The 216,369-nt window shown below is 34.9% G+C and overlaps 3 protein-coding genes and 1 long non-coding RNA gene across 4 annotated transcripts; 2 read left to right on the plus strand and 2 right to left on the minus strand.

Moving 5' to 3' along the window:
* The first annotated feature begins 2,663 nt into the window (after window positions 1–2,663).
* LOC149065620 (ATP-dependent 6-phosphofructokinase-like) lies at window positions 2,664–118,560 on the plus strand. Its single transcript, XM_089254042.1, has 19 exons — window positions 2,664–3,046; window positions 8,087–8,238; window positions 20,546–20,735; window positions 27,684–27,849; window positions 41,473–41,517; window positions 46,166–46,274; window positions 49,450–49,545; window positions 56,156–56,248; window positions 57,644–57,769; window positions 65,879–65,943; window positions 72,436–72,523; window positions 73,695–73,841; window positions 76,032–76,102; window positions 88,981–89,068; window positions 91,501–91,653; window positions 97,343–97,569; window positions 105,106–105,217; window positions 105,642–105,850; window positions 115,043–118,560. Exons 1-19 carry the CDS (start codon window positions 2,872–2,874, stop codon window positions 115,164–115,166), a joined length of 2,436 nt encoding a protein of 811 aa, XP_089110168.1. The 5' UTR covers window positions 2,664–2,871; the 3' UTR covers window positions 115,167–118,560.
* A 6,640-nt stretch (window positions 118,561–125,200) lies between these two features.
* LOC149065621 (uncharacterized) lies at window positions 125,201–141,086 on the minus strand. The gene is made up of 3 exons (XR_016195619.1): window positions 140,875–141,086; window positions 133,565–133,694; window positions 125,201–125,459 (listed from the first exon to the last, which is right to left on the minus strand). It is a non-coding gene; the product is annotated as an uncharacterized LOC149065621 (long non-coding RNA).
* On the minus strand, window positions 136,458–140,876 carry LOC149065622 (kanadaptin). The gene has a single exon (XM_089253776.1). It carries the CDS (start codon window positions 140,846–140,848, stop codon window positions 139,115–139,117), a length of 1,734 nt encoding a protein of 577 aa, XP_089109902.1. The 5' UTR covers window positions 140,849–140,876; the 3' UTR covers window positions 136,458–139,114.
* Window positions 141,087–165,639: 24,553 nt separating the features above from the next.
* LOC149065623 (eukaryotic translation initiation factor 3 subunit G-like) lies at window positions 165,640–203,391 on the plus strand. Its single transcript, XM_089253777.1, has 11 exons — window positions 165,640–165,746; window positions 170,309–170,357; window positions 174,362–174,408; window positions 175,322–175,413; window positions 180,841–180,900; window positions 182,231–182,335; window positions 186,759–187,047; window positions 187,800–187,880; window positions 189,922–189,974; window positions 198,499–198,605; window positions 203,213–203,391. Exons 2-11 carry the CDS (start codon window positions 170,344–170,346, stop codon window positions 203,229–203,231), a joined length of 867 nt encoding a protein of 288 aa, XP_089109903.1. The 5' UTR covers window positions 165,640–165,746; window positions 170,309–170,343; the 3' UTR covers window positions 203,232–203,391.
* Window positions 203,392–216,369: the final 12,978 nt, after the last annotated feature.

Raw genomic sequence — 216,369 nt, forward strand, 5'->3', positions numbered from 1 at the left:
CGATGACGTCAACACGCCCACGAGTAGCGAGGAGATGCGCATATTGTGTCACAGTGTAGCGCATCATGGAGGAAAGAATAACAGGAGGTGACATCAGGAACGAAAATTGAAGCCGTTGTGGCAACCCTATGGGCTGACAAGTAAGCCCAAACAAACCGCTTTTTTCCGTATACTTAACATGTGTTTTGCCGGATCGAATTCTTTTAAAATATTAATAACTAAATAAGTTTAAGCACCATGACCATTTAATGCGTCTTCAGGTAATCTACATGATCCAATAAAGGGGAAAAATAAAATCTTATCCTTGTATAAGGGGTTGTTATATTTTTAATTTATTTTTGAAAAGGGGGAAGATCATTTTTCACTCTCGACTCGTCATAAGTTTTTAGTTCAGTGCCTTCAATTTATTTTAAAAATTTGATGCATCACATTAATGTCTATGGGAATATGATTAATTAAAATAATATGAAGCTCCAATAAAATGCAATTTTCATAATTTTTTCTTTTAACTGTTCATTTTGCCTTTTTGTTTCGTTCATCATTATGATAGATCCGGGACATTTCGAAAGTGTTTCAGACCCGTGGGCGCTCGTATTAAGCTTTGCATGAGGAATTTTGATTTCTGAATCAGTTCTGAGGTGCTCGAGCACCTTCTGACAGGGCCGTAGCTAGGATTTTTGCCACGCGGGCAAACATGATTCAGCCGTCCGGGGCAAACAGCATTTTGCCGCCCCCGTGCCTCAAAGTACTGGAAGTGCTCGAACGTCGTCCGCCACTGTGTATTTATGGTTTTGCTGCCTGTAGGCTGTACAAATTTCGTCACCCTTCTTCCGTTCCACTCTCATATTCTTGAATACGTATTACTGGAAATATATGCCGCCCATCCGAACTATGTAGATGTATTGAGAAAAAAATATTAACAAATAAAAAACTTTTTTTTACGAGCCGCGATAAGTCATCTCTCTGGCCTATAGTATTTAGAAAAATAATCTGGGCTGTTTTTTTCTCTCTTCATTTTGTACCAATTACTTTGCTTTTAAAGTGGTATGTGTACGAAAATTTGACAAAAAAGTTTCGAATTGAATTTGAAATCTAAAATTGTGTCTGTGTTCGAGTTTTTGCCTGGAATGGAGAAATATTTCTACAATATTTTAATATAAACATCTGAAAGGCATTATATATGCTAATGTTTTGCATATAAAATGTTTTTCGCAAAAAAAGTCAGATTTTTTCAAACACCGCTTGTTCAAGTGTCTTTAAACATTGTCTTTCTCTCAGCACTGAGGTGTTACATACTTCGGCATAATTTTTTTTAAATTACAATGCCGAGAAGAAATTTTGTGGCACAAGATATGGGTAAATTTTGGTTACTTTGGTAAAAGGTTTTATGTTGTTGAAGTTAATATTCGAAAACAAATAACAACTAAAATTGTAAAAGCTCTCGTTCAATTGTATAAATATATTCAAAGAATTTGAGGGGAAAAAATCGAGTTCCTAAAGTGAATAGTAAATTTTTAAATGATTTTTTAAAAACGGGGATGTTTCTCATAGGAAAGCATGGGAAGCCACGGTTTGTTTGGGCTTACTTGGTCCCTTTAATAGAGCGATCACTGGCTTCATCTGGCAACCCAGATTCCCCATGTTTTCTCAACGGAGGCGCTGGTCGCGTCACCTCCTGTTATTCTTTCCTCCATGGTAGCGCATAGAAATTCTGAGATCTCGTAAATTACCAGCCAATCAGAGTCAAGCAACTGTGACGTCATAGAAACGTCACAGCAGACCGCGAGGCTACCGCAACTTTTGATCCATTTATTTATCCACCATATTTCCTGGCGACATTTAATAATGGATATACTAAATTCAACTTCAGCTCAGCGACCACAATTGGTGCAGTGGGAAGTTCACGGGACGCTTAAAACGAAGTTTGAGCTCGAATGAGTTCGAGTTTCATAACCTTCAAAATTTTTGAAAAAATATGTGAGCTGTTGTATATATATTATAGTTGAAATTATTCCATGCAATAACATTGATTTCAAGTTTTTATTTATATCTTTTCGAGTATGAAAAGGGAAGTTTGTCCCCTTATTTCCTTTTAATATTCAACTGCATCAATTCATATAGGTTAAATTAAAAAAAAATTAATAATGGCTCATAAATTACATTGAAATAATTCCGCAGCAATTGAGATAATTGGACAAGCAGATAAATAAGTTGAATTTAAAAAAAAAAATCGCAATATTTAGCCCCCCCCCCATCAATGAAAAAGAATCTATTTCATTTCTACATTTCTTTAATTTATATTTATTCTTTCAATCTTTCATGAACTGCCGAAGAAGTCACCATGTTGGTTGCCTTGGATACGGTTTGTTTGACCCTCAAAGAACGATGGAAATATCACGTGATCCAAAAAGCCTCATTACTTAGAAACACGGGATGTATGGTCACATCAAACATGATCTAGATCACGTTAACTTCAGTATAATACAAAATAATTAACATATATATATAATGATTTTTTTCTCACAAAAATTGTTTTTAAAATATAAGCATTTGACTTTGTATGTCACAACGAAGTAATATAACATTAAAAAAAAAACATACTTCATTTTAAACCGTTAACCGCCAAAAAGCTTATGCTAAATAACTAAATAATAATAAAGGTCGAGTTATAAGGTCGAAGTAATCGTCTGCTAGAAAAATGAAAAAAATCGGTGAAAAGTGGCAACACAGAGCCTCAGCCTATGCCTCAGAAGCTAAAGATGACAGAGATGAAATTTAACCATTAGGTCTTTAATATTGATTAATTTTTCCGTCCTTTACGAATTTTTCGAATAAAAACGCATTAAAAAGTTGATAAAAACCATCCACAATATGAGTGATAAATACAGTCGGGCTGATACTGGAGCCATGCTTTCTCCTGAAGGCGAAGAAATGAAGATTCATCCCTTCTGCAAAAGTAGAGAAGGTGTTGAAGTTCAGAGAAGATCGTTAAGTGAAACAAAAATTAAAGCCATAGGTGTCTTCACCAGTGGTGGAGATTCACAAGGTAAATTTCAAAACATGCAATAGATTCTAATTCAAGTTTTGTTCATAGACATAAAGTTATTGTAAATATTGAGAGGGCATAAAAATATTGGGGAGGGAGCTTGGGGGCCCCATGGGCCAGATACAAGTTGAGGGTCAAATTTACGTCTATGGTTTTGTTTTTTATTTGTGCAAATTTTTGTTAATTCCCAATATAGGGTATACAGTAGACTCTGGACTGTCTGGCTTAATATGGCGGAAGGGCAGGCTGGATAACAAAAGAGCCTCATAGGCCAGAGTTTTATAAATGCTTATTTCCTATACCTCACCCATACCAATAATAACCGCTCTGGGTGGGGTTTCTAAATTGCATAAGAGCAACACAAAATGTTTGGAATTTATAGCAGCATATCTGCCAACATGAAAGAGGGTCACTATGCCATGAAAAAGTGAAAAGCAGCATTATTTTGGACCTTTTTCTTCACCTAAAAATATTTTCTGGTGCATAGATTTTTTTGTGATTTGTCCAGCTGTGGTATAAACATTTTAAGATAAATTTCAATTTTACTTGAATATTAAATGAAACGTAATTGCAGGAAATATAAAATCATGTGAACTGTATAGTATGAATATATAAACTTTTAAAATAAACAAAATACAGTTATAGTGAACTGTCTGTGGACCCAATAAGAAGTTCAATATATCCAAATTAGTTCAAACGTTGATACAGTCGATCTCACTTATAACGAACACGAATATTACAAATTTCCACATATAACAAAGTTTTCTGTGTTTTGCAAATTTCGTACCATTTATCTATGCTGTTTTGATTGCTCCAATACCTTCTTAGAAAGCCTGCGCGTCAAAAGTATTTGCGAAGTGTTACATCTGTGAGCAGTGATGATCACAATGTAATTTTTCCAAATGTTGAGAACTAGATTTCGATAAGGAAAATTCCTTCCATATTGCTGATTGATTGGCTCCATCTTTAATACGTTTGATTATTTTTATTTTATCATTAATTGAAATACTTTCCTTTTTCACAGAATTCATTATTTTTACCGATTTTTTTAAAAAATACTGCTGAAATAGCATAATGTCTGTTCAGTCCAAAGCAGTCATATGGATATGAAGACAGCGGCAGGAGATAGAATGGAGGGGGACATCAGATGCCTCTAGGTCTGTTCCACTATTGTTCCGATTTTTTAAGGGGTGTCTTGAAAAGAGTGGGGTCTTGTAGTGCAGTGGTTCTCAACCTGTGAAAGCCCACAGCCCTGTTGATTTCATTCTTTTCAGTGGAAAGCCTGGACATACACACAACTAATATGAAATAAATGCGTAAAAATGAAACGGTAGACCACGCACGGCCCGGCGGTTGAGAAACACTGTTGTAGTATTCCAATGGATTCCTGAAGAGGGTGGAGAAAGAGGAATGTTGTTTTTCAGGTAGTGGGCCAGTGAATGATTCCTAGAAACCGAGAAGGGTGAAAGAATGGGGTTTGACAAAGAAGTTAAGGAATGCTGTCTTTTGGGATCCTAATATGTATAAGCCTACCTTTGAAAAACTGGGAAAAAATCTGTGGGTGGACATTTCAGTTCACTATAAGCGGACTTTCATTTTCTCAGCCGTTCACTATAAGTGTTTAAAATAGCAATAGTTAAATAGGTGTTCACTTGGTGTCCACTGAAAAAGTTCACTATATTCTCAGGTTCACTATAGCGAAATTCGACTCGCTCAGAATAATATTCGCCTCGCTTTGAATAATTCAAAAATTATTCAAATTTATTTTACTGTTCATTGATAAATGATTACACAAATTGATAACTCCAGGAACAATTTGGCAAAGCGAATTATTCCCCATTTTAACATGGAGAATCATATATTTAACTAGGCCAGATATTACAGAATCTGGGTTGTCACAAGCCGAATAGTTGAGTTTACTGTACCTTTCTGTCACCAAGTTTTCGACTATGTCAAAACAGTGATGTGTTTGTTTCCAGCATCATCCTTTCCTGATAATAAAACAAATGTTTTAATTGTTCATATCTTCCTGTCTAAGGGGTTAAATTTTTTTTCGGAACAGCTTTGGTATAAGGGACATGCCAAGTTGGCAGCTTTTTTCCGATGATAAGTCACCAACGCTGGCACTCTGGTTTGTGGGGGAAGCTTAGAACCCCAAAACCTCCTCTTTGCGTAAGATAATGCATGGGAGGGTCAAAATGTGTGCATATCCCAGCTGACAAAGTATCTAGCTGCAGCCCTGATTATTTGGTCTCACAATTTTTGCATATTATTTTGTATTCTCAAAATCATTTAGCGGACTAACCAAACAATTAAAATGTTCAATTATTCTATCACTCATGGCCCCCACATCCTGAAGCAGGGCTCATTGGCTGGGATCTTTTATGGGTCCCCGACCAGACTTTCACGGGGCGCCCTTTATAATGAATTTATAGCGTGAAAAAACAAAAAAATTATTAAAATCCTCCCGGGTCGCAGGGCTGGAGCCTTGTCAGCCCACCCCTTGTGGGGGCCATGCTATCACTACTTAATTTCATGGCTGTATAGACTTTTTTTAGATAAAAGTTTTTCCCATGCGAGACATGATGTTGGTGCCTCTCCGGTGCTGCAGTAAAATGTACACAAAAACTCCCTGCTGTGTTGCCAGCTAGATAAAATGCATAAAAATTAGTTTTCTACACAAATTATTCCATCTAATACAGGGATTGACAAATTTTGGGTGCCAAGTCCCCATGGTGTCTAGAAAATCAATGTTGGTGCCAGGACTGTCCTAAGTGCATCATGGGCCCCCCGGGCCAAGTTATTTTTCTGAGGCCCCAGGGCGGTGTCCAGGTGGGCCCATGCATTAAGACGGCACTGGTTGGCACCTAAAATTTTGCATGCATCGTTGCTAAACTGAAGTGTAAATATGACATAAAATTTTTTGATTTCATAATAATGTGTCTTCCAACATGGAAGGAGGTCATAAAGTCCTGGAAGAATAAAAAAACATTATTTAGGACTGTTTTTCTTGGAGAATAAAGCATGCTTGAGTGACTTCTAAAAAATTTGGCTAGCATCTAAATTTTTTTATTTATTTTCCCAGCCCTGAATTCATAGATCTTGAACTTTTGTGGACAAAACATTTGTTTTCTGAACATTTTTGTTTTTAAATTAACTGTCTGCTTAATAATTAAAACAAATGAAGGATCCAGGAGTAAAACCACTTTACAACGAAAATTAGATTTTGAGAAAAATGATTCTGAAAGTTTGGAGTACAATGGTTTTACCCAGTATACCGAAACTTTTGCTTTTTTTTAAGGCTTTACAGTAGTTCTACCCCAAAAATAAATGCAAGTTAGGATAGTAGGCTACTCCTTGAATAACTACAAGATGGCACAGCTATCTCATTTTCAAAAAAATTGCTGTAAAGTGGGTTTACTCTCGGACCCTTCAAATCTTGTTAACCATTTTAAGAATGAATATTTTTTTTCACCAAATCTTCTCGATTTTAATTCATTGTTTAATGAATAAACTAATAAATAACAAGCAAGAAATATGAACACAAAAAAATCTGTGTTTATGCAACATGAAAGGTCGTTAAGCCTGAATTAACTCCATGAATTAATATTTTTCTTGTAATGCTTTTATTCATGAGGGTTCCCTCCCCTTATTAAATGCTTGGCCGCAACTCAGTATCACATGATGCAAGTTTCCCGATTCACTTGATGTAGGCCTATAACCAAAGGGTCATTCAGCATCAACTAAATGAAAAACCTACTCTATATTGACAAGATTGTTTCTTGCGTAATTGATAGATGCATTTAATGTGTGATTTTTGTTTAAAAAAATAAGCACATACAAATACAACGCCACAACAGGCAGATTGCCCAACGAGGTGGCTGACTTAGAACATCATGGATCCCCGAGCCATTTTTTTGGAGGCCTTACCTACTACTGCTACACCACACATGCACCCCGCCCACCCCCCCTCCTCCGCGGAACCCCCAACGAATCGGTACATGCGGGAATGTGCGTGTACGTGTAGTGAAACCTGACGTGAAGTTGTTTTTTTTGTTTCTCTGTAATGCTTGTTATGTGTAGTGCTGCCATCTGCCACCAGTTTTCTAACTATGAGTGAAGTGTTATAATTGAATGATTTATCGTTGTAGGACTGTTGCTCTCTGTGGTGAGACTTTTTAATGGGGAGATCGGCTCGCATTTGCGCCTTGAAGTTGGGAACCACAGAAAACCAACTTCAGCCGACCACCACTGTGGGGTTCGAACCCGGATCCTCGCATCGCGAGTCCGTCACTATAACCACTCAACCACCACAGCGGCTAGACACCACATTCACTAGACTCTTTCACATTTTGTATTAAAATTTCAAAAATGGAATTTAACTTTAGGGATTTAAATCAATGATTTGAAGAAAAAAAAATCAAGTAATTTAAATCGAAGTAGCCTGATGTAAAAGATAAATAGTCAGAGAAACAGAAAATATATACCCATATATGTATGCTTGGAAACATTAACCCTCTACCTGCGGGCAACACTAATATCATGTTTCACGTATTCTATAAAATTTTACAGGATACGCTATTATTACATTCTATATACATAGCAGATAAAAATACCCTTGGATTTTGTATAGAAAAATTCAAGAACTACCTGTGGCTAGAGGGTTAATACAGTTTTTTTTTCTTTTTTTTTTTAAATAATGAATTAGCTTTTTTCAAATGCATCTTGTAGCTTTTGAAAGAAATGAAAAACCTTACAATATCAACATTATTCGAGTGTTTTTAATTTTCATTTATTGAACTAGATTCAAATTTTTTATAATTGATACTGATCTTTATTCAACTGCAAATGTTTGTGAAATAAAATATATATATCATATTTTTTTCCTTCATGCTTATGTGTGTTTAGTCATTTTTCTTACTGCATTGCTTATATGCCTATTTGCTTATGGGAGTTTATTTGAATAAACACTATTTATGCATTGTTCCACTTGAATGTTATAAAACTCTTCTCTCTCACACACATTTATTATGTCTTCAGGCATGAATGCTGCTGTAAGAGCTGTGGTGCGAATGGGTTTTTACATGGGAGCAAAGGTCTTCTTTATTAAAGAAGGATATCAAGGTATGGTAGATGGTGATGATTACATTGTAGAAGCTACTTGGGTCAGTGTTTCTGGTATCATTCATAAGGTGAGTACTATAGTGCATTTTACCAATCATTTTGCTATGAAGCCTAAAGAATTTCAGTTAAATTAATTATAGTTTTAGATATGTGAGTTATTCCCAAAAAAATGTACATTCAACATTTTTGAAATTAAAAATTCAAAGTTGAATTTTCAAAATAAAATTTATCTCAAATTATAGCCAGTTACTTGGAAGTTTCATTTATCTCATAAATATTTTTCGCTTTTATTTTGTAGTAATATGCTATTTTTGGGTTTTATGACAGTCATGAATTTTGTCTACTCTGTTACGAAAGCAAATGTAACTGTAAAAAAATATATATTATTTGTTGTTTTTACCTCTTAAAATAAATTAAATCAACTTATTTTACGCATATGCTGGAAAAAAAAAGAGTTAAAACATTTTTTTGTAGTAAAATATTTTTGTAGGAATTTTTTTTTTTTTTTGACATTTTGATGGTTTTTCATGATTTTTTCAGAATAGCATATAGAAAAGTTTTTTAACATTTATTTAACTACTTAAAATCGAATCTTTTTATTTCTGACAGACAATGGATTGGTAATTTGTAATTTAATATCTTAGTTTGAAGTGTTCTTTAATCTTTTTGCATGTGAACTGGAAAAATGCTTCCCGTAACAGAGTGGACAAATTTTTAACAGAGAAATGTCTCAAATATTTTGTATAGGCTATGCAAATACACTTTTATTTTCTCAACAATGATATAGAAAATCTGATAGGTGTCTCAGAGACTCCTCTGCAACCTCTGAAAAACATCCATGCCATTGAGGAAATTCAAAAAAAATCTTCCCCTCCCCCGTAGCTTCAATTTTGGTTCTAGTAAAATTTTTAAAATCTGGTCAAAGTAAATACTGTACTTGCTCAGCTGTACATTATATCATCAGAATGATTTTTCTTTTATTTATTTTTTTTGAAATTGAACAGTAATTTGATATTGTTATAAATCTTGCCTCTCTTATCAGTGATCCAGATTAGATTGCTGGAGGGGAATCAGAGCCTGGAAACAAAACTTATATGGAAAAAATAATAGTTCTGTCCCATAAAATACAGGATGTAATATCATATAACGACCTTTACTCATGCTAAAATGCCCCTTTTGACACATATTACTGGATCTGTGCCTGGCAGTGATTTTGATGATCTGTACTACTTAACTTTGGTATTTAACTGGAAAAATAACATGGAGAATGTTGTAAAGGGTTAAAATGGAATATATAACTTATATTTAATAAGTTATATATTCAATTTTAACCCTTTACACTACATTTTAACCCTTAACTTAAAACCTTAATATCTCTTAGCTAAGAAAAATTCACTTTAAATTAGTTTCCGTTCTCGTAGTTGAAATTAGTTTCCATTGCTCGAGTTTTTGAAAGATGTAAGAGTGGACAAATTAGCCTAAATCTTGTTTTTCATTAATCCATTCATTAAAATTCAGATTTATACCAAGTTTCTTTGTTTAAAACTTTTTCAAGCTGGGACAGCAAGATTTTGAGGTTTTGCTACAAACAATGATTTAAAAAAAAAAATTAGATACCATCTGAAACAAATAAATGCCATATGACAGAGAATTAAAATGAACTAGAAAAAAATTAAAATTAGTACCAGATTGCTCTGAAATTCTGTTTAAAAAATTATAATCTCTGAGAAAAATGGTTTGTACTTTTTTTGGGAATGACCCATGTAACAAACTTCAACAATGGAGAGCTATAGTTCATACTTGATATTATCCATTTAATAAAATTTAGAACTCTTCAAAATCTTCCAAAATAAGTTAGTGTATGCCAGGGCTTGACAAATCAAAAAGCATATTTAGGTGCCAGCTAAATTTCTTGGGAGCCAAGCATGGTTTTTGCTCAAAGAAAGTCCTAAATAATGTTCTCTCAACTTTTCCAGGACTGGATTACTCCTTCCCTTTGATACCCTGTCAACAATAACATTCGGACAAATGAATTAATCCACAGTTTCTGCACATTTTTATTATACGATAGAACCTCAAAATTTTAGAAGATGATGTATCTTGTTCACCATTGTATTTTGGTTATAAAGCAGCAGTAACCATGCCCTTACTCTTGTTTACCCTCTTCTATGCTTCAGGAATGAAAAACTACTTTTTCTGTCTCCCATCGACAATGTCCCTTTTCTTCTGAATGTTTCTCAGTGTTGTGTTATTGATTATTTATTAAATAATTTATTTCAGTTTTAGCATGCATCTATGTTTTCAGTCTGCATATTGTACTGAGGTTTCATTGAAACCTTTGCTGAACTCAGAGAAATTCTTAAGATGTTTGTTACCATGGTCTCCGTGGAAATTTGACCATCACAGCCCAGATGTTTTATCATTCTGATATTATACCAATTTGGTGCAAATAGTTATCATAAACTTTTAGTAAACACATTTCAGATATTTCTGACATTAGGCTCAAATGAGAAAATTGAGACATTGCATATATGTGATGCTGATAGCTGATAGTAAATATTTAAAGTAAAGCTGCGGGGGCCTTGTAACTGGTGGAAAGGAAGCGAATATAGGTGCCCTGGATTCTAGAACAGAAAGAGCACCCAAGTTCACCCTCCCCTTCAACATTTCACGTGGAGGAGGGAATGTCAAAATGCATGCTCATTCTATCTGATCTTGATACAGTCCTGAGTATAGCATCTGCAATTTTTCCATTTTGGTATTTGTATTTTTTCCAGGGCCGCTCCAATCAAATGGAGCAATTACTCAATTGTTAATCATTATTAAAAAAATATTCAGTTAATCAAGTCAATTTGTTCAATAAAATTTTCCATTGAAAGTTTGCAAATTAGCTTGATTTATTTATGTGTCAGACCTGATTAGTTTATTTGTATTATGCTCCTATGAATAATATTTTAGCAGAAAATTATATAAAAACTTCAAGAAATAAACTAAGTGATTTGAAGCATTTAATACATTGAAATTTTTTTTAATACCATAAAAAGAGTGAGAAACACAAATGAGAAAGAAATCAGAATGCAATTTACAAAAATTGTTCAGAGTATCAATACTCACAACAATTTTTTTTTAATTAATTTATTTTGCACACATCTTTTCATTGTTACATCATGCTTGTTCTTTTATTTGCTTTGATGTGACTGCGTAAATTCCTATTCAACATTTTGTTTTACATAACAACTGCTGACCCATTCATAGTATTTTTGCACTTTTTTTTTACTTTGTTAAGCAACCATGCACATAAAAACCTATGCAGTACCTTTCTAGAACCTTTAATCTACATTGTGTATAAATAAAAAATCTGAAATTGCCTAACAAGGTGGCTGGAAAAAAACCGGATGATAATGTAAAAAAATATATATATAAATAGTTTTGTGGCATTGCTTGACTTGTGCAATTTTTATATTTTTATGCCACTCACTAGCTAGGCATTCTTCTTGTATTGGAGTTCAGTCTGGCTCCAACTGTCGACCGATCATGTTGTAAAAATATCTCTCTTCTATTTCTTCTATTAAATAACTTGAAGAAGAAAAGGAGTCATGACTCGGTATGTTTCTAAAATAACGAGACATCCACCAGCACTCACGTCACCACTGTACTGGTGAACATATAGCAGATATTTGACAGCCACGAACTCGAAGACGTAAACAACTACTCTTTCTCGCTTCGTAATGTGACTTGCTGCCTCCTTTTTTCCCCTGTGTGTGGTGCTTTTGCTGACTGATTGAGGGGTATCTCCTCAATTCCCTTCCTGGATTGTGCTCAATTTTTTTTGGATATGCCGGACTCTACAGAAGAAACAGGTATGTCTTCTGAATTAGAAATTTCGCGAGTTTCTTTTCGCGCGCCTTTGATTTTGAAATCTGATGTCGATCTTTGGTTCCTTCAGATTGAATCGAACTTTAAAATAGCCGGAATAACTGATCCTAAAATGCAATTTCACTGTGTTGTGACAGCTCTCGATGTCGAAGTGTTGTCATATGTTAGTGATTTGATCAGAGCTCCTGTTACAGATGTTTCTTACAACAGTTAAAAGCACGCATTTGTCAACAGTTTCCGCTGTCTACTCCAAGTTCTACTCCAAGAGCTCACTCTTGGGAATATGCAATCTTCTCAGTTGTTGCATGAGATGCATACATTAGCTGGCAAGAAAATTTCAGATGAAGTGCTTAAAACCCTTTGGTTACAACGTTTGCCCATCCATACACAGCAGATACTTTCTGTTAGTAAGGATACATTGCCGGATTCAGCAGAAATGACAGATAAAATTACAGAAGTCACTGGGCACACACCGACTATTTCTGAAGTCAGTCGTAACGAAACCATCAGCTTGCAATCACTTCAAAGTCAAATTTTGACTTTGACCACTGCTATTGACTGCTTATCCTTCTAGAGAGAAAAATTTTAACAAGAAGAGAAGAGCTTGTTCAAATTCTTGGTCTAGAGAGAGGTCTAGTGATGATGGTACATCCAATGATTTAATAAAAAATAAACAGAAACTGTATCTGAAAACTAAAAAATACCCTTATGACATTTCAGTTGAATCAGCTTACAGAAATGTAACATCACTAACTAAATCAAAAATTAGAATTGCCAAGAAAAACTACTACTCAACCGAATTTACTAAGTGTCAGAATAATGCTGAACGCTGGAAATTTGTTAATAACATACTGGGTGCAAAACAAAAAACAAATATTCTCCCTGATAATCTTGAACCTCAAAACCTGATTAATCAATTCAATTCACATTTTATTAATGTCTCATCAAACAGAGGAGTTTCAGATGATGCTCATGAACAATATATTCAAAACATCAATAACTCCATTTTTCTCTTTCCCTCAGATATTGCTGAAGTAAAAAAATCATAAATAATTTAAAAACTTCAGTTACATCTTCCGATTCAATTAATACAAAAGTTTGAAAACATATTCTGGATAATATTCTATATATATTTTCCAGGCTTAATGATAGTTTGGAAAATGGAATTTTTCCAGATTCATTAAAACATGCCGTCATAACCCCAATCTACAAAAAAGGTGACAAAAATGACTTGAACAATTATAGACCCGTTTCAGTTCTTTGTACAGCATCAAAAATTATCGAAACAATTATGAGAGACACACTTTTTTCATATTTAAATGTGCATAATTTCTTTTCAAACAACAAACATGGTTTTCTTCCAAATAGAAATAGAGAAGCTGCACTTCTTGAATTTAGTAACTATATTGTTGATAATATAGCCAAATCAAAGAAAACAATAGCTATCTTCCTGGATATACGAAAATGTTTTGACAGCATTGACCATAACATTTTACTTAATAAACTTCAACTGTATGGAATTAGAGGTAATGCACATAGCCTTTTTAAATCATACTTTAAAAACAGGATCCAAAGAATTAAATGTGGCAAATATATTAGTACTCCGATGTCCATGAAGAAAGGAATTCCTCAAGGATCTACTTTAGGGCCACTACTTTTTACTATATTTATCAACGATTTCTGTAACCTTGATTTAGTTGCTAAAATTATAACATTCGCTGATGATACTGCATTACTTTATTCAGCAATAGATCATCAATCTTTAACGAACACCATAAATCATGACTTAATTAAAGTTCGCAATTGGTTTTCTGCAAATAATCTTGAAATTAATGTATCGAAAACAAAATTTATGAGCTTTTCTTTGCATAACAATACAGAAATTAGATACAATATTTTTCATAGCCAAAACTGCCCATGTAACTTTTCATGCGCATGTTCATCTTTAGAACAAGTATCTTCATTAAAGTATCTTGGTGTACATATAGATAACAACCTAAAATGGAAAACACATATAAAACACATGCAATTAAAACTTCGATACACCCTATACAAATTCTATTACCTTAAGCAATATGTAAATCGACCTTTTCTACTGTCATTTTATTATGCCGTTATTCATTCACATATATTATATGGCCTGACTGTATGGGGAAGCGATTACATAAGCACTTTACGCCCCATTATTCAAATGCAAAAAAAAATAATAAGAGCACTTACTAACGATTATTCCACTCCTTCACACAAACTTTTTCTAAACCTAAATATATTACCCCTTCGTTATCTATATTTTCACAGATCGATAATTCTTCTACATAAAAATCAACTCGATTTACCCTTCAATACTTCAAGAACATCGAGTGTACAAGTAATAATTCAAGAACATCGAGTATACAAGTAATAATTCAAGAGCATCGAGTATACGAGCAATACATTATCTATACCACTTATTCATAAAACAGTAAAGAGAAATCACTTTACGTTTCTTGTTCCGAAATTTTACAACAATCTGCCATCTGACATTCTTGACTGCACTTCAATATTTGTATTAAAAGAACGTCTCAAACAATATTTGCTCTCTATAAATTGATATTGAAAGTTATTTTTAATATGCAATATATTTTTTCCCTATTGAGCTCTCGCAGAAAAAGGAAAAACATTACCCCATCACTCAAAAAATTTCTGAATCGCACCTTCCGTTGTTGCCATTATTTATCTTAATACTAATTATTTGCTTCATTTATAATTTATTTTATTTATATTAATAAAACAAATCAATAATCTTAATTCAAATCAATGTAATATTTTGTGTCTGCGTATATGTGTGTGTATGTATGTCATATTCATTAGATGATTTCTCTGTCTTGCGTTTTTTCATTGTTTTTTTTTTAATTATTAGTTTATTATTAATATTTACTATTCGTGTTTGAAAATTAACTTAATAATAATCGTGCCCACCAGTATGGATCAACAACGATCCCTTGGATGGATTTTTTCTTTGTTTTGCCAATGTAAGTTTTATGATGTGATGAATAAAATTGAAATTGAAAAAAAAAAAAAGTAAACCTTACTGTTGGTATCATTTCAAATTCGGTAGAAAAGCATCAAAATGCATTAAACCCTGTGACTGGTCGGAAAACGAACTGGCCCATCTGTTTTGGCAACAGCAGGTGATGGCCTGCGTTTAGTTTGTCTTTTTGTTCATGATCGAAAATCCAGTACTGGTTTTTTAGTGGACACAGGCGCTAGCATTTCAGTTTTCCCATGAGATACACAGGTACATAAAACAGAGGATACAAACTTTTTGTTATACGCAGCTAACGATACTAAAATTTCTACGTGTGGTTGCAAATCTTTAGCAGTGGATTTAGGATTACTCAGACTGTTTAGATGGTCCTTCGTTATAGCTGATGTAATCGCCTGATATTAGGTGCTGATTTTTTAGAACATTATGGTCTATTAGTTGACGTAAAAAAATCTCGTTTGATTGACAGTTTGACTTCACTTTCAATCAAATGTAGCAATGTCAGTTGCACTACATTAGGCTTAAAGACCATTTGTGGGGATTTGCCCTATTTGTAAAAATTTTATCTAAATTTCCTATATATATATATACGGGGTGATTATAAAAAAACTATCCCGACATATGGGCCCCTAACTATCATACCATTCACAGAAACTGAATGAAATTTTGGCATAAGGTATTTTGAGGTATGCGCTCAAGAATGATATGAAAAACAACAGTGTCACTCTAACAGTTACGGTTACAGTGAGAAAATTTCGAAAATATCAAATGGCAACACCAAGTTTTTTGTATTGGAGTGTGATCTCCATTGTGAAAAACCCTAAATAGCGTTCGAACGGCAACTGTAGCATGAAAATCCCCGGAGCTAGGCAAGGAAAAAGTAAAAAGGACTTTGCCGTGCACCAGAGCATTAATGTTCGTTTCATTCGTCACACCGTTACTTCGGCTGAGATCCCAGCCTGATTAGTCCTCCCCAAGGTCATGTGGAAAATTTGTGAAACACAATAAAATGCTTTATTTTATGCTGCTTCTCTGTCCTTATTGGTTGTCCTCACTTTTAGCCTATCTACCGCCGCCGGTGATTTTCATGCTACAGTTGCCGTTCGAACGCTATTTAGGGTTTTTCACAATGGAGATCACATTCCAATACAAAAAACTTGGTGTTGCCATTTGATATTTTCGAAATTATCTCACTGTAACCGTAACTGTTAGTGTGACACTGTTGTTTTCCATATCATTCTTGAGCGCATACATCAAAATACCTTATGCCAAAATTTCATTCAGTTTCTGTGAATGGTATGATAGTTAGGGGCCCATATGTCGGGATAGTTTTTTTATAATCACCCTGTATATATATATATATATATATATAATCTAACGAATCCTTCTATGCTTGGGACCACTTCTAAAAAACACTGCATTACACATTGCATTTCTATTAAAGGTTCTCCTGTCTTTACCAAAGCCCGCAGACTTTCTCCAGAGAAACTTGCTATAGCAAAGCGCAAAGTTCACACGTTAATGGATCAGGGCAAGTCTATGGGTAAGCCCAATGCACATTGTCCCTAAACGTAATGGAGAATACCGTTTAGATGGGGATTACAGAAAACTTAATTCTATAACGTGTCCAGACAGATATCCTATACCACATGTTCATGATTTCAGTTACGGTCTGTGGGGAAAAAACATTTTTTCTAAATTGGACTTGGTTAAGGCTTATCAGATACCTTTACATCCTGAGTCTGTTGAAACAACTGCCATTATTACCCCATTCGGACTTTATGAGTACTTATATATGTGTTTTGGATTGTCTAATGTGGCACAATCATTTCGACGGTTCATAGATATTGTATTAAGAGACTTGAACTGTTATGCATATTTAGATGACGTACTATAGTTGCATCAACAACAGAGGAAGAACATCTTAAAGATCTAGAATTAGTTTTTGAACGTTTAAACAGTTTTGGTATAATTCTTAATCCTGATGAATGCATATTTGGGAAATCTGAGATAGAGTTCTTAGGATTTTTGGTTAACACAACGGCATTTCTCCTTTGCCAGAAAATGCTGACATTCTCCGTAATTATCCACAACCAAAAACGGTTGACAAACTTCGAAGATTTCTAGCAATTCTCAACTTTTACCATTGTTTCTTGAAAAATGCGCCATCTGACCAGGCTTCCCTACACGATTTGTACAAAGGGAAAAAGAAAAAAGAAAAATCTCTCATATATATATATATATATATATATATATCACTTGGTTGGGGGAAACTATTGCTGCTTTCGAAACGTGTAAACATGATATTACCAACGCCATGCTTTTGGCTCATTCTAAACACAATGCTAATCTTTTGTTGACAGTCGACGCATCTGATTTTGCTCTCGGAGCTGTTTTACAGCAAATTTCCAATGATGTCGTCAAACCACTCATTTTTTTCTTGAAAGTTAACAACTGCAAAGAACTATAGTACTTATGATCGCGAAATGCTTGCAGTTTACAGTTCTATTAAACATTTCAGACACATGTTAGAAGGCAGACCATTTACAATCTACAGTGATCATAGCCCTCTAACTTATGCTTTTCACAAAGTCAATGATAACAGCTCTCCCAGACAACGTCGTCATTTAGAATATATATCTCAATTTTCTACGGACATTTGTTACATTCAGGGTGAGCGAAATATTGTAGCGGATGCTTTTTCCAGATTGTCTGAAATTAATTTACCTGACTCGATTGATTACGCAGCTATTGCTACTTCACAGAGTACAGACGCAGAATTAGCAGCCCTCCGACAACCAGGTGGGATGCTCAATATAAAACCTATAAAATTTGGTCCTCAGGGTACAGAACTTTTTGTGACTTAAATCCAGTGGAATTATCCGTCCCCACGTACCAGAAAAACACAGATATCACGTGTTTACGGTCCTTCATAACCTCACCCATCGAGGCGTTAAATCAACTGTGGACCTTATTTGTCAACGATTTGTGTGGAGTTCAATTCACAAGGATGTCACACAATGGACCAGGGTGTGTGTGTTGAGTGTCAACACTCAAAAGTGCATCGCCATACTCCATTTTCTATTGGTGCATACCCTTTGCCTCAATGCAGATTCTCGCACATTAACACCAACATTGTTGATCCTCTTCTTCCTTCTCTGGGTTTCACCTACTGCCTTACCTGTGTGGATCGATACACCAGGTGGGTAGAGGCTTTCCCGATGGAAAACCAAAAAGCAGAAACTGTCGTAGAGACATTCTACTCTGGCTGGATTAGCAGATTCAGAGTTCTAGAATCGGTTACCACTGATCAAGGGAGATAATTCGAAAGTGATTTGTTTCGCACATTCGTTCGTTTTCTCCGAACACAGAAAACACGCACGGCAACATATCATCCGGATTCCAATGGCATCATTGAAAGGTTCCACCGGCAACTCAAAGGCGCCATACGCTGCCATGCCACGGAACGTTGTACTGAGTGTTACCTACCATACTTTTGTCCTTACGAGCCAGCATCAAACCTGACATCAACACTTTTGCTGCTGAGATGGTTTATGGATCACCATTGCGCCTACCTGGTGAATTCTTCCATAGTTCCAATCCTCAGCCAACGGCAGCCAGAATTTCTACGGGCTCTACGAGATCACATAAACACTTTACGTCCGATCCAAACATGGCATGGGACTCACAACGTTTTCCTTCATAAAGAACTTGCTGTTTCTTCCCATGTATTCATGCGGCTGGGCACCGTACGAAAGCCTCTTCAACAACCATATTTGGGGCCATATGAAGTGATTGAACGATCTCCGGAAGTATATACAGTGAACTTGAAAGGCAAACTAACAAAGATTTCAATAGACAGATTGAAACCAGCATTTTTGGTTGATTGCACTTTTAATGAGCAATCACCATTCACTGAACCGAAGCAGTGAATGTAATATGACTTATGTAACTCTCAGGGAGTACGGTTCGTATAAGAATTCCTTGATATTTACACATTTTTTGAAATTAATATTGTTTTTTGCAACATTTTTTGAAAATTATAATAATAACATGATCTTCACGTAGCCCAAGGGATCAGCATGATCTGTCCAGGGAATTTGTTAGTGTTAGTAGACATCCATGCCTGAACCGGAATTCGAACCCAGACCTGCACAGTGAGAAGCTAGTTCCCTAACCAATTAATATTATGTTTTGCAAAATTTTCATTCTACAATTTTCTTATAGGTATATGTGTCTATTATCTATTCTAGTAATCGTTTTGCATTACGTACATTTACAAATTTTTGACCATTTGTAATTTATTTTTTGCTCGAGTATTAATTTGTGCATATGAATATTTCATTACTTTAAAAAAAAATTTCGTATTGCGTATTTTTTGCAATTTTCGAACAAATTTTTTTTTGCACATGTCAATGCAGTATTAGTTGCCATAAGTATATTGTCATATAGTCGTAACTATATTGTCATATCGTCGTAACTATATTATCATATCGTCGTAACTATATTGTCATATCGTCGTAACTATATTGTCATATCGTCATAACTATATTATCATATTTTTTACATTGTGCCATATGCTGTCCTTCAGACTCATGGGGGAGTACTGTGGCGCTGCTTGTCTTGTGCAATTTTTATTATGTTTTTTATGCCACTCACTAGCTAGGCATTATCTAGTGTCGTCTTGTATTGGAGTTCAGTCTGGCTCCAACTGTTGACCGAACGTATTGTAAAAATCTCTATTTCTTCTATTAAATAACTTAAAAAAAGAAAAGGAGTCATGACTCAGTATGTTTCCAAAATAATGAGACATCCACCAGCACTCATGTCACCACACAATAGACTCTTGCTAATTCGGCACATATCAGACCAAGATGTGCCGGATTACTGGAAGTCAATTGAAGAAGCTCATATAAATATAAACATCTGCACAAAGACATGTAGTGATATGTTTTCCTCTTCTATGCTTGAAGAAAACCTGCCGAAAAAACCCTTGGATTACTGGACGGGCCGGATTATCAAGAGTCTACTGTATATAAAATAAAGAAATAGTATCGGAAGAAAGCCCATAAAAATATGGCTGATATCCTTAATATAGCAACCCAAAAATAGGAACTATTGCAATGCTTCTCACAGCCCATCATTTTAACTGAACCAGGATGGCAAAACCACCTGATCAGCCAGACAGGATTGCATTTGGTTTAATTGAGGTCAGTTGGTTATAGATGATGTTCTAGTGGTGAACACTTCACTGCAAATATGCTTTAGCCCCCCCCCCCTTCCCATGAGAGGTATCAGCAGTAAATTGTTTGTAATTATTTTTATGGTTTTCCAGGCTCTCTTACTTTTAAAATGTCCTCATATAAGGTAAAGATGGAAGCTAAATATAATCATTATGCAATTACTATTCACAGCAATTGTTTTTCATTCATATTTACATATTTTAACTAACAGCTTTAAGAATTTTCATTCAGGGAGGCACAGTCATTGGAAGTGCAAGGTGTAAAGCATTTCGTGAACGCACAGGACGTCTTCAAGCTGCTGCTAATTTGATCAAACATAACATAACAGCTCTGGTTGTTATTGGTGGAGATGGCAGTTTAACTGGAGCAAATCTTTTTCGCCAAGAATGGCCATCTCTGCTTGATGAGCTTTTAGCAAAAGGTAAGTCTTAGTATAAAAACAATAAGTTTCCAAGATGGAAATCAAACATCTACATGTCACATATATTAAGATCTTTCTATTTAATAGTCATTTCATCATTACAGTGTTTATTAAACTTGTATTATACAGGGAAGAACCAAAAAAAGGGTGAATCATCTGATTTCAAAATATTTTCTTTACTAGAAAACAAAATTATTGATACTATATGAATAATTGAATATGAAGGGAAAATGTCTAAGTTTTAGATTATGAACAATTAAGGATGCTAGTGTGTCTTTTATGAAGCTCTTTTGGTGAGAAAGTGAAATGGTGTCCAGTTACCAGAAAGCTTCTTATGTTCTTTTGTTTGCATGATGTCAGCCAGTAACCATTCATTAAAGCGGAGCAGGACATTTGGATGTGGCTGTTTGGATGCAAGACACTTGGACTTGTCTTTTGGATGCCGAACAATTTATTTATGTGTTTATTTAATGTGTATTCTTGAACAATAAACTGTAGCTGTCATCGGCCAGATCATTAATTACATCTTATTTATTTAATATTTATTCTAACTGTATGAATAATTTCAATGAAACCTTTTCCACATGACCAATCCAAACCTATTACTTTTTGTCCAAAGATTACAATGAGATTTCTATCACCCTCACCAGATTCCGCAATCAAAGATTTTTCAAAGATCCCTGGTAGAAGCTCAGTTTTGATAACCATCTGGTATTAGGATGTAAGCACTAACAGTTGGCTGCACTGGTGCTGAACTTGTAACTCCACGTGCCCATTGTATGATCTTGTCTGTTGCAGGTTTATTTTGAATGCAAGCATGTGTGGACAGCGATAACTCTCGGAGAGCAGCAATGCGAATCTGACTTGGAAGTTCTTGAGTATTGACAGCTCTTCATTTCTAAAGTTGTTATTGTACAAGCGACCTGAACACCTGCCGCATCGCTCTGTTCTTTATGTTTGGAAACTATCTGCAAGAAATTATTATATTGGTGTATACTCTCCTTCGTCATTTGTTGCCATTCCTAAGCCTTCTAGAACATCACCATACTTTTTTACTTTCGTTAGCAATATATCGAACCAATAAAGATTACCATCATATGGAAAATTTTTTTGCTCTTTGATAATATTGCTTCAGTCATGTTTAAATTCACAATGCAAACGCGTGTTACAATGGCAGGTGCTTGTAATGAAATGAATGCTTCTCCCTTCCTCCTCGCATTGAAACAGTGTCCAGACTGCTCACATCAAAACAGCGGTGTCCAATCAGCCGGCATCCAAATGGCACAAGTCCATGTCTCTAGCATCCAAACTTAATATACCATGTTCAAAGTGTTCTTGTTTCCTGAACCTACTTTCCGGCATGTGTTGAGAAAGCAAATGTGTTTCACGCAATAAAATACAACTTAGTAATGAGCTAAAATGACAAATTCTGCCTTCACATGCATGAGGCTATGGAGCAGACTATTTTTGCATCTAACTTCAATTAGAACATGTTTTGCAAGATTTTATATATTGCCGTTGAGACAGTATACATGTTACTCAAGGAAGTCATATTTAACATTTATAAAAAACTTGTTTCCCCATTATATCCACATACAGTTAAATCTTTAAGTTTAATGTGCAGCAACCAACAAAAAACTTTGAGTTATCGTTAGTTCAACTTATCAAAAATTTTGATATCAGAGTGGGAAAAAGAAATATTTATTAAAATATAACAGCGCTATTATCACATTAGTAAAACATGTCATACTACTGGAGAGAAGAAATTTAAAAACGTAATTTACTCTAATTTAATCATAAACGGATATTCAAGGTATACCGTAGAGCATACCGTGTGACGTCAGCATAACTTGATTTCAAGGCGCTTGAAAAGAAAGCTTAACCTTGTTAAAGAATCGTCATTTTATGGAAAAGCCGGTCGGAAAAAAAACTAGCATGAAAGGCGTATACTTAAACGAATCCTCCCCCCCACTACCATTCTTTCTTATTTCCCCATGTGCTCACTCGTTCTTTCATTTTCATCTTATTTTAAAATTGATCCTTTATTTTATTTGTTTTAAAAAGTTTGTCCTAAGGGCCGAATTCCTTTCTTGGAGCATCGAGCAAGTTACATTTGTTGTTTGTTCTATCGTTATTTTTTTCTAATGTTATTTGAAATGATGATTTAAGAGAGCCCATACAGAAGCTAACTTACGCGCAGCGGGAGAATACCGAAGCGCGTATTATTAATATGTATTAAGCGTATTAATACGCTTTGGAGAATACTCTTCTAGCTGGCCAAGGTTAAAGAAGCTCGCAGGTATTTTGAATTTACTTACAATAAAAAAAAATCATCCGATTGAAAATCGCGATCTGTCTACAAATAAAATTCGTACTATTTTTCTAACTGGATTTAAATCTCAGCAAGAAACCGTAGCCCCAGGTATGATCGAAAGGAGAACTATTTATGAAAAGATCACAGAATCCTGCAATTCAACGTTTAGTTTAACACAAGGGTTTCCAAATCAGATGAAAATTGGTCATCAGGCTGATAAAAACTCAGTTAACGTGCACGCGAGCCGTAAATACAGGCGGATTTAACGATGGGCACACTGAGCGCGCGCCTTTGGCCCCTACTTTACATTTTTTTCCTAATTTAAAGGGTCTAATATTTTTTTTTTTTTTATGCCCGGGCCGTCAACTGACCTTTATCCGCTTCTGGCCGTAACTTAATTTAGAGCATCTTCACGATACTGATTGTTGACTTAATATCGACGTCTTGCGCACCATTCTTGATGTGTAAAAAAATCCCATTTTTAGACCTCGGAAGTTATTAAAACGTTTTTGTCTTGAGTCGCTGTTATGACTGCAATAGGAGAGGGCGGGGGTCTGGTTCCAAGGGTGTTGAACGAGGAAAGATGCTGAGTTTACTCTTTTTCTGTTAAGAGTCTATTCCGCCCCCGGGCGATAGTAAATTTTCGACCCAGGTTGCTACATACCATAATCAGATCTCGGGGCGGGGGGCAATGCCTTGGACGGCGTTTTTGATGGAATGGTATATTTAAGAAAACGTAATAAAAATTCCTTTGCAAAATTATCGAATTTCACAGTCAAGGGGCAGTAAAATTACGTTTCCCCTCCAGAAAACACAATTGTATTACAGCCATGGTAAATCTGGTGTCCCGGGTGGGGGCGAATTCACCGTTTTTGTTCATTGAAAATTACGGGAGGAGTCAGCGCTAACTTGGCGACTTTTTTTCACGCTAAAATAGGTAGCCCTGACTACAGCATCCATAAACTCTGTATCAACTGCATTTATAAACCCCGTATGTTGATTCGATTTTTGTGTTCATTTTATCCTAATTTTCCGTATTTCCCAATATATATCTATCGATTTTCGCATATTGCCGTATATTAGGTTAATTCATATTATAAATTATATATTTTTTTGTGCCCTTTGTCAGCCATCTTGAATTGACTACTGGAAAACGGTGATTCCTTGGCGCGAAAAAAGTCGCCACGTTGGTGCTTACAAGGTTCATGGGAAATTGGCAAAATCATACTGTTTCCAGGGGTGGGAACACTGCTCCAAAATTAACATCTTGCGCTATCCTGCTCCAATAGTGTATTTTCGTATTTTTCTTCGCCAAATAGCTAATTTTGCTTCGTATGCCCGGAATTTCGGAAAGGACGACAAAAATTTTTGTTCCTGCTTACCGCGAAACGATTCTTTCTAAGAGCGTGTTTTATTCCACTGTACACCTTATTTAAACTATCGGCCTTTCCATCGCGAAACCCCGATAATATCCGTGATTGTGCAACTGAAGATAGTTTGCAATGATCTTTCAGCTTTAAAGCGCAAATGCGAGTCACAGTTGCCGTTTAAAAAAAGTCGCCACTTGAAGCAGCAGAAATTACTTTAGTCGATCGTCATTGCGTCAAATTCCGATGTTTCGTGAAAAAAATTTTCCATTCCGGAAGTAAAAAGTGCGTTTTCGCCGAATTACGAATGCTAATTTAGAAACTTCGCCAAATAATGAGTGTCAGATCGCCAATCTCGCCAAATAATGAGTAGTTAATTGCCAAACGTTGTGTTGATTCTTCCGAAATTCTCTCCCATTTTGCAACAATTTCTTTCCAAGTATGAAAAAATTGAAAACTTATAGAAAATTTTTAGCCCATTTGAAGTGCTGTGGTTCCAGACAGCCAATATTGCCCTCAGTAAGCAAAAATCATCTTAAATAGACTGGTGTGAAAAATTTTATGGCAGCCTTTTTTTCAAACAAGATGTCAAAAGCCTGAAATACCAAAAACAAAAAACAAGCTGATGAAAAGATGTTTGATAATAAAAGACGGTGCAGTTGTTTTATTTTGAAAAGGGGTGAGGGTTAACGAAAATATTCTTGTTAATTTCCCTGCTCCAATTTATAAATATCTGCTCCAAATCCTATATTTTGCTGCTCCAAAACTGATCCAAATCCTATATTTTGCTGCTCCAAAACTGATCCAAATTCTATATTTTGCTGCTCCAAAACTGATCCAAATTCTATATTTTGCTGCTCCAAAACTGCTCCAGATCCTGAATTTGCTGCTCCAAAACTGGTCCGAATCCTGAATTTTGCTGCTTCAAAGCTGCTCCGAAATGGACTTTGTCACTTCCCACCCCTGTGTTTCTGGGTAAAGGAGTAAATATGCGTTTTTTTTGTACGGGTGTATGTTGTGTGTAAAAAAAAGAAAAATATGTATATATTTTTACAAATTTTTCTCTCGAAAACCAAACAATTTCAAAACTGATTTATTTTCTCCCTCACCCAAGGACAGTATTATTTTTGTGCCCCCCCCCTTTCCCGCCTGTAAAATAGTAGACTCGCCCACTTTTCCCAGTCCAGCCATAGGTGGAGATAGACTTGAAGGTCTTAGGGGTGTGGCACGATGACAATTGATATACATCATATATATGTATACATCAGTAGGCTCTGCCATTGACGCTGGGGGAGGGTGGATTGCTCCTCCCTAAGCGTATAATAATTAAAATAATTTAGTTAATTTAATAATTTAAATACTTTATTCAATTTAATAATTTAAATACTTTATTCAATTTAATAATTTAAATACTTTATTCAATTTAATAATTTAAATACGTTATTCAATTTAATAATTTAAATAATTTATAATTTAAGTAGTTTTTTAATTTAATAATTTAAAATAATATTGCTAAAAATTTAATTTTAGTTTATAATCATTATAGTAAATTTCTTAAAATTTGTTGGAACATATTATACAAACCTAGGTATGTAAATCAAATTTGTACTAGTTAAAAAAGTTTGAGTACATTTTGTATACTGTCATTCATAGCATAACACGAATGAAAAATCCACTGGAATGTAGATGGGACAAATTTTCTCATCAAATTTTGTGTGATTTCATTTTTTCCCCTTCTTTTTTTTGAATGTGAAAACTTTCCTGTTTTGAAGTTTTTCCTGCTTAAATTGATTTTAAGATGGGTTGTGGAAAGCAACATGGGGGAAGGCATTGCTACTGTTATGCTTTCACACATAGTTGTTGATAAGTTTGATAAGTTATTCAAAACTTTTCTGGTTAGCAGAATGCATTTGAGTTTGATTTAATTATTTCACACTATTATGTAAGAAAAACTAATTCCAATGAGTTCTATTGAAATGCAAAGTTAAAACTAAATTCAATTTCAATTCATTCAATTTGGTAATAATCAAAATTCATTGTCCATTTGGTCTCTTTCCAAAAATATTTTGGTCACTATTTGGTCACTTTTAAACATTTTGGTCACTATTTGGTCACTTTTTTAAAAATTTTGGTCACTATTTTCACTAGTTTTGAGACCATGATCCGTGCTGACCCCTGCAATCTATACCACTCCATTATTTGATGCTTAACATAAACCGGTAATTAATGAACATAAAACACAAGCTAAAAATATAGTGTGTTCAGTCTATATAATCATGTGAAAAATAATTCCTGTGCATACATAGCAGAGGTCTATGGCAGTGTCAGACGGTGGTGGTCAGACTCCCAATGTATATTCTCGGACAGTCCAATCAGATGCATATGCTGGGGATCAATAGGCCCTGGGTGTAGATCGCAATCAATTTCTGAAAGAAAAATTTTGAGTTCTTAACCTCCAAATAGCATAGAAATCAGCACTAAATTGGGGGGGAGGACATACGGGTGCTTGTGCAGCTCCCATCTTCCGTCTCTGATCCCAATATACATTATGAGGTAGTTGGCGGAGCTAACAAAATTTTGCTGATGGGAGAGGAGTGGGTCTGAGTTTTGCTGACTTTTGCTGATTAAGGGGAAGGGGTCAAAAATGGCAAAAAATCTGCTTACATAATACTTGAAAGGTCCCTACGATCGAAGTATTTGAAATTTTCAATGGGATGGATAGGATGGGCACCGTGAGTTATTAATACACCGTCAATCAACTGCTTTGACAAGGGGACACCAGTATCGTTTAGTGAGAGAAAACTCTAGGTTGTGGTGTTGCAGGGAATTTTTCTCTAATAGGATTGTGAACAAATGGAATAGCTTACTTTCGAGGTTCGGGGGGATTGTGAATTCTAACACAATTGACATGTTTAAAAATATGACTTATAATCGGAGAAATCGAGAAGCTGTATTCATACTTAGATTAAACGACCATATATTATATTTTTCCTGGGCAGTGTATTATATATTAAGTATTCTTTTTTTTTTCATGATACATGCTCTTACATTGGGTTGCTGTATTTTAGTTAAATTTGGCATCCATATTTTTTATGGGCATTGTTTTCATCCACCTTGTTGGGCAATTTGCCTGTTATAGCCTTTGTATTTGTATTAGAGTATTTTATTTAATTCTGCCACATCAAATATTCCTTTTTGTCTGTCTTGATAAATCCACTTGAACACATTTCATTCTTTAAACCCTTATATTTTAGTTCCATGTTTCAGGTGAAATTACAGCTGAGAAAAGAGCTCTATGCAGTTATTTGAACATCGTTGGTATGGTAGGCTCAATAGATAATGATTTTTGTGGCACAGATATGACTATTGGTACTGATTCAGCATTGCATCGAATTATTGAAGCAATAGATGCCATAGTAACAACTGCATCCAGGCAAGTTTTCTGATGTTTTATGTAATTTTCATAATTTTATATTAATCAAATCAGGTCAAATTAAATGTATCAAAATCAATGCTATAAATGTGTTGTTCAACTCTTCAGAAAATTCTGTATTAGCATCGGGTATATAAGATCTCCTTTTTCCCTCCATCATAAAACTAAAGTTCAATAGGACCCCCCAATTATCAGCGCTAATGCTGACTGGGCCAACCTGGGATAACCGAAACATCAGATTATTTACATTATTTTTAATTACTATACAGTGTAATAAAAGATCAAATGAATATAGTAAATTATGTAAAGTACTGTAATGTAGAAGAGTTGATCCACTTTGCCCAAGAATATTGAGAAGACACCAACGAATAAGGCAAATACACAAAAAATAATAAAAGTCCTAATGCATTTCAACACCAATGGGTGTCGTCTTCAGAGGAAAAATTTAACCACTAGTCTCGCTGACCGAGTTTCCCACTTGGGTTGAATATCAAATCTTCACGCTCGGTTGCTCAGCGGAAGAAGTACGTCTGTTCACTTCAAACGTCGTGGTCAGAATGAAGCTGTGAGCCTGCGTGAGATACTAATGCAGCGTCCTGATTGGACATTTGCGGAATAGTGCTATCCGATTGGTCCCTTCGAATTTTCTTATAATTCCCGCTCGAAATGAATTTAAGCCATGGTGTTGCGATCGGGGGTGTAGATTTATTATCGTTCACTAGTATATTTTTGAAGGCCCGAATATATGTGCCTTCGTATAAATCTAGATCAACTGTGGACTTGACTTTGTGAAAAACTCTCGCTTCTTGAAATTTGAATTTATGGCCTTCTTGCCAACAGTGAGCAGCGATGGTCGATTTTTCGCATTCCTAATTCTTAACACAGCGAGCGTGTTCATTTAATTTTGCTTTTATGGGTCTCCTTGTCTGTCCTATATAACCAAGAGAGCAATCACCACATGGAATGTAATAAATGCCCCATTGTTTATTCTGCGATATAGCATCTGCGGATGCGAAAAAGAGCGTAATTCCATCAAACGCCATTTTGTCACGGATCTATGGCCTACCCAAAGTGCACAAACCAACACTATCTCTCTGTCCCGTAGTCTCTAACATTGGTACAGCGTCATACAAGCTCGCTAAATTCCTTGTCCCAATTCTCTCTCCACTCACTAATTCAAATAATAATAGTTAGAAATTCATCTAGCTTCGCTCAAATAATACGTACAATTGAACCCAAACAGCTCAACATTGTGTCTTTCGACGTAGTGTCAATGTTTACGAACATTCCCATAGGTGGTAGTATCAGTTGTCTAGAAAGACGACTTAAAACCCACAATTTTTCACAGCCTGAAGTAGAAGAAATTTGCAATCTCACCTTCACATGTATCTCACAAACAGCCGTCAGTTTCGATGACAAGTTTTACACCCAGACAGATGGTCTAGCAATGGGCAATCCCATCTCGCCGATTTTGTGTGATATATATATGGACGACTTTGAGAGTAAGCTATTGAACGTTGGGCCCTTCGCATTTTATCGAAGATACGTGGACAATACTTTTGTGCTTTGGGACGGCTCTAAAGATGACTTGGAACAATTGTTACTCGTTATGAATGACATAGACCCTCATGTTCAGTTCACAGCCGAATTTGAAACTAACAATGAACTCTCTTTCTTGGACGTATTAGTAACGAAACAGAAATCACAGTTCCAAACCTCGGTCTATCGTAAGCCTTTCGCGGTCTCATTACCACTTCATTTCAGATCTTGCCATCCCATGAAACAGAAACTTTCGGCTTTTTGCACCTATGTAGCAAGAGCATTTAACATCTGTTCAGATCGGAACACATTAGACCATGAACTTGAAACCATCAGAGCAATTGCAATAGACAGGGGATTCAACACCAAGATCGTTGACGAATTAAGTAGAAAATTCTTGAAACCGGCACGAGGAACCACTCTAGAAAATATTAGAGAGACCACTCAGAGAAAGTGTAGTCATACCTTACGATCCAATACTCTCACTGAAGATCAAACCGATTCTTAAAAAGTTTAATTTTACACAATTTTACAACCATAGATGTGCCCACTAAAAACTTTGGTTTCATGCCCCCATTTTTTTTTTTCTGTGTATTTGCCTTATTCGTTGGTGTCTTCTCAGTACTGTAATGTATTTACAGGTTACATTGCATACAGTTCTTTTTGAAAAATGGTCTTTCAAGGTCTTCTCTTATAGAGCACTCTTAAATGCTTCAGGGAGTATTTGATGCTAATGAGCAAGAAGTTCGAGATAATTGTTTAGTTCAAAGAATTATTAAGTCTTACTTTGTCCTTCTCCAAAAAAATTCCCACACCGTACCCCTACTAAGTCACCCACCGGATCTGATGTGTCTGTAGCTACCATCAATGACATCTTAACACATGGGCTCACCCAGGCATAGCCTAGGGACCTCACAAAAGTGAGATCTGATTTTAAAACAACAATTTCAGGAGTAAGCAAGTGAATTCGCCATGGAGGGCCTCAGAAAAACACTTGGCCTGAGGGCCCATGATACTCTTAAAACAGCCCTGGTTACTATCACCCCCCCCCCCGAGTCCTACCCCTGAAGACTTTTTTTAACACTGGTGTATTCTGTGAACCAGTTTGTAGTGTCACAAGTCATTTCATTGCATCTTATTTATTTATTTTATTTTTTTGTTTTTTCAACTTTGTTATAAGGGGGGGGGGTGTCTGACTATATATACATTTTTTTAGGTTTTCCAAAACATTAATTTTATTTAATGAGGTTTTCAGTTTTTTCCATGTATTCATACAGGGTTCCCAGCAACCTGGAAAGTCAGGGAGAATCAGGGAAAGTCAGGGAATCGGAAAACGGTCAGGGAAAGTCAGGGAAAATATGAAATATTTGTCAAAAGTCAGGGAAAATTCTAAATACTTGGGAAAAGTCGGGAAATTTGAAGGGGAAAAAATCAGAGGATAAATCTACGTTCAAATGGTTTACCTTCACTTTTTTCCATGGAAGATTATTTTTCAGATCCCCCAGGGAGAGGAAAAAAAATCCTTATCAGCATTTTCCTCCAGATCCCCTACTGAGAGAAATGTCTTATCAGTTTAAGAGTGGGATTTTACAATGTTGGCCAAGAAACAATCTGCCCTCTGAGTAAATAGATGAAGGGATCTAAAGTGGAGAGACCCTCCTTTCCATTGTTGAAAGCAAAGCCAATATATCAGTGCTTAACTTCTTTTCTATTTCTTCTGAAAAAAACATTTTATTTTCTTGTTTTTTTTCCTGCCTGTGGGTAGAGAACCTTTAGGCCCATTTCACACTGAGTGGACGTGGGTCCAGATCCCAGATTCGCATGCCCTTTCACACGAGCACTAAAGTTCTAAAAAATCTTTAGTTTGAAATTTGTGCATAAAAACTTTTTTTCCCCAATTTTTGTAATTATTTTTCTCCTTCACCCCTGATTCAGTGCTCATAGGCAGCCTAGAGCTATTCTTTGGTTTAATCTAGAGCCCCATAGAATAATCTTAATAGTTTAACCTTAACATAAAGATGCCTTTTCAGTTTGATCGTCACAATTAGTCAATGGGAGAACATATCTCAAAATATTTTCAAAAGGTTTTGAAAAAAAATCTAAGATCTGTCTTTTTAGAAAATATGAAATAAAATTCCAAAAACACATCCAATGATGTTCCAAAAAAGAAAAAATCAGGAGATATCAAAAGACTTTGCAAGTAGAAAAAGGGGGAGGGGTGAAGACTTTCAAAATGTCTGTGCTTAGAAATATTCACATCACAATTCTGTGTTAAGCCCGGATTACACTATAAAAATTTTATTCTTTTACAAATGCAACCAATAAGCTGATTGGTTGCATTTTCTCGAATGTAACCGATAAATTTATTGGTTGCTTTTTTTCAAGTTTTATAAAATAACTTTCATAAAACTTTTAGAGTGAAATCCCATCCTTAGATTAGTCACTTTTTTTTTTAAGTTTATAGACTCAATATCATGTAACGTATATATGTAGGTATTGGGGGTGGGACACACACACCAAAACTATTCAAGTGCTTAGGGCTTTCAAACATGTTAATCCAGCCCTGAGTGAACGCCGTACATGGATAACGTTGTTTAATAAAAGTATTTAGTTTTAAAAATAAATAAATATTTAAAACAATTTTAAATATTTATATTTTAAAAATAAATAAATATTTAAAACAATTTTAAATATTTATATTTTTAAAATAATTTTAAAAATTTAAAAAGAAAAAATTTAAAATTTGTAATTAAATTTAAAAGTTATTAAAGTTCAGTTGTTGGCAGGTTTTATTATATAAAATTGTAAAGTATGGACAAAAGGCAGTTAAAGTTGCTATATCTCCTTTATCTCAGAAGGAAATGGAGGGATAGACATATATGTGGGTACATCCTATTGATGCACAGGGACCTTCATATGGTGTTTTTATATTTATGTCAAATAATTAAAAAAATCCATGCGAAATCATCTTGAAAAAGTAGCCAAAGATGTGGACTAATTTGACCCGCATCCGCGTCGTGTGAATAGCTCCAAATAACCTAATGTACGATACTTGTATGTGTGGATGTGGAGCCCGCACGTAGGTTTTGACACATGCGGATGCCATCCGAACCCACATGAACACTTCAAAGGTGAGGGTGCATTCCACATCGTCTGAAATGCTCTGTATATACCAATTGTTAAAACTTCTTCCGGACCTGCGTCCACATCCGCTCCGTGTAAAAGGGCCCTTAACCTTTATATGTTGAAGAATGATTTGAATTCAGTTATCTCTGTGAAATTTCCAAGGAAACTAGTGTTGTGTACAAGATCATATACACTGTTTGATTTTGGAAGGAGTGGTGGTGGCGGCAAAATATTAGCATCTGTCTGTAATGTGCTTTTCAATGGTGTATTACTGTGAAATGATATACAGTTGCCCCACCCCGTATTCGTGGTTCCCGTATTTGTGGTTTTTTTCCCTTTATTGGATTTTTTCCTCAGCAATCGTCATTTACATGTTTTGTTTACAAAATTTGAGTTGTGCCTGTTTAGGATGGCTCATTTGTCTAGTGCTACTGATAATGCTCCGAAAATACAAAAAAAAAAAAAAAAAAAAATTATATATGTATTGACTATGCTTGGCAAAAGTAAGCCAGTTGCTGCTGTGGCTCACCACCAGATGATTTTCATGATATAGATCCCCTCTATATTACGTTCTTCACATGTAGAAAGATTGGTAGAGAAAGTCTTGTCAACATACTCCAACATACTTGATGATATGAAGAAGAAACGGCAAACAGAAATTACAATGTTCTTTCAAAAAACATCACCAACAATCAATCACTGCACCCTTGTTTATATTTCCTTATAATTTTGCGTTACCGTGCTCTTCTCATGATGTTCAATAAACAAGATAAACAAAAAATCTATGGTTTCAGTTATTTGCAATTTCCCATATTTTCCCCACCCCCAGAATGTAACCCCCACAAATACGGGGGAGGGGGGTCGACTATAATTTAGAGCATAGTTTCCTAATCTTTTTTGGCCCATCACCACCCTTCAGAAACTTTTTTCACCCATCGCCCCCAACACAATCTAACCCATAGGATCCTATATTACACCTGTAGCTTCTACCGCCCCCTGGGACATTCCATCGCCCACGTTGGGAATCACTGATTTACTGATATTAGATGGTTTAGAATTATATATGCGTGTGACAGAGTACGTGCATTTGGTCAGGGAAATTTTTGAATTTGGTCAGGGAGAGTCAGGGAAAGTCAGGGAAATGATCAAGTGGATTTTGCTGGGAACCCTGTCATAGTTAAATGTCCATATAGTGATTTTTAAGGGACTGGAGAAATGTATCATAAAGGAGTTATCATTGTGGATGGAATACATTAACCACTTCACATACGGGCTTTTGGCAACAAATTTGAAGGATCTTTATTTGAAGTATCTACGATAAAATTAAAAAGAAAACGTTCCCTTGTTCCCATGTCATAAGTAGAAGGGGCAAGATTTTTACAGTAGATTTTGCTATCGCCTTTCTCACCTTCCCCTATTTGTTCTTTCTCTCATATAAATATATGAGTATGTATATGTGCGAAGATACATTATACATGGGGAGGGGGAAATCACTGAACAGGAGTATAGAAAGAATGGGAGGGGAAAAAACTTCTATTCATGAGGTTAACAATGAAGCTTCGTGATGTTGAAAAAAAAGGTAAAAAAAACAAGAACTGGGATGGATTTTTTACATTTGTGTTTGGATGAGATCTCGTCAGTGATCGTTAAAGGGTTGATATTATAAAAAATGCATCCTGACCAGTGAGTTATACCATTATAGAAGATATAATATCATGCCCCTCACAGAGTTGCCAACTGCTACAGATTGTCCGTAGTTTCTATGTACACCCGCAATGAACCACGGGAGCTATGGGAAACGCTCTCAATACTACGGAAATCCATTGAAAAAAATCTGGTCTTTGAGTTTCTTGTGTTGTTTTACTTATTTTTATTATTACTTTCATAAAATTACATCAATCTTTACCGCAATGATGAATTTGTATACGTGTGTGGAAAAAACAAACTCAGGGACGATCTGTTTTGTCTGAGCAGAAGGCAATTTGCAAAGCCTCGTCTAAACCCGCCACTCTACTCGATACCCAAACGTGTAAAAATCTGTTTTCTGTCAAAACTGCCCACACTGTGGGCTAAAAACAGGTTTTTCAGTGGTTCTCATCACTTCTGGTCCGGACCAGGCTTTATTTGCATAGTGCATGGTCGAGCTTGTGAAACTTGTGTTGGAAAGAATGTTTCGTTGTAGGTGCAATAGGAGCTTTGATACGAAGAAAACAGGGAGGGGGTCTAGGGTTGCTAGACATTCATATATACGGCCCACGAGGGCATATGCAGGGTGGGATTGCATTGAATATTCATGAATTATTAAGATACTGTGTGACTTCAAACGTTGCTTCGAGAGGTGTGGGGGGGGGGGTCATGTAGCCTGAGCCCTGTAGGTTTCAGTGCCACTTAGGTGCTGTATTTAATGAACGTTGAATTAAAATTTTAAAAAATTAAGTTTTTGATTATTTTTTGTTGAACTATGATTATGTTGTGCTACGGGGGTTACCCCCCCCCCCCATGGCAAAGTTGAACATTCATCACTTCCGACAAACTTTAAGCCAATGTTGGCATGTGTGCCCTCACATCTTGGATTTTGACCCCTAAGCTGAAATCTTTGACAAGGCCCCTGTATAGTGTAAAAAACAAAAATTAGAATTGACCAGAATTCTCAGGGTGGAGCCCTGTCAGCCCTACCTTAGTGGGGGAGCCATGATCGTTATATGGAATTTTTACTGTACAATGCCAACTGTATATATGTACAGGGTGTTTATAATTAAAGTTCCCATACTCTGAGCAGCTTTTCTCAAAAACTAATATTCCAGAATGCAGCCCTATTTTCATTACTAATGAGACCATGGGAAGAGGTTTATGAAATAAAAATAGCTCAATTTTTGACCACCAGGTGAAAAAGTGACACTTTTTTTATTACATTTTCCCCCATTTTCCATATAATGTATATACCAAGTTTCAATGGAAAATACATCCACCGGAACGGATGCTACATAGGTCTGGAGTAGTGTCAGTATAATTATAACCACCCCAAGGGTATATAATTAAATGTTTCAATTAGTATTGACACGTGCATGGCTGCAACCCACATTTCACTTATGAATTGAATAGTATCATCCAGAATAGTAGAATCTTCCTGATTGGATCACAAATACCGCGTAGTGATTGAATGTGGGGCATAGAAATTGCCAATTTTGAGCCCGATCATTTCTTTTCCTAACAACGATGATACTGGCATGAGCAGGGAATTTTTTTCCCTGAATATTTTGAGGAAAAATAGACTACTTACTGACGTCACAAGCAGAGTGCGGAGGCCTTCTATCTCTAGGAGGTGCTGATCGGACACGGATTTGGGTTGGACCTCAGTCATGAATCCTATCATCACTATTGTAGAGTCAATAGCAGCTGGCTTGTAATTGATCAGCTTTATTTTTAGCTTAACTCTACAATCTCTTGATAAGATCAGCATTGGGTACAATCATCAGATATCATGAAACCACCCATAGGGGGAGATAGACGTGAAAGTTTGTAGGCCCCCCCCCCTTCCCGTATCTCCACTCATGAAACCACCACAGTATCGATGTTTGATGGACATTGCCAAATTCTTGATCCAAAATCTGTGTTTTTCATCTTCAAAAAAGTTTTCAGCTGCTGGAACCAAAATATAGAGACCGATAAATTAGAAGACTTCTTTGAATGCAGTTTTACATTAGACTCTCTACCTTTTGATTCCAGAAATTGAAGACTTGTATGGAAGAGTAGGACTAAGCGATGTTAAAAATTTTACATTGTGATACATCGTGAACCTTACGTCAAGATATAATGATATATCGATATGCAGGGCTTCCACTCAAAAAGTTTGAAAGAGTAGAGAGTAGGATGGGGGGTTTACCTCTTAAGACAACATAATTATACAAATACAACGCCACAACAGGCAAAATGCCCAACGAAGTGGCTGGGAAAAAGATGCCCATAAAAATATGGATGTCATATATTTCAAAAATATAGCAACTCAATTAAAAATGCAATTAACAAAAATTGTAAACAATTATAGGCTTATAATTTTTTTAATTATAATATTTTATAATAATATTTTTAAAATATTATAATATTTTTAAAAGCATTTTAAATTAGAAATTTTGTTCATAGCAAAATTTCAGTAACTTATATGGTTGACTCAAGCTAAAGCAGAATGATACAAATAAATTGGTAACAGAAAACAGTACTAGCAACCGCAGATAATTTGTCTTTCCTCACAATATATATATTATATTTTTTTTTAGAGTCTTCCACAGTCCAGTCTAATTCTCTTCAGCAATGCACAGCACATTATGAAGACCCATAAGTTTTTTAAGAATGACGTTGACACAAAATGAGCAAAAGAAAAATTAATAAACCACAAAAAATTATTCTTCAAAAGTGAACTAAATTCCAGAAAATAAAAAATAAATATTTTGATAGTAATTGACATTTGTGGCATCTGCTCAAAGAACAAAATAAAGTTTTGTGGATTAAAATAGTGCAAAAAATTAATCACAGCAGTGATTTCACATAACATGAGATTAAGATTGTCACATGAAAAATCAGGTGACATTTTTTTTTCGATAGAGTAGCTGGAAAATTGATTATCCTGCTCCACCGACCATGAAGCTATCTGTGAATAAATAGATCTTTTCCTCCTTGTTCGCTGATAGAAAGGGAAGTCTGCAAAATCAGTTCTACCATGCCTGCTAATGTCTATATCGGATAATAAGAATCGTGCACGCTTGTTAGCTGAATGAGATTTCCACTAGATTTAAAGATATCGGTTGTCTCCCATAATGCACACGCGTGTTAGCTAAATTGGATTTCAACTCGATGTAAGGTTATCGGTTTCCCCTGATACTTCGCTCAGGTGTGTAAGTTAAATTGGCATCACAATATTAGACATAAAAATTAATGATACATCGCTGTGATCAAAATCATTAAATCGGGATATCTATGTTGGACCATCAGCAGGCATGGTAGAACCGATCGGCAAGCAAGTACACATGCATGAATGCCAACTTCGCTTTCTGCCAGCAAATAAGGAGGAAAGAAGGATCTATGTTGATGGATAGCTTCATGATCGGTGAAGCAGGATAACCAATTTTCCAGCTACTCTATTGAAAACAAAGTGACATCACTCCTGATTCTTCACGTGCGTGACCATCTCGCGTTACATGAAATTGCTGCTGTTTTTTTGCACTGTTTAAATTCACACAGCTTTATCATATTTTCTGAGCAGGTGCCATAGATATCACTTACTGTCAAGATATTTATTTTTTATTTTTCTGAAATTTATTTGATTTTTGATGAATTTTTTCCCCAACTCATTCATACAATGTAAAGCAGTGAATCAATGAGAAGTAGTTATGCTCAGAAAATCTACAAAAACAAAATCATTAGGAATTTTCTGTAGTGGGGAAATCAGAGAATAAACCTTTTGATTTTTCATGTTCATCAGGTATGAATTAATTTTAAAAAGTTATGATTTCATCCTTTTCTTCATAACTCAGCTCCACATTACTTGTTGTGTGGCACCCACATCCTAGATCACTCCCGTAACTAGGCGTGGGCAACCGGGCACTACCCCAGAGCCCCACAAATGAGGGCCCACAAAAATGCACACATATTTTGCATAATAACCCTTTCAATTGAGTCCCCAAGAAAAAGTTCTGTCCCATGAAGGCAGTTATAATAATAATTCTGCCAAAGCAAAGGTTGTATCATTTTTCAGGTTGTTTGGGAGGAGTTGTGTGTGGGCAATGTGGTTTATTCATTTTTCTTTCACTTAGTTTGAGGGTTCAAAAACTTATTTTGCATAAATGTTTTGAGTAGTCATTAAAAACTTCTATCTGGATAGGGAAAATAATTTTGTAATCACTACTTCATGTTCTTGGACTATTCATTGTACAGTAACTAACATTCATCATTCAAAATTATGGTGCACATTTTGAGTATAGGTGCAACAACACTTTGCTTAACAAAGCAGTTGGATACATAGATCTATTCTAGGTTTTGTGATGCTGATGCTGCCCAATAGCATTCAAATGTCTTCTGTATTTTTAGGGGCATGCAAAAGCATATGCAATATTTACAATGCTCACGAAAGACCTAAAAATTAAGCTGCGTCATTTGTCTAAAACGATCATGCTAGCATTGAACAGTAAAATGTAAAGAAATCCCTTTAAAAAAAGGTTGGACAACACAGTAAACCATACAGTTTACCTTGACTTTTTAAACATTGGACCTTGTAATTTACACATTTTGCACTGTGCTCTTGAAAGAGCATCATTCTTAAAAAAAAATTTAGAGGTGTTCATAATTTGCTGTGCATTGTCGAAGAGAGTTAATAGACTGGACTATGGAAGAGACTTCGCAATATATATTGTGAGGAGAGACAAAGAATTATCTGTGGTTGCTGGTACACAAGGCAGTTTTGGCCACAAACTGTTTTTGTTACCAAGTTATTTCTGTCATTTTGCTTTGGCTTGAGTCAATCTTATAGGGCTATAAAATTTTTTAATCTAAATTTTGAAAAATTTATTTTTTTTAATATTTAATTTTTCCAATATAAGGCTATAATTATGTTGTGTTAGGGCGCGAGTACCCTGCCACGCCCTACTCTCAAATTTTTTGAGGGGAAGCCCTGCATATATTGATATATCATATCGTGGTGTAAGGTTAATGATGTATCACGATGTAAAATTTTTAATATTGCCCAGTTTTAATGTATAGACCTTTAAAGGTCTTTATATATTGGTTCCAGCAGCTGAAGACTTTCTTTGAAGATGAAAAATGCAGATTGGATCAAGAATTCTGCAATATCCATAAAACATCATTGATACTGTGGTTAAATAACTGATGATTGTACCCGATGCTGATCTTATCAAGAAATTGTAGAGTTAAGCTAAAAAAAATTGTTCAATTGCTAACCAGCTGCTATTGACTCTACAATAGCCAGGATAAGATTCATGACTGAGGTCCGAGATCTGTGATCCAGATCTGTGCCGGAGACTTATCAATTCAATATCTTGATGTATAAAATCTATGATCAAGGCCAAAGATGGCCACATTATAATGAGAAAACTTGTGCTGATATCGTCTGAATACATACTGTCCAAGCAAATGCACATGTATTTTTATGTTAGCAAATATGTTCCGTTTTTCTACCCATAATACAAAGATTGAACAATTCTGTGTTTACATATATGTAAAACCAGGAAAGACAATGTTTATTTGATCAAGTTGATGTAAATTTGCATAAAAATATACAAATACAAATATAAGCCCACACAACAGGCTAATTACCCAATGAGTAGGCTGTAAAAATTATGCCCATAAAAAATATGGATGTCAAATATAACCAAAATAACCAATATAAAAAGCATATATCGGCAAAAAAATTTAATATACAGGTGGACAAAAAGTCTAAAAAATTTAAAAATTCATAAAACCAGAAAAATAACCGAAATAAAAATTGGTTGGCAGGGTTAGCATCGCTAGGTCATGGGAATTTTTTTAAGACAGGAAAAAAAAAAAAATAAAAAAAACCCAATATGTGGCACTGACATACACAAGTCAAAGATAAGATATGCAAATAACGAACAGAATGCCTCCGAATCGTTTATTACAGCAGTATGTGTTCCACATGACCACCACCACAGGGTATAACACATTGCAGGTGAGTCACAAATCCAGCAACGGCAAAGTGCAGCAGGTCGACAGACACTGTTTACAATGGTGAACTGATTGTGCATTATGAGTGCGAGTTCTTATAACCGTCTCATTTGCATATTTCCACCGAAGTCACTCGCACCAGCACCACCAATTGGCTGTTTTTAGTTTTTTCCCCCTGTCTTAAAAAAATTTCTGTGACCTAGCGCTCCTTACCCTGCAAACCATTTTTTATTTTGGTTATTTTTCCAGTTTTTATTCATTTTTAAAGTTTCTACAGACTTTTTGCCCACCCTGTATAAACACTGCCTATAAAAAAGATTATGGTTGTCTAAGTACGGATAGCTTCTTGATTTATCCCACTGTGTCTATCATAATTCTTTTTTAAACATATCAACTGCGTTAGAATTCACAACTCCCGGAAGTAAGCTATTCCATTTACTGACTACCCTATTAGAGAAAAACTCTGATACAACCCAGAATTGTCACTTACTAAATGACACTGGGGTCCCTTTGTCAAAGCAGTTGATTGACAGTGTATTAATAACTCGTGGTCTATCCTTTCATCCCATTGAAAATTTCGAACACTTTGATCATATCCCCCGACACCCATGTCCTTCTACGTAAACATATTCAAGAAATAAAGTCTCTTGTCTCTTCATAATTCAAGCCTTGTGTACCAACAAGAGCACATGTAGCTCTTCTCTGCACCCCTTCAAACAAGTCTATTGCCCTGTGTAGTTATGGCCTCCAAAACCTTTATTCATGTAATACACTTTAAGTCAATGTTCTAATTTTTTTTACAACTTTCGGCTGTTCTACATTTGTGAAACAAAGAGGAAAAAGTAATTTTGCATTTTAGGGTACATTCAATCTACTTTATACAAATTTTTTGATAAGACAAAGAAAGCCCTATTAGAAGATGAAAATGCAAATTACAACTGTACTGTTAATTTGGGCTTTCCAACTTGAGCATTTCACGAACTGCTCTTGTGAATTTCTGGAGTGTTCTAATTTTTTGAAACAAAAATATGTAAGAAAAACATTAAGAGAACAAAAACATGAGTGCCTATCATCAAAAAATTTATTTTTTAAATGGTTTGTCTGTGGTTAAAAAATAAACTATATATAAGAGTGAAGTTTAGGAATAAGTGTGAAAGTTTGTGAGATTGTGTAATGATGAATTTTTTCCTGCTATTGCAGCAGAAATGTAATTTGAAATTTTATTTTGATTGATTCAATTTGAATATTTTACATATTTTTCATTAGCCATCAGAGGACATTCATACTAGAAGTTATGGGTAGACACTGTGGGTGAGTTTCTTTTTCTTTGATCTAATAAAATTTTATACCTTTAATTGCAGACTTATAAAACCTAGTTATAATAAATGAAGTATTTATTTTTTTAAATTTATTTATAATATTGGAATAGACACTTTCACCTCAAGAAAAATTTATTATCTTCAACAACTTCCACTAACAAGAATTTGAAATCCGTATTCTATGTAAAACTTATGTATTCTCTGTTCCTTCTAAGTTCAGTCCTGATTTAAACAAAAGCATATATGTGATAGTCAAGATGATTGGTGGAACATTTCACCTCTCCTACAGTACAAAACCACCAAAAATATAGTCCTTTGCTATTTGCCCCTCGTATCATAAAACCTCATAATTATTTATTTATTCTGTATTATTTGAAAGTTATCTGGAAGATGGAAAAAATGTTTTTTAAAGATTGGTCAAATCATTTTTGTGGCTATGTCTTCAGGGTGGGTGTTGACAGGATGATACGCCTTTCTCAATCAAACATTACTGTCTCTCTTTTAATGGAAGTATCATGGGTTTTTTTTATTGTTATTGCTAGATTGAAAGAATTATATATTAATGTATTTTTGCTCAAATGAAGTATGTTATATTTATGATTATAGTTTGTGTAATTATCACGTTAGATAATATTTGTATTTGAGTTTTTTGAAGAGGTAATTGGTGCATATATATTTTTAGAAAGTGTCATAAGTATATGTAAATTTGCAATTATGTGACATCACTCATTATCCTTCAATCAGTGTAAGCCCAGGGGATTCTGGGAAATTTTCCCTTTTTCATAGTAGATCCATAAATCAGTAGTCATTGTATATTGGAGAGGTAGGAGGTTCAATAGATTAGTCTGGCTATTTTTATTATCATTTATTATCTTAATTCATTATCTGGCTTATCTTGTGCACTTCATCCAAGAAAAAACATGTTATACCCACTGATGTTACTCTGCTGTAATTCATTGGACTGGAAATGAACTCAAGAATTATTGTTCCTGGTCGCAAACAGATTTGATATACACTTGTATATGCTTCTTCAAGAGTTCTTGCAAAAGGAGCTTTCTTTATGGTTTGATGACATAAAGGAAATGTACCTGTCTATCTTGTTTGGCAGAGCCATTTGAAAATTTAATTCTTGCAGCTGCTCAACTCTTATAAACAACAGTTGATGTCAACAAGATTTTTTTTCTTGTTGGATGGAGCCTTCATTTCCCACCCAACTTCACTGGTTGGATATTGCTGTATGGGGATATGTGACTGGAGTTGGTGTGCGGTAAAGTAGCTATATACAGGGTGATTATAATTAAAGTTTTTATTCCAAAGCTATACGATTAAAACTACTGATCAGAAAAACTTGAAAATTTGCATGGATACTCCTAAAGCAATGGAAATTTCTTTGGCAAAAGAAAAAAAGTAAATAGAGCAAAATGTGCAAGTAGATGATGCTTTACTTGGCCAGCAGTAGGCCTGTAATCTATGTTGTGCAACCACATCATTTATGCATTTCAACAGCATCAGTGTGTGGATTGCGTAACTTTTATCACAATGCAAATTGAGATACCAGCAAAGCAGCTGCTGAAGAACCATTTTGACAATAACAGGATGACACAACATCTGGCCAGCTGCCAGTTCACATTTACAACTTCTAGCTGTGGAGAGGTACCTCAAAATGTTATGAACACTTGTTGGATTGCAAACTTTGGTGAATTGAAAACTCATTCACATCATTACCATGACATAGCCTGATCTGTTGTTGTACTAGCATTTTTGTGCTTTCATCTCATATCCAAAATATTGTGGGCAACATATTTAACACTTCTTGAGTAAGTTGTAGTTATTTGTTCAATTACTTCATTTTTGTGATGTTTCCCAAAATTATGAAATTGTGCAATGTTAATTAAGTTATTTTGCCCTGACTGGCTATCATTTCCATTCTTCAAGCAAATTTCCGACATGTTGGATGAGTACAGTGTCGTTAATTTTACATTTCTAAGTATTTTTTCTTCCTTTGCCATATAAAATTCCATAGCTTTGGGAATATTCATGTAAACTGTAAAGTCATTCTGACAATGCTTGTTTTTTTACAATGTTTTGAAATCAGAACTTTAGTTATAATCACCCTGTATATCGTAAATCATTGCTAATTGATCTGCATTATTTATGCTTCATTAAATACTAATATTCAATTAAATACTATATTCACCTAATTTTTATCAGTTTTTGCAAAATAGCTTCCTAACTAAGCATATTGAAAGTAACTGGAGGAAACACCTTTATATATCATATGGTTAATAATTATCAAATGCAAAGTAATTCACTGAGTTAAGCAAAAAATAATTAAATTGCAAAAGTTGGTTTTGTTGAAATCTATGAGATATATTATTTTATATTTCTCATACATAGATTATTTTATAGATGATAATTTAATATTTATAGATTAATTAAATATGGGAATACAGTCAAACCTCGTTAATGAATCACTCTTGGGAGAGCAAAAATATGACTTGGTAAGCGGAGTGACTCAAACGGAGTAAGCCAATTTCTGTCTTATGGATGCATTCATGCAGGAAAAACCAAATAAAAACCAAATTTTAGCTATTCAAACATGTTCAGTCATGAAAATTGATTAGGCCTACTCGAGTTTTTCGTAATCAATGTTTATTTGCTACATAATTACGCATTTGAATAACACAAAAATATTATCTTTTTTGATTTTTCCAAATTTGCAAATTTTTCCACGTGTTTATGGGAACCAAAGTATTGTCTTATTGTATAGCAGTTTACTTTTTTTTGTGTAACATTATAAATGAAAGTAAAATATGTATTCTTTATTTATGAGTTGGAAAACAAATTACACTGAAAAAAAACTCAAGTTTTTGTATGGAATTGGTGGTTGAAGATGCGATCCTTTTCTCCAATGAAGATAGCAATTGGAAGTCCCTGTCTGTTGTGCTTTCCAGTCCTATACAAATTTTCTTAATAGATCAATAGAATTCATGACCTCTTGTTTGGAAGGCATCTTTGCAGGTGGCAATTCTTTGTCAGTTTTGTCATCTGATATGTTTTTACTTCCCTGAAGTTCAGCCACAATATCTTTTACGTTGTTCTCAGTGCATATCTGAAGATTTCCGTCAGCATTCAGATACGTTCTTTCATCAGGCGTATCTTCCCCACAGTTTTGCAAATGCTTTAACAACACGTAAAAAGGGACCAAGTCATCATCGTCATCTTCACTTTCATTGACAGAATTTCCAGAGAAATCAGCATGATGGAAGCAATTTCTTATGGTAAAAATTTCTTATTGTATGAATGTGTGAGATAGCTTATTTAAATAGATAATTGTTTTTGCAATGAGAGCACTGCAGGGGTCAAAAATCTGTTTAAGATTTTTTAAACCCATGGCCCCTTTTCACCATTTTGTTTCTTGTGAGCCCTCCATTTCAAATAGGTCCCCAATCATCCAGGAGTGGGATAGGTTCCACCGTATTTCACTTGAATGCTTTACATCTGTTTCTTTCACAGGTCTCTGTAGACCCCCCCCCCCAAATCACTTGCCATAGCTCTCCTTTTTCTGGATTTTCACCCATGCCCGTTGAGAATGATTTTTAGAACCATTGTTCTAAATTATTACAGTATACAAATAAATATTTTTTGAACCATTATTAAAGAAAAAAATCAATTTCAATGTGTGCAAAATAATTAAAACTATTGAAATGATCATTTTTAAAAAGCTGTTTTTTAAATATTTATTATTATTTTTTTTAAATATTTATTATTATTATTTTTAAATATTTATTATTATTATTTTTAAATATTTATTATTATTATTTTTAAATATTTATTATTATTTTTTTTAAATATTTATTATTATTTTTTTTAAATATTTATTATTATTTTTTTTAAATATTTATTATTATTTTTTTTAAATATTTGTTATTATTGTATCTTCACTTTCAATTGATTCAATTTTTTAGATTTCTTTCTTCTGTTTGAAAAAATTTAACCCTTCAAGTATATAATATAGTAAATAGTAGTAGTATATGGCAAGTATAGAAATATCCAGGAGAGAGAATTTTTGAGGGGGTTATATTAAGCAAATAAGGGGTACCCTGAATATTATTTTATGATAAAAAAAAATTTTGTGTCAATATTTAAAAAATATTTAGTGTTGCATTTTAAGCAGCACACTGAATTTATATAATTTACATTGATTAGAATAATACAAAAATGTCATTTATTGCTTCCCAACTTACTTTTCTCTCATTGTTGAAGAATTCAAAACAATATCTCTCCTCCACACATGGTATTTCACTCAAAAATTAAAGGTCAAAAATCATTCTTGCTTGGCTTGTCAAGAAATAGGAGACGTGTACCTGTGAGCCATTTCGTTGGTAATTATAGAAACAATGTTTCTAACTCAAGTAAAAATTGAATGTTTAGGAATTGTTTTGAAGCATCAATACCAAAACGAGCTCAATATATAAAATGCTTTTACTCAAAAAATATAAGAAACTCATGTTGCTTGAGAGCAACATTGCCAAATAAAGGGTTGTATGATTTTTTTGAGAGTGTATATTGGAGTAACTGTGTAAAGTGCATGTGATATGAATTAAACTGTTTTTCAATATTATAACATTCAATTTCAGGTACCTAGCTCTAGTTGGAGCTTTAGCTAGTGAAGCAGATTTTGTTTTCATCCCTGAATGGCCTCCAGAGAGAGATTGGCCACAAACATTGTGTAAAAAACTACTGCAAGTATGTAGGATTTTTTGGTTATTCATGAGTACCATTGATTGATATATAGTCACAGGCTTTGCCCTGTCTTAAGCTGGCTCAATTTATGTGGTTTTTGTGAACAATACCAGATTCCAGAATTCAGCACAATTTGTATGTGTTATGGGAATTGTAGCTAAAATAGAAAAAGTATTTGTGTGTGAATTATGTATATGATATGATAATCAGGTAAGAATATATTGTCCATTCAATTTTGAACGCCATATGTAGCTAAGCTAAGTTGAGTTTTAAAAGGTGCTGAAAGTAAAAACCTGGGTAACACTTGAATGAATGTGTAAACTTTGCCAAAGATTTTGGAAATCAATTTCTTGAAGAGTAGATGAAATTTGCCCAATACTCAAAAAATTACAAACAAATTAGCAAATACAATAAAAATACAAATTTCCTAATGCATTTCGACATGCTATTGGTGTCGTCTTCAGAGGATAAGAAATATAACTCTGACTGAGGATCCTACATGGATTAATTACCAAATCTTAACTCCTCTTGGTTGCTCAGTGGAAAGAAAAATATATGTCCTAGGGTTGGTTTTTAACCGGTTGATGTCACAAGTGTTAAAAACTAGTTTAAACCAGCAAAAACCTAAATGAATGCTTTTGGAGGATGTTTTGAATAGAATATTTGTATAAAATAATGTATTACAATGTTTTATTTATAAACACTATTTTATTACTATAATTAAAACAAGAAATTATAATTTCCAGTTTTGCGAAGGGAAAGACAGATTGCGCATCTAACTCATAGTGAACTTACATGAGTGTACAATACCAAAACCTTTCCTTCAGCTTTTATGCTATGCTCTATTCAAATAGTACATTTTACACATATACAGTAAAACCTCTAAGTCGTCACCTCAAGTTATCAAAAAATTATGATGGCTTAAGAGGAGTGACGACTTAAGCAGAGTTCTGTCAGTTTTAATGTGCATTGTTATGAAAATCGTATAAATTTAAAGTAATATGACATTTATTAAAGTATGAATCAAAATAACTATATATTAATAAAATTTATAGATTGCGAAAGAAAAAATATAATAGTAATTTTTATCTTATTTTATGTCTTACTTAAATTATTGTGGTGAATATTGTACTGTACACTTTGATTTATACTTGAGTAATTTATAGTTTAGACTAACAGAGCAACTGTTTAAATAAGTAGCTTTTCTTCATAACAGAACTCCCTATTGCACATTAATTTTACATATACATCAAATGTAATTTTAGTGTTTGAATTCGTCATCAGTAGTTCATGATACAACTACAAGGTAATCTCGAACACTTTTGACTTGGTGGAGGAGTCCTGGGCAGGGAAAAGTAAACAGAAGACCTCAACTTGGGAAAGAATGTTTAACTTTTTTCAACAAAGATATTTTGTTTAAATTTCAAGCCCTAAATTTGTAGAGTCCATGCTTTCTATGATTACTTATTATCCGTGCCCGTTTCATTTTGACTTTAACTTGATTAATTTGATTCTTTGATTTACATAATTTTTTATTTCCTTGCACTATATGTAATCTTTGACATATCAATAAATTTTGGTTTTGCCGGAGATGCCCTGCCCCCTCCCCCTGGGAGGGGGGGTGATGTGCTAACGTTGCTTCTTGCAACAGAGCTTGGGTGTCTCACGGTTTGTCCAGTTTCTCCAATGCAGCCCATGCAGAAATGAGATCTAGCTTGAACAGTCCCCAACGTTCCAAAAACCTCAGTCGGCAAATGAACTTCCACAGCTTAACTTTCGTTACTTAAACTGTTCCGTTTGGGTACATAGGATTTTATGGTGACTTTTAAGTATATAGCAATGCTGTTAACACAAGCTCTTTTTTTTTAATGGGAACCATAAAAATAGTTTTTCCTCTTTCTCAAACTTTTTCATAGTGACGACTTAACCGAAATTAGCGACGAGTAAATGAGGGTTTAATAACATTGTGGTCTCTGAGAGCTGGAAGGTTCTGAAGAAATATGACGACTTATCAGGGTAACGACTTAACAAGGTTTTACTGTATATTGAGGTTGGCAAGGTTTTTGGGCAGTATGATAAATATCATGGTTTTCACTGTACTGTCCAAAACCATACACAAAAAAAATTTTAAATCGGAGTAGATAATATCTATAACCAAATAGAATAAAAGTGTGAAAGTAAAAACATTTATATGACTGATATTAATTTATCAAATAGATTTTATCAACTTAAAGACATAACGTATGCACCATACATTTGAATTAAATTTATCAGTGTATTTCATGGATGTGTAAATGCAGGTCGGAGGTTGAGCTCTCCTTTCCCCCCACCCCCCTGGTTATATGGCAATCATCATGGATCGTATAGGATACAAATACAGGACAGAAAAGTAAAATTCAGACTCAACTAAATATACAGTAACCCTTTTTTTGTCTTTTGTTTGTGTATGATTTATTAGTAATGGCATGGAAGAGGGAGGGGGGTAAAAAGTTAGACTGGAAATAGGAGGGGGGCGGCAAAATATTTGTATAGCCCACAGGCGGCAAAAACGTAAATACGGCCCTGATCATAGCAGCTATTATGGCCTGATTTGGACAAAATTGTGAACAAAGTACAGAAATTTTTTATCAACCAGGGAGTCTTCTGATGTCCTACATAGTCTTAAGGATTGATAACGGTAACTTACAGAGATAAAATGACCCTGGTTCAACCTTAGCTTCAAAATGCGCAAAAAAAAAAAAGTAAAAAAATAGCGTAAACTTAAGTACAGATAACTATAGACAATTTTTTTCCCCATGTTATGATATTGGTTCATTCTGTCCTTATCAAAACTGATAGCAATATTCAAATGATAACTATCCATGATTCTAATGAGCGGCATGAATTTTGAGCATCAAAATTTGAGAAATTGCTAATTAGAAATTAAAAAAAAAAGTTTTTTCATGAAAGCATCTCAGTTTTTAATTTTGATATGGTATGCTTTCACAAAACACCACAAATTCTGAAAATCAACTTGAAAATAACACATTTTAATGAATAATTTTTGAAATTCCATGCTTTATTGATATGATTGACTTATTTTTTTCACCAATATTTGGGTTTTTTCAAATCATTCATGGATTAATTTTATCTGGTTTTTCTTTATTATGGTGTTGGTATCATTGAATATATTTTCCAGGAACGAGAAAATGGGCAAAGATTAAATATAATATTGGTGGCAGAAGGAGCTCAAGATAAAGATGGTAATCCAGTTTCAGCAGAGCAAGTAAAAAAAGTGAGGTTAAAGAATTTGATATTTTATTTAAAAAAAACTTATGCCATACAGTATATCCTCTAAATCTGGCTCTGCGCTAATCTTCCCTATGTAGTAATCTGGTGGTTTTAAATTTGCTTCCCGTGAATATAAAATGGAATACCACATGTTTTGCATGTCTGTGCACAGAAATTTATACTACTTAGATGAGCTTTTGTCACCTACCTTCCAGTGATCTGGCACACCCTGGTCTGATATAGGATGCATTAGTGAGAGTTTACTTTTTTTTGCAAAAACAAACAATACATATAAGACAGAACAAAAACCACATAGAAAGAACAACACATGAATACAATAGTCATATTGGTCCCCAAGGGACATAGCATCCTTCCAGGCAGCCCTATGGATTAAATTATTATATTTAGCCACCATTTTTTTCCAAGTACCGTACGTTATGTTAATAAATATTATGTAATAAGATATGAATATTAAAAAAAAATTTGCACTCTAAAAATTTGAATTATCAGATCTGAAATTGTTGAATTACGATATTTCTTGTATAAATAATGAGCCTATGGAATAAATATACCTTTTCGTTTCACAATACTATTCATATATACACATACATGCTCATAGAGATACATATATACATACACACATATATAGACCCCCTTTTTTGTATCATGACATCGTGAAAAATGTGTTTCAGCTGTGAAAATTACCCCAATATTTCCCATTGATGTCATTATTTATATTGTATTCTATGAAAATAATCTTAAAATATATTTTCGTAATTTTGTACGCTTTTTGCATACACGAAAACATCATTTATTGTTGTGAGTATGAACTTTCGACTGAAGTGAATTCATTATTTTTGGAGCAGTAAACGAAAAACATTTTTGAAAAAGATGTTTGTTTTTGGGACTTCAAATTCATGTTTTATTCTTGCCGAAATTCTGTTTGTTTTCTGCTTTAACCAATTATTGTTTTTGAACACAAAATTTATAAGTCTGTAAATGTCCAGTGTATGACAATTGATATTGTTATCGTATGTATTACATGTTTGTATTATTAGTGTTCTTGCTTTGTTGTATGTGTTATTTAATTTCATAATATTGGTTAGGAAAGCCAGGCACATAATCCATAGGTTATAATTGAATAAATCCATGTATAAAAAATGTCCTTTAAAAAATCTCCATCTATTAAATATTTTAATTTATAAGGTACAACTATGAAATCAGATTTTATTAGTTAATTTATCACATTGCAAGTTCCATTTTAAATCATCCTGTATAGTAACTCCTAAGTATTCATATTGGTGCACTCTTTGTATTTCATGACAATTGCGGTTCTGTTGTGTTTATATTTTTAGATTATTTTGACCTGCCATCTTTTACACTTTACACTTAAAATTTGTGTTGTTTGTGCCACATTTATGCATTTATTCAAAGGTGTTTTGTGTTTCATGTCATCATGAAATGCTTAAATTTGAAGATTCATTATTTTAAAAAATTGTGTTAATTTTATTAATTTTCACTATTGATGCTTGCTATACAAACTCTTTTTAATAATAAAAAGTTTATACAAGCTTCAGATTATTTTTAAGGGAAATTAACTAAATTTTTTTCTAAATAAGTTCAAAACACAAGTTAAAATTTTGTAACATTAATTGTGTGTGTGTATAAACCAAAATTAAGATTATTATTATTGATTATACAAGTGATTAGATGTACATCTTATCACAGCTTATCATAATGATAAACTGTTTGTTATACTTAGTACTACTTAACAAGTAAAAATTTAGACAAAATATACGTCATCAAAAGTCAAAGAAGCAGGATGCGCATTCACAGAAATCAAAGCTAAAAGCAAATGAAACCTCATACTATTACATAATCACTATTTTATACCGGTCTTCTCTGCAATTATAAAATTTTTTGGAGTAGAATATTAAAAAATAAATTTAGAATATTGTAAGAAATTAATTTCTGAAATTTAAAAATCTGAGATGGGAATAATGCCTAAATGGTCTCTCAGTATCTAAAATATCTGTCTATATATATATATATAAGTATTCATAGTATATATATATATATATATATATATATGCCATTTAATGTAGTATTTTAGTTAAAATAATGACACGTAGAGACTCAGCAATTCTATCACATGAAGAAAATTAAGAATTTAATTAAATTGGTGGAAGCAGATAAAAGCTGCCGCCCACCCTTTGCAAAAGACAAACCTCAAATGTTGTGAGTATATGAGTGTCTACTATACACTCCCACGTACAGACAGCATGACCCCAAGACTGCATGGCCTACATTTACACTGCCATTCTCAAGCACATTCCCAGAATGTGTGAACATGGAAGGATGTATCAGGAAACATTTCTTTATATGTAGAATATAAAACATATATCCTAGTTATGTCTCACTTGACAAAACTAAACGCATAAGCAATTCAGTTGGATGAATCTAGAGATAACAATGGTAAAACCTAACTAAGTATTCAGTAAATTTGTTTGCGAAAATTTTGTAGAATAACTTATACAAAAATTGCCACGTTTTTAAGACAAATAAATTACACTGGTCGAATGGTCGACGCGTTTCAGCTCACACCATCAGCGGTGCAATTTCTTTCCTGAAACAACGTCTGCAAGAATTCCACTTCTCCTCGATTGAAATCGAAGAAATATGTCAACTCACCCAACTTTGTGTATCGCACAATTATTTTTCAGTGTTTGGAAAGTTTTACCGCCAAACAGAAGGTCCTGCCATGGGCAACCCACTCTCGCCTATCCTCTGTGACATATATATGGATTTTTTCGAAACAAAACTTTTGGAAACCCACCACTTCAAACTTTGGATCAGGTATGTTGATGACACATTCACTTTAGTTGATGAGACTGATGTCAATGTCACTGAGTTATTCAATTTTATGAATTCTATTGACCCACATATTGAATTCACCTATGAAATGGAAAAAAATAATATACTGCCTTTTCTCGACGTGCTCATTAAAAAGACAGACACTGAATTTCATACATCTGTGTACCGTAAGCCATTCGCTATCTCCATGCCACCTCATGCAAAATCCTTTCATCCTCCCAATCAGAAACTTTCGGCATTTTCTTCTTTTGTTCATCGAGCACTAAAACTTTGCAGTGATTCAGCCTCCCTCCAGAATGAACTCAATATCCTTCGTGACATCGCTTCTAATCGGGGTTTTTCACCTTTTATCATCGACAAGGTCCTCAGAAAAATGACCCAGACATGCACCACGAACCTGCTCCCAGCTGACTCAAAACAGTTTTCTAATACCGTTGTTCTTCCATTCGTTTCTTCAAGTTTCATGATCTCTTCTATCTTCAAGAAATTTGACTTCCATACAATATTCCAGCCAACAAATATACTCACCTTTTCCCATCTGAAAGATCCTATCTCACCCTCCAAAGAATCTGGTATCTACTTCATCCCATGCAAGAATTGTGAAAATGGATATATTGGCCAAACTAGAAGAAATCTAAATATTCGAGTTCTCGAACACCGAAAGCATGTTGAGAAGGGACGAACGGATAATTCGGCTATTGCCCAACACTGCTGGCAACATTCACATCATTTTGATTTTGACAAAGCATTTGTTTTTAAAAAAGCAACACACAATTCGGAATTGAATTTTCTCGAGGGATACTTCATCAGAACATGCCAGAATTTCCTCGTTAATGATGGAAGAAACACACCACCTATTTCGTCAGCTTGGACAGGCTTTATTAACCTCAGTCGTGAAAAAACTTTCAACACTTTACAACAGATGGCTCCCCAATTCGCATCCAAAGACCACTTGGACGCAGCAAATACAAAGGCGAACTCTTCGGACGACCAGACGTAAACATCACTCTTCATTCGTGTGAGTTCTGACCACGAGGTCCTGATGACGGCTCTCCATTGAAGAGCCGAAACGCGTCGACCATTCGACCAGTGTAATTTATTTGTCTTAAAAACGTGGCAATTTTTGTATAAGTTAAAACCAGGCAAAGTTACTCATTTTTTTGTGATAATTTTGTAGAATAGTTTTTATTCCATTCACTATTCAAACAACAAAGTGGCAACATATTTTTGATTTCAAAATCTTCAGTTATGATGACTCATCTAAGGATTAGAAATACAGGGTGTTTCAAAAATAATCATCCGATTTGAAATGTGTATATTACAAAAAATATTGAACATAGACACTTAAGATTAATTTTATATTACATGGTTAATCATAAAGTTTTTTCACAAACAAAATTAAAGGCACTCAATATATCCACCTTGGAATACATGGCATATGTTTATACAGTAGTCAAATTCATCCCAAACTTTTGCGAGCATGTTTGCATCCTCTGCTTTCATGGCTGTTGTTATGCATATCTTCAGTTTGGCTAATGTAGCTGGAAGGGAAGGCACATAGATGTAGTCTTTTATAAACCCCACAAGAAGAAATTGCACACTGTGATGTCCGGCAATTGTGGGGCCAGTGATGTTTAACTGAATCTCAGCAGGTCCCATACGGCCGATCCATCGTTTAGGAATGCGATTGTTCAAAAATTCTCAAACGTCCAAGCTCCAGTGTGGTGGTGCCCCATCCTGCTGGAAAATGAAGTCACTCGGATCAGTTTCTAACTAGGAAAAGCCAGTTTTCAAGCATTTCTTTTTCAAATGGCCGAAGGAAGAGCGCTACCTGTCTGCAACTGCGTGAAACTTGAGATTCCCCTCTTTCTACCTATACATTATTCAATCAAAACAGATTAAAAGTAAAAGCTGAATAGTTATGATTTTTTTTTAATCAGATGATTCTTTTTGAAACACCCTGTATTACCAAAAAATTGAACAATACTTTTGGTCTCAATGTTGCATTCATGTAAATCCAGTTTTTTTTTTTTTTGTAATGAACAATTTAAAAAATAAAAACCTATCGCAACTGAAATCCTTGAAAGAAGACAAAAGTATACCATTCCTATATATTCCAAAATTTTTAATCACAGAAAAAAAAATATTGTACAAATATCCAATCAAGTTTTTTTCAAGTACTTTAATTGTCTTTTAATTACAAATAACAAATTGTTTGTATAAGTTAATATAAGTTAACAATTGAATCTTTAGAATAGTATTTTTTAATTTGAATTTTTTCAAGTGCAACACGGAAATTCAAATGTGAGTTCAAGTGTGGCGCAGAAATTTAAATCTGGGTTCAAGTGTGCCGGCAGATAAAAGGTTAAAAAACACTGCTTTACAGACTAGCATATTTAGTAAAGTCCCAGTCATTTTAGACGTGAAGTTTGAGCAATCTTGAATCTATTTCTAGACAGCTAGAAAAAAATCTATATCAGTTCGGATTTGAATTAGAAAATGAAGTCCACACACAAAATGTGGGAAAGACTACAGTGTGCTCATTTCTTTTTAATCAAAACTCATTAAATCTGCAAAAGACTAAAAATGTGTAAATTATTAAGCAACCCCATGCAAGTCATAACACATCAAATAAACACATCATAATAAATATATCCATCAATTGTGTAAGAAACAATCTGGTTAACAGAATATGTTTTTCATTTAATTGAAGCTGAATGGCCCTTTGGTTGTACATAGAGTGAACAGAGAAACCTGCACCATATTTGATACCGAGCTGCCACCAGGCATTTATTTTAAGGGAAACATCCCTGCATTGATGAGCCTTAATGGCGATCACCAGTGCATACCATGATTATGGGTGTTTTATATGGTACAATTTTTTTATATATAACATTTCTTACATGTGTATCCATACCAAATTTCATTAAAATGTATCCATCAGCCTTTATAAATAAAAGCACCCTACAACAAAAATGTTAATCCATGAAGTTAATTCAGACTCAATGACCTTTCATGTTACATAAACACAGATTTTTGGTATTCATATTTCTTGCTTGTAGTTCATTTGTTTATTGTTTGTTTCTTATTGTTAGTTTATTCATTAATGCTAAATTAAACTTGAAAGATTAGATGAAAAAATATGCATTTTTAATGGTTAACAAGATTTGTTTTAATTAATAAGCAATTAGTTAATTTAAATATAAAAAATCTGATTTTTTCATATCCTGTACTAGATTCATTTTATGTTCAATCTTGGAATGTAGGTTTTGGGCATCCCTGCGCTGATGAGCCTTAATGGCGATCACCAGTGCATACTATGATTGTACCATGATCATGAGTGTTTTGTATCGTACTATTTTTTTATATAACATCATTTCTTATGTGTAATCCATACCAAATTTCATCAAAATATATTGATCAGTTTTTCAAAAATTCTACAAAATGTCTAAATTCTCTTAATTTTGAACACCAGTGTCCTTTTTCTACTCTTTATATAATTGTATTCAAATAAAATATTATGAAAATGTTATTTCATTTTGTGACCTAGAAACTTCACCCTTTCTGAGCTCAGCTGTGTTTTGTCAATAAGTATATAGTGAAAAGATTACATGCTGCTACTTCTGGAACCAGCAAAAATTTTCATGATTGTTTTGTGAAACTCTATTATATATTTTCAAAAGTCATGTATCTTTAATATCTACATGCTTTAAGGTAAAAAGTCTGCAAATTTTTCGTAGGTCATTGAGGAAAAATTGCAGCAAGACACTCGAATCACTGTACTAGGCCATGTCCAACGTGGAGGAAGCCCTTCTGCATTTGACAGAGTTTTAGTAAGTACAATTTTTTCAATTTAATTATCACTATTCCAATTCATTTTACTGAACTTTTTTTAAAGCTTCTTTAAAATTTTGTTCATTTCAATTCTTTGTGCTAATGTTTCTACACAACAGACATACATTTATTTCACAAAGTTTTTACCAAAATGCTTACATTTTTATTAGTTTTCAGTGAAGAGAACGACAGAAATATACTCACGTTGCAGAATATAGCTCTCACACATACATATCGCTGGTTGATAAGAAGCATACAGTAGAGTCCTAATAATTCAAGTCTCAAAAGTTTGAGGTGCTGGAATTTTTTTAAATTCCTTCTGAAAACCTTACATTACATGCAGCTCAATAAATACTCCAATCTTATATTATTCAATCTTATTATTACCAATCATCGTACCAATTACGTACCAATCTTATTATTTTTTTATTTCCATTTCTTTTCCTATGTTTGCCCTATGCTTTATCATTCAAAATCTCTGTTTAAAAAAATTTGATTTGTTACTTGCAGAAAAAACCAAAATTTTCTAAATTGGTAAAACAACTTGTGTCGTGTAAGGCAGTGACTCCCACATTTTTTCGATCACTTAGCCCTTTTTGAAATCAATTCATATTGAGGAGCCCCTGTGGCATCTTTTTTTATAATGTATTTACCGATTTATTTTTCTTGGAAAATGGCTGAGAGCCCCTGAGAAGTGTATGTTTAGTTCCAAGTGCTACTGAGAGTTCAGGTTGAACTGCTGGTGTAGGGAATCCAACTGAAAGACTTGGATAATCAGAAAGTTAGTTCTTGAGTGGTATGTCTGTCTAAAAATATTTACAATACTAATAGGAATGTTTGTTGATAATTTTCAGGATATTTTAACATTGCTTAGCCAATGTGCACTGAGATAGTGTTTCCACCTGATATGACTTCTTTTTTTTTTTTTTATACAAAATCTACTTCTTTTCTTCTTTTCTTCAACCTAATAATAAAGTTTTAGTTCAAAATTTCAATGTTTTTATTACCAAGTATGTGTAAAATGATCAAAAGCATAAATTCTGATATGCTAATCATAGTACAGTATTTCTTCTTGGTAACTCTTGAATGATTTGCACGGATTTAGAACAAGTTTTTCCATTAGACTATCACAAACTATTCTCGTAAAGCAGGCATTAAGCATATTCAATAAGTTTTGGAGGTGCCAATCACAGTGCAATAATGTAGTAGCTAGCATCACTAATGAATGATAATTTTAATTTTCTTGCATTTCCCTTGAAGCTTAAACAAAATCAACTGCATATGCTCAGGCACTGAAATATAGTATGAAATATTTCAGTGCTGTCAACCCAACTTAGAAAACTTGATTCATAAGTTGCAAGTTGTTTTTTAAATCATTTTGATACTGTTTTCAGGGTTGTCGTATGGGAGCTGAAGCTGTGCATGCTTTGATGGAAGCAACTCCTGATTCTGAGGCATGTGTAGTTTCTTTGGATGGAAATCAAGCTGTCAGAGTTCCTTTGATGCAATGTGTAGAAAAGGTGATTATAAAAATTAATTATTGTATTTGAAATTAATAGGGTTTCTCAAAATGAACAAAATGAAGCTGATTCAAAACTGATTGAATTCCATTTATGAAATACAACTAGAAGATCCATCATTTAACTGGTGTTCAATAATTGAAAATAAATCAACAAACTATGCTTACAATCAGTACCATATGCTGTGAAACCTTGCTACTCGATATAGTGAAAATGGAACATATAGAGATCAAAATCATTTTCCCATTCCAGGCAGGTTTTCATTTTATAAAGATCCATGCAAAATCTAAGCTGTAATTTGTTTCTATCATCATGTAAAACTTCAAATTTTCAGAATATGACCCAAGCAGGGTTTAAGCTACGGTCGCATTTTTCGCAAAATGCGAAAGAAAATCGTAGAATGCAAAAAAAGTAGTAGCCAATTTCGCAAAAATGCGTACAGAAGGTATGCAACGAGTAGACATCCAACCATCAATTATTACATTAGGGGTCATTCAAGTATTACGTCAGCATCGGGGGTAGGGGGTTTCGGATTTGCTGACTTTTGATGACAAGGGGAGGGGGGGTTTGAAGGTTGCTTACATCATCAACCACCCTTTTTGAAGATATGAAATATTCTAAGTTGCTGACTAAATTTTGCTGACAAGGGGTGGAGGGGGGTCAGTGTTTTGCTGACAAGGGGGGAGGGGTCAAAAATGGCTAAAAATCTGCTGACGTAATACTTGAATGGCCCCTTAGCATCGTAGCATTTTGCTAAAGCTTTTCCCCCTATTTTCGCTTTTTTGCGAAAGGAAATTTTTATCCAGCTTAAACCCTGGACTCAAGCTAATATAAACCAACTGGTATTAAAAAGAGAGATGCATATTTTGTATTTTTTCACATTTGTGTTGCTCAAATTACTATACTCTTGGAAGGGCATTCTTAGAGCATATTAGGCAAAGTTTATTTACTCTTCCAAATGACTATGTTTGAAATTTCATATTAATGCACTAATTGGTTAAATTTTATTATAAAATTCTCTCTTGAATAGAGCAATAAAATGAACATGTTTCTAAAAAGTAAAAACCTTTTAATATTTAAAATTCAGTTTGAATAGAAATTATCAACATTTTTTAAGAAATATGAGTGTTTTTTTAACAAAAGCCACCATTTCCATCGTAAATGAAATGCTAAGCAGTCCTTTACTAAATTTTTAATAGTTAATCTGCTTCCACCTAAGCCCTTACTTCCAGAACAAGTTCGTATAGGTAATAAACAGTAATCATTTTTCCCAAGTAAAAGAGTTCCCTCAACAAAAAAGGGGGATCAGTATGACTTAACTTCTTCCCACCCAAACTATAAAAATTGCACTTGGCCAAAAATTCTTTGTTTTAGCAGGTTTTTTCAAATCTAAAAACAGACTGAGTATGCCCTCTGTTCAGTTCCAAAAAGGTTTCCCATGATTAAAAAAACATGGATTATTGACGACTATTTTTCTATTCCATTTAAGACACTTTCCAAGGTTGGTAAAAAAACTGGGTTTTTTTGGTTTTAACCAGTTTTTGGTTTAAATAGCATTAACATTAAAAACAGTAAAATTTATAAAAAATCATTCAAACTGCTAATAATTAATTAAAATAAAATGTTTATTAATGTAATTAACACTATTCCCATATTAATTAATCTACAAATATTTCTTACATTTTAACAAAAATCCACTTTTGCAATTTAGTTATTTTTTACTTAACTCAATGAATACTTTGTGTTTGAAAATTCTTAATGTTATTAACCATATAATATACATAAAGGGTTTTTTTTTTCTCCAGCAACTTTCAGTATGCTTAATCAGGAAGCTATTTTTCAAAAACCGCTACAAAAATTAGGTGAATATAATGTATTTAATGGAGCATAAATAATGCAGATTAATTAGCAATGATTTACGATATACAGGGTAATTGTAACTGAAGTTCTGATTTCAAAACACTTTAAAAAAAGAACCACCATCAGAATGACTTCAAAATTTACATGAATATTCCTGAAGCAATGGAATTTTAAATGGCAAAGGGGGAAAATATTTAAAAATATAAAACTAACAACACTACTCATTCAACACGTGGTAAATTTGCTTGCAGAATGGAAATGATAGTCAGTCAGGGCAAAATTATAACTTAATTAACATTACACGATTTCATAATTCATGGAAACATTACAAAAATGAAGGAATTGAACAAATAAAACTACAACTTAAGAAATTTTAAATATGTTGTCCACTGTGTTCTTTCTATGAGGTGAAAGCACAAAAATGCTTGTTGAACAACAGATCAGAGTATGCCATGGTGGGCATGATGTGGATGTGCTTGCAATTTGACCACTGTTCATAACATTTTGAGGTTACCCCCCCCCCCCCTTCCCAGCCAGAAGTAACAAGGGTTAAGGTCAGGTGAACTGACAGCCAGGTGTCATGTCATCCTGTTATTCTCAAAATGGTTCTTCAGCAGCTGGTATTGCAATGTGCATCTTGATAAAAGTTGTACTATCCACACACTGATGTTGTTGAAGTGCCGAAATGATGTGGTTACACAAAATGGTATTATCCAGCTGGCCAAGTACAGCATCATCTACTTGCACATTTTGCACTTTTTTTTGACAAAGAAATTTTCATTGCTTCAAGAGTATCCATGTAAATTTTCAAGTCATTCTGACCAGTAATTCTTATTTCATAGTTTTGGAATCAAAACTTTAAATTGTAATCACCCTGTATATAGCTGATTATTTTTCGTAAATCTGTTACTATACAGTAGAACCTTGATTAACTGGGCTTAATGGTGAAAGTATAAAAAAATATTATTGAATATTAAAGACTGGTGATATACATTATGACGTGCTACTTCTTATGGGAAAGAAAATGAAAATGTAAGGTAATGTATGTGTGTAGCTACTAGTACACTGGTCTTTGTCCTTTAGGGACAGCTGGTGTCTATTGGATTATAGGACCACCTGCCCCTAGCATGATGGTGTCACTACTGTTGCTGCTTCTTTGTGAAGGAAAAAACAAAAAAAAAAACCCCTGGAGATAATGTACCTCTACATTTAGATGTGTAATGCAATCCTTATTCATGAATTTGCTAAAGATATAGAGCATCAGAATGTAGCCAAAACTTAAAAAATGTGATAAGAATGAGAAATTTTGGCTTCTGTATATCACTTTAAATAACTGATACTTTATATGAAAAAAATATATACATTCAAGCCACTTTTATGAGACTTTTTGGAAAAAACCACTTATACCACCTTATACCATTTAAAGATATATCATCAGAATGTCCCCAAGAATATAAAATGTGGTAAGAATGGAAAATTTTTGCTAATGAACCAATATGATATTTTTCAAGGAAAAAAATCATATTTAAGCTCCTTCATTTGATTTTTGAAAAGAACCACTTGGTTTAAACCAAACGACCCTGGCACTTTCCATCTCATACAATGTCATGGACAGATTGCACTGTATAATGATGTCAAATTACCTGGACAGGTCATGTGGATCTTTTGGGAATAGGTGTGATGATCATGTTTATAAAAGAAAATGCTCTCTACAACAGTTGTTCTCAATCTTTTTGAGATCTATCCCGGTGAATCAAACTTCTATGAGTCTACAACTCAGTCTGGAATATACACTGCTCAAAACAATTAGGGGAGCAAGCAAAAAAGTGAAGAAAACCGTGCGAGACAGCCACATATTGGCATACAATGGATAGTACACGCGTATCAATGCGCAATACAGAAAAAAGACGTAAAAAAATTAGGAATTAAGCTTTAATTCTTTGAAAATATGGAAAAAACATGAAAAGATGATTTAGGGCAACAATTTGGTTACATGTAAACGATAAAAGTACTGTTTAGACATGATGCATGAGTTTTAATAGGGTGTGTGGTCTCCTCGAACAGCTAAGACTGCTGCACACCTGTTTGCCATGGATGCAATGAGGTTATCGATCAGACTTTGGGGAATACTATTCCACTCCTCAAGAAGTGCAATCTGCAAGTCTCGGACAGTAACAGGCGGCCTTGGTCACGCAGCAATACGTCGTGCGAGCATGTCCCAAACATGCTCGATTGGATTCAGGTCAGGAGAGCACGCTGGCCATTCCATACGCTGTATTGTTTCAGCTTCAAGCATGTTCTCCACCAGACGAGTTCTATGCGGTCGGGCATTATCATCCTGGAAAACAAAGGAATCTCCAATGGCTCCAGCGTAAGGGATGACATGAGGTCGCAGTATCTCGTCTGCATACCTTCGGGCCGTCAAAGTGCCATTCCGAATGATATGCAGGTCTGTACGTCCGCCTATGCTGATTCCACCCCATACCATCCAACCAGCTCGTCTGTATTATGAACTTTCACGAACGAATGCGGGGTTATTTCGAGTGCCCCTGTCCCTCCATACCAGAACACGTCGGGTGTCACACTCCAGACTGAATCGGGACTCGTCTGTAAACAGCACTTGGCTCCAATCATGTTGCTCCCAATCTCGATGTTCAGCAGCCCATCGTCTTCGGGCCGCACGGTGGCGTGGGGTCAACGGAATGCAGACCATTGGCCTACACGCATAGAGCCCTCCCTCATGAAGCCGATTACGTACTGTTTGGCTAGACACCCTTCGTCCTGCTGCCAGGAGCAACTGTCTTTGCAGCTGCGTAGCATTCTCTGTTCTGTTTCGACGGGCTGTTAACCGTATATACCGGTCATCAGTTGCTGTAGCGTGGCCGACCTTGCCCTGGTCAACATCTAACATTTCCTGTTTCTTGGAATCGATTCCACAGCATTGCAACAACACTTCTGGCGACTCCAACAGCGTCCGCGATACTACGTTGTGTTTGCCCGGATTCAGTCTGCCTATAACACGCCATGCCATGGATTCCGGTAAATCACGTTGTTGAGACATCCTCAAGTCACCTTGTGTCAAAAAAAAAATACTGCGCAATCGAATTTCACAGTAAAACAGACGTTTCTGCAACATCCCGATTTCTGCCCTTATCTCCTTTTTCTGGTTTTTGACGTCATGAACTTTGATTTGCATATGAAGTTTTCTTCTTCCGTTTCCTGCTAGTCTTTAAATTATGGATGATTCATTTTATGTTACTTATCGGTATACATCTTTGCGTAATTTTGTTAAAACCATGTGCTCCCCTAATTGTTTTGAGCAGTGTAGTTTACTTATTCATAAGATAATAAATTATTTATAAACAACCAATTACTTTTTAATTGTGTGCTAATTATTTGATTAAAGTCCTTTTGATTGATTAGTTGAAACCCTTTTAAGTAATTAATTAAAGCCTTTTAATTATAAACAATGTGTTTCATCAGCAACTGCAGCAAACATCCTCATTGCATAGGCTGCCGGAACTGGGGGGGGGGGGGCTTGCAACTGTTTGAGCCTCGAAATAAATTCTACGAGGAGGCCAAGTTTCCCCAATAATTAATAATTATAATTATAATACTATGCACCATTTCCTCTCTTGCGTAAGGGCTTGAGTCCCGTATATACAGGACAACTGGCAACTTTCAGCCCGCTCAGTATTTTTGTTCATTTTGGCATCTCTGCCTCATTGGAAAATATAATTGATTGCAAATCTATTGAAAGGTCTTGATATTCAATTTTATAGAATTTTTGCATAGTTTGTAAAAATAGGTAGTTTTCACAGTGGGATATGAAAATCTTGCCATACATTTAAATTTATTTGTGCTATCGTATATGAACCTTACACTTATCAATTAGTACATTGTTAATAATTTAATGTGAAATATATTTTATGAGCAAATTTTGTATTTAATCCTAGCAAAAAATTGTATAAATTTATAACTTTCCAAGCTTTTGGTACATTTGGCTTGAGTTCTTAGTGGTTCCAGTGCCAGTTCAAACCCTACTGGCAGCACAGTGATGATCGGCTGAAGTTGGTTTTCTGTGATTCCCAACTTTGAGACGTAAATGAGAGCTGATCTGCTCATTTATAAAAGTATCTGCACAGAAAGCAACAGACCTACAACAACGCAAATATTCAACCATTATACTTCACTAATAGTTTGAAAAATAGTTGCAGCACTAAAATTCAAGCACAACACTAGACTGTTAGGTACGCATGCACACTTCTAGCATAACTCATTCAGTTGTAGATGGAAGAGGGTTATCCAATCCTTTATACAGTTTTTCAAAAAGGCGCATGTGTAATCTTGTGGAAATGAAGCGAATTTACACAGTAAATATTCTGTCTCTGATTATACAAATACAACGCCACAACAGGCAAAATGCCCAACGAGGTGGCTGATAAAAATATGGATGTCATATATTTCAAAAATACAGCAACCCAATTAAAAATGCAATTAACACAAATTATAAACAATATATACACATGATAAAATATTATACAACGCCCATAAAGAATACTTATGGTTGTCTTATTCTAAGAATGGATAGCTTCTCGATTTACCCTAACATGTTTATCGTATTTATTTTTAAACGAGTCAATTGTGTTACAATTTACTACCTCCAGGGGTAAGCTATTCTTACCCCCTTCTGCATTTATTAACAACCCTATTAGAGAAAAATTCCCTGCGACACCATAACCTTGCATTGTCCCTCACCAATCGATACTTTTGTCCCCTTGTAAAAGCATTCGATTGGCGGTGTACTAAAAGTTCATGGTCCATCCTATCCATCCCATTGAAAATTTTGAACACTTCGATCATATCTCCTCGACACCTGCGTTCATCCAATGTAAACATATTCAAAAAATGAAGTCTCTCTTCATAACTCAAGCCCTGTGTGCCAACAAGTCTATGTCCCTCTGTAGGTATGGTCTCCAAAACCTTACAGCATACTCCAGTCCAGGACGAACTAAGCCTCGAAAAAGCGGAAGAATGACTTTAGGAGAACGCGAAGAGACCTTTTTGAAAATGAGACCAAGCATTCTATTCGCTTTTTTGACCACCGCTGAACAATGTCAAAATACCTAAGCCTCTCGTCAATGAGAATTCCCAAATCGGTGACCCTAGTTGCATCCGGATAGTGACACCATTCAACTCGTAAGTTATGACATGTCAGTGTATCTGTGCCATTGCGATTTTGCCTAACCCCACAAACATTTTTGTTTTAGAAAACATTTTAAATTGATAAAAACCTAAGCTGTCAATGAGCGGGTAGTTGGGAAAATACCAGTATTTTTTGTACAGAACCCGCAGGAGAAAACCCTCAGAAATTGGAAAATTTGATATAATAGCCACTCTTCCGAGACACAAATTTTTTCAGCAGCCATTCATGATAGCTTGCAGGGTTGTATAGTTTATGCCTATATAGTATGGTACACCTTTGTACTGAAAGGGTTGCTGTCATGAATGGGCATACCTAGCGAGTAGCGGGGGGGGCAGCTTTCCCCCAGAAGAAAAATTAAATTAAAGTGTATGTAGTAATTAACACACAGCACAGACGTATCAATTTAGTATCTGAGTTGCCCCCCTGTGTCTAAGTCATCAAAATCTCCACTTCTAACGCTGGCCACAAAATATACTCCAAGTCAAATTGATGGTTCTGTATGACACTTGCTGCCAAGCTTTGTAAATAAAAACTACAATGTAGGATGATAAAATAATATTAGAGAGAGTTTGATGTCAGATATTAGGCTATTGCAAAACATCTTTGAAAAAATTCTTCAGAGCTTGATAAAGTTTGAAATAACCGGCTGATTCATGGGCTAGATAAGAAAAGAGTATTTGGTGACAAGATCTGTATCCTGATGAAATTCTTTAACCAAATTCTGTCGGGGAAGAAATTTTAATCTCAAACTTTTGAAATATGCTTCATTTCAATATTTATGTTGTTTTATGTATTCATGAACTGAGGGTTGACTGTATTTTAATTCACATGGAAATTAGGAAGCTAAGCCATATATCATGAATTATTGATACTCAACTAACTACAATAAATTGTTGCATCAGACCAATTACTGATAAAACTACATTGGAAACTGAGTCATCATTTATATTAGAAAAATCGATTAGCATTTATTTTATGCTTATTTTTTAAGTTCAGTGACTTTTTTTTGTGATTTAAGATATTTTTCCTCATATACTTTTTAGACAAAAGCAGTTGGTTCTGCCATGACTAAGAAATCATGGGAAGATGCTGTTAAACTACGTGGAAGGTATATTTCTTTCTCATCTTGGTACCACATTTTTTAAATTTATTTTACTTTGTTTACTAAAGAGTGAAATTTTTTGATGCATACAATGTGTGCTCAAAACACTCCTGATTACACTGACAGAAATGAATGAGTTATGGGAACATGCATTTTAGCAAAGCTAATGCATGACCATTCTGAGTCATGGAACTAAGTTTTATAGAAATCTGCTGAAGAAGTTTTGCATTTGATTTTCAGAAACATCTGTAGATGTTGGCTGCAATCCCAATTGCATTTAACCTGGATCCAATTGACAAATAAATTTATAGTAAATAGTATGGAGAACAATGATACAAATAAAAATTGTTTTCCATAGATTTCCAATTCAGACTAGCTTAATTAATTCAATGAAAAAATATTCTATTACTATTCAAACTTATTAAATTTCAGTTAATTATAAACAACACAAATAATAAGTATATTTGCATTATTAATTTATCAAAAGGGTACATTCAGTAATAATTTCAAATATAATTCTGTTCAGTCAAAATATAATTTTCACGAGGTTGCTATTTTTTGTTATTGCCCAGTCTCAAAACCAGGGCCGGCGCTAGGCATGAGGTGATGAGGCAGCCACCTAGGGTAACATATTTACAGGGGTAGCATTTTTTATGGCCGATTTGATACGCAACATGCACTAATTTGTTAGAAGTTCCACAGAGGAATATGAAAAAGGTGCATATGTGGTTTAGTAGTGTTTTCACTCTCATAAATTTTTACATATCAAAATAATTTTGAGGGGAAAGCACAAGTGTGTAAATAATCACAAGTATGTGCAATACTTTTGAAATACTATTAAATGTGTTCATCTAAATAGGCCTTCTTTCCTGCACTTCCAAATAGTGTCACTAGTCTTTACAGAAAAAGAAAATTTCCGCTTTATTAAAACAGAACTCTGAATTTGTGAATCATCAAGTTGTGATGAATACAATTGAAAAATTGAATGGAAATAACTTCACGACTTGGTCGGATGACGTCAAATTCCTACTCAAGGACAAAGACTTGTGGGACTTTGTGCTTGGAACTGAGATCAAATTAGATGCTGAAGCATTTCCTAAAGTGATTTGTGATCATCAAGTTTGCAAGAGTAAATCTTTCAACATGATCTATCTCAACCTCGAGAGAGATTTCTGGAACATCGTTGCCGGTTGTGATGATGCAGCAGCTGCTTGGATGAAATTGAAGGATCACTTCTCTCTCTTTCTCTCTCTCTCAAACCAGATAGCTGAAGTTGAGTCATCTCACTTCTGGACGATTTATTCTCTTGCTGTATCCTGGATGAAGAAAGCATCAGACTTCATGCAGCTCGTTTAAAGTGGATTGTCAGTCAACTTGCCAATGTCAGACATCCTATAAAAGATTTCTACAAATTTTATTCCACCTCATCAGATAGTCAGATACCTTCCCAAAGAGTATTCAGGTATCATTCATAGAAGGAACGATGAGAACTTTGATAAAATTTTGAATGAGTTATCAAAGGAAAGCTGCTTAAGTTATGTCAAAATGACAGAGAAAGGTCATAATATGACATTTAAATTTAAAATTAACAAAAATGAATCTAATGTTACTAACCCTAAAATTGTTAAGAATACTAAATTTAATGGCATGTTTCAAGTGTGGCAAATTTGGTTATAAGAGTAACTGTAAAGTTAATAAAACTAAATTAAAATTTTAACAAGTTTAGAAAACCAGAGATTGAGGGTGCTTTTTAAATAATTCTTATTGTAGTGAAGTTAAATTGACAGAAGCCTGTTTGAATCAGGATTTCAAAGACACTGATAAGTTCTTTTGGGTATTCGACTCTGTCGCTACAACATAAATTTTGTAGTAATCGTGATTTGTTTGAAAATTTTGAAAAAGTTGATAATGTAAAAATGTCGTTGCTGGGGATATTGTCCTGTAGAGAGTGTAGGAATAGTCTAATTGTATTTTGTTGCCAATGGTATTATGCAGCAAATCAAACTAAAGAATGTTATGTATGGTTCAAAACTTTGGAGAAATTTGCTTTCAGGACCTTCTTTTGATAAAGTTGGTGTAACTTTTGTAGGAAAGAATGGAAAAATTGGAGTATTTTTCAAAAATTAGTGAAAAGTTATTCTATGCTCGTAAAATTAATGGACTTTATTTGTGTAAACCTAGATACAATCTGCAAAATATTGCTAGTGAAAAACTTTATTTAACTTTTACTGAAAATAAAAATTTAGAAACATGGCATAGGCAGTTTTGTCATATTAACAATCAATATATTTTGAAGACTTTTTAAAAATGATTTTGTTTTTGGTCTTCCTGATTTAAAATCAGATTCATTTGATTTTGAAAGCTGTAAACTTGCTAAGAGTAGAAGAGTTTCTTTTAAGCCTATTCAAAAATCAGATCTCAGAAGCCATTAGAGTTAATTCACACTGATTTGTGTGGACCACTCCCCTGTGGTCCCTACTGGTGGCAATAGATTTTTTTTTTCTATAATTGATGATTTTTCTAGAAAGGTCACTGTATTTACCATTAAGCAAAAATCTGAAGTGTTTGAATGTTTTTTTCCCGTTTTCAGAAAAGGGCAGAAAGATTCTGTAACTGTAAAATTAAAGCTATGAGATCTGATAATGGATTGGAGAGTTATGTCAATAAAGAATTTGGAGAACTTTTTGATAAGCATGGCATCAAACATGAACAAACCAACACTTATATATACCCCAGAACAAAATGAAGTCAATGAGTGATTTACTTACACAGCTTTGGATGCTGTTAAAGCTGTGTTAAAAAGCAATGGATTAAGTGACAAATTTTGGGCTGGGGCATTAATATGTTTTATTTATACTTGGAATAGAGTATGCCACAGAAATCGGTATAAAACCCCTTTTGAACTTTTTTGTGGGAAGAAGCCTCCAAGCATCTAAATTTTTTTGGATTTACAGCTCATGTTGGAGTGCCTATGCATTTAAGGAATAAGCTTAACATGAGAGCTAAAAACAGTATTTTTGTTGGGTATGCTTTGCAAACAAGGTTATTGTATATGGTTGTCGAATGAAAACAAAAAATGTATGTTTTGGTAAACCTGTTCCTTGTACTGCAGAGGAAGATGTACTAGAAGTAATAGGTGCATGCCTTTTGACATCCAGTGAATAGGAAGATGAACAAATTTCATTAACTCCTTGTGAAAATTTTGGATTTGTAAAGCAGGCAGATAATAGAAAGGATGGCACTCACACAGATATATATTATGAAAGAGAAGGTACAAATCTTACGCTACGTTCATATGATGAAACATTATGCAAGAAAAATAATTTGATATATAACAAGGAATATTTTGATTTTAGTGGAAAGAATACATTTTGTCAAGTATCATTAAAGAGGGTAATCTTGAAGCATGTCATGTGAGTTTTCAAATTCCCAATAATTTTAGAGAAGCTTCTCACACTCCTGAATGGGATAAATGGCATTCTGCTATAAACGATGAAATTCAAATGATGAAAAATCGTGAAATATGGGCATTAGTCCCTAAACTCCATAATGTCCAAATCCTAGGTAATAGATTTGTATACACTATCAAAAAGAATGAGCGTGGTGAAATTATTAGATATAAGGCAAGGTTAGTTGCCCAAGGCCATAAACAACATAAGAGTGAAGCGTATGATGAGGTTTTCAGTCCTGAAGAAAACTTTTCTATTATAAAGATGTTCTTTGCAATGCTTGTTTGCTGGTCAAAGTGACTCATTGTCAATTAGATGTAACTTGTGCTTATATGCCAATCTGAATGAAAAAAATTGCATATGTATCAACCTCAGAGTTTTGTTAATGATGAAAATCCAGATTATGTTTGTTGTCTTAATAAGACTTTATATGAATTGCATCAAAGCGGGAGAGAGTGGTTTTATTAAATTCATAATGTTCTTGAGAAATTGGACTTTCAAAAACTTATTGTGTTTGTTTATATCAGAAAAATGATTTATTGTTACTATATGTAGATGACATTGTGATTTTTGGTAAGGAATAATATAATTGCAGAAATTATAAAGAAATTAAAATCTAAACTTGATGTTAAAATTATTGGAAAAACTAAAAAATTACTAGGCATTAACTTAAAGGAAAAAGATGGAAAACCTTTTATTCATCAAACTGATTATATCAATAAAATTTGTGAAATGTACAGGAAGATTATTTATCCTATTCCGAGTTTGCCTATCGCCAAGGGTATAGTTTGTATAAACAGGATTGTCCTAATACTGAAGCTGAAATTAGAGAAATGTCATGTTTACCATACAGAAATAATGGTTGGTTGTCATATATATTGCAGGCCATACACAACCTGATATAAATTATGCAGTAAACATTCTTTTTCTCTATTCCAAGAAAATCCTGGTTTTGTACACTGGAATTGTTTGTTAAAGCTTTTAGGATATGTTTCCTGTACTAAAGAATACAAATTAAATCTTTCTAAATTAAGTGAATTGAATGTGAAATGTTATAGCGATTCCGATGTTGTTTCAAATCGAGATGATAGAATATCCATGGGTGGAATTATTTCATTCATTGGTGAAGTGCACATTTCATTCTTGGTGCACATTTGAACAAAAATGTATTGCACTCTCCACCATGGAAGCAGAATATATTACTGTAACTGAAGCAGCTAAAGAACTGATGTGGATTATTAGAAATCTAGAGGAATGTAAAAATTTAAATTTATTTGATTTTGAATTGGTAGCATGGTCAGCTGGGACAAGCACTCATTTTGGTGCCCCCTTTTTAATGTTGAAGGAGAGTTTAAAGGATGAAATGTGCATTTCTTCTGGTCCAGTGCCCTGTTGACCAGACCTGCCTTATCCCCCTCTTGTTGTGGCGCTGTCAATAAATCAATTACTATAATACATGTATTACAGTATCAATATAATCATATATATTAATACAATCAGTTATATAATTATAGTAATCTATCAGAATGGATTATTGTTTTACATGCTATATACAGGGCCTTTATAATTAAAGTTCCACTTTGAGATGGGAAAATAAAAGGAAAATTACTGGACAAAATGTTATCAAACTTGGTAATAGTTTATAGGAGGTCATGGATTCAATTTTCCACACAAAAAAAGTTCAAAAACTCGCCACCAGTAGGGAATGGCGCTGTATGCAATATTTTTAAACAAAATAAGACATGAAGACATGGGTTTAAAATGTTTTTAATCATTTCTAAAACGTGTTAAAAAGCATGTTCAATGTGGCTTCCACCATTTTCTGAAAGCAAGTTAAATTGCATTACTGCGTTCTCAACAGTAGCTCTTAATGTATCAGGAGGAATGTTATACAAATAAAAATACAACGCCACAACAGGCAAAATGCCCAACGAGGTGGCTGAGAAAAAGATGCCCATAAAAATATGGATGTTATATATTTCAAAAATACAGCAACACAATTAAAAATGCAATTAATAAAAACTATAAACAATATATACATGTGATAAAATATTATGCAATGCCCATAAAGAATACTTATGGTTGTCTTATTCTAAGTATGGATAGCTTCTCGATTTACCCTAACATGTTTATCATATTTCTTTTTAAACGTGTCAATTGTGTTACAATTTACTACCTCCGGGGGTAAGCTATTCCATTTACTAACAACCCTATTAGAGAAAAATTCCCTGCGACACCATAGCCTTGCATTGTCCCTCACCAATCGACACTGGTGTCCCCTTGTAAAAGCAGTCGATTGGCGGTGTACTAAAAGTTCATGGTCCATCCTATCCATCCCATTGAAAATTTTGAACACTTCGATCATATCTCCTCAACACCTGCGTTCATCCAATGTAAACATATTCAAAAAATGAAGTCTCTCTTCATAACTCAAGCCCTGTGTGCCAACAAGTCTATGTCCCTCTGTAGGTATGGTCTCCAAAACCTTACAGCATACTCCAGTCCAGGACGAACTAAGCCTCGAAAAAGCGGAAGAATGACTTTAGGAGAACGCGAAGAGACCTTTTTGAAAATGAGACCAAGCATTCTATTCGCTTTTTTGACCACCGCTGAACAATGTCAAAATACCTAAGCCTCTCGTCAATGAGAATTCCCAAATCGGTGACCCTAGTTGCATCCGGATAGTGACACCATTCAACTCGTAAGTTATGACATGTCAGTGTATCTGTGCCATTGCGATTTTGCCTAACCCCACAAACAGTTTTGTTTTAGAAAACATTTTAAATTGATGTAAATGAATGTAAATCATATTTACATTAAAAATATGATTGTTTTTTCTAGTCATTCTTATGTGTTTCATTCCCCCTATTTTTCCTTTACAAAAGTATTTGTTGAAAAATATTTTATTTCTTGCCTCATAGTTTTTGTATCTAATTTATATTTTTAATATATATAATTATAGATAAAAAATATCTTTATATTTTCTTTTTGTTTGAAGTATTCTTTGATGCATTAGAATATTTTTTTCATTATTAAATTACTTTTATAGGAGTTTTGAAAGAAATCTACAAACTTACAAAATGCTAACGAGACTGAGACCACCCAAATCAGTTTTTGATAAACAGATTCAAGGCAAAGTAATGATTTCATTTTATAAGTTTAATGATAGGATCTATATTGTCACAAATGATGCTTCACATCTGAATAAATATTTTTTTAATTTACAAAAGTTGTGATTTCAATATTTGTATGTTTTATGTTTCAGAAATATAGTTGAAACCTCTGTACCATAATTTCCTGCATATAATCCCATGGTAGTGAATAATCTTATTTGCAAATTTTGCTATTTAGAGAAAAAATGGCATGGTACAGAGATGCCATCATACTTCACTTTATTGGCAAAATCTGGGTCCTTTTTGAGAGAGTGGGTACCTCTCTCAAAAAAATATTTTTTAAGAGTTTTTTAAAGTATACCCAGCAGAAGCGGCTTGAGATAAAATCTTTACCCATACGGGACCTATTTTTTGCGTCTCCTGCCTATTACCCCCACCCCATAGCTCCTACATCGTGCCTCATGACCCTGAGGCTGGAATCTTTCGCTTAACCCAAGACAGATTTTCCATGGGGGGGCCCCTTCTACAGTTAATTTAGTGTGAAAAAAAGCAAAATTATAACGATTTAGTTCCGGGCTCCCAAGTTGGAGCCCTGTCAGCCCCACCGGGGGTGGGGGTCATGCCCCTCCCTCGCGACTCATCAAAACAATCCGACTCATCAAACAAACAGTAAACAATAAGATGTGCGGCTTTCTTCTGGAAAAAAAGCAGGTTTATCTCGAGGTCCCCTTCACTGAAGCCCTGTCAGCCTCTTGCCAGGGTCGCTGGGCAGGGGCGACAGATAAGCTCGAGCTGCCCCTGCCCATATCGTGCCGAAATGCATAAGAAATTTTTTAGTATTTCCTGGATACTAATTCCAACAATAATAACTCCAACAAATATGAACACCCGGTATTTTAGAGATGCTCAGATTATTGGAAAATGCATATTATGCATTCAAATTGCATTTCATTTTTTTCAATGCATCATTTTTCCAGCTGGTGTGAACATAACAAATTTCACACATAAAAAATGGTTTTGCTGTCCGACTGTATTTTGTATCAAAGTTGAATCAGTATGGACTATCAATGTGGGCAAACAAAGGATATGAAAATGGGAAAAATTATGAAATACAAATACTAAAATTTATTGCTGAAATCAACTACACAATACTTAAAACATCATTATGTACTGAAGTTGTTTCTTTTTTAATCAGAATGGGTACAAGCTTGCAGTAATGCATATTGGTGCTCCTTGCTGTGGAATGAATGCAGCAGTAAGATCATTTGTTAGGAACTGTCTCTTCAGAGGTGACACAGTCTATGGGATTCATGATGGAATCGAAGGTTTAATAGAAGGGAATGTAAGTATATGAGCTTATTGACCAATTTGGCTCTCAGTATCATAGTAGTACTGGAGTCTTTTCATTGAAGTTCATTTGAACTTCTAAATATGGTATAAAGGTTTTTCTCCATCACATATCATATACGTGACATAATTTAATATATCTACTGTATAACTTTATTTATAAATAAAACTTTTTCACACAGTAAAATAATGTAAACTGAAAGGTCACAACATGCAAATTACCCAACATGGTGACAAAAAGAAGACAATAATACTCATAGCAAATGTGAGTGTGAGGATTATCATGTGAAAAACATTTTCACAGGGCAGCTCTTATGTGAGCTGTTCTTTTTCTTTGTATTATTATCAGACATGCTAATATTGGCTTAAAGCTTGTCAGTAGTAATGAATGTGTGTTCAGCTTTGAAAAAAATCACTATGTTTTCATAATCATAGTACAATAAAAAAATAATCACTCAAAAACTCGATTTTTTTTTCTTTTAAATTTTAATTGAAAGTGCATTAAATACAGCATCTCATTGGCACTGGAACCTAAAAGGCTCAGGCCGCATGAGCCACCCCTCCACCTCCTGAAACAGCTTCCGAAGTCGCCCTTAATTCATAAATATTCAATGCAATCCCGACCTGCATACTTTTTGTGGGCCATATATATGGATGTCTAGAAACCCTATACCCCCTTCCACATCCCCAGTTTCTTTCTCCTACAGCACCTACGATGAAACATTCTTTCCGACACAAGTTTCGCGAGCTTGACCTTGCACTATGCAAATGAAGCCGGGTCCCAACCCACACGCTGAACCAAAAACCTGTTTTTGACCATAGCGAGGGGGGGGCGGTTTCGATGGAAAACAAGGTTTTCTATGTGTTTGGGCATCAATTAGAGCGGCAAGTTTAGACACGGCTTTACAGATTGCCTTCCACACGCTGACTAAAACAGATCGGCTCCAAGTCTTCTCTCTCACGTGCGAATACGAAGTAAAACACACACACACCACTAGAAACTCAAAGACCCCATCTTTTTTAAACTGACTTCTGTAGTATTGAGAAAGTCTCCCGTAGCTCCGTAGTTTATAGCAGCAAACCGTAAATTTTGGCATAAGGTATTTTGAGGTATGCGCTCAAGAATGATATGGAAAACAACACTGTCACTCTAACAGTTACGGTTACAGTGAGAAAATTTTGAAAATATCAAATGGCAACACCAAGTTTTTTGTATTGGAATGCGATCTCCATACTGAAAAACACTAAATAGCGTTAGAATGGCACCTGTAGCATGAAAATCCCCGGAGCTAGGCAAGGAAAAAGTAAAAATGACTTTGCCGTGCACCAGAGCATTAATGTTCGTTTCATTCGTCACACCGTTTCTTCGGCTGAGATCCCAGCCTGATTAGTCCTCCACAAGGTCATGTGGAAAATTTGTGAAACACAATAAAATGCTTTATTTTATGCTGCTTCTCTGTCCTTATTGGTTGTCCTCACTTTTAGCCTATCTACCGCCGGTGATTTTCATGCTACAGTTGCCGTTCGAACGCTATTTAGTATTTTTCACAATGAAGATCACATTCCAATACAAAAAACTTGGTGTTGCCATTTGATATTTTCGAAATTTTCTCACTGTAACCGTAACTGTTAGAGTGACACTGTTGTTTTCCATATCATTCTTTAGCGCATACATCAAAATACCTTATGCCAAAATTTCATTCAGTTTCTGTGAATGGTATGATAGTTAGGGGCCCATATGTCGGGATAGTTTTTTTATAATCACCCTGTATATAACTTGTACAGTTCAAAAAACTCTTGTTTTAGATTTGTTCAAGCTCTTGTACACTGAATGAGCTTTACTTTGAAGTTTTGTGCTTGTCAGTTAAATATTTGCTGGAAAGTTGGAGCATTTTTAGTGAATATTTTTTGTGTGTAACTAATAAAAACACATGCAATATTGTCTTTAAGCTGTGCACATATGTATGGCAGCACATGATAAAAATGCTTATACATACTACACAAAAATCTTAAAATACACCATCGGTGACATATTGCTACTACACACAGAAAAAGTAGGCCTTCATAAATGATAAACAATTAGAGGGAACCTTATTCAATTTTTAGGCCCAAATGTGAAAGTACATAATAGCCTCTGTTAATAAAAAAAAATTGTGATTTACTCATTTTCCTTTTTTCATAAAAGTTTCAGACAATGGAATGGAGCGATGTCAATGGCTGGGTTGGACAAGGAGGAGCATTTCTAGGAACTAAACGGTATGCAAATGAGTAGAAATGCAGTACATATCACATTATATTAGCGTGGGTATCTGCCTGGTATTTTAAGTACATCTCACACCTTATAATATGTAGTACATACTTTTATAATGTCTTAGTATGCACACACAACCAAAAATTTTTCTATAACAGGGTGAATTCTGCCTAATTTGCCTAATGAAAGGGGGTGATAGACAAGTTCAAATGGAACATTAAACACTATAGCAACTCCGCCCTCTCTTACAATTTTCAAGTTATGGTGGATAAAAGGAAAATGCATCAAATCTGAAAAAACCTTAATTTGTGAAGTTCCTGAAAAACCTACATACAAGCTAATTGCATATTTGGAAAGAGCAGAAAAACTTCTATGAGGTAACAGCATTTTCATCAAAATATCTGAATTCATTGGCAAGCTACAAGCACTAAAATATTGGTGAAGTTCGAAATCAAATTATCACCAAAATCTGTAACTGCCAAAATTCTGCTGACACCCTTCTAGCTACAATCAATCAAATTTACCAAAAACTGGTCCACTCCACGAGCTTTTGAAATAGCCTACAATAAACCATATCAGTGTTTCCTAGTTAAGGAGAAATTTAACCTTTTGTATGCAATACATAACTGAAATAGGCATTCATTCAAGTAAACATTAGGAATTGGTGATTACAGATTTTTGCAACAATTTGATTTTGCTCTTCACCAATCTCTCAGTGCTTGCCATTAAATCCAGATATTCTGATGGAATTGGTCTCGCCTTATAGGATTTTTTCTGCAAAATCAATTGTGATTAAAGTCTGTAACCACTAATTCCGAATGTCTACTTTGATGAACGCTGATTTCAGTGACGTATTGCAAATAAAAGGCTAAATTTCTCTTGAACTAGAGCATTGATATGGTTTATTGTAGGCTCTTATTAAAGTTTACGGTATAGGCAAATTTTTTTGGTAAATTTCACTAATTGTAGCTAGAAGGGTGTTTATTACAGAATTGATGATTACAGATTTTTTTGGTGACAGTTCGATTTTGCACTTCGCCAGTCTTTCAGCGCTTGCAGCTCACCATTAAATCCAGATATTCTGATGGAAATGGTGTCACCTTATAGGGTTTTTCTGCTTTTCGTGTGCTTAGTTTGCATGTAAGTCTTTCAGGAACTTCACTAATTTAGGTTTTCAGATGTGACATATTTCTCTTCTATCCACCATAACTTTGACTGGTTTGAGATATTACATAGTTGCTACAGTGTTTTATGTTCCACTTGGTCTTATGTATCACTCCCTTCATTTAACAGATTATTTGAAATTCACCATGTATAACAAATCTTTGAAGTAATAATTGCATATTCAGAAGATTTGGTTTAAATTGAACTTGGTCATTACTTGACATTATCTTTGCTTATAACTGTTTAATCTGAAATTTTTATTAGTAGTTTAAGTAAGTTTCTATAATAAGTGAGTTTAGAAATTTTTCATAACTTAAATATCTTTACTCATTCTTTGTTTGTTTTTACAAGATTTTTTTCTGGTGATGAAACAGTTTATTTGTCTTTCTTATGCAGTAAGATATTTTTTGAGGGCATAATATGTTAAAGTCAATATAAAGTATGTTAAATGTTTCAAGTTTAAAGTATGTTAAATGTGCTAAGTCCTCTGTAACATGAGCGAGGCGTGCAGATCGCTGGTAGTGTAACATGGAAGTTCCATGGATCGCAGATAAGAGCCCCACAATAAGTCATCGTCCACCTAGGTTAAAGAAATAAATAAATATGTTTTTAGTTAAAAATATATGTTTATAAGTGCAATATTTACCTTCACACAGATGGTGGACCGTGGGCCACTTTACAGGCAATATAATGTCATTAAAATACTCAATCTGAAATAAGCCTGATGATATTGATCCTGGCCAGATCGTCAATGTTTACAATTGTGTTGATGCCAGATTCCAAATATCATAATTAATCAGTTGTGTATAATTGTAAAAGCATATGTAAACTAGTTTTTCTGTTCAAAGTATTATGCTAATTTTAATACTGAACGAGTCTCAAGTGGATTGGTTCTAGTGTCAAATGACGAGGAATTCCCCTTTATAACCAGTGCATGTGTTGTGACGACTCTCTTGTTTGCTTTTGTATCTAGATTTCCATAATCTAAAACTAGCTCTCCTGATTGCTTGGGCACTTCCTGAATTGTCAGAGTCCTGCGTTGGGGCCGGCCCTTGCAATGAACTGGAGGTGAAGGTTTCTTCCCAGAAATTTTCTCGTCCACATACTTTAGTTGAGATCCTGCTGACCTCAATGACCACATAAAGTGATGGAATATCTCCGGTTTCTTCAGCAGAATAAAAGAAGGTGTGGATCCACATGGACTCTAATTCAAAGAAACTGACATGGCTTCGTGTAGGGAGTGATGGGTGAGAAACTGCATTATCTTCACGGTTGGAGAAACGATTTCTTTGCAACAAACTCTGAGTGATGTTCTAGTCAGACAGATCTGTGAGACCGTTTAAATTTTTAATGTGATATTTCTATGATATATTAACTTCTAAGAAAAAGCTCTAATATTGTAAAATTTGCATTTTGTTATTGGTAGAACCTAAAATTGTTAAATTGTAATTTTAATCTTAGTATTGTTAAATTGTAATTTTAATCTTAGCATTGTTAAATTGTAATCTTAGCATTGTTAAATTGTAATCTTAGCATTGTTAAATTGTAATCTTAGCATTGTTAAATTGTAATCTTAGCATTGTTAAATTGTAATCTTAGCATTGTTAAATTGTAATCTTAGCATTGTTAAATTGTAATCTTAATCTTAGCATTGTTAAATTGTAATTTTAATCTTAGCATTGTTAAATAAATGTTTTCAAGCAGGAAATAATTGTTGTTATTCATTATTGCCATCCACTAATAATTTATTTGTTGGGAAACAAAAAGCTTAACCGGGAATATACTAGAATCTGCACACCTCAACAGATGGCGCCACATTGTTGTCCCTCACATTTCCTTTATACAGTATTGTAAGTTTATTTTGTGTATTTGTCCTGTATGTCTTTATTTAAAGCTGTTTCTCAAAGTTTTTCAGCCCATGGCCCCCTTTGGGCCATATTTTCTTCTTATGCTCCCATCTTTCCTGAGCCCCTACCCTCATCCAAGAGCAAGATCTTTTTTATTATCGAATTGAGTTAACCGAAACTTAAATCTATAATAAACAAAAATTTTATAAATTAGATATCTGGAGCCCTGGTCTATTCATGTATCCAGATGGTGGATGATCATCCCTCCCAAGAACCAGATTATATGGGCAAAATAGTTGACAATCCACCAAACGTACACAATAAATTGAGCCTCCTGACGTGTCTGCGTCTACTCTGGGCTAGAGCTCGGTGAGTTTCCTTCTTCTGGGGGTTTAATGCATGGCTGTGTCAATATTGTGGGTCCCAAAGCAAAGTGATGTCCGAGGCAGGGCCGCAACTTGAAATGAAAATTTACTCTGTCACCCAGGGACAGTGTATTTTGGCACCCCTTTTTACATAATTTTGAATGAAAAAACAGTAAACTCTCCATTCTGATCCAGCTCTTGGGGCACCAGACTCCTTTTGCCTTCTCCTAGTTGCACCTCTTGCTCTAGGACCCCACACTTAGCTGGAAGTAACAGCTTATATATTTACATACTTGGTACCTGATCTCATCAGATATGAGGCCTCCGGTCATGCCCGCATGGACCCAAGGGTTAAGATGACTGTTTCTATAGCAGACAGCTCTTTTAGATTCTAAATGTAGTCACATTTTTCCCACCATATTTCACTTGAAAACTTTATTTTTTTACAGCTCTCTGTGGCCCTCTTGAGATATCACAAAACCGCAAGGGGGCAGGTGGTCTCATGTTGAGAACCACTGATGAAAAGTATGTAGCTCCACTTTAAGCTTCAGATTATATTGGGTTATGGACTTTCTGCACGAGAAATGTGCAGGATAAATCAGAAATCAGGCTTTACTTAAGATAATTTGGCAACATAATTATTTCTCAGGTTCTGCAGGTTTTGTCAATTAACATTCATTTTCGAAAACACTTAAAAAAACTCAAATTATTTATTGAAAACAGGTAGCATTTTAGTTTTTTTTTAGTGCTAGTAATGAAGTATTCTTAAGAAGTTATTATTTAGAAGAAGTTGATTAGGCAAAGAGTTATATAATTTAGGGACAAAATATGAAAAATGTTTCTTACCAAACGTTTCATAGATCCTACGGAGTAAATAGGCGATTCTTGCAGAATGAAAGGTGTTCAGAGGTAAAGAATGTTCTTTAAATAAAATAACTGTTGATTTGAAGAAATAGAGATGTTGAAGTGGTAATATATTTAGAGAATGGAAAAAGTTCTAGTGAGGGAGTACTATAATCGTTAGTTATCAGTCTAATTATTACTTTGTGCAAAGTGATCAAAAGATAGAAGTTGGTGCCACTGTCCCAGGTGGTTAAACCATAGAGTAGTTGAGAGTGAAAAAATTATTAGTGCAAAACTAAAAGGGAAGAGGAATTGACAAAATTTGAGGTAAAAAATTTGTACAACAAGTAAAAGAAGTATTCATATTATTTGTTGTACAAATTGTACAAATTGTACAAATTTTTTGTACAATTTGTTGTACAAATAATATGAAGTTTGCTGTGAATTTGTGATATGAGAATTCTATCTAAGGTTAGAGTGAACATAAACACCAAGATATTTGATAGAATTTACTTCAAATATCTTGGTGTTTATGTTGACTCGAACCTTAGATAGAATTATTATGCAATATAAAATATATATATATATATAATATAATATAATAATTAATATATATATAAAATATAATATAATAATTAATATATATATAAAATATAATATAATAATTAATATATATATAAAATATAATATAATAATTAATATATATATAAAATATAATAAAATATATACAATATAAAACAATATTAATGTTAAGTAGAAGGTAATTAAATAAGGAAAAATGGATAAATTTAGTTTTGGATACATTAATAGTTAATTTATTAGCTGAAAACCAGTCACACACTTTAATTAAGTCTTGATTAATTGTGCTAGTCAAAGTTTGGTAGTCTTTAGCACTACAAATAATGACATTATCATCAGCAAATATTATGTTACCAACAATGTTAAAGTTACAAGTCATTAATGAAAATGAGGAATAATAAGGGGCCAAGAACAGAGCCTTGAAGGGACACCATTAATAGTTTTCATATTATTGCTATATTTATCATCACATTTAACAAATTTGTATCTGTTATGAAGGTAAGATTGTAAAAGTTTGAAAGAAACACTTCTTATATCACAGAAACTAAGTTTTTCAATCAAGATTTCATGAGAGACACTATCGAAAGCTTTTCTGATATCTGGGAAAATAACAACTATTTTGTAAGATTTATCAATATTAGTATAGACAGAAGTAAAATCTAGAAGAGCGGATCCTGTGTTTTTGTTAGGTAGAAATCCATGTTTGGGAGAAAAAAAGTTATATTTATGTAAAAAAGGGAAGAGTCAAGATTTCGTTATGGTTTCAAACAGCTTTGAAATAGAATTAAGGATTAAAATAGGTCTGTAGTTATTGTGGTCATTTGAATCACCGGATTTCTAAATTGGAATAGCTGATGCAATTTTCATACTATCCAGGAAAACACCTTCCGAAATGCAAGAATTGATGAGAGTAGATATAGTGGAGACTGCAATAAGGGAGCATTTTTAAAATAGAGTTTAGAATACCAGAGGAAGTAGAAGTAGGTTATTTTTGAAGAATTTAAAGGATTTCATGAGGGTTAGTAGGAGATTAAAAAAAATAGAGTTTGGATTTCGGGAAAGAGAGAAAACTGGAAATCATAAGGGATAACACAATTAGAATGAGATATATTTATAAAAAAATGTGAATTAAAAGTTATTAGCTAGTAGAGAGAGAGAGAGAGAGACACATGTTTGGTTCAGAAGGCGATTTTGATTGTTTATCTTTAGTACCTGATAATTTATTAATAAATTTCCATTTCGTATCTGGCTTATTGCGTCTGTTAAATTGCTGAGAGTAATTTTGTTTGGCAATTTTATTTTTAATTTGACACGAGAAACTACTTTTGTATGCAGATAAGATCAAATTATCAAATGATTATTTTTTTTTTTGCTTTTTAAATACAACTTTTGCTTGATTTTGATCAGTTTGTGAAGATCTTTCATAATCCATTTATTAGGAATCCTACACCAATTGACCATGTGACAACGGGAATGATTTTTAACAATTGTTTCAAGTGAGAGAATAAAATCATCAAATGCCTTGCTGGGGTCATTTGAACAAGAATTAAAATTATTAGGAAGAAATGTATAATTGGTAAATATTTTTCGCAATAGTTGGAGAATTCAAAGCAGCCATCAATCTAGGAGATGGAAATATAAACTTGCAAAGTATATGGGATAGTGATCACTTAAATCAGTAGTAAATACATAAGAATGAATGTTAGTAATGCTTTGTAAATTACAAATGAAAATGTATTTCATTTTGATAAATGAATCCTTAACAGGATTGAGATATTGGTCTGGTTACAACATTAATTAATGGTGATAGTCCATGACACTGGAAAGCATATCAATGTAATATCGAATATCACTAGAATCTGAGCTTAATAAATCAATGTTAATGCCACCAAGAAAAATAAAATTTTTCCATTTAACATTTCTTAATATAGCATCTAATTCATCAACAAAACAATTTATTGAATAAGAGATCTGTGTAGGTAGAGTATTAGTAGTTTGTAATTCAGTTAGAGATAAAACACAATCATTTCAGAGCATGGTTAATGAATCGTGAATGAAAAATTAGCAGGATTTATTTGTATACACAAAAATACATCCAGATCTATTATAGTCATGGGAACAATAAATTAAGTTAAAACCTGAAATTTTGTAAAGATCAACCTCGTCAGTATAAACCCATACTTTAGACAAAAGGAGGACATCAATTTCATAAATGGTCTTATGTAAATTTCGCAAATCTTGTTGGAGTAAGAGTTTTCAAAGTTTTCACAAGAACTCTGCTTCAAACTAAGCAAAGCAGATCCATGTTTTGTTTCATGAGAAGAAAGGTAGAAAATGGTTGATAGCATTATATGTAAGTGACAGATCAATCGTTGCATCTGATCAACAGGACTCTGAAATGATCAAGGAACTAAAAGCAAAATTCAAGGTGTCTGTTGGTGAAGTCTCATGCTTTCTAGGACTTGAAATTGATTACCATAGTGACAAGTCAACAGTTAATCAGAAAGGATATACTAGAAAAATCTTCAGCTTTTTGGTTTTGATGAATGCAAAACCTGTTGTAACTCCTATATTGAAGAATTCAGAAGTACTGAAGATGTCATATCTATATTTCTGTACAGACAGGCTGTTGGTGCTCTGATATATCTAATGGTGGGAACTAGACCAGATTTAGCCTAATGTAGGTTATCGGCCTTGATCACTGGAAAATCCATCTGCAGAATATAAAGTAAGAACAAGGAAAGAGTTTCGTTGCATTGCTGGCACAGTTCAATATGAAATCACTTATCATGCAACTATCACAAAAGAAGTGCTTCAGTGTTCTAGTGATTTAGATATTGAAGGATGTACAAAAACTAGTCCGTCAACATCTGGATATATGCAGGAGGAGCTATCACTTGGCGTAGCCAAAGGAAAGCTGTTGTTGCCACATCAACAACTGAAGCTGTTGTAGCATCAAAAACAGCCAATAGAGTCATTTGACTCATAGACTGTTTCAGGATATGGTCAATTGGAGGACGTTCCTATACTTCAAGTGGACAACAGGGCAGCAGTAAAATTATGGCACAATCCAGAGTACCACAGACCAGTGGTTCTCAACCTTTTTTTTTCGAGCCTGCGGCCCGGTTTCATACATTATTGTGAGCCAAAGGCCCAGTCAAATACATGACCAACAGAAAATGAATAAAAAAAAATGAAATGCTAATCACTCACAGCCCAGTTTGAATGTGGTCAGGGCCCGGTGGTTGAGAAACACTGCCATAGATGCACCAAACACATCGAACTGAAACATTTCTTTGTGGGTGAGAAAGTACTTGAGGGCACAATTAATGTCAAACAAGTCTTCACTGAGGAACAGGTGTCAGACATGACCAAACCATTAATGGTGTCAAGACTATTGACAGATGGGACTTTCAAGATACAAACTAAACAATTAACAGGGAAGACTGGTAAAGTCAATGTAAACTATGTTAAACATTTCAAGTTTTATAAGTCCTCAACAGATGGCACCTCATTGTTGTCCATCATTTCTTGGTTTTTTTCCTATGCAGTATTATAAGCTTATTATGTGCATTTGTTGGGTATGTGTTCATTAAAAGTATTTAACTTTTTTAATTTCTGATAAATGGTTTAATTTTTAGTATACAACTTAATCTTGTTCTTGAGGAGGTATACAGCAAAAATACTATGTAACCCATACCCTCTATAATGATAATCGCCTATATAATGATATTAATCTCTCATCCCAATTTATCTTCCATTGTATTAATGTATTCCATCTATAACAATACATTTCTCCTGTTGAGTATTGTCATGTATGCATGCGCGGTAAACCAGGGTTATTTTGACAGTTTTTGATGTTTTGTAAAGTTTCTAGGTGAAAATATTAATTTCTTTTTAATATATTGTGTGTTATAGTTATAATCATCATTTATCTTTCAATTATAGATTACTCTTTTAATTATTTTGATAGATAATAATAATAATTATTATTAGATAATAATTAATAACTAAATAACTGTCACAAAGTTACCCTGCTCACATAGTACAACTTTGCGACACTCAGATTTGCCTATATTTTGACGTGTCACAAAACTTTACTTGCATATGGTTTTTTAGGACTCTGAAAGAAACAAATATTGAATAATTTTGGTAGAATTATATCATGAAGTTATTAGTTTTTAATGAAAATGTAGACAACTGAAAGTAAATACAAGAAAATAGTTTAGAAAAAATAATCAAGATGCAAGTGCAAGTTTTTAACAATAATTATACTTATAATTATAGTTATACTTCTGCTAGCAACCCATTTATTTTAGGAACATCAAAAATGTCTCATTCAATTTTGCTTAAGAGCATTTATCCTGAACACTATTTCTTTATCTTGATTCCAGATTTATTTCTTCTCATTAGGCCATCTGAACTTTTTGTGCTACATGCAGAAAGAGTTGGGATATTTGCACCTGATGAACTCTTTAAATCCAATGCAGAGTTGCTCTTCCCAAGAGTCGCATTGATTCTTGTGTTTCTTGTCTGCCTTTCTCTCTCTCTGTCAATGCAGTTCTTTGCTGATTAAGATGCTCTATAAAGCTTTCACTTGCAGATTCATTTTCTCTCTTGAACACATCCACATAATCCATTTAGAACTGTGCTCAAGTGGGGAGGGGTTATATTCCAGCTTTCAAATTCTTAAAAATTATTCTGTCACAATTTGTTGCCCCACATTTCTGTAAGTCACACATATTTTGTTGAAAAATGGTGGCAAAAATAAACTTCTACCAAAATAAACCAAATCTTTTCACTGAGTTATAATAAATTATATATTCTAATAAGCCCACTTTGAACATCTACAGCTGCTCTATATTTCGTATACTAGCACAAAGTTTCAACACACTTCTAAAAATCACTCAACACGCATAACCTGAAATAGATTTACAGGACTGTTCCGCCTGTGTATGTGTACTACCACCAATAGAGATGACAGGAGCTGAAGTATTTTCTCTCTGAACCATTTTGTAAAGCCAGGCAAATTTGAAAGTTTGTTGTGTGACATGTCACAAAGTTTTAACTGCCATGACAAACTAGTCTGGTTTACAGTAGGTGTTTCACTGTATTAGGGAAGGATTCCTCAGATATATTAGAATATGTGGTGGGTAGAAGTATGAAATTTAACTCATCAGCATCAATTCCTCAGAGTGAAGTGGTTGAGTTCTTAAAAACCACCATGAGGAAGTTCTAGTGTTTGAAAGTTAAATTTCTGGTTGGCAAAAAAATCTTTGCCTTTTAAACCTGATGTAAACACGATAGATGCCGTCATTACTAAGTCACTGCTAAGTCCCACCATCTATAAAAATGTGGTCTATAACTTTGGTCACTAAGGATGGGAGTAAATCTTGATATGTATCACATGTTATATCACATATGGCCGATTGAGGTGGTTTTTTCAGTGGTTTTCAATCTGAGTCACCAATGTGAGTTTATTTCCCCTTCAAAAAAAGTCTTGCCATGTTGAGCAACAGCTCCACAACCCAAATATACGGGGTGATTATGAAAAAACTATCCCAACATATGGGCCCCCTAACTATCATACCATTCACAGAAACTGAATGAAATTTTGGCATAAGGTATTTTGAGGTATGCGCGCAAGAATGATATGGAAAACAACAGTGTCACTCTAACAGTTACGGTTACAGTGAGAAAATTTCGAAAATATCAAATGGCAACACCAAGTTTTTTGTATTGGAATGCGATCTCCATACTGAAAAACACTAAATAGCGTTGGAATGGCACCTGTAGCACGAAAATCCCCGGAGCTAGGCAAGGGAAAAGTAAAAATGACTTTCCGTGCACCAGAGCATTAATGTTTGTTTCATTCGTCACACCGTTTCTTCGGCTGAGATCCCAGCCTGATTAGTCCTCCACAAGGTCATGTGGAAAATTTGTGAAACACAATAAAATGCTTTATTTTATGCTGCTTCTCTGTCCTTATTGGTTGTCCTCACTTTTAGCCTATCTACCGCTGGTGATTTTCATGCTACAGTTGCTGTTCGAACGCTATTTAGGGTTTTTCACAATGGAGATCACATTCCAATACAAAAAACTTGGTGTTGCCATTTGATATTTTCAAAATTTTCTCACTGTATCCGTAACTGTTAGAGTGACACTGTTGTTTTCCATATCATTCTTGAGCGCATACATCAAAATACCTTATGCCAAAATTTCATTCAGTTTCTGTGAATGGTATGATAGTTAGGGACCCATATGTCGGGATAGTTTTTTTATAATCACCCTGTACATTCTTATGCATGCCATGCCAATTAGGAAGTTGATGACAGCACCTACTGAATAACACAAAGAACACCATATAAACACCAACAAAATTGACACAACTGGCCTCTTCTGGGGTAAAATGGTGATAAAATGTCTCAATAAAGTGAGGTTATGGACAGTTTTAAAGAAAGTATCATTTCATCAGTCCTACTGTGGTATTTGGTTAATTCAAATTTTGGATAATTCAAACTTTTATGAACTCCCCTTGAATTTTCCATCTACTTTGATGTTCAAATTTCTTGTTTAATGTTTTTTTAATATTTTGGATAATTTGAAGTTGAAGGGAAAAAAATTATGATTTTAGTATAAGCAAATGTAAATGGAAAATCCACAAGCAGTCAGACGTTGCTTCTCTTGACCAATTTGTTCTATCTACACTTCCTGGCTGCTGTTAAGCAGTAAATTTTTAAAAATAAAAGTTAAAAGTTCAGATGTTTCTGAATTGAAGTGCAAAATGGGCGCCATTTTTTTTCGACCTTAACTTCTCGTTTGAACCTAAAGGCCAGTTCTAAAGACAACCCCAGGTTTCATGACAACTTGTAATAAGAAAAATTGTGAGAGATTTTATTGAAAATTTTTTTTGTACAATAATTTTCTTCAAAATATGTTAAATGATTTATGACTTGAAAGTTGCGTCTGCCTCTCACAGAAATAAAAAACCAATGAAATATGGAAACAAAAGTGAGATTGGCAGATCCTGTAACATGAAAGTATCATCATATGCTTTTTTTAATGTCCGTACATAGATAATTTTTTAGTTAAAAAATTACAAAAAAGAACTTTCATTTTCAAGAAATTGGTGAAGTTAGTTTTTCGTTTCTCATACTTCTTGAGGTTTACTGTAGCCATATAAAATAACATTATACATGTAGAAAATGTAATGAAACAAAGCTTTGAAGGAAAGAGACTTTCTGGATATTGGTGCCAAGATGAACTTTGGAAAGAAAAGTTTTTTCTCTCCACCAGGAATCAAAAACCTGGGTCTTTTTCTAATACATCAAAGACACAACTCCTCTAGCATTATAAACATGCATAGTAGCGTGATGCGCTGAGTGGAGACATTGCAGCTTCCTTTAACTGGCTCTATGGTGGTCAAGTGGTCATAGTGACGGACTTGCATCGTGAGGACCTGGGTTCGAACCCCACTGTCCTCATAGTGGTGGTCGGCTGAAGTTTGTTTTCTGTGGTTCCTAACTTCAAGGTGTGAATGTGAGCTGATTTCCCTGTTAAAAAGTCTCGCCACAGAGTAACAGGCCTACAACAATACAATTAATCATCTCACTTCACTCATAGTTAGAAAATTTGATGGCAGATGGAAGCACTACACACAACAAGCATTACACAAACTTCACGTCAGGTTCACTATACACACATTCCAACATGTACCAGTTCGTTAGAAGTTCTGCAGAGGAATATGGATGAGGTGCATGTCTGGTTCAGCAGCCTCCTTTAACTTCAGAAAATGGGGCGTCTTTTTTTAAGACGCCCCAGTCATCTTTTGGCAGCAGTCATCCAGGAAGTCTCTTTTCTTGTATTATAAGCCCAAAAAATTACATGTATCTCCCTGTAAATCTTTTAAAATTATATCCCAAGGTTCACCAGCTCCGTGTTAACAGGGTTTGACTATACATTTCGTTTTTACTTATTATTATTGATTATTATTGAAAGGCTAAATAAACTGGATCAAATTTTAAATTGGTCTAAAAAATTTTTTTCGTTCATTTGCACCTCATGTTTTCTTATTTTTCTTTATAGTACTTTGCCTGGTGAATACATGGATCAAGTAGTAGATCAACTAAAAAAATACCAAATTCAGGCATTGCTTGTAATTGGTGGATTTGAGGTAATCAGAGTTTTGATTATAAGTATTTTATTTTTTTAGTTTAATTATATTACATAGATGAATACTAGCTATTGGTTCTTCCAAATTTCTTGGTATTCTTTGTTAGTACATTTGAGCTGCTTATCTCTTTATAATATAAAAATAAACATTTGGTGACAATTTGTGCATGTCAAAAGTTTACTGAGTTGTCAATTCAGGTTTTTATTTTAATAAGTTTAATTCGAATAGTTTCACAGAGACATTTTCATACTTTTCAATGTAGATGATTTATAGTTGCATTTTAGACACTTGATGTTATTTTTTTCAAGTGGAGGCAATGCCTCAAACTTCTATAAATACAATGAGAACTCTCTTTTGTAGACACTGGTGGGACAAAAAAATTATCTGTAAAAGAAGTTTGACCATATAGAAAAAGAGTTTGTATTGAAGCTGTCAAAGGGATTATTTTAAAACGAACATAATTTTAATAACAGAAGTTGATCATGTGCGAAACTTGTTAATATTTTTGTACAAATGCACAATTTAATTTACAATGTAAAAACATAGGATGGACCATGAATTATTAGTACACCGTCAATCAACTGCTTTTACGAGGGCACCAGTATCGATTGGTAAGGGACAATGCGTGGCTATGGTGTCGCAGGGAATTTTTCTTTAATAGGGTTGTTCATAAATGGAATAGCTTACCCCCGGAGGTAGTAAATTGTAACACAATTGACACGTTTAAAAAGAAATACAATAAACATGTTGGGGTAGAAGAAGCTATCCATACTTAGAATTAAACAACCATAAGTATTTATGGGCATTGTATATTTCACCATGTATAATATTGTTTGTAATTTCATTTTTAATTGGGTTGCTGTATTTTTGAAATATATGACATCCATGTTTTTCATGGACATCTTTTTCTCAGCCACCTGGTTGGGCATTTTGCCTATTGTGGTGTGTTTGTATAAAAAAATAAGTCATTTCCGGTAAATAAGCTATATCCAGAAGTGATTAGAGAAAAGAACATTTTTCTGGAAACAACACAACTTTTTACTTGATGCAACTTATATGAAGCTGTATCATGCATTATTTTGATTCAAGAATTCACAAAACACTAATATTTTGAGGAAAAGACTTAATTTTTTCTACATTTAACTTGATGTTTGAGTTCTCAAGATTTTCATGATAATATTGATTAAATGTTAAGCATCATCCTAGAGGGTAAAAATAGGAACATGCAAAATTTTTTATGAAAATTCATATAAAAATCCTTTGAAATTAGAAATACATATGCTATGTGAAATATTATTGAATCGATCAGGGCTTTAAATTATCAGCGAAAGAGTTAAACATTAACTTTTTAAACCAATATAATAAAGGCCATAAAATCCATGGCTTTATCACAGGAAATTCATAGGAGGAATTATGGAACAAAAAGTATTTGAACAAAGAATATTTGTGTTAGTACACTGGCTCTAACCCAGTGGAATGAATTCTGAAAATAGTGTCTGTGACTGTTAGGCAAGGGGTTTGAAATGGGGTTTTAAATATGGCTTTTTTCCTGGGAAGTTGTTATTTAGCCACAAATAGGGTGACTGCATCTGCAGGGTGACCATTAAGAGGAGTTTCACTGTTTAGCCTGTATATGAAGTCTGTAAAGGTGATGGATGATACTATGTGTGAATCAACTGTTTGAGGAATTGAAATTTTTAATCTGTGAACTTCAGTCTAGAAGATGAGGTGCGCAGTAAATGGTCTGGTGCGATAGATAGAAATGGTATAAAGGCAGTAATTGAAAAATTTGCCTTAGTTTTGAGTAACCCTAAACTGTCCTATCAAAATAGATTTTAAGAGAGATTTTTTGTCATTTTTAAAATACACTTCATCAACATTTGGTGCGATTAATCAGGGAAAAACTGCATGGATCAACATTTAGTATCCATTATGATTTTAAAACAATGTACTCTCTTTCAAGGCCTACTCTGTTTTCGATTGCCCAAAAATATTTGCATGAGGTAGGCCTGGGGTTTGGTTTGTTACATCCACTAACCTCACCAGGCATTGTGCTCATTTTCATTTGTTTTTCTCTGTTCCAAGTTGTTGATATGAAAATCACTGGCCCTCCAAATTTTTTAGTCTCCTTGGACATACAAGATCAAAAAATTTATTCATAATGGCGTTCATGAGTGCTGACATAATCATCCAAAGCTATTAGTATTTGCTATTCATTTTTTTTCCCATTTCTAATGAAATCAATTGGCAATAGCACTTGTTTTTTTTTTTTTGCAACATTCTAATTGTCAGCTCACATTGACACTACTGATGAAACATACTGCCTCAGCTGGTTCATCTCTTATCATTGCATTTTTATTTTCCTAATACTTATTATATCCATGAAATTCAGTATTGTTTTCCTTAATAACATGTTTTAAATTTTATGTTAGGCATATCATTCAGTTCTTCAAATGGCTGAAAGTAGATCTAAATACCTTGAACTCCAAATTCCTATGTGTGTTATACCTGCAACTATAAGCAATAATGTTCCTGGAACAGATTTCTCTCTCGGAGCTGATACGGCTTTGAATGAAATAACTGAAGTAAGTGTTAGTTTTTTTTTTAAAGAATGAACTTGAAATTTAGTGAATTCATTAAAAATATTTATTGAATTACCATATTAATTGGCCTGTCTACCATGTTCCCTATGCTTTTGAAAATACAATTTTGGGGGCTTATGTATGTTAGTTTTTTTTTAAAAAAACACAATCTTCAAGAAATCTAACTATGAACAATATTATAATAGTATAGCACTCAAATATTGACTAATTGAATTAGTTTCACTTATATTAACCCTTACAGCGGCAATCCCAAGATATCTCGTGAAACTTGATCTGCTTTATTTCGGTCCCCACAAAATATCTGGTTCAGTGTAAGTTCAACTATGATTTTGCATACAAAGACATACCATATATACTTGTGTATAAGCCAAGTTTTTTTTTCTTTTTGAAAAATTTGTTCCTTAAGTTGCGTGGGTCGGTTTATACAAGGGTCAGTTTTTGAGGAGAAAATATAGACACCCCCTCTTAATTACATCAAAATCATATAGCTACATGGCCTCCACACAGCTAATTTGAAGATCCGTGATGTCATTGAACTGCTTTAGATGATGTCACTAATCAGTACAGTAATATTGTAGCTATAGATGTGTTGCTGATCAGTAGAGTGATTTTTGTAGCTATGTTCAAACCTCACAGGACTGATGGTGGCCAAAGCAAAAAAATCAAAAATTGTTTGCTTTAATACCTGTTGGACTAGTGTCATTTTTACAGCGGTTATATGTGAGCATCATCAAGCCTTTTAAAGATTATTTAAGGAATTTATTAGATATTTGACAAATATTTGGCTGCTATTCAGTCCTTTTGTCGAATGTTCGGTTCAGTCAAATAATGCTTAGGTATTTGGCCAAATACATGTAAATCTAAGCACAACAAATTAATTTTAAAAAATATTAATTTGAATTTTCCCCATAAATTATAAATTTACTGATTAGGCCTATATTTAATTCTGTGGTGTATATCCCTTTCTGTGAAAGAGGTTATGTCTAGGTGAATTTCTAGAATAAGGAAAACATGAAACTGAAAAAAAGAATCTTTCTGCAATAAGGTAGAAGTGAGCATGAATTATACAGGGTGTTTCATGAAGGACCCCTGACTTTGAAAATAAATAACTCGGAAACGGTGATAGATAGAAGCATGAAACCAGTGGTATGTTTATTAAAAAAACACTAAGAATCTGATACAGAAACCTCGAATTTAGTTTAAAATTGCGCCGATAGATGGCGCCATAGGCGACATTACCCTAAGTAGGCTGTACATACTGGGTAATGCAAGCAGACCTCGTTGCATTCACATCAAAAGCGATTCAAAATGTGCACCTTTCACACAACACACATGTCGCAAACGAAGAATGAAATTGTCAGTGACTGTAGTGTGTCACTGGAAATCGACACACAAGCTTGATAAATAGCCTCCTCCATCTCGTCGAGTGTTAAAGGACGGTGTTGCGGTAAACAATGTCCTTCGGTGTGCCCCACAGAAAGTAGTGGCAGGTTGTGAGGTCTGATGAATATAGAGGCCAGTCCATGTCTTTTCCCTTAACTGTTGAATAGTTCAACGCAATAACTCTATCAGAAGTATTCGTCCAGAAAGTCAAAAAAGGATTGTGTGTACGGTGTGGGTGAGCCCCATCTTGCATGAACCACACGTGCATGGTCGATCATCCAACGCTTTTTGAGTGGCGACAAATTGTTTCGAAAGCGCAATATACTGCTCAGTCGTCACAGTTTCTCGCAAGGAAAAGGGCCCTATAATGCCTTTGCAGGAGATTGCAGCCCAAACGGTAAGTTTTGGGCAATGGAGTGGTCGTGCATGAGACAAATGTGGATTTTCGGTACCCCGAAATCACCAATTGTCTGTTAACGACACCATCCAGATGAAAATGCGCCTCATCTGTAAACCATATTCGGGCGACATGGAAACCAGAACCATCAATCATAATGAGCATCTCGTTAGCGAAATCCTCTCCTTGTCGTTCAGTTCGAACTGGTATGGCGTGCCGGCATTGAATCTTGTGCGGAAACGTGTGTAATGTTTTCCGCACGATTCTGTACATGCTGGATAGCGTGATTCCGGATTCAGCTGCAAGTCTGCGGACAGATTTATTCGGATGACATTCAATAACTGCAACAAGTACCGGTGCATTTTCAGGTGTAACGAGGAAGTGGGTGGGACCCACATTTCCAACTAACACATCGGCCACATTGCTGGTCTGTTGAAATTTTTTGAATAGCTCACGAATTGTTTTCCCATCTGGGCCTTTTGCGACTTGAAATCACGTTTGAAAACCTCTTGTGGCAAGAGGGCTGTGATTTAATCGGTGGTACTTCAACACAATAAACATGTTCTTCCATGGAATACATCACTTCCGGAATTTCTTTCACTATATGCTAATAGCAGTCATGTTTCAACGGCGAAATCTTCGGCGACTGATTGCTGTCTGCGTCTGAGCTCTCTTTATAGGAATCTGTGGTGCCACATGTGGCGCCATCTACCAGCACAGTTTGTAACTAATTTTTGAGGTTTCTGTATCAGATTCTCAGTTTTTTTAATAAACATACCACTGGTTTCATGCTTCTATCTATCACCGTTTCCGAGTTATTTTCAAAGTTAGGGGTCCTTCATGAAACACCCTGTACAAGAGTTCACTAATTGAGTGGTGTACCTAGACAAGATACATGTTGAACTACTGAAAGAGGCAAAAAGGGACAAAGAACGTCTAATAAGGAAAAATAAGAAAATAAGTCAAATTTTAAGATGCATTACTAGTTGAGAGTAAATAATGGTTGACATTTTCTTAATTAGGTATAAAACTGTAACAAGCATGGAGAAAATAATGATTCTGTAATTAAAATATTATATATCGTTAAATTTAATTGTCAGCATCATGGCAATAAAAATATTTCAATTAATTTTTTTAATATTTATTTAATGTAATATAAAGCATAATTGAAATTCAATATCGATCATTCGAAATTACCAATTTTATTTTGAATCAAAAACACCAATTTTATTTATAATTGTGATGGGTTTTAAGAATTTATTTTTGGCTGCTGAATATTCGGTATTTGGTCAAGACATTAGCCAAATATTTGGTATTCGGTTAAATCACTATTGGTCGCATCCCTAGAATTTATGGACAGAATGGATGAGTTCCGAAGATAAAGAAATAACAAAAAGCGGTGCCTTAACCCGCAATTGTGCAAGTGGCACAACAATTCCATAATTCCACAAAGCATGGAATTCTGTTTCCACTGAAATAAAATCATGAAATTCTTTAAAAAGTGTTGTATCAGTAATGCAATGGATGGACAGAAGATGACATTCACTGTAAGAGTGATGACGGCACAGTTGAAGATGAAAACAAAAATTTACAAATACAAAAAAAACAACACAACAGGCAAAATGCCCAACGAGGTGGCTGATAAAAAGATGCCCATAACAAATATGGATGTCATATATTTCAAATTACCATATATATATTACCATACTGTTCGATGTAGAGCTTGGTGAATAAGAAGAAATGGATTAGAAGGTTTGAACCACATTTTTCATTGCAACTTTTATTACATGAAAATATATGAATTATTCTTTCCCCTTTTAAATTCTGTTTTTTTTTGGGGGGTCGGCTTATACACGCATTTTCTATTTATTGAGATTTTAGTAGTCCTGAAGTGAGAGGGGTCAGTTTATATACAAGTATAAATGTGATAAATACTAGTTAACAGACTCGCGATGCGAGGATCCGGGTTCGAACCCCACAGTGGTGGTCGGCTGAAGTTGGTTTTCTGTGGTTCCCAACTTCAAGGCGCAAATGCGAGCCGATCTCCCCGTTAAAAAGTCTCGCCACAGAGAGCAACAGTCCTACAACGATAAATCATTCAATCATAACACTTCACTCATAGTTAGGAAAAAAAACTGGTGGCAGATGGCAGCACTACACATAACAAGCATTACAGAGAAACATAAAACTTCACGTCAGGTTTCACTACACGTACACGCACATTCCCGCATGTACCGATTCGTTGGGGGGTTCCGCGAGGGGGGGTTGCATGTGTGGTGTAGCAGTAGTAGGTAGGGACTCCAAAAAATGGCTCGGAGATCCATGATGTCCTTAAGTCATCCACCTCGTTGGGCAATTTGCCTGTTGTGGCGTGGTATTTGTATTTGTAACTAGTTATGGTAAATACTAGTTTTGGGAACAAAATTTATAAAAAATGCCTATATTTTTATAAAAATTACAATAAAAATAGTTATTTGTACACAGTATACTAAATGGAAAGTAAAAAGTATTTTTGATAATGATAGCTTCATAAAATCTAAGTTGCCCCGTGGCCGAATCGGGTTCTTATAAAAAAAGTACATATTTCCTGAAATCTGTGCACACAAATATTATGTGATTTGATTCTTTTGGATTTTGCTTCAATTTTTTTCCCCCATAAAACCTGGGTTTTGAAAGCAAGAAAAACTTTTAGTCATGAGTTGAAATTAAGTAAGAGTTGCAGACCCAGTGAGTTATCATTGATGAGCATTAATGAATTTTTTAAGGCTGGAAATAACTTTAACCTTCAGATATGAAATTGTGACCAGTCTGCAAAAATGGTAGATGCCACACCAAGCCTTGGAATAAAATTTCTAAAAAGCATGAAAAAGTTTTTCATCTACAATCATTGTCAGTGTCATGCAAGAGCTAATGTAGCCCTTATCTCATCGACCATCTGTCGTAGAGGTCCAACTTAGAAAATGCTCAAAGGCGTTCAAAAATTACCCTGTACCAGTTATGAGAGTGAAAATACAATGTGTTACAAAATAAAAAGATCAAAAGTTTTATATGGTCCCCTTGTCCTCTAACGTCAAATTACAAAGTTTTTGATCTGCATCTCCTGAGGCCAACAGAAAAAATTCCATGTTTCTAAGTACAATGTTGACTAAGATATTTGAATTTGAAAATCTGAGAAAAGTTATGAAAGAATAGCAAAGACTAACGGACAAGGTTCCTTACTCAACTTTTCCCCAATTTTTAAATTTGAATATCTCAGCAAGTATTTGCACTTAGAAACTTTGCATTTCTTCTGTTTTCCCTCAGAAAAGACAGGGCAACAACTTTCTAATTGGTAGTTAGAGGACAGGGGGACCATAAACAAATTTAAATTTTTTTATTTTGTTACACACTGTATTTTCACCGTAAAATCTAGTACAGGGTAATTTTTAAATGCATTTTGCTCGTTTTTTTTAATTGAAACTATACCTCCATGATGGATGGTTGATAAGATAAATGCTGCATTAGCACTTACAGGACACCCTGTATACTATGTAATATCCGCTGTTACACAACCTAGTTAACACAGAGTATGTTATAACTTCTGTTCAACCAAACAATTCTTACTTGATTATAACTTAATCGCTACTAATTCAGCAATTATCTTATGCTAGAATTTGAGAAATGTAAATTTTTCACAAGAAAATCATTTAACACTCTTAGTTCTCGTAACTCATGGTAGTATAAGTGGGGTATTACTGCACTTGGAATTAACGAATTACATAACATACAACCTAAACTCAAACAAAAAGCGAACATAGGCCTAAATGTTGAAAATCTTTAAATAAAAAATGTACATACAAAAGGTTATATATTAAAAAGTACTTATACTCTCTTTGTTCATAAATATTTTAGATATGTGATAGAATACGTCAGTCTGCACAAGGTACAAAACGTAGAGTTTTTGTGGTTGAAACAATGGGTGGCTACTGTGGCTATCTAGCTACACTTTCAGGATTAGCAGGTGGAGCTGATGCAGCCTATATTTTTGAAGAGCCATTTACATCTAAAGATCTCATAGGCGATGTGTCTCATATGCAATCTAAGATGGCTGAAGGTGTTCAAAGAGGATTGGTTTTAAGGTAATTTAAATGTGTTGTTGTTTTTAACAAGCAAGCAGCTAGTGATTGTCTCATAACAGATACCCTAAGCTACCTACCAGCATCTTGTCAAATCCACTCTTTTGGTGTGCTAGTTTGCAGACAACATGGTCATTTTGTGATGGCTCATTTGTGTGATGATGTATGCCACGAGTAATGTTTTGTACCGATGCAAAATTCTAAAAGAAATGTCAATACATTCAAACTCAGTTATAGTGACAAAAAAAAGATTCCACGGAATTTCATCAATATAACTGAGGTGTTGTTACAATCAAGGTTGACGTTTTTGAGATTTTTTAAGTATAAAAAATATAATCAGATGCAATAATATGCTATGTACAAAGCCTCCATACTATGCAATATGCCAGGCATTATTGATTATGATAAATAATAAAAAATAAACTATTTTTTTGTTTTGATAAAATTATGGCATACCTGCGTAATTGGAAGAAATATTCAATTTTATGTTATCTCCATAAAAACAATTTGATAAGAAAAAGTTAACCCCTCCCACGCTTCCTGGATTGAGTCATGGAGCTTTGATGCAAAACACTTTCAGAACATAACACTATTCGAAAAGACCTGTAGATAGGATCAAGCAATTTGTTGGAACCCTTGGGTAAAACAACCCTGCCGTAATTATTGAAGTAGATGGGGTTTGGAATGATTCTCGGACATATCTTCAAATAAAACGCAAAACTCAAAGAAGTAATGAATGAAGATAAGAGCTAGTGATAACAGATCCCGATCCATGGGCAAATGCCATTAATTTGCAATAAATACAGTACTATAAATGAAAGGAGCACTGCCAATATATATACAGGGTGATTATAAAAAAACTATCCCGACATATGGGCCCCTAACTATCATACCATTCACAGAAACTGAATGAAATTTTGGCATAAGGTATTTTGATGTATGCGCTCAAGAATGATATGGAAAACAACAGTGTCACTCTAACAGTTACGGTTACAGTGAGAAAATTTCGAAAATATCAAATAGCAACACCAAGTTTTTTGTATTGGAATGTGATCTCCATTGTGAAAAACCCTAAATAGCGTTCGAACAGCAACTGTAGCATGAAAATCACCAGCGGTAGATAGGCTAAAAGTGAGGACAACCAATAAGGACAGAGAAGCAGCATAAAATAAAGCATTTTATTGTGTTTCACAAATTTTCCACATGACCTTGTGGAGGACTAATCAGGCTGGGATCTCAGCCGAAGAAACGGTGTGAAGAATGAAACAAACATTAATGCTCTGGTGCACGGCAAAGTCATTTTTACTTTTTCCTTGCCTAGCTCCGGGGATTTTCGTGCTACAGGTGCCATTCCAACGCTATTTAGTGTTTTTCAGTATGGAGATCGCATTCCAATACAAAAAACTTGGTGTTGCCATTTGATATTTTCGAAATTTTCTCACTGTAACTGTTAGAGTGACACTGTTGTTTTAAATATCATTCTTGAGCGCATACCTCAAAATACCTTATGCCAAAATTTCATTCAGTTTCTGTGAATGGTATGATAGTTAGGGGCCCATATGTCGGGATAGTTTTTTTATAATCACCCTGTATATATATATATATATATATATATATATTCCTGTGTAGAATGCGTGAAGACTGAACAATGAGCAAGTCCAACATTAACCATTTAATAATTTATTATTTTTTTATCATTATGTGTCAATGGAACAACGAACAAACCAGGGCTGGACAAATCGGTTACCGACATGCCCGGAGCATGTAAAAATCCCACTTGGCACATATTTTTTCCAATCATATGTCCAATGCTGATATATAAAAAATCCAAAAAATATGGGAAAATATTTTTGGGGTTTATGGAAAATTCTGAGAGTTCAAACAAATGAAAAATGCAAAATATATATACATTTCTCATTATTTAAATTCTTCAATAGGTATTTTATCAATAGATGGCAACACATTTGTTTTGGATGTGTAGGGGAAATATTGTGAAAAGTAAAATTAGGCTACACACTGTAAAAGTTTTATGAAAGTTCTTTTACAAAACTTGACAAATGCAACCAATGACAATTGTAAATATGCTTATTGCTTGCATTTGTCCCGTTTAGTGTGATACCAGCCTTAGACTAGGGGCCATCACTGATCAAAAGGCGGGGGAGGGTGTGTCTAAAATCTGTCTGTGGGAAATTTACTAGTGTTGTAGAAAATTTTTAGATTTCATCATGCAAAAGAATAATTTGAATTTTTTTTTCTTAAGATAGTGTAATGCTTTCAATTTTCTATATTATCCTCCTATTTTCTTCAATAGAGAGCTGCAAATTTGTTTTTACTGTGTAGAAAAAATTTACTCAAAAGGGAAAACTAAGCAATGTTTTTTAGACATCTAAAATATTGATTTGGGCATGTATTTTTTTTAAGTTAGATACTCGACCTTGCATGTAATTTTTTTAGATTTGTTCAGTCCTGGAACAAGCATTTCCTGGAACAAGCATATTAGGGAGTTCAATTCTAGGAAAAAAGCCATAAAAACAAAACAAAAAAATGGTGGAGCATGTGTTGTTACATCTGAGATTATTGAGTTTTGTTCACATTATAAGTAAGGTTCATCAATCATTTTCTGTGGGAATCAGTTGCAGCTTCCACTTAATGTCATTATAACCAAGTTTGACTGTATTTATGCTACCATAAAATATTTTATGTTATATAGACTGTACTATGAGTTGTCGTGTTATACATATTTAATCATTTTCTTTTTTGAAACTTTATTGCATCTTTTTGTAAAAGTAAACAAATTTTCTTAATCCAAGTGAAAAAAACAAATTTAGGTGGTGCATATTTGAGGGGGGGGGGCCGAGAACATAACAAATGCACAGTGAATGAAGTATGTGAAAAAAAAATATTAAGGAGCACTACAAAGTCTTTTGTAGTGCTCCTTTTTCCTCAGGGTAGACCATTGCCGCTCTGGTGGTCGAGTGGTCATAGTGACGGACTCGCGGGGATCCGGGTTCGAGCCCCACCATCGCCACAGTGGTGGTCGGCTGAAGTTGGTTTTCTGTGGTTCCTAACTTCAAGGCGCAAGTGTGAGCCGATCTCCCCGTTAAAAAGTCTCGCCACAGAGAGCAACAGGCCTACAAACAGTACAAATATTCAGTCACTACACATCACTCACTTCACTTCTGAGATATAGATGGCAGCACTGAAAAAATCATACACAACGCTAGATATGCACTCAGACTGTTAGGTACACACATAATTCCGGCACAACTCACTAGGTAGTAAATTGCCTATGGCAATAGACCTGAGTTGTGCTCGGTTTGGAAAAAAAAAAGAAGGATAGACCATTGCCTGTCAAGACCCATTTTTTTATCATGATCATGTGAAGGAATGGTTAATTTTCATCCTGCAGTAGCAATTAATATCAGATAGAAACTTGTTTGTATTTTTCAGTATATGTTGCAGGGCATTTGCTGAGGGTATCAGCACACTACAATGTCAATGGATGTCAGTAGCAGCTCTTGGCTGGAAATTTTGGTGGTTTCCCCTAGAAATATTAATTCCGAGATACACAGTCTATTTTCCAAAATATAATTTTTGTAATTAATGGCTTTGATAATAGATATGAAGGCCATTCAGTTGTTTCTAGAATAAATAAATTATTTATTCTAATTAATTTTATTACAAACTGTATAATTAGTTATTTTGCTACATCACATCTATATCCAAAGAAAACCTCTTACCCCATTAAAAAAAAAAAAACTAAATGCATAAAATCAATCTTTTCAAAATCTCTATTTTTGGTCAACTGAAGGTTACATGCTGTATTTCTTACATTTTCCTGGAACAAATTCAATGCTGGAAAAAATTTTGTTTTGACTAACAAATGAGAGATTAAGAATGCTGTTCATAAGGTGCAGTGAAACTTTTAATTTTTTTTATTCAGATGTTTGATGTCATCTGCACTTTTCACCTACCAACCATATCAAATATAGGTGCAAACAAAATACACGAATAGCAGAAAAATTGAATTTTCCTCTCTACAACCACAGATCCTGTCATTTTTTCTAAACAACTTCAAATTTCAGCTGTTTTTTAATGTAGTTTTCATATTTTAGTTTCTATTATTTTTTACTGAAAATTCAGAAATTGGTCTATTTAAATATTTCAGTTTTGTTATTTTATAGGAATCACTTTTAAAAACCGCAGTTTTTGTTCATTGATTGTACTCAGTTACCAATCTTTTTAAGTGGTGCATATTACATTTCTTTCAACAGATTATATTGCTTTTCAAGCAAATAAACCAGTTTTAGTGGTCAGGATCCATATTCAATTTGTTCATCTTACTTTTGTCAGTGCATTTGAAAAACTAGCTACTGAACATTATTCAAATTACTTTGAAAATATAATTAAAATACGGTATTAATTTCTAATTAAACTGAGAATTTAACAAAGAAGTGTGATGAACTATAATTAATAAGCCAGCAAATAAATCAAAAACTATTTAAAAAATTAGTGATTAGACTTAACAATCACATGGAGAACTTGACATTCTGAGAAGAAAGCTTGGTATGGTTGTTTTGCATGTGGGGGAGACATAACTAACCACATGGAATTTGTTCTGATGTTGCTCACCATAAGCACTAATTCTTGTTTAATAAGGCTCAATCTGTTCAATGTCATAGTTGATGAAAACTGTCAAAACACAAAACATTGTTATCAACAATACTTGGTTGATCAGTTAGATCGTTGTTGATTTTTTAGACTGAAATCACCTTCATAAAATCTCACAAACCTCATCCATTGACTTTGATCCATGATGAAACTCCAACATACATTGATTCATGTGTTATTTGCTTGATTTGAAAGAATCATTTTCTAAGAGTCGGTTTGATCTTGGTGAAACTTGAAAATAAAGTTGAATCTGCTTATAACACTCACTTTTAGTAAGAGTTTGCATTTAACTAGCAAATTAATGTATAGTCAAACCCAGTTGTAATGTCACCATCCGTCCCAAAGAGTTTTGTTGCTATAATGAGAGTATCAATATATCAGATCATAGGTGGAATGGTGTTTTAGAGAAGCTCCATAACATAAATTCACACGTTTATTATGAGCTGCCATATCTGTCTCTTATTAGTGTTACTCCATAAATAAAATTACCTATTTTATGCTCATTTAATTTTAAGTTGTGAAAATTCATAAAAACACTGTACAATTACTTAAATATTCCTTGATATAAAACTCAGAAAAACATACCCTAACCTTTCAAATTGTTTTAAATTATTTATAAATTGAGCGACAAATTTTATAATTACAAAAATAAAATATGCAATGGGAAATAATAGTGGCATTGCTTTTAGTTCGTATTGGTTTTATAATCAGAAATTCAAAATTCGAACAATAGTTGTCGTTATAATGAGATGGTGCTAAAATGGGTATTTTACATTATGATCCCTATATGGAAGGTTTGTTCACTGAAAATTTGTGGCACTAAGCGGTAACAGAATTTGACTATTTTGTTTCGTATAATGCTGATTATATGGCAATTCTGTTGCTTTTATTTGGCAAGCAGATTTTTTAATGGTAGCGCAGATTTAATGACGGATTCAAAAAAACCTTAAAAATATTGAATATAAAAATCAGAGAAAACGCAAAGTAAATGGAAGAACAACAGAATTGTTTGAGTTTCTTCTATCGCTCTCATAATATGAGGATAATGCACTTTACAAGGGGTCAATCTTGCATAGAGAAAATTTGCAAAATGAAAGAAATTAGCTAACATGAAGGGATGGATCTAACCTGTGCTGTGCAAAAAGTTCATCTTTGTGTTCTAATCTCATTTTTTTAATTGAGGGAAAAATAATTTAAAACATGAAGAGGAATATTGGTAAACATATATGAGGAATTAATATACAGAGTGATTATAATTAAAGTTCCCGTACTCTGAGTAGTTTTTCTCAAAAACTCATCTGAATACTGCCAAATTTTCAGGATATCTTAATGAAACCATGGGAGAAAGGTTTATGTAGTAAAAAAAAAGTAAACTTTTTCACCACCAGGTGAATATGTGGTGTTCATGGTTCATATAGCATACATACAGTGCCGTAACTAGTCATTCCTGTGCACGAATTCGCATTTAGGCCCATTCTGGACCCTCCTTCCTTCCAAGTAGGCCCTGTGCAGGTGCACCTGTTGCGGCACTGCGTACGTATGTATCAGGTTTCAATGGAATACATCCACCAAAATACACGCTACATAGGTCTGAGTAGTTTCAGTATACTGACACTGCCGGTTCGGATGGAGGTATTGCATCGAAACTTGGTATATATGGACCATGGAAAAAAGACAAATTTGATTTTAAAAATCTGTACTTACACTTGGTGAATACCTGGTAGTCAAAAATTGAATTATTTTTTATTATATAAATATCTCTCCCATGGTCTTATTAACATATACTAAAAATTTGGCTGTATTCGGATGAGTACTGGAACTTTAATTATAATCACCCTGTATATATACAGTCAACACTCGTTATAAAGACCCTGCAATATAGCCACCATTCCATTACAATGACCGGTAGGATAAGTCCTAAATGTTTTAACAGAACAACACTACCATATATGTTTTACTTTCGATATAATGACTCTCCCAATATAACGTCTGTTTTTGACCGGACAAAGGGGGTCGTTATAATATCAAGCATTGACTGTCATTATGTAAAAGCTAATTTGAGTTCTTAATTTCTCTCAAAAAGTCACAATAATTGTTTTAATACACTATCATGTTGTTTGTACATTAGTGTATTAATTGCTCATAGATGTTATAAAAATTTTTTTTTTTAAAAATGAAAAAATACCTTGGACCAAAGAAAGTTAAACTCTGAAGAAAATGCTAGATTTTTTCTGTGTATCAAAAAAATTCAGGATCTCTTCTGACATGATCCCCAACCTCATAATTTTGTGACATACCAAACTATGCATAAAAATATGGTATTAGTACATACAAGAAAAAAGTAACTACATGAATTTATTCTAATCTGAAATTTTTTTATTCAATATTTTATCTAAATTTTAACCCAGGAAGATAACTTTGAAAATGTGTCAGAACTACAAATACTTTATTTTCATACACAGTGTTTTAAATTTTTATATCACTTTTGACAGTAGTTTTTTAAAGAAACAGCAACCACATTCTTTAGATTTTTAGACATTTGAATCTTTTTTTTTCTACATTGTGGCTGTAAATCCAGATTTTTCTACAGATTTACAGCTTCTCTGAATAAGAATATTGTGATGGCATGATACATAATTTCGTTGAGTACTTTGTCAAAAAAAAAATCACCTTTACTGGTTGTCCATTTCTTGTGAAATTATATTCATACAAATATATAATTCACCAAAAATATATTCGCAAAATATATTCACAATATATTGTCTCAAAAATTTTATTTTCTCAAAGTTCTAAATTGATTGCTTTGAGGCAATCTACTTCAGTACTTTTAGATGCATCTTGTGATATGTTGTACTTGATTTGTTTCAGGAATGAATATGCAAATTCTAACTATACCACAGATTTCATATTTCGATTATATTCAGAAGAAGGGAAGGAAATATTTTCGACCAGAATGAATGTTCTTGGTCACATGCAACAGGTTTGTCCAATTCATTTTATTATTTCTTACAAAAAATAAATTTTAATGTTAGTGTTCGTTTCTTTGTGACGTTATCAGGATTTTCTTGTTATAAATTAAGTTAATTATGAGTTATAATAATTTAATTATGGTGTACACCTTGAGTCAAGATTTTATTTTGCAGGAAAAAATGTAACCCCCCCCCACTTTGAGAAAATCTTGTGTACGTCAGTTTTTTTTCTTCTCATATTAACAGAGTGCGACTGCCTTTAATAAATAAAACATACAAACTACACAGATGAACATATTAAATATATTTCCATACATTAGTAAATTAATGAAAAATGGTTTAATAAACCATTGTGAAAGGACACAGCTGTTGCTACTTTGCAAAGTTACTGTGAATTTATTGGCTTCATTAAATATTTTTTCCTACTCCTTAAAGGGTGGTAGTCCTTCACCATTTGACAGAAATTTTGGAACAAAAATGGCTGCTAAAGCAACTGACTGGCTGCTTACTCAACTGAAACAGCACAAGCAAGATGATGGTTCAATTAATTGCAAAGATCCTAGCACTGCAGTTCTGATGGGTCTTGTTCGTAGGCAGTACCTTTTCACCCCTGTACAGACACTCAAACAAGAAACTGATTTCAAGTATGGATTCTTTTTTCTAATTTTCTTTTATATAAATTCTGAATGCACTCAACTCTCATTCTTATTTAATTAAATACGAATGAACAAGCTGTTACCCATGGCTCTTTCAGGGGTTCAATTTTAAAAAATTCCTTCTTATTGAATCTTTTTGTTACAAAGTAAAACTGACTGAAATTTCATTTTTAGAGCTTCAGTAGTTTCGGCTTCGGTGATGTTGCCTCTATAACCTTTGAACCCCCTTGAGGTTGAGTTTTGTGTTTCATTTCTTTAGGTGACGTTAAACTATTCATTCTTAGTGAGTCTCTCTATATTACACTGCTTGACAGTGGAAATGCAACACTATGAAAGAGTGAGTAGAATGTAATGAAAATTGGCAGACAGAATGCATGTAGAAGTAAATGATTTTAATTCCAAACAAATAATTTAATACAGGGATCGAATATACAGGTTAGGAAGTAGGACCACCTCTTGTGGCAATACAAGAAGCAACCCTTCAAGGTACCGATGAAGTAAGCGTGCGGATTGCAGATGGTGTCCCGAGGGATGGACAACTATATGCTTTTAACCATATTTCACAGTTTTTCCTCAGATTGAGGCTGAGGCAGATCAAGCAAATGACGGCCAATCATGTGCTTGATGGGTAAGAGATCTGGAGACATCGCTGGCCAACTAAACATCTGGATACCTTGCAGTGCTTGTCTGCTGCTGATTGCCGTGTGCTGTCTGGCATTGTCTTGCGGGAAAAAAAGTATTTTGCAACCCTGAAGGTGAAGTGCAAATGGCTGTAGCTTCACTCACATACCATCATTGTGCCTCTGATATGAACGGAGGTGGGGGGGGGGGACTGGCTATCCATGGTGATGGCACCTCAAACCATGATGTTGCATTGTCAAGCAGTAGGGTGTTAACAGTTGCAGCAGGATTGGACCTGTCTCCACCACACTTGTTTGACAACTGTCACTGGTAAAACAGAAGCGAGACTTGTTGCTGAACACAATATTGTGCCATTCAGTCATCCAAGCAGCTCTGGCCTGACACTGCAATCTTTGGTATTGGTGCCTGTGTGTCAATGGCATTACTTGTAAAGGGCAGCGTGACTGCATGCCACTTTCAACCAATCGTCGGGAAATTGTTCTTTCTGATATTGGAGCATCCAATACATCCTGTAAAATGTTTACACTCGTGAATTGTGGGGCCGCCACCTCGTGTTGATCCAAGCTTTCTGACATCTGTCTAGATGCACCAGGGGTGGCTCCAGCTCACATGCCCCTTGGTTGCAAAACCTCATGTGTGGCCCCTTAAGACATTCCTGGTGGAAGGCTGAAAGGACTTTAGCCAAGTGGACTCTGAGATAAACCTGATCTTTCATCCGTCCAAAGCTTCACACCATTGCTCAATCAACAAAATCTACTTGACCATATGTCTTGGTTTTAAAGAAACTGTCCTGCTTTTTTTTTTTGGTTCATTTTACTGTTCTTAATTATGCCAGCTAGAGTGGAACCTTATTAATGACACAGTATTTACTCCAAGTTTCCCAAGGTGGAAATTAGGGGAGTGTGAGGGGTTTCTGGTGCTTCAGACTCTGTTCAAGTAAAAGCCCAAATTCTTTCTTTGCCTTTATTTGACCGCTCCCAAAAAATTGATAGATGGGGCTGACAGGGCTCCTACTCAGGATGATTCCCATCATTTTTTGTTTTTTCACACTATTAATTTGCTATGGACATAGGGTGATTATATGTCCTGTATTTCCCAGGTTTTTTTACTGTTTGTTTGGCCGTCCCAACTTTTTTGCAAAAAGTAGTTTTCCCCATTTTTTGCATGAAGCCTGCTCAAATTTTTATTCTTTATTGATGTTAAAGATTTAAATTATTTTTCAACTCATAAATTTTATTAGAACTATGAATAAAAATATTGTGTGGTCTCACATATTTGTCTTGGTGGACGTTTTATTTTGAGGAATCCATTTTGATCCAAGGCAACTTGCAGTAATGCTTCATATCCTGCCATTGTGATTTTTTTGTGATTTCAGCAATACCTGGAAACTTTATGTAGTTTTGGCATCGTTTTTTGCGACGTCCTGTATTTCCCTGAATTTTGAATCATAATTTCCTGTATTTCTTTCCAGAAAATATTGTCAGCCTAATTACGACTATAAATTAGAATATTCATCTCGCATATAAACGGTTTTTATATAAAAGGAACCAAGCACCATTAAATTAAAGCTGAGAAAAAGCTATTTAAAGTTATGATTGATTCAGTTATCTCTTCAGTTTGGTAGTTAGTTCAAGTGCACACAGACGGCATCACTTGGTTCTATTTAGATAAAAAATCCCACCTCTTTCAATAGTTCAGATGTCAGTATATCTTAAAAATGTTGAAAATGATGTTTGGTTCCTTTTATATAAAAGCCAATTTGCAGTAGCACTTCATTTTTCGTGACTGGTGACTTTTCTGTGATTTTAGCAAGAGTTGGCAACTTTACTTACTTGTAGCTTATTTGACAAAAATTGACAATGTCCAGTATTTTCCCATATTTTGATGCGTAATATCCGGTATTTTCATTGAACAAATATGGTCAGCCTATATAGAGAGCCCCCGTGAAAAATTTGACCTGGTGGCCCGCCAAAGATCCCAGCCTAGGGAACCCTGGCGGAGGATGTGAGGTGTTGACCAAGCCAAAATGTACCCTTGCCCTATGTGACCCTTCTTGTTTCTGATATTACGACCCCATGCCCTGTCTGTTCCCCTAAGTATTCTGAACATCTCTGTTATCAAGGTATTACTCAAATGCCTGGCTGTTGTTGCCAGCCAGGCATCTCTTCAACTACATGTTTTCTGAGATAAAAAACAACTCGAAAAACAGGTTTTCCTCAGTGACAGAGTAACAGTTGTTGACTCATCTAGTGTTTTCTTTCCTTTTACCTCACTAACTGCTCACATGACAAACTTGAGTTTCAGTTGATTTGCATATTCAGCTGCGCATTCCTGCCAATTTGCATGATTATGCAACCAAATCTTCGTGGTGTTGCGCTCTCTCTTTCAGGCAGTATATAAAATAAAACTACTGACCACATTTTTCATTTTTGTAGTTTCAGCAGGGCGATGTTGCCCCATGTAAGTTTTAAACCCTCTTATGACCCCTTCGGGGTTGAATTTTGAGAAATCCCTTCTTAATGAAACAAAAAAGGCTTTCATGGCCATCATGTAAATTAGAATTAAATTTAAGAGTTTCCGGTTGTTTCGGCTGACGTGAAATAGTTTTTTCTTCCGACATTTCGTTCGCACGAGTGGCGGACATTTTTAAGAATTCTTGAAAATGTCTGCCACTCGTGCGAACGAAACGTTGGAAGAAAAAAACTATTTCACGTCGGCCAAAAAACTCTTAAGTTTAATTCTAATCCCTTCTTAGTGAGTCTTTACATTATAAAATAAAACTACGGTAGACTGTCACTAATCTGGCATGTATCAGATCAGAGTGTGCTGGATTACTCAGTCAATTGAAAAAGCTCATTCAAATAATATAAACTCTTGTGCAAAGATATGCTGTGACATGTTTTCCTCTTTTATACTCAAAGAAAACACCCTTAAAAAATAAATGCGGATTACTGGCTGGGCTGGACTAGTGTACGCCCGATTATTGAGAGTCTACTGTACTGTTGAAATTTCATTATCGTAGTGGTTTCGGTTGATGATGATGAATCAGTCAGGACATGCTATTTTATTTGTATAGATTAAGAGATAACAAATGTACCACTCATAAATGGATAGACTCCTTGAATGGAAGGAGGGGAAAATCACAGAGGGTGTGTATAGTGAACAGGAGGGGGCAAATATCCATTTCTGCCCATGCCAATCAAAGATGACAATGAGGCACTATACAGTACACGCGTGTCAAACACTGGAAATTCAGAGGAGGACGCATAAAAATTTTGTTCACATCATTTTAAAAATAACACGTCCCGGGGACGTGTTCTTTACTAGTTCCAAAGAAGAAAAAGAGTAGAGAAAACCCTCCCTAACTTTTTCTTTCTACCATCTATCATGATCCTGTGACCTTGAAAGTCAGGGGTGGAAAATCTACAATTTCTGATGTCTGCTACAGTTGTGACAATTTTCCCTCATTTGCTACATTCTGCTATAAAAATGCCGGAATTCTTCAATTCTACGCCATCTTGCACCAAAAACAAAATTTCCCCTTAAGGAACTTTGAAGTTGAGTCACAATAGAAGCTGACTTTTCAATGACATCATTTGTCCTCCCCGCCACAAGTGGAATTAGCTTGAGGTCCCCTCCCCAGGATTCAGCACCTAGGCTTCAGACAACATATAAAATGGAATGAAACTATGCGAATTGCCACTCATTCACAGAACAAAAATGAAAAACCCTGCAATTTCTGTTTTTCCAGATATTTTTTTCCAAAAAAAACTCCTTTGATTTATTTTCACAAAAAATTCAATCCAAGTACATCTATTTTCACTCCCTATCTTCAACTGATTTGTGATTGTTCCGTGTATTTTCTTTTTCCAGCATCTTTACCAGATTTTCAGTCTGTTGTTTTACTGCCAAGTTTTCAATTATTCATTTCCTACTATTCATTCTCTTGATATGCCATTTCCTTTTACGCCATTCACCAGCATGTTTAGTGTTCAATGGAAAATGGTTTCCATCTGCTCATTAATTATTTGTCTAGACCATTATCATTTCTATATCATGTCTATTTTCATTATCAGATGTTCTCTGATAATGAAAATATTAAGGTAACAAGCTAGCATCCCTCATGGCTATAGTGACCATTTTTGTCACATAATTATCATATTCTGAATACCAGGGCTGCATTGTATTGGGATCTACAGCTTATAGCCGATTCCAAAGACATTAGTTTTCTGGAAACTAATTCCAAAGGATGGTGATCACCCCTTCCAAGATCTGAATACTATGAGAAACATTGGTCTGTATCATAAAATATGAAATGATCTAACAAATCTATGAAATAAATCGCCCAGAACCTGTCTCTTTTTTAACTGTCATCCCATGCATGCTACAGTGCTTTGACATAGAGCAGTTATACCGACAGCTAGGGGCTTCCACATCTGGGAATGTGGTTTGCCTAGGTCATTATTTTCTATGGACACTTGGGTCCCAATTTTTCATGGGTCCCTTTATTAAAAAACTATAATAGCCCTTGTGCAATCATGTGAAAGAGCAGGGAAGGTTTGAGAGACAAAATTCTCACCTGTGCAAGACTTCATTTTGGTGCCTCTCTGGCATATGAACCACATGAGTAAAATTATCTGGAGGGAACTCGCAGATTTGTATATGCCATGAATAATATGGTGAGAGAGAACATAGGCAGTTTAGTGATTAAAGCTCTTATCCTGGGCTTTATATTCACTTACTTCATAAACTTATTTATATTGTATACTATCTAAGTTGTGTTCTAGCTAGATGAAATGAACCAGAAATTACAATTGTTTCTGCAAATTATTCCATCCAATACAGTCATAGTTTGAAATTTGCAGAAAAAATTTTCATTTTGATTTGGAAGATAGATGACAACACATAACAAGGGCAACACTTACATGAATTATCTTTTCGTTCCTTTGACACCAACCACAACCATGGTCTAGACCAGTGATTCCCAACGTGGACGGCGTGCGTTGGGGAGCAATGGGAGAAAAAATTTCTAAAGAAGGGTGTGATGGGATAAAAAACGTTGGAAAACTATAGTCTCCCATCGCCGCCCAACATAATTTAACCCATAGAATCCTGTTATACCCATAGCTTCTACTGCCCCTGGGGGCGTTAACACCCACGTTGGAAATCACTGGTCTAGACAGAGTAATTTTAATTAATGCTCATCTGGAAACCATTTTCCATTGAACTTTAAACATGCTGGTGAACGGCGTTAAAGGAAATGGCATATCAAGAGAATGAATATTAGAAAAGGAATAATTTAAAACTTGGAAGTAAAACGAGAGACTGAAAATCTGTTAACGATGCTGTAAAATAAAATACATGGAGCAATCACAAATCAGTTAAAAATAGGGAGTGAAAACAGATGTAACACATACATAACACATTGAATTTTTTGTGAAAATAGAATCATTCTTTTGAATTTCTAATAGTTTAATCATTATTTTATAGTTTTTATTTTCATAGTTTAAATCAAAAATAATTTAATTCTGTAGTTTAAATTACTATAGTTTAAGTTCAAATAATTTAATTCTATAGCTTTTATTCACTATTAAATTTTTTAGAATTTCTAATAAATATTCTAAGAATGACAGAGGAAAAGAAGTCATCTCAAAGTATGTTAAATCAAACTGAGATGATCAAGAGTGAACTGAAAAAGAAACATGCTACATCATTTTAAATATGAAATGGGTAAATTCTGGTAAAAGAAGCAAGATCAAACGTTAAAAAATGCTTGAAACTGAAGAGAACAAAAGAACTTACTTGCATCAGCGGCAAAAACAAGAAAAATAATTACTTTCTAATGAGTGTTTCAAGTCTCCTTTAGTGATTTTTTTAATTAATGATTACCAAGCCTACAAGCTAAATCATTTTCAAATTATTTTTGAAATCTGAAAGACCATCATCTGAATGGTCTCTCATTTGTTGATATTGTAGAGAATGTAAAAATATAAATATCAAAAGAAGTGTCTCAAATTTTTTATGATTAAAAAATTTAAAAAATATTATTTATTCTAGAGGAAATCTCTATGTATTTTGTACCTTGGGGGTGGGGAAACAATCCTTTCTTCTGAGCTGAGATAACAGTTTTTTGAAGTAAAAAGTAATCCTGTGTACACTACCGCATGTATGTATATAAAAATTGTGTATTTTATTTACTGCCAAAATTTTAAAGTACTACAAAACTGATATAAATGCTGCTACAAAAATAGTTTTTTTCCTGCTACAAAAATCAAATTTTCATTTTCCACCCCTGAAAAGTTGTTTTACAACTTTGAAGTATGAATAAAGCATTTTACTGTATTGTATTGATATACACACGGGTTGTTGAAGAATAAGATGACGGATATCTGGTTTGGTCCCCGAATGAGGAGCCATACACAGAATTTTAAAATTTCTGAGTTTCTATTCCCCTGTGGGTTTTCTCTCCTCCGGTTACATACCGGAAATTACGGCAACTTTCGTGGTTATTTACCGGCACTCAAAGACAGCGTCTATATGACGTAAATTCGCTTTGTTCCTACAAGATTAGGAATGCACATTTTTTGAAAATCGTAAAGGATTGGAACGCCCGTTCAAATTGTAAAAAATTTCTGAGATCATTGAGAAAAAAAGCAGAATCTGTAAAAACTCTACCTTGAATATCCATAGTTTTTGTCTAGCTGCTATGTGGTAGTCCCCGTTTTGCATCGCAAAAATCACTGGTGTGTACACAGAATCAACTTTTGGAGGTGCACAAGGATCTAATTCTTAACAGAAAGTTTGGATCACTGACACTCAAAAACAATTTTAAATTAACAGGTAGTATAAGAATGTAATTTTCTCCAGTATTTCAATTTTCTACAAAAATATTTTTAATTTTTGATCTTAATGGGAAAGAGTGGGGCACGAGTCCCCATTCCCCCCTCCAGATTTCACCTTTGGTGAAAATTCGGGTTTGTAACCCATGATTGCATGGTGGTAATCGGCTAAAAATATGATTCTTTAAGGTTTTCCAACTTTGAGTTGTCTATTCCTTTGAAAAAAACTCTAGTTGCTGTGACTATTACACAGACCTACAACACAAATATGTATAATTAAATTTCAAATCCACGCATTACAAATTTGAAGGATAGATGCAGGGCCGCAACTAGGAAAGGAGCAGACAGATCTGGTGCCCGGGCTCTGGACTAGAGGGGGCGCTGAATTCACCCTTTATAACTGCTTTTTCTACATTATTAGGGGGTGTCAAAATGCATGCTTGCCCTGATTGAGAAAGTATCTAGTTGAGGCCCTGAATAGATGGTACCACCTACTGAACATAAAACATGCCAAGTGCTGGGCATGCACACATAAGCACACTGAAAAGTTTCGTCAATACAAATCTGACATATTCAGGTGTGAAAATATGTGGCAGTTAATGGTGACAGATCAGAGTGGTGGACCATCAGTGAGGGAAAAGAAAATCATTCCACTAAGAAATCGCTTTGCAAGGATTTATATGAATAGGGAATCAGCAGATAAGTTTCAGAATCTCATTTGCTTTAAATTTAATCAGAAGATGTTGTTGAAATAGATAATGTTTTTATAACGAAATGGAAAATCAATCAGAAGGGAATTTATAGATTGATCTATTAGTAAATATATAAATGTGTGTGCACTTGACTTTTAATTACAGTGAATCCGGCTTATAACATTTTTAAAAAAACTATCGTAAAAAACATTGTAAGTGAGAAAGCACTTTAAACGGGAAATCTTAATGAGAAATACTTAGAGTTAGGACCACGAAAATGAGTTGTACTAAAATGTTCTAAATTGGCATGTTGTAATAAGCAGGATCGACTGTATATTTGTTTTAGATGTGTTACATTTGTTAAATTCTCAGTGTTGATGGGCTTCTTTGCTAGCTTTTTCTACTAGTAGACAATGAAAGTAAAAGAATATAGTTATAAGCTGGTAATATTTTTTTTAATGAACCTTTGGATAGAACATGGTTTTAGAAATGAATTATTTATTTGATCCCCCCCTCCTTACGCAGAACATGGCTCGCTGCTCAGTCCTAATGAAGAGATATAAGCAGGTCATCAAAAGCCTGGTCCATGCTAGAAAAAATTCAGAGATACCAGTGAATGATGGGAATGAATTTTTTTTCGAGTGAGACCCACTTTCACTTAAAAAGAACACAGATTTTGCCAATAACCTGGGTTCCAGGACTCGGTTAAACTAGAGTACAGTGGTATCTCTGGTCAATGATACAACTTTTCACTGAAATGGGGTGGCAATCACCTTCCCCGTATCTACCTATAGTATCACTTAGGTAATAATTTTGGGTATCTGAAAGCCAAGTGATTAGCACATCAACCTCCATTTTCACAGGTATTGGTGTGAATAAAGTGAGAGAAATACTTTTCTTTAGATATTGGGGTTTAACTGTATTATGACATGAATATCTTTAACTTTTATTTTAGTGTTGAAGTTGCAAACATTATATTTTCCCCCCTTTTTTACATCATTATTTAGACATCGGATACCGAAGCACCAGTGGTGGCTCAAGCTACGTCCTCTTTTAAGGATCCTAGCAAAGCATGAGTCCAGCTATGAAATCGAAAGTATCCAATGTGCTGCAGTACCAGAAGAAGATTAAGTCCATAGCTGTTGGCATTTGGTGTTGCAATTGTCATTTCTTTTTAATGACTCAAAATTAGTGAATGGCATCCAGAGTGAGGCTTATAAGGTCTAAACTACTGATTGTAAATTTATTTTGTTTTGTGTTTCTGATTATTCAACTTGCAAAAGTAGTTTAGAAAAGAAATCTCAGAATAAACTATAAAGCTTAATTATATTAATGTGTTGCTCTTCTAAACTATGATACTCATTTTAAAATAAATTTTTATGTATGATTATTTTCAAAACTTGAAATTGTATTTTTCATCAAACAGCATGAATATTTTTTTTATTTCATTTTCTGCTGCCATATGCTTTAATGAAATTCATTTCATTAATCCACAAAAAAAAGTTACTTTTTTTCCAAGAAAAGAAATTTCATCATTCAATTTTTGTATTCCATGCATGAAAAATGCTTCTGGCAGATTTTAGATGCAATATTTTTTCCAAGAAATATGTTATCTTTCTGTAATGAAATTTGTGTTACAAACATAATGATTTGATGATCTTTTCTATAGATTCTATAAATGAACTTTAAAAAAATATTGCAAACATCAGTGAAATTTTCAGAGTTTAAGTAATTACAGTAGAACCACAATTAAGTAGGGGTTAAGAATTACCTCAGCTCATTATCTGAGGAAACGCTTCCCCAAAAAAATTGAAAAAGTAAGTCCCTGCCATTAGGTAAATTTATTTATGAAGAAACAAAATCAAATTTTGATACATCAGTATTTTCTTTAAAAATAGGGGAAAAACATGACATACACAAAAATACACACTTTATCACTTATTTCCTCATTTTATAATACAGTCGCCCCCCCCCCCCCCCATGTTCCGAGGGTGACCGCGAATAACTGAAACCATAGGTTTTTCTTTGTATATCTCGTTTACTGAATATCATGAGAAGGAGCAGGGTGATGCACAGGTAGAAGGGAATGTAAAATAGAGAGGGTGCAGCGATTGTTGGCGATGTTTTCTGGAAGAACAAATTGTGATTTTTCTGTTTGACGTGACTACTTCTTCATATCATCGAGTATGTTGACACACACAAGGCTTCCTCTAATAATTTTTCTACATGTGAAGAAAGTAAAGTATAGGAACCTATATAATGAAAACAATCTATTGCTGATTTGAGCTTACGAAGCCCGTCCGTTATGTTACTTGTGGTGAACTTGTCGTCTACTTCTCTATCTTGATCATCTTCATCTGGTATCACTTCAGTTTCAGGATTAGTCAGCTACATTAATTCCCCCTCAGTTAATCTAGTATCAAAAGAACATTGAATGGCATGTATTCACTCCCAAGGTACCTCCTAACTTCCGGAATGAAACACCGTTTAAACCACTTTTTTTCTCTTGCTTGACTTCTTTGCGGCATTTTCTTCCAAAATAGCGCAGTTTCGTTAGCGTTAAACACCTGCTAAGGTGCCCTTCTCTTCAATAATTTTCTACAAAGTCTTTGGAAATTTTCTAGCTGCCTCCTGGTCGGCAGAGGCTTGATCGCCAGTGATTTTTACATTGCGTAATCCGAATTGTTTCTTAAACCTATGAAACCATCCCTTTACTTGCATAAAATTATGATGAAATAGACGTTTCACCAGCCCTTTCCTTATAGAAGAGTAAAATTTTTCCCCTTTTCTGTTTTAATATCACAATCAATTGGAATATCTTTTTGCATCAGTCTTGTACCCACAAAAAACAGTATTTTCTGTACGAGAAAAACATAGATCCCGTAGGTGCTGCATAGTTTGACTGCGACTGCTACGGCTGAATGAATTTTAGATTCCTTTTTCTTGATATATCTCACCGTAGATTCGTTGATTCCGTAATGGCGGACCACAGCAGGTATTGACTTACTTTTGCCAAGTATATCTAATTTTTCTTGTTAAGTTTTCACTTTTGTTTACCTTTTCCAAGCATTATCAGTAGCACTAGAAGAATGAACCACCCTAAACAAACACAACTCAAATTTTGTAAACAAAACATGTGAATGACGATTGCTGAGTGTTGTCAAAAAAAAATTTTCAATATAGGAAAAAATACCGCGAATACAGAAACCGCGAATATGGGGGGCCGACTGTATATATGTTTGAATATAGGTTGGAATTTATTATTTTAATTTTTTGAGTATATGATATGCATGTAAATACATTTTTGTGATAAGTTTGCATTTATTAGTTTCTATTTGTTTTTCATTATTTATTGATGTCATTAGGACCAATATTTTTAGCTTTTCAGGTGTTTTTTTAGCAGCTTTAGCACTTTACTTGTAAAATACTTTTATATACCGGTATATCAAGCAAAATAATGTGCCAAAAGGTGATAGAAATGCAGAGCTGATGTTTACTTTTTTTTTAATTTTATTTGTTGTTTTAGCCCAAACCTCTTTGATTTGTGTTTTGATAGATATAAAAAAAGTGGGGGTAAATTATTCAAAATACACACTATAACCAATAGCTTTTTTTTTTATTTGTTTATATTTATGTTTTTAGTTTTTCAACAAAAATTATTTCTTTGCAACTGTTACAAATTCACCCACTATTTTCTTCTATTCAAAAGCACTTTTTTTATATGTATTTTCACAAAATCAATTTTTTTAACTAAACCTAGCCATAAATATTGCATGCTTTGTTTACTGCTATGCTTACTTATGGCCAGGGGACTGATTTGATTCCCCCATGGCTGCAGTTGTATTTTCTTTCCTGATTTCATCTTTGCATCAGCCAGTTGTATAACCCTTTGTAGTTTACTGATGTCTTTTTAATTTTTTATCAGGAATTTGTGATCTTAAGACCTTATTACGCTAAAATTTTATAACTGCCTATCATGCAATACGAGAGGTTTTCTCTAGAGTGCACCTCCTTTCAACATAGCCATTTTCTTGAAGAAGAGTATAAGTGTTGTACATGTTTATTTTTCACTGGCTAGTAGTGAGAAGAAAGCAACAGCAGCACCATCAGAGATATCAAGTTATTCTATTAGCTATATTAGTCAATTTTTTTTTCTCGATTTAACTGGAACATTATTTTGAGACCAAGAAATCTAATGGTTATTGTAGTCTTTTGGATGATAGAAGTTGAAATTAGTTCAGCACTTGCATTTCAACATGTGAATTTATGCAGATATTGCATAATTAAAAAAAGCTGCTTTTTTATATTGAGTTTTTGTGATATTTGTTTTGCCTGTTAAAGGTTAATTTGCAATATTGGTTAATATGCAATTTTTAATTTTGTTCAAAAGTGGGGTTTTATTTCCCAGTATTTAATGTACCAGTGACTGTGATTTCCTGTTCCACCTGTTTTTCAAATTTGTTGTAATAGATTACTTTGATAGTTGTAATTTACTGTTGGTGTAATAAAGTATAAATAAAACTTTTTTCTCTGTGTCATTTTTAATTATCAAAAGTTATGATCTTGGGAAAACAATTGTTGTTTTTAACATACTTAATTGAAGTTTCATAGGGTTTTTAATCTTGCAAATATATTTCTCTATGAAAGAAAAGGTTGCACACATTCTACATATTGCTCTGGTTTCCAAATATTTAAGTCATAAATGTCTTCTCTCAAGTTCTTCGAAACATTTACATAGCCAACCACCACTGTGGCAGTAGTTGACAGAGTTGGTTTTCTCTGTAGTTTCTAATCTTGAGGTGCGAATGAGAGCCGATCTCCCTGTTCACCACAGAGAGCAACAGACCTACAATAGTAAAAATATTCAACCATTACACTTCACTTCTGAAATATAGATGGCAGCACTGAAAAATCAGACTTAGATACGTGTTCCAGACTACGGTTATCAACCGTTCTCCTACATTTCGGAAAATTCACCTTTTTCGGAGTCTATTTTTTTTTTTTTTGGGAAATTTTCCTTTTCTCCACTTTGAAAAATATTTCTTCATTGATACAGATTACAAATACAACGCCACAACAGGCAAAATGCCCAACGAGGTGGCTGAGAAAAAGATGGATGTCATATATTTCAAAAATATAGCAACCCAATTAAAAATGCAATTAACAAAAATTGTAAACAATATATACACATGATAAAATATTATACAACGCCCATAAAGAATACTTATGGTTGTCTTATTCTAAGAATGGATAGCTTCTCGATTAACCCCAACATGTTTATCGTATTTATTTTTAAACGTGCCAATTGTGTTAAAATTTACTACCTCCGGGGGGTAAGCTATTCCATTTATTAACAACCCTATTAGAGAAAAATTCCCTACGACACCATAACCTTGCATTGTCCCTCACCAATCGATACTTTTGTCCCCTTGTAAAAGCAGTCGATTGGCGGTGTACTAAAAGTTCATGGTCCATCCCATTGAAAATTTTGAACACTTCAATTATATCTCCTCGACACCTGCGTTCATCCAATGTAAACATATTCAAAAAATGAAGTCTCTCTTCATAACTCAAGCCCTGTGTGCCAATAAGGACACGCGTAGCTCTTCTCTGCATCCCTTCAACCAAGTCTATGTCCCTCTGTAGGTATGGTCTCCAAAACCTTACAGCATACTCCAGTCCAGGACTAACTAAACCTTGAAAAAGTAGAAGAATGACTTTAGGAGAATGCGAAGAGACCTTCTTGAAAATGAGACCAAGCATTCTATTCGCTTTTTTGATCACCGCTGAACAATGTTCAGAAAACCTAAGCCGCTCGTCAATGAGAATTCCCAAATCGGTGACCCTAGTTGCGTCCGGGATAATGACACCATTCAACTCGTAAGAGAACCGTGGGTTGCTCAAACCAAAATGAGCTACCATGCACTTATCAACGCTAAACGTCAGGCTCCATTCATTTGCCCATGCTGCAATCCTGTTTAAATTGGTCTAGAGCAACTCCCTATCACTTTGATTCCAGATTACCCCCATTAGCTTCACATCATCTGCAAATTTGCTAGTTATCCCATCGATACCCTGATCGAGTTTATCGATAAAAAGTGAAAAAAGTATGGGGCCAAGGACACTTCCTTGAGGAACTCCACTTGTGATGCCTGTCCAACCAGAGAATTCACCATAACTCGTTGCGACCTATCTCTTAACCATGATTCTATCCAATTCAGCAAGTTGCCCCCAATTCCAATCTGGTGTAAACGCTTCAAGAGTTTGCCATGTTGGACCCGATCGAATGCCTTCTGGAAATCAAGGTAAACAACGTCGACATTTTTGCTCTTACCCAAAGCCCTAGTCACATATCATAGAAGCAAAGGAGGTTAGTTACACATGACTTCTCCTTCCTGAACCCATGCTGATTATCCAACAATACATTATTCTTGTCTATCCACTTCACAAACTGCCTTTTGATGATAATTTCCAAAATTATCGAGAGGGAACTCGTCAAACTCACTGGATGATAATTGGACACAGCTTCACTACTACCCTTCTTGAATATCGGAACAACATTAGCAAGTTTCCAATCCCTTGGGACGATACCCTCAGCAACACTACTCCTGTATATCTGTGCAACTGGCCCCAACAATTCATTAGCACATTCCCTGAGGACCCTGGGATAGATATCATCTGGTCCTGGTGCTTTGTTTGCACATACATTTCTTAGAAGATTCAGGACCTCCACGCCTTCTACTTGAATATCGTTGAGGGTTATTTTACTCCATGCAACACCTGTATATTGAATATCATTATGTCCATTAAAAATCAACGTGAAAAAGTCATTGAAAGCACTACACATGCCTACATTGCTCTCTAACCTAGAGCCTCCTATCAAGAGGGGGCCAACTGTCCCCTTACCTCCATTATTGACGTATCGAAAAAATGATTTTGGGTCAGAGCCAATGTTATCTGCCAACCTAGATTCAACTTCCTTTTTACTATCCCTTATCGCTATCTTCAACACTCTTCTTTCATCCGCAAACAATGATAGGTCACCTCGTCCACTTTTACACTCTCTGAATGCTCTTTTCTTTTCAAGATAAAGGTTACGCACGCTATCCGTGAACCATAGAGAGTGCGATGTACAAACACACTTTTTTCGAACAAAGGGTATGACGTCGTGCAAAACAGAGGACAACTTCAAACTAAATTCTTCCCTTACTGATTCCAACCGGTCTTAAAAAACTTCCGCTAACCTTCCTCTCAAAACATCAAAGTTAGTTCTCCGAAAACAAGGAACCAGTCTTTTGTTATCAACCTTACCCGAAGAAAAGTTACAGTGAAATCTGACTATGCAATGATCACTGGAACAAAACTCTTCCCCCACCGAAACATGTTCAACAAGATCCTCAGAAATAGTAAGAACTAAATCCAAAATAGCAGTACCCGTAGTGGCTTCTGATACATGCTGATACAAAAAATTTTCGAGCACCAACTTAAGAAAGTCTCTTTCATACTGATCTCTAGATGAAAGGTTCTCCCAATCAATACCTGGGTAATTGAAATCCCCTAGTATGAGAAACCTCTTACGCTTACACATGTAGGAAATTTCATCATGAAATTTGGCGATGTAGTTTGAATCCCTATTCGGTGGATTGTAACAAACCCCAACAATAAATTTATGATGTCTTTTGTTTTCAAGCTCAACCCATATAGTTTCAATATCACTTCTCTTCACGTTATACTATCTAGCCTTCAAACATGATTTCACGTATATCAACACTCCACCCCCTTTCCTATCAAATCTATTTCTCAAAAAAGTATCGTATCCTGAGATGTGTAAGAAAGATTCATCCCCATCGTTTGCTCAAGATTCTGTAATGGCTATAAGATCCAGGCCCTCCACAACTATCATAGTTTCTAAAAAATCTTCCTTATTACCCAAGTTCCTGGCATTTATTAACACACATTTTAATTTGCCCGGTGATTTAGTGTCAATCCAGAAGCCATCCAAGTCAGAGGTGGGTAATTCCCAGTCAGTACTGTTGTGATTATCATTAACTAACCCGCATTTCCTACTATGTGGTCTGGGAGTAAAAAACCTGACCTAAGACTATCGTAAACCTCCCAGACCCCCCTCTTATTTAGATGGATCCCATGCGAACAAAGCCACCTATTGGTAAATGCGGGAAGCTCCAAGAACGTGACCCCAAGTGAGGAGCAAATGTCCTTCAGGCCTATATTGAATTGGTGGATCCTACTCCTATACCCCCTACTATCCCTTTGCAGCACTGGAATCACTGCCACATCTGAACCCCCCCCCCCCCTAGCGGATAATAGTAAATCCCGGTACTCTGACAGAGACTCACTAATATTCGCTCCTACCTGATTCGTTCCCACCCACAGAATCACCCGCAATGGCAACTTTCGACGATGAAAAACGTCTCGAACATTGCCAATCCTTCCCCAGGAAGACAACAGCGCTCGAAACCCCGAAAATCTTTACACACTCGGTTCCCAAGTTCCCTAACCATAGAATCGCCGATGATTAAACCCCTATCACTATCCCCCTCTACCTCATCCACCCATTCACCCTCTAAACTGTCATTGTTCGTGGAGATTACTTCTTCATCAACAGGTGGCTCGACGACCAGAGGCTCCGTTATAACCGGGCCCTCTAGCACTCAACTTTTTCCCATAAAGCTTCGACCTCGAGTTCCAGCCTTGTCCTATCCAAGCACCCTTTACAATTGAAACTGTCAGCTACTATACCCCTAGACCAGGGAAACCTCCCATCGCAAGCTCTACACAACACTAGTCGAGGTCGAGGCATACTAACACTATTGCTAAAGCTAGATAATAATAATACTAGAGCCCTAATAAATAGCCCCAAATAAATAGCCCTAATAAATAGGAAAATGAGAAACATTAACTGGAAATTAAAATAATGTAAAATACATTACTATGCAAAATATACGTAAGAGATTATACGAAAAAATTACGTAAATTAGAATGCTCAACACTAAATCACGCAAAAGAAAATATATATGTATATAAAGAATACAACTCCCTCTAAAAAAGGTATTAAGCTACAAAGTACAATTTATACTTATTAGAATTAGCTAACTATCTCAAATCACTAACACTACAACAATAGGCTCAAGTGGAAGGAAAAACAAGGTTATTGAGAGTACCCGGGAAAAAGTATACACTGTTTGCTAACACTAACGTCCAAAAACCTACGAATTTATATCAAAGAAGCGAGAAAACACAAACCTGGCGAAAAAATAATGAAAATGAAATCCGAACGAGAAAAATAAAGTCAAGTCGATCGAAAATACATAACGAAAGTTAAAAAAAAATATTGAGCAATATAATAAAAAAAAAAACCAGTTATCTCGCAATCCAATGTGAGCTAGAAAAAAAGAAAAACACAGCAGAATATGACCCAAAAACAAACAACATGCTAAGTAAAACTCGCGAGAACGAAAAAAAACACAAAGAAAGACACAAAATGGCGCACTGACGTGACGGATAATCCTTTGGTAATCCCCCGGCAACAGTTTCGGATAAAACTGCTACTATTGGTCAGTGAGCGGAGCATGATAAAAACACGTCCGTTCCCAACCACGGCGAAGACGATGGCGAGACATCGTCCTCTATGCCTGCTTAGGGCTCTAGAACAGCTTTAGTTCATATCGTCAGAGTGTAATCTTGTACAAAAACAGTTGTGATAGAGATCAGAAATGACAGAACTGTGTAGAACAAAGTACAATAAAGAAACAGTCTCTGCAACAACAAAAAAAAACCCACAAAAATCTCAGATCTGAGAAAAAAGAAGGCAGCCGATATCAAAAACGATTACATTTTTTCATGAAAATTTCAAATTCTTTGATCAAAGTGCCTGGAGGCACTTCAATGAGTGTGTGCCAGTCATGTCTGATTATTACCAAGGCCTACATTCTGCAGAAAACATTCGCTAAAAGTTGACCATTTAGGACACTTAAATAAGAAATGATTGTTAGATTCACAACTGTTGCCACAGATACAGCTAGGTGAGCTTATTTGATTAATTCTGAAGATAACCATTGGTAGGTGCTATGTTGGTCACGAGACGGTAAAAAAGTGATTCATACTTGCGGCTTGTAAAGTATGGCAAAAAATTGTTAACAGCATTAAAGAAACTATGTGTAACTGGGTAAAGAGGTTGATTACAAAAATATTGATGAACAGATGATTGCCAATTTTTGTGTGAAAGATTTATCACATCTTCAAAGTAAGCATATGCAGGGAAAACTGGATTTTGAGGATCAACTGCCATACGTGCTAGATGATCCGCAAGCTCATTGTGGCCTGGACACCAAACTAATAAGATTCTTGTTGCCTGCAATGATGCTAAATATAAGGCATAAAAAGTGGCTAAAACCATGGAATGAGATTTTGGGTTGATGTCGGCGATTTCCTGAATAACTGATTTGCTATTGGATAAAATCATGTAGTTTTCATCACTGATAATGAATTTAAGTGCTGCGATCATTATTGCAACATTCTCCTGTGAAAACACATGAGCAATCGTGGAGTGCTGCTTGAAATGAATTATGACTTTTAACACAGTAAATTCCAATAGAGGTATGAGCTCCTTTTGAGCCATCTGTAGCTATAATAGCAGAACAAGTCCAGAATTTTTGATTTCCACAGATGCTGAGTAACAGAGAAATCAGTGTTGAGATTGGAAGACCAGTAGCAATGTGAAGAGATTGGTGATATATAACAGAACACTTTTGAATATTTTTCTTGGAGCTATTATGCTACAAGAATGAACTGTAATTCATGAAGCAGAAGTAATGTTTGAACAGATAGCCAAAAGTTTATTCCCTTTAGCTCCTCAAAGCCTGCCTGCAATCAACTTCATGATATTACAAGTGTTGACTTTTTTGGAAATGTGATTGATCTGGGGGCTCCAACTCAGCTTTTGATCCCAAATAACTCCAAGAATCTTGATATTTTCCTCGTAATTTATCTGAGCACAAACCCCCACTGATCCATCCAGTTTGAAACAAGGTTCACGGCAGAATTTAATTCATCTGTAATATCATTCAAGTCTGATTTACTGATCCAAAGAAAGATGTCATCAGCATAAATGAAGGGATGAATGGAGTTTGGTAGGTGAGAAAGAATGTCAGAAATATATAGATTAAATAGCCATGGTGACGTAACACATCCTTAAGGCAATCCCCTTTTTAAGTCAATACAATCTGACTGATGGTTTCTCCACAACTAATGATACATCTTCTATCTGTCAAAAAATTCTCCATCCATTTAATGAAAGTTCCATGAAACCCAAAAGATTTAAGCTTGTATAAAAGTGCAGAATAGATGACAGAGTCGTAGGCGCCTTCAATATCCAGAGAAACAATGACGCCAAATTCCTTGAGCCTGAAAGTATTGAAAATAAAGCAGTTTAAGTAATTAAGAAGGTTTTGAGATTCAGAACATGGTTTGAAGGCATAAATGTTTACTGGGAAAAGTTTATATTTTAAGGGGATCCAGTTGAGTCTACAGAATTATTCTTTCCAAAATCTTGAGTTTTATGTTTTTTAATGTCAGTGGACGATAAGACTTGGGACAGCTTGGGTTTTTATTGGGTTTGAGTAAAAAAATTACTTCCAATCCACTGGAATGATTCCAGAGAGCCGAGAGCCAAATTTTGTTATATTCAGCACACAAGAGATGAATTTGACAGTCAGGGAGATTAAAGAGCATGATTTAGCATTGATGACATCAGGACCTGGAGATATGTTTCAAGTACGACGAATTGCAGATTTGAGCTCTCCCCAATGGTAGTAGGAACATTCATCAAATTAGAGAAGTCTTGATGGGGGCAACTGAAACAGTCAAAGTCCTTGTGAGTGTAATTATAAGATTTGACTGGAGAAGATTTAACTGATCCATAGGGTCCACCACTTCTAAATTGTTGACCTGGAACACAAGACGGCGATCCACTTGGAGTTTAGACTGGATGAGTTTGAGTTTTCTAAGAATTGTAAAAATCTTGGGATAAGTGGCATGATTAAAAATGTTTTCTGACATAAATTCCCTTTTTCGAGGTTGAGCTCCTTTTTGAATTTTGCATCGTTTTTCTTAACACTAGAACCGCGGCACTTTTGATATACCTAGAACCGCAGACTGGGTCAAATTGACCTAAACCGTGAAGAAACTGTTTCATAGCAAAAACCAAAATTTCTTTTCGGTTCCTGGGGTTTCCCTACTTTCATTCAATGTTGTTTAATTATGTATCCATAACGGGAAGCTATATTTGTTTATAAATATAAAATGGACTTCAAAATTAGCTAAAAAAAATATGTAATTCATTAAAAATAAGATTTAGTATACATTCACACTGTTCATTACAAAAACTTTTGCAGTAATCCCACAACATGAGAAAGATGTAAAATAAGCACGTCAAATTAAGTATGAGAAAGTCTATAATATGATTCTGTCAAAAAAGTATTGATTTCTTACTGAGAAGTGGAATTTATGATGAGCAGTTTGGAGCAATTTTTTTTTCATTATTTTTGCATATTCACCACATGTTGAAGTTGCACAGCCCATGCAAAAATTAACAGTTTTGTTTCCACATTTTGATGTTACCCGACATCAAACTCGTTTATTTTATTTTTTGATGGCTCACGAACGTTTCCTCTCGTACAAGGACAACATGTATGATGAATGCATCTCCAATAAAATTTTAGAGAAACTGCGTTCGAAAAATAGTTCTGGTCTTCTGTACTACTCTATACAAAATACAAAGTTTTTTATAGTGTGATCTAGGATGTTGTAGAAAACTTGAACAGGCCACCCTCGTGATGCAACCTTCAACGAATATTTTCTGGCTATTTGATCGGCTACAACTTCGGCAAACTGTGTTGAATTGTAGTGTGAAATAGTTTCTGGAAGCATTTTGGGGCTTCCACTGTCGATATAGACTGTCAGAGAGATGAAGCGTGCTGACAAATAAAACATTTTTATCTTTTCGATAAATTTTTTTGATAAATATTGATAAAAATATCTTCCTTAATAAATTTTCATTATGAAATTATTGTATTCCAGTAGCGATGTTTCATGCAACTGTAGTTTCACTATGTTCATTGCATCAGATAAACATTGCTCTTCGATTTCATCCTCCTCCTAAGTTCGTATACTCTCATATTTCATACCCTCCCTACTAAGCTCGTATTTTTTGGCTTTCAGCATTTCAGCCAGCTTCAGTGTAGTGAAAGAAAGTGTAGGTTGAGGCATTTCTGCCCTTGTTCTCAATTTTTTTTGATCAGTTGCATAATGGAAATCCATTCAAAATGTATTTGACGCCAGCCAAAATTTGATTCTTTTTCTGTGACATCGTTTGCCTACAGAAATTTCAGCTACTTTTTTCTAGAGTTAAGCTTTTACTTTCCGAAAACCTTTCTTGAGTCCCGTCAGAATATCAGGTATTCAAATTTACAAAGGAAAAAATATTTAGCTCTACTTTCGGTTCCTTCGTTGCAAAAAAGATAATCTCCACGGACAATAAATTGGCGCTTGACCTTGAAAAACCTTTATTCTTCATTATCTTCATTTAGAAATATGTTTTAGAAAGGGTGACCACTTCCAAGAAAAGTATACATTCCCTTTTCCTATAGAATAGTATGTCAGGTCAAAATGACCCAAACTGCGGTTCTAGGTACAAGTGCTTATAGCTCTGAAACACTACACTAAATGCAAAGAGAATAAAATTTTCGTGAATCAATATTCATATATCATCATGAAAAGTCATGAAATTTTTTAATCATCTGCACTTACGTTTTTGAGATAAATGAAAACAAAGTTGATTTGGGTCAAATTGACCCACTTCACGTTCTAGTGTTAAAGATGATCCAACACTGAGGACAAGGGCATCTAAGAAATTGTTTGAATGACCTTTTGTTGCATATGAGTAATGATCTTAAGGATGAATAAAAAAGTACTCATTACTCATACTCATGAGGGTGTGATCGAACCTTTTTTGTAGCTGATATGCAAGATTTTTCTACATGATCAGAAAAAAAACAAGCATTGTCAAACGATGTCAAGTTTTCTTTGAAGGAATCCCAGTTTGTAATGGCTATTTTGTGAAAAAAAATTTATTTACCCAAAGATTGATGTCTAGACATATAGGCAGATGATCATTGTCGTAAAGGGAATCACTGCTGAACCAATTAATTTTACCCATTAAGTTTGAAGAACAAAAGCATAAATCCATTGTGTTAGACGAATTGCTTGAAATATGAGTAGTACACTTGGGTTGGATCAGACAAACTGGGTTTTGTCAAAGCCACAAAAAAATATTTCTGCCAGCTGTGTCTGTCCGAGGACTGTTCCATAAAGAATGGGACGAATTGAAATCACCAACAATAATGAATGGAGATGAGATTTTAGAAAGAATGGTATTCATGACTAGGAATTTCAAAAGTGTTAGCCAAATAGGAGTTTGCTATATGAATGTACTTGTTATGGAAATGGATCTTGATAATGATGACTTCAATGCCTTGACGACAGAATTTATGAATAACATGTGAAGGGTATGTAGAGCGAACAGCCATTAGAACTCCACCTCTGCCCAAACTGTTGTCTTGGTCACATGTGTATATTACAAAGTTTGGTAAGTGGAAACGGTCATTGCATGTAAGGAATGTCTCCTGGAGACAAAGTACATCATAATCTTTTTGAAAACCTAGGTGGTGTAATCTCTTGTTATTTGATGCTGCGCAAGTTCCACTGAAGCACCTTCAATGATGTAAACAAAGAAAAATTGTATAATCTTGACTAAACTAGAAAGAACAAAATGATGGTATCCATGAATAGCTTATTCAATGAAGTAAAAGCGAAAATGACCATATCTACAAATCTTGCAGTTGAACACAAAAACAGCACTGACTTGTACTGAAGTAAGAGAGGAGAGAAAAAAAAATTATCATTGATTATGATGGTTTGAAGGGTTCTGCTTAGGCGTGTCTGCAGAGGTCTCTAGCAGTGGCTGCTGAGCAGGAGTATCCTTTGAAGGAGCTTGCAATTTATTTTTCTTATGAGGAAGCTCACTGGTAAATGCAGATAACATTAGTGGTACAGCTTCCTTGATGACTTGAGATATTAGATCTGGAACAATTGATAGAATAGCTTCAGTGATCAGTTCATGAATGGAAACTTAACATCTCTTCAATTATTTTTTCACGCATTGTTTCAATTTCTTTACGGACCAAATTTTGGATATCAATTTTTAAGTCGGTGATGGTTGATGGTACACAATTTATACTTGCTCTGTCAGCAAAAGTTGGCAATTTATCTTTGAAGAATTTGCGAGCTTGGTGAATTGGAATCCGCTTGATTGTTTTGTACTTGATTATTTCCGCCTCTCTAAGAAATGTTGGGCATTTCTTGTCCATGGGATCATGACCTTGAGCGAAGTTTATACATTTAGGAGCATTTGAACACAATTCTGTATCATGATGATCACCACAGGTCCTACAGATAATGTTGGTAACTGGACAAAATTTGGTGTGATGTTTAAATTTGAAGCATTGAGTGCTCTGGCTTGGTTTTTCAATAAATTCTTGAGGATGAAAGATTTGGAGCCACAATTTGAGATCAGCAGGAATGGAATTGCCCAAGATGGTAATTAACAATGTGTTTGTGGGTATTTTATTTTTCACAAATCGTCTAATGCATAATGGAACTAAACCATTGTCCATCAGCTCCAAAGCCACATCATTCAGCTTTTCAGAACATGGGATATCTCTCATAAGCATTTTTGAAGATAATGTGTCAGTAAGTAGAGTAGCTCTAACCCGAATATTTTCAATGGAAGACAGCGATAGGGCCTCCCAATACAACTTCAGGTGATGCCGAAGTGAGAAGTAAGTCACCATTTCTTGCGAATCAGATTTCATCGATGAGGTTTGCATTCAGAAATTTTTGTTCAAGGCACATACGTTATTCCTTGGGCTTTGATTTTGTGATGGTCATATCTCCAACAATCTTGATGGTGAACTGTGAATTTAATCCAGATAGATTTTGAATAATGTCCTTGGGGCTGATATCCGAAACCCAGAGATTATCTTCCGCAGATGTAGAAGGTAAGTCATTCAATGTCTCCATGGGGGCAAACATTTTAGAGGATAGAGAATTCAATGATTTATGGTATTCATTGGAAGAGAACAATTCAGTATCAGAAGAATCCACACCTACGTCACTGAAGAAACACTCCAGATACTAATTAGTTGACCAAAAAATGAGTAAAATAAAAATTATATATACGATTGAACACTGGAAAAAATAATAATAATGTGACAGAAGCAAAGAATTAAGTGAAAAGGAAAAAAAACTGAAATTAAGCAAACAGGAAGGAAAAAGCCGACCTCAAACGCGTGACGAATAAGCCTGACCTCCCTCACACAATCCGAGGCCAAGTGCACAATCTCTTCATTAATATGGGTGTTTTTTTCCCATGCATTCACAAATAGCCGTCAAAATTCCCAGAATTTTTTGTTTCTGCTTTTTTTAGTGCTTCTGTTTTAGAGTTGGGGAAAACTGTGTTGTGGCCGGTTTTGTTGGTCGGAATAGTGGCACTACCTATTGGGGAAATTGGGATAAGTGACGTCACTAAGGATGTGTGTGCAGATGTCCTTCTTTCTCCGTCTTTGGATATGGTAACCCTATTCCAGACCCTACCATGAAGCTGTGCTGGAAGAGATCACCATCAGACTTATTCATGCCATCTACTTTGTAAACTAATCATGCATCTTTATTTTAAATTTTCTATATTCTGAATTGCTTTCCAAAACTTTCTTCTAGTTGTGTTGGAAGGATTTCAGGCTGTTTGGCCATCAGTGATCACTATTCTAATTCTCCTGGAACCCAGGTTGTAGAAGAACACTGGTATTTGACAAGTAAAAGTAGTATTTTTGAGATCCATAAATTAAATAGTATAACTGTTGCTTGTTTTTTACAAATTAAAGTTTAAGAATTGGGAATTTCAAAAAAATGGCATTTTGTTCAGGACCAGAGGATTAGTTTGTAAAATCAAGTGGCAATTGTATACCGTATCTGCTCCCCCACATTAGCTGCCATGCTATAAACTCTGGAGACACCAGCTTTATGAATGTTGGAATTTGGTCAAATTCCTGCATGCCAGAAAAAGCGAGGTTTAATGAGGATCACTGAATACATTCAAGAAATCAATGTCAATTTCTATTAAATACTGAATAAGTGAATCAGAATAAAATAATGATTTTTCACTGTAGCAAACATGTTTTGCCCAGGAATTTGATGAGAATTCAGCATTTTTTACTGCTGCAATTTAATTATGGTTAACCCAATACAAAATACAGATAGAGTACTGTATTTTGAATGTTTTTTTACATGTTCAGAGATTGATGAAATATGCTGTCACTTCTATATTACAACATCATGTTTTGCAGTGGTTTTTTTTAATTTTGCACTCTGTTATTTTATACACATAATCAAGCATTATAAAATACCTCACAGAGTCTACTTATATTCTGATTCAACTTAGCTATGTGAAATAAGAATCCAAAATTTTTAATAAAACAAGATTTGCGGTAGCACATGCAAACATAAAACTATAACTATTTGGATGCAGTTTGTAAAACTGAAAGGATTCTAAAAGAACAGACAAGGTATAAGTCAATTCTTAGAGACCAGATATTTAAGAATTATATAGAATCAGCTACTCAAATTTCCCTATGTGCTGGTGTCCCTTGCTGTTTACCAGCTAGGAATGGCTATTGCTGGGGAATAGGTAATAACATAAACTAAGATTATCATAAATTTATGACAATCTTAATTTATAAAAAAATCATTTAATCATTAATCAGGTCATTTAAAAAAAATCCTTTGTTTTTTTTTTTTTTATCATTTTCATGTTCAGTAGTGGTAGTTTCAATTATTTCACTACAGATGCAATATTGTTTTTGAGTCTGTGACTAGTCAAAGTTATTCATGATAATTTTTTTTTACTTAATCCCTTAATGATCAGGGACAAGATGTCCCGTCCCAATAGAAATGGAATACATTCATTCCAGCTCTCACTGTTTGCTTTACCTCTTTTCTTGTCATTGCAAAGTTTTATTATAACCCAATGAAAGGGAGTTTTTCCCTTTTTATTCACCTCAGTATCTTTTCTCCTTTTATCGTCTTTCTGTGTAAATACTTATTATTCCTGTGTGATGTTTTTCCCCTAAAAAAATTATGAAAGAAATCTACTGCACTCATCTTCCTCTCCACTTCTATTTCTAACCTATAAACAAGGAACCCAAATTTTTAGATACTTCAAATACACATCATCCAGATTTGTTGCCAAATGTCCATATGTGAAGGGGGCTAAATAATGATTCTCTTCACTAACACAGTATAAACCCAGGCTTTCTACAGTTTATTTTAATTAACGGGGAAGAAGTTCTAAACAGCCAAAGATAATTAATACCTAAGTTTGGTATTTGTGTGAGCTAGACACCTATATTTTAATACTATGAACTAAAAAGGAAATACCATGATGGGATTAAAAAAGTCACTTTTCGTGCTAAAAATGAATTGAAATAATTTCTATTGCACTAGTGTTACTATCTGCATACAAGGGCTAATTAGAAGAGAAGAAGAGACTGGGACAGTACAGTCCATTCTTAATAGCTTTTTCTTTTATGTCTTCTTTTATTATGGTTTGGACATAAACCAATAAGTATGGGGAATTTCCTTCAGCAATGTGCTGTGCCATAGTTGTCTTATTAACATTCTCTCCCACAATATGCCAACAAAGAACCTTAAAGTGTATATCAACAACAGCAACTTCTGAGCATCCTTTGATGAATCCAGATTACATAAATTTTAGATAACCTGGTCATTAAATATAATCAGAATATCAATTTACTTACAACTCGAGCTGATATACAGGAATAAGAACACTTATTCAAGAAAATAAAATGCTTGTATTGAAGATTATTTGATTTTTCATTCCACCGTGGTCATTTTTTGCACAAGGGCTAATTAAATCGGGACCTAATTTATTGTGATTCAAAACCACAGCCTTTTTTTTATACTCACCAAGACGTTGGTGCACTAACTCTTTGGTGTGGGATTCCCTGCTGTAGCAGCTTGTATTGAGAGAATTTTTGAAACTGAGCAACACTATTTTAACCCTTTAACAGTGCAGCCAGTCTGAGATATAACTCTCCACATGTACAAGAGAGAAATTTTCCCTTTCTGCCCCCCCCCCCCAATAGCATATTGTTCATACACAGTTTAATAGCCTACTGTATTATAACTACACAAAAGTAATTGAGACAATGGCCCTGGGTGATGATTAGATATAGAAAAAAAAAAATTAGCATACATGTTCTAGATGTATAATCTGTCCTGGAGCCTTGCATCCAAAGGTATGGTATTACCTAGCAAATCACTTCTATCAGCAAATCAGGAAATATAATTTGATAATTAGGTCAACTTAAGTTTACCTGCTGCCTTGGTGCGAAGTCTCACATGGCGTCCCTAAAGACGACCCAGGTGGGAGGCTGGCATGGCTTAAGCTAGTCATGGGCAAACTACAGCCCGCCAAGGGATTCCATCCTGCCTGCCAAGCATGTTCTGGTAGAAAAGTATAAATGCACACAATAAATATCTAGGCTGACCATATTTCCTTCATAAAAATACGGTAAAAATAAAATCGGGACCCATAGAGAATATCACAAACTATCGCCAAAATTGTCAAATCTAAGTTGCCAATTGTAGCTAAAAAAATTGTTAAAGGCAAGTAAAGTTGCCAACTATTGCTAAAATTGCTGAAAAATCACTAATAGCAGGAAGTGGAGAGCTTACACAAGAAGCAATGGGTGAAAATTTATAATTCACCAAACAAAACATAGGCCTGTATGTTTGACAAATATGTGAGATGAATAGACTTATATGACATGATAATTATGACTAAGTCATGAAAAACAAATCTTAATTCTTGATTTCAGAAGTTCAAGTAAACTTCATTGAAAATAAGAGAAAAAATAAAATTTTATTAAAAAGAGTTGGAACGTCCAAAATTATCAAAATGTCCTACAAAATACAAGTCATATGGTCACACTATACTTTTAAGTTTTTGGCCAGCAAGTGACAGAATTACTGCATATCTCGCCTGCGGACTGAAAAGTTTGCACCCCACTGGTTTAAGCCAAGGAGACCCTGGGGTTAAACCTGATTTTTTTTTATGTACAAAGCCATGCATCCTTGTTCACAGAACAACATTTTTGTGATCATACATCCTGCTTTTGAAGAAACTGTACCCTTGTTTGATACAGAATTATTTTCTTCTTCTTTTTTTTAATTGGGCCAAATAATTTTATCCAAAACCATGCTTATTGATGAGTCATCATTGCTTACATTTATGCTGTAAAGAGAACGTATAAAGAGGCAATTTTTATTAAGAAAATTTATTTCAAAGGCATTTCTGTTGCTCTAGATACCAAGAAAGTGAGAAGGCAAATTTTTGCATTTGCCTTTGATTGTTCCAGAAGAATTACTGGGGGGGGGGGCCACCAAAATATACAGAAATAAATTACCTTTCGGGTAAGATAGTACTCTACATCCTGAACAGAGAGTAACCCCCGCTATATTGGATTTTTGCCTTTTTTTATTTTATTAGCTACTGAAGACGGAACTTGATACAGTTCCAAAATGCGTCTAGCTGTTGTTTTTCATCACATTTTGGGTTTACTTGAGTTATTATTTCTACCGAAATACACATTTGACCCTTATGACAGAATACATCCTTGTTTTAGGTATTACAGTCCCAGGCCCTGTGTGTTCAATTAAGTTTTCTCAACATTTTCATCAAGGTATAGCTCAAAAGCCTGATGTCATGTGAATTTTTACTATTGAGAGTTTTTTTAAATTTTGTTGCCGGACTAAAGCTTAAGCTGCCTCCCCCCACAACCTGCTGCATTGCACTCTCACTAAGTGTGCCGCCCCCTGAACATATGCATATGTAGTTCTCTATAAATAACATTGTTTAGATCCTTCTATTAAGCCAATTCTTTGTGTAAACTTTGTCATCCCCAAACAGCTTAGTAAAGTGCTGCGCCCTTTCAGGCTAAATTGCTCATGAGATTTGAAGCTCATGCAAGTCAGAATGAGCAGTCTCAATAACCTGATTTCCAATCACATTTTTTGCTTTCTTAATAAGTTTCCATTCTTACCCATTTGTAGAGATGTCATTGGCTATGAGCGTGACATTCTTAGCACAAGCTGGTGAAAAACTTTCTTACCCAATCTTTATGCTAATAGAAACACGGAATTCAAAAAGTCAAGTCCAGCTCTTTCGTATAATTCCAAAAAGCACATGTACACACACATCCATGTGCCTTCAATAAAAAATCTAAAATAAATTCGCCTGCACTTTATCTGTAAAAAGAATCCTGGTTGCCAGGAGAGAGTTGTCATGAAATGAATTGAGTTTGCATTTCTTAAATGAATTGAGTTTGCATTTCTTAAATGAATTGAGTTTGCATTTCTTAAATGAATTGAGTTTGCATTTCTTAAATGAATTGAGTTTGCATTTCTTATGAAGGAAGTTTGGATTACGAGCAGGTTTATGAAACAAATTGTGCCTGTGAACAGAAGTTGTATTCTATTTTGCTTTGAGGGCTTGCATTAACAATATATACCAACGTAGTCTATAGGGCGATCGATTACATAATTCCCCTTGCTGGATTTTACTGGCGAATCATTGATCCTAGAGACATACGTCCAATTAGGAAAAGTATCCAAATGTGTAGAACTCAGATACATCATTCATGCTCCAAGTTTTTATACGGACAACCTATCCCCAAAAACCCAATCAGAAAGTTGTTGCCCTGTCTCAAGTGCAATAGTTACTGAAATATTTGAATTCAAAAAATGGAGAGAAGTTGGGGAAAAACAGCAAAACCGGATAATGTTTCTTCCCCTCATTTATACTGTTCTTTCACAACTTTCCTCCGAATTTTTAAATTCAAATATCTCTGCGAATATTACACTAAGAAACATGGAACTTTTTGTTGGCCCCAGAAGAAACAGGACAACAACTTTCTAATTGGGTTTTTTAGGACAGGGTGCCCATATATAAAGTTAATATTTATATTTTAATAACCTCTTGCAACATGAATGATGTATCTGAGTTTTATACACGTTGTTTGGATACTTTTTCTAATTTGAAGTACACCTCCAGGATCAACAGTTTGCCAGTAAAATACAGCAAGGAGAATTATGTAATCACCCTGTATAATGGTATATCAATCAAATTACAGCTGTAGTAACAAGTGGTACAACTATTTTGTGTTTTAAATATTTACTTCTTAGCCTATATTTATAATGAAAAACATGTGTTAATGTGGCACATTTATTTCTTTCACATTCATGCACAATCATATACTAAGAACAACAGTAACATACATTATACACGGCCAATTACAACAATCAAACAATATTGCAATTTAACACAATGTAAAGCAGGGAACTATGACGACTAGTGCAACATTAAATGTGATTAAGCAGAGAACTTTTAAATTGATATATAATTAGACAAAATGAAAAAAAATCACACATTTACATACTGAAACATGCATACATTTCACTCATAATGAATTTTTGACTGGTGACAAAATGGAGTGATAGGCTGTACAAACATAAACAATTATAAACAACAGTGAAGATGAACATTGGTTAGCAAGATACTTGTCGTGAATAACAATATTTGAAAGTAGGCTTGACAGATGAAAGCACAGGCTTGATCTATACTTTGTACATGGGGACCAACAACAGTTACTAATGAGACTGAGAAAATGCTGTCATTATTAGGAGGTTGTCATTAAGAGGTCCAGTATTTTTGAGGGGAAAAAATTTAGATTTCATATAAAATTTCAACAATGGAGAAACAAAATGGACAAAGTACTATGAATGCATACTGCAATTAGACGAAGCTGTTTTACAGCATCTGATATTTTGTATTAAAAATGCATGAATGTAGCATGATCTTATGCACCTGTTAACTGCTTGTGAAACCCTAGAGCAGTGAACCAAATTTTGGAAATCACTGACCTAACAGGGATAGTTCTAGGCTTTTGTAATCTGTGCAGCCACACAGAGAACCACTATAGGAAGGGTTTAAAATCAGTGGTAAATTGAAAAAATTGCAGAAGAAACGTTTTATTGGTGAAATTCAAACTATTAATTTGTTAGATAGAATGATTGGTAGAGAAAACTAGTTTTTGATGCATTTCATCTGACTGGGAGTTTTTGTGGTAATTTCTACTGATGTGGCTTATATGCCATAGGGGTGCTAAAATGTTATGCACACGTGACCCTGTGACGTAAAGAATCCATACTTATTTTTTAAGTTTGCAGGGTTCAAGGAAAAAAAATTCTTCAGGGCAAATATTGAAGACTATTTTTCTTATACGATATGCATTTTTCTTTTCATATCCAAAAGTGGCAGTTATTTGGGAATCCTTGTTTGAGAGATAAACCTTAATGTGTTAATTCAATGGTGTGCACTAAGAAAATGTGGTCCTTGTTCAGAGTTGACTGTTTTTTTATAGGAGGTGTCACTATATATGTATTATAGCTCTGGCATGACCGTGCCCTCAGGGACAATGAGTTAAAATCACGTAAGCGAACAGAGTCTGGTCGTGCTGTCTGTTCTGTACATGCATTATAAGCTAGTCGACCTTGTGACTGATGGTTATATTTGTGTGTAACTGTCCAGTGTATTTATGTGTTCAAAAAAATTGTAATTAGTGATTTTCAAACACATAGGCTACATTACAATATCATAACCCAACAACAAGGTTTATGACTACTCCACAATAAAATTTCTGCAACAAATGATTCCAATTTGATATGGCATGTGGTGTGCATGAAGTTTGTTCACCCCTGGCTCTAAGGATGAACAAACTTCAACAGAAATAGGAAAATAATTTTCTACTCATTTAATGTTTGACAAACACGCACAAAACATAACGAAACATGCAGACAAAACCAAAAATATAAATACTGTATATACTCGTGTATAAGCCAAGTTTTTTTGAGGAAAAATTTGTTCCTCAAGTGGGGGGTCGGAATATACTCCGGTCAGTTTTTGATGAGAAAATATTGACTCCACAATCAGTAGTCATTTTTGTAGCAGTGTTCGAGAAACCGGCATTATTGGTATGAGATATGTTCAAACCCCAAAGAACTGATAATGTCAATGGCGAGGAAAAGAAATCAAAAACATCATTGACTTTGATACCAGGTGGGCTAACGTCGATTGTACAGCCCTTAGATGTGAGCATCAATAAGCCTTTCAAAGACTATTTGAGGAATTTGTGGATCGAATGGATAAGTTCCAATGATAAAGAAACTACAAAAAGTGGTGCCTTGAAGAAACCTGACATTGGCCTAGTGTGCCAATTATCATCCGGTCCTTTAAAAAGTTGCATCAGCAATGTGATGGACAGAACTGAAGATGATATCCTCTTTGAAAGTGACAATGGCAATGAGACAGCCCAGGTGAAGATAAAAACGAAAAGTTGCTGCACCCTATGATGATCTGATGGATTACGATGAGCTTGGAGACTCAGAAGAAACAGATTAAAAAGTTTGAATCATTTTCTATTGTAAACTTCCGTAAGCTATTCATTTTGCATGAAAATATAAGAATTTTTTTCTCTGAAATGCACTGATTTTTTTTTTGGGTTGGCTTATACACGGTTTTTCAATTTATTGGGGTTTTGGTGGTCCTGAAGGGGGGGGGGGGTTGGCTTATAGACGAGCATATACGGTATATATAATGGCTATCTGTGTGTCATAAAACAACTTTATAACTAAACTAAAATCCTACGGGCATATACAGCAGAGGAACACTTCTCTTTATTCTATGAGAGAGTCTGATGCTAATAGGTCTAAACCATTATAAGCTGGGTAAATCATGCTACCAATAAGAACATGTATGATATGGGTAAAAATGCTAATAGAAACACAATATCTACTGTTAATGAACATCAATACCCATATCTGGCATTCAAATGAGTAGTTCCATCTCCAGACTGATTTTTCGGTGGCATCCACATAGAGAATTCTGCTTCACTTTTATCACCGCTAAAAAGTTTAGAAACCTGAGAATTGTTTGGTTCTTTTGGAATAGCTGTATGGCACTGTTGTTCCCTTTCTTTATTATCCATATTTTTATGAACAGCATTAACCTTTTCTGCTGGTAACACAATTTTTTGTTGGGGCTGGAAATTTTTAATTTTTTCCCGCTTAGGAGGCAACTGATCAGAATTCCATTCTTCAGATACTTTTGGAAATAGTTTGCATTGGCTATTCTTTTCTTGTTTTTTATCTTTATTAATTTCACAAAATTTGGTCTCATCATTTTGCGTTTCTCTTTCATGCATATCTTTTTTTACATTGGTTTCTATGAAATCAGACTTTTCAGAACAAGTGTTTTTATGCTTATACAAACCAGGAGTGTAAGCAATATCTTTCATTTTTTCTAACTTGTTTTTCTCATTTACTAGTTCTCCCAGCCTTTGTCGTAATTTTGACTTGGTGATTGCATCAAGACAAACATTTTCTGGATTTCCAAGTGCAGTCATGTAAGAGTCCAAGGGATCCATTTCGTCACTGTTTTTAGAAGAAACTATAGACTTTGATTTTGAGAGTTTTTCTTCAATTACAAAAATTTCTTTTACAATGTCGTCAATTTTTCTGACCAGCGAATCAAATGTCTCTGGCTCAGAACAATTTAGTAGTTTCTTTCTGAATTCACGTTTTTTCTCAATTGTTCCTGTTCTATCTAAAAATGTGTCTTCATCACTGTCATAAAAATCATCATCTTCCCAGTTTTTTCGTTTTCTTTTTCGACTTTCTTTTTGTGCTTGACGTAACAAGCCATAGCGATCCAACACCCTACATGCTTCTAAAGCGCAAGCAACAACAGCTTCTTTCTTTTTCCCACAAACCGAAGCTTCAACTGGTACATAGTCTTCTCCAGATGGATTATCGATAGGCAATTTAACTTGACAAACAAAAGTCTTGTAACCTTTCTCTTCCACATTGTATTGAAGATCAAAACCTTCACGCTCAAACCAATCGCGCAGTGTTTTCTTCGGGTCATCTATGAAGAGTTCCTCATTTTCGGTACTTAAAGCGAAGGGATTTTCAGTCAAATCTTCTTCTTCTGCATCTTCACCAATTCCCCAACTGCAAGACTCGGGCTCATTTACTGAATCAACAGGCATTTCTTCTTCTTCCTTCTCTGGACCTTGCATAACATATAATCTAGTGCTTCCACCAAATTTCACGACATGACCAGTCCTTAACCTATAATAAACTTTTGATTTGATTTGTTCTTTGTTTACAAAGGTTCCATGTGTACTTCCCAAATCATAGATATAAAGACCCTCCGGATACACTGACCCTCCATGGCAGTACTGTAAAATAGCATGGTAACGAGAGCACGAAGGATGTTCAACTGTAATATCGCAATTCATCAAACGTCCAATGACTAGAAATGACTTTTTCACTTCTATATTGGATATAATTGTTCCCTGTTTAATCACTTCAAATGAATAACTGTCCACAGGGGGTGATCCTCCCCATTCTGGCTCTGTATATACTAAAGGTGGTGGAATCTCAGATTTTTTAAGAGCATCGTTGTCTTTGGAGCAGCCCGCAACAGAGTTGGGCTGTTGGGGTTTTTTAAACAGAAATTCTTTAGCATTTTCAGCCATTATGTAAGAAAGAACAGTCAAATTACCATAAAATATTACCGATCCTAATCCTTAGTAGTAAAAATTAGGAATGTCCAACTACTTGCAATGTTTAATAGTCCTTCAAGCTATATCATGATAGCACTCGTGAATCACGAAAGAATTCTATAAAAAAAATAAAATTTCTACAAGAAAAATGAGACGAAAGACTGAAATTATCCCTCAGTATGATGTGACATTCAGCACTTGGTTGCACGAGTTGTTGTGCATTATTATTATTATTCAATTATACAGGGCTTTATGCCTTCGGGCCACCCCCTGTTTGAAAAAATATTCAGCATTATTATTTGGCTGACCATATTTTCTCGAGAGAAATACGGGACATTGAGGTTCCAAATACGGTAAAATACGGGACATCACCAATTATCGCCAAAAATAACGCCAAAACCAACCAAAGTTGCCAAATATTGTTGAAATTACGGAAAAATCACAATGGCGGGAAATGATGCATCGCTGCAAATTGCAGTGGATTAAAATGTATTCCACGAAAAACAAACGTTCAAGACAAATGTGGGAGATTAATATTCCCATATATAGTTGTAATTATCATAATATAATTTATGAGTTGAAAAATAATGTCAATCTTTGACTTCAATAAAGAATAAAAATTCAAGTAGGCTTCGTGTAAAATACGGGGAAAACCGGGACACTTTTGCCAAAAAGTCCGGACGGTCAAAAAAACAGAAAATACCGGGACTGTCCCGGGAAATACGGGACGTATGGTCACCCTAATTATTATTCAATTTTTATTAGCCAGGTTTATTGGCAAATACATCCCTTTCTCTGTTATCATTATTGTATATCTATCATTATCACGGTGACCATATAAATCGTATTTTCGAGTGATATACCGTAGGTAACTTGAAGAAGAAATAGGGTATTATATAAGCTGACCATATTTCCTCGAGAGAAATACGGGCAATTGAGATTCCAAATACGGGAAAATACGGGACATCGCCAATTATTGCTAAGAACGACGCCAAAAGTGAATAATGTTCCCAAATATTGCTGAAATTACGGAAAAATCGCAATGACGGGAAACGAAGCATTACTGCAAATTACAGTGGATTTCACGAAATAAAACGTTCACCAAGGCAAATGTGTTGTTATTTGTAGTTGTATTCATCATAATATAATTAAATAATTATTTATTTATTTTATAATTCAATCTTTGACTTCAATGAAGAATAAAAAATCAAGTAGGCGGCATGCAAAAAAACGGGAAAAACCGGGACACTTTTGCCAAAAAGTCGGGACGGCCAGAAAAACAAAGAAAACCGGGACTGTCCCGAGAAATACGGGACGTATGGTCACCCTAGTATTATAGGGCTTTATTTTTCTTCTCTATGGAACTATCTCTTTGTTTTTAATGAATTCTATAATTTTTCTTTCATTAATTTTGGAATTATCACTTTTTTTCATCAGTCTGGAATTATTTTTCATTAATGATGAAATTATCGTTTTCATTAATTTTGGAATTATCTCTCTTTCCTTCATTCTGGAATGACCTTTCATTAGTTTTATTATTATCTCTTTCATTAATTCTGGAATTATCTCTTTCATTGATTCTGGAATTATCTCTTTCATTGATTCTAGAATTATCTCTTTCATTGATTCTGGAATTATCTCTTTCATTGATTCTAGAATTATCTCTTTCATTGATTCTGGAATTATCTCTTTCATTGATTCTGGAATTATCTCTTTCATTGATTCTGGAATTATCTCATCGATGCTGATGCGATTTCTTTCATTTATTGTTTTAAATTCCTGTGGATGCCGTAAGAAAATAACGGGGTTTGTGTGTGTTTTCACCGAGACACGTGATCTTCCGACGAAAGATGTTGGGGGACACCGTTCTCAGCACTGCCAAGGCGGAGACCGCTGACATCATACTCCCTCCAGTAATATAAGCTCGACGGCTAGTATACCTTTCATATTCAAGACCTCAGATTGACAACCAATTGGCGCCCGATCACTCTCCTGGGTTCTTTAGGGAACTGTTTGAGAGAGTCGTAGCCAGAATATCTCAATTTGCTGAAGACCACGAAATTATTAGACCTGAACAACACGGCTTCCGCCGAGGCCATTCCACTTGCACGCAACTTCTCCGAGTACCTGCAAGATGCTCTGATCAAAAATGACACAGCTGCAATAGTCTTTCTCGATATATAAAAAAGTTTCGGTAAAATTTGGCATAATTAGGGTGACCATACGTCCCGTATTTCCCGGGACAGTCCCGGTATTTTCTGTATTTTTGGTCGTCCCGACTTTTTCGCAAAAGTGTCCCGGTTTTTCCCGTATTTTACACGACGCTTACTTGAATTTTTATTCTTTATTGAAGTCAAAGATTGAAATTATTTTTCAACTAATAAACTATATTATGATAATTATAACTATAAATGAGAATATTTATCTCCCACATTTGTCTCGGTGAACGTTTTTTTCGTGAAATTCATTTTAATCCACTGCAATTTGCAGTAACGTTTCATTTCCCGCCATTGTGATTTTACCGTAATTTTAACAATATTTGGCAACTTTGCTCGGTTTTGGCGTCATTTTTGGCGATAATTGGCGATGTCCCGTATTTTCCCGTATTTGGAATCTCAATGTCCCGTATTTCTCTCGAGGAAATATGGTCAGCCTAGGCATAATGGACTATTGCACAAACTGATTTGCATGAACATGCCATACAGCATAATAAAATTTGTAAAAGCTATATGGAGGCTTAAACATTTCGAATCCAGATTAACGATTCACTATCAGAAATTAAGCAAATACGAGCTTCCATAGCTCAAGGAAGCGTTCTTGGGCCACAACTCCATAACGTTCACATGAATGATTTCCCCAGAGCCCAATGGGGGAATGACAGCGTTATTTGCCGATGATTCTTGTGTTATCCAGGTTGAAAGAAATCCTCAGAAAGCACTGGATAACGTAAAATGCACAATAGCTGAGGTAGAGTCATGGCGCAAAAGAAGCCGTGTTGCCCTAAATCCAACAAAATCAGTATTTATGTGGGTGACCCGTCGGAATACCCGTCGGAATACCCGTCGGAGGAGACCGGTCGTCCTTCTCACGAATGCTCATATCACTATCAGTGAAATTAACATTTTCCCGTCAACACAAACCAAATATCTCGGCTTGATAATAGACAAAAGACTAAGCTTTCAAGCACACTGCAACAGTGTATTAAACAAAGCAAAAATTGCTTCAGTAATGATCCGTCGCCTCTTCAGTGCCAGATCTACACTTTCGATCAACAATAAGTTAATACTCTATAAAATGCTGATCCACCCCACACTCCTGTATGCAGGTCCCCACATCCTAGAGCAGGGCCCCTAGGCTGGGATCTTTTGCGGCTTCCCCGACCACTTTATGATGAATTTATAGCGTGAAAAGAAAAAAAATGGTGAAAATCGTCCCGGGCCCCAGGGCTGGAGCCTTGTCAGCCCACCCCTTGTGGGGGCCATGCCTGTATGCGCAGGGCCGCAACTAGATTATTTGTCACCCGGGGCAAGTGCGCATTTTAGCGCCCCCTTGTAATGTTGAATGAGAGGTTTGAGAATAAAATTTGCGCCCCCCTCTGTTCCAGCGCCTGGGGCACGAGACACGCCTGCTCCCCCCTAGTTGCGGCCCTGTGTATGCGTCACCTGTGTGGATGTACAAAAAAAATACAACTTGATAGCACTCGAGCGTCAACAAAATAAATACCTAAGACGAGTCACGCTAACGCGATGGTTTTTGCGTAACGTTAAAATCAGAGCGGACACAAAGGTCCTTACGATATGTGAATACGTCAAGAGCTTAGCAAAAAGGTTCTATGACAGGATGGACAACTCGGATTTCGACCACATTTGAGCGAAATGTTCCCATATAGTCCCGAAGAATTTCTTGAGTTCCCCAGACCTAAGAATGTGCTTTTGATGGTCAGACCTGACATAAAAGGCCTGTAAATATTTTGTAAAAATAACCATCTCTCCAATTATCATCTTCGGTGGAGGTATATATATATATATGGGCTCTTCACAGAGAAAAACACACAGCCTCCATTTTTGAAACATTTATTACGCGCACAAACATACAGGACGATCATACACAGACATACAAAAAATAAAAAAAACGCGGCCTTTCCCGCCGACTTCTCCCGGCAAACTCACTGTTGCCACCACTAATCTTTACAATATTACTCATTCACTTGCGTGCCGCAGCGCCATCTACCGACAACAAAAGAACTGAAAATAAAAATCCTACAGCTCGGCCATCCTGCGGCTCACTGACCTCAGTGACATTTTACATGAACAACAATATTCGTATAATCATGAAAAATTCGGAACATAAAATTTGTATCAGCATAAAAAATTCAAAACATAGTATTCATATGAGCATAAAAATTCAGAACACAAAATTTGTATAAGCATGAAAAGTTAGAACATTATATTCGTATACATTTCTAATAACGTCTCATGAGATCAGCTGCGGTAGTAGTGGTGATAGGACCTGAATGATCTCCGACTTTCTTGACTTCATATCTGTCCTTATCATTCACTTTTGTCACTTCATGTGGAAGAAAAAATTTGGGTCTGAACTTCAGTCCGGGGCAGAACTGAGTCCTTTGTATAGGCACCAGGCCACCAACTTGGTATTTGGGTGCCTTTTTTCTCTTTTTATTGTAAGTACGCTTATTTTTAGACTGAATCTTGTGGATGTTCTTCTTCGCCTCTTCTCTAATGACATTTCTTTGATCGTGGAATTCATCTACTGCCTCTTCCACCAGGAGATCTCTTAGTACAATGTCTTCTTTATTTCTCATTTTCACACCAGTTAAAAGTTCAAATGGCGTGTATTTCGTACTTCGACTAGTCGTGCTGTTCAAGACCCTCTGCAACTTATCAACGTGCTTGAACCACTTTGTTGCATCATCGAGCGTCAACTTGGTTAGGACTGGTATTAGAGTACGGTGGATTCTTTCAACCGGTCCGTTCCCACGAGGAACACCTGTGGCAATCTGCAAATGCATGATGCCCTCTTCAGCACAATAATCACTGAAAGCTTTCGAAGCGAATGCTGAGCCTCTGTCAGTTATAATCCTGTACGGACTCCCAAAAGTCTTCTGCTGAAGCTTCAACTTCTCTAAGGCGTCCTCTGCTGACGTAGATTTAACCGGATACAACCAGGTGAATTTCGTGAACGCATCTACAACAGTAAGTATATGCTGGTAATTCTTATTCGTTGAAGGTAAGGGACCTATGAAATCAACGTGATAAGTTCCTAGTGGTACATCTGCTTTTGGGATTGGGTTCAAAAACCCTTCCTTTTTCCCACATTTTTTTGTTTGTCAATATGCATGGAACACAACTGAGAATAACTCTTTCTGTCAGCTTGCTCAAGTTGAAAAATACTTAGCACTGGAGTTGTTTACTAGAATGTTTTGAGCTTCTTGAATGCTTCTTCTTGTTCGGGACCAAAATCAAATGTATGGTCTTTTCTCAACAAATCACTTAGTGGTTTGGCGATCTTGGCGTATCCTGGGATAAACTTTCTGAAATATCCAGCAAGTCCTAAAAAACTCTGTGTTTGCTTCATGCTCGTTGGGACAGGAAATGTTTTCACTGCTAGCGTCTTTTCCGGAGACAGGTGTATCGACCCATTTTCTACGATATGGCCAAGGAACTCTACCTGTCGTTTCAAAAATTGACATTTTTTAAATTTGATCTCGAGGTCATATTTTGACGCCACTCTTAGAACAGTTTCCAACTTATCCAAGACATCCCTTTCATCAGCAGAGGAGATGATCAAGTCATACATATAAATATTAACAACACCTTTGTTCATGAGGTCCCTGAAAATGCTGAAAACATACCGCTGAAAGACACTTGGGCTGGTGCTTAACCCGAATGGGACCTCGAAGGAAGTGTACTTTCTGCAGTCTTCATCAACATCTACGTGGAAAAACCCGTTTTTAAGATCTAGTGTGGTGTACAATTTTGCACCCTGCAACTTATCTAAAACATCTTCTATCAACGGCAGAGGAAACCTGTCTTTGACGATCTTCCTGTTCAATTTTCTGTAATCAACACACAACCTAGTTGTGTTGTCCTTTTTCTTCACCAATACCACTGGGCTGGCATAGTCAGAAGAACTTGGCCTGATAATTCCTTCTTCCAGCCATTCATGGATCTGCTTGTTCACTGCTTGTCTCTCAGGAAATGATAGGCGTCGAGCTCTCTGATATACCGGTGTTTCATCATTGAGAATAATTCTCATAGAGACATTCGTTTTTTCAGTCTTTTACGGCCTGTAAGACAAAACAGTCTTTCTTAGCTTCTCTCTCACAAATGTGACCCAGTTCAAGTTGGTCTTGATCCAATTCAGATATCTGCATGAGCCAATGTCCTCTCTCCTCTTTACTAAAAGTGACTTCACTTTCGTCGAAGTGTAATGAAGCCTGTTTTCGGATTCCAGCTCCAACCACTGCTTGAAAGTTCAGTTGTGGGTAGAACATGCCACGTAAGAGTAAAGCTATTTCCGTCCAACTCAACTTCCTGTTCAAAGGATCCTTTAGTCCACATCTGTCAATTCTGGAACGCCAACAGTTTGTCTGTATACATCCTCACGCAACAGGCATACTGCGCTGCCCGTGTCGACGAGTGCACAAACTGTCAAATTTTTGAATTTCATCTGTTTAGTAGGAACTTCTCCAACTTCGGTACTATCACTGTGTTCGGTAATGTATCTGACGTTTTCTGCCTCTCGCTGTCCTTGTTGAACGATGTTGAGCAATTGTTGTTCTTGAATAACTCGGGACACTGGAACTTCAAGTGGCCCACGTTAACACACCCATAACATCTCATCTGACTATTGTTCTTCTCGGTTTGTCTATTTCCAAACTTCCATCCTCCTGCTTTATTCTTGACATCCTTGATTTTGCAGAATTTATCCTGGCAATTTTGGAATGTTGGTTTAGGGAATTTTTGTCGTTCCCACTCACCAGCATGTGATGTTTTGACAGGTCTCTTAACACTTTCGTAATCATCAAGCTTTTCTGACAGTTCGGTAGGAGACACAAAATTACTCCATTCGTCTAAATGATAATCTCGGAAATCAACTGGACTTCGCTTTTTAATTTGATCCGTGATGACCAAATCCCTTAACTGATCGAATGTTGTTACTTTTAAAGCGGACATCCCGCCATCAAAATATGCGCATAATTCGTGATGAAAATCTCGCCAAGTACTAGTCTGCTTCTTCTGATGCGAGACAAACAGCTGACGAAACTTTTCCGCCGTCAATTTGAATATTTTCATCAATAGTTCTTTTACAAGGTCGTAATTATCCACATTCTCCTCGGGCTCTCGTGCAATCAGTTGGTTTATTTCATGAGGTAATAGTCCTAGAAGATGAGTGACCCATTCCTCCTTTGGTAGTAATACCCGGCGAGCTTGCCGCTCAAAGAGCACAAGGTAGCGAGAGTTATATCGTCGCTCATATCGAATCTTTGCATCAGGTTTTGGAACTCTCTGCCTGGACTTTTAGTGTTTTCAAACTGAGTCCTTCCACTTGATCGGGATTCAACCTCGATTTCCAGTCTCATACGTTGTTCTTCCATTGCGTCTCTCCTGCGTTGCTCCTCGATTTCATCTTTTCTCCGCTGCTCTTCCTTTCTATCACATATGATAGTTTTTAGCAACTCTTTGCAAAACTCCTCGTCATATTCTTCGCTTTTCAGAATGGCGTTCCTGAGATCTGATTTTGAAATTAGGGGGAGTGTCCACCCCTAATTCACTCGCGAGCACCTTCAAGTTCTCTTTGATGCCCTGTGCCAAATAAGCCATGGCGACCTCGTGTAAAAGGACGTAAATGACACTGCAATGTACTTTCGGTCAGAAACACTTTTTTTTTTTTCACGGGCACGAAACACTTATCGCGATCCACATTTATCACGGACGCGCACTTTTCGAGTCTTGGTGACCCACGGCGAAGACGAAACCGATCGCGAAATCTCCAGCACAGTCTCGTGAAGACGAAACTGATCGTGATATCCTCAGCAGTCTCGCGAACATGAAATCAATCGCGAAATTTTCAGCGCAGTCTCGCGAACATGGAACCGGTCGCGAAATATTCAGCATGGTCTCGCGAACATAAAACCGATCGCGAAATCTTCAGCACACTCTCGCGAACATGAAGCCAATCGCGAAATCCTGAGCTGGGCTGACTCCCACGAAGACGAAACCTTCCTGCAATCGTCGAACCTCCGAGCCTAGGGGGGCTTACTTGAATCAGCATGCTCCGCCAACGAAACGTGAATCAACACGATTCGCCATCACATCAAAATGCGACGAATTCAAATTGAGTCGGCTCCAACAAAGACGAAACCTTCTTGCGATCGTCAAACCTCCGAGCCTGGATGGCTCACTTGAATCAGCGCGACTTAAAGAGGAAACTCGAATCAAGACGATTCGCCCTCACATCCAAATCCGATGAGTTCACATCGATCCCGGCCGAGCCCCCAATTTCTCTGTGGGCTCTTCACAGAGAAAAACACACAGCCTCCATTTTTGAAACATTTATTACGCGCACAAAACATACAGGACGATCATACACAGACATACGAAAATAAACGCGGCTTTTCCCGCGAACTTCTCCCGGTAAACTCATTGTTGCCACCACTAATCTTTACAATATTACTCATTCACTTGCGTGCCGCCGCAGCGCCATCTACCGAGAACAAAAAGAACTGAAAATAAAAATCATATATATATATATATATATATATATATATATAATTTTCATATTCTTTTCATCACAATCCATCATCATAATTGGTAATGGGAATCATCATTATCGATAAGAGGCTCAGCATTCACCCACTCCTCTATATATCTGCATCTACGGACCTGGTGGAGATACCCAGCGGAGCTGAAAATCACAAGTCCAAGTCTACGGACTTTAAACACCAAACCGAGAAGAAAGTCAACTCGAGGCTCCAAGGCGAGAAGGACAAGACTCCGCCCCGACCCAGAACCGAAGGCACTGGGCAAGAGTGCTCCCCGGGCCCATCCGAACGTAGTGACGGCGGCGCAAGTGCCACCACCACCGACCGAGTGAAAGCTGACGAAGCTCGTAAGCCCGCCTCCCCGGCCTCCGATTACTCGTCCTCGGCGTCATCCTCCTCTTCGGACTCTGAATCGTCAACCAACCTTGATTCGGCACGGGACCTGTTCGACTTTGCCAAGGCTTGCATACAGAACACCGTCCAACAATGCTCGAAGAAAGAGAGACGAGCTACACTGCAAAAATTTCTGAAAGAGGCTAGTCGTATTCTGGAACGATAACCGACGAGAAAAACCAAGGAGCAGAGAGCAGCTCCCATAATTAGCAACATTAGCGTTGCAACTCTATCTTTTTCTCCGCTTCCTTTACCCATCTTTTCCAAAAATATTTCCTAAAAAATCCCATAAAAACTTAAAAATTTTTAAAAAACTTTCAAAAAAAATAAAAATAAAAAATCACTTATTTAAGTGAAATTTCTTCTCCATCTATCGCTACGAACTTTTTTTAATATGACTAATTCTATTCCTCTTTTTTCTTCACCTTCTAATTAATAATTCTTAAAAAATTGTATTTTTGTGTATTTTCATTCCTTTTCAGCCAATCCCTGACAAGCAACTCTTCCGACCAATGAGGATGAGCCACGACGAACCAAGATGGCGTCGCTGAAGCAGTCCACTTTACTTTTCCTGCCGAAAATATTAATAAGTAATATGACTAATAAGTTCGGAAAGACATGTTTGATTTTTCCTGGTTAATTAAGTTTTTAATTAACGTAGACAAGCTCCCAAATTCTTGCATACCACACGCACTTCACATTACACAAACATTTGCACCCTTGCCTTTCTCTTCACAGTGGTCCCCCGCGGGCCGGTTCTGAAGGCGGCAGATGTCTGTAAACAGATAGGCCCCGCCAGAAATCTTTCGTTCAAGTTCAAGTTCACTCCTCCTTATCACCTTTATTGCATCACACGTACTATGATCAGGCTGTCTCTTCAGGGGTACATTCGTCGGTCACACCCACTGAGCTACAAGTAAACTGGAGTGAAGGCTCCCTACACAATAACACAGAAATGCGCGAGCCGACGCGGAGGAACACAAAAGTGGGCGTGACGGAGCGAAATAGGCAAAACATTGCTTATTTCAGCATGCGAACAATGGGGGAAACTTCCATCTTCAGTATTTTTTTCAGTTGTTTTCTTATCATTTCATTAGTATAGCCGTCCATCTGCACATACACAAATGCTGATATCGTGTTCAGCCTATATTTGCACCAACAGATGAAGAAAATTGAAGGAAGATGCAAATAAACTTCGGTTTCATAGGTAATCGCACGTAGTTTTATATTAAAAGTTTCATTGATTTTTGTATTAAATAAGTACTAAAATTGTAAAATTAAATGCATGTAGTTTTCATTTCACAAATTCAATTTCTGTTTGATGAGCATAATTCGAAATAAAAAATTAATTTCACATGAATTTTAAACCTTATAAATATTTTTTTAAATCGTGTAGATATTGCTTATTACTATTTGGGTTAGAATTTTTATGATAGAAAAACTGACGAAAAATGCTTCATTAAAAATTGCATTCCATAACCTCTTGTAAGTCAAAGGAACAAAGGACCTAAACTTTTTTATTTCTGGTAAAAATAATTTTGGGAAAATAATGTGAGAATGAGAAGTGGTAAAATGCAATTAATATTATTTACATCAGTTTTTGCTTAAATATGAAAAGCGAAATATGCAAAATCATAAATGAACCAAATCATCAAAGTGTTATGATTATGTTTATAATATCTAATTATATTATCAATGTATTATAATTATCAAACATTTATCATTGTTAAGCTACTATTACGAACAATGATTGATTGCTTCTATTGCTTTCTTAAAGCCTGGTAATGAATAAATTTTTTTTTAAATAAAGGGAAATCCTTTCGAAATCCAAAAGTTCTTAAACAATTCATGGAAGCTGTGGCCAAAGTCTGGCATCCAAATTAAGCATCTGTTCTTTGTTCTGAGCATTTCCCAGCTGACATCTACAAGTCCTCCAACTCTATTTGAAAGATGATGCTGTTCCAACTATATTCGATTTCCCACATCACCCACAACCTTTGCAGAAGCTACGCCGATCACTTATTAAACACCCTCCACCGGTAAGATTAGTATTTTTCCTTGTTTAAGTGGTTTTCAAATTTTAAGTACAATAGACCCCAGTTAAATGGCTATAAACAGCTCTGGCACATAATATTTGATTATCCAGTATATTCAATTATGCGGCGAACAATATAATTGCTGTTGTGCACCGTAATACACAGCTTTTACATTGAAAAATATATGTATAATAATAATATATTACACAGTTATAAATATATATATAATTTTCAAAATCTTTGTTGACTCATATTTTTTGCCTAGAAATTAGAAACAACTTTTTTTTTTTGCAAACTGCAATGGAAAATTACAGTAAAATCTCCCAACAACGGCCACTAACAGGACCATCCAAAATAAATTAAGCCTTCTTTCCAGGGAATTTTTATGTTCTATCCGATAGCTGAAGTAAGATGTTCTTGTTAAAAGAAGATTGACACATCCTTCCCAAAAAATTTATGTCCTGGATATTTCTATTCATTCGCTATTTGTGAGGTCCATTTTTCGGATTGAACCATCCCTTTAAGTAGGGAGGCAACATAAACAAGGCTTTTCTAGTAATCGGACAGCTTGTGTATTCCCCCTTGTGATTAGTGTTAACAGCATGTCTTCTGTTGTCCCCTCTAATCTGTAAGCATTCCCCCCCCCTTCTCCACTGCCTCCAACACCTATCTAGCATTTATACCCAGGAAAAGAAAGCATGCACACATAATCTTTCTTTTTATAGAATTTGGGGGGGGGGATGCCTTGAAAATTATTTTTCTCATTGCGCTATGCATATTTTTTCAACTTCGTGTCTAAAGTTATCGTTCGGAAATAGTTGATCGGAGGTTACTTGTAGTGTTAAGTGTGAGACTCCTTTGGTTTCACCAAAATATAGCAGTAGTTCTGAGGTGGCCATTAGAAGGTTTACTGTATGAGTTACTGTACTGAGGTTTACTGTATATGAAATTAATATTTTAATTAGGATTTTTTTTTTTCTGATTTCTAAAAGGTTGAAAACTGCTGTTCACAATCATGACAACATGGCGAAAACTGATGAATCATGGCCAAAATGAATTTGAAGCAGCTAACAGCATTATCAGAACTGGCTACAGTCGCTTTGTCAAGGGAGGATTGCACTAATTTTCCAGGCCAGATCAGTTCTGAAGTGCCGAAGTCAGGTTGTCCCACCAAAGCTGAACTGAGGCGCAAAATAAAACTGCTCCAGAAAAGATTGAAATGGAGGGACAAAAAATATCAGATCTTATGTTAACAACGGCACAAAAACTATGTGGAATACTCACGCAAACTGTTACATTGTTAAAAGACACTTTTGAGATGTCCCATTTGAACTCCTAGTACATCAGCTGAGGAATAAAAATGTGAAACTAAGTGGGAGACGATACACATCGTGTATGAAAGAATTTGCACCTACTTTATATTTTTATTCTTCTCGTTCATATAAAAAAATTATTTGCGAAAAAGTTATTAGATTGATTAATTATTAGATTGTGCTCTAATAATTGATTCTATGTTTATTAGGAAACAAATTACGTGGGACAAAAGCAGGCACAAATACTCTGGGTATGTTGAATGTGCTGGGTTAGTGGATGGCCAAGACACTTCATGACCATCCGTTATGAAACTGTTTCCCAAATTTTACTTATCATTTGATCATTTGAAAATGTTAAAGAATTTTTTATATGCTGTGAATAATTGCATATGTTGAAGAAAAAAAAATCCCTTCATATTTAGAGAGTTTGTCTGTATGAAATACTAGACAAAGGTTTGCATTGTAAATTATTTCATAGCAAACATAAGTGCTCTTGTGAATTGTGATTTTAATATTCCAAATTATGCTCTGTGGACCTGTTTGTAAATTGTTTATTGAAAAACTAGTATATATAATGTTTGAAAAAAAAATATTAAAAACTTTTTTCCTCCAATTTTTATTTCATTGAAAGTTGTTTTTTTATTAGCAGTTAATTCGTGGTAATATTCACTGCGACGAATTTTTGAAGTGGAAGCCTTCACCAAAATGCTAAACATAATGTTAGAAACGTATGTTGTTGTTTTTTTTATTAAAAAATAGTTCCTCTTAAGTTTTTGAAAAAAAGGGTATTTTTCTTGTACGAAAGTGTGAATTCATTTTTATAAATATTTTTTAAGATAAAGAATGCATAATTATTGGCCGAAAAGTGAAAAAAAACGGAATTTACAGGTCTTGTATTTGGAATTGTCCCATTGCATTAACACGTACAGGAAATGTTTTGCCTATCTCGCTCCATAAGGGTGTGACGGCTCGCACAGTCCTCACTCCACTTTCCTAACCACTTTATAGCTCAGTGGTCACACCTCTTCATGAGGTGAAGCTGGACACGCCCTCTTCAAGAGAATCAGCCGTCCATTTTCCTATCCACTTTATAACGTATAAACAAGCCATTAGATCAGCGTTTCTCAATCTTTCAGTATTTGCGGCCCAATTTTCAATCATAATTTTCATCGCGCCCCCCCCCACAAGTGCAGTACAGGGGGGCACCCCCCCCCCATGAAATTTTTGGAACTTTCATATGGAATATTACATTCAAATAATTTGCTGAAAATTACTTTTATCCACTTATTTTAAACGAAAACAAAACAATCTTTCCTCTGAGAAAGTCACGAAAATACTGAACAATATGGGATGTATGTCAACCCATTCACAGCAATTAGAAAAATCATCCCTCCGAACAGGGAGCTCTGTATCCTCCCCGTTCCCTATCGCTATCGAATCTATCGTGAATGTGTATGTTATAATCTGCGTGTTAGCTGATCGAGACAAAAAAAACTGCAGTAAAGGACCCCTTTATTCGTGGGAGTTAACGACATTATAGTTCGTTTCAGGTTAACTTTGCAGTGAAGAGGAAGCTACGAGGGAACCGCATCACTCGTTGCTATGACAACGAAAGCCTGTTAACCTATGTATCGATGCGCGGCCTCGGTAAGGTATGGCTGATTCTCGCCAATCTCGAAGAAAAAAATATTTTTTACGTATAACGTAATGCTTGTAGAAAAAATTGCAGTCAGTTAGTAACAATTAGCTAATAGAAAAAAAAACCGTCGTCGATACTTTCAGAAATTAAAGTGCGGTTTTTGAAAAAAAAAAAATCTTTTTTTTTTTTAATCGAAAAGTATCTTAGTAACTCCTATTAACCCGGTTTTCACGTTTGAATTTGGGAATAGCCCTAAATAATAATAATAAAAATGATAAGGAAAAATTTAGAATTCTATTACTCACTTTTCTTGCCGAAATTTCCGTCGCTCACCCACCCGAACGCATATACGTCGATGCCACTTGTTATCACTACAGTTTTAGTCATTTTTTACGGATTCCCATTCTATGGAATCCTCGCTTGAAGTTGTAGAACTGTCGGATTCTCTATTACTTATTAATTGTTGCTCCAACATGTGTTCTATCGGGCCATCTGCAATCCAAAATTCTTTCCTTTTCAATAACGTGCTTTATGCATTATTGCCAAAAAGAACGGAGAACGTTTTAGCGTGTTTCTATCTCTGGTGAAAAGAAAGATACAACTGTCACAGAAGGAAAAAATACACTGCAAGTCTAAACCATTGTGGGTCTCTCTCTCTCTCTCTTGCTTATTTATATTTATCTGGAGAGACACCGAAGGGGCATCTGGAGGAACAGCCTCTGCTGTGGGGGAGAAGATGGCGTGTTGGTGTGGGTGCAAAAGAGACATTACTTATGTCAACACCCTCCGCTATCGGAATTCAGAAACCACTCCTATCCTACGAACACGGCAAGAAATAGATAATTTTAAAAAAGGGGGGGGGGTCGCCTGGAACCGTAACCTACACCCATAAAGTGAGCCTCTCACAACGGTATCGGCGCTGTCGTGAAAGAGGGACAATTCCTGTAATCTATGAGTGAATATCTGAATTCGTTGGAGGCTATTTTCGGGAGAAAAAAAAACCTGAATATTCGTCTGGGTGTGTAGGCCTATAACTACAGGCAAAACTGAATGAAAAATTGTATCTATTGGAAAATTCAACAAAATGACGCTATAATATATATATATATATAATTGTGCAACCAAAAAAAAAAAAGCACGACAGTGATATTGGAGGGGAAAATTTCTTGGAAATCGCGCCAAAGTGTTCTTGAGCTCGCCATGGATTTTTGATAATGGTAACCAATATTTTTTCTAATTTAAAAATTTTAAACGAATATACATTGGTTCAAAACGGTATTTTTTCAGTATCTTTTTCGAAATCATAAAAAAAATTGAAATATTCTATACAAATGATCGGCAGAAACCTCCGATGTATGGGAACTATATTTTGCGGCGAAGGAATACACTCTCTACCTTTCTCTTCACTGCAAAGTTAACCTGAAACAAACTATAGTTTTAGTTTCGGTTGGGGGGGGGGGGACTGCGGAAAGAAAAAAAAAGGAGTAAAGAAGAGAAGGGAGATGCTTGTGGAGATGAGATCACGGGAAAAGAAGAAAGAGTTTGTGTGTATGTTTGATAAGAAATAGTTTTTTTTTTTGCGCTGTCGTATTCAAGTTAATATTAAATTATTTAAAATTAAAAGAAAAAAAAACAATGGATTTCAAGTGATTTTATTCTAGAGGAGGTGTATACGGTTTACAACGGTATTAAATACATATTACCGCAGTAGATTTGTACAGAAACATGGATAAATTTTTAAGTGGGCGCAAGCGAGCAGTAGACGAAGCATCGACAAGTGCACAGAGTAGCATGGTTCCAAAAATGAAATCAAGAAAATATTCTCAAGAATACCTAAATTTCGGTTTTACCAGCACTGAAGTAAATGAAGAAGAAAGACCTTTATGTGTCATTTGCTCAAAAATTTTGGCAGCAGACAGCATGAAACCTAATAAACTTAAACGGCATTTGGAAACGCTGGAACAGCTGTCGTATGGTCCGCCACTTGGCGATTATTTGGCGCCACACATGTCTGATGGCCCGACGAAGAGTCGCCAAGGCCGTCAGACACTACGGACGCCGAAAAAAAAACATCAGCGTGCAAAACATAATGGAAACCACCAAGCATAAAAATCGAAAAAATATCTCGCCATACCTCTATCAAATGATACTGTTGCCCGTCGAATTGGTGATATAGCTGAAGATGTATAGCATCAGCTTTTCGAGAAGTTACGTGACAAATTGTTTTCAATTCAGCTTGATGAGGCAATAGATAGCAATAAAGATGCTCATCTCATTGCTTATGTTCGATTTTGTGATGGTACGTCAGCAGTAGAAGAACTACTTTTCTGCAAACAAATAGAACTCAAAGCAACAGCACTTTCATTATTTGCTATCTTAAATGATTTTATAAACGACGCAAACATAGAGTGGAAAAATTGCGTTGGAATATGCACCGATGGTGCTCGTTCAATGTCTGGAAAATTTCAAAGTATACAAGCACTTGTGAAACAAAAATCCCCACAGTGTGTCTGGACACATTGCATGATCCATAGAGAAGCTTTGGCTTCCAAAGAAATGAGCCCTGGTCTTAATAACGTGCTAACAACGGTTGTGACTGTAGTAAATTATATAAAAATGAGACCCCTAAAATCAAGAATTTTTTCTGCACTTTGTAAAGATATGGATGCAGTACATTCAGCGTTACTATTTTATTGCAAGTCGCGATGGTTATCACGTGGGAAATTTTTGCAACGTGTTTATGAATTAAGAGATGAAATCGCAATTTTTCTAGAAGAGGAAAACCGACCGGAAGCCGAGATGTTTCAAGATCGTTTATTTGTGATGAAATTGAGCTACTTGGTAGACATATTTGATAAATTAAATAAATTGAATCTTCAACTCCAAGGAGCAAATACACATATGTTGGATACAAGTGATAAAGTTAATGCTTTTTGTAGAAAATTAGAATTGTGGAGCAGAAATTTAAAGCAAAAAAACTTGGAAATGTTTGCAAATGTGGATAAATGTGTTAAAACTTACAAAGCTGAAGAACAACATGTGAAAGTGGTTTTTCTAACCATTGAAAATCATTTATCCATGCTGGCAAAGAATTTCAAAAAGTATTTTCTTGCTGACGACAACTTGGTAGCAAGTTACGAGTGGGTTAGGGATCCATTTCGAAATACTCCCCATGGTCTCTCAACTGCTGAAGAAGAAATCTTCATAGACTTCACGGCAAGTGGCGAAATAAAAAGACAATTTAGTAATAAATCACTCTTTGAATTTTGGGCAGGGGTGGATGATGAGTTTTCTGCACTGAAAGAAAGAGCATTTCGTATACTATTACCATTTCCAACATCCTACCTTTGCGAAACCGGATTTTCTGCAGTGGCTGCTTTGAAGACAAAATATAGATCTCAACTAAATATAGAAAAAGAACTCAGAGTGTCCATTTCTAATATTAACCCTTCCTTCGAAAAACTTTGCTCTTCAAGACAAGCACAAGGGAGTCACTAAAAATAATTGAACTTGTTTTTAATTTATATTGGTATTCTAATTATTAAATACATTGTGCAGTACTGATGAAGTCCTATTTGAAGTGTATTATATCAGTGTAAATGCGAATTTTATTTTTTATCTTATAATGCATTTTGTTTTGCTTTCCTTTCAGAGTAAAATAATCATTTTTTTAAATAATACATATTTCTTTCGATAGTACTGAAAGGGGGGCCCCCAGGGGGCGCGCCCCACAGGTTGAGAATCACTGCATTAGATGGCACTCAGCAATATTAATATATTGCAAAAATAACTTTTTACACCCACCATGGCAATTTCTGCACAACTGCAAACACAATCGGCAGAGTAATGATGAAGAGGTTACAATGTGCCACAAGGGCACCGCGGTACCTCGGTCAGACGAATTATGGCTTTGGCTTTTCATATGACATGTCAATCGAGCTTATATCACTGGAGGTAAGGCGACTTGATAAGGGTATGTTGTAGTGGCTATAACTGGAGGGAGTATGACATGGAGGAAAGAATACATTATTCTTTATACGTTATTCTTTCCTCCATGGGAGTATGACGTCAGCGGTCTCCCCCAACATCTTTCGTCGGAAGATCACGTGATTCGGTGAAAACACACACAATCCCCCGTTATTTTCTTACGGCATCCACAGGAATTTAAAACAATAAAAGAAAGAAATCGCATCAGCATCGATGAGATAGTTCCAGAATCAATGAAAGAGATAATTCCAGAATTAATGAAAGAGATAATTCTAGAATTAATGAAAGAGATAATTCTAGAATTAATGAAAGAGATAATTCTAGAATTAATGAAAGAGATAATAAAAAATTAATGAAAGGTCATTCCAGAATGAAGGAAAGAGATAATTCCAAAATTAATGAAAACGATAATTTCATCATTAATGAAAAATAATTCCAGACTGATGAAAAAAAGTGATAATTCCAAAATTAATGAAAGAAAAATTATAGAATTAATTAAAAAAAGAGATAATAATAAAATTAATGAAAGAGATAATAATAAAATTAATGAAAGAGGTAATAACAAAATTAATGAAAGAGGTAATAATAAAATTAATGAAAGAGGTAATAATAAAATTAATGAAAGAGGTAATAATAAAATTAATGAAAGAGATAATAATAAAATTAATGAAAGAGATAATAATAAAATTAATGAAAGATCATTCCAGAATGAAGGAAAGTGATAATTCCAAAATTAATGAGAGCTGAGAACGGTTTTCCCCCAACATCCCCGTCGGAAGATCACGTGACTCGGTGCAAACAAACACGATCCCCCATAGAGATCAATGTTAAAATTGCCGATTTTAGCATAGAAATTTACTAGGGTTTTCCGCCACATCAATAATTTTAAAAATTGAATTGAATTTTTGATTTTCGAAATATTGAGTTCGCTTAGAAATACGAAGCCCAGAAAATTAAATATAAAATAATGAACCATACCCACTTTTAAGGTGGATATCCATGCAATAACATTAATTTCAGCTTTTTATTTATACATTCTCAAGCCTCTGAAGCGCGAAAATGAGAATTAATGTCTCAGTATTGTCTTATATTATCCAATGGCATCAGTCCATATAGGGTGTAGTTTAGGATGTTTTGAAATTAATTATGGTCCCATATAAATTACACTGAAGAAATTCCGCATCTTTAATCAAGCATTTTTTTGAACCAAAAACAGACAGATCCATAACTTTAACGTAAAAAAAAAATTTTGGAAATATCTAGCTCCATAAAAAAAATTATAGAATTAATGGAAGTGATAATTCCAGAATTAATGAGATATAATTTCAGAATCAATGAGATATAATTTCAGAATCAATGAGATATAATTTCAGAATCAATGAGATATAATTTCAGAATCAATGAGATATAATTTCAGAATCAATGAGATATAATTTCAGAATCAATGAGATATAATTTCAGAATCAATGAAAGAAATAATTTCAGCATTAATGAAACTGATAATTCCAAAATTAATGAAAGAAAATATTCTAGAATTAATGTAAGAGATAATTCCAAAATTAATGAAAGAAAATATTCTAGAATTAATGTAAGAAAATATTCTAGAATTAATGTAAGAAAATATTCTAGAATTGATGTAAGAAAATATTCTAGAATTAATGTAAGAAAATATTCTAGAATTAATGTAAGAGATAATTACAAAATTAATGTAAGAGATAATTACAAAATTAATGTAAGAGATAATTACAAAATTAATGTAAGAGATAATTACAAAATTAATGTAAGAGATAATTACAAAATTAATGAAAGAAAATATTCTAGAATTAATGTAAGAGATAATTCCAAAATTAATGAAAGAAAATATTCTAGAATTAATGTAAGAGATAATTCCAAAATTAATGAAAGAAAATATTCTAGAATTAATGAAAGAAAATATTCTAGAATTAATGAAAGAAAATATTCTAGAATTAATGAAAGAAAATATTCTAGAATTAATGAAAGAAAATATTCTAGAATTAATGAAAGAGATAATTCAAGCATTAATGAAAGATAATAATAAAATTACTGACATGTAATTCCAGAATGAAGGAAAGTGATGATGCCAAAATTAACGATAGCGGTAATTTCAGCATTAATGAAGTGATTATTCCAAAATAATTGAAAGCGATAACTCCAATATTAATGGAAGATCATTTGAGAATAAATGAAAGATAATTCCAGAATTAAGGAAAGAGATAATTCCAAAATTAATGAAAGCGATAATTCCAGCATTAATGAAAGCGATAATTCTAGCATTAATGAAAGCGATAATTCCAGCATTAATGAAAGATAATTTCAGATTGATGAAAGTAATAATTCTAAAATTAAGGAAAGGAAAACTTCTAGAATCAATGAAAGAAATAATTTCAGCATTAACAAAAAAAATAATTTCAGCTATAATGAAATAAATAATTTCAGCATTAATGAAAGAAACAAATCCAGAATTGATGAAAGCAATTATTTCAGAAGTAATGAAAAAGAAGTAATAATTAATAAAGGAAGTAACGCCAGAATTAATGAAAGAAAATTCCAGAATTACTGAAGGAAAATTCCAGAATTAATGAAGGAAAATTCCAGAATTAATGAAGGGAAATCCAGAATTAACGAAGGAAAATTCAAGAATTGATGAAAGAAATTTTTCAGCATTAACGAAAGAAATGATTCCATCATTAATGAAAGAAATGATTCCATCATTAATGAAAGAAATAATTTAATCTTTTTCATCTTTGTATAGATGAGTTCCCAATCCTTTTTCTTAATCTTTAAAACGCAATATTTAGAGACTGAACTGTAAATTTCTATGGGCAAAAGAACTTTGTTTTCACCGAGTCACGTGGTTTCCTTGCATTAGATGTAGCCGCCGTCGCGGCGGCTGGATGCTCCCTCCAAATACAAATACAAATACAACGCCACAACAGGCAAAATGCCCAACGAGGTGGCTGAGAAAAAGATTCCCATAAAAATATGGATGTCATATATTTCAAAAATACAGCAACCCAATTAAAAATGCAATTAACACAAATTAAACAATATATACACATGATAAAATATTATACAACGCCCATAAAGAATACTTATGGTTGTCTTATTCTAAGTATGGATAAATTCTCGATTTACCCCCACATGTTTATTGTATTTCTTTTTAAACGTGTCAATTGTGTTACAATTTACTACCTCCGGGGGTAAGCTATTCCATTTATTAACAACTCTATTAGAGAAAAATTCCCTGCGACACCATAGTCTTGCATTGTCCCTCACCAATTGATACTGGTGTCCCCTTGTAAAAGCAGTCGATTGGCGGTGTATTAAAAGTTCATGGTCCATCCCATTGAAAATTTTGAACACGTCGATCATATCTCCTCGACACCTGCGTTCATCCAATGTAAACATATTCAAAAAATGAAGTTTCTCTTCATAACTCAAGCCCTGTGTGCCAATAAGGACACGCGTAGCTCTTCTCTGCACCCCTTCAACCAAGTCTATGTCCCTCTGTAGGTATGGTCTCCAAAACCTTACAGCATACTCCAGTCCAGGACGAACTAAGCCTCGGAAAAGCGGAAGAATGACTTTAGGAGAACGCGAAGAGACCTTTTTGAAAATGAGACCAAGCATTCTATTCGCTTTTTTGATCACCGCTGAACAATGTTCAGAAAACCTAAGCCACTCGTCAATGAGAATTCCCAAATCGGTGACCCTAGTTGCGTCCGGGATAATGACACCATTCAACTCGTAAGAGAACCGTGGGTTGCTCAAACCAAAATGAGCTACCATGCACTTATCAACGCTAAACGTCAGGCTCCATTCATTTGCCCATGCTGCAATCCTGTTTAAATTGGTCTAGAGCAACTCCCTATCACTTTGATTCCAGATTACCCCCATTAGCTTCACATCATCTGCAAATTTGCTAGTTATCCCATCGATACCCTGATCGAGTTTATCGATAAAAAGTGAAAAAAGTATGGGGCCAAGGACACTTCCTTGAGGAACTCCACTTGTGACGCCTGTTCAACTAGAGAATTCCATGTTCACTATAACTCGTTGCGACCTATCTCTTAACCACGATTCTATCCAATTCAGCAAGTTGCCCCCGATTCCAATCTGGTGTAAACGCTTGAAGAGTTTGCCATGTTGGACACGATCGAATGCTTTCTGGAAATCAAGGTAAACAACATCTACATTTTTGCCCTTACCCAAAGCCTTCGTCACGTGATCATAGAAGCAAAGGAGGTTAGTTACACATGACTTCCCCTTCTTGAACCCATGCTGATTATCCGACAATACATTATTCTCGTTTATCTACTTCACAAACTGCCTTTTGATGATAATTTCCAAAATTATCGAGAGGGAACTCGTCAAACTCACTGGACGATAATTGGACACAGCTTCACTACTACCCTTCTTGAATATCGGAACAACATTAGCAAGTTTCCAATCCCTTGGGACGATACCCTCAGCAACACTACTCCAGTATATCTGTGCAACTGGCCCCAACAATTTATTAGCACATTCCCTGAGGACCCTGGGATAGATATCATCTGGTCCTGGTGCTTTGTTTGCACATACATTTCTTAGAAGATTCAGGACCTCCACGCCTTCTACTTGAATATCGTTGAGGGCTTTTTTACTCCATGCAACACCTGTATATCGAATATCATTATCTCCATTAAAAATCAACGTGAAAAAGTCATTGAAAGCACTACACATGCCTACATTGCTCTCTAACCTAGAGCCTCCTATCAAGAGGGGGCCAACTGTCCCCTTACCTCCATTATTGACGTATCGAAAAAACGATTTTGGGTCAGAGCCAATGTTATCTGCCGACCTAGATTCAACTTAATTTTTACTATCCCTTATCGCTATCTTCAACACTCTTCTTTTATCAGTAAACAATGATAAGTCACCTCGTCCACTTTTATACTCTCTGAATGCTCTTTTCTTTTCAAGATAAAGGTTATGCACGCTATCCGTGAACCATAGAGAGTGCGATGTACAAACACGCTTTTTTCGAACAAAGGGCATGACGTCGTGCAAAACAGAGGACAACTTCGAACTAAATTCTTCCCATTGACTTACCACCCTTACTGATTCCAACCGGTCTTTGAAAACTTCCACTAACCTTCCTCTCAAAACATCAAAGTTAGTTCTTCGAAAACAAGGAACCAGTCTTTTGTTATCAACCTTACCCGAAGAAAAGTTACAGTGAAATCTGACTCTACGATGATCACTGGAACAAAACTCTTCCCCCACCGAAACATGTTCAACAAGATCCTCAGAAATAGTAAGAACTAAATCCATAATAGCAGTATCCCTAGTGGCTTCTGATCATGGCCCCCACAAGGGGTGGGCTGACAAGGCTCCAGCCCTGGGGCACGGGAGGATTTTAATAATTTTTTTGTTTTTTCACGCTATAAATTCATCATAAAGGGGGCCCCGTGAAAGTCTGGTCGGAGGGCCCGTAAAAGATCCCAGCCTGGGGGCCCTGCTTCAGGATGTGGGGGCCATGCTTCTGATACATGCTGATACAAAACATTTTCGAGCACCAACTTAAAAAAGTCTCTTTCATACTGATCTCTAGTTGAAAGGTTCTCCCAATCAATACCTGGGTAATTGAAATCCCCTAGTATGAGAACCCTCTTACGCTTACACATGTAAGAAATTTCATCATGAAATTTGGCGATGTAGTTTGAATCCCTATTCGGTGGATTGTAAGAAACCCCAACAATAAGTTTATGACGTCTTTTGTTCTCAAGTTCAACCCATATGGTTTCAATATCACTTCTCTGCACATTACACTCTCTAGCCTTCAAACAGGATTTCACGTATATCAACACTCCACCCCCTTTCCTATCAGATCTATTTCTCAAAAAAGTATCGTATCCTGAGATGTGTAAGAAAGATTCATCCCCATCGTTTGCCCAAGATTCTGTAATGGCTATAAGATCCAGGCCCTCCACAACTATCATAGTTTCTAAAAAGTCTTTCTTATTACCCAAGCTCCTGGCATTTATTAGCACACATTTTAATTTGCCCGGTGATTTAGTGATATAAGCTCGATGGACATAGGGTGACCATACATCCCGTATTTCCTAGGACGGTCCCGGTATTTTCTGTTTTTTTGGTCATCCCGACTTTTTTGGAAAAGTGTCCCGGTTTTTCCCGTATTTTACACAAAGCCTACTTGAATATTTACTCTTTACTGAAGTCAAAGATTGACATTATTTTTCACCTCATAAATTATTTTATGATAATTACAACTATGAAAGAGAATATTAATCTCCCACATTCGTCTTGGTGAACGTTTTTGTTCGTGGAATTCATTTTAATCCCCTTCAATTTGCAGTAATGGTTCATTTCCTGCCATTTTGATTTTTTCCGTAATTTCAACAATATTTGGCAACTTTGTTTGGTTTTGGCGTTATTTTTGGCGAAAATTAGCGATGTCCCGTATTTGGAATCTCAATGGCCCATATTTCTTCGAGAGAAATATGGTCAGCTCAAATGGACACACTATGCTTTTTGGTATATTTCTTTCAAACAGGCGATAATCCGCGGGCATAAAGCCCTGTATAATTAAAGAAGAAAAAGAACGAGTGTGGTTTTTTTCCTCGTGTCATCGAATGTACCCACTGCTTGTTCATCGTTTTTCATAAAATTCAAGATATTATTTGAATCTCGAAGGGTATGCAATCATTTCATTTTATAGAATTTTAAAGTACGTCTGGAATCCTTCTGTGCATACGAAAATTGTTTAAACATCGAACAGGTTCCCTTCGATGCAGGGCCGCCCTTACCAGATGCGGGGCCTGGTGCAAAAATAATCACAGGGGCCTGCGAGCGCCACAGAAATCTTTTGTCAGTCGAGCCTAAAGAGAAAAATTTGATGCTGTCAGTTCCCTCTTCTCCCCTTCAAAGAAAAAAAATCTTATTCAGAATTGAAAAATTTATGTAAAAATGTGTTGATACATGAGTAAGTAAAAAGCAGTAAAAGCAAAAAAATTAAATATATTTTATTTTAATAACAATAATTTACTAATTTGTATTCAATACGGCTCGCTACTGCTTATTTTCAAATGCTTTTCAACGAAACTCAATAGCTTAATTGTCTGAATTGACTCTCCTGATAAAAGAAAACCCCAAAAAAATACTATCAGTCATTGTTGGTTGCTGAAAATCCTGGCAGAGGCTCCATTTCTTGTGAAATATCACCCACTTCTGTTTGCTCTTTACCAGAAGGCTGAATTGTGTGCTGCAGAAATTTTTCAAACGCACCATGTTAGTGTGTGAAGATATTGTTTTTGCTTTTCTTTTTTTAGTCTTTTCACTACCAGATTCATATTTCCGAATTTTTCACTCTATCTTGATATTATTGCTACGAAGATAGCCCCAAGTTGAAAACTTGAATCTTACGATCATACTCACACAGAACAGAAACTTAAAATGACATTTACACAGAAACATAAAATCACACAGAAACTCTGCAAGTATGTTAGATTGAAATATTGCACTGTTTAAGTGTGCAAAATGCCATGCATTTGGAAAACACCTTGAAACTTTATTCTAGTACAGTGTTGCGTTTCGCGAAAGATGGCAATTGGATCATTTAAAAAAAATTGCCCTGATGTCAACACTGTATAGAGTAAATAGGCTAAGATTCCATAAGCAGAGAGAGGGTTGCGCCAAATATGGCGATTATTTTGTGTTGCCAACTAATTACTGTGGTACTGTCGCTCTTGCACCATTTTCATTTCTTATTGTCACTAGCATCCTAGGTCTCATTATATCGTGTTCGCCATCATTATTGTGTTGAAGCCCAATTCGTCATCATGCATCCTTTGCTTGGGAATATTTCAATTTTTTTTATAGATGAGCATTCTTTAGTCAGACGAAAAACACCTCAGTTTTTGGCAGAATTTGGCACTATAACCAAAAAAATATAGTTTCTCTGAACTGTGCCAATAGCATGGTTTCAAATAGCAATCGCACCGAGAAAGTTGGTTGGCGATGGATTTGCCAGAATAGGAACTCAAAGCCCAAATGTGATGGTCAAGTGTGAATCCTGTAGCCTATACTTTCTTTATTGGTTCCAGATTTCCTCCTCTTTATGTGCTAGGTTGCCAAAAAATAATGCTAAATTACTTTGTTTGCCATTTTCACGATGCTGTAGATGTTTGGCGAGCAAAAAAATCCAGGTTGCCAAGAAAGAAAAACATTGGCGGATTTGGAAATCGCCAAATTTGGCGCAACACCGCTTATGGAATCATAGCCAGTAAATAAACCTCCTCTACTTATAGGCGTGTAATTTTCCTCCTCTTAGTTTTCCCCCAGGAAGGAGCTTCAATATGAGAAACGTGTTGCTAATATTCGACCAATAACATGATGGTTAGTGTAGCCTAGTCAATTTAAAAAATATAGTCTATTTATTAATTTTTTATAACAAATCTGGGTGATGCATATTTTATTTGGATATGTTTTCATATTTTTGGTTGCTGAATATTCATTTTTATACCATGTAATTTTTTTAAGTTTCTGTATTGAAAAGAATGATTTATAATTGAAAAAACAAGCTTGGTATATCTTGAGTAAAAAGAAAAATGTTTGCAAATTTTTGCTGATTTTTTCCATTTTTTTTGCCACTGTCCCGGCAAAAATTCAACCCTGATTGTACACTGAAGAGCCAAAAAAACTGGTACACCTGCCTGATATCGTGTAGGGCCCCCGCGAGCACGCAGAAGTGCCGCAACACGACGTGGCATGGGCTCGACTAATGTCTGAAGTAGTGCTGGAGGTAATTGACCCCATGAATCCTGCAGGGCTGTCCATAAATCCGTAGGAGTAAGAGGGGGTGGAGATCTCTTCTGAACAGCACGTTGCAAGGCATCCCAGATATGTCCAATAATGTTCATGTCTGGGGATTTAGGTGGCCAGCGGAAGTGTCTAAGAGTGTTCCTGGAGCCACTTTGTAGCAATTCTGGACGTGTGGGGTGTCGCATTATCCTGCTGAAATTGTCCAAGTGTGTCGGAATGCACAATGGACATGAATGGGTGCAGGTGATCAGACAGGATGCTTACGTACCTGTCACCTGTCAGAGTCATATCTAGACATATCAGGGGTCTCATATCATGCCAACTGCACACACCCCATACCATCACAGAGCCTCCACCAGCTTGAACAGTCCCCTGTTGACATGTAGGGTCCATGGATTCATAAGGTTGTCTCCATACCCGTACACGTCCATCAGCTCGAAGCAATTGGAACCGAGACTCGTCAGACCAGGCAACGTGTTTCCAGTCCTCAACAGTCCAATGTCGGTGTTGTCGGGTCCAGGCGAGGCGTAAAGCTTTGTGTCGTGCAGTCATCAAGGGTACATGAGTGGGCCTTCGGCTCCGAAAGCCCATATAGATGATGTTTCGTTGAATGTTTCGCACGCTGACACTTGTTGATGGCCCAGCATTGAAATCTGCAGCAATTTGCGGAAGGGTTGCATGTCTGTCACATTTAATGATTCTCGTCAGTCGTCGTTGGTCCCGTTCTTGCACTATCTTTTTCCGGCCGCAGCGATGTCGTAGATTTAATTTTTTACCAGATTCCCGATATTCACGGTACAATCGTGAAATGGTCGTACGTGAAAATCCAAATTTCATCGCTACCTCGGAGATGCTATGTCCCATCTCTCGTGCACTGACTATAACACCACGTTCAAACTCGCTTAAATTTCGATAACCTGCCATTGTAGCAGCAGTAACCGATCTAACAACTATGCCAGACACTTGTTGTGTTATATAGGCGTTGCCGACCGCAGCGCCGTACTCTGATTGGTTCCATATCTCTTTATTTGCATACGCATGCATGTACCAGTTTTTTTTGGCTCTTCAGTTTATTACAGGGTTTAAGATACAGTCACATTTTTTGCAAAATACGAAAGAAAATCTTAGAATGTGAAAGAAGTGGTAGCCACTTTCGCAAAAATGCGTACAGGAGGTACGAAACGAGTAAACATCCTATCATTTTAGCATTTTGCTATAAAGCTTTTCTCCCCATTTTCGCTTTTTTGTGAAAGGAATTTTTTATCTAGCTTAAACCCTGTTGTATAATTAGAATCATTATTTCTTAAAAATCTGTGACGTCTTTGAAACTAACCCATGCTTTTCTATCAATGTATTTAATTTTTTCCTGAAATTTTTGGTCTTTCATTAACTGTCTTGTATCTGGGCCAACAAACACATCACCTTTAATTTTTCCCTCTGATAAATGTGGAAAAACATCAGATAGCAAAAGCAATTGCCATTTTTGCCCAAAACTTTCACGAATTGTTTCATAAACTTAATTTTATGTGCAATGGTGATCAGGGAATTATTTTGGATCCACTGAGTTCTGCCGAAGGACATTCTTTGATCCTGGATTTAAATTTTTCTTTTGGTGGCCATTCTTTCCCTATCCAGTGTTGGTTTTTAGCTCTACTAATCAACCAAAAAATCCAAAAAAATTCTTAGGGACACTTCTTTATCTGCTAATAAATGAAATATAGTCAGCAAAAAAGTTAAAAATTCTTGATGAAAAAAATTAATCCATATTCATCCATATTTAATGAGACATCAAATGTGTCACTTTGCTTGTTTCGGCACTTGACTTGATATATATAATTGACTTGTATGCTTGACATTTGCAACATGTTCCATATATTTTGGTATTTTGGACTATTTCTGGACTACTCTGGACTATTTTTTTATTTATGTTTCTCGTTCTTTTTTTCGTCAATTTGATAGGGACAACAGATTTTTAATTTCTGTGTTTTTCTAGAGCATGAGTTGCATTCTCAAAACAGTCTTTAGATGAAACATTACTGCAGCTTGATGGGATGGTCCAGGATAGTGATAGGAGCTATGGATATATTTAAATATTATTTAAGCACTATAAAATTTAATGCTCTTCTGAACAAAGATCAATTTGCTGAACTCTCTCTCATTCAAAACTGATGAACAGCTATAAAAAAAATCTGGAGTTTTGGTCAGGGAAAATGATGAAGCAGAGTTTGCTGGGAACCCTGAAGTGAATATGGTCATTTAATCAGATGAAGAAAATGTAGATTTGCTATAAAATTCCTCATATTCATAGGTGTTGAATTTTGCAAGTAATACAAGATTTGTATAATACAGTTGAAACAAAAATCATTATTTGAACATTTTTATAAATATTTATTCTTCATGAGCAAAGACATTTTAACTTTGATAAAAAAATTACAGGAAACAAGACGTGCAAGAGATAAACATACTCAAAGATGAATGACAAAAGGTAAAGAATGTAGTAATGTTTGAATATTTATAAAATTTCTGATATTTAGTTTTGTCATTTGGGTCTATGGAACCCAGGCTTGTAAACACCTGTGTGGGTGTATTTCTTAACTACAGATTCTATCTTTAGTTCGGGAGAGAATTTTTAACCAAGAATCATTTTTCCTCTAGTTATGAAATGGGTAACCTCACTTTTTAGCTTGATTCTTAGTAGACAATTTTTTCTTCCATTTGAGATGGGGCGTAAATTCTTTAATAGAAGCCATTTTTTTAGATTCGTATTTTAAAAAAAAATGAAAAAAGTATTTAAGCAGATAAATTTTTATTGCCGAAATAAGGAATTTATTTTTAAATTATCGAAGATATTTGAAGGTTGTGTAGGAGAGTTGAAAACAGTGTTGGAGTTTATATACATCACATATATGTGTTGATAATACTGTTAAAATATCGGATCACCCAGAGAAGTTTGATAAATTTTGCTACATTTTTACTAGTAATTATGCATAGTTCCCAAATTTTCAATTCATAAACATCATGAGTAATTTACTAACTTTTTTATATTATGGGAACTTGTACATTTGACAATTTTTCTTAGTTTAAAAAGTTGAGAAAAATTGAATTTCTCTCCCACCAAATGTAAGGACGCTCTAATCAGCCAAAATATAATTGTACATAACTACCTCGGAGCAGAATGTCTTGATTTATTCTGCAACGAGCTCTTGGCTGACTGGAAATATTCTGTGGTAATAATTCCCATAATAGTGTTTTATACACTTTTCTTAAAATTCTTTCATATTTTTTTGTAGTAGCACTGATTGTAATGCAACGTACATTGCAGATTTTGGCATATTCTGCTTTGGGGCATAAATATAATAATCATTAACCTGCTGCTGTTTGTTTTTCCTCGCCACACTTCGTTGTATGTTAAAAAAAACCAACATTACATGGAAACAGTGCCAATTTTTTATATTACCAGGGGTCTGTCCAGCCGGAATTTGGGTCCGGAAAACGGACCCTTCACAAAATTCCGGGGCTAAAAAACGGACCCTTCACAAAATTCTGGGGCTAAAAAACGGACCCTTCACAAAATTCCGGGGCTAAAAAAAAGGATGTTTCACAAAATTTGGAGGATAATAAACGGATCCATCACAAAATTCCAGAAAACGAACCCTTCATGAAAATTACGTCGTAAAAAACGAACTTTTGCGACTGCTGTGCGACAAAATTCTTATCAGTTATGACCCTAGTTGTAATAGAAAGCCATTGATCTTTTTTTTTAAGCATGTATTGTTGGCCCAACACCACCACCCCCTCCCCCATAGATGAGTAATCTTATCTATAGAAGTTGTTGGTTGGATACCGGAAAACATGACCTTGAAAAGGCGATCGGAGAAAGAGCGTGACCTTGAGAGGGCTTTCCTTGTTTCTAGTCTTCTGGTTAGGACATCCCGCTGGTTGACCACGGATTGACCGCGTCCGATATTTTATCGCGCAACCTATGCCATTATACAAACGCTTTAGCCCCGCACTTCTCCTCAAATGGTCTTTGAATCACAACAACAATCATCAACAATTGTAGAATTGGATTTTTTGTGCACGTTTTTTTTCCTGTATTGCGCTTTCATTTTTGAAAATTTAATATGAAGCGTGGTCGACCACCAACAGGTGGAAATTCAAGGAATAGTGATTACTACATTAAAAAAATACGGCCAACTGACGTTAGGGGATGCAGCTCCATAACATCGTTTTTTAAACGAGGATCTGAAAACGTCACCAAAAAGACGTCAGATACAGATAATTCCAATTGTGCTAACCCGGAAAAAATTACTGAAACATTGCTTCCTTCATCGGTTTCGAACCACGCTGTCGAAACCTTGGAAACGGCGCGATACATTACCGATTTATCGGAGGCGCCTAAAGACATTACCGATTTATCAGAAGCGCTGAAAGACATTTCGGATTCGTCGGAAGACAATTCCGTTTCTTCGAAAGACATTACCGATTCGTCGAAAGCGGTGGAAGACATTGCTGATTTATCGGAAGCGCTGAAAGATGCTACGAATTCGTCGGTAGAGCCGGATTTTAAGAAAATTTCATCTACAGAAGCTAGAAAAATGGGTCTAAAAGTACCGAATTTGTTGAACATCGCACGTTTTGAGAAGCTTCACAGTTGGCTATGTTACAGCATTTCTGCATCTGGCTTTCTTTGCAAAATATGTTCTACATTTTTTGATAAGGGACCCTGGATTGACCAAGGGGGTGCAATTTGATGATCACCCAACACGATGTGTCAACAAGCATATATATAGCCAGAAACACAAACAAGCTGTGAGTGCATCAAAAACTAGGAAAATGATAATAAAAATGAAATAAAATAGGAAAATGAGGTTGCTGTTTAATTAGTATTACTTTCACTGCTATTTTGAACGTTTTCACAAAAATAAGGTACATTTTCACAAAAATAAGGTACATTTTCACAAAAATAAGGTACATTTTCACAAAAACAGGACCCTGTGCAAAAAGTCTGGACAGACCCCTGATTACTGTATTTGCTGACCACAATTATTTTTATTTGACCATGAAGCAGCTATGCGATACATGTACTGTACTACATGTATTTGGCTACGAAAACTAATTCAAGTAAATGTGAAGAATACTATAAAAATTATTGTTAGTCTTGTAATGTTAGCTTTACTTACCTACATAATGTAAAGACAACTATGGCTCTCTCTCATTTATTGCATTTACCATCTTTGACGATTATGCATAATGACCTATAAATGTGATAGATTCACAGTATATGCGAGCAAAATTTATCAAACTTACTGAAATGAGCGGTTATTATTCATAATATTCTTTATCATTTTCACCATAACATATATAGCATAGTCCCTGTGGCAGGGCATCCCGGTAAACATGGGAAGAATCTGAATTTGATTAATCAAATCAGATAATTAAGTATGTATGTTTTGGTTTTTTACTGCAACACGCCTCTAAAATTACTATGTATTTATCATTTCTTCTCAACCATATTCACATTTCTTTGAATGAACTTTTTCACACTAGCATCGTTCTTAATTCCTTTTCTTCTCCCCGAACTCGTCAACAACATGTTAATTTTTAGCTGGGTGCTGATTATTCAGTGTTAAAATTCCCCAAAAGGGAAATTTTTCTGCCTGTCCATATTATATATATCGTCATGTGACCTTAAGAATTACATTTAACAATCACATCTATATCAACTAGGGTTTGTCAAGCCCTGTTGTATATTGGTCATATTTAGAATTTCATATATATATGAATTAAAATTTTATTATAAAATGTGTGATGTATTCTCAAACACTAGTCAAGGCAAAGTTTTACATAAACTCAGATGGTTATATAGGCCTATATATGATGTTCATAACTAAAGTTTGCATGTTCTGGCTGTATGCAACTTTCGTAGCTTTCATGGTAAAGCTATGAAACTTTAGAAACGCCTTGATGGAGAGTTTTTTTTAGCTGAAAGTCCTCTGCATAGCTTTAGATAGAGAATCATTGTGTGCTCGTAAAATGGTTTAACCAGGAAAGCAAGTTCTTATGAACTCGCCATTCTACTTTTTAGCAAAGAAATAGTTTTTGCTGGTGATGTTTAGATACCCTGTGCCATGAAGCCTGAGTTTGGTAATATTGTTTGGAACAAAAATTGCGTGCATGTTATTAATTTGCATAGAAATCACCCTCTAGTGGTGGATGTGGGAAGTGGAACCAATTTTTTATTTTTTTTTTATTTTTTTGCTCCTCTCAATTTCTCTCCCTTGCTCTCAACTTTAAAAGTTTGTTTGAAAAATTGTTATACATTCATTTCCTTAAATAGCTAAAAGTCACTTGGGAAATGGCAACACACAATACCATACATACTGGAACCATGAAACACTGAAACCAAAACAATATTCAATATATTTAAAATCATATGTTTTACTTTAAAAGTATGTTTATTTTAACTGAGTTTTCTTGCTTTCTCAGTAACAAACCTACTATTAGCTGGGCTGACCAAGTTGAAGCTGGAGAATGTAAGTATTACTTTCCAAAGTATAATCTGTGGATTAAACATTAAAAAAAATCTCAATGTCTTCCTGCTGATGAAATGCTGTTGCATATATTATCTTCAGCTTTTTGCTTCTTTTTTTTTAAAAAAAAGCTTGGAATAAAGGTAAATATTTCAATCAATTTAAAAAAAAAATGTCAAAGATATGTAGATGCCTGGAAAAAAAAATCTTTATTCCTTAACCCAGGGCCCCAAAGCAGAATATGCCAAAATCTGCGACGTGCATCGCAGAACAATTGGCGCTAGAGCAGAACAATTTGGAAGAATTTTAAGAAAAAGTGCAAAAAACAAACACTATTACATGTATGGGGGTTTTTACATTATAGGGAACATTTCCAGTCAGCTGAGGGCTTGTCGCAGAACAGTGCTAAACATTCTGCTTTGGGGACCCAGGGGCGCTCAAACTTTTTTCCCTGCAGTGCCCCTTTCCCTATTTAATGCTTATCCACGGTTCCCTAGAGCTGTTTAACAAAAAATCTCTTCTAAAAACCTTTGTCAGGATTGCCGCCTATGGTGTCCTGACAAAATAAGATTTGATGATAATAGATTTAGATGAATTTAATATTATTTTATTAACACTTATATTTCTATACTGCATACTTTCTCAATCGAACGATGAATGGTTTTGATGGGTGTGTATTTCTTCTCTCCTGAAAAGCCTGGGGTGAATGAAATTTTTTTTTCAATTTAAGTCAAGATTTTGCTGACTGGCAGTATTTTTTGTCTCTTTATAAATACATTGTGCAGCAAGGCACAGAATTGATAATAAACAAAAAAATCAATGATAAATTTATCTGGTTTCTTGAAAATTTTTACATGGATGTTTCAATATAGTATTTCTAGCTTAAATTGTAAAATATATCTTATTTTTGGAGCAGCTGATTTCCAACCTGCAGCAGAAGTCCTTGTGAATAATATCAAAATAGTTACTGAGATAAAAGAGCAGCAAGATACGGGTAAAAAATTGAAGGTAAACCAGCATTTGAATTTTCCTATATTCTAAAAAACTTGCTGGCTTGAGATGTCAAATTTAGCAAGGTTTCATATGCTTTCACTCTTAACAATTCTTGAAGTTTATTTTATGTATGTACCTATATATAGTTTAATAATTCTATTCGATCATTTTAAAATTCTTCAAAATTTTGGAATCTAATTTTCTTATGTTTTTCTTTTATAGCCTTTTTCTTAGTTATGTTTCTGCCTAATTATTTAAGTGCATGAAGTTTTTTCTCTAAAAATATTAGTGCAAACAAAATTACAAATGCTGCTACTGAACTCTCGCTGTATTTTTTCAATCTCATTAACCGCTTAACTACCATCATTTCATAAATGGAACATAGTTTTTATTTGCAAAAATGTCAAACAAAAAGTTATTCAAACATTTCCGGTTTTTTATGGTATACAAAAGATAATTCGCAAAGTATTTTTTGAAGCAAGTTCAGAAACTTCAAGTTGATATAAATTTGACAGAATTTTTAAATTTGACATTTTTCCTGCATTTTGATTGAAATTTTCAAAATTTTCAATTTTGGAGTAAATTGAAAATTTTGTGTATCTTTACCACTGAATAAATCAACTAAAAGTTAATCAATTAGTTTCTTTGTACTGTTATGCATGAACATACAACATGCATTCAAAAGTGTGATTCTATGCAAAGTAACTCTTCCATAAGTTTAAGGAAAATAACATCTTTTCCTGACATGAATGTATCTAAATCTACAGTTTATCATGTTCTTCAGTGTTGTAACTACATCTGCCATCGCACAAAATGCTTACTCATCCAAAACTTGGTGAGAATCATAAACAGGAAAGACTTCATTGGGCAAAATATCATATTTCATGGACTTTTCAAAGTGGCATAATGTCATTTAGATTGATGGAAAAAAATTTAATTTGGACGGTCCAGATGGCTGGAAATATTATTGACATGATATCAAAAAAGAACTTAAGCATAAATAAGGAGGCAGAGGTGTAACGGTCTGGGGTGGGTTTAATGCTAAGGGGAAAATTACAGTTAACTGTTGCGTCTGAATGCTCAGATATATCAGGAACTGTTGAATCATTATCTAATTCCATTTTTGAATCTCAAAATGGCTTCACAACTCAATTTCAACAGGACAGAGCACCTTCTCACAATGCAAATTTAACCTGGGAATGGTTCCTCGCGAATAGGATTCCAATGATGGACAAGCCCACATGTTCTCCGGATCTCAATCTGATGGAAAACATGTAGGCTACAGTGGCACGCAAAGTGTATGAGCATGGCAAGCAATACAAGTGTTTCACAACTCGATGGGACCAGGGTTCGAGCCCCACTGTCGCCACAGTGGTGGTCGGCTAAAGTTGGTTTTCTGTGGTTCCTAACTTTGAAGTGCAAATGTGAGCCGATCTTTCTGTTAAAAAGTATTGCCACAAAGCAACAGGCCTACAAACAGTACAAATATTCACTATGGCAGCACTGAAAAATCAGATACAACACTAAATACACACACTTACACTTCTGGTACAACTCCCTAGGTAGTAAATTGTCCCCATGGCGATAGATTTGAGTTGTGCTCGGTTTGGGGATGTGTTTCACACTTGAAAGTGTGGCAAGAGATTCTTCTGGAGCATTGCCGAAAACTTGATGAATCGATGCCTAGACGAATGCTTGACATTATGAAGAATAATGAAAAATTTATTGGATATTGAAAATATAATTGAACATGAGTTTGAGTAGCTTTATCATTTTGGAACAGGTTTTGATTCTACTATTCAATCTAATTTTTTTTCTGTCATAAGAAATGTAGATATATGCTAAATTATTGTTTTTTGATCCTGTGCAGTCAGATTTCTAGTAAAAAAAAAATTTTCACTTTGAAAAAATAGTTATTTATAGAATATTGTGTGTGGCTTTATCATTTTAGACATACCTTATTTACAATTTAATGACAGTGTGCTGTGCATTATAAACTGAAGAGCCAAAAAAACTGGTACAGGCATGCATATGCAAATAAAGAGATATGGAACCAATCAGAGTACGGCGCTGCGGTCGGCAACACCTATATAACACAACAAGTGTCTGGCATAGTTGTTAGATCGGTTACTTTATGCCTCATCTGGGCCTGACAACACCGACATTTGACTGTGAGGACTGGAAACATGTTGCCTGGTCTGACGAGTCTCAGTTCCGATTGCTTCGAGCTGATGGACGTGTACGGGTATGGAGACAACCTCATAAATCCATGGATCCTACATGTCAACAGGGGACTGTTCAAGCTGGTGGAGGCTCTGTGATGGTATGGGGCGTGTGCAGTTGGAGTGATATGGGACGCCTGATATGTCTAGATCATAGCTGCCAAGTCTCCTGAATTTTCCGGGAATTTCCCGAATTTTAGCTTCATCCCTCGATCTCCCGAAAAGTTCTTAAACCTCCCGAATTTTTACGAAAATCACAAAAAATCCCTAATTGTCCCTAAAAATTCTCTATTTCATTTAAAAAATCCCCGCTTATGAAAACAATCCCTAAGGAATTTCTTGTGGGGCATGAAGCCTTTTTTTTTTTTTCTCCTTTCGAAATGACGTCAAATGTCGTAAATGGGGAAATTCCCTTTTTAAGGAAGTTTTACAACCCCTCTGATGGTAACAAGAAAGTTGTTTGTCTTATCGTGAAGGGAAATAGCTCTTTTAGCAGCCAATAGTCCTGGGTAATAATTGAAAATTATAGTGACGCGCACATGGTCAAAATTTCTTTTGTTGAAGTTACGTACGTGCGATATAACAAAACATGAATACTGATAAGCAAAATATATTTAATCAATTTTAAAGATACTTATTCCGATGAATTTCCTTTTATCAAACGTTCCAGAAAAGGGCCGACTTTTCCTTTTTGTACATGTTGTGTTATGGACATAAACATCGGTCATGGAAAGACTGCCATCATCACTCATGTGAAATTTAAAAAAAACCCATCAAGGAGTGTGACAAAAAGTCAGTGTTCTTCAAAAATTGACGCTTTTTTCCCTTCATCTTCCGATGATTTTCGGGTCGTTCGTACAGAATGTTTGTTCACAGCGTTTGTGATTGAACACAATATTTATTTTTTTAGATCACCATTTTGAAGTTTTGGCGTCCAATTTCACTTGTTTTTTGCATAGGGATTTTATTCCCAAGGGTTTAACTTCTATGTGTGTAAAATTCCTATTCTATTTGGAAAAATCATATTTATTAGGGAGTGGTTTTAGCATGAAATACGGGTTCGCGTGAAAATCTCCCGAATTTTCATTTTCAAAAGTTGGCAGCTATGGTCTAGATACGACTCTGACAGGTACCTAAGCATCCTGTCTGATTACCTCCACCCATTCATGTCCATTGTGCATTCCGACGGACTTGGACAATTTCAGCAGGACAATGCGACACCCCACATGTCCAGAATTGCTACAAAGTGGCTCCAGGAACACTCTTCTGACTTTAGACACTTTCGCTGGCCACCTAAATCCCCAGACATGAACATTATTGAACATATCTGGGATGCCTTGCAACGTGCTGTTCAGAAGAGATCTCCACCCCCTCTTACTCCTGCGGATTTATGGACAGCCCTGCAGGATTCATGGCGTCAATTACCTCCAGCACTACTTCAGACATTAGTCGAGTCCATGCTACGTCGTGTTGCGACACTTCTGCGTGCTCGCAGGGGCCCCTACACGATATTAGGCAGGTGTACAAGTTTTTTTGGCTCTTCAGTGTATTTCTTTATGTATTACTATATAATATTTTTAAACAAATATAAATCAGTAACTTTGATGAATAAATAAAAAATAGGCCTATGGGCCTCTGCCATAGAAATTATATACCAGAAAAGACTGCGAGTCAAAAAGGTTGAGAACTGCTGCCATAGAGCAGTGGTTCTCAACCTATGATTTGCAACGATGGTGTAGGTGGTCCACAAGCAAACTTGATAAAAATTAATTCTAATAAAACTTAATTCTAAGCCAGGATTATATACTATAAAAGTTTTATAAAAGAACTTTTCTAAATCTTTCATAGTGTAATGCCGGTCTAACTGAATGAAAAATTATTCAACTTTTGTAGTTACGTTAGTTTTTTCATATGGGTACAATTAAAAATTATACCTTCATACAACTGTTCAACATACATCATGTAAAATTGCGGTCCTTCGAGACAGGGTAAATACTGGGTAACATTAAATTTAGTCAAAATATACAATTTTTTTAATGCCTCAAATGTGATTTTCCAATTACTACTGAAATTGCTGTTGGGTGGGGAAAATGATAGACTGCTATAAATCATAGAAAAAAAAATTTCCGGGAAAAATATTCAAATGATCAGATGACCATGTTTCATTGAGAAAAATACATTAAACTAGGATCTTAAAGCGTAAAATACGGAACATTGCCAATTGTCATCAAAATTAGCGAAAAATAAAAATTGCAAAAATAACATTTGAACGTGAAGAATATGAGAGATGAACATTTATTGTCATAATTATCATAGTATAATTTGTATATTATGAAAACAATGTGTATTCACGTGACTAGTAAATATTACAAATTAAATGGGTTTATATTGTATAAAAAAAATTGGAGCAACCCCAAAATTAAAGGAGTGTCCCTTAATATGGGACAAGTTGTCTGTCAAATTGTTTCAAATATTCTATTAGTCTTTGGGTTCAGAAAGGTTGAGAAATGCTGCCATAGAGGATTACGAAAGTGCTGCGTTACATGATAAATTAAGGCCTCAGCTTTAACATGCTTATGGCAGAGTGCATGTGGGGAAAACTCCATAAAGCAATGCATGATGTTGGGAACATTGGTTTTATTAAGTAGAACAAAATATTTCTTGTTCATGAAAGCACTAGATCTCTCCCCCCCCCCCCCCCCGAAAGTGTGAAATTTCAAAATTTATTTTAAACAAATTTCATTTCAGCAATTTTTCCATAAATTTAGTTTTTTAAAATCACTTATTTTTGAGGGAGGAATATTTTTTTTTAAAATTCCCATGGACATAGGCAAGTTCAGAAAACATGCAGAAAATTTTTTTGTTTTCGTCAATATGTTTAGGTTAATATCTCTAAACTGAAAGAGATGAAAAGGAAAAACAATGAAAATCAATGCAGATCTGGATTTGGCCGTTAAAAGGTTAGGTCAATAAGTAAATGAAATTAGTCACTGAATCAGGCAACAAATGGGATAGAGTTCAATGATTTTCTGCCCTAGTTTTTTAATTTATTGTTAAATCAAGGTTTAACTAAATTTGAAAATTATTATGCATGTGTATAATTTTATCTTAGTTGATTAATTTTTTTAACATACTTTTGTTTGTGTCAAATGTTTTTTTTATGGTGGTCTTAATATATGCTTTATCACTTAAATAGTTTTCACTTATTTCTCATTTTCAGATAGTACGCCATTTCAAAATTGAACGAAAGCTCGTTTCCAAGTCAATTGCAGCAAGAAAAGTAAGAAAATTTTCAAAAATTATGTTAGAGTATTAACTTTGTAATATTGAATATATTTTATATCCAAGTTTTGAATGCCCTTACCATCTCTATTCGATGAATGTGCTGGATGAAAATTGTACCACAATATCCTGCCTATAATCTATGGTTTATACATTAAAGGCTTGATTACATTAGGAGAGTTTACTGGCTACTCGCTTGTGGTTTTGCTTGCTTCTATACTGAAATTGCTCTGTGTAGTAATAATATTTAGCAAATCTGCCGCTCACTCTGCTAGTGTGAAGTTGAAGGGTGGCTACTTTTCTCATTACTTGCCAGCGTTTTTTTTAATCTCGGATGTAATATAGGTGTGGCTTTTTTTTTCTTGCTTTGGCTTGCAACAAAAGAGAAAGATGACAAGAAAAAAAGAGAAAAAAATGTTTGCTCATCTAGTGATTGATTTTACCAGTCATCTGTAATTGTTGAAACTTGCTGGGCTAGTTGTAAAAACTGGTTTCCACACCAGCTAATTTACTCATCAGAGAATAGTAAGCTTGCCCAATATAATTGAATCTTAAGAAACATCAAAGTTGCTTAGTGTAGTATATTACAACCATGGGCGGAGATACGGGGTGGGGGGGGCCCAGCCTCAAAGGTGAAGTCTACTGATCTAATGCATATATGTATAGATGAATCAACACCATCATCATTCCCCCCAGCAATAATGGCCGTGCCCCCCCAGACTTCCAAGTCTATCTCCGCCTATGATTACAACATACTTTAATTAAATTTGTTAATTATATTAGTCAATGTGTTTGACAATCTTTTGCCATGTTTATGTCTAAACTTCATTAGCAAATGTCATGCCACCCTTAATGTCAAGGGTCCCAACAATTTCGCAAGTTACCTCAAAGAACCACTTTAATGCATTGGCTCATGCCTTGATGAATTTGCACAGCAACTTCTTTTAATTCTTCAACTTGTAGGGGACCTCAGTGCATTGCTCTGTTGACTGGACAATACTTTTAAGAAGACCCTACTTTCTCAGGCTGGATGGAATTTTTTTGTTGATAGTATTTGGCCTATAGATTAGAGGCGGTGTACCCCCTTGCTATAACAGTGTTGGTATAACTATGTATTTTTTCTTCATAGCTTTCCTCTTTCAAAAACTAACCTGTATTTGAATTTAAATTGATTCTTGTTCCCACTCACAGCATTGGGTTTACACTTGTGGCCTCTGGTGGCAAACCGGTCAACTACACCAGTCTTGTCACTCCAAATGGAAGTCATAAAATGTAGAAGTGATGTTTGAATGAATTCATATAGAAATGAGTATAATTTTTTTTTTCAGGCATGGAAAAAGTATGGATTGGCCTCAAATGATCCACCTGGTCCAAATCCTTCGAATACAATAGTTGCTGAAGAAATATTTGTGCAATTCATTAGCAACAAAGAAGTAATAACTTGTATTTTTTGACATCACAAAAAAAAAAACTAAAATTGTTAATCTAAAACTAAAATTGAAGCTGTCCATTGAAACATTCGCCTCTTATCAATTTCAGGGTTCCTACAATCTGGAAAATTGGGGAAAAAATTTGGGATCAAAGAAATTTCTAAACACTGGAATATTTCTTTAAAGAGATTATAAAAAAACTGCTTAAAAATAAATAGGATTGTTTCCTTTTTTAGTTAAATTCAATAGTTTCATACTTACAGTATCGTGTCTCTTTCTACTGAGTGTTATCCCTCACTTTCTTTTTCTCTTTATTCTTACTTCTATATTTTTATAGCTATTTTCTCATCTCCACTCTTGTTTACTTTCATAAAATTTGGACACCAGATTTTTAAATGTTGGAACCAGTTGGGGGAAAAAGAGGTTTATTGGGATCACTGAATACATTCAATATATTAATATCAAGTTTTTTTAAAAAAAATTTACATTTTGAGCATACTTTACCAGAAATTTGATAATAAACAAATATTCACACTATTTCACTATACTTTTTTTTACCTCGCAAGGTCAAAATAATTTTCCAAAGTAGCCTTTTTAACTATTAAACTGCCATTAAATATAGAGCTGATCCATGTTTTCTGGAATTCATGAAATCTCTTTTGCATATTATTCTCTCCGTTAATGTTTGATTTTGCATTTGTTTCACAGGGTTCATAGTACAGTAAAACCTCTAACGGCTACCTCCGAACAACGGGCATATCTTGGTGGAACTGAACACATCCCTTAGACTTAAGATTACAAGAAACCTCAGAACAACGATTTCCAAATAACGACCACTTCGGACATGGAGTCGGAGAGAAAAATTGGTATATTGAAGGCAGTGGAGAGGAAAAAATCTTGAGATAATATCGGGGGAAACCTGTTGTCTGCTGTCAGCACTCTTAATGACTAGAGCAATAGTTCTCAACCGTTGTTCCGAGGAGCCCTTGCGGCTCTGTGTGTACTTACCAGGGGCTCTGCAGCCACTTGAGAAAAACAAAATAAATCACTAAATTTGATAAATAAATAAAAAAAAAGTCTACAGGGTACTGCCTTGAAAAGTATTCACAAAAACGGCTCTTCAACCCAAACAGGGCTCTGCCATAGAAACTGTGGACTGAATAGGGCTCTGAGTCAAAAAAGGTTGAGAACCGCTGGACTAGAGGGATATGCAAGTTCATAGCACTCCCTAGTCCAAGGGATGGTTTTGTTCGAAAGAAATGGTGCTCGCAAATAGGAATGGAAATGTAAAGAGTATTAATTTTTTGAGAGGGATGTCAATCTTTTTCTTTTAACAAGAATGTGTGTCAGCGCCTATGTCTTCAGCTGTTTGATTGGACTCGGGAATGCCAGCCTGGGATGGTGTAGTTCATAGTTTCCTAAACTTTTTGTTTCATCATGTCCCTTCTTCAACATTTTTTTGGTCTCATCTCCAAACTCATAAGATACTATACTAAACCCATGGCTTCTACTGCATCTTTGGATCATTCCATTGCCCACTTTGGGAAACACTGGTCTTGTGGGCGCGGTAGCCCAGGTCGATAAGATACTCGCCTAAAGTACCAAAGGATGTTTAGAGGTATCGTGAGTTCGATACCCGGTTCATCCTTGTCAGAAAACTTTCCTGACACAGGGGTACAACAAAAATGGCGACATGACCTCAGAAAAAATTTCTACTGCAGGGAGTCCCCTATCGAGGGGTTAGCGCACCAACCTCTCGATGAGTATAAAAAAACAAGTCTGCCGCTTGGAATCAGCAATAAATTGTAGGTCCCGGTCAAATTAGCTCACGTGTGCAGAAAATGACAGTGGTGTGACAAAAAGGGTCGAAGGATAGAACACACGTCTTGTTCGAACACATATCAATTTTTCTCTCTGCTTGTGTTCTGAGCACTGCAAGCCCGAATTTTAGAATATCACAATAGTGCTGTAAATCAATTAATCAATTATATTATCAAAATATAAAAACTACCTCTCCCAATAACGACCACTCCCCAATAGGAGCCACATTTTCACGGTCCCATTAGTGGCTGTTGTTGGGAGATTTTACTGTATTTCATATTTGTCGTCATTTTATTTGTTTTCTTTGCCCAGTAAGCTAAAATTTTTATCCAATGATGCACTTCATCTGGGGGGGGGGGGGGGAATACTTTGCAGTTCTATGCATATCTCAATTTAACTCGTCAAATTGCACTCAAGCTTCTAATGTAGAAGCTATAATATAGCTACAAGAATGAATATGAAATCAAAATTGTGGTGAAAAAAACACAAAGCTAGACCTATATCTGAATGAAGTTAATAAAACAGATAGGACCCTAAGGCTGGTATTACACTATAAAAGTTTGATAAAAGTCCTATTATAAAACTTGAAAAATGCAGGAAATAAGGTCAACGGTTACATTTTCTAGAATGTAACATTTTCTAGAATGTAACCAATAACCTTATTGGTTAGATTTTTCAATTTTTATAAAAGGGATTTTATCAAACTTTTATAGTGTAATACCGGCCTAAGGCTAAGAACATAGTGGGGCAGCGAGCAAAGCAATGAATGAAAAGGAAGAGAAGTGAGATGAGAATAAAGCCATGAGCAAGAAACAGCACAATAGTGGGGGCGTTTAATATAGCAGAAACTCGCAATCGACTTGGCTTTTTTAATTAAAGAATGCTCCACATCTTTAAAATTTGCAAAAATTTCATAATTATAAGAGCCAATGCTCAGACATCAATTTAGAAAAAAAAAAGTGTGGTGAATGTCATTTTTTAAAAAATATAGCTATGAAAATATTCCACTCCTATTTTTGTCACTTTCCTCCATCTTTTCTTGCAGCACTTCCTGAAAAATCAATTATATTTTCTATTAAATTTATGAGTAAAAAAATCGAGAAATATCAAATTTATCAACAAGCCTTCCGCCGTTTAAATTTATGTTATTAGCATAGGCGAAAGTGGAAAATCTGCCCCGCCCCGAATAGCTTTTTTTATTTGTATGAATATTTGTTGGTTTCATTTTTTTTACACAAGAAACATAATTATTGACACACAAATCCATCATAACAAACATTCGGTACGCTTCCAGTATGGAAATATTGACTACACAGAAAATTAATAAACAAATAAAGCTTGCTAATTTTTCCACAGAAACATTTTTTTAAAAATTCAGACTATCCAAATACATTTTCCCACACACGATGTATGATAAATTGGCATAGAACTCAAAATATAAATCATTTTCAGTTTTGTTAAGCATGTGTGTATGAAAAAAGTTTGACAGGAAATTTATGAAAATTATTCATTACTTGCTGTTTCCGTTTGATTGTCCACACCATTATGGTGATATTTTTGACCTCACTATGGTTTCTTAAAAGCAAAAACAAGCCCTTTGATAGCCATCTTGAAACCACACACAAGCAAGCAGAGCAGCGGAAAAAAAATATCTTGATTCCTTCGCTCTTATCATTTGCCGTGGAGTTCTTGCCCAGCTGCAGTGCGCAGCACTAGACGCAGGTGCATTGGAATCCGTGTGTTTGATTTCGCTGCTCCGATCTCTTCCCTCATTGCTTTGCTCTCTGCCTCACTACGTTTTCAGCATAAGATGCAGAAAAACAGGATTCAAGTCAGCCACTTCAATTAATTCTCGGGGTCCGGATATTTATGAATTACTCGGAATCTAACTCTTATTTCCCTGCATATTGGCTATTGTGATAATCAAACAATTTTCATCTCAAAATTAAACAGATTAATGTTTAAGAGTACTATCATACTATCATTTGTTTTGGATGAAGGAGAATGTTTGCTGTCCTAATCAAATGAAAATCTTGATAAAAAATTTTAAGTAGTATTGTGTAACATGCAACATTTGAGAGGGATGATACTGTATCAATTTGATGCTTTAGAACATATTAGTTTATTTGATAGTTAGGGAAATCTTTCAGTCAAAGTTGTAGGAACTCTGAATTTATGTTATTAGCATCAAATACTCAAATTGTCAGAAAAAAATGTGTAAAAAATATTCACAAATCCCACTATACTTTATTCTGTAAGGACCCATGCTTTTCCAAAATCTTGATTTCAGTGACCCAGGAGAGTTGATATCATCACTGCTATTAACATATTTTTAAAGTAAATTTTTTCATCTTTTCATTTAAAAAAATACCTCCAAAATTTTTAAAAATGAGAATTACATTTCAAATGTATTTTGTAAACTTGAACTACCAATTTAAGTAGAACTATCTCTGCCATTTATTTTCTTGAAAACAATTATTGTAGTAATACATTGAAAAGTAGATTCAAAATGCAATATTCCATATTTGATGTCACAATATTTAAATCAAATTCCTTTGCATTGTCTTGAGTGAACTTTTATTTTTTGGGTCTGAACTTTTTCCAGGAAGAGAAAAGTCAAGAAGAAGATCCTTTTGCCAAGTTGAAGGGACAGAAAATGGTAAAATGCAGAATTTGCAAAGACGACCACTGGACAACCCAATGCCCTTATAAAGATCGCCTTAGTACATTGCCTAGTACAGATATTCTAAAGGAAGATGCTAAGCCTGTTGCCAATACGCCAAGTCCATCTGTGGAAAACCCCAGTGAAAAGAAAATGAAATATATTCCTCCAAGCATGAGGGATGGAGCTCGGGGACGAGGAGAATCAATGGCCTCTTCATCACGAGGAAGAGGTGATTTAAATTTGTATAAAATTTGTCTTTTTAGCTGTAAATTTTGAGCTTACTCTAGGCCTTGACAAATAAAAATTATGTTGACAGCTAGTTTTCTTAGGAGCCAATCATATTTTTCTTTAAAACAAAACAGTCAAAAATATATAATTTTTTCAAACTTTTCTGGAACTTGGTGACCCCTATGTATATGAACGCGTGACATTATTCACAAAATTTTGTGTTGTCACTCATATAAAATTTTATTACCTGGCAACTGGGATTTGTTTATAAGCCTGACTTAGTCCATTTTGTGTTACTGAATGTTTCAAGTTGGCATTAAGCATTCAAAACTTTTTAATTGTTTTACAGCTCATGTAAGAGCACATTTCTATGCTCTTGAATTGGATAAGTTCATAAGCAGTTTGTATCATCGAAAAGTTTTATGTTGGGAGATAAAATAAAACCTATCTAACAGGTTTCTTTGTTCAAAACTGACATGTCTTCCTTGGTTTATTGTTGTTAGAGTTGGGAAAGGGAAAGAAAACTCATCTGCACAAAACTTGAAAAAGTTGCTTTCTTGAAAGATCTGGCATTTTACAAAGGGTTTAGTTTCCACTGTGCCAGGCAAATTCCAATTTTTATTTCATGAGAAAAGATCAAGTTGACTTGTAATAAAACGAAAGACAACTGAATAAAGCATTAAGCTTTTTGATAGCAAATTTTCTATCCATTTTTTCCCCCCCAATATGTATTTTTATTTATTTTTTTCCCAGATGAAACAAGTACAATCAGAGTTACTAATTTGTCGGAGGATGTGAGAGATGCAGATTTGCAGGAGCTGTTCAGACCGTTTGGTATGGTTTTCCCCCCTTTTGTTTTATGAAATAAAATGTTAACATTCTTTTATGCATTTGTCCAAAATATATATATACAGTGAAACTTGGCTACAACGATACTCGATATAATAATAAACCCCCTACAAGATTTTTTTTCAAATCTTGTTTGGAATTGTCCGTGGTCTAACATTAAACTCATTGATACTACGATAAATCTCTATCACAATATTTGTTACAAGGGATTTTGAAACTGCTGCAACAATCTTTTTATTTTGCTCAAAATTACCTTCAATTTTTTTTAAACTTGTCATGCAAGGCTTCGACTTGGCTTACTTTTCCTAATTTTAGGTGAAATGTCCTACTTTCTAGGTTTTGTCCTATTTTTCCTACCAAATCGCATCAACAAAATTCAATTCAAAATTCTTTTAAATGAAAAGGGAATTGTATTGAAATATTTGCTAAATAATACAAATGTAGATTGCAATTAATGATTCTGCCAAACAAAAAGTTTTTTTTAGTTTATTTGGGGGATGTATGTGAGGCTATGTGGTTTATTATTTTTCTTTTGCTTAGTTTGAGAGTTCAAAAAATAATTTTGTGCCAGTGTGTGTTTTGAGTAATCATTAAAAACTTCTATCCGGATAGAAAAAAATCATTTTGTATTTACTACTTGGTGGTCTTGAACTATTCATTGTACAGTAACTAACATTCATCATTCAACATTATTGTGCACATTTTGTATATAGGTGAAACAACAGTTTGCATAATAAAGCAGTTGGATAAATAAACCTATTCTAGGTTTTGTGACCCTGATGTTACCCAATAGCATTCAATTGTCTTTATTTTTAGGACATGCAAAGGCATAAACAATGTTTACTTTGTTTATCTGCAAAGATCTAGAAATGAAAGTGCTTTATTTGTCAAAAACAATGATGCTCTGGCATTGACAGTAAAATGTAAACAAATCCCTTAAAAAATATATGGACAGCACATTTACATTGGCCCTAATTTACAAATTTTGCACTGTGCTTTTGAAAGTTGTCTCGAAGGAGTCTCATTCTTAAAAACTTACACGTCTTCATAATTTGCTCTGTATCGGGGAAAAGGGTTGAGACTGGACTTTGAAAGACTCCTAGAAAAAAAAATGTAATATATATTTTGAGATGAGACAAAATCTTTGGTTGCTAGTACACTGTTTTGGCCCAAAATTTTTTTGTTGCCAATTCATTTCTGTCATTTTGCTTTGGCTGAAGTCATCTTATAGGATACTGAAATAGTGCTATGAAAAAAAAAATTGCTATTTTTAAAAAAAATAAAGTTAATAAATTTTTTGTTCCCCCATAAGGTTATAATTATGTTGTCTTTGCCCCCCCCCCCATCCTACTTTTTCTAATTTGAGTGGGAGCTCTGCATATATTTTTGTTTTTCCAAGGTTGTCTCTCTGTATTTTACACTGCCTGATTACCAAAAGCATTAAAACTACAGTAATTTTCACCTCTCATAGAACTACCGGAGTGGTCAGAATGACTTATTTCTATAGAAATGACTATTTCTCAATTAGGAATATAAGTTGCTCCGTGACAACCACCCCTCCTACTCAAGGATTCTGTTAAGGCAATAACAATTAAGGTTTGCTAAGGATGATAGACATCTGACATAAGGGATTCAATGAAGCACGTTGGGGGGACAGAGTACATATGTATATTGCTTTGTGTGTTCATGAAATACTGAGGGCGTGCTTCAGAAAAGCTTTGGGGCTCGAGTGGCCTGAATCCTTTGAGTTATGCCTCCCGCCTGCTCCCATCCCAGCTGGAGCAGTCAAGAGATTTCACATTTATAGACCAGAATATAACTATATAGTCTACAAAAATTTGTGTAATCCATTAGTTGCTGTTATGCATGTAGACTGTTGTGGAATTGTAAATAACAAAATAACGAAGTGTTTTTATATTGGTTCAATGATTTTTTTTCCTTTTGAGTTTTTATGCAATTTAAATTAATAGTGTTATCAATCCAGTTAATAAAATTCAATATATGTTTTTTATCTTGTGTATCACAGGTACCATAGCTCGAATCTACCTGGCTAAAGACAAATTGACTGGACAGTCTAAGGTATGTTGGTTTAATAGTTTTTTACAGTTATTTCTAAATTTATTACCGTAGTTATTTTATCCTGTGAGCTATTGAACAGTATGATATAATTAGATTTTATTTTTCTGTCACATTAGACATCAAGGAAAGACTTTCTGTATATTGGTGCTAAGATGGAGTTCATCTCAGCACTCTAATATCCAGAAAGTATCTTGATAAAAAAATTTTTACCTTGCCTCCCCGTGGAAGGGTTAGGAGGGGGGAAGAAATGGCACAAGCTCTCTTACTGGCAATTTATTGGTGCATGCACAGTATACAGAATTTTATTTATTAAAGCGAATATTTTCTCTCCTATGGGCGATACAATGGTCTGGACTGTGTACAGGAAATTGCGTTATTTAACTGTAAGTTAAATATTTTACCTAGAAATATGCGTGAATATTTCTATATAAAGTATTTTATGGGAAACAAATGTATGGAGCTTAAATTTTATTTAAAAAAAGTTGTAGTGGTTCTGTTGAACAGAAAATATTTTGTTTTTTTAACTGGGGTACCTGTTCCAAAAAGAAAAATGTAAATGGATCATGTTGTGGTAGTGATCAGAATTATAAAGTTGATTTTTTTTCCATTATTATTAATCCATTGTGATTACAGTTAAAGATAATTTTGGGGAAAAACTTTCTTTTAAAGTAAATAACACACACACATTGTATTTATTTTTAAAAAAAATTTCATTTATTTGTTAGCCAAAAAAGTTCATTTTATTAGTCAAAATATGCTAAATTATGTTGAAGGCATAATGATTTGTAAAAATTAATAACAGTAGAGAGTTTTTAAACAAAACTTTTTCCCCTTTTGTTGATGGAAAAGGAAATAATTTTTATTGTTCTATAGGAAGTATTCTAAGAATAATTGAATAGTGTAGTTGATCAAAATAGGTATTGGGTTAATTACAAACTAGTTTGACTGTAAGAAATATGTAATTACAACATTATCAAAAACAAATGCAAAACAGATAACACCTGATGTGTTTCAACACAGTTGTCAAGGATAAAAAAATCTAATTTATTTTAATGTTGAAGACTGAATAAAGCAGTGCTCTGATTGATTACTCTTTCTTCATACTTTCAAGTTTCCCTCTTGTGATAAACTTCCTCTGCATTGAAGGAATACTGAGCGTGGACTTTTCATAAGCTAAGGCATTTCTGAGTGATTTTATTTTTGTATCTTAAAGTGAAATCACCTGCTCTTTTTGATTTTTTTTATTTGTTTGAACTGTGCTTTGCCAAACCTGAATTTCTGACTCTTCAGCTAACAATGTGCAGCTGTTGGAGATCAACTTCATGATCTTCACATGCTTCATGTGTGTCAATACGTTTTAAATGCTCTCCCCATTTGTTCTATATAACCAAGGGGACCAATCCCCAAGTGGATTATAGCAAGTACCTTATTACTTCATCTGTGGGACTAGATCTTTAAATGTGGTTCAAATTTTAGGTTTCTTGTAGGCAAATGCCCCAAAGCAGAATATGCTGAAATGTGCGACATACATTGCAGAACAACCAGTTGCAGAACAATCTAAAAGAATTTTAATAAGAAAGTGTAAAAAAACGCTATTATGTGCATGAGTTACTTACACCAACCCAATGTATATGCAAATTTTTACTGCAGAACATTTTCCGTCAGCTGAGGGCTCGTTGCAGAACATCGCAAAACTTTCTGCTTTGGGGGGGGGCAAATGTGTGACAATATCACACATTTGCCCCCCCCCCAAAGCAGAAAGTTTTGCGATTCCCAGGCCTGGAAGGGTTCCCAGCAACCTGGAAAGTCAGGGAGAATCAGGGAAAGTCAGGGAATCGGAAAACGGTCAGGGAAAGTCAGGGAAAATATGAAATATTTGTCAAAAGTCAGGGAAAATTCTAAATACTTGGGAAAAGTCAGGGGAAATTTGAAGGGGAAAAAATCAGAGGATAAATCTACGTTCAAATGGTTTACCTTCACTTTTTTCCATGGAAGATTATTTTTCAGATCCCCCAGGGAGAGGAAAAAAAATCCTTATCAGCATTTTCCTCCAGATCCCCTACTGAGAGAAATGTCTTATCAGTTTAAGAGTGGGATTTTACAATGTTGGCCAAGAAACAATCTGCCCTCTGAGTAAATAGATGAAGGGATCTAAAGTGGAGAGACCCTCCTTTCCATTGTTGAAAGCAAAGCCAATATATCAGTGCTTAACTTCTTTTCTATTTCTTCTGAAAAAAACATTTTATTTTCTTGTTTTTTTTCCTGCCTGTGGGTAGAGAACCTTTAGGCCCATTTCACACTGAGTGGACGTGGGTCCAGATCCCAGATTCGCATGCCCTTTCACACGAGCACTAAAGTTCTAAAAAATCTTTAGTTTGAAATTTGTGCATAAAAACTTTTTTTCCCCAATTTTTGTAATTATTTTTCTCCTTCACCCCTGATTCAGTGCTCATAGGCAGCCTAGAGCTATTCTTTGGTTTAATCTAGAGCCCCATAGAATAATCTTAATAGTTTAACCTTAACATAAAGATGCCTTTTCAGTTTGATCGTCACAATTAGTCAATGGGAGAACATATCTCAAAATATTTTCAAAAGGTTTTGAAAAAAAATCTAAGATCTGTCTTTTTAGAAAATATGAAATAAAATTCCAAAAACACATCCAATGATGTTCCAAAAAAGAAAAAATCAGGAGATATCAAAAGACTTTGCAAGTAGAAAAAGGGGGAGGGGTGAAGACTTTCAAAATGTCTGTGCTTAGAAATATTCACATCACAATTCTGTGTTAAGCCCGGATTACACTATAAAAATTTTATTCTTTTACAAATGCAACCAATAAGCTGATTGGTTGCATTTTCTCGAATGTAACCGATAAATTTATTGGTTGCTTTTTTTCAAGTTTTATAAAATAACTTTCATAAAACTTTTAGAGTGAAATCCCATCCTTAGATTAGTCACTTTTTTTTTTAAGTTTATAGACTCAATATCATGTAACGTATATATGTAGGTATTGGGGGTGGGACACACACACCAAAACTATTCAAGTGCTTAGGGCTTTCAAACATGTTAATCCAGCCCTGAGTGAACGCCGTACATGGATAACGTTGTTTAATAAAAGTATTTAGTTTTAAAAATAAATAAATATTTAAAACAATTTTAAATATTTATATTTTTAAAATAATTTTAAAAATTTAAAAAGAAAAAATTTAAAATTTGTAATTAAATTTAAAAGTTATTAAAGTTCAGTTGTTGGCAGGTTTTATTATATAAAATTGTAAAGTATGGACAAAAGGCAGTTAAAGTTGCTATATCTCCTTTATCTCAGAAGGAAATGGAGGGATAGACATATATGTGGGTACATCCTATTGATGCACAGGGACCTTCATATGGTGTTTTTATATTTATGTCAAATAATTAAAAAAATCCATGCGAAATCATCTTGAAAAAGTAGCCAAAGATGTGGACTAATTTGACCCGCATCCGCGTCGTGTGAATAGCTCCAAATAACCTAATGTACGATACTTGTATGTGTGGATGTGGAGCCCGCACGTAGGTTTTGACACATGCGGATGCCATCCGAACCCACATGAACACTTCAAAGGTGAGGGTGCATTCCACATCGTCTGAAATGCTCTGTATATACCAATTGTTAAAACTTCTTCCGGACCTGCGTCCACATCCGCTCCGTGTAAAAGGGCCCTTAACCTTTATATGTTGAAGAATGATTTGAATTCAGTTATCTCTGTGAAATTTCCAAGGAAACTAGTGTTGTGTACAAGATCATATACACTGTTTGATTTTGGAAGGAGTGGTGGTGGCGGCAAAATATTAGCATCTGTCTGTAATGTGCTTTTCAATGGTGTATTACTGTGAAATGATATACAGTTGCCCCACCCCGTATTCGTGGTTCCCGTATTTGTGGTTTTTTTCCCTTTATTGGATTTTTTCCTCAGCAATCGTCATTTACATGTTTTGTTTACAAAATTTGAGTTGTGCCTGTTTAGGATGGCTCATTTGTCTAGTGCTACTGATAATGCTCCGAAAATACAAAAAAAAAAAAAAAAAAAATTATATATGTATTGACTATGCTTGGCAAAAGTAAGCCAGTTGCTGCTGTGGCTCACCACCAGATGATTTTCATGATATAGATCCCCTCTATATTACGTTCTTCACATGTAGAAAGATTGGTAGAGAAAGTCTTGTCAACATACTCCAACATACTTGATGATATGAAGAAGAAACGGCAAACAGAAATTACAATGTTCTTTCAAAAAACATCACCAACAATCAATCACTGCACCCTTGTTTATATTTCCTTATAATTTTGCGTTACCGTGCTCTTCTCATGATGTTCAATAAACAAGATAAACAAAAAATCTATGGTTTCAGTTATTTGCAATTTCCCATATTTTCCCCACCCCCAGAATGTAACCCCCACAAATACGGGGGAGGGGGGTCGACTATAATTTAGAGCATAGTTTCCTAATCTTTTTTGGCCCATCACCACCCTTCAGAAACTTTTTTCACCCATCGCCCCCAACACAATCTAACCCATAGGATCCTATATTACACCTGTAGCTTCTACCGCCCCCTGGGACATTCCATCGCCCACGTTGGGAATCACTGATTTACTGATATTAGATGGTTTAGAATTATATATGCGTGTGACAGAGTACGTGCATTTGGTCAGGGAAATTTTTGAATTTGGTCAGGGAGAGTCAGGGAAAGTCAGGGAAATGATCAAGTGGATTTTGCTGGGAACCCTGTATTGAAACCAAAATTTGGGGTAGTTTTTCATTTTCCTTTGATCTAGCTAGAATGAATGGAACCACTATTATTTTCTTCTCAGGTGTAGGCATTATCTTTCATCTGCATTTCTGCAGTATAGTGGAAGAGGTGGTCTTTTTAATTTCTACATAATTTTATCAATTCTACTGTCATATTCATGATCTTGGCAATCGCTCTATTGTCTTTCATTGCAAGTCTGAAGCACTGAGTGGATATTGTTTTAATGATGTAAGAGTGAGAAGCTAAAAGTTTTTACTGCATTGGATGGCGGGATCTTGTAGTGGGAAAGGGCAAAAAGTTTCCATTCAATCCAGCTAGATTATACAAATTTGAAAAAATTCTCTCCAAATTCAGTTTTAACTGTACTTTTGCCTGCAAGAACCCTAAAATTCAATGGGAATATCTACTATATTCTACATAGAGATTGTCTTCTTGGTTACATAGGACAAACTATATATAGGAGAGCATTGAAAATGTAGTATTAACCAAAATGGAACCACTGTGGATGTGAGATATGATGGAACTATATGTTAAATACAATGAAGTTTATTGATCTGCGAAGGTCATACAAAAAAAATAAAATCACACTTTTTTTTTCAAAGCTGAATATACTTTAAAATAATTTTAAAATACCTTAGTTTATGACAAATTCTTGCCTGTATTTCTTTAAATTACTTATAACTTTAATAAAGAAAATGTAGACTGGATCTTACACTGCTAAAGTGACTAAAAACACCTTGTTTTGCATATACAGTAGAACCTCTATTATCCAGGTTAAATGGTGGGGGAAGGCAAACATAGATAACCAATAAATATGTTTAAACCACCGGGAGTGAAAATTTAAATTAAAAAAAAAATTACAAATAAAAAAGGATTTATATATATTCAGGGCTCCCACTTCGTCCTACGTTTCCTACCAAAACCTATTAACAAAATTCATATAATTGATTTTAATTGAGAAAGGAATCATCGATATAATGCCAAATAATGCAAATGTAGATAGCAATTAATGATTCTGCCAAAGCAGAAATTGTATGGTTTTTAAATTTATTTTCGGGGGGTATGTGGACCATTTTACTGGTTTATTAATTTTTAATTTGTTTAGTTTGAGGGTTCAACAAGTATAGTTGTGATTAAAACTTCTGTGTCAATGGAATAAATAATTTTGTATTTACTATTTAATGGTCTTGTACAGTAACATTCATCATTCAAAATTATGGTGCACATTTTGCCTATAGGTGAAAAAGAACAGTTTGCATAACAAAGCAGTTGGATACATAGGCCTATTCTTGGTTTTGTGACACTGATGATACCCAATAACATTCAATTGTCTTCTGTATTTTTAGGGCATGCAGAGGCATAAACAATATTTACGCTCAGCAAAGAGCTAGAAATGAAAGTGCTTCATTTGTCACAAACGATTACACTGGCATTGAACACTAAAATTTGAACGAATCCTTTTAAAAAAGGGATGGACGACACAGTAGTCATCTGGTGCACCTTGACTTATATCAGACCTTGTAATTTGCACATTTCGCACTGTGCTTTTGGAAGTGGTCTCGAAAGAGCGTCATTCTTAAAAAACTTATTGTCTGCATTATTTGCTGTGTGCATTGTTAGAGTTGACAGACTGGGCTGTGGAAAACTACAAAAAAAAGAATAATATATATTGTGAGGGGACACAGAAAAGAATTATCTCTGTGGTTGCTAATACCCTATTTTGACCAAAAATTGTGTTTGTTACCAAGTCATTTGTCATTTTGCTTTTGCTTGAGTCAATCTTACAGGATACTTAAATAGTGCTATGAAAAGGTTTTTTTTTAATTTTTCAAAAGAAAAAATTTTTCGGGGATTTTTTATTATGCTATGATTATGTTGTCTAAGGGAGTACTCTTTCTAATTTTTTGGTGGAACCCCTGTATATTTTACCTGTTCAAAATGACTGTCCAGTGTATAGTATTATCCTTGCAAAAAAATTAATAAATAAAATTTCTTATTTCTGCGATTGTGTAGCCACAATATTATTATACTGGGCTTCACTAATGGCACAATCCTTGTTCCTTGCCTTTCAGTTGTTGAAAAAAGCAATACATTTTAAACAACACCCCTTATGCATAAGGAGCCTTTTTTCAGCATCGTCTGTAATTGGCTATAAACCTTCAAATGTGGATCACCCCTGGGCAATGTCTGGTTCTTAGATCTTGTGTGCATATATATGGGGGGTGGTGAGGCCTGCCGTTTGAATGGGACATGGGACCTCTGAGAATGGGGTGGGGAGTTCAGTAAAAGAATGAAGAAATCCAGTTCTATGAAATGAAAATGTTAGTTTCCATTAACAAAAAAACATTCACAAAATCTTACATCACTGATAAAAAAAAAAAACACATAGGAAAAGGCTTACCACGAAATTATGTATAAATTTTTCTTACACGATTAATCTGTTGCCCGGATAATCTAGGTTCTACTGTAGATATATTAAGTGGAGGTGAACACACACACACACTAATTTGACATGTTGCAACTTGGCATCATCTGAACCACAGGGACATTTTTGATAGCAGTTGTGAATTTCTTTTATTATAAATAATTGTCTCAATGGCTAGCATCCAAAGTAGCTGGGGGGTGGTCCTTAGACATTTTTCAGGGCCAGATAGGAAGTAAGCAAATTCTCTTCTCTTTAGTACCTTGTTTCATTTTATATTTTCGTTTAATCAAATTATTCTAAAAATCTCTTTTCATTGTGATAAATAATGCTCAAATTTTTTTATCCCCACTGTTCTCTATTTCTGCTCTTTCACTTTTGTAAATGCAGCTATTTTCCATCATGTTCCAACTAAGAAGTAGCTGACTGTAAATCATCCTTCAGAACTGTGATCAGTCGTTGTTGGAATTCCCCTTACTACTTACTATTGTTGGAGTTCATTACAAGAGAGAAACCCAAAAGAGAGAGAGCGCACACATTGTTGCCTAATTTCTAATATCTCTGACTCCAGAAAAATTCTTAATTTCCTAAACTTTACCTGTGATTGCTAAAAAATTCTCTACATTTAGGGGGGGAAAAATTAATCCCAAAGAATTTACCTGAAAAAAGGCTGTTGCTTTCGATTTCGGTCCATGAAATGAGATCACAAGCGTTGTGTAAATTTTCATGCGACACCATTGTGACAAATCAAAAAAAAAAAAAATTGGAAAGAAAACACAATTTGCCAATCAGCCAGTGTCAATCCAGTCTTTTGACATTCAAAATTAGCATGAGCATGTATGTATCTGCTTTATCCATATGGCCCATTGAGTCTGTATGTCCAGTTTCAGGCCTGATGGAGATTGGTTGGCGAGATTTGATTTTTGAGAGTTAATGACAGGTAATTTAACCTACTAGTTGGCCATGATTGGCGATGGCTTGATCGCATGATGTCATGTTTTTGCAATGGGATAAAAATCCCTACAATTTCACTTTTAGTAATGAAAAATTCATACAATGTTTTCAAAGATCCCTTTTATATATTTATTTTTGTACAGAATTTGGATCCTTTCAAAAAACTTCAGAATTCTCTCTCTCTCTATAGTTGGCAGCTACAAAAAAGTATCAAGAAAGAGCATCCAATCAGATAATTTCTTCAATAGGGGAATCATTGCTTCATATATTTTTTGGCAAAGAGTTATTGTTTTTCAATCAGTTTGACTTTAGAAATTAAATGTATCTTGTGTTCAAAATAAAATATTTTTTTAAATTTTTCAGGGTTTTGCGTTTATTAGCTTTCATCGCAGAGAAGATGCTGCCAGAGCTATAAAACACATAGATGGCTTCGGCTATGACAACCTGATATTGAGTGTAGAGTGGGCCAAGTTAGTATTTTTCATCATTTTTAAATGCCAAATACAGTCAATTCAAAAATCATTCAAAGCTCTCTGCAGCCTATTTAAATATACATTCGGCTTCTCATTGTAAGTGGGTCTGACTATATATACATGGCACACTCTCCCTCCCTCGTCATAATGACACCATGTTAAGGTGACTATTCCATTATAACGATTGGTGGGATAGGTCCCAAAGGTTTTTATAGAACGACTATATCATAGGGTTGGCAAGTTTTTGCCGCAGTGGAAAAAACCGCGGTAAAACCGTCCCGGCAAAAATAGTTTTTGCCAGTGGCAAAAATTCAGAGAATTAAAAAATTGGATCTATCTGTTTTGAATTCTATAAATAGATAACCATAAAATCTTTTACTTATGAATTTTTGATAACAAATCTATAAAAAAATGTTTTAGATGTATATATTTTTTAAGATCAAGTAAAAATACCCAAAACTGGTTAGAAATCTTTGTTTACTTTTCAAAAATAGGGGGGGGGGGAATAGATCTGTGAAATTGATGTTTTTCTGTAACAAAAATAAGTGTCTCCTCCTTCCTTCCTTATATCTGTTTTGTATTCTGGATAAATTAGGCCAAGCCCTTATTTTTTCTTTTTGTTCACTAGAAGGGGAAAAAAAGAATTACTAGGGTGTAAATCTGTTTTTTCTTTTTCCCCAACTGTGTCCTCTGATTACCAGGTATGAAAGCTTTTATGTATTTTTTGGGAATGGACAAAACGCACCTTTCATCAGTAAAGTGGTTAATGAAACTAGTTCAGATAATCTTGACTTGCTCTATGAAAGTACAGAATTTTAAACTAAAATCCTTTTTTCCTGGAATCTGTTAACATTTCATTATGCAGACAAAGGGGTAGGAGGAGCAATAGAGGGAGAGATAAGCATTACTGCCAGTCAAGCAGCTTGCCTAAGTTCTTCATCAGTACATATTTTCTCTTTCTCACCACAACCCACTAGTATGAACAATAATGCTAGGATACAATGAACATAGGAGTGGAAAAAACAACTATATAGATTTTTGAAGTGCATCACAGTAGAATGGGGTGGGACTGGAGGAAAATGCTAATTCCTGCTCCTTTCATTGGTTTTGGCAAGTTGGTGCTACATTCTTATTGCAGTACTGGTCACTATCCTAGACTAAAATCACCATTTACACCTCAGTAGTTCATGTATTCATCCCTTTTTGCTAAATCTTTAAATTGATAAGTAAATTTTAATTTTTACATCACTTATAATTTTTGATTAAAAGTGATTAGAAGCGGAAGAAAAAGAGATAATGTATGGCATTATTTCCTAGAATTGAAAAGTGATGGCAAAGTTTCAGCTAAGTGCAAAAAATGTGGTCATGTGCAAAGTAATAAAGCTGCACAAATGAAAGCACATATTGCCAGATGCAATTATGAACCTTCATTTTCTCTCTTCCCGCTCTAAACACTGAAAATCATGATTTCCAAGATGAAGAAAATCCATCTATCAAGAAATTTAAAAGTATTTAACAACCTTTAGATGTATTTGTTCAAAAGACGAGCAAAAGTGAAAAGGATAAAATTGATGAAGTTGCAAAGTTCTTTTTTGGGTGTAATATTTCCTTTTTTCGGTTGTGGAAAATGATATTTTTAAAAATATGCTAAAACTGTTGCGCCCAGGATATAGCCCATCATTTCGGAAAGCTATTTCAAATGACGTTCTCACCAACATTCATTGTGAGATGGAAAAGGAAATGAAGGCAGTATCCAACAAAAGTGCAACTTTAATAATAGATGGTTGGAGCAATATACATAATGATCCAATTACTGCAGCTTGTATCCAGATCAAGGAAAACTCATATCTTGTGCATGCAGAAGATTCTGGAGCAACGAAGAAAACAGCTGAATAAATGCAGCTGAAAAATGCAGAAACATAAAGACCTGCAAAGCAAGTTTCAATGTCAGATAAAAAGTGTTGTAACAGACAATGCAAAGAACATGGTAAAAATGCGGCTTGAACTGAAAGATACTGATGAACTTATAACGTATGGATGCTCTGCTCATTGGCTGAATCTTCTTGGTCAAGACATAACACCATCAACAGTTACAAAACATGTGATCGAAGTACAAAAGTACTTCAGGAACCATCATTCTCCAGGTGCTTGGCTCAAAGAATGTGTAGGTTACGCTAAACCACAATTACCCTGCAGTACTCGCTGGAACAGTCAAATAATTTGTTTAGAAACTTTCAGTAAGAATCACAGCTCCTATACTCAGATTGTCACTCAAGAGAAATTGACTCGAACATTGTAAATATTGTAAGAGATTATAATCTCTACTGCAATGTTAAAGATTTGCTGTTGCAGTTGAAACCAGTTTCAGATGCTTTAAATAGCATACAGAGCAGTCATTTGACATTGGCAGATTCCTGTCATCTGTGGTGCGCTCTACTAAAAAAATCTATTTTGAAGTCTCATATAATCCAAGTCCAAAAAGCATTTCACTTAAGCAGTTCTACCATACCATTTAGTTGCATATTTATTACATCCGAAATACAGAGGAGAGTTGTTAAATTATGAACAAAAAGAAAATGCTCGAAAGTGGTTACAGAGTGTAGATCTCACTTACATACCCCTAGCAATAAAATTTGATCTAAAGGAATCGCCATTTCCTGAAACATACTTTTCTGCTGGTGTGATTGAATCGGTTGCAGCTAACAAATGGTGGGAAAGTGTTTCATCTGTTTGTGACATTTCGAAGGATTTTTGCAAACCAATAGCACATTTACAAATTTGTCCTGCAAGTTCTGCTGCTATAGAACATTCTCAAACTTTTCATTCATTCATTCTGATATCAGGAATAAACTTTCATTGGAAACCTCTTCAAAACTCCTATTTTGCTATGCAATGTTAAAAAAGAAATAATTATCACAATCATCTCTTTGCTTTCTCAAGAATGATGATCTCAATGAAATAGTAAATTTTTGGTTGCTAAATATTCATTTTTATACCATGTAATTTTATAAGTTTCACATGTTTTTTAAGTTTTTATATTCAAAAGACTAATTCATAATTGAAAAACTAAGCTTGCAGATGTGCCAACTTTTGAAATCCAGAAATCCGGAGATTCTCCCGAGGGGGACCCCCCCCCCCCACCCCCGGCACTCACAGACTCGATCAAAAAAAATTTAAAAAAACATTATTATTTTTTAATCAATTAAGAAAAAGCTACATTTCCCCCCCCCCCAAAGGCAGATTCTGCACTGCCCCTGAGCAGAATATAATTTCATGTCAGTCTTTCCGTGCAGAATAGAGAAATCACATTTACATACTGTTCATAAAATATGTTTCCTTTCATGAATGCTATCAGTGATTCTATCTTGGGTATATGAAACTCTTAGAAGCTTTATATTTTAGCTTTATTATAGCTTAAAGTTTTATATTTTCTTTCTGAACACGTTTAATCAGAAGAAACAATGAAAAAAAACTCAAATTACCAAGCTGTTGACGAAAAAAAGTGTTTACCGCACGGCTGTTAAAGAAATACAATAACGATTATACAGGAATTACGACAACCAAGGTCATGCCCCTGATAAATGATTGCCAATAAATGCTACGAAAACGAAGTCGCGTCTTCGCCAGTTGCTTAAATAGCGGTCACAGATTTTTTTAAGGCTGCTCGATGGAAATGACCACAGCTGTCCTCTATGGGTGTTTTCTTTAACGACGATGGTAATCATTAACGCCACGGCAACGCGTAAAATCTAATTTTCTGCCAAAATCCGGAGAAATTTTAACAAATCCGGAGAGCGGGAGGAAGGATGAAAAATCCGGAGTCTCCCGCCTAAATCGAGAGAGTTGGCAGGTCTGGCTTGGTATGTAAGTAAAAAGAATAATTTTTGCCTGGTTTTTTCCACTTTTTGCCACTGTCCCGGCGAAAATCCAACCCTGCTATATCATATATGTTTTACTTTTAATATAAAGACCCCCCCTTAAAATATAACATTCATTTTCAATGGGACAAAGTGGCTTGTTATATAGTGCGTTGACTGTATATTGTTTTTTTCTGATATCCTGAGTTCAAGGGATTTTAATAGAAATGAATGAAAATTTTAAAATGTGTCTAATATATACATATGCAGTTGGAACCTTGTTTATCCGAACATTAATTTTCTGAACAACTTGGTCAACCCAACACCTTTTCAAACTAATTTTAAGTTTTCTACGGTCAATGATGCTCAACAGTTAGTATTTTCTTGGAACTTGAATCCTCTTTTCTTCCAACTCGATAGCTTTGCTCTATTGTACAATAATTCAAATAATTGTACATACTATGCCTGTGAGCTACAGATGTAAGTAGGAGGCAGATCCGGGTACAATGTATGTAGTAATAAATGATTGACAAGCAAACAAATGTGAATAGGAGCAGATTTAGCTGTCTTTTTTTTTTTAATCTGACGAATTCATCTTAAATTCTATTTATTCCTTTGCTTCATCGAATTAGTTTCAAAATCGATTTTCCGAAGACTCTTCGGTCCCAATGTGTTCGGATAATCAAGGTTCTACTGTATATAACTTTTTTTCCCATCTCATTGTGCATGCATTTAAAACCATTCTAGGCCATCTGGATCCAACTAGGGCATAAATGTATGAAGGCATGTTCAGCTGAAAAATAGTGATGAAGAAGAATTTCACAACTGACATTAAGTACTTGGTGGTAATTTTTTGGAACAAAGGCTATGTATTTTTATTTTCACTTTAGCTGAAACGATATTGAATAAAAAAATTAATATCTGTATGTAAACTGCTGTTCGCACAAGTTGGCAACAAAGGCAAAAACATATAATTGATTTTTTTTTTCATTTTTTATTGAATCATCATAAAATGGATCAAAAAAGCTATTACTTGCAAGATTACAAAAACAATTAGAAATTCATAGTTAAGTTACATATTTAGAACAGATGCCAAAATATTAGAATAACAAGTTTATTAATCAAGGTCCATTCCTGAGAAAAAAAAGTTTTTTCAGGGAGCATTATAGAGGGTAGTTATATACACAGATGCACCTAGTCGCCCAGATATGTCTCTAAATTTGGTGCCAACCCATATCCATAAAATATTTCCTTTCCCTGATACGGCAAACCTCATATAATCTTATTGCATGCATAAATCAATGATTTTACTGCAAACCGCTGTAAAACACAGGCTGTGCTTTCAACTGCTGTGATTACACTCCATAAAAATTTTTCTATAAAAATATTAATTCATCTTTTTTATTGCTTAACTTTTGAGCAGCAGTACATATAATGATAAAATGTTTCACTTCGAAATTAAATTAGAGTTCATACAGTCCTTGGCAATCCCTGAAACTTCTTGATAAAAAAAAGTTCATTTTCAAGTCTTTAAAAGCCCTTAAAAAATAACCATTTTCAAGTGCGTATAAGTGTTTGAAATGTTTTTTTTTTGTGTGTGTGTGAATTTCTACCATCAATTTTTGTTTTTTCACTCAACTAAATCCTCTCCTCCCAAAACCTTGTTCCACTGGGGTTAAAATGTGTGCAGCAACAATGATGGACAGGACATATGGTTTATTTTATGGTTTATTATTACAAAACAGGACATGGTCAGTAGTGTATTTACAGGGGGCTATAGCCCAGGGTGGGAAATTTGGGGGGGGGGTTGGTGGTGGCAAATATTGGAGTATAGAAAGAGAGGAGAGAATATATATATTTTTTAAATTCACGTTTGGAAGTGCCATTTCTACACGTGCCTGGGGGGGATATAAACAGTGTTAAATGGATATAAATCGAATGGATGAATTTGATTACAATACAATTTTTTTAAACTTGTTTGGGAACCGAAATGGGATGAAACTGGTCAATCCAGAACATCTGTTTGCAGTCACTAATTGGAATATAAAGAAATCGTGGTACAGGATGGTAGCCGGAGTCACACAATTCCGTTTACTGGTCTTAGTGACAGCTCGCCTCATGTGACGTTTTCCCTGAAAAGGGGGGGGGGGAGAGAGAACAAATGTGGAGCTAGGCAGAACCCATATTTTTATCAATTGTATACAGTATTACAGAACACTACATTCAGTTATAAACGCAGGATTACCAACATAACGGAAAAAACATCCTTCATTCTACACTTTCCTGACGAAAACAAAGTAAGTAAATATCAAATATAGCTACTCATTTCTGATAAGTTTATACGTTTTGTAGTTTGTGAGAGTTTTCTTTAATGATCATTTATGAACTCATCGCCACAATTCAATCTTAAGTAATGTGGAATCCTCTGTAATACTTGTATTATATAAGGCACAAGACTCCTTTCAATTTATCGATGTATCGTATAAAAATAAGTTTGAGATAGTGCTCATTTAAGAAATTAAAGTAAAAAACAATAGTTATTGTGTGTGTGTGTGTATATTTTAGTTTCACATTTTAGGTGCAAAACCACATGAAGTTCACTCACATCCAGGTCTTAATACAGGGACAATAATTAAATCATGTTTTCTCGGCAATCTTAATATTGTCCTGTCTCGCTTGCTTTTCAGTTGAGTAACAAACATGACAGGTGAACAGTTTACATTTTAATGAAGAGATGGTATTTTTCCGGCCTGAAATATACTGAGAAATTGAATTTTCTGGGTGTTATGCCGAAACTGATTTTGGAAAGAAAAGTGATTTGTCTCCTTCGGGAATCGAACCCGGGTCCCCTTGTATACCGCAAAGTAACGCACTTGCCCAGTATGTAAGGTAATAACGAGCTATTAGTTGATTTAGTTGATTGTTGACGCCGTCCATGTACGTTGCCTTTCAACATAGAATATTTCAACATTGGAGCATATATATATATATATCTGCTTCCATAGCTTAGATGGTAGAGCACTCGTCCGGGAGCGAGTGACTGGAGTTCGAGTCCCAGTGGGGGCAGTGATGAATTTTCTTCCTTGTAATCTTCATCTCCACAAATAACCAGTCTTTCGATGAATCTTGTATTTACTTTTTATTCATCCTTCGCAACTTAACCACAAGACAGACATTTTTATAGAACAAACATGTCGAATCCCGATAATCCATCCGATCTTTCCTTGAAAGAGTTGCTGGAAGTCCAGATAAATTTACGAAATTACAGAGACAGATTGTTTTTTTTTTTTTCAAATCGATTTTTGGATTTTCCCAGAAACACCAGTAATATCCAGGGATTGTACATCTTAAAATGGTTTACAATGGTCATTCAACTTTAAAGCGCAAATGTGAGTCTGTTTCCGTTTTTTAAAAAAGAAAAAACGTCACTGCAAAAAAAAAATAGAAATCACTGGGCAATCGTCATTGCGTCAAATCCCGATGTTTCGTGAAAAAAAATTTCATTCCGCGAGTGAAAAGAAAGTCTGCCAAATAACGAGTGATAAATCGAAAAACATCATGTTGATTCTTCCGAAGTTTGTTTTTTTTACCGCAGAAAATAGAATAGTTTATTAAGGAAGGAGAAAAAAAAACAATATATATAAATACAGTATTCTACTCAAGGGATCGCTTGATCCGTCCAGAGTATACAAACATAAATTTTTCTGTGGTGGCAAACACTTTCATATACTAACAAGTACTAAACAAAATACAAGTATACATATAGACAAATATTTCAGAGGCCTAGGTGACACAACACTGTATACTGGGGGCAGAGTACCTTCCTATTGTAGTAAAATATTAATATAATTGATAATTAGTTTTTTGAAAGCTCTTAATTCATTTTCATATTTTATTTCATTTGGCAGGTTATTAAAATATAATGGAGCCAAATATATGAATTGCTTTTGGGTTAATGTTTTTTTAGGTTGTATAATATTATATTGAAAACCTTGACGGAGATGTGTGTTTGTTGTGTGTGTATTGCTTGATTTCAAACCAAATAGGATTTTTATAAACAAACATTAGACTTCGGTATATATACAGTTTTTCAATATTAAATCTATATTGTGATTTATAATTATAGGCAGATGGTGTAGGGTTACGAGAGGAAATAATATTTATAGTTTTTTTCAGAGCACTTATTAAAACATTTAAATTGGACTCTCATAATCACCTCCCCAAACATTTATAGCATACTGAATAAGTGAGTAGAACCAAGCAAAATAAAGTGTATGAATAAATTGAGGAGATATAATATTCTTTAAGCAATATAAACGAACATTCATGTATTTTATTTTGCTACTAAGTGCAGTTGCATGAGAGTTCCATTTCAAATTTTTGTTTATAGTGACTCCTAAATATTTAAACACTTCAGTTTCCGAGACAATCGGACAAAAACATTGGTCATCAGAACATCCCAACTCATTGCATCGAATTATAAGTGTTTCAATATTTCTATTATATAATTGAAAATTTATGTATTTAGTTTTGTTGAGATTCAAGGTTAACTTATTATGCCTCAACCAAGTGTTAATTTTTGTTAAATCATCTTCAGTATCAGATTTCAGCATGGTATACGTTTGTTCTGACAAAACAATAGCTGTGTCATCAGCATAGCTAATCAAATCACCATGTAGATCCAGGTTATTGATATCTAACAAAGATTAGAAATAAAATTGGTCCAAGAACAGAACCCTGTGGGACGCCAGTTTTAATAATCCTGTATGTACCTATTGTATCATTTATTTTAACTGCTTGCATTCTATACAGATAAGTTTTAAACCAGTGATAAGTGTTGCCTCTCAGACCTGAACAATATAACTTATGCATAAGAATTGGTTGATCGACACTGTCAAAGGCTTTTTTAAGTCTAAAAACATAGCAAGGGTTCTTTTGCTGTCATTAATACTTTCATATACTTTTTCTGAAAATTTCAAAGTTGCCATTTCGGTATTCTTATTTTCAAGAAAACCGAACTGATTTCTCGAAAAAAAAAGTGATTTAGAAAATTTATAATTTTGTGTTTCATTATCTTTTCCAAAATTTTCGAAAAAACAGGCAAAATAGAGATCGGACGATAGTTTTTGAAATCATTGACATTACCTGATTTATGAATGGGTATGACAAGAGCACATTTTAATTTATCAATAAAAACTCCATTGAGAATTGAAGAGTTTATAATACAAATACAAATAAAACGCCACAACAGGCAAAATGCCCAACGAGGTGGCTGATAAAAAGATGCCCATAAAAATATGGATGTCATATATTTCAAAAATAATGATAATTCAAATGTGGGTGATATAAACTTTAAATTGTATTTACTGACAATTTTTAGCATTTTTGGAGTGATTCCATCATAACCAACCGCTTTATTATTCTCAAGTTTGTTTATTAAACTCTTTACATTCCTTTCCTCTATCTCAGTAACAACTATAGAATTATACTGGTTTGGTACTAGAAGCTCTATTTCATCTATTAACTCAGAATCTTCAGTTATTGCAGAATTAATAAAAAATTTATTCATTTCATTCACTGTTTTAGAATTAGTATTTACTGGAAGTACTATTTTATTTATTTTTCGATTTATGATATCATTAGTAACTTTCCATTGTTTCTTGATGTTGTTACCACATTTTATAAATTTATTATGGTAAAAAGCATCCTTTGCAGCTTTTAGTTTCTTTTTTAACTGGTATAGTTTTTGTAATTATTTTCCTTATCACGATCTAAAGGATTTCGTTTAAAAACTTTATAAAGTCTTTCTTTAGTACATCTTATTATCATTATTTTATGATAAAGCTCACCGTGATTTTCAAATCTGCGAATCCGCAAGCATTGAAGAGAAAGGATGTCAAAGCTCCCAGTATTTTAGATGAACAATAAAAGGGCTTGGACAAAACACTTTCCTGGATTGGTTTAAACAGTCTTTCGTTCCGGATGTCAGGAAGTACCTTTAGAGTGAAGACATGCCATTCAAAGTTCTTTTAATACTGGATAATGCTCCTAGACAACAAGATATCAATGTGTTCAAAGCTGATGGTGTGGAAGTCCTTTATATGCCTCCTAATCAACATCTATCATTCAGCCCGTTGATCAGGGGGTAAAGCGAACATTAAAGGCTCACTATACACGCCACTCAATGGAAATGATTGTGCACACAATAGAAGATGCCAATGCATAAAATTGAAGGTATGGAAGAATTACACTATCTCTAATGCCATTACTGTCATAACTAGAGCCATGGCAGCTCTTTAAGTAGAAGACAAGTTCACCATGGGTAACATAGCGAAAGGGCTTCGCAAATTCAAATCAGCAATAGATTATTTTCATGACATACGTACGTTCTTCACATGTAGAAAAATTAGTAGAGGAAGCCTTGTCAACATATTCCAACATACTTGATGATATGAAGAAGACACAGCAAACAGAAAAATCGCAATGTTCTTTCAGAAAACATCGACAACAACCGCTGCACACTCTTTTACATTCCCTTCTACCTCTGCGTCACCCTGCTCTTCTCATGATGCTCGATAAATGAGAAAAACAAAAAAAACCTATGGTTTCGGTTATTCACGGTCACCCCAGGAACGTAACCCCCGCGAATACGGGGGGCCGACTGTATAACCAAAAATATTGTACAGATCAGTTTCATGATCTTTGATCCCAATTTCAGACAGTAATACAACATCAAATGGAACTACTAATTTTTCTAAATGCAATAATAAATTGTTAAAATTTTCACGAGCGCTTCTAATATTTACGTGCAATATATTGAAAGTTTCAGGACTGTTTGAAAAACTCACTAAATCATCAAATGTTTCAAGGCTAGGTGAGTTGATACTTACATTATTTATTCCTGGCATTCCTGGTTTTCTCCCGTTTTGCAACCATTTTTTTTTAAAGTATAGTAGGAAGCCAGCAGGAATCATGCCCATAAAATTGAAAAAAAAATCGTTTATATTTATCCATCATCAGTTTCTCACTTCCCTTGGAAACAATTGATATTACCTTCGGAGCACATAACATTGCCTAATTTACCGAAGAACATTTAAGGTTTTATGATTTCAAAACCATACTCATTCACTCCGTAACAGGGGTGGCTCAAGAGTCAACCTCTGCACGGGGCAGGCACCACTCTATAAGTGGCGGCGAATCTGGGGTGAATAAAGAAAATATTGAAAAAGTGTGAAAAAAATGTGTCTTTTGAAGTTCCAACTATTTACTATGAAATGATTCTGTAATATAATTCTAACAAGATCTAGGATACATATCAATATCTTGGGAGTGGGTGAAAATCTGCAGCATATCCAGGACTTTTTAAGGTGCAGCTTGATACCTGCTCACTTCCCAGTCCACTATTCCTTTGAAAAAAGTTGCCATGGCAATCAGCAGACCTATATAACACAAATATACACCCAGTTACATATCTACACATTTGCGATTTGGAAGATAGGTGGCACCAACTACTGCTGTACACAAAAAGTATGGAAATATCAAAAATTATGATTTTTTTCTATTGAATTACCAATTTAAAAAAGAAAAAAAAATTGAAAACTTACAGAAAATTTTCAGCCCATTCAAACTGTTGCTGTTCTAGACAGTAAATAATACCCTTAGCGAGCAGAGTGTGTCATCTTAAATAGACTGGTGTGAAAAATTTGTCTACAAATATGGCTTTTTTTTTTTTGATAATTTTTTTCATTTTTGTTATCAATCCTAAATATTGTTGCTGTAATTTGTTGCTTTCTTCTTGCTCCAATTGATACATTTTTGCTCCAAATCCTATATTTTTGCTGCTCCAAAATGGACTTCCCTTCCACACCCCCCACCCCCCCCCCCCCCCATGTTATCAGGTTTAAAAAAAATATCAAATTTATAATTTTTTTTTACAAATTTGAAATCATATCTTCTATTTACACTTTTTTCACACATAAAATAAGTATGATGTGAGTACGAGTGTCAATATGCTTTTTGTTAAAAAATACTTATCAGTTTGAAGCAACTATTCCAATATATTCTGTTGCAACAGCTTTTTTAAATGTCGTAGAAAATTTATCTGATATCATTGAGAATTTTTGTTCTTGATATGAAGTTAATAAAATACAAATGGAATACATTGTGTGCTAGTTGTGATTGACATTTCTTGTATGAACAGAGTTTTCATTTTATTTTGCTCTGGAAAAAAAATTTCACATGATTAACCATAACTGAGTTCAACCAACCCCTTTTGAAATGTGATAAAGCCACTGATATAGAGCAGAACCATGGAAATCTCTGCATTTATTACAGGGTTCCTAGTGACTTGGGAAGTTGGGGAAGATGTAAAATATTTTTGGCAAAAGTCGAGGAAATATGCAAATATTTTTCGATAAAATTCAGCAATAAAAAAACATGAAAGCAAATTTAAAATTTTGGAAGCTTGATATTTTGAATTTTATTTCTTCCTAAGGATTTTTGACCAAGCAGATTTTGCTGGGAACCCGGTATTATTACCTGATTGTGTCACTACTAGATTCAATTAGGGAACCTCACTTAAGTCAACATGCTATGGCTCATTTGGAAAATTTTACGACACATTGCTTTCGTGAAAATTTTATACTGGAAACAATGTTTAGACGGATTTCGGAAGAAAAATTGAAAGGCTTGTGTGTGTGTGTGGAGAATCGAACCACACTTCCCTCACAATCTGATGATTTTCTTCCTTGGAGCATACATACGCTGAGCATACTGTCCGTGTAATGGACTGTTTTCCGTCTCCGCCAACAGCGCATGATACTAGCTACCACATGGGGACATTCAGAGAGATGTTCAAAATCCATCTCTGCGTTGTTTTGCACTTTGTACGAAAGGTGGAGTGACATCTATTGCTCTCGTATATTTCAATAATTTTTTTTTTTTACAATTTCAAGATTTTCCCTTCTGTTTGTCAATCCTAGTAACACTAAGAGACCACCCACGCTCACTGTGAAGAGTTTATTAGACCTTTTAACTTACACAACTTAAAGTGGTTTCCTAACGGCTGAACAAATTTCCGATCAGCAAAAAATTGTCAGTCTACAGTTATAGAAGTGAGAAATAACATAATTGAGAATTTAAATTGTTCGGTTAGTCGGCTAAATCACTGAGCTTAACCCTACAATAGTACCCCCTTATGTGTCTAAGAGACGTAGTATTGACGTAGTTTGTATACTCGTCATTTTTCATACACGATTCTCGTATCACAAGCATAGATTTTTTAGGTACCATTCTAGGGTTAAAGAATTAACTGAGACCAAAAATCAATTTCACGATTAGAATCCTGTTTATTCACCAATATTATAGAACGAAATGATCTAAAAGACGTTATAATGCAGATTAATATTGTTAAAACTTCTGCGTGAGAACTGACTCGGCAAGCCACTTTTCTGCATGTCAACTCAATACGTTTTATGGCTGTTATATCTCAGACCTGCCAACTCTCCCGCTTAAATCGGGAGACTCCGGATTTTTCATTCTTCCTCTCGCTCTCCGGATTTGTTAAAATTTCTCCGGATTTTGGCGGAAAATTAGATTTCACGTTGTCGTGACGTCAATGATTACCGTCGTCGTTAAGGAAAACACCCATAGAGGACAGCCGTAGTCATTTCCATCGAGCAGCCGTAAAAAAAGTCTCTCTGACTGCATTTAAGCAACTGGCAAAGACTTCGTTTTCGTAGCGTTTATCGGCAATCATTTATCAGGGGCATGACCTTGGTTGCCGAAATTCCTGTATAATCGTTATTGTATTCCATTAACAGCCGTGCTGTAAACACGTTTTTTCGTCCGCAGCTTTGTAATTTGAATTTTTTTAAAGAATTCATATACCCAAGATTATCAATCACTGATAGCATCCACGAAAGGAAACACTTATACTTTATGAACAGTATGTAGATGTGATTTCTCTATTCTGCATGGAAAGACTGACATGGAATTATATTCTTCTCAGGGGCAATGCAGAACCTGCCTTCGGGGTGGGGGGGGGGGGGAGGAGGAAAGAATGTAACTTTTTCATTCTTTTGAATTTTTTTTTTTATGAACTTTTTTTTGATCGAGTCTATGAGTGTCGGGGGGGGGGGGGGGGGTTCCCCCGCTCGGGAGAATTTCTGGATTTCAAAAGTTGGCACGTCTGATATCTGTGTGCCGAAGGTAAAGGGCACTATGTTCATTTTCGTCGATACTGGGATAACTTGATAACTACCTTCGGCGTACTGATATAAGAACGTGTACACTCCCCAACTTTTCAAACATCTTGGCTGTCTGATAGCAAAAGACATGGCCCTCGCAAAGGAGGGGGGGGGGGGGTTCAGCTCTGGTTCCCGGGACGATTCTCGTCATTTTTTTTATCACTAAATTAACTATAAAGGGGCGTTTTCTCCATCCAAAAACACGATTCACCTGCAAATACAGTCAAATCTCGATAAGTCGAATGTGCCGACAAAAAACTTCGAATTATCATTAGGGTTAACTTTTCGGAAATTCAGATTTCAGAGTGGAAAAAGTAAAATTTATTAAAACAACACACACAGCGCTATTTACGAATATCGTTTTGGTAAAGCATATTACACTACTGGAGATAAAGAAATTCGGAAAGATATGTTTTCTAATTTAATCCTATTTAATTATTGAATGAAAATATTTAGAAATAAACGCATGCAGTGATTTTTGAGTGTGTCTCCTTTCGTGAAAAAGTCACATTTTGCAAGCAGACAAATGAATCCGCTAAATTCTATATTGCTAAATGCTACTTTTTAAATTTCTCTCATTCTCAAAAACTTCGACTTAAAGGAAGAAAACTTCGAGTTGAAAATTTTTACACTGAAATACGAAAAAATTTCTGGGACTGAGTGAAAACTTCGATATTTTCGAGCTATCGGAGCCCCTTTATAGTTACTGCGAATTGACTATACGTCTCTGCAGAGCTCCTAGGTCTATAGCGAGATCGCGCACATTGGGTTTCCTGAGCCTGCTGTTCAGAGTAGGGAATCCGGGCGGAAATTATTTCTCACCCATTCTCGGGATTTTTTTACATTTTCCCGTTTTCGAAATCCCGAAAAATTCTCGTGAAATCGGGAAAATTACTGTAGCGTCACAGTAATTTTTGCAATGGAATATATTTTTTTTAATTGAGGGAAAATACAGGGTGGACAAAAAGTCCGTAGAAACTGAAAATTCATAAAAACCGGGAAAATAACCGAAATAAAAAAAGGTTTGCAGGGTTAGCATCGCTATCACAAGAATTTTTTTAAGACGAAAAAAGTAACTAAAAACAGCCGATTGGTGGCGCTGACGTACACAAGTCAAAGAAAAGATACGCAAATAACGAACAGAATGCCTCTAAATCGTTTATTACAGCAGTATGTTTTCCACATGACCACAACAGGGAATAACACATTGCAGGCGAGTCACAAGTCCATATACACGGTTTACAACGGTGAACTGTGGACTAGGAGCGCGAGTTCCTATAAGCGTCTCATTTGCATATTTCCATCGAAGTCGCTCGTACCAGCACCACCTATCGGATGTTTTTTGGTTATTTTTCCCGTCGTATAAAAATTCCCGTGACCTAGCGATGCTAACCCTGCAAACCATTTTTTACTTCGGTTATTTTTCCGGTTTTTATGAATTTTTAAAGTTTCTACGCGGACTTTTCGCCCATCCTGTAGATGAAAATTTAATTGATCTTTTCTAGCAATGCTTGGGAAAGAAACAGGGGGGGGGGGTCTGCCAACTACAAATCCTAATACTGTAATTTTAAGGAAACTAGCTTGTGAAGCAAAAAAAATCGCTCATGTGACGAGCGATTGGGAAGGAATTGAAACGACAGATGAACACGATAAATAAGATCTGAAAAAGCACTGCATATAAGTAGAGAGAGTTTGGGTAAGTCTTTTGCTTTATAGGCCAGGCAATTTGTGGATGAACCCCGGCGAAATTTATTTATTTATACAATAATGTTGGCCGAGGCCTAAACATGAGAATGTGGCGAGACCCTAGTGAATACAGTAAGCGAATACTTTTCCTTAGTATTTTTTCGCGGCTAGCCTTCCTTTTTGTGATTTCAATGCTCTTTTTTATCAATGTACATGCCTTCCAACACAAAATATGAACACTTATTCGAGCAGATGCAACTACATCGCTCTTACGGGCCCGACTGGCTTCATTTATACCATCTCCTTCTTTTTGCGAAACTTTACGTCTGCTTCATTGTCTAATTTTTGTTCACATATCACACAAATATCAGTACTGTCCATTTTATGCAGGGAATTTGTTGTTATAAATGCGCAAAAAATCTCAGAAAAAGCGCTCAAGAGTATTGAAAGACACACAATCTAACACGAAAAAATCGGTTTCTTTCACTTCGGAATAGGGAAAAATAGGTGTCTTTTTCTTGGCAATAGGGAAAAATCACAAAGGAGTATGGGAAAGGACAAAAAACCGCGAAAATCCACCAATAGGGTGTTTTCTTTTTTTCTCTACGAAGAGAAAAAGCTGTTTTGGTTTTCCTAATCCTGCACTCGTAAAAACAGGATTTTAAAATCCGGTTTTTTAGGAATGTTCCTTTGATCTTGGAAAATCGTAAAAATTAACAACCGCGTAAAAATCTGGAAAGTGCACACACACATACAACAAAAGAGGAAAAAAACTGGTTTACTTTTTCGATTTCTTAGGGTTGTATCATTGTTCAGTTTTAAAAAAACGCCAAGTTAAACGTTTGGTGTTCGTTCGGTGAATTTGGCAGGATTTTGAAGTGACATCATCAGTGAAAGAATAAAAATCAAACTTTGCTCCCTTCCTCGTCGCCTATCGCCCAGGGCACCAGATCCCTGTCTCCATTTGGTTGCATCCCTACCTGAAACTGTACAAATATTCAAGCATGTGTAATGCTTGAATATTTGTACAGTTCACTTCAATTCGAAATACAGATGGAAGCACTAACTTTACGTATAGCACTAGATACACACACAGATGATTAGGTATACCTAGGGTTACCAGATTCACAAACTGAGAAAGGAGGACGCCTGCGCACGCACCCTTAGTGATGTCACTTATCCATATTTTTCCAATAGATGGCGCTCCTATTCCGACCAATAATACCGGCCACACAATAAAAAATTTTCCTAACTTTTCCTAAAACACAACCGCGAAAAAGCAGCCAAACTAGAAAAATTTTGGGAATTTCGATGGCTATTGGCGAATGCGTGTGAGGGGGGGGGGGAACCACAAAATACTCATATCAATGAAGAAATAGGCCTATATGTTCTAAAGTGAAGAAAAAAAATTAATTCCAGAAACCTATAACGAGGACAAAAAGGGAATTTTCCGAAACGTAGGAGGACGCTTGAAATGACATAAAAAAGGAGGACGGTTGGTAACCCTAGGAATACCAGATGGCAGTTAGGTTCAGAACATACACACACTTTTGGCACAATAAGCGGATAAAATGGTAGTAAATTGCCCAACGATATATAGATCGGAGTTGCGCTTGGTTAAGAAGAAGAAGGAAATATTACATCATGTCTGATGAAATATTTGATATAACAAATTGAATTCCATAGTGAATAAACAAAATCCAAAGATCAGAATGCTTATCCTGGTTTGAAAGAGAAATCTAAAAACAGTGATTTCCTCATGAGTCAAGCCAACACCAGCTAAAACAGATCTGCTTTAGAAGATATTGGTCAAGCAGAGGTGGATTGAGGGAGCAAAAAAAAAAAAGAAGATCCTAAAGATCTCTCTCTCTCTCCAATCCACGCTAAACTGGACAAACGCATTTCAATTATTCTGCTTAATTATGAAAGCACGAAAGAAATGTTTGGAATCCTTAGCTTATATTGCAGAAT

Source organism: Pholcus phalangioides, unplaced genomic scaffold, assembly GCF_987345545.1.
Source record: "Pholcus phalangioides strain wild (caught in Gottingen) unplaced genomic scaffold, Ppha-v1.0 ptg000039l_1, whole genome shotgun sequence".
Taxonomy (NCBI): Eukaryota; Metazoa; Arthropoda; class Arachnida; order Araneae; family Pholcidae; genus Pholcus; species Pholcus phalangioides.

Bases quoted from the DNA above. Each gene is read 5' to 3' on its own strand.
- LOC149065622 (XM_089253776.1), bottom strand. From the start codon at position 140,848: ATGGCTGAAAATGCTAAAGAATTTCTGTTTAAAAAACCCCAACAGCCC.
- LOC149065623 (XM_089253777.1), top strand. The intron at 175,414-180,840 runs GTAAACCAGCAT...TCTCATTTTCAG, and splicing joins ATACGGGTAAAAAATTGAAG to ATAGTACGCCATTTCAAAAT. The intron at 187,048-187,799 runs GTGATTTAAATT...TTTTTTTCCCAG, and splicing joins CTCTTCATCACGAGGAAGAG to ATGAAACAAGTACAATCAGA.
- LOC149065620 (XM_089254042.1), top strand. From the start codon at position 2,872: ATGAGTGATAAATACAGTCGGGCTGATACTGGAGCCATGCTTTCTCCT. The intron at 8,239-20,545 runs GTGAGTACTATA...ATTTTCATTCAG, and splicing joins TTTCTGGTATCATTCATAAG to GGAGGCACAGTCATTGGAAG. The intron at 57,770-65,878 runs GTGATTATAAAA...TATACTTTTTAG, and splicing joins TGATGCAATGTGTAGAAAAG to ACAAAAGCAGTTGGTTCTGC.